Consider the following 288,358-nt stretch of genomic DNA (forward strand, 5'->3'; position numbering starts at 1 on the left):
GCATGTGTGATTCCAGCCTGATCGTTTTCTGGGCTTCTATAAGGCTATGTTCCCACACAGGATACGCTGCAGAATTTCTGCAACAGAAAATGTGCAGCGGAATATCTAGAAAAATGGTGGTAAATCTGTCACAGAAATCTGCCCCAAATAGTGCGTTATTGCTGCGGAAACACTATTTTACCTGTGGATTTGGTGTTAAACATTGGTTATAGCAAAGTATGCTACATGGGAACCCGGCCTAATCTTGTTTTTTTTTTTAGCCCTTTAGTCAACTGCCTATTTTGGGCCTTAATGGCCTAGCAAATTTTTGATTTTCATTCTCATTTCAAAAGCCATAACTTTTTTTTAATTTTTTTTCCTCGTAGATCTAGTTGAGGGACAAGTTGTATTTTTAATTTTTTTTTATATGCCAGCGTTCTGGGGATCATGAAATGTATGGAACTTTTTTTGGGAGTAATGAAGAACCTAATTCAAACATTATTTTTTGCATCTTAAATTTATGGCGTATACAGTGTGGTAACTATTCTGCTGGTGGTTATTACGACGTTACCAAATTCATAGTTTTTTTGGGGTGGCAGAGGGAGCTCCCTCAAACTACTTACATGCCAGGGTTGCTTTTGACCACAGCATCTAAGGGGTTAAACTGCCTGCATCGGAGGTAAATACTATCCCAGCCAGTAGAGCAGGAGCCCGGCTTTCTTTAGACAGGCCAACATGCTTGAATCATGAAAAGGCGGAGCTGAGGCATTAGTACCCTTAGGCCTTATTCACACGAACGTGTCAGTTTTGCTCGCATAAAAAACGCAGTGTTTTTCTTGCGTTGCTGTTCTCTGGGATATACGTGTACGGTGCGTGTGAGTTGAGTTTCACGCATCGGACACGCTGCGTGAATAACAGTCTGAATGGCCCCATTGAATTGCATAGGTCTGTGTGACGTCAATTGTTTTTAACGCACGTAACACGGATGTGAAATGCGCTCGTGTGAATAAGGCCTTAATGATCGCTGTCAAAGGGTGTCTGGCCGCTCATTAAGTTAAAAACGTACCTTTCTATTACGGCTCTCAAGCCCCCCCACCAACTGCATATTGTATGAACCGCTCTACAGCGGCAGCTTCTTCTAACATATCTGCCGCTGTTTCTACTCAGCTCGATCTATTACTATAGGCTGCTGTATGGAGATGTTCTCCGTGCACTTTACAGGGTGATGGGGGAAGAAACGGGTAAAGCTGCAGCTGTATAAGGTAGAACATCACTTAATGTTGCCAATAAGAAAATCTATATTCCATTTGAGAGGTAATTGCCTGGTGTACGTTCCAACCAATGCTTTTTCAGGACTGGTTTATGTATTAAGTGAAAAATGTCCTCCTCTTAGGTCCCATGTAGAACCGTGCCAGGAATTATGGAGCATGTCCTACTTTTATTTTTTTACGGGCCGTGCACCCATACTTTGTATGGGAGCACGGCCTGAAAATGTGGCCCACTGCTGGCCGTGATTATGGGCACGGGGCCTCAGGCTGGGTTTATACTCCTATCTATATAGGTGTGTAGATAAAGTGATTACACGGTATGCGCGCTGCATTATTCTTGCCTATTAAATGCTATACTGCCGGTTCTGGTTGTAATGTTTTGGAGGAAGGTTGTATAGCACAATGCACCTGTTCCATGCAATATTGTCATTTGCTATCATTGCAACACCCCCCCCCCCCCTTTCTTCCCAGCAGTCATATTCACTATTCATGCTTATGATGAGAAACCCTTTAACCAGTTCAGGACCAGACACCATTTGGCTATAACTTTATTTTATTTGTTGGGCTGGCGACGTGATTTTTGCGATCTGTTTTTTCCATAGACAATGTAGGTTTCTTTTATCATTTTTATACACATCCTTTTTGCTATTTTAGGATTTTTAGGCTTAAAGTTTGAAAATAATAAAAAAAAAAGCTTTTTTTACTTTTTCAGATTTTTTTTGTTGCTAATAACTTAGTTTTACCCTAAAATAGACCTTTTATTTGTGATCGTCATTGTCTACCGTAAATTCTAACATTATTACATCTCTATATTAGGGTAATTAACTCAGGGCTAGCGTTACAACACTGATTGGCGGAGGAAACGTTTTATTTGGGGTAGGTATTTTATGTGCATTTTTTTTTGCACTTTTTTTTATTACTATGGTCAGTCCCTCAAAGGTCAGAAAAGACCTTTGGGGGACTTATATAGATATAGATATTTTTATTTTTTCTTGAACACCATCTTTTTCCACTGTAACTGGAGCTGCACAGCAGCCCCAGTTACAGGGGAAATCAGCCCTCTCATAGTGACTATTGCGACTAATAGGGCTGTGCTGGGTCTAGTAAGACCCAGCAGCAGTCTGTCACTAGCGGCACCCGGCGATCATGTGACCAGTCACATAAATACACGGCCAGCGGTCGGGAACCAGTTAATACCTGTAGTGGTATATTCCTTATATGCATCTCAGAGGTTCTGTGCCAGCTGGGTTGTGTATTATAAAGGTATTGTACATTGCTCCAGTTGATGTAGCACCTCTTGGTGACTGGATATTTTCTGCCCATTACTTTTTATTGCAAAGGAGGGAAAGAATTCGCTGAGCTAGGGTGAAGAAGTCAGGGTGTGATGGGGAGATTAAATGGGCAATGATAGGTGTATTGCTTCCAGTGGAGCCAAAAGTGATCTGCTCTACCATATCTATTTTGTAGAGCAGGGGTACTCAATTATTTTTAGTGAAGGTCTGTTTACTGGGGTCTGCTGTCAGAGGAAGGTCCAAACTGAACAACTGTAAGGTTATATTCATACAGGTCTGATTTGCCATAGGCCATTCCTACCCGTGGGTCTGCAGCACAAATCTCCTTCTATAGAGTGCCCTTTGAAGATGGTTGCCAAACAGTGCCCCCTGCAGACAATGCCACACAATGCCTCTTGTAGATGGTGCCCTACACGTTAAATAAAAAATAAAAAAACAACTTGTCATATAGCCCCGTTCCTGTGATGAACGGAGCTCCTTAACCATGTTAGGCCTGAAGCCTAAGATGCTGAGATGAGACCCTTACATAGGCCTTTGCAATGCAGTGATGTCATTGCGCTTGCTTACGCAGGGATCCTGTCCCAGCGTCTTGCTGCAGGCCTAACGTTGAATGGCAGAGCAGTGAGCGAATAGCTTTCTGTTCTATCATAGTATTCAATTGTATTTGAGTCCTGAGGATGAAGATACAATTGAATGTGGCAGTCGCACAACGATGCCACTGTCCGGACAACAGGCATCCGGGTTCAGACCGTGATCTGCCAGTTGAGGACCTTTGTTATAGAGGATCATGCTGGATCGGTTAGTAGACCCTGATCAATTTTAGAGGACTTGCACTGATGCCAAAATTGCATCAGTTGCCATCAGCAAAGGGACAAGTTTTTGTTGCACAAAACAAGCCTGGTAAAATGAACTCCCACAGATATGACATAAGTGACGGCTGCAGTGCCCCCATGAGTATTGCAAGTTTACAGTACACACTTACTAGTTCTCTGTATTGGTCATTCACTGGAAGGACAGAAATTAGGGTGGGGTTTTTATTTTTTGTTAAAAATGATGACTCCATTAACGTCATGGCTTTTATATTCCTAATGGAGCCATGACTGTTAGCAATAATCTGTTTTCAAACGGCTCTTATTATCAGGGCTCTGGTGTTTTTGACAGAAAGACTGAGCAGTTACCGGATCAGAGCCTCAGTCTTCAGCAATTTTATCCTGATCAGTTCATTTATTTTGGTCAGTGGATGGTGGATTGAATAAACTTATCCAAACAGATGCCCGTTTGTCATTGTTTTTTCAGTGTGGACCCTGTTACATGTGGGCAGCCAGAGGGCGCTAACATGTAACAATCTAATTTCTATGATGATTCAGGATTCAGAGGACTCTGTTTTCTGTATGAGGATGCAGTAAATAGTGATCGTAATACAATAAACCAACTTCGTCTTTCAATAAGGATGCTTTGTCAAGAAGCCACTAAAACAACTTCAGGAAGGGCTTCAATCAACATGGAGATGCCCTTTGTTGAATGGGACAATGTCCTTAAAAATAAGAGCTCAGATACTAAGGCCTCGTGCACACAACTGGAACTTAAACTGTCCAAAAATATGGATGCGCCTCCGTCTGCAATTTCGCACAAGAATAGGGCATGTTCCATATTTTGCAATCATTTCTACGACCTGGACACAGCCATAAATTATATGGGAAGGTGTCTGTGGTCTAGAGCAATGAATGGGTCTGTAATTACGGATGAAGACTACGGTTGGATGCATGGGGCCTTAAAGGGATATTTTTAAAAGCATCTTAAATTTTTATTGTGAGCGGTACCTACCTTAGGCCTTCTTCAGACGAACGCGTATTATGTCCGTGCTACGCGTGTGGAAATCACGCGCTTCGCACTGACTTATGTAAGTCAATGGGGCCGTTCTGACAGGTCGTGATTTTCACGCAGCGTGTGTCCACTGCGTAAAACTCCCGACATGTTCTATACTTGCCCGTGTTTTGCGCAGCACGCACCCAATGAATTCGTGCTCTGCACACGGAGGCACTTCTGGCAGCCGCACGCTACAGTAGTAAAAAAAAAAATGAACACAAAAGCACCTCCTGCTTTTATGTTTGTAAACATAAAAACAGTGTCATAATGATGCCGGCTGCGCGAAAATCACACAGCCACGCACCATATGCTGATGCCACACGGAACTTTTGCACGCGCAAAACGGACATGTTCGTGTGAATAAGGCCTTATGGGAATAAAAGGGTGAGGAACACGAGAAAACCAATGTGGATAAATAAAGGAGCAATAAATTATAAGAATAAAGCATTTAAACTACTGGAACAGAAAGACAGTAGAAAAGCGCTAGGAAAAAAAAATGAATGATGTAAAAAAACATAAAATCAGCAAAGCTGGAGACAGAGACTTATTGCCGAAGAGAGTCGTTCTTCAATTACATAAATAATTAAAAGGTTACTTTTTAAAGAGCCAACACTTTGAATTTTAAAGAGGGAGAAATTGTGGAGGTTGATAACAAAAAGAAGAAAAAATTCTCCACGGTGTTCACAGAGGGAATGAAGTAAATTCTCTATTCCGGTCCGAACAAGTTATCCCCATCCGTCCCAGCTGTTGGACACCCACCTACCAGCAATTTACCCCCTATCCTATGGATAGGGGGTAACTCGTTCTCACCAGAATAACCCTTCAATGTCACTTGTCTAATCCATTAAGAAGTGCAGAGCTGCCTTAAAGAGGCTCTGTCACCAGATTTTGCAACCCCTATCTGCTATTGCAGCAGATCGGCGCTGCAATGTAGATTACAGTAACGTTTTTATTTTTAAAAAACGAGCATTTTTGGCCAAGTTATGACCATTTTTGTATTTATGCAAATGAGGCTTGCAAAAGTCCAACTGGGCGTGTATTATGTGCGTACATCGGGGCGTTTTTACTTTTTACTAGCTGGGCGTTAGGAATGGGAGTGTATGATGCTGACGAATCAGCATCATCCACTTCTGTTCGTTAACACCCAGCTTCTGGCAGTGCACAGACACACAGCGTGTTCTCGAGAGATCACGCTGTGACGTCACTCACTTCCTGCCCCAGGTCCTGCATCGTGTCGGCACCAGAGGCTACAGTTGATTCTGCAGCAGCATCAGCAGCATTTGCAGGTAAGTAGCTACATCGACTTACCTGCAAACGCCGATGCTGCTGCAGAATGTAGCCTCTGGTGCCGATGTGTCCTCGCTCGTCCGACACGATGCAGGACCTGGGGCAGGAAGTGAGTGACGTCACAGCGTGATCTCTCGAGAACACGGCTGTGTCTGCACTGCCAGAAGCTGGGCGTTCTGAAGAGAAGTGGATGATACTTCTCGTCAGAACGACCAGCTAGTAAAAGTAGTAAAAACGCCCCGATGTACGCACATAATACACGCCCACTTGGACTTTTACTGTAAACACGCCCAGTTGTACTTTTGCAAGCCTCATTTGCATAAATACAAAAATGGTCATAACTTGGCCAAAAATGCTCGTTTTTTAAAAATAAAAACGTTACTGTAATCTACATTGCAGCGCCGATCTGCTGCAATAGCAGATAGGGGTTGCACAATCTGGTGACAGAGCCTCTTTAAAAAGATTAAAATGGACAAATCAGTGGGTACAGACGGCATTCCCCCCCCCCCCCCCCCCGAGTTATAAGGGACTTCGTATGTCAACAGACCATTATTTCTGATATTTAAGGATTCTATAACGCATACCTCCCAACCACCCCCGATCCAGCAGGACAGTCCCACATTCCAGGTTGTGTCCCCATGTCCAGGGGCGGCCGGTGCTATGTCCTGGTTTCAACTGTATCTGCATCCTCAGATACAGTTGAATCTGATGGTGGAGTAGGAAATAGTCAGCGTCTTCCTCCACCATTCACTATGGAACGCCAACCGTGAGAGTCCCTGCACAGACGCGATGCAGTTATGTTATGGTGCCTGTCTGCTCTGAGCCACTCGTAGCACAAACCAGAAGAGCAGAGTGACCTCCTCCACTCAGGGGTTAGGGGACTATTTTTTTTTCTTTCTTAGGCGCTATGGTGGTATTATACTGGGTATGGGGGAGGGGCAGCTAAGGGTGCATTATACTGTGTGGGGTTAGCTAAGCAGGCATTCTGTATGGGGGCAGCATTGGGGCATTATACTGTAAATACATATCAACATTAAATAATAAATGGGAAAACACTGGGTAAGGTCTCATTCAGGGGAACCATACGGACAGCAAAAACAAATTTTCCGTCCGTATGTACATGTGTTTTAATGTCGGTGTTCAATATTTTGCCATTATTTAAAGGGGTTATCTGGGATGTTAAAATGGATGGTCTATCTTTAGGCCCCTTCATTGTTTACATGTGCGAGCGCGAGCAAAAATTTAATCCATGTAAACGATCGCCGCGGCCCCTTCAAATATCTCATTGGTGGGGATGCCGGGGGCTGGACCCCCACGGATCTAAAATTGATGGCCTATACTAGGGATAGGCCATCAACTTTAAAATCCCATATAACCCTTTTAATTTTCATCTGAATTTTGGTTCAGTATTTTCATCCGTTTATTACTTTCTAAAACTCCTTCCTGACATTATTTTACAAAGAAATACGGAGGGAAAAAAAGGCACCAATGTATAAAATACGTACTAAATTCAATACAATACACAAGTTGCGTATTTTACACACACATCCTATTGACTTCAATGGGGTGTAAGGTTCCGTAATACGCCATGCGATAAGCCATGTTGCGATTTTAAAAATGTGTGGAAAAACGAGCGCATGCCAAAAGGCTAATGACATTTGTTTGCAGTTTTTACACAACGTATTAAGGATCTTATTAAATACGGATGTTAAATTTGCTCGTCCTAATGAGGTCTAAATTTAACATGTAAAAAAGGTTAGGCCCTATGCACACGACCGTGTTCGGTCCGTGATATACGGTCCGCATGTCCTGGACCGAACACAGTGCAGGGAACATCACACTTATCTATGACGCTAGGTGTCCCTGCCGCGCTGCAGGACAACTGTTCTGTACTGTAATCATGTAAGGCAGTGGCACCTAGCGTCATAGATAAGTGTGATGTTCCCTGACCTGTGTTCGGTCCGGGTCATGCGGCCAACATGCGGACCGAACACGGTCGGGTGCATGGGGCCTTAGGAATTTTAGTTGACTGTAAACCTAACTGTAGCAACCAGTGTCAGGCAGCTGCTGCGAAGGCACATAAGTTCATGAGGTTCCCCAAAATTTACATAGATGCAGATGACAAGAACATAGTTCTACCACTTTATAAATCTCAGACCGCACATGGAATATTGTGTTTGGGCATTAGTGTACAAGAAAGACGTAGTAAGGCCAGGTTCCCACGTGTTGGATACGCTGCGTAAAAATCACACAGGGTATCTGACCTGGAACCCACAGCACCTTCCGTCTGAAAACTCACACCACATTGGGGTGCGGTTTTTCGGACGGAATTTCCGCTGCTTAAAAAAGCGCTCATACTTACCCCCTCCCTCCTTTGACGTCCGCTCTGGCCTCCTATGATGATGTTTCAGGCCATGTGACGCTGCAGCCTGCAACGTCACATGGCCGGCACTTGGCTGCAGTGGTCACATGGGATGAAAGGAAGGAGGGCGTTCTGGGTAAATATGATTTATTTATTTTTTCCGTAGTTGCAATATTTGCAGCATAATCGCGATTACGCCACAAAAGTCGCAACACTTGGCTTTCTGTTGCGGGCTTTGCATCCACATTGAATTCAATGGGGAAAATCCGCAACAGAAAATCAACAAAAATGCAGCATAAATTAACATGCTGCAGACTTAAATGCAACACTGCAGGTCAATTTATTAACATTTACGTTGCGGGTTTTTTTCCGCAGTGTGGGCGTGAGATGCTACTGTAAATACTGTTGAATTTCCACACACAATTCCGTTGCAGAAATTCCGCATCGTTTACGCTACGTGGGAACCCGACGGGTGACCAAAGTAATAAATGCAATTAGTGAACGACACTACCCAGAAATCTCAAAACTACGGTTATTTATTTTAGCAAAAAGATGGCTGAAGGTTTGAACTAATGACTTTATAAATATATCAAAGGTCAATACAGTGATCTCTCTCATGATCTATTTATACCCAGGACTGTATGGATATCTTCACACTTACGTAGCCATGGCGACGCATCTTGCAGGCTGGCCTGTGATTGGCTGCAGCGGTCACATGGGAGGAAATATCCCGGGTGGTAAGTATAAACATTTTAATTCATTTTAAACTGCAAAGTTTTTTTTTCTGGGTTGCAATTTTTGTTGCGGAATAGCAGCTTTTTCACTGCAAAAATTGCAACATTTGCTTTTTGTTGTGGGTTTTACCTTCCTCTGGGATTCCTACCTATTATGGGATTCCCTTCCCCTGTGTAATATTATGGGATTCCTTGCAGCCTCCCCTGTGTAATATTATGGGATTACTAGTTCAGCAATTGTCCAGTTTAGCTCTGAAAGGTCTGGCTACACTTCCTGAAGTGACGGTCAGTCCGGGTGATCGCTGATTCCTTCAGTCCGGGTGATCGCGGATTCCTTCAGGCCGGGTGATCGCTGTGTGATGAGGAGACGCGATTCCCCTACAGGAAGGCACAAGCAACAGGCTGCACCTACATGTCTATACACAAGACCAAAAACAGCTCAGCTGTCACTCACATAGTGGGTAGGGGAGAGCCTCGCTGCTATTGGTTGCCCTGGGAGTGGTTGAATGTCCATTGGGTAGAAGTAGCATAGTGGGCGTGGTTTCGGACGGGACGGGACGGGAGAAGAGTAGCAGAAGTTGCCTCCCGGTTTCCGGTGCTCACATTACTCTGTAGAGAAAACAGGACGCGGAACTGTGAACCGGTCTGGCCAGGATTCTGCGGTCAGGTAACGCTCCGGTCAGGTAACGCTCCGGTCATTCCAGCACTGTTGAGGCTTCTTGTTTATACAAAACTGCTGTCTTCCAGCTGTGTGGCATAACAAGGCGCAGCGTGTCGGGAGTTACTCAGTATCTGGCGGCGGAGGGGCAATTTCTGTGAAGTTTAGTAACAATGGTATTTTTTTATTGCTATAATGACCCTCAGTTTGTATTCACCCCCGTCGTCCCGTCCCCCCCCCCCCCCCCCCCTTCGTTGGGAGATTTTTCTTCTTGGGGTGAACCTCATTGCCTCCATTTATACTACAATGTGCGGCCCTGACAGAGCTGCTGCTGCGTGACAGTTGAATGTAACAGTCGTGTGTCATGGTACCATCATGTGACGTCACACGGGGTTGCCCGCCTTGGACATAGTGGTGGGTGTCTGTGTTCATCCTGTATGGGCAGCGTAAAGGGTTATTCCCACCGAAGACCTATTTAGGATGGAGGTCACCTGACCCCGTCCTGTCTGGTCACGCGGCTCTGTATTGGGGGTCACGTCAAAAGCTGAGCCCCCTTGGGACAGCCACCTCTTCATTCATTCTCTGCCTGGATGCAGTGGCTGCTTGACAAGGTACTGGGGACCCCCAGTCTGGGACTCTCCCCTATCAGACATGTATACCCTGTGGATATGCTATAATTGTCTATGATGGGAAAAAAACCATTAAGTGATGCAATGTATTTATATTCCTTATCTTGTATTTGATCCTCCGTTACAACCTGATTTACGGTCCTTTTACCACGGTCGATATTGGCCGTAAAAATGAGACCGCTCGTTGATCGGCGCTAGTTTGCTCCTTTTGACAAGGAGTTATTATCCGTAATGTATGGGAACGAGCGATGGTTACTGCGATCTTTCATTCCCTTTTTTTTTTTTTTTTTTTTTTTTTAAAGACCATACGCCAAACAGCAGTGACCCACCTGCAATGGTCAGGATCAGGGAGAACTTTGATCCTGGCGGTTTAACCCCTCATATGCCGCGGTCAATAGCGTCTGCGATATTTGGGCGGTTAGACAGACGGAGGGCGCTCCCCCTGTCTTCCAATTCGCTCCATCAGTGCCGAAAGGTTGTCATGGCAATTTCACTAAAATAAACTCAATTTGGTATCGTCGTAATCCTATCGACCTGCAGAGTAAAGTTAACACGTGAACGCCACAAAAATGAAAGTCAAAGAATAATGGATGAAATCACTGCAGGGTGGAATGGGGAAAAAATAATTGTTTTCCCAGTTTCCCTTACATTATACGGTACTTTAAAAACGACAACTTCTCCCGCAAAAAATAAGCCCTCGTACGTCTCTGTCGATTTTTAAATAATAAAAAAAAGTTATGTCTCTTGAAAAGTGACGATGGAAAAACGAAAATAAAAAAACGACAATTGGTTCTCCACCAAGGGGTTAACAGCGTAGTTGAGCTCCCACTCTACAGGGGAGGATGAGTTTCCACAGCAATAACACCGGATCAGTACGTAAGTTACACAATGTATTTACAGAGTTACTATATTTCCAGTTAGATTCTATCTCTTATGTGAGCGGTGAAGTTACACGTCAGATTAGAGCGGATCTGTCAGATGTTCATACTGCTCTGTCTGATGGAGCGTGACGTGGTGACGGACACGATGATTTCAGCGCTCTGTCGCTTAGTGAGTAATGCGCCGTAGTTTAGGAATAGTGGCGCACATCTGGTGATTCACGTGACATTCATATATTTACCCCCCCCCCCGCCATGCCCTCCAGCCACTGACTAACCCTATTAGGGTGGATTCACACGAACGTGCATTGCGTCCGTGCGGGCCGCGTGGTTTTCACGTGCCACGCACAGACCAATACAAGTCTATGGGGCAGTACAGACAGTCCGTACTTTTTGCGCAGCGTTTGTCCGCTGCGCAAAAAGCGCGACATGGTCAATATCTCCGCGTGTTTCGCGCATCACGCACCCATTGAAGTCAATGGGTGCGTGAAAACCATGCAGGTCGCACGGAAGCACTTCCGTGCGAACTGCCTGTTTCGCACACCAGCTGTCAAAAGGATGAATGTAAACAGAAAAGCACCACGTGCTTTTCTGTTTACAAACATCCGAATGGCGTGTCATAATGATGGCGGCTGCGCGAAAAGCACGCAGCCGCGCATCATATGATGCTTCCTCACGGAGCAGGCAAGTGGCTTTTGCGCAGGCAAAACGCTGCGTATTTTGCGTGCGCAAAATCGCCACGCACGTTTGAATCAGCCCTTACTGTGCATAGGGAAAAATATGTCAATCAGCGGCGTGGGAGCGTACATGGCATTGGACTCCTCACCGGACACCCACCACAAGTATATCATGTAAATTCTACTAAACCATTACTGACTAAAGCCCCATGCAGTACATGTCCTATCTTTTGCGGTACACTTCTACCGCCCGAACGCCTTCCCGTGAATAAACGGGAAGGTGACCGTGGACAATAGAAGTAAATGGGTCCACGAATGCGGACGATTTTTACGGTCGTGTGCATGGGGCCTAAGAGACAGACCGCTGAAATCATTGTCAGTCACTACGCTGCCATCAGACGGCAACAGAAATATCTGACCGATCCCTTTTAAAGTGACCCTCCGGTCCCAGGTCAACACTTTAAATATGACTGGGTATATGAAGTCATATCACCTGGTGCCCTCAAGCTATCCCTGTCCCCCCCCCCCCCCCCCCCCCGCTATGGATCTGCTGTTTTAGGGTCCCCTTTGTGCCGTCCCAAAATGGCTGCAGCGCTTCTTAAGTCTTAGACACTCCCACTGTTCTCAGATTGGCCAGAGCTGCCCACATGACCAGTTCTGTCCAACCTGTGACCAAAGGGAGTGTCTTAGACTTAGTCTGAGAAGTGCTGTGGCCATTTTGAGACCACACAAAGGGGACCGTAAAACGTCGGATCCACGGAAGGAGGGCACCAGGTCATATTACTTTGTATACCCCATCATATTTAAAATGTTGTCCCAGGAACAGAGGGTCGTTTTAAATCTTGCGTGGCCTTGATTGTAGTTTGGTATTTGCTTTGCTATCCATTGAGGAGTGTTGACGTGTGAGGGGATGAGTCGTGACCCTCTTATGCCAGGTATCTAATGCAATTATGACAAAAAACCACTTGTAAGTCCTCCTAATATTCTTCCTTTAATTTCTATGTGTTGGGGGAAGTCCATTCTCTGTTTGTACTTGGTCTGGGACTTCCAGGGTCTCTACAGAGAAACTTTCTGTGATGAGGAAACCCATTCTCCCTTTGTTAGAGGAGGCTCAGTAGACTCCGAGCAGATGACGTCATCACATAATTACTAGCATTAAGAGTTTGTCCGGATTAGTTCAGATGTTTTACAGGATGAGGGTGTCTCCTGATCAGGTCAGCATTAGGCCTTGTTCACACGGCGCATATTCGACGCGTTTTACATGCCGAAAAAGGCATCAAACTCATGCTTTAAGCTTCCCATTAACCTCAATGGGAAAACGCATTGTAGTGCATATAACACGTGTTCAATAAGCGCTTTGTGTAAAAAAAAAAAAAAAAAAAAGCGTCAAGTCAATTCTTGGCGCATAAAACGAGCCTAATTCTCAGTCAATAGGAGTCCCAATTACGCGCCCAAAAAATGCGTAGGGCCACAGCACTCTAAGAAGCACCACTGCCCCTTTGTTGTAGCAAAAATAGGATTCACGGGGAACAGACCCACACGAGTTTCGTCTTCTGATGTCTCCATGAGATTTGAGTAGATGTGCGAAGGAGAACCATCGCAACCATCGTATTTTATTGTTCCAGTTCTAAAATGAACACGGTGCAAATAGTCTTATGTAAACCTATCTTATTGTTTTGTGTCTACAACTCTTATGCGGACAATTCTCCTATGCGGACGTAATTACGGGCCCATTCATTTCTATGGCCGACAGACACCTTCCCGTATGTCTACGGGAGGGTGTCCGTGCCGTAGAAACCTACCGAAAAAAAAATAGGACATGTCCTATTTTTTTATTTTACGAACCGTGATCCTATAATTTATGATGGGAGCACGGCTAGTAAAAAAGGCTGGCAGTCCGCGGCCGGCCGTGCCTAAGGCTCCATGCACACGACAGTATTATTCATCAGTAATTACGGACCCATTAACTTCTATTGGCCACGGAAACCTTTCTGTGTTTTTACTGATGGGTGTCCGTGCTGAAAAATATATAGAACCTGCCCTGTTCTTGTCAGTAATTACAGCACAGACTCTCCCATCAAAGTGCTTCCGTAAATACGGATGTGCATCCATAAACCGTCCGTATTGACGTAAGCGTTGCTAGGCAACGTGTTTATAACATCATTTGCAGCTTCTCTTTTTTTTTATTACGGATCAAATACGGATGCAATATGTACTGTATTTACTGACACCCTACCGTAAATACGGATAAATTACAAATGTTTACGGATCTGTATTTACGGACAGTATTTACTGATATATGAAAATACGGTCGTGTGCAATGGGCATAATTCCTCAAGCATACGGCCGTGCCCGTAATCATGGTCTGCGATTGTGGGCACGGCCGGCCACGGACTGCCACAGCCCGCATTTTCTGTCTGCTCTCCCATACAAAGTATGGGAGCACGGCCCCTAAAATACAAAAAATAGGACATGCTCCATAATTCCCGGCACAGTTCTACAACACGGACACTTATCCGTAGCAATACGGAAATGTGTCCGCGGCCAATAGAACTGAATGGGTCCGTAATTGCAAACTGTATTCTGGTCCGCAATTACGGAGATTTTTTATGGTCGTGTGCATGGGGCCTAATGGCGCGGTTTTACGGACCCATTCGGTTCTATTGGCCGCAGACACTTTTCCATAGCGCAACGGATGGGTGTCCATGCCGTAGAACCGTGCCGGGAATTATGGTGCATGTCCTATTTTTCGTATTTTACGGGCCATGCTCGCATACTTTGTAAGCAATGATCATTTACCATCTCACAATACTTGCTCTAATTTCTTTAAGAGGTTCTCCCCAAATAATAAATTATCACCTATCCACAGGATAGGTGATACATTTCTGATCGCTGGGGGGCACCACCACTAGGACCCCCACCGATTCTGAGAATGGGGGTCCCAAACTCCAAAAACCACCTCACTGCACCCCCTGCAGTGAGGAGGAGCTTGAATAAAGCAGTGGTTGATCGTGCGCGCTGATGGTTCATTCACTGCCTATGAGAATGACGGAAATAGCCGAGCGCTGTACTCTACTGTTTCCGTCCTTTCTATAGACATTGAATGCGGAGGCGGTGAACCTGCTCAACCACCGCTCCATTCAATGCCCTCCTAACTGCGGTCAAGCTGTGAGGAGGAACGAGAGTTTGAAACCCTCATTCTCACCATTGATGGGGGTTCCAGTGGTGGGGGCCCCCAGCGATCAGAAAATGATCACTTATTCTGTGGGTAATTTATGATTTTGTGAAAACCTCTTTAATATGGAATTCGTTCCTATCCTGTCTCTTAGAACTGATCTTGGGTACCTCGTCTGTAAAGTGGATGGGTTGTTTGGGAGAGGGTCCGTATGTGTATATGTGTGTATATATATATATATATATATATATATATATATAATATATCTGTCTCTCTCTCATATAATTAATATATATATATATATATATATATATCTATATATCTGTAGTTTACATCTTGTCCATTGAAGATTTATATATGATGTATAGGATTGTGCTATTGATCTATGGCAGCAGCTTATCTGCCCGAAACAACAAAGCTTTAGACCTGTTGTAATCCACTTGTCCGATCCTCGTTTTCCCCCATTGTCCGCTGGTGGGGAACATCCGGGTGACCTCTATACACCTTAGATTGGTGGTGGATCCTGCTAACATTTATCTATTGTGGAGGATTTTCAGTGGCCGGTATTGTTATGATTGGAAACTTTGACTACTCAACCCATCGTTTTAATAAACCTAATCGCTCCTTCTTTGCTCCGAGTAATACAATGACCTCGTGTCTCGATACTTTGTCAGTGACGATATGGACTTCTTGCCCATAGCAGCCAGACTTCAGCTTTCATTTTCTAAACCACAATATTGAAATGACACCTGGACTCCGTGTGTTTCGGACATTGCGGCCACAGTGTTTGTAGTACACACAAGGGACAATGTCTTATAATGGTCCAGCCAGGTATGAATAGTTTATAATCAATGTCTTCAGATGGAGATTGTGACTGCGCTCATTGTCCGACCAAAGCCCCGATTCCTTCACGCTTCCATTATCCTCCGAGGACAGATTCATAGCAAATGTTTAACATGTTTGATGAGCAAATATTAGCACGTGAGACTGGAATTATTAGTCTTTTCTGTATTTAGAAATGTAGAGAAACTTTCCTGAAATATAATCACATATTAAAGGTTTTTTTCCCACTGTCCACAAGATTTGGCATAAATATCTGGGAGATGGGGGCGCTCAGCTCTGGGATCCCCACTTATTAAGAACAGGGGCCCCTCTATGGGAGTTACATAAACGGCTGACTAATGGTCTCGGCTGTTTCTGTATTGCCCCGTGTAAGAGCCACGTACATGCGCCTATTGGAAGAACGGGGGTCCCCGCTGTTTTCGAAATGTAAAAGGCTGGTGGCAGCAATCTGATTGGAGACGGAATAATTTCTATAGGAGTTACAGGAATGGCAAAATAAGATTTAATATGCTATAAATGTCTACGGTGGAAAAACCTCTTCATATTCAAAACCTACAAAAATACTGTATGTAAGGAAACTGGAAGTTATAGCGACAAAGTGTAATCGGCCGTATTGACAGTTAATCACCAGTTACATAGAATCCACTGCAAAAGTCACAACCAATATGACATAGCGGCTGCAATGGAAAAGGAAATGAAAATATTACGGTTGACTTGCAAATAGAGAGATCTGGACTTAGATTTGTGAGCGGGAAGAAAATTGATCATCTCCTGGGACACACAATCTGGCCATACACGAGAGAAGTCAGCCGAACCCACCCAAGATCTCGTGTGTATGGGGTCCACGGACGTGTGTGGCCATGTATTTCTAATACTATACAACCCCTTTTAAATGTAGAAAATAAAAATAAGAATTCCAGCAAATCTTCCCTTAGTGCTCTGTAAAATCCCTGCTCACTCCTCAACTAAGGAGTGCTGAGTACAGACTACCTCAATGACAGCGTTTCCTGGATGTACACTTATATAGAGAAGAGGGATGCACGATGCATCGAAACTTCGATACTGTTTCGATACCGTTCACCCTCAAACGGGGTTAATACCGTTATTTCATGTATTTCAATACTAAGCAGTGCGGCCGCTCAGCTTAGCATAGTATTACATGAATGTAGTCAGAGCAGGGCTGCGGCTGTGTAATACATGTGATCCAACCATTGCCGGGCTCCTGAGTCCTGACAAGTGCGCGCGCCGTCAGCATGAGGTGATGCGACCAGCGCTGCACTAATGATTGCCGCACTGAAGACAGAACATGGTGGACGCACTACAAAACACCCCCCACGTTCTGTCTTCGATGCCGGCGCTGCGCTAATTAGTGCAGCGCTGGCCTCAGCCCCGCTCGAAGGGTATGTTTACACGCTAAACTAAAAACGGCTGTAAAATACGGAGCTGTTTTCAAGGGAAAACCGTCTCTGATTTACAGCCGTTTTTTATGCATCAAGCGTTTTATGCATCTATTAACACAATGAAAAACTGCTTAAAAAAGGCTCAAGAAGTGACGTGCACTTGTGTGTTTTTTTTTTTTTTTTTGTTTTTTTTTTTATGGGGTCTTGTTTTTCCACGCCGTTTGTAAAAGATGTGGAAAAAAACGCCCCATGGGATCAAAACGCCGTTTTTCCCATTGAAATAAATGGCCAGATGTTTGGGAGCGTTCAGCCCCTGTATTTTCAGCCGTTTTTCAGGGGGTAGTTTTACGGTCCGAAAAACTGCTGAAAACAGGCCTTGTGAACAAACCCTAACGGCGGAGATCAGAGAAACGTCTCACCTCCGCCACTATTCCCCCTGAATGCTGCGATCAAAGCTGACTGAAGCATTCAAGGGGTAAATGAGAAGCATCCCCCCCTTTGGATCGCATCACGGGGAATCCCTGTGACGCGATCGAGGAACATACCATATATGGGCAGACAGCCCAGGGTCCATTAAAGGACCCCAGGGCTGTCTGATCATATTTCCTGTTGTTAGGGCATTCTTATGTCCTAACAACTGCCTGTGTACTATCAGTATATAGATATATGCCAGGACATTAAAGTAAAAAAAATAAATAGGTAATGTTAAATAAAAGTAAAAGAAAACATAGTCTCGATACATAAAGTATACATATATATTCGGTATCGTCGCAACCGTAATAACACATTTATAGCGTCATTCATGCTTAGGCCTTATTCACACGAACGTGTCCGTTTTGCACATGCAAAAGTTGAGTGTGGCATCTGTATATGGTGCTTGGTTGTCACGCAGCCGGCATCTTTATGACACGTTACGTCTTTATGTTACAAAACAATAAAGAAGGAGGGGCTTTTATGTTTCCCTTCACTTCTTTAACTGTAGCGCGAATCACGCTCGTTATCTGGAAGTGCTTCCGTGTGGTGCGCGTGATTTGCTTGCACCCATTGACTTCAATGGGTGCGTGATGCGTGAAACACGGGCAAGTATAGGACATGTCGGGAGTTTTACGCAGCGGACATACGCTGCGTGAAAATCACGACCTTTTAGAACGGCTCCATTGACTTACATAAGTCCGTGCGATGCGCGTGATTTTCACGCGCGTAGCACGGATGTAATACACGTTCATGTGAATAAGGCCTCACGCTGTTATAAAATAAAAACACTGCTTTCTTTCACTTATTAATGTGAGCCACGAGGTGTTATGAATTTTGAACCTCCGTGTGCCTCACATTAATAGTAATTAACCCCATCATGTACCTCACACATTAACCCAATGTTGTTCATTATTACTGAGGAACATGATGGGGTTAATTACTATTAATGTGAGGCACGTGGGGGTTCAAATTCATCACACCACATGCCGCACATCAGAAAACTGAAGAACTGTTTTTTATTCTTATTGTTGGCAAAGTATCGTTTTGGTATCGAGTATCGGTATCGAAGTCCAAATTCTGGTATCGTGACGACCCTAATAGGGAAGACTGAAGGACTCCGGGACACTGGTTTTGGGAGGCTGTACAGCGGGCACTCTATACCCCTATTTAAAGTGCCACTGTCTCATGACCGTGTTTCTTTTATGACATGCCAGGCTGTATTGTATGACACTTGAATAATTGACTGTTTCGCTCTGCGTGGTAAAATGTTGTTCTCTTGTGCTCTGGTAAAGGGCTACACAGAGAACCTGCTGGTTACAGCTCTGTAATCGGGAACTCCGGTATAAGACTTTGCAGTAGGGAGCAATTCCCTGCCGGCTCTACCCCAAAATGCAGGTGTAGTTTATAGAAGGGGCAATCTGGATGCGTCAGAATATCGACACCCCTGTGAGCAGCTTCGTCACAGAATACAGGCTGCTATAAATGGCATCTGCGTTCATCTACAACCCACTATACTGTGTATTTGGCCTTCCATCCTGAAACTGCAGCTGAGATGGTGAAACATTCATAGAAGGGAGTTGTCCCACTAGGGTGTCAAAACTGACATCTGTGCAGAGCTGAACACACGCAGCTCCATTACATATTGCTATCCTTAAGGAGGTTTTTTTTGACCTTTTCATGGTTGTCTTATTATTAAATTTTTTGTTGTTGTTTTTTCTATTCAGTGGGCCGTGGGTTCGAGACCAGGGCAGAATTTTTATTTTTTTTGTTTTGTTTGTTTATGCTCTCCCTGTTTACATGGAGGGTATAGTCAGTCAAGTGAGACGGTTGCATATTAATTTACTATATTAATGGTGCATCTACTGATATAATTACATTTACAAATAAATTCCTATAGAATATACAGGGTTCGGAGTTAGCTTTTTTTAATTTTTACTAGAATAGGAACTGTTTTTATGGAAGATCCAGGCTGTTGAAGTAAACACCAGTGTGTATGGAGCAGGCTCAGCCCGTGAGCCCGCTCCATACTTCCCCCTCCCAGTTATGACGTAACCCTACGTCAAATATCTGGAATGGGTTAAAGTCTATAGTCTCTTCTGAGAATGTCCACATACACAGCGTTTTTGTCGCATTTTTTTGGTCATGCGTAACATTCTCTGGGTATGGAATTTTTTTCTGGGGTTTGTCGCCATAGGCTTCTCTATAGAACTTGAAAAACACCAGGGAAAAACGCATGTACGTGATGTCACTAAATTACAAATGCCACCAAAAATACATGTAAAAAAAAAGGCATGTTATATTTTTATAAAACGCTGGCGTTTTCTTCAGCCAAACACATCCTAGATCCACTTTGGGCTTTGCTCAAACACTGCAGGTGCGATACCAGCCTTAGGAAGTTTTACCTTGCACACTTCAGGAAGTCCCTTCTGTAGTGACCAGATTACGTGAACTTTTACGAGAATTTAGGTGGTGAACGGCACGTGGCGGCAGGTGCAAATTTGTCACTGAATATTTGATGACCATCTTAATTGTAGTTTTTAACCATGTGCAGAGATAATAAGCAATGTATAAATTATTTTTAACGGAAATCAGAAATAATTTTGCAAAATTGGTTTTGAAATCAACCTGATACATTTGTTTTTTTATATGAAGGTGAACACCATATTCCACAGTTCTAGGAAACCCACCCTAAGTGCACCCCTAAAACGAATTTTTTTCACAATATATTGCACCTAGAACTCCCATAGCTGCCCCTGTGGTACTTTTATCCTGGTATAAACATAAGATTTGTTTTACCTTTTATTTTCTGACTCTAATATAATAGTGACTTTCCTGTTTACTTAATCTGGGAGTCTCCCAAATGTTCACATGTTATTTGACCATATAATGTTCATAGTTGGCAAGTCCCATTGTTTATGTAGCGAACTATGCAAGAAGAATATTCACTACTGGCATACAGTGAGTCTGTCCTGACCACGTAAAGCTCCGGCTGTGGAACGTGACCTTCTGTCTTCTCCGGCACTTCCTGAACTCTGTATTGTTTGGATAGTTTCAGTAAAGGAAAATTTGCATCCTTCCATGATGAGCAAACAGACTTTACACAATAAATACTTATGCCATTAATTTCAGGTGTCATTTAATGGTCACCTCATTGGTAGTGCTACTGCGTGTGAATCCTCCAGCTTATACCTGAAGAAATGGCGCATTGGTGGTAATTTTAAGGCCTCTCGCACACGGGACGGAAATTCTGCAGCATTTCCGCACTGCAGGTCAATTTCCGCACACGTTTTTTCCCCCGCAGCTCGTGGATGAGATTTGTTTAAATGTTATCTACTATTCTACTACTGTTATACGTTGCGTTACTGCCAAATGGAATTTCCAGACGATACCAACGCATTTCCTTCCCCAGCTGAATAACAATTTCTCTAGGAGGGTCCTTGTCTCTCTCGCAGGAACGTGATATCGCGCTGTCGGCTAATATTCCTTTTCTTTATGTGGGAGTAAAGAGGAATTGACAGCTGTGGTTGTCGCTTTTCCAGCCCCTATGTTTGGCTGTAACATGGAGGATCTATACTGGTCAGCAATGACTATAATGATATCTGTATGAACTCTACTCTTTGGGTTTTTAACACCGCCATTTCCTGGCTGGTAACGAGTGCCGATCACGATTATAACACCTCGATCGGCACTCGTTTTATGTCCATTTACTTGAAGCATGTATGGGGACTATCGATTGTTAATGATGGTTGATCCTCATACATTTTGCATCTTGTCGGCAGCCCATCCCCTATTAACTGGGGAAGATGTGCTGCCGATAAGCGACCATTTTTATCGGCGTGTAAAAGATGCCATCAGACGGTATAAGTATTTGCTCATTAATAGGCTGATCGCTTCCGTGTTTACATGGACCGATGATCGGAAACTAGCGTTTCTACCAGGATAGGCTATCAATATTTGGGAGAGGACTAAACAGGATAAGGAGATCCTTTTGTTACAAAACAGCAATGAAAATAAAAATGCCCAAATAATGTCAAATAATCACATTTCTGATACTGAAAGTGAAAAACTGAAAGGCAAGTTAAAGTGTATGTTCACAAATGCCAGAAGTCTAGCAAGCAAAATGGGGGAGCTGGAGGCCTTGGTAATGGAAGAAAATATAGATATAGTTGGTGTTGCTAAAACATGGCCGGACTCTTCACATGATTGGGCTGTAAATCTACAGGATTTTACACGGTTTCTGAAAGACCTATAGGAAAGGTGGTGGTGTATGTCTGTATGTGAGAAGTGATATGAAGGCGGTGGTGTATATCTGTATGTGAGAAGTGATATGAAGGTGGTGGTGTATGTCTGTATGTGAGAAGTGATATGAAGGTGAGTATGAAAGAATCATTAGAGGGTGAAGATTGTGAGGAGGTTGAAACCTTGTGGCTGGAATTACAAAGGAAGGTAAACACTACACCAAAAGTAATTTTTTCAATCCCCCCAATATAACTGAGGAGATGGAAGGTCAGATATATAAACAGATGGAGCGGGCTGCACAGGCGGGTACTGTAGTGATAATGGGAGATGTTAATTACCGGGATATTAATTGGCGTCATGGTTCGGCTTCAACTGCAAAGGGGAGACATTTCCTCAACCTGTTGCAGGAAAATTTTATGGGCCAGTTTGTGGAAGACCCGACTAGAGGTGAAGCTCTGTTGGATCTGGTCATTTCTAATAATGCAGAGCTTGTTGGGAACGTCAATGTTCGTGTAGACCTTGGTAACAGTTATCACAATATAGTGACATTTTACCTATACTGTAAAAAACTAACACACGCTGGGAGGGCAAAAACACTTCGCTTTAAGAAGGCCAATTTCCCCAGGATGAGGGCGGTAATTCAGGATATAGACTGGGAAGAACTAATGTCAAATAATGGTACAAATGATAAATGGGAGATTTTCAAATCTACTTTGGGTAATTATAGTGCAAAATTTATTCCTATAGGTAACAAGTATAAACGACTAAAATTAAACCCCACATGGCTTACACCTTCTGTGAAAGGGGCAATACATGACAAAAAAAGGGCATTTAAAAAATTCAAATCTGAGGGTACAGCTGTAGCCTTTGTAAAATATAAAGAGCGTAAAAATGTAATAAAATTATTCAAAAATAGAAAATGAAAGGCAGGTGCCCAAGGATAGTAAAACAAATCCCAAAAAATTCTTGAAGTATATAAATGCTAAAAAGCCAAGTTCTGAACATGTAGGACCCTTAGATAGATAGTGTTAATGGGAAGTTGGTCACAGGGATCAAGAGAAGGCAGAGTTACTAAATGGATTCTTCCGCTCCGTATATACAACAGAAGAAAGAGCAGCTGATGTAGCCGGTGCCAGTGCTGTTAATATATCAGTTGATCTACTGAATTGGATGAATGTAGATATGGACCAAGCTAAATTAAATAAATGTACACAAGGCCTCGGGACAAGATGTGTTACACCCTAGAGTTCTTAAGGAGCTTAGTTCAGTTATTTCTGTCCCCCTCTTCATGATATTTAGAGATTCTCTAGTGACTGGTATAGTGTCAAGGGACTGGCGCAGGGCAAATGTGGTGCCTATTTTCATAAAGGGCTCTAGGTCTTCCCCGGGTAATTATAGACCAGTAAGCTTAACATCCATTGTGGGGAAAATGTTTGAGGGACTATATACAGGATTATGTGTAAAAAATATTATAAGTAACAGCCAGCACAGTTTTACTAAGGACAGAAGTTGTCAAACCAACCTGATTTGTTTTTATGAAGAGGTGAGCAGAAGCCTAGACAGAGGGGCACTGTGGATATAGTGTTTTTGGACTTTGCAAAGGCATTGGACGCTGTCCCTCATAGACGTTTAATGGGTAAATTAAGGACTATAGGTTTAGAAAATATAATTTGTAATTGGATTGAGAATTGGCTCAAGGACCGTATCCAGAGAGTTGTGGTAAATGATTCCTACTCTGAATGGTCCCCGATTATAAGTGGTGTACCCCAGGGTTCAGTGCTGGGATCACTATTATTCAACTTATTTATTAATGATATAGAGGATGGGATTAATAGCACTATTTCTATTTTTGCCGATGACACGAAGCTACGTAATATAGTTCAGTCTATGGAAGATGTTCATGAATTGCAGGCAGATTTAAAGGGAATGTGTTGCCAGAAAAACATGTTTTTTTTTTAAAAATTAAACATTTAGTGTGTGGGTGATTAAACATGGTTCAAATTTTTTTTATTTTTTTCACGAGTCAGGCAATAGTCAGGAAATATTATAAATTAATTCTAATTTATAATACTACCCATTTTTGGTCACTAGATGGAGCTAGTTCCCAAAATTGCAGCATTGCAACATTGGGTTAAAAGCCCTCGCTCTAGTGAGCTCTCAGCATCCCCCCCTCCTTTATCCTGGCTAGTGCCGGGATAAACGAGGGGTTTGAAAGGTTTAACCTCCTACACTGTGTGTCGCCATTTTTTGAGGTAACCCACAGTGTAGTAGGTTTACATACAGTAGTAAACACACACAAACACTAACATACATTGAAATCTCTTACCTGCTCCTGCCGCCGCGGCTCCCTCCGGCCCGTCCGCTCCCTTTGCTGCCGCTGTTCCATGTGCACAAGTCCGGAAGCCGCGACCGGAAGTAGTAATATTACTGTCCGGCCGCGACTTCCGGTCCACAGGAAAATGGCGCCGGACGGCGCCAATTTCGAATAGGACTGTGTGGGGGCGGCGCATGCGCAGTTCCCACACAGACGCCGTACACGGCAGTCAATTGGACGGGAGCCGTTCGCAGTCCCTATGGGACTGTGGCTGCCGTACTCAATGTCTGTGTGTGTCGTTAATCGACACACACAGAAATGGAACAAAAAATGGCAGCCCCCATAGGGAAGAAAAATGTGTAAAAATAAGAAACAGTAAAACACAAACACACAAATGAAAATAAACGTTTTTATTAAAGCACTAACATCTTTAACATATAAAAAAATTATTTGTGATGACACTGTTCCTTTAAACAAACTAAGTGTTTGGGCATCCAGTTGGCAAATGAAGTTCAATGTAAATAAATGTAAAATTATGCATCTGGTTACGAACAACCTGCATCATATGTCCTAGGGGGAGCTACACTGGCGGATTCACTTGTGGAGAAGGATCTGGGTGTACTTGTAAATCATAAACTAAATAACAGCATGCAGTGTCAATCAGCTGCTTCAAAGGCCAGCAGGATATTGTCGTGTATTAACAGAGGCATGGACTCGCGGGACAGGGATGTAATATTACCACTTTGCAAAGCATTAGTGAGGCCTCATCTAGAATATGCAGTCCAGTTCTGGGCTCCAGTTCATAGAAAGGATGCCCTGGAGTTGGAAAAAATACAAAGAAGAGCAACGAAGCTAATAAGGGGCATGGAGAATCTAAGTTATGAGGAAAGATTAAAAGAACTAAACCTATTTAGCCTTGAGAAAAGACGACTAAGGGGGGGGGGGGACATGATTAACTTATCTAAAAATATTAATGGCACATACAAAAAATGTGGTGAAATCCTGTTCCATGTAAAACCCCCTCAAAAAACGAGGGGGAACTCCCTCCGTCTGGAAAAAGAAAGGTTCAACCTGCAGAGGCGACAAGCCTTCTTTACTGTGAGAACTGTGAATCTATGGAATAGTCACCGCAGGAGCCGTCACAGCAGGGACAGGAGATGGCTTTAAAAAAAGGCTTAGATAACTTCCTAGAACAAAAAAGTATAAGCTCCTATGTGTAGAAATTTTTACCTTCCCTTTTCCCGTCCCTTGGTTGAACTTGATGGACATGTGTTTTTTTTTTCTTCAACCGTACAAACTATGTAACTATGTAATATCTGGTCGGTGGATTCTGACTCTCGGCACCCCCGTTAATTGGCTGTTTAATGGGGCCGTGTTGGCGTTGTACAGTATGGAGCAGCGTTTGTTGCGGCCTCTTTAAACAGTTAATCGTCAGGGGTGTTGATGGGCCCCACCACTATCCTATATTGATAGGACATCAATTTTACATCATCGGAAAACTCTTAAGACCTGCCCCCTGCAGCAGATGGACCCTAGTTTTATACAAGACTATTTCATATAAGTTAATTTGTGTCTATAGTTTGTGCCCCTTTAAGAGATTAAACATTGGCTGTAAAACTGTTGCATATTAGTGGGGTTTACCCTTGTGTAGATGTCGTTTTTAGCATAGTTCACACGTCCGGGTCATACATCCTCTTTTGTTTCCGTTGTTAATCTGATCTTGATAGAAGTCGTTACATTTCAGTATAAAGAGTCGCCGCTGCCCCAGGTCAGTATTGTGCTCGGCAGCAGATCGTTGCTGCCTTTTAGAATACACAAGACTGACCATGCTGGTAAAGAGATGGAAATACAGTGTTCCCTCTTGTTACAATATGAGTCTCCTCCGGGACATTGTAGCGTATGGTATGCCGTCGCAGATAGTTCCTCCTCCCATTTCTATGAAGAGTACCCCCTACTCAAGGGAATTTTTACGAAAGGTTTAGATTTTGAGCAAAATATCATAGCACAATACAACTCCAAACAACAATACCAAATTAATACCCCAATACAGTACTCCATACTGTGATTATTAATACTCAACCAATGCCACAATGATCAATTAATACACCCGCCGTACTAAACTAATACCCTTACACATAAATATTGCTCGAGTAATACCACCATACGCCACGCACATAAACTGCCCAGGAAGTGGACTCAGGAGGGGGGTGGGCGCATTATCCAGCGTCTGGCGGCACAAAGGAGCAGCTGATGCATTAGACATCAGACCCTTACGACTATATAGACAGCTGACGTCTAATGCAGGAGATTGGCAACAGGACCCTAATCGGATGGATGCTCTGCTTCACAGGTGTTTTAGCAGTGAAATGCCCACGTTGATTGGGTGAATCTTGTCGCATGCAGTGCAGATTGCCACTGTCTGCAGTATTGTATGTTGAATGTGGTTTCATGTTATAATGGCCCCGGAAAGACCATCGTATGTTGGAAGTATCGTAACCTGAGGCCATTGTAACTTGAGTGATGTACACATTCTGCTAGACCGTTCTCTGCTGGAAATGAAACCCGAAAGCAAACACTCCTGGTTTTCCCAATATTTGGATGGTGTGTGTTGCAGAATTTTTTGTTTTGTCAGCTCTGTTAAATGTATTCAGGCAGTACAGCACAATATGGCGTCAGTCACCAATTTGCAATATACCTTTAAAAGCGTAGTGTTGAAAAAGGGTGGGGCTCTACAGAAGGGGCGTGGCTTAGTTTTGCTTGGTGTCAATTGCAATTCAAGCAGTAGAAGGAGGTGAGACAAAGCATCCGGAGTCCTTCCCTTTTTCAGAAACTAGGGGGATATAAAATGAATTCCTCCTGAAGATTCTAGAGCATGTTTTTTATGCTCTGTTCTCCTCAGTGTTATGTTTTGTTTAGTTGGGGCATCGGGGTATTTGATAGCAAGAATAGCGTAGACCGAATCCCGATTGGACCCCGGTATATTAGTCAGTGGGATCTGTCAGGATTTGTTGGCATCCGATAGTTAATGGCTTCCATTGTATTCAAAAAGAAAAAGAAAGCTCATTTAAAAGAGACAACCAATATGGCGCTTGTTGTCTCTGTTCCAAAAATGGCTCTGGAAAATTACATAGAAAAATGTAAATATCTCTGTAAGTGAAAGGAACAGAATTACCAAACTTTAGCTACGCTCTTTTTCTTTACTACTATATAGCCGTAAGTATTGAGTGGAAATTCTCTGTAAATGGAAATAACTTTTATATCCGGTATACTATTCGATAAGCATATCAGTCTTGCTATTCACTTACTGTTAAAATGTAGTTGTTTGATCCATGCAAGTTTTGTGTGAAGTTACTGTCACTAGGGGTTTCCCTTCCTGTAATCTGCTGTCCACCCCCTGTTGTCAAGCAAAGTCTGCTCTCTACTTGCAGGGCAGACGGGAAGAAGTGGGGGGGGGGGGGGGTCTCTTCACAGCCTGCTAATAGAAGTCTATGGAGAGGGGAGGGGAAGCAAAAAAAGATGTAAACACTCTGCCCATAGGATGGGGAGGAGAAGCAGAGTGAGAGATACAGATGCTGCCCAGAGAAGTCTATGGAGGGGGAGCAGAGGGAGAGACCTGAATACTGCCCATAGAAGTCTATGGAGGGGCAAGCAGGGACAGAGAGACACAAATGCTGCCAATAGAAATCTATGGAGAATTAAATCTATGCAGATAACTGCTAAACGGTGTAGAATGCAAGTCATGTAATAGCTGGAAATAGTGTTATTCCTCATGTATACACGTATGACAGCTTATTCTGAAAAGTTAGGTACTGTATGCTTTAAAGGCTATGTACACCTTTGAAATATGTACACCGTTGTCAAATATTTTGCTTAAAGGGTTTGTCCGCTACCGGACAACTGATGACCTATCCATCGGATAGGTCATCAGTATATCATCGGTGTGGGTCCGACACAGATCAGCTGCCTGTTGGCACCGGATGTCGTTGCACAGTATGCAATGTACGGAGCCGGAAGCAGATGGCTCCGTACACTACATAGCGACCATACTGCAGCTCTGCCGCTGTTCCGTGGCCTGAGCCAACTGCTTCTGGCATGGACATCCGGTGCTGGAGCTGCTGGTCAGTCCGGGTGTCGGACCCCGACCGATCATATACTGATGACCTATCCAGTGGATAGATTATCAGTTGTCTAGTAGTGGACAACCCCTTTTTTTTTTTTTTTTCATTTTAATATCGACCGCTGTATGGGAGGTTTATTTGTAGCGGGATGAGCTGTATTTTTATTAGTGGCCTCATTGTGTTATTGATTAGCTTTTTTTTTTTGGGTAGTGGAATAAAAAAAACACCAATTCTGCAACTATTTCTGTGTTTTAAGTCCACGCCGTGTGGTGTAAATAACATTCTAACTAATGGATCAGGACGATTCATGCATAACCAAATGGGTATAGGTATCTTTTATTTTTTTAGGTTTAACTGCATTTTCACAAAAAAACCATTTTAAAATAAAGTAATTCATTTTTGCATCGCTGCATTCCAAGAGTCATAACTTTTTCTTTTTTTCCGGCGATGTAGCCGTATGTGTACTTGTTTTTTGCTGTGTGAGATGTGGTTTTTAATTACTAATAGGACTTAATTAGCATTCACTAGCGGCTTAAATGATGTCAACTTTATTGTTTGATGCCATATATGTGTATATATTTTTTTTTAAAATACATCTACAAAATAAAACCCAAATCGATGGATAGAAATGGTTTTATTTATTTTATTTTTATTAGTCCCACTTCTATAATGCTTTGGTATACTTATTATACCTAAGCTTTATTGCCTGTCAGTGTAAAATTCTGTCACGGCCTTATAGGCATACAGCCATGGCAGTCCTAGGAGTCTGTGTTCAGCGCCCGGTTGCCATGCCCACCTCACTGATGAGTGACCCAGGCAGCTCTGTCAAATCACTTAAATGCCGCACTTGCTATTGATCACGGAATTGAAGGGGAAAAAATGGCCCGAATCAGAGTTGTTTCCAATCCCGGCCAGTGCAGTGGGAGCCTGACTGTCATTCACAGCAGGGCTCTCACAGCGATTGCGCGGGCGCAGCTCCTGTACCCAAACAATCAGGCTGATGTGCACGTAAGTAACACTGCGGCAACTAACCGGCGCAGATGATGTACATGCATGTGATTCTGCGTTAAGGGGCTAAATAACAGTTTGCGCACGAATAGTGTAATGGGAACCATTTCTGATTCCTGGAAAACCAATAGTGTGAACCCTATAGAGAACAGTTGGGAACATGATCAAGGAAGAGAATATCATGGTGCGCATATATATATATATATATATATATATATATATATATATATATATATATATATATATATATATACACATGCGTTCGCTTTCCGTTCCGGGGTTCCGTCTGAGGTTTCCGTCGGGTGAACCCCTCAGCGGAAAGTGAAACCACAGCTTCCGTTTGAGTCACCATTGATATCAATGGTGACGGAAACATTGCTAATGGTTTCCGTTCGTCACCATTCCGGCAGGTTTCCGTTTTAACGACGGAATCCATAGCGGAGTTGACTGCGCTATTGATTCCGTTGGAAAACCGGGAGTCGGAGGCGTTTTTTTACCGCGAGCGGAAAAACCGTCTCGCTGTAAAAAGAAGCGTCATGCCCTATCTTTGGGCGTTTACGCCTCTCACCTCCCATTGACATCAATGGGAGGCAGAGAAATCGAATTTCGCTGCGTTTTTTGCCCGTAGCACTCAATGGGCGGAAGCGAAAATCACGGCACGCAGGCAGGTCAAAATCAGGAATTTTCCTCCTGCAAAAAACTCTGTGTGAGCAGGGCCTTACCCGGACTCCTTTACTTAAAAGGAAAACCGCTCTGCACTCAGTGCCGCAGCAATTGGTTCGCTTTCCAGCTTGTTGTACAGGTTAGAGGACGACACCAGTTTGTGCACTGATAGTGTAATGGGAATTACTTCCGATTCCTGGAAAACCACCTAAATGCCAAGTGATGCAAGAATCCTACAATAAGCAGGAAGTTTGATTGATCTTTCATGTAGAATAACTGCTCCCGACTGTCTGAGCTGTCGTATTAACAGGAGAATGAATGATACTATAATACTCCTATAGTTACCCTGAAGGTCCAAGCAGGTATTCTTGCTACACCAAATTTAGTATAAAAACGGCTAAGGCTCCTCTAATCACACATCATAAATATGGTCACGGTTGTGGTGTGCGCTATTTTAAACACGAAGGGTTCCGCTTGAGGGGTTCCATCTGAGCTTTCAGTCAAGGGTACCCTTCAACGGAAAGGCAAACGGAAACCTTAGCCTCCGTTTGCATCACCATTGATCTCAATGGTGACGGAAACTTTGCTAATGGCTTCCGTTTGTCACCGTTGTGAAAGGTTTCCGGAATCGACTGTGCTATTGAATCCGTGAAAGGGTTCCTTTTGTTTTGGCGGATTCAATAGCGCAGTCGACTGCGGAAACCTTTCACAATGGTGACAAACGGAAGCATTTATCAAAGTTTACGTCACCAGTGGGATCAATGGTGATGCAAATGGAAGCTAAGGTTTCAGTTTGCCTTTCCGTTGAGGATTTCCCCCGACGGAAAGCTCAGACGGAACCCCTCAGTGGAAAGCAACGCTGATGTGGACAGGCCCTTAGACCACTTATAAATTGCCCCTGATGTACTTTGCTTTGACAATTGAAACTTCATGTACATCATTGCACTCTAGAGTCAGAATATTGCCCTGGCCTTATACACATGGGCAGTGTGGTGTCCAGTGGTGCAATGTGACATTGCTAAAAAGGTTTCAACCTTCGTTCCCCAGTGTTGCGGTGAAAGATGCTGGGAAATATATGGAATATCCCTTTTAAAGAGGACCTGTCACTAGATCATATAAGTTGAACTGGTTTACTGACCTGAATAGTGGTGTCTCCCTGATTCAAACACTGGTTTGTTTGTTTTTCCTCTTCCTGGACACCCTCCCCCCCCCCCCCCCCGCTCATTCCAGGGATATGGTCCACTGTTGTGTTGGCTACCTATTTGATAATTTGCTGTAGTTAGCCATAGGGGTGGAGCTAGCTTGCCTGCCTCTGATGCTGACCAATCAGCTTGAGGGTAGCTCACGCACTGTTGGCTAACTACAGCAAATTAGCATAGAGGGAGCCAACACAACAGTGGGCCATATATCTGGAACTGGGGGTTTCCAGGAACAAAACAAAACCGCGCTGGAATCAGGGGGACAGCGCTATTCAGGTCAGTAAACCACTTTGACTTCTATGACCTAATGACAGGTCCTCTTGAATGGTTTATTCTATGGAAAGTTAGACTCATCCTCAGCTGGTAAGTTTGTAAGTTTTGTACTTTGAGCTTTTCCAGAAGTTCCTCCTTCTGCATCATTGCTTATTAACCACCCGGTTGCGCCATGCGCTGTACACAACGCTTCAGTTCTGCTCTTACAAGAAGAGACTGACCGGAGGGTGAAGTGAAGTTTCATTACAATTACGCAGCTGTTATAAGAAAATGTGGCTTGTATAAGTAAAGCTTATCAAGATTTTGGCTTCTCTTCTTTCTTTTTTTCTTTTTTTTATTTTAAAGTTCACTTATTCTTTTGACAGCATTTGGGAGAAGAACCCTCCGATTTTAGCCATCTTTAATTTTCCGCATAAGCCACCATGGATGATGATATGGCAGTAGAGGACATCCAGCTACGAGCAAATCAGGTCACTGATGAGGTACGCCATCTCCTATGTCTAAGGACTATAACTTTCAGTTTTATGGCCACTTCGTTGTATGCACATTTCTCAACGGTGATGCCCACGCCTATTACAAAATCATGGCATAGCCTATCCACCTAGTTTCTATTGATTTATATGAAAGTTGTTGTTGAAGCGATACCTATAAAGTGAAGCTCTCCGCTCCCTTGTTTTAGTAAAAACTTCATTCCTCAGGAAAAAAAAATTCCGGGGTATCTTTTTCTCAGAACTCTGCATTTTGCCATTCCTCCTGGAAATTATAAATAAATTCACAACTGGGTGTTACCATTCCCGTGTTAATGGGCTATGTCTCTACACGCTTTGACACTGTCTAATGATTGCTGACCGTGTCAAATTGTGTAGGGACTCTACTATTGACAAGTGGAACAGGTTTCAGTCGTCAATTAAGTCATACATTTCCAGGAGGAATAACAGAAGGACGTCACATTGCAGAGTTCTGAAAAAAGGTGTTCCAGGATTGTTTTTTTGGATGTTTAGGATTTGTTTCCTAAAACAGATGTGTCTGAGATCTAACGGTTCCTTTTTAAAGTCTGTTGTATTTTATTTTTACGTTATTCTCTTTTTCCAGTCTCTAGAGAGCACACGTCGGATGCTGACCCTTGTAGAGCAGGTAAGATAATTAATTGGTGGTCTTACAAATACAAGAAGTCTCCATATAACATTTCTACAATCTTATTCTGTAAATACTGGGAATTCAATCCATTATAAGACTGATGTTGTGGAGATAAAGGTGGATCGGTCTCCTTACTTTGCTGCTCTGTTTTAGGACAGTATGTGTACAGGAAGCCGTTGGCCACAGGAAAATGTGCCGTTTGGCAATTGGAGCCTAATTTAAAAAAAACTGCGGACTTCTAGTTATGAGTTTACTATAATTATGAGGGGAGCGCTCCCCCCCCCCCCCCCATCCCTCCCCTCTCACCAGTGATTAATGGCTATACATGCAAATACATGGCGGTCGTCAATCACTGATGAGAAGGGAAGGACGGGTGAGCGCTCCCCTCATGAATACATTGGACATTAGCTATGAGGCTCTAATAGCCAAATGGCACAATGTTTTTTTTTGTGCTGTTTGGCCAATACTAGAGCAGACCTGTCCCCGGACTACGCTGCCTTTACTGTTTATTTCAAACGTAAAGATACCTTTGATGCTAAGACTAAAAAAAATAAAGAGACTGCTCAGGACGGACAAAGCCAGCAAAGAACATCGTCCTGGGCAAGAAAAGTATATATGGGCCCCTTGTCTCCATTAGCTCATCATAACACATGTCCCTTATGTCTTTGTAATAACCCCTAAGTACTCGTGAGCAATCAAATTCACTGGCTCCGTCCCTTACATGCAAATCTGGAAGACAGAAGCTGATTTTAAAGGCGTTCTGTCAGCGCTTTTTTTCGGGCCAGGTAGGGGACTTGAACATGTACAAACGTGCCTTTATTTCCGCTGTTAGATTTATCATATCATTCAAAAAAAAAGTTACTTCTCATTTGCAAATGGGGCCACCCTTCGAGCACGAGCGACCTCAAGTCCGGGAAATCCTCCAGCTCCCCTGCATAAACCGTGCCCAACAACTCCTCTTTGGCTCTGATTGATGGCTGCAGCGATCAGTGACATCACGTTCATCGCTTGAACGCTGGAGCCGTCAATCAAGGCCAAGGAGGAGACATTGGGCAGGGTTTACTCAGGATAGCCGGTGCAGTTGCCGGACTTGGGACCACCTTGGCACTTGCAACCTCAATTGCATATGAGAAGAAATTATTTTTCTGTGAGATGGTAAGACCATGTTCACACGGCATATTTTTTGCGTTTTTCACTCTGAAAAACGCCTGCAAGCTTCCTGTTGTTTACAATGGGTAAATACACTGTTATTCATAGGAGTATTTTTATACTGCTGAATTAAATACTTCATTAAAGTCACGTCACTTCTTGAAGCATTTTACAAGCTGAAATTTCCTGTTGACACTTTAAAAAACCCTTCAAAAAACGCCTCAAAATACACTTTCAGGGCCAGTTCACACGTGTAAATACTGCGGAGATCAAACAAATCGCATCCACGCGCTGCGGAAATACCGCTCAGAAATTGGCCTGCGGTGCGGAAATTCATTCCGCAGCATGTCAATTGTCTTTACGTAAACGTTGCTTATATGTTGCGGGATTTCCCCATTTGAATTCAATGGGGATGTAAATCCCGCACCAAATAGCTATAGCCGCAAAAAACGGAACTCTGAAAAAAAAAAAGTTATACTTACCTAGGAGTCTGTGTTTTATCCTCCTGGGATGACTCTTCATCCCATGTGACCAATGCTGTAGCGGTGGTCACATGAAAACGTCTTCCCAGGAGGCTGGCTAAGTGCTGCAGTTTTTCGTAGCGGACATTCCGGGTGAAAAACTGCACCACAGTTTAGTGCGCTTTTTCTCCCATAATTCCCTGCGGTGCGCCGGGCGGATACGCTGCATGCTAACACGCAGTGTATCCGCCACGTGTGAACTCAGCCTTATTGGTTTAAAGCTAAAAAAAGAGCCGACAGACTTTTTAAAGTGACAGTGGGCCCCTTTACCTACTGGGTCCCTGCATATATTGTATGTCCGTCCTGGACCCTGCTGTCTTATAGTCAGAATCTGCAGTGTATGTTTTAAGGGTTTCCATATTGGTATTCCAATCACTGGAGGATACTCTTGGTAGTGGCTGTAAACAAAAAATAAATAAAACCAGCCTGATCTTGTCGTGCTAGTGGCTGCTGAAACGCTATTCATGTATTTGTGTTTTTCACATTTAATAAGATGGCAAGAACATGCTGTAACCCTTAGCACGTGTATAATAATTGTAAAGTGACCGGCTCCAGAGGGGATTGCCATATCTGCGGATCCTGTAAACTGCGTGCCTGTAGTCTTCTCATGGAGCCGTTTATTTCAGTTCCCGGCCGCAGTACAGGATGCATTACCATCAAATCCATCACAATAAATGACCGTGCCATCAAACCGTTCATTTACATGGGGCTGGATTACGACCTCATGCACACGGCGGTGTTACAGATCTGTGTTGTATTTTTCCATTATAAGACGCCCCCAGACTATCTAGTGGCTCCAGTCCAGACGTTCCTCGATAAATGTGATCTATTTCTGTGCGGTAGAGCATGTGTGTACAGTAAGTGCGATCATTGTGTTGTTTTGTGCTCTTACGTGTTCATTATAACATTTCTGTGTTCTAGAGTCAAGATGCCGGAGTGAAGACACTGACTATGCTGGATGAACAAGGCGGTGAGTAAAAATAAATAAACCACAACTAACCTCAAAAATTACAGATTCCGGATTATAGTCGGCCACGTTCCTTCTCAAGACATGCAGCACACGTGGGGTACTCGTGGGCACTAGTCGCCTGGTGCACGCCTCTACTTGTGGCCAATTAAATCACCTTCTAACGATCGGTTAAACGATCTAGCAATGTCCTCATTTATTTGTAAAAAGTATTGCAGAATTCACACTATTCACATTAGTATCACGGCTTCCATTCTTAAAGGTTATGTATGTGTCATCAGAAAATGACCTATGGTTACAAGTTTTTTTTTGTTAAACATATTTGGTAAGAATTTTTGGTGACTTTTTTTATTTTCTATGTCATTGGCCATAGTGAAAACCGCAAGATTACAGAATTTATAAAAAAAATATATAGATGAGTCTCAAAATAGACTGACCCTTCCTGTTCTGTAGAGATCACTTCTCAGCAGTCCTCTCATTATCACAGGCAGGATTACAATGATGGATAATACCTCTATATAGATGACACCATTGACTATAAAGCTAGCCATACAGTTTAGATGGCTGTCAGTCAAATTTTTGGCTGACCGCGAACGACTACAAAGTTGAGTGTTCATATGTCGCTGCCAGGCTACCCTGCCAGGGGCTTATCTACTTATCACAAAAGGATCAGGCATGTTAAAATTCAACATGCCTGACCCTTCTTTCCCCCCAATGTCAGATATGTTGAATTTTAAGTGGGGAAGCTGATATGCACAATAAATGGTCAGCTGGTCCCACCAAAATCCTCCGGTTCAGCCAACATACATCTAATGTGTATGGCCAACTTAAATGATTGTCGCAGCGCCTCTCCCATCTCTTCTGGCACAATGACCTCCGCACAGGTCACCGAGCATGCCTAGAAAACTCTCCCATAGAAGTCAACGTTTGAAAATTTCCAGTCTACAGGTTCCTAGACATATCTCTAAATGATGTTAACAGCAGCTCAGGCAAGATGGCCGCCCCCATAATCGTGTACAGAACAAGATTATGTTTCACGATCTGGTTAGAAGTAGTAACAAAAAAATCCTAGTTGATGCATCCCCCTTATCGGAGCTTTGACGGATCCAGACATATTAAATTAGGGCCAATAATCTGCTGCATCTAGAAATAGAAAATTAGTCCATAAATTATAATTCACAGCAAAGCAGGTCATCCGTTTTATATGTCGCAGTTACTGGCACTATTATATGTTTGTATGTTCTTCTCATGTTTGTGTGGGTTTCCTCACACACTCTAAACACGTACTGATAGATTCATTGGGTCCTTAGAAATTGTCCCTATTGTGTGTGTCTAAGATGGAGGAAATAAGATTGGAAGCCCCATTAGCGACAGGGACTGATGTGAATGGTGACGATCTACGTACGGCGCTGCGAAATATGTTGGTGCTGAATGAGCAACGGTGCAAACAAATGCTCTGGTGCAATGAGCAAATAAAAACCATATTTATATATATCCAGACAACTCCTTTAGGCTGTGTTCACACTACCGGCTGCATCGGCCGTTCAGTCACATCTGATGGCAAGTATATTGCAGCACTATTTTTGCATCCAAGTAAAGGCACCCTGACGGATCCCATTGCCAGTCAGTTAGGCGCCATTGGCATGCACAGTATGATGTGAACAGAGCTTTATTTTTTTTATTTATTCTTCTTTATTGCATCTATTTAGTAAAATATTGTATTCAATTAAAGAAAATCTAACAGAAAACACTGGCGGCCATAGGGCGTCTGTCTAGGAATCGCTAGTGCCGCAGATCCGTCCATTCTTCTATATCATTTTTCAGAACAACTGAAACGCGTCGAAGAAGGACTGGACCAGATCAACAAGGATATGCGAGAGGCCGAGAAGAACCTGACAGAACTGAACAAGTGTTGTGGCCTCTGCATCTGTCCGGGAAAGAGGTAGGTACTGGCCATCTTCTGATGTATACAGCCTTCTGTATAGCACATATTACTTCAGGCTGTAAGCCTGAATATGGCCCCTGTGTCCGGTCTTCTCTTAGATGGGGCCACAGGTAACTTGTTGTTGTCCTTGAATAAAACATATCGCCTGTCCCATAATTATGGGGCCTCTGAAATGGCTTTAAACACACTTGTTTTGTGCCCAATGTATGAGGTATGTTGTATACAGTATTTTATGTTACTCTTCTTCTCCTCCTCCTTTATTTTAATTTTCTTATTTTGTCCATCAGTTCTGCCCATCATCCCCGTCTAGGGAATATTAGATTGTAAACTTCACTAAGTCAATGGTGGGGTCTCTCTTCCCTCCCCCCCCATAGTGTTGCCACCAGGCTGGTAGCCTCTGGTCCCGTCCGTATTTACACTAGAAGATCACTGTGGTAGCTATGAGCAGCAAAGCTCTATTCCCTGTTGGACACTTTTCCAGAAATCGAATTTCCATAATATTTTATCACATTGATCCTGATAAAGGTAAGCAATCTGATACTTCTATACCATCAGCAGAATACAAGCTGCCACTTCCAGAGGGCTCTGACATCATGCTGTAATCTGCTGATGGATTCTGCAGGGCTGAATTTATTTTTCCCCAGCAGCCTGTAAGGTTATTATGGGATTGTTCTGGCTTCTAAAGGGGCTGGGTGTGATGATCCCAATTGCATTATATTCGGGAATTACTAGTTCTGCAATTATCCGACATCCTAAATGGGAGCTTCACTCTAAATCTTCCTTCTCGCCTGATTATTTCCAGTATGACTACTTACTAACAAAGCACGACTTGGCTCAATTCTTTATCAGTCTCTTGTTTTCTCGTCTCCCCTTTGCCTACTAACATGAAGATTTCTTAGGAAGCTGAAGCGTCAGCTCAGGTTGGTGATCAAACATTGTAGCCGGATGTTTTCTGGTTCTGATGAGTAGTCGTCCTGCATGTCACTCCTCCTGCCCCGTGAAGCTGCATGTTTACAGTTGCAGTATATCTGTGTGTATATGTCCGTCCGCTGCTTCTCTCTCCCTATGTGGTTTCAGTTGTCAGTCTGATGGAGGCGTTTATAAAGACTAGTGCTGCTAAAGTCAGTAGTGGCTCATTACAATGATGGTGTCAGGTCTCTGGCAGACGCCGATTACCCGTGCATCAGTCTTCATACATGCCCACCTTTTTGTTCTGTCTTTCATTGTGCAGTGTTTATTCCTGCCATGTAAGAATGGCCGCTGGCATCATTTTTGCATGTTTTCCATAGACAAGCCCGGTAGGCTGGCAATGTACAGATTGATGTTCTTGCAGAACCAGACAGTAGTTTTAAGTTGATTCTTTCTTGAAGGCAGAGTAAGTTTATTTTCCCACGTGTTTATGCGGCATCTATTATTAGACCGCCCATTATAAACCAGTGAGGTCACAATTTCTCAATTCGCTTCTATTGTCATATACGTTATATGCTCACGGAAATATCTCTCTACATAAAGCCTAAACCTAGTGGTTAGTTCCAGAAGATAATGTGTGAAGAGTTCAGCGGAATTCATTGGTCACACGTAAACACCTGTTATTTGTTTTAGGGCGTGCACGGGTCAGATCACACATTGCAGCTATTGTATACCTAAAACGCGTGCGGGGTATCTCAGACAGACCTTTCCTTTTAAAGGGGGTTGTGCAGGATTAGAAAAAAACATGGTTGCTTTCTACCAAAAACATTGCCACACCTGTCCATGGGCTGGGTCTAGTATTGCAGCTCTGTTCCTTCTCGAAGTGGGTTGAGCTGCAATACTACACACAACCTGTAGGGCAGGCGTGGCGCTGTTTTTGGAAGGAAGCAGCCATGTTTTCTAATCCTGTCATTGGCAGCATATATACCTTTCTGTCATACATACACTGGACGTACAGCCGTTGGTGCGACTTTGATCATTCACAACCACTCAGAAAGCAGCGTGTTATTTCTGGTGCTGATCGAGGACATGATGGTAATTAATCCACAACATCTAGAAATTATTTGGCTTCTCAAAATGTACCCCCCCCCCCAGATTCTGTCACTCTCATCCCAGACCCCAAGTTATATATATGCTATTCCGTATTTTAAAACCACCGATCTTCTCCACACTGGCCCACAGCATTATTTCCTAGTTACACTGGGTAATATAGTCATGTACATTCCATTCATTCTGTCCTCCACTAAGTATGCAGCTCAGGGATTGTAGGGGGTAATAAGTCTTTAGACAACAATGCATATAAACTAATAACCGAAAATGGGAACGATGGTTTTTCTACATGAGCAGTGAATTTTCACCAAAAATAAGCATCTTTATTATTCACCTTTGATATTTTGCATGTTTACACCTTAATTCATTTAATAGGGGAAAGAATTTTGAGACTGGAGATGTGTATAAGAAGACATGGGGGAGCAAAGATCAAGATTCAGAAGACGTGGTCTCAAAGCAGCCGCGTCAGGTGAACGGTCAGCCACAGAGCGGAGGCGGACAGAGCGGCGGATACATAAAGAAGTAATTATTACAATACCCCGTTATTAATTTGTAGTCCCATGTCAAAAAGGCTCAATGGGTTCATGTAAGTAAACCCATAACAATGCTAATGTCCAGTTTCACTAGAGGGGCTTCTTAGTCTTCGTTCACATCTGCGTCAGGGTCCCGTTCCGTCAGAGCTTCCCATCAGAACAGAACCCTGACTGACACAAACTATAGGTTTCCGTTTGCATCACCATTGATTTCAATGGTGACAGATCCGGCGCAAATGGTTTCCATTTGTCTCAGTTGTGCAAGGGTTCCGTCGCTTTGACGGAATCAATAGAGTAGTCCGACTAAGGTATTGATTCAGTCAAAATGAATAAGCCCTTGCACAACTGAGACAAACGGAAACCATTTGCGCCGGATCTGTCACCATTGAAATCAATGGAAAGCTCAGACGGAACGCCTGAACGGAACCGTGACGCAGATGTGAATGAAGCCTTATCCATATACCCTGTTATGGCATATGGATGTCAGAGGGGGCTCCTCTGCTTGGGAGCCCCCTCTGAGCTAGAAGAAAGAGAGCCATTTTGGTAAACTCCAGCCATCCAAGTGTTACATGGAAGGACAGTGATCTGAATGGCTGATATGTAGTATTACATTTATGACTGTCTGTAGCTTTTCCTTACAAAATTAGCGGTTTGATGTGCGGTACCAGTAGCCACAAATTGCCGCCGCGGCCCTGATGATATTGGTTGCACTGGACGTGTCTCGCCACATACAAGTATATAAAAACCATGCAAAAAGATTCTATCTTCTACTATGATTCTTGCAGTTTGCTGTTGAGTTCTGAAAGATGCCCCCTAGTGGATAGAGCATTTTTTATTTTTTTTGCAGTTAGAAAACAGAACAAAGGCAGAAATCTGGATTTTCTTTATATATGTGGTTTTTGTTCCTAAACAGGTTTATTCGAAAACACTTTTTTTTTTTTTAACAAAAATGTATGTATGGAAATGTTGTTAATAACCTTGTGGCTTCTGGTAGGGTCACCAATGACGCCCGGGAGGATGAGATGGATGAAAATCTGCAGCAGGTTGGAAACATTCTCGGAAACTTAAAGCACATGGCTTTAGACATGGGCAACGAAATTGACACGCAGAACAAAGTGATTGACCGGATTAATGATAAGGTGAGTCCAGTCTTTGCTGATGTTAACAGGGATTATTTTTATGAATAATATGTCTGACCGCTTTGCTATAAACCTAAAATGTCACAAACTATGAGCCAGAAATATATATTAATTTACATACAGTGCATTGTCCTATCTGCAGAGCATTATTTAAAGGGGTTGCCTTTTAACAACCCCTTTCCACATGGCCCTATTAGAGCATATGGTCATCAGAGGGGTTCCCCACTTAGGACCCGTTCTATAAACAAGAACAGCACTATTTTCTAAATATTTTGCCATAATGTATCTAGTTTAAGCAATCCTCTGTAACCTAAACCGCAGTCTGCACACCAGACCGATACATTGTAAGAACACTGTCAGGACAGGGGAGACACTTGTGCTGCTGATGTGTTTGGCTCACAGAGGATGGTCTTGGCTGGATACAATGGTATCAAACTCATCTTTGAAAAGTATTATAAGTGATCTATAAATAAAACAGAGGCTGCTTTCACGGCTATCTACACCTTTTGACATTTAAAAAAATAAAGAAAATTGTGCATCCGTGTGATTGGTGCAACTTTCTAAATCCATTTCATTGCAAATTGTTTACTTTTTGAGATCCAGCTGCTTTGTATCCTGTATACAGAGGTCTGCGGCACCAACTGTTTCAGTGACCACGGGCAGGATCCACTTGTAATAGATCACATCTAAGTTATGAACTTAGATGTGATCGGTAACCGCTCGATCAGACGCAGGACCCGCTGTCACTAAACCAGTCAGTCCCGTGGACCTGATGGATAGAGGTTTAACCCCTTCCCGCTCCTTGACGTACTATTACGTCATGGCAGCTGTATCGTTCGCGCTCCATGCCGTAATAGTACGTCTCGGGAGTAACGGCCGTTTCGGCCGTCCTCCCGACAAATACAGGAGCTGTGACGCAGCTGTCACAGCTCCTACAGCGGGGACCGATTGCTGTGTCCCCGCTGATTAACCCCTTAAAAGCCGCGTTCTATAGAGAGCGCGGCTTTTTAGGGGTTAAGCTGCCATCGCCGGCCTGCTACGCGATAGCGGCCGGCGATGGTGACTATGGCAACCGGACACCAAACAATGGCGTCCGGCTATGCCATAGACGGAAGCCTAGTGGGTCCTGACAACGTCAGGACCCACTATGCTTACTGTCAGTGAGTAGCTGACAGTTCTAATACACTGCACTACGCATGTAGTGCAGTGTATTAGAATAGCGATCAGGGCCTCCTGCCCTCATGTCCCCTAGTGGGACAAAGTAATAAAGTAAAAAAAAAAGTTAAAAAAAGATGTGTAAAAATAAGAAAATAAAAGATTTAAAAGTAATAAAAGTAAAAATCCCCCTTTTTCCCTTATAAGTCCTTTATTATTAATAAAAATATATAAACAAACAAATAAATTATACATAATTGGTATCGCCGCGTCCGTAACGGCCTGAACTACAAAATTATTTCATTATTTATCCCACACGGTGAACGCCGTAAAATAAAATAATAATAAACCGTACCACAATCACAATTGTTTGGTCACTTCACCTCCCAAAAAATGGAATAAAAAGAGATCAAAAAGTCGCATGTACCGAAAAATGGTACTGATCGAAACTACAGTTCGTTACGCAAAAAATAAGTCCTCGCACGGCTTTATTGATTGAAAAATAAAAACGTTCTGGCTCTTAGAATAAGGTAACACAAAAAGTGAATGATTGTTTACAAAACGTATTTTATTGTGCAAACGCCATAAGACATAAAAAAAAAACTATAAACATCTGGTATCGCCGTAATCGTATCGCCCCGCAGAATAAAGTGAATATGTCATTTATAGCGCACGGTGAACGCTGTAAAAAAAATTGAATAAAAAAACAATAGTACAATTGCTGTTTTTTAGTCACCACGCCACCTAAAAATAGAATAAAAACTGATCAAAAAGCCGCATGCACCCCAAGAAAACTACAATGGATTCCTCAAGGGGTCTAGTTTCCAAATTGGGGTCACTTTTGGGGGTTCCCAATGTTTTGGCACCACAAGACCTCTTCAAACCGGACATGGTGCCTAATAAAAAAGAGGCTTCAAAATCCACTAAGTGCTCCTTTGCTTCGGAGGCCGGTGCTTCAGTCCATTACCGCCCGAGGGCCACATGTGGGATATTTCTCAAAACTGCAGAATCTGGGCAATAAGTATTGAGTTGCGTTTCTCTGATAAATCCTTTTGTGTTATAAAAAAAATGGTATAAAGAGGATTTACTGACAAAAAAAATATGTAAATTTCACCTCTACTTTGCTCTAAATTTCTGTGAAACACCTAAAGGGTTCATAAACTTTCTAAATGCTGTTGTGAATACTTTGAGGGGTCTAGTTTCTAAAATGGGGTATTTGATAGGGGTTTCTAATATATGGGCCCCTCAAAGCAACTTCAGAAATGAACTGGAACCTAAAAAAATAAATAAATGAGGCAATACTTCGCTTCTTACATTATACTGATAATGAGCTGTGCCCACCCCGAGATGACCCCAGTTTTGACCGTTTGTATAAATGGAGACCCCTATTAGACCGTTCCAGTGCCCGGTTTTCCCAAGCATACACCCCCGAGAAGTGTATTTCTATAGATGAATCCCTGGTACATTTTAAAGGGAGAGTTCAATTCCACCAGTACCTGCCGGGTAAGAGGGCAAGGTATGGCGTGAAGATGTATAAGCTGTGAGAGTGCATCAGGGTATACCTACAGGTTTAGGATATATGAAGGAAAGGCCACCCCCAAACCAGACTGCATCCTGGACTACAATAGGTACATGGGAGGGATGGACTTGTAAGATCAAGCCCTGAAGCCCTACAGCGCCATGCAGTGTGGTATAAGAAGCTAGCCGGGCACATCATACAGATGGCATTGTACAATGCGTACATGCTACGTCGATGTGCAGGCCAGACGGGAACTTTCCTGGAATTTCAAGAGGTGATTATCAGGAACCTAATCTTTAGGGACCAAGAAGGGGGGGGCACCCAGTACTTCTGGAAGCGAGCCCACACGCATCGTACCAGGGCAACACTTTCCAGGAGAAGTTCCCCAAACTGGCAAGAAGGGAAAAAGTCAAAAGAGGTGCAAAGTCTGCTATAAGAGGGGGATAAGGGAGGACACAATATATCAATGTGACACGTGTCCCGAATAACCTGAACTCTGTATGAAAGTGTTTTAAAATTTATCATACATCCCTTGGTTTATAATTTACCCCAATTTTACTTATCCTGATGCACTCCGCACAGCTTATCCCCCCTCGTCTTTCCCCTCTGAGCCCTGCTGTGTGTCCAGGCAGCTGATAACAGCCACATGTAGGGTATTGCCATACCCGGGAGAACCCACATTACAGTTTATGGGGTGTAGGTCTCCGGTCAAAATGCTCACTACACCTCTAGATGAATGCCTTAAGGGTGTAGTTATTAAAACGGGGTCACTTCTTGCGGGTTTCAACTGTACTGGTACCTCAGGGGCTTCTGCATACATGACTTCGCACTAGAAAATCCCCAGTAGGCCAAATGGTGGTCCTTTCCTTCTGAGCCCTCCCATGGGCCCAAACGGCAGTTTATCACAACAAATGGGGTATTGCGGCACTCAGAACAAATTGCGCAACAGAATGGGGTATTTTGTTTCTTGTGAAAATAAGAAATTTTCAGCCAAAACTACATATTATTTGAAAAAAATAATTTTGTTTTCATTCCAAGCCCAATTCAAATTAGTGCTGTGAAAAAACTATGGGGTCAAAATGGTCACAACACCCATAAATGAATTCCTTGAGGGGTGTAGTTTCCAAAATGGGGTCATTTGTGGTGGGTTTCTATTGCTTTGATACCTCTGGGACTCTGCAAATGCGACATGGCACCCGAAAACCAATCCAGCAAAATCTGTACTCCAAAGAACACACAGCGCTCCTTTCCTTCTGAGCCCTCCCATGGGCCCAAACGGCAGTTTATCACCACAAATGGGGTATTGCCGCACTCAGGACAAATTGGGCAACAAAATGGAGTATTTTATTTCTTGTGAAAATAAGAATTTTTGAGCTAAAATGACATATTATTGGAAAAAATATATATTTTTTAAATTCCCAGCCCAATTCAAATAAGTTCTGTGAAGAAACTATGGAGTCTAAATGGTCACATTACCCATAAATGAATTCCTTGAGGGGTGTAGTTTCCAAAATGGGGTCACTTCTGGTGGGTTTCCATTGCTTTGATACCTCTGGGGCTCTGCAAATGCGACATGGCACCCGAAAACCAATCCAGCAAAATCTGTACTCCAAAGAACACACAGCGCTCCTTCCCTTCTGAGGCCTCCCATGGGCCCAAACGGCAGTTTATTGCCACAAATGGGGTATTGATGCACTCAGGAGAAATTGGGCAACAAAATTGAGTATTTTGTTCCCTGTGAAAATAAGAAATTTTGGTAAAAAATTACATCTTATTGGAAAAAATGTCATTTTTTTAATGTCACAGCCCAATTGAAATAGGTGCTGTGAAAAAACTGTGTGGTCAAAATGCTAACAACAACCATAAATGAATTCCTTGAGGGGTGTAGTTTCCAAAATGGGGTCACTTTTGGTGGGTTTCCATTGCTTTGATACCTCTGAGGCTCTGCAAATGCGACATGGCACCCGAAAACCAATCCAACAAAATCTGGACTCCAACAAACATATAGCGCTCCTTTCCTTCTGAGCCCTCCCATGGGCCCAAACGGCAGTTTTTCACCACAAATGGGGTATTGCCACACTAAGGACAAATTGGGCAACCAAATGGGGTATTTTGTTCCCTGTGAAAATAAGAAATTTTGATCACAAATGACATTTTATTGGAAAAAATGAAATTTTTTTCATTTCAGAGCCCAATTCAAATACGTGCTGTGAAATAACTGTGCGGTCAAAATGGTAACAACAACCCTAAATGAATTCCTTGAGGGGTGTAGTTTCCAAAATGGGGTCACTTTTGGGGGATTCCTACTGTTTTGACACCTCAACACCTCTTCAAACCTGGCATGCTGCCTAAAATATATTCTAATTTAAAAGAGGACTCAAAATGCACTAGGTGCTTCTTTGCTTCTAGGGCTTGTGTTTTAGTCCACGAGCGCAGTAGGGCCACATGTGGGACATTTCTAAAAACTGCAGAATCTGGACAATACATATTTAGTAGTGTTTCTCTGGTAAAACCTTCTCTGTTACAGAAAAAAAAATGAATAAAATTGAAATTCAGCAAGAAAAATGAAATTTGCAAATTTCACCTCCACTTTGCTTTAATTCCTGTGAAATGCCTGAAGGGTTAAAAAACTTTCTAACTGCTGTTTTGAATACTTTGAGGGGTCTAGTTTTTAAAATGGGGTGTTTTATCAGGGTTTCTAATACATAGGCCCCACAAAGCCACTTCAGAACTCAAGAGGTACCTTAAAAAAAAGGCTTTTGAAATTTTCTTAAAAATATGAGAAATTGCTGTTTATGTTCTAAGCCTTGTAACGTCCAAGAAAAATAAAATAATGTTCAAAAAATGATGCCAATCTAAAGTAGACATATGGGAAATGTGAACTAGTAACTATTTTGGGTGGTATAACCGTCTGTTTTACAAGCAGATGCATTTAAATTCTGAAAAATGCAATTTTTTCAAAATTTTCTCTACATTTTGCAATTTTTCACCAATAAACACTGAATATATCGACCAAATTTTACCACGAACAAGAAGCCCCATTTGTCACGAGAAAACAATCTCAGAATCGCTTGGGTAGGTTTAAGCATTCCGACGTTATTACCACATAAAGTGAAATATGTCAGATTTTAAAAATGGGCTCTGAGCCTTAAGGCCCAAACTAGGCTGCGTCCTTAAGGGGTTAAGCGCAAGATGCAGCTGCTCTGTATACAGGATACAAAGCGGCTGTATCTCAAAAAGTAAAAATTATTTTTAATGTATTTTAAAAAATTCCACTGATGCACTTTTATATGGAAAAAACAAAAAACTATGTCAAAGGTGTACATAGCCTTTAAAGAGTAACTGTAATTTCAGGAAACTTTAGACATTTCATAGTGACGTGCCAGAAGTTTTGATCGGTGGGGGTCCAGGTGCTGAGACATTCATTACTCGCTGCCTCTTTGGCTACGATCGGCAATCCTAGTGTTCCTGAAGACGGGCTCATGTAGAAAGTCTGAGTGCGTCTTCAGCGTGATGACATAGACTTTCTACGTGAGCCCGTCTTCAGGAACACTAGGATTGCCGAAGAAGCAAAGCGCATGGGTGAGCGTTTCAGCGAGTGGTGGGGGCCTCAGCACCTGGATCTCCACCGATCAAAACAGACATGTCAAAAGTTTCCTCCGACCGTTACTCTTTAATCAATGAGGCTATTCACATGGGCATATAAAAATTTGCATATTTTAAAGACACTATTTGTATCTATTTTGTACAATAAATCGGTTGTGTGTAGATCTATTGCCAATCTGCTCACCTGATGGAGTCGTGCAGAACAGGCACGATGCTGTTGTAAAGTCTAAAAAATAATGTGAAAATCCAGCAGCTGCAACTCCGGTGAACCAATCGTCCTAGGAGTATTTCCGTTACTGGTGAGGTGTAGATGCAGGGAAAAACAAACAGACTTGAAAATGGTGAGGAATTGCAACAAACTATTTTAGGAAGTTCAGGAAATTTTCATTATACAATGATCTCTTGGAGTTTAAATAAGAGAAAGAAGTGATCAATTCCAAAAACTGATTTTATTGTATTTTTTGTTTTTTCTTTAGGCGACAACTAACAAAGATCGCATTGATGAAGCCAACATAAAAGCGAAGAAACTTATCGAGTGAAGAAAGAAACCTCCTCGTCCCTTCAGTCCCGGTTTAAGCTGTTAAGTCCTTTCTTCCACCATGACGGCACAATATCAGATAAGAGGTTTTAGGGAATGAATCTGCTTATGAACCTGCCCTGTTGTGTTGTGCTTTATGTATTATATATTCATGAAGATCCTGGAACACTTTAACTCATCTCAGTCTTGGAAACACTTGGATCATTCCCTGCCACGTTGTATGGTGGAAATCCATGGGCCTGTGTTTCAGTTTCTACCCTACATTTATTAAATGTACGTGGGAATATTAGTTTTGGTTAATATTCATATACGTTTGATTCCAAGATGCTGAAATTAGGAGAATATATTTTCCTTAGTCTTTGATGGCAGAGAAATGGTGAGGATTTGTTTAACCCTATATAATAATGGTAAATAAAGCAAACTGCATATGATCGTATTCAAGTACAGAAAACGAATTGAGCACTAGTAGATCCCACGACACTTTGTGCCTCTGCTTTATTTACCATTAGTTATGAAGTGAGTGGATCTAATTATTCCCACACCCCAATCTAATCCCATAATATGTAAATCAACCAAAGACATTGCCCCTTTGCCCATCAGGTATTCTCTGCCACGTTCTGTCCAGGTCCAGTAAGATTCCTGCAGTTCTTAGAGGAAGGGTTATCACGCGCGTCTCAAATGCGCAAAGTGGGATTGATCCATGGAGAGTGCAGGGTCCGACTACACGCAATTTCCCACACATCTATGCCAAGTTACATCAGGGTAAAGTGTACAGAGAAGTTTTAATATTTCTGGTCAGTGTTGGTTTTATGATCAGGATCCTTCAGTAAGAACCTTGTCAAGCAGCCAGATGGAGTCTTAAACTCCATGATCATTGATGGCGGATGGACCAATCGCCACCCTCCATTACAGTCACATAGCCTTACATTAATAGGTAGTAGAGGGTCATTGGTGTTGGCATCCTATAAACTCTGCGCCGGAGCCCCTGGATCATGGACTGTAGCCTTATTGTTTATGGACTCTTTTAAAGGACCTAATGTTTCTTAGATGTAAAGATAACCAAATATACCATAGCCGCCCCCCCCCCCCCCCTTGTATACATGTACAGGTGCCTTATTAGATATAACTATCAGAGATTGGCTGGTTTACTTGTAGCAAGAGATATCCAACAATAAAAGTTCTCTACGGGTATTATCTGCAGGCAGGTTTATTACTAATGACTTGTTTAATATGAGGTTATTTGTCATCATAACTCCCACAAATGCTGTACACGTAGCTGCCAGGACATGGTATTGTAGCACAGCCTTGCCCCATTCCAACGACGGGTCTGCTATCATAGACAATTACTCCCGTTCACTAGCCACCACTAAGTCTTATTACACAATCTGCAGTAACCAAACCAATGTCATAAGGAAAAAGTGCCCCCCCCCCCCTCCACACCAAATAAGTCCTGTAAGATGATAGCGTCATCACTGTGTGCCTTTTGAATTTATGTTTAATAGCTGGATAACTTAAATTATTTTTATACTTGTTATTTTATCTGTGCGTACAATGATACAAGCAAGAGTGATAGTTTATTTTCTGATGTTCCGCCATCTCTGTCCATAATAAAGTGTAATGCCAAGAATGTTCCATCACCTTTACAAAGTATAGACGGCACATGAAGAGCTGCCGTATGTGTATATAGGGAGGGGTTGTCCAACTTGGCAGTCCCTAAGTCTACAGCTCCTATGCAGACCTATGTGTCTCTATGGTTACCCACTTCAAACAAGCCCTGTGTAGTCTGATCCTGCAATTCCTCTGCTCCTTCTTGCGATCATACATTTTGTCGATTAGTAAGTAGTAGGGGACGGGAGTGTGACTGCAGGATTACACTACATGGGGACACCGTTGCATAGGAGCTGTAGCCACAAACTTAGGGCCAGCTCATTGTTATCCCCAGACTGAGATCTTGGGGACCATGCTGTATGGATTCCAATATGTTATACATATGTCCATACAGTGAGACTATGGAAATGCTGTATAAACGTTACGCAACATGTCCCCCATTCTATAGATGCCCGGCCTGTATTTATCACTGTGGGGGTATTCTCTCAACAGGTTTACATCACTTTAGTTGCGTAAAAAGTGGGGTTTTTTTGGGCACTTTTTTTTGTTTCAACTATTTAGCCAGTCTTGCCACAAAAGTAGACCCGGCTTAGCTTGTAGCTGGCGTAATTTTTCTTGTGGCGCATGGACAACGCGAGATGCATCAAATTAGGAGGCAGGTGCCTCTTAATAATGTTGTCGCCTCTTGCCTAAGACTGGCGTATGAACCACCAGCCTCAGTGCATACCTATAGGCCCATAGTTACTATGATGGGGACACACAGTGCTTGGCTTCACCGCAGAGATTAACTCTTCCCCTCTTTAGCCTGGACAACTTCCCCTTCTTTTGATCAGGATGTATCTTTTCTTCTAAGGACCTTTTCTTAAAGACACAAAATGGATTGTAGAGGCTGCGTCATTTGTGTATGTGGAGTCCTCCATGTTGGTCTTGTATTAGTCATTCGTGAATATACCATAAATGTGCCTTCCAATTGTCTTTTGATAAGGTTTTTAAACTGCTAACCTCTAATAAACTGTGATGAACCCGCTGTGCCTGTATCTATGTGTATGCATGCTTTTCCTTTCTAGTTCTGCAGTTTGCTGACCCAGATTTATTTCTCCACCTTAAAGTAACCTTCCCTTCCAACTGAATTTACAATTGGAATGTATTGTCTCAGTCAACTGACCTGCTGCCCCGCTCCTGAATGATCGGGCTTGCGTTCTGGGCAGCCGTTTTCCACTCTCTTGGGGAGCCTAGGAGACTGGATCATGTGTGAACGTGGAAGCAGATAAGTAGACTATCCCTCCGTCCTGATGATCAGCTGACATGGGGGTTGGCTTAACTGCTCCCAGGTGGTATATAGTAGTTGGCTTAACTCCGTCTGAGCTTGCTCTGTTATGTGTGTAGCGAATAAGTGGCTTGTGAGATAAGTGGAGTTATAAAAATGGAGTTACAAATAGAGGGTAAAAGTACGGAAAGTACTCTTTTCACCAAATATAACAAATGTACACTGTTTTTGGGAAACAGGGATAATGGACTGCAACATTGGAGGTTTCAGCCAGTGCGCTGTATGCACGACTGGAGACTGAGCTCAAGGGGGAAGACCTCTGTGGCAGATGTGCGCATGTTATGCACCTGGAAGCTCACAGAGATCAGGAGGAGCAAAATGCAACACTGAGGGTGATAGACAAGCTTGAGCGGAACATGCAGCTGACGGAACAAGCAGTTAGTGGGGTAGATCTGGAGGGTGAAGACATGGGTCAGCAGGATCAGCCAAGTAGCTGGCTTCCTGTAGTTAGGGCCAGTAGAAAGGGGTCCAAGAAAAGGAAGGTCAATCCTGTTTCGGACATTCCAAGCAAAATTGCCAAGTTGGGTGATGATGCGAGGGTGACGGTCTCTCAAACAGCAGCCCTAGTGGATACTGATCTCCCTAACAGCCGGGACAATAGCCCATCTAGTAGTCGGTAGGATGGTAAAGCAAGACAATTGATAGTTGTAGGGGATTCTATAATCAGGAAGACGGATAGAATAATTTGTCGCCAAGACAGTCTCAAACCTGAATGGTTTGCGGTCTCCCTGCCAGGGTTCGGCTTGGGGAGGAACCCGTGGACAAATTGCTGGGAGCAGCTGGTGGTGATCCAGCTGGCGCAGTCCATGTGGGTACTAACGACAGAATAAATGGTAGGTGGAGGAGCCTTAAGGGAGAAAAAAAAACAAAACACTAGGCTCCAAGCTGAAAGGAAGGACCTCCAAGGTAGTATTCTTAGGAATACTGCCTGTGCCATGCGCATCACAGGAAAGATAGCGGGAGCTCAGGGAGTTAAATGCATGGCTTAAGTCTTGGTGTATAAGAAGGCTTTGGGTTCCTAGAACACTGGGCTGACTTTTCATTGGGGTACAAACTGTATTCTGCAGATGATTTGCACCTAAATTGAAGGGGATTCGCTGTGCTGGGGGAGAGAATTCTAGCTGGGGTGGTGGAGTGTTTAAACTAGTGCTGAGGAGGGAGGCCAATGCAGAAAAAAAAGGGGTAGCCAGGTTAGAGAGGGGTCAGACTATATTGGTGGGGGGAGAAACAGACTGTGGGGAGAGGAATAGACAACAAGATAAGGAGATCCTTTTGTTACAAAACATCAGTGTAAATAAAAATGTGCAAATAAATGCCAAATCACATTTCTGATAATAAAAGTGAAAAACTGAAAGGCAAGTTAAAGTGTATGTTCACAAATGCCCAGAAGTCTAGCAAGCAAAATGGGGGAGCTGGAGGCCTTGGTACTGGAAGAAAATATAGATCTAGTTGGTGTTGCTAAAACATGGCTGGACTCTTCACATGACTGGGCTGTAAATCTGCAGGGCTTTACACTTTTTCTGAAAGATTGTGAGGAGGTTGTAACCTTGTGGGTGGAATTACAAAGGGAGGTAAACACTGAAAGGATTACTTTGGGTGTAATCTATAGCCACCCCCCCCCCCCCCCCCAATATAACTGAGGAGAAGGAGTGGGCTGCACAGGCTGGTACTGTAGTGATAATGGGAGATTTTAATTACCGAGATATTCATTGGTGTCATGGTTCAGCTTCAACTGCAAAGGGGAGACGTTTCCTCAACCTGTTGCAGGAAAATGTTATGGGCCAGTTTGTGGAAGACCCGACTAGAGGTATCTCGAGACCCATCCTTCCACGTATCTGGTGCTGTCTGAACCTATACACAAAAGTGATCATAATATAGTTACGGTACATTTTAAATATACTGTGAAAAAACTAACATGCTGGGAGGGCAAAAACACTTAGCTTTAAGAAGGCAAATTTCCCCAGGATGAGGGCTGAAATTCAGGATATAGACTGGGAAGAACTAATGTCAAATAATGGGACAAATGATAAATAGATTTTCAAATCTACTTTGGGTAATTATAGTGCAAAATGTATTCCTATAGGTAACAAGTATAAACGACTAAAATTAAACCCCACATGGCTTACACCTTCTATAAAAAGGGCATTACATGACAAAAAAAGGGCATTTGAAAAATACAAATCTGAGGGTACATCTGCAGCCTTTGTAAAATATAAAGAGCTTAATAAAATCTGTAAAAAGGTAATAAATCAGCAAAAAAACAAAATGAAAGTCAGGTGGCCAAGGATAGTAAAACAAATCCTAAAAAATTCTTCAAGTATATAAATGCAAAAAAGCCGAGGTCTGAACATGTAGGACCCCTAGATAGTGGTAATGGGGAGTTGGTCACAGGGGATCAAGAGAAGGCAGAGTTACTAAATGGGTTCTTCCGCTCTGTATATACAAAAGAAGAAAGAGCAGCTGATGTAGATGGTGCCAGTGCTGTTAATATATCAGTTGATCTACTGAATTGGATGAATGTAGAGATGGTCCAAGCTAAATTAAACAAAATAAATGTGCACAAGGCCCCGGGACCAGATGGGTTACACCCTAGAATTCTTAAAGAGCTTAGTTCAGTTATTTCTGTCCCCCTTTTCATAATATTCAGAGAATCTCTAGTGACTGGTATAGTGCCAAGGGACTGGCGCAGGGCAAATGTGGTGCCTATTTTCAAAAAGGGTTCGAGGTCTTCCCTGGGTAATTATAGACCAGTAAGCGTAACATCCATCGTGGGGAAAATGTTTGAGGGACTATATACAGGATTATGTGACAATAAATAGCATTATAAGTGACAGCCAGCACGGTTTTACTAAGGACAGAAGTTGTCAAACCAACCTAATATTTGAGCAGAAGCCTAGACAGAGGGGGCCACTGTGGATATAGTGTTTTTGGACTTTGCAACGGCATTTGCCACTGTCCCCCATAGACGTCTAATGGGTAAATTAAGGACTATAGGTTTAGAAAGTATAGTTTGTAATTGGATTGAGAATTGGCTCAAGGACCGTATCCAGAGAGTTGTGCTAAATGATTCCTACTCTGAATGGTCCCCGGTAATAAGTGGTGTACCCCAGGGTTCAGTGCTGGGACCACTATTATTCAACTTATTTATTAATGCTATAGAGGATGGGATTAATAGCACTATTTCTATTTTTGCTGATGACACCAAGCTATGTAGAAATGTTCAGTCTATGGAAGATGTTCGTGAATTGCAAGCGGATTTAAACAAACTGAGTGGCCGTCCACTTGGCAAATTAGGTTTAATGTAGATAAATGTAAAGTTATGCATCTGGGTACCAACAACCTGCATCATATCTCCTAGGGGGAGCTACACTGGCGGATTCACTTGTTGAGAAGGATCTGGGTGTACTTGTAAATCATAAACTAAATAACAGCATGCAGTGTCAATCAGCTGCTTCAAAGGCCAGCAGGATATTGTCGTGTATTAACAGAGGCATGGACTCGCGGGACAGGGATGTAATATTACCACTTTACAAAGCATTAGTGAGGCCTCATTTAGAATATGCAGTTCAGTTCTAGGCTCCAGTTCATAGAAAGGAGGAAAAATACAAAGAAGAGCAACGAAGCTAATAAGGGGCATGGAGAATCTAAGTTATGAGGAAAGATTAAAAGAATTAAACCTATTTAGCCTTGAAAAAAGACAACTAAGGGGGGACATGATTAACTTATCTAAAAATATTAATGGCACATAGAAAAATGTGGTGAAATCCTGTTCCTTGTAAAACCCCCTCAAAAAACGAGGGGGAACTCCCTCCGTCTGGAAAAAGAAAGGTTCAACCTGCAGAGGCGACAAGCCTTCTTTACTGTGAGAACTGATAATCCATGGAATAATCACAGCAGGGACAGGAGATGCTTTAAAAAAGGCAAAGATCATTTCCTAGAACAAAAAATATATAAGCTCTTGTGTGTAGAATTTTTTTTTATTTCCCCCTTTCCCATCCCTTGGTTGGACATTGGTCTTTTTTCAACCATATGAACTATGTAACTGTTTCCAATGTGTAGTCACATTTTTTTTTGGGGGGGGGACGGGGGACGGGGGACGGGGGACGACGACTGGAGGTTCACTTTATGATTATCACAAACTTTATTCTGTTCACACAACCATCTTGGCTTCAGATCTTAAAGGCTATGTACACCTTCGAAAGAGATTTTATTCATTTTTTTTTTATAAAAATGTGTATCAGTGTGTTTGGTGCAACTTTGTAATTACTTTATATTAAAAAAATTAACTTTTTGAGATACAGCTGCTTAGTATCCTGTATACAGAGCAGCTGTATCTGGCGGGACTGACAGGTTCAGTATCAGTGGATCTTCCATGTCTGACACGCAGGATCAAGCTGTTACTGATCACATAAGTTCATAACTTAGATGTGATCGAGAACAGAACCAGCTGACCCGACAGATACAGCTGCTCAGTATACACGATACAAAAGCAGCTGTAAAAGTACTCAAAAAGTAACATTCTGAATAAAAACTAATTAGAAAGTTGCTTCAAACACACTGATTTTTAATTTTAAAAAAAAAAAAACCCTTTTGAGGGTGTGTGTATAGCCTATAATGAAGCCAGGAGACGTAAGACCAATTAGTTTTCAAATGCAACATCCATTTAGATTCGGGCACTTTATGCACAACGTTCATCCCACCTACAAGACTTCCCAACTAATGCGTTTTCATATACTCCACTTGCCAACCATAAAATTAAATCTCAGGTAGACACTTTTTAATTACATAATTAAAAATAAAATCTGGTGATAAGTCTACATACTGTAACTAAGTTTCCATTTGCTTCTATAGATTACTTCTGGAGTCTGCTGCAATTTTGTAAAAATTCAAATAAAAAAAAAATTATGCAATTCAATCTAATTACAGGTTTATCCCACTGCACCCTGAAAGTTATGTTGGAGGTTGGACCTTGACGTATTTACCATGGAGGCAGCGCAAGCAACTGCGATGGTGGAATGTGGCTTGGCCCCAAACTGCTTTACCAGCTAGAGATTTAGTCTAAGTAGCTATCTTCAGTCAACAATATTAGATCATTTCCCAAGTCTGAAAAACAGATCCTCAATACACATATTATGAAATTATAGAGTACAGAATTTGACCTAAAACGGTAATGGTGGACACCAATAAAGGTGTAGGGAATGGGCCCGTTCTGAGTCTGGCGCCGAGGATAGAGTTGTTGTACTGTTCTATAAGTGACTACTTGTGCTGGTGTGCACCCTTCACCCCTAACTTTTACATGATAATCTGTCCATAAATTCTAAATGTTGTTGAGCATATTATATTTGACGTGACACACAGCTAAAAAGAAATGCACATTTAGTAAAAAGAGCGATGACAGAATAATGAAATAACTGTCCAATGATGATTAGTACAATTTGGTCAAAAATGCAAAAATAAAAAAACCCGGAAATGAAAATCGTACGAGATAAGTTGACTTTGACGTAGCACAATAGCATCTCCTTCCATAGTGTGTCCTGGCTCCACATTAATCGCTTGGGGAAAATCTGATCAATGCAACTCAATATATAAACTCAACCATTCTGCAGCCCAGTGTCTGCAGTTACAGTCCACACATCTTCATTCGTGGCTCCCATCTGCCCATGCTGTTATTGGATGGGAGTACTCGAGCTGATTTAAGTAGCGTGAGGCTTGGACACAGGCCCTATATTCAGAGCTCACCCAGACAATCAGGCGAGGTGGTTGTCACAGCGAATGCTAACACTTCGATAAATGCTCCTCCATCACACAAACTTCTTCCGTGTTGCTGTAAACCGTTCCATGTACTGGAAAGGGGGAGAAAAAAAAAAAAAGGAGTACACCGGTTATCCTCATGCAGAAACTCAAAATAATTATTGTAGACTATTGAAATGTCTTGTAATAGGCAACGTATAGTCTACCCTCTGCTTAGACTATATAGTCCAAGGTTTATTACTGTGGGATGAACATAGTGGATTAAACTGTCAACATTTAACACCGGTCTACAGGACAAGTGAGAAATGTTATTTTGGGCCACCCCCAATCTAAGGCCTAATTCACAAGAGCGTATTTTGCGTCCGTGTTTTACGTTAAAACAATGGCCGTCACATGGACTAAATAATTCAATAGGGCTATAATGACGTGCGTTGTTCTTCATGCAGCCTGTGTCCGCTGCCTGAAACTTACTGCAGGTCCTAGTTCTGTGCGTTTTTGCGCACCACGCAGCCCATTGAAGTCATTGAGTGCGAGAAAGCAACGGACAGTTTTTTTTTTTTTTTGCCGACATAAAAATTGCATGACATACGTGCGTAAAAAACACATGCACCATACACGGATACCACACGGAAATGCAACGCAAGAAAAAAAAAAATTAGACGAAAAACAGGCTAGATTCACAAGAACGCGTCCAAGTGGTAGAACTTAGGCCCTTCGAGTCTCCCTACCAGGATAGCCATGGTGGGCAGAGGTTTTATGAAGCAGTGGCTGAGTATGTGCGCTACTGATACTATCCGACTGGAGGTAGGAAAACAGCCAAGCAGGCAATCGGATCCAACCTATTGACAAGTGGCCAAATCTATCAAGATGACACTTCCTAAACCTAATCACGATATTTCTGTATGAACTGACAAGTCTTCCCTGTATTGTAAAATGTCCTTACAGTGGGTACAGTAAAACATTGGGACAATCACCCAAAAGACGGCACATTGGATATAAGAGAACTGAAAACCGGTCACAGAAAAATCTGATCTAGATCATGGGTGGTCTTTCTGCAGAGGCTTCACTGTAGAAATATTCTCCGGACATGCCACTGTTTAGATGGTTGTATTGGCTACACTTTTTACATCCCCCTCCATTACTTTCACCACTGACCTTGTCATAACCATCCAGGTCCCGGAGATTTTTTATTTCAAAGAGGTTCCCTTCTACAGCCAACAAGGAGATCTGGGAGTCACTCAGGATACTCTGAGGCAACATGCTGAGATCCAGGCAGTTCTCTTCCAGTCGAAGAACCTTGAGACGTGGGCATCGAGAAACCTGCACTGAGATCTGAGATATCTGGGGGGGGAGGGGGAGGGGGGGGAGGGGGAGGGGGGGGACACGACAAAACACAGGAGATTTCAATTTATTAGTGATAAAAAGAGAGACCAAATTGTGTAGTTGTACAAAGCTGCAGGGCAGTAAATCAGGCGAGAGACGGCCATCAAATTCTACTCTAAAATAGTAGATATTCCTGACACTTAAAGGGAAGGTGTCATGATTTTTATTTATTATATTGCTTTTAATATAATGTACACAAAAATGTTTAGTGTTGTCACTTTCTACTTTTTAATATATTCATACTTTTACTTCTCTATGGGGGCTGCCATTTTTTTTTTCATCTCTGTATGTGTCGATTAACGACACATACAGAGATGCTATACGGCACATACATCCCCATAGAGAATGCGAACGGGAGCCGTTCCATTCTCAGAAGCGTGCGCCGTCTGTGTGTGAACTACGCATGCGCAGTTCCCCCACAGACCAGAACGAAGCTCGTTCGTAGAGCGAAATCCGGCGCCATTTTCATGTGGAACGGAAGCTGCTGCCGGACAGTAAGATGACGACTTCTGGCCGCTGCTTCCGGCCATATGTTCAATGAAGGCGCAAGGAAGAGTAGCGTAGATGGCAAGAACTTTGGTAGGCCAGCGGAGGCGGCAGCAGGAGCAGGTAATTTCTGTTCGTGTATGATGTGCGACTGTGTGATATGGTCTGCTGAGCCCTCCTACCACTGTGCAGTCGCTCAGAAAATGGCGGCACACAGTGTAGGAGGTTTGAAGACATTCAAACCCCTCCCTCTCCTGGCACTAGCCAGAAGAAGGGAGGGGGGAGTATGTGAGGACACTAGAGCGAGTGTGTCCACCCCAAATTTGCAGCATAAAACAATGAGGTTGCTTTACCACAGTGACCATGCTGCAATTTTGGGAACTGCTCCCTCTAGTGGCCAGCACATGGAAATGTTATAAATTAGAAACTCATTTATAATATTTCCTGACTTGTAAAAAAAATGAAAACAATGTGTAATCACTTATATACTAATTGTTTAACTGAAAAAAAAATTAAACATTTCTAGCGACACATTCCCTTTTAACTTTGTGGCATCGGTTTAATGCGATTACTTACCTGGTTCTGGTTTAAATTTATCTCTATGGCCTGCACCCCAGAAACCTCATCTGGAATTGCCTGGATTTTATTTTTGGACAGATCCACCACATCCAGGTGCCGTAAGTTGCAGAGCTGGGTAGGTATTGCTCGCAGCTGGTTCCCAGAAAGGTTTAAAGTCTTCAACGCGGAGAGCTGACCAAAGTCAGCTGGAAGGCGGGTAATTTGGTTGGAACCCAGGTGCAGGGTCTCCAGCTTTTTTAGTTTGCACATCTCATCGGGAAGTCTGGCTAAAGAGAAAAAAACACAACAACAGACATTTACATTAACAGTACAGAGTGCGCCCTCTAGTGTCCATAATTATGTGAAAATATTTTTTTACAAATACAGAAAAAAAGACACTTTATAAAAATTATTTCTTGCTTAAGATTGAATAAGCTACATGGCAGGTAAAGGGGTTTTCTCTGCTAAGACCTTAATATTTACATTTTTGCCACATAATGCCCTAATTTTCCATCAAGGTCTTACACTTGGCTGCTTTTGGCTTTGTAGCTAAATTAAACTCTTTAGATGTATCCTGCACAGAGGTGTCCGTCCCTTCATAGAGAATATATGAAGCCTTCCACATTGATGTCATATTCTCTGCTATGGAATCCACGAGGGAAGAAATTGACTAAGATAAATGCACCAAAAAAGTGGTGTGTGTAAAATATATCGCGGGAGATTTAGCAAAACTTGTGCAAAGAAAAAGAGGAGTAGTTAATTTTTCAGAGACCCTTTTGAAAATGAAAGAAGCACTCTGATTGGTTGCTCTGGGCTCCTCTACTGTTCCTTTGCACCAGTTTGGATAAATCTTTCCTATTATATTTTAAACACATTTTCCATCTGACTCGACAGTTTTGATGTTCGGTATGAACAGGTCTAGCAAGATGCACCAAATTTATCATACAGTGATACAGCACAGTGTGCACCACGGTGATAGATTTGGCTAGGTTTTTGCCTTTCTAACTTTAGGACGGTATTAATAAATTACCCTAAGGGGGGATTCACACGAGCGTGATTTTCGTGCGTGCAGGCCGCATATTTTTCGCGCGCCACGCACAGCCCTATAGAAGTCAATGGGGCAGTTCAAACAGTGCGTGATTTGTGCGCAGCGTTTGTTCGCTGCGTACAAAACGCGACAGGTTCAATATCTCCGCGTATTTCGCGCATCACGCACCCATTGAAGTCAATGGGTGCGTGAAAACCACGCAGGTCGCACGGAAGCACTTCCGTGCGAACCGACTGAAACAGCGCACCACGTGCTTTTCTGTTTCCAAACATCCAAATGGAGTGTCTTTGAGATGAGCAAACCCGGACAATGGAACCGAACTTCACCGGGTTCGGCCGAACTCATTTTGGCCGAACCCGGCAAAAGAATTTCCGGTACGCGACGTCAGGAGATAGTCACTGTCCAGGGTGCTGAAAGAGTTAAACTGTTTCAGCACCATGGACAGTGACTTCCGATCCCAATATACATGAACGTGTAAAAAAAAACTAAGTTCTGACTTACCGATAACTCCCGGCTTCTTCCTCCAGTCTGACCTCCCGGGATGACAATTCAGTCCAAGTGACAGCTCCAGCCAATCACAGGCCAAGCACAGGCTGCAGCGGTCACATGGACTGCCGCGTCATCCAGGGAGGTGGGGCCCGATGTCAAGAGAGGCGCGTCACCAAGGCAACGGCCGGGAGGGAAGTTCTCGGTAAGTACGAGCTTTTTCTTTTTTTTTTAACAGGTTTCTAGATATTGTGTTCGGCATTCACTGTCGAGGGTGCTGAAAGAGTTACTGCAGATCAGTTAGCTCTTTCAGCACCTTGGACAGTGACGGGCGTCGACTAGCCTCATCTCTATGATGGCGGCTGCACGAAAATCACGCAGCCGTGCATCATACACGAATGACACACGCAGCTGTCAAATGGTTTTTGCGCGCGCAAGACGCAGCGTTGTTTGCGCGCGCAAAAACGCAACGTTCGTCTGAATCTGCCCTTAAGTTGTTGACTTCAGCTGCAAGAACAGATCATGAGGCCTGTATAAGTAGATATGGGCATGTATAAGTGGGCTGAAGCAGTGGGTGTGTAGAGCCATTGCGCCCCCTATAACCAAAATTCAAGTGTGCCAATTGCTGCTTCCGCAGTCATTGTAAGAGTACCGGCGGGGCTTTAAGATAGGAGCGCGGTTGGTCAGTATCTCTCAATCAGTTTTGCCAAGTTCTCTGTCTGAGGTGCCACCCACACGTACTTTTAAGAGTGACTGTTAATGCAGCATTTAGCACCCTCCGCTGCGGAAGGGCATTACATCACGCCCACTATTTCAACACTGAAGATATAGAAAACCATGAAGAATTGATACAGAAAGTATTACTGTAAAATTGTATAACCAGAGAATAACCCTTATTTACTGGAACCGGAATAACCAAAATGGCAGGTAAAACTAATCTACGTGGAAAGAGGGCATGTAGAGGCTGAGCTGTGACTGATCCCAAATACCCTACTATGTTTTTTCTACCGAAAAATTACTGGTCCAGTGCGGACGCTCCGGAGGCATTCCCAGTGATTGTTTACATGCAAGTAGCATGTGACCGCTGCAGCCAATCAGCAGTCATGCGTTGCGTTTCTGTCATTACGTCACAAATACCATTCCATCAGCGATGGCTGCAGCGGTCACATGCTCTGTGCATGTAAACAATCACCAGGTGTGCCGCCGCAGTGTTAAGGATAGGTAAGTGCAGCTACTTTTGCTAATTTATCTAATATGCAGAATCCAGATAACCCCTCTAAGACCATAACCATGGCTCTACCAACATATGACCCCAAAAGTGAATAGTTCACAATTTCAGCAACAATTCATAGATACGGATGGATAAAGCTCCAATCCATAATTCCCGGTGTAAACAACGCTGAATCATAAATTACATTTTGTCTGTAATAAAATGATCTTATTTCGCTCCAGGAAGAAGCTGCTCTGGAACACAAGTTTATCTGTTTCATGTTTTATTAACTCCTCCAAGAAGAAAATCCCAGAATGCCGATCATGTCTCGTATTTGTACTGCAGGTCTGATCACAGCCCAACAAACTGGTCACTCAATCTCCAGCCCTTTTCTTTGGCTATGTTCTAATCACGTTATGTGAACGCGTTCAGCATATGCGCAGGCAAAGCTCCGGCCACGTAAGTCTATTGTAGTCATAGGCCCTCCATCAGCGTGCTATGCGTCAGCATACTGTTTATTTTATTGGGGTTTTTTTAAGGTTTTTTTTTGCGGTGACTCACTGTATAGGGAAGTACAGTCTGAAGCGCTGACATATACAGTGGGCCACCTAAAAAAAAAAAAAGTGTACCGGACACAGGCAGTATATGTTTTTTAACATTATAGCCATTAGCTACCGTATGCCCATACAATGGCATATGACAGAGGTATCCGTTGATGAATACTCCCGTTGTATACCTCCAGTGTGATGTGAACAGAGCCTTACTGTCACGTGGCCACTTCATCTGTGGTCTCATAGGTGGTATATGGAGCTCTGCTCCATACAACATACAGGGGGAGGCAATGTACAGGCTAAGCCACTGTTTCATTGCAGACATTTGGCCAACCAAGAGGGACCTGACCTATCATAAAGGAAGAAGAGCTTTTAAAAGCTATATCTTTGCTGTATTCTTTATATTATTTCAATGCATTTATTTAGTCATAACAACAAGATCTCTCATGAACGCTTTTATATATATATATATATATATATATATATTTAAAAAAAATCACTTCGGCTCTGTTCACATCTGCGTTGGGCTCCCGTTCTGACGTTCCGTAGGGGGTTTCTGTCAAAGCGGGACCCTGAGCAGACACAAACTGACACCGACAGGAAACCAGAGGTTTCCGTTTCCATCACCATTGATTTCAATGGTGACGGATCTGGTGCCCGTGGTTTCCGTTTGTCTCTTGTGCACCAGATCCATCGTTTTGCCGGAAGCAATAGCGTAGTCGACCACCTTAAAAATGGATAGCCTATCCTCATACTAGGTCATTATTAGATCGTGGGAGTCCGACTATTTGCAGTAGCAGTGGCGTTCATGCACGCAAAGCCGCCTCTTCATTGTTTACATCGAGTTTCAAATTGGTTTCTACTTGCACACTCCGTCATTTTCGTAGCGGCTGTGCATAGTATTGTAGCGTGATCAGCGGGGTGCTGAGAGTCGGACCCCCACGATCAAATATCGATGGCCTACACCACTTGGAAGCCAACCAGTAGATGGTGATTGACCATATGACCTCCCTTGGTCTAGAGCAAGTTAAATAATGAAAAGTCCTTTTTGGATGTAGGAGCAATGTAAATATATATAGTAGTGTTAAAAAAAACTAGCAGACCAACATCATTAACCTGATAAATTAATGATTTTGGTAGAACTGATAACGACGACGATACAGAATTTGGACAGAGGCCTCCAAGTGGTCGATCAAGGGTCTATCCCAAGGATAATGGTAACCAGTACTTGTCCCAAATTTATTTAAATCTGTCCAAAGAGTTGCAAAGTGAGGCAGTCATATGTTCCATAGTGCGGATCTCCCTAATCCTAGTCAACAAATCAGCGTTGGGGGAGGTGTAATTTGTCTCCATTTCCACACAATCAAGGTTTTAGCCGCTGTGGGAAGGAGGTGGAATAGTCGAGCTAAGTCTTTCCCCATTGACCGAGGAGGGACATTTAGTAAATAATGTATAGGGTCCAGGGGAATATGCTGCAACACCGCATTAGGGCAGTCCCAAAAAATATTAAACCGGTCACCTCTCTGACTTTGGCATTGCCAACAATCTGATGGGATGCTCGGGCTGAAGCTACGTAAGAGGGCAGGGGTGCGATACCAGAACATAAGGATTTTATATTGATTTTCTTTGTACTTTGTACACAGAGAAGTTTTAGCTGCTTTTGACCAGATTATCACAAGGAGGAGGGGGATGGGTCTACCCAGTATGGTTTCCCACTTAGTCATATATCTATGTATAGGTGGAGAGGAGTTATCTGGGGAGAGCAATATGGTATAAATGGCAGATATAAGACCCCTAGTTGTGTTATTGTGGCGACATCATTGAAGTCTATGTGCGCTTCCGTAATTATGGACAGCTACGGATGTGCATCAGTAGCTGTTTGTAATTGCGGAAGAATTGCTATGCGACTCCAGGGGATTACCGTAGATTCCTCCCTGTTTTTTGTGGATCCATAAATATGAATGCATTACGCATGCACTACGGCCCGTATTTACAGACACCCTTCCGTATATGCGGATTCTTTACGGATGACTATAATTGACTGCGGATCTGTATTTAAGGACAGTATTTACGGGTGGATGAAGAATACCGTCATGTGCATGGGACCTAAGTAAAGCCAAATTACCAGCAAGAACTCCCCGCAAAGTCCCGTTGTTAAAAAAAGACATGTCCTGAATAGGTTAAAATTTGTCAAGGAGCACATTGACTCGCCCAAAGAGAAATGGCACAACATTTTTTGACTGATTAAAGTAAAATTATTCTTTTTGGGTGTAGTGGCCGCAGACAGTATGTCAGACGACCCCCAAGCACTGAATTCAAGCCACAGTACACTGTGTAGACCGTAAAGCAGGGTGCTGCAAAAAGTACGATCCAGGGATGTTTCTCGTACGATGGTGTTGGGCCTATTTATCGCATACAAGGGATCACGGATCAGTTTGAATATATCAAAATACTTGTGGAGATCATGTTGCCCTATGCCGAAGAAGAAGAAGAAATACCCTTGAAATGAGTGTTTCAACATGACAAAGACCCAAACAACACCAGTAAGCAAACATCTTGGTTACAGACCTGCAGGATTGAGGTAATGGAGTGACCGAGGCCAATCCCCTGACCTCGATCCCATAGAGAACTTGTGGGGTGACATGTGTTTTAAGAGGAAAACCCCAGAAAATGCAGAACTGCAGAATGTCGTCCAATCTTCCTGGACTGGATACCTGATCAGAGGCGCCAGAAGTCGGTCGACTCCATGCAACACAGATGTCAAGCCGTTCTCAGAAACAATCGTTATGCCACTGAATAATAGTTCAGTAAAGTGAAGTCTAAAACATTTTCAGTTTATATATTAAATGTATTTTTTTTTAAAGAATAATCCCGGCACTATTTTTTTTTTGAACAGCCGAATATTGCTTTTTCTTTACTTTCTGTAATGAAATAACACAAAATGGATAAATGTTGTTACATGTTTTGATTTGGAATTGAATGTAGTTATTTCCAGTGCATTTAGGCAAAAAAAAATTATTATAATGATTTTGCACTTTATTTGCTTTTTTAATCTCACTGCTATCTTTTGGACACTACTGTAACACCAATAATAAAAGTCTGCAACATCGTAACAACTGGTCAAATATTGAAGAATCCGACCTCACACAGTCCATCCAGTTATAGCAGCCAACAAGCAGCACGTATACAGGAGAAGAAGCCGCAGAGCTGGACAAAGAACTGGGACGTTACCGATTTTCCTTCAGTCACCATCATCAATTATTTCCCATCCAAACCACAAAGGATTCCTAATTGCCTTGAGTTTCCGCAAAATAAATCAATGAAGACAGTTTCTCTGTCTCGGGAAACGTTTTTGTAATATATGAACCTTGTGCAGTCAGCGAACAGAAGGCCACGGAGCTGCAAAGTGACGGCCACAAGTCTGGCTTCTGAAGAACATTCGATATTGCCTGGAAACATTGCGGCTGGCCAGATATTTCCCCTGCAGCGGCTGCTGTATGTAGTAGGGATGCACAATGCATCGAAACTTCTATACTGTTTCGATACTCTGCACCCCCAAACGGTTACATACCGTTATTTCATGTGTTTCGATATTAAGCTGTGCGGCCGCATAGCTTAGCATTGTAACACATGAATGTATGAGAGCGGGGCTGCGGCTGTGTAATAAAGTCACTGCCCCGCTCCGGAGTCCTGACAATAAGGCCTCATTTACACGAGCGTGTGCGTTTTGCGCGCGCAAAAAACGCTGCGTTTTGCGCGCGCAAAAGGCACTTGGCAGCTCCGTGTGTCATCCGTGTATGATGCGCGGCTGCGTGATTTTCGCGCAGCCGCCATCATAGAGATGAGGCTAGTCGACGCCCGTCACTGTCCAAGGTGCTGAAAGAGCTAACTGATCGGCAGTAACTCTTTCAGCACCCTCGACAGTGAATGCCGAACACAATATACACCAACCTGTGAATAAAAAAGACTTTCATACTTACCAAGAACTTCCTGCTTCCCCCAGTCCGGGCTCCCGGCCGTTGCCTTGGTGACGCGTCCCACTCTTGTCATCCGGCCCCACCTCCCAGGATGACGCCGCAGTCCATGAGACCGCAGCAGCCTGTGATTGGCTGCAGCCTGTGCTTGGCCTGTGATTGGCTGCAGCCTGTGCTTGGCCTGTGATTGGCTGCAGCCTGTGCTTGGCCTGTGATTGGCTGCAGCTGTCACTTGGACTTAACTGTCATCCCGGGAGGTCGGACCGGAGTTATCGGTAAGTCAGAACTTTTTTTTTTTTTTACAGGTTCATGGATTTTCGGAGCGGAAGTCACTGTCCATGGTGCTGAACCAGTTTAACGCTTTCAGCACCGTGGACAGTGACTGTCTCCTGACGTCGCGTACCCGAACATTTTTTACCGGTTTCGGTCAAAACGAGTTTGGCCGAACCCGGCGAAGTTCGGTGCGCTCATCTCGAATTTGACACTCCGTTTGGATGTTTGTAACCAGAAAAGCACGTGGTGCTTTTCTGTTTACATTCAGGAGTTTGACAGCTCTTGCGTGATTTTCGCGCATGCAACGCAGGACCGTCAGTGTGGCATGCGTTGTTTTCACGCACCCATTGAAGTCAATGGGTGCGTGTTGCGTGAAAAACGCAAGAATATAGAACATGTCGTGTTTTACGCAACGCACTCACGCAGCGCAAAAATCACGCATCGTCTAAACAGCCCCATAGACTATTATAGGTGCGTACGACACGCGTGAAAAGCACGCGCGTCGCACGCGCGTATAATACGCTCGTGTAAATGAGGCCTAAGTGTGTGTGCGCCGTCAGGATGATGCAATTCAGCCAGCGCTGTACTAATGAGCGGCGGCACTGAAGACCGAACATGCACGATACTGTTTCGATACTCTGCATCCCCAAACGGTTCGATACCGTTATTTCATGTATTTCAATACTTAGCTGTGCGGCCGCACAGCTAAGTATAGTAACACATGAATGTATGAGAGCGGGGCTGCGGCTGTGTGATACAGTCATTGCCGCGCTCCTGAGCCCTGACAAGTGCGCGGGGTCAGGTTGATGTGATGCGGCCGGCGCTGCACTTATGAGCGGTGACACTGAAGACGGAACATGGCAGCCGCACTACAAAACACCCCCATGTTCTGTCTTCAGTGCCTGAACCGCCGCTTATTAGAGCAGAGCCGGTCGCATCTGATCATGCTGACCGCGCGCGCACTTCTTGTCAGGAGTGGGGGTAATGGCTGTATTACACAGCCGCAGCCCCGCTCTATAACGGCGGAGATTAAAGAAACCCCATCTCTGCCACGATTCCCCTGAATGCTGCGATCAAAGAGGAAAGTGAGAAGGGGGGATGCCCCTTGGATTGAGGGACATACCATATATGGGCAGACAGCCCAGGGTCCATTGAAGGACCCCAGTGCGGTCTTAACCATATTTCCTGTTGTTAGGGCATACTTAGTTATGTCCTAACAACTGCCTGTGTACTATCAGTATATAGATATATGCCAGTACTTTAAAGTTTAAAAATAAAGTAAAAACAAAGTAATATTACATTTTAAAAAATACACATACACCTTGTTTACAATAAACATTAAAATAAGTCTCAATACATAAAATACACTTATTCGGTATTCGCACGGCCGTAATAACCTGCACAACAATTTTTGGGTTGTCATTTATGATGTGTACGCTGTAAAAATTAAAATCTTTTTTTCACTTATTATTGTGGGGCACGAGGTGGGATGATTTAACCTCCATGTGCCTCACATTAATAGTAATTAACCCCATCATGTACCTCACACATTAACCCATTATGACTGAGAAACATGATGGGGTTAATTACTATTAATGTGTGAGGCACGTGGAGGTTAAATTCATCATCACACCACGAGCCTCACATCAGAAAACGGATGAACTTTTTTTTTTTTTTACTGTTGGCAAAGTATCTTATTGGTATCGAAATCGCAATACTATACTAAGTATCGGCATCGAAGTCCAAATCCTGGTATCGTGACATCCCTAGTATGTAGTATTACAGGTTGTTTTTAATTATTAAGACACACGCTTTAAAAGGGGTATTCCGATGCTAGGCATTTAAATCGCATACCCACCTCAGGGACCCCCACCTATCGGGAGAATGGTGGTCCTGCAACTCTGGTTTGAGGATTTAGCCTTCTTGTATGGATGTTCAGCTTTCATTTTCCAGATTTCTCCTACCTTCAGTTTTTGGGGTAGGACATAGTGGGCTGACAACTATCATTGTAGTCACACTATATCTCATGGGGCTTTCTTTTTCGGTCACCAAGATTATCCTCCCCTCCCCTAGGTCTTCCTGGCAGCCCTCCCACCCCTCTTCGCTTCAAATCAATGCCTGTATACGGTGTCAAACTTGATTTAGTATCAAATGGTTTGTCCCTCAAGGATGTGTCAGAGTCAAACGTGTTCTCAACATGGAGTAGTGAGAAAGCCGCGGCCAGACTGCTCAGTCAGCGGCTTATGTATTGGCAAACAAACATCGGGCCTGTTAAAATTCAACATACCCGATCCTTCTCTCCCCCTACATTTGCCGTCAGGGTGGGGGGGGGCGGGGGGAGTATGGATGCCACCATGTACATAGAGTACTTTTAACATATCCTACCTGCAGAGTCCAGTACAATGGAAAGACTTATAATCCCCCTTTTTTTTTTTTTTTTAAGGGGTCTAATACTTTTGCAAAGCAGTGTATAACATCTACAAGTAATAATTCCCACAAGTCTGCAGAGAATATCCTTACTCAGTCTGTTGTGGTTCAGCGACAAGCTCTTCAATACTCCAAACTTTCCCATTGTTGGGGGCAGAACTTCTATCTTGTTGTTGGACAGATTTATGGTTCGTAGGTTTGAGGTTAATCTCTGCAGCTCCTCGGGGAACTTTCAAAGAAAAAATAGTTACCAAATCATTAAAATTACAGGAAAATGACATTATAGGCAATATAAATATACCAGACCATTCCACCTCTCACCTCCACCAATCCCTTGTCAGTCAGCTGGAACACGCCCGTTTTCTGGGCCGTTTCTAGGTGGGCCTTCAATGCACTGTTGCCCATGTTACTGATCAGGACCACCCTCAGTACTTAGATAGTTCGCCCTTGTAGTACGGCTGTTTAGAATACAAAAATATTCATAGGATTAGATATCGAATTACACAGTGACATGGGCTGTATCTGGTGTTGCAGCTCAGCTTCATACACTTTCAACTGCAATACCAGGCAAAGCCAATGGACAAGAGTGGCGCTATTTCTGTAGATTCTCAGACACTCCTTTGAGGTAAGGAGTTCAATATCTGCAGAGTTAATACATGGCACTAATGCCTATGTCTACATGCACGTATCTTCAGAAAAGAATCAACAGTCTGGTTTTGAACAGCAAATTTAAAATAAAGCAACACATTATGCTAGGGCTGGGCAATTAATCGAAAAAAAAAGAAACCGAAATTCAGCGCAATTGACCAACATCTTGAGCATTTCTTCGATTTTTTTTTCCACCTGGTTTCATTTGTATCTGCATCTTCAGGATGCAGATACAGTTAAATCCAATGGTAGAGCAGGTAAGCCGTAAAGTCCCTGCTCTACCATTCACTATGTATCGCCGGACGCTCACGGCTCGGAAATATACCGCGTGGAGGGCAGCTACGGGGGCACTATACCGCGTGGAGGGCAGCTACGGGGGCACTATACCGCGTGGAGGGCAGCTACGGGGGCACTATACCGCGTGGAGGGCAGCTACGGGGGCACTATACCGCGTGGAGGGCAACTACGGGGGCACTATACCGCGTGGAGGGCAGCTACGGGGGCACTATACCGCGTGGAGGGCAGCTACGGGGGCACTATACCGCGTGGAGGGCAGCTACGGGGGCACTATACCGCGTGGAGGGCGGTTATGTGAGGGCATTATACCGTGTGGAGGGCAGTTATGGGGGACATTATACCGTGTGGAGGACAGTTATGGGGGACATTATACCGTGTGGAGGGCAGTTATGGGGGACATTATACCGTGTGGAGGGCAGTTATGGGGGACATTATACCGTGTGGAGGGCAGTTATGGGGGACATTATACCGTGTGGAGGGCAGTTATGGGGGACATTATACCGTGTGGAGGGCAGTTATGGGGGACATTATACCGTGTGGAGGGCAGTTATGGGGGACATTATACCGTGTGGAGGGCAGTTATGGGGGACATTATACCGTGTGGAGGGCAGTTATGGGGGACATTATACAGTGTGGAGGGCAGCTACGGGGGCACTATACCGCGTGGAGGGCAGCTACGGGGGCACTATACCGCGTGGAGGGCGGTTATGTGAGGGCATTATACCGCGTGGAGGGCGGTTATGTGAGGGCATTATACCGTGTGGAGGGCATTATACCGTGTGGAGGGCAGTTATGGGGGACATTATACCGTGTGGAGGGCAGTTATGGGGGACATTATAGCGTGGAGGGCAGTTATGGGGGACATTATACCGCGTGGAGGGCAGTTATGGGGGACATTATACCGTGTGGAGGGCAGTTATGGGGGACATTATACCGTGTGGAGGGCAGTTATGGGGGACATTATACCGTGTGGAGGGCAGTTATGGGGGACATTATAGCGTGTGGAGGGCAGTTATGGGGGACATTATAGCGTGTGGAGGGCAGTTATGGGGGACATTATACCGTGTGGAGGGCAGTTATGGGGGACATTATACCGTGTGGAGGGCAGTTATGGGGGACATTATAGCGTGTGGAGGGCAGTTATGGGGGACATTATAGCGTGTGGAGGGCAGTTATGGGGGACATTATAGCGTGTGGAGGGCAGTTATGGGGGACATTATACCGTGTGGAGGGCAGTTATGGGGGACATTATACCGTGTGGAGGGCAGTTATGGGGGACATTATACCGTGTGGAGGGCAGTTATGGGGGACATTATACCGTGTGGAGGGCAGTTATGGGGGACATTATACCGTGTGGAGGGCAGTTATGGGGGACATTATACCGTGTGGAGGGCAGTTATGGGGGACATTATACCGTGTGGAGGGCAGTTATGGGGGACATTATACCGTGTGGAGGGCAGTTATGGGGGACATTATACCGTGTGGAGGGCAGTTATGGGGGACATTATACCGTGTGGAGGGCAGTTATGGGGGACATTATACCGTGTGGAGGGCAGTTATGGGGGACATTATACCGTGTGGAGGGCAGTTATGGGGGACATTATACCGTGTGGAGGGCAGTTATGGGGGACATTATACTGTGTGGAGGGCAGTTATGGGGGACATTATACTGTGTGGAGGGCAGTTATAAGGGCATTATAATGTGTGGGGGCAGCTATGAGGGCATTATACAGTTTGGGGAGCACTATGGGGCAATATACTGTGTAAGTGCAGTGTCAGGGGGTGTAGTATACAGCAGGCTCAGGGGATAAATATTAATTCAAGCAAATTGTGGGTGTGGTATGTAAAAACAGGTGTGACCTAAAAATTAGTTTATTAATCATAATCGAGGTTACACTTTCAGTTATTTGTGATTTGGATTTAAGTCGTAATCGCCATTCGCCCAGCTCTACCTTATACCATGTTATCACATTTTTTGGCCTACAATTAATGTGTCAGAGGCTCTAAGGCTGGGTTCACACGAGCACATTAACGTCCGTAATTGACGAACGTATTTCGGCCGCAAGTCCAGGACCGAACACAGTGCAGGGAGCCGGGCTCCTAGCATCATAGTTATATACGATGCTAGGAGTCCCTGCCTCGTTGCCGGACAACTGTCCCGTACTGAAAACATGATTACAGTACGTGACAGTAGTTCCACGGAGAGGCAGGGACTCCTAGCGTCGTACATAACTATGATGCTAGGAGCCCGGCTCCCTGCAGAGTGTTCGGTCCGGTACTTGCGGCCGAAATACGTCCGTCAATTACGGACGTAATGCCTTCGTGTGAACATACCCTTATAGTAGCGGAGGACAAATACACTGTCAAAATTATACAAAATTCTCCTACATTTTCATCCATTCTTCTGAAAGAACACAACTAAAAATAAAACCCAAGGATTTACACTCAAAATCACCTTCATGCAACTTTGCATCGAACAGTTATTTGAGCCCTCAGAACGTCGGACAGCGCTATATACAGGTGGCGGTGCAATGTAACGATACCTGCGTTGTCGGCCATGCAATTTGCATGATCAAGAAATCTATGTTTTGATGTCCCCGACTCCGGGCAGTACACGCTGCCAGCCCCCCCTGGCGGTTCTAGCATCCAATCAGAAGACAGCTAAAGCTGTCAATCAGAGCAGAGAGTGACACTTGCAATCGTCGCACCGGGGACATCAAAATGTAGAGTTCTACAACATAGGCATTGTTATGCTGAATTCTGTATATAGTGCTGCCAGTAGATTTGAGGGCTCAAAACTGCTGACAGGTTCCCTCAAAAATTGTATGAAAATTCAAATTCACCAAAAATTGCTAAAATTTTTTACTTTGCTTCTACTCCTTCCTCAGATTTCATACATACCACATGTCTACATTGACTGGCGCAAGGGTTTTAAAAAAACAAAAAAACACCAAGACGGTATATACATTCCAACAGTTTGCAGGCATAGACATACTGTATATAATTTCCCATCCACCTTTACGCTGTGCTCCGCAGCATTTCTATAGGCCACGGACACCTTTCCCTAAATATATATGGATGTGTGCCATAGAAATAATCCGCAAAATATAGAACATGTCCTATTCCTGTCCGTAATTGCAGCACAAGCTCGCCCACAGAAGTCTATGGGCGCTTACAAAATTGTGGATGGCTACAGATGTACATCTGTAGCTGCCAGAAATTGCGGAAGCGTTGCTACTAGGGTTGTCCCGATACCAGAATTTCGACTTCGATACCGATACTTTGAGCAGTATTGCGATACTCGATACCAAAACGATACTTGGACAATAATTTAAAAAAAAAAAAGTTCTTCCGTTTTCCGATGTGAGGCCCGTGGTGTGATGAATTTTGAACCTCCATGTGCCTCACATTAATAGTAATTAACCCCATCATGTTCCTCAGTCATAATGGACAACATTGGGTTAATGTGAGGTACATGATGGGGTTAATTACTATTAATGTGAGGCACATGGAGGTTCAAAATTCATCACCCCTCGTGCCCCACAATAAGGGTATGTGCACACGTAGTGACCAAAAACGTCTGAAAATCCAGAGCTGTTTTCAAGGGAAAACAGACCCTGCTTTTCAGACGTTTTTTGAGCAACTCGCATTTTTCGCTGCGTTTTTCGCGCCGTTTTCGTGGCGTTTTTTACGTCCGTTTTTGGAGCTGTTTTCATTGGAGTCTATGAGAAAACAGCTCCAAAAACGTCCAAAGAAGTGTCCTGCACTTCTTTTGACGAGGCTGTATTTTTACGCGTCGTTGTTTGACAGCTGTCAAACGACGACGCGTAAATAACAGGTCGTCTGCACAGTACGTCGGCAAACCCATTCAAATGAATGGGCAGATGTTTGCCGACGTATTGGAGCCGTATTTTCAGACGTAAAACGAGGCATAATACGCCTCGTTTACGTCTGAAAATAGGTCGTGTGAACCCAGCCTAAGTGAAAGAAGCAGTTTTTTATTTTATAATAGCGTAGACATGAATGACGCTATAAATGTGTTATTACGGTCGCGACGATACCGAATGTGTAGATTTTATGTATTGAGACTTTTATTTTAATCTTTATTGTAAGGAATGTATATTTTTTATTTAACATTACTTTTTTTTTTTTTTTTTACTTTAATGTCCTGGCTTATATCTATATACGGATAGTACACAGGCAGTTGTTAGGACGTACCTAAGTATGCCCTAACAACAGGAAATATGGTCAGACAGCCCTGGGGTCCTTCAATGGACCTTTTTTTTTTTTTTTATTAGCAGATCCGTAAATACAGGTGCACTATGGACCGTATTTGCGGACACTGTCAGATACGTGGATCACTACGAATCCATATTTGCGGCCAGTAAAAAAACAAACAAACAAACACTACAGTCACGTACATAGAGCCCTAAAGACGGAAGAAAACATATTTTTTTTACTCAAAATTGGTGTTAGCAAAACCCTGACACTCACACACTACCAGTATACATGTATTTCGAACTATGGAATTATCTATGTATTGTATCTCATTATTTATGTGCAATTATATTTGTGTGTATATAATATTTATGTCTATGTACAGCAGGGCTGGATAAATCTCAGCCAGGTTTGTCATCCGCAATCACGGACCGTGCACACACAAGATGTGCATTCATTTCAATGAGTCCGGACCCCAATTGCGGACCGTATAATCACATCTTGTTTTCTTTGCGGTTCGGGCTCTGGGCAATGCACGGACCGTGGAAACCATTGGCCAATAGGAAAGCATGCGTTCTATACTATCCGCAATTGCGGATGGAATGTGGCCGCAAAACTGCAGTCGTGTGCATGAGTTTTGCCTTGCACCTCCCCTGCAGTCCCCCATCTGCTTTAGTAGTTGCACAGACTGCAATGGTCACATGGGATGAAACGTCGTCCCGGGAGGGCAGCCTGGACAAAGAAGAACAGAATTCTGGGCAAGTAGAAGTTGTTGTGCTTTTTCGCCACAAAATTCGCAACATCTGCTATTTGCAGTATTTACGTAACTTGTGACCCTTGATATTGTGTCTTTTTAATGCAGCTTAACATTTTGATACAAAGCAGGTGCAGATATTATGCGGCAGATTCTGGTGCTTTAAAAAAAAAAATATGATCAGATAAAATTTGAAGACGGAAATGCAGGATAAATTTACATGCTGCGGATTTTTTAATTTATGTGCGGAGAAATCCTGCAACGAGTAGATGAGATTTCTTGGAATCTCATTTACTTTGCTGGTACGGATTACGCTTCGGATTTGCTGCAGGTAAATTTGTGTGTCAAGTCGGCATGTTATACGCGTTGTGCACGTGTGGCGTTACTGCTGCAACAACTGCACCCCCTGTGATTCTACTAAAATAGCCTTAGATAACCATTGAACCCTATGTGACCTAAATTCGGATCAGTAGAACCGTGGGGGGACGGGACCTACGTGTTGCATCTGTAACACAGAAACTAAAATGTGGCAGTATTGCGGTCGTGTAACTAGCCAAAGGCCCCATGCACACGACCGTAGATTTCGTCCATAATTGCGGACCGTAATAACGGTCCGCAATTACGGACGCATTCAGTTCTATTGACCACGGACACCTTCCCATATATTTGTGGGAAGGTGTCCGGGCTGTAGAAAGCCTCCGCAAAAGTTAGGACATGTCCTATCTTTTGCTTTTTACGGACTGTGGTCCCATACTTTATATGGGAGCACGGCCCGCAAATATGGGCAGCTGTCCGCGCCCGGCCATGCCGGTAATAACGGACCGTGATTATGGGCACCGTCGTGTGCATGGGGCCTAAATGTCATTCATACTATTGTGGTGTGTGAAATCTAATGTGAAGCGCGGACAGCAGATTACATTCAGCCTACTTAAGGAGCTTTTACACATCATAATTCGTCCTTGGGTCGTCAGATGACTGCAGTGTTTTAGGCTGAATTCACACATGTCATATTTGTTGTGAGAAGTAAATCCAGGAGGATATATTTAGATTTCCTATTGCTTTAAGACCACTTCTGGCTTCCGGCTGAAAAATCTGCAACAAACGTGCAATGTGTGAATCCAGCCTTACAAGCCGCTGCACCTATGTTTATGACCTTACATTGCAGACAAGATAATATTGTTGTACATATTACGTTATAGAAAGAGGTTCTGCAGCTGTATAAATATGCAACTAGTAGAAATAAGCTCTGTATTCAGTGACATTGTGTAATATAAACTCCTACAAGAGCAGATCCGGGGCACTACATGGATATCTATATAGAACACGTCAGGGATGTAAGGCAGGGGATACAGGAGCTTCCCATTATCAGACATACGACCGCTGTCACAATGCAAACAATTCACAACCCAATGGAATAGCTGGAATTACGACTCCTGTGCAGACACTTCTGTAGAAGGTTAGATCATGTGTGATCTCCATTGCACCTCTATAACACGTATGTACTACGGGAGGGATTTATTAAACAGAACGCCAATCTTAATAAATTCCCCCCTATGTTCCCTACCGCAAGCAGTCTATACCATGGCTCTTAAGCAGGGGTGGGGAACGTCCGGCCCAGAGATCATCTGGTCTTGCCCAACCTCACTCAGACCGCACTGCCGCGCCATTCGCTACTTGGCTCCATCCGCCCTACTCACTCACATTTAGGAGAATGAGGGACTGAGCCAAGTATGGCAGCGGTCTGAGTGAGGTCGGTGTGTGCACCAGCCCGAGAGTGGACCAGTCCAGTGACGTGAGGTCAGGTGACTGGACGTCACAGCACGCACCGACCTCACTCTTACCACCGCCGGTGTGTCATTCCCTGCTTGGCTCCGTCCACCCTACTCACTCACATTTAGGAGCAGGAGAAGGGCGGCGGTCTGAGGGAGGCCGGTGCGTGCCGGTCCGGGAGTGGACCAGTCCAGACACCTGACGTGAGGTCAGGTGACTCAGGTCATGTTCTGGACTGGTCCATTCCCGGACCGGCACGCACTGACCTCACTCAGACCGCCACATCCTCATTCACTAGTAGTGAATGACAGTACTTGGCTCCATCTGCACTCCTACTCCTGACCTAAAATTTAGAAGCTTAGCTCAGGCCTAAATGTAGAAATTTAGCTGTAGTGTAGACATAGGACCTGTCCTAAACGCATGAAGTGAGGTCAGGTGACTTAAAGGTTTTTTTTCCATCAAGGATAATTAGGACATACCCACAGGTTGTGTCATAAATGTCAGATATATGCGGGTCCCAGATCTATCTCTAGAACGGGGTCCCCTAAACCCCGTTCTACCGCTCTGTGTTGTGGCTGACGCGTGTTATTTACGTCCATGAATAAGAACTCGCTGAGTTACGCCGTTTCCGTACGTCCCATAGAACTGAACGGTAGTTACGGAAACAGCGTAACTCGCATGCTACGCTGCTTCCGTAACTGCCATTCACTATTATGGGACTTATGGAAACAGCGTAGCTCAGTAATCAGCCGCAACACAGAGCAGTAGAACGGGGTTTAGGGGGCCTTTTCTAGGGATAGGGGCGGGTCCTAGAAGTGGGGGTCGCATCTATCTGACATTTATGACAGATCCAGTGGATATTGTAAAAAATATATTCCTCAGCACTCACTTGATTAGATTCTTTCCACTTCAATTTTGAGAAGGAGATGGAAATTCCACATCCAGAAATCCCATCCAGACAAATGACTCATATACAAAACTTGAGGACCGCATCAGTATGGCAAAAATATAAGTGTGTTTATTAACACTTCACAAATATATAAAAAAACGGCTACATTTAGACTCCGCAGGAGCCTTTCCCAATGCTTGGGAAAGGCTCCTGCGGAGTCGAAACGTAGCATTTTTTTTTATATATTTGGGATGTGTTAATAAACACAATTATATTTTTGCCATACTGATGCTGTCCTCAAGTTTTGTATATCCAGTGGATATGTCAAACGTCCCTGATGGGAAAACCCCTTTAACCCCTTAACGACCAAGGACGAAAATGAACGTCATGGTCGGCTGCTAGTTCCCGCACCATGACGTTCATTTTCGTCCGCATTTCAAACTGTCACTCTGTGTAAACACAGAGTGACAGACCCGCGCTGACAGCTGTCCTAGACAGCTGAGACATCAGCCTCGCCGGACAGCGGACCATCGCCGCTGATTTCGGCAGTTAACCCCTTAAGTGCGGCGACGGATTGCCGTCGCCGCATTTAAGTGGTTTGAAGCACATCAGCAGCCCCCACGAAGTGATCGTGGGGGCTACCGATGCTGGTCACGGCAATCGGAGGTCAGATAATGACCTCCGGGTTGCCATGCACGGAAGCCTCGGAGGAACAGCCGCCGGCCGTTCCTCCTCTGCTTCCTGTCAGTGTGACAGTCACGTCACAATGACAGTTAGAGTACATTACACTACGTGTGTAGTGTAATGTACTCTAGCAGCGATCAAAGCTGCAAGACTAAGTGTCCCCTAGTGGGACAAGTTAAAAAAGTAAAAAAAAGTAATAAAAATGTTTTAAAAAAAGTGTAAAAATAAAAGTTATAAGTTCTATAAACACTAAATGCTTTTTTCCTATAATAAGACTTTTATTATAGAAAAAAAATGAACACGTTAAAAAAGTACACATATTTTGTATCACCGCGTTCGTAACGACCCCAACTATAAAACTGTAATGTTATTTTTCCCGCACGATGAACACCCCAAAAAAAAATCAATAAAAAACTACGACAGAATCGCAATTTTTTGGGTCACCACCGCTCCCTAAATAAAGAATAAAAAGTGATCAAAAAGTCGCATGTACCCGAAAATAGTACCAATAAAAACTTCTATCCGTCCCGCAAAAAACAAGCCCTTACACAGCTTTTTTGACTAAAAAATTAAAAAATTATGGCTCTCAGAATATGGTGACACAGAATTTTTTTTTTTTTTATAAATAAGTCATTTTATTGCGCAAACGCTAAAAAAAAGGACCAAACCTATATACATATGGTATCGCCGTAATCGTACCAACCCGCAGAATAAAGTAAAAATGTCATTTATAGCGTACGGTGAGCGCCGCAAAAAGAAAACCTAAAAAACGGTGTCAGAATTCCTGTTTTTTGCTCAGGATTGCAAAAAAATTGAATAAAAAGTGATCAAAAAAAATCGCATGTACCCCAAAATGGTACCAATGAAAACTACAGATTGTCCCGCAACAAATAAGCCTTCACACCACTCTATTGATGGAAAAATAAAAAAGTTATGGCTCTTGGAAAGCGGGGAGTGAAAATCTAAAATATGAAAGCAAAAAATGGATCAGTCCTGAAAGGGTTAATTCATTTCTAATGAAAAAACGTATGACCCCATGTTGGGTATTTCCGTACTCGGGAGAAATTGCTTTATAAAAAAATGGTTGTTTTTTTCCTCCTTTATCCCTTGTGAAAATGAGAAAATGCAACATTTTAGTGGAAAAAATGTTGATATTAATTTTCGCGCCCTAATTCTAATAAACTCTGCAAAAGACCCGTGGGGTCTAAATGCTCACTATACCCCTAGAAAAATTCCTTGAAGGTTTTTCCAAAATGGGGTCACTTTTGGTGGGTTTCCACTGTTTTGGTCCCTCCAGTGCATTGCAAATGCGACGTGGCACCGAAAACCATTCCAGCAAAATCATAAATCCAAATGGCGCTCCTTCCCTTCTGAGCCCTGCTGTGTGTCCAAACAGCCGTTTATTACCACATATGGGGTATTGTCGTAATCGGGAGACATTGCTTTACAAATGTTGGGGTGCATTTTCTTCGTTATTCCTTGTAAATAATAAAAATTTCTATGTTGTTTCAGAAAAAAAGTAGATTTTAATCCTTACAGACTAATTTCAATATATTTAGCGAAAAACCTGTGTGGTCAAAATGCTAACTATACCCCTAGATAAATACCTTAAGGGGTCTAGTTTTCGAAATGGGGTCGTTTATGGGGAGTTTCTATCATTCTGGCAGCTCAAAGCCTCTCCAAATGTACAGTGGGGCCTAAAACATTTTCAAGCAAAATATGAGTCCTGAAAGCCTCCGGGTGTTCCCTTCCTTTGGGGCCCTGCCGTGTGTCCAAACAACGCATTAGGGCCACAATGTGGGTATTTTTGAAAACAGGAGAAAGAGGGTGATAGATTTTGGGGTGTGTTTCTTCATTTTCATGGTCGCTTTACAAAGAAATCGGTCTTCAAACAAATACTTTTATGAAAAAAGTGAAATTTTTTTTTTTTTCACCTGATATGCATTAAATTTAGCAAAGAACTGTGGGGTCAAAATAATTACTATACCCCTAAATAAATACCTTATGGGGTCTAGTTTTCTAAATGGGGTCGTTTATGGGGAGTTTCTATCGTTCTCGCAGCTCAAAACCTCTCCAAATGTACAGTGGGGCCTAAAACATTTTCAAGCAAAATATGAGTCCTGAAAGCCTCCGGGTGCTCCCTTCCTTTTGGGTCCTGCCGTGTGTCCAGGCAGCGCATTAGGGCCACAATGTTGGTATTTTTGAAAACAGGAGAAACAGGGTGATAGATTTTGTGGTGTGTTTCTTCATTCTCATGGTCGCTTTACAAAGAAATTGGTCTTCAAACTGATACTTTTATGAAAAAAAGTGAATTTTTTTTTTTTTTCACCTGCTATGTATTAAATTTAGCAAAAAACTGTGGGGTCAAAATACTTACTATACCCTTAGGTAAATACCTTAAGGGGTCTAGTTTTCTAAATGGGGTCATTTGTGGGGGTTTCCACCATTCTGACACCTATGAGCCTCTGAAAACCTGGCTTGGTGCAGGAAAACAAAATGTACTTCAAAATTTATAAAATTATTATTTAATTTGTAAGTCCTCTAAATTGCTGAAAATTTATTTTATTTTTTCAAAAGTGCTGCCAAAATGGAGTAAAGAGATGGAAATATATATTTAATTAAAAAAATTGTGCAGTATGTGTGTACATATGTGACATATTGCAGTTAAAAATAGGGGAAAATGGTAATTTTTACAAAATTTCTTCCATTTTTCTATTTTTTAATTAATTTCCGCAAATCGTATCAGTCTACTTTTACCACTAAAATAAAGTACAACATGTGACGAAAAAACAATGTCAGAATTACTTGGATATTCAAAACTTTCACAGAGTTATTCTCTGATAAAGTCAGACATACCAGATTTGACAAATCTGGCTTGGTCATTAAGGTACAAACATGCCCGGTCATTAAGGGGTTAAGTAAGTAAGTCAGAACAACTTACTGCTGCAAGTTCTTTCCAAAACTTACCATTGCAAAGAGTCGCTGAGACTGACCAACGCAACGTCATCAATACCGGCGAACATCACACGCCTCACCACAGAGAAGCAGTTCCAGCCACCACATGAGGGGAGAGTTAGTAAAAATGTTTGACTAAATACAGAAGGATCATTTTTAAGTTGATCATTTTGCATGGCCTGTGAATGATGTTATAAATATCCAAATGGCCCTTGGCAGAAAAAAAGGTTCCCCTCCGTGCTGGGACCACTATTATCCAACTTATTTATTAAAGAGGCTCTGTCACCAGATTTTGCAACCCCTATCTGCTATTGCAGAAGATTGGCGCTGCAATGTAGATTACAGTAACGTTTTTATTTTTAAAAAACGAGCATTTTTGGCCAAGTTATGACCATTTTTGTATTTATGCAAATGAGGCTTGCAAAAGTCCAAGTGGGTGTGTTTAAAAGTAAAAGTCCAAGTGGGTGTGTATTAGGTGCGTACATCGGGGCGTTTTTAATACTTTTACCAGCTGGGCGCTGTGAAGAGAAGTAACATCCTCTTCTCTTCAGAACGCCCAGCTTGTGACAGTGCAGATCTGTGACGTCACTCACAGGTCCTGCATCGTGACGGCCACATCGGCACCAGAGGCTACAGTTGATTCTGCAGCAGCATCAGCGTTTGCAGGTAAGTCGATCTTACCTGCAAACGCTGATGCTGCTGCAGAATCAACTGTAGCCTCTGGTGCCGATGTGGCCGTCACGATGCAGGACCTGTGAGTGACGTCACAGATCTGCACTGTCACAAGCTGGGCGTTCTGAAGAGAAGAGGATGTTACTTCTCTTCACAGCGCCCAGCTGGTAAAAGTATTAAAAACGCCCCGATGTACGCACATAATACACGCCCACTTGGACTTTTACTTTTAAACACACCCACTTGGACTTTTGCAAGCCTCATTTGCATAATTACAAAAATGGTCATAACTTGGCCAAAAATGCTCGTTTTTTAAAAATAAAAACGTTACTGTAATCTACATTGCAGCGCCGATCTGCTGCAATACGAGATAGGGGTTGCAAAATCTGGTGACAGAGCCTCTTTAAAGTCCCCTAGTAGCACAAGTAAAAAAGTTGAATAAAGTTAAAAAAAAAAAAAATGAAAAACCAACTTTTTCCCCTTACAATGGAAAAATTGCTGTTTTCTGTTAATCCTGACTTAAAACAAATGTGATAAAAAGTGATCAAAAAGTCGCATCTACTCTCAAATGGTACCAATAAAAACTACAAGTCGTCCCGCAAAAAACAAGCCCTCATACAACTGCATCGGTGGAGCAATAAAATAGTTATAGCTCTTGGAATGGGACGATGGAAAAAATAAAAAAATGGCTTGGTCATTAGGGCCCAGAATGCAAGCCTGGGGAAGGGGTTAAACAAACTGAGTGTTTGGGTGTCCAGTTGGCAAATAAAGTTTATTGTAGATAAATGTAAAAAGTTATGCACCTGGGTACCAACAATCTGCATGCATCATATGTCCTAGGGGGCGCTACACTGGGGGAGTCACTTGTTGAGAAGGATATGGGTGTACTTGTAAATCATAAACTAAATAATAGCATGCAATGTCAATCAGCTGCTTCAAAGGCCAGCAGGATATTGTCATGTATTAACCCCTTCCCGACATATGACATACAGTTACATCACACCCGGGAAGGGAAAGTATGGAGCGGGCTCACGCTAGTTTAACTAGTTCAATGCCGCTGTCAATACCGACCGCAGCATTTAAATCGTGAGAAAGAGGGGGGGCGACACCCTCTAACAGCTCATCCCACCCCCGCAACGCAATCGCGGGGGGGCGATAGTTGCTATGGCTGCCTGGGGGCCTAATGAAGACCCCCAGGTCCGCCATCTTTGTACACCCATTAAGTATAAGGGCTTAATAGGTGCCTGTCAGAACCACGATATACTGCAATACATTAGTATTGCAGTATATCGTGCGAGCGATCTAACGATCGCTGGTTGAAGTCCCCTAGGGGGACTAATAAAAAAAAAAGTAAAAATAAGTTAAATAAAGTTGTTTTTTTGTGTAAAAATTTTTTTAATTAAAAGTTCATAAAAACCCCCTTTTCCCATTTTCCCCCTAGAGCATAGTAAAAAAATAAATATACATACATAATTGGTATCGCCGCGTCCTTAAAAGTCTGAACTATTACAATATATCGTTATTTAACCCGCACGGTGAACACTGTATTAAAAAAAAAAAAAAATTGTAAACGCCAGAATCTCTATTTTTTGGTCACCTAATCTCCCATAAAAAATGAAATAAAAAGTGATCAAACCGTCGCATTTACACCAAAATGGTATCATTACAAACGACAGCTTATCCCACAAAAAATAAGCCCTCACACCACTTAATCGACGGAAAAATTAAAAAAGTTCTGGCTCTCGGAATTTGGCGACGCAAAATAAATTTTCTTTTTTACACTTAGGCTTTTAATTGTAAAAGTAGTAAAATATAGAAAAAACTATACATATTTGGTATCGCCGTAATCGTATTGACCCGCAGAATAAAGTTAACATGTTGTTTTAATTGCACAGTGAATTCCGTAAAAACAGCGCGCAAAAAACCATGGAGGAATCGCTTTTTTTTTTCATTTTCTACCCCACAAATAATTTTTTTCCCGTTTCCTAGTACATTATAGGGCAAAATAAATGGTGCTACGAAAAACGACAACACGTCCCGCAAAAATCAAGCCCTCATTGTCTATATCGACGGAAAAATAAAGACGCTATGGCTTCTGGAATGTGGAGAGGAAAAACGAAAATGAAAATCTGAAAGTTGTTTTCGTCAAAAAAGGTTCAACCTGCAGAGGCGACAAGCCTTCTTTACTGTGAATCTAAGGAATAGTCACCGCAGGAGCCGTCACAGCAGGGACAGTAGATGCTGCAAAAAAGGCTTAGATAATTTCCTAGAACAAAAAAGTATAAGCTCCTATGTGTAGAAATGTTTCCCTTCCTTTTCCCGTCCCTTGGTTGAATTTGATGGACATTGGTCTTTTTTCAGCCGTACTAACTATGTAACCCCTGCTCTAAAGCACAAACGACAAGGTAACGTCGGACATACAGGAGCCAGGTGACATTTTAAGCACCGCCTTGTTCTGCCTGGGAACTAAAAAATGCCCCATAAAGGGGTTTTCCAGTTATAATAAACGATGGCCTATCCTCCGGATAGGCCATCAATGCCAGATCAGTGGGGGTCCAAGACCCAGCACCCCCACCGATCAGCCGTTTTGAAGCAGTCTCAGCGCACACACAAATGCCGCTTCCCCTTCATTCCTTACCTGCTTGTGCTGTGAATCGACGGCACACTTGTAGCGGCGGTTCACAGAATTACAGACTATTCCCATTCAAATGAATAATGTAAACCACCGCTACAAGTGTGTTGAGTGCGGCGGCCGCTTCAAAACAGAAAAGTCAGCCCCCACCGACCAGGTATTGATCGCCTATTTTGAGCATAGGCCATTCATTTCTTATAACTGGTAAACCATTTTAAGGCTGGATTCACACGAGCACATTAACTTCCGTAATGGACGGACGTATTTCGGCCGCAAGTAGTGGACCGAACACAGTGCAGGGAGCCGGGCTCCAAGCATCATACTTATGTACGATGCTAGGAGTCCCTGCCTCTCCGTGGAACTACTGTCCCGTACTGAAAACATGATTACAGTACGGGACAGTTGTCCTGCAGAGAGGCAGGGACTCCTAGCATCGTATATAAATATGATGCTAGGAGCCCGGCTCCCTGCAGTGTGTTAGGTCCGGGATTTCCGGCCGAAATACGTCCGTCCATTACGGACGTTAATGTGCTCGTGTGAACCCAGCCTAAGGGTGGATTTACACGCGGCAGATTTTACTGCAGAAATTTCATCTGTATGGAAATTGCAGAAACAACCCTGTTCAGAGAAATGGTATTGACTTTCTGCAACAACATCTGTCGTATGTGACTGCGCCCTAAGTTTTGCCATGATTTTAACGTGTTTTTTTACCGTGCACGCAAAATGTCTCGTATAAATGCACCTTAATTCAAATGACCTATTAGAAGTCCTAGTCACGGGACAGTCCTGCAAAAAACAGGGATGTTGGGAAATATACAACCCCATTCATAGTCTTACACGCTTCTCACAGGGCCTCATTTGTTTAACAGTAGCCGGCCTTATTGCCCATAACAACCAACACCAGTGCAGCAGAATGTGAGTGAATGTGGCAGAGCTGCGACCCGCAAGTTGCCACGACCATCGCAAGAAATCCAAGCTTTTTGGATTTCTTGTGACTGCCCAGCTGCGGTTGGGGCAACTTGCAGATCACAACGTGGCCACATTCACTTACACAGCGATCTTAGGACGTCTGACCTGTGTCGCAGCCAAAATTGGCGTGTAGCCCTAGCCTTAAAAGGTAACTAAATAGTGACATGTCAGAAGTTTTGATCGGTGGAGGTCCGAGCACTGAGATCACCACCGATCGCTAAAACAAAGCGGTATAAGTTCTCGGGTGAGCCGCTTAGTTCCTGATCGGCTTTTCTCGGTAAGCCGATGTAACATGTACGGGCCCATAGACTTTCTATTGGGTCCGTACACCGTTATATCGGCTTTTCTAGAAAAGCCGATCAGAAATCAAGCTCACCCGAGCTCTTATACCGCTTCGTTATAGCAATCAGCGAAGAGATCAGTGCTCGGACCCCCACCGATCAAAACTTCTGACATGTCACTATGACATGTCAGAAGTTTTCTGAAAGGCCTTACTTATATAAACATGATCTATTTCTGTATTCTTCTACAATGTTGTGCTATTTTAGGATCCTAGTTCAGGTTGTCCGAGGCTTGCACCCTCACTTTATTTAACACAAGTGCTCCCTAAGTAACAAGCCCTGCACCTATGTGAGCAGCACCAGCTCAGGATGGGTTTTCAGCCTTTGAATATAAAAAATGAATGTCCTGCTCACACAGGAGTTTGTTACAGTGTAGAGAAGAGCCATCACCAGGGACTCATGCCAATAGAGTGATTAGTGCTCCATTGAAACCAATGAGGATTATATACACTGAAATATTGTAACAAACCGAAACTGCGTGGGTAGGGCTGTAGGTTTTCAGTCCCAGAATGTTCCCATGCACTGACAGCAAGCAGAGATATTGAAAATGGTGAAGAATTGATACAAATGATATTACAAAGTTGCAGAGATGTTTGTTATACGATAAATAAGCAATGTTTACATCAAACCGGAAAACCATTTCAAGAGCAAATGTCACATATAGAGACCAAAAACCGCACAATGGGTGTAATTGAAGACATGGGCCACGCAGTCATATCAGGGTGTACGGTTACGTTCACACTTGTGCTCTTGCACTGAAAAAAATCAGTAGAAGTGGCATAATTCTTTAATGCGCGTTTACCACAAGTGTGCAAGCAGCCTTACGTTGACTACTTGTTGCTATGGTATCAGTCGTGCCCAATAAAAGTATAAGGAACACGGTCCTATGGACAACTTCTATCAGTTCACATTCCTGTACCAACAAGCTTCCATCAACCTAAAAGTTACACCTATAGATAAACCAAACAAGTGCAATACTTTATATATAACCCAAATTATAGCTCTTACCCACGAAGCACTTGCTCAGCGAACGGGAATATACACGAACCGATTACGGTGACCGGTACCAGCTACTCCCTACAATCCCAGACACGGCTCTTCCGGAAACGGCGACTCCACCTTCACAATCCCTGGAGTTTGACACACACAAGATGGCGTCGGAACACACGTAATCATTGAGCCCTAGTCTGAACGTATGTGCCATCCACATTATGGCGCCGCTACGGGTAGCTTATTGGCTCATTTGACAGCGCAGTTTCTGATTGGCTGGCGTCACCGTGAGCGCTCTCTTTTGCTTTGTGGGACAGGAGTTTGTTGTCACTGCTATTTGCCCAAATTGTTTTCTTTCTTTGACAGATAATGGCGGCTAATCCCTGGGATCCGGTCCAGCCTACAGCAGCTGCATTACTGATAGAGAAGTGTCTGGGGGCTGGAGTCTTGTCACAGGTAATGAAGCCTGGGGGTCGAATATGCATTAAATATACACTAAGGTATCAGCCAGTTACAATGTATGAATCAGAACAGACCAGAAGGCGACACAGTGAAGTGGGACGTGTGTGCAGGTGCTGACCCCAATAACAAGGATACATCTACATTGTAAAAATCGTTACAAAGTTGCAAGTTGCTATTTTAGTCACATGACCTAAAAAAGCGTCACACAAGTCACAGCGGTAACATCCATTATCACTCGTCCCATAGGTTTTCAAGATGCACAAGTTTCTATTTCTCCTAATGGAAAATGTTGCTCGACTCCCACGGTTCCGCACAATCTCCATTGACTTTTGTAGCATGCGGTTGTCGTGACAATGTCAGCTCAACAGCTGGAGTTTTCTGTAATTCACACATCCGCCAATGAAAGCATTGATAGGATAGTGCTCGTCCAGAAGATATACCAGTGCATTGTTATATGCCATCTGATGCCAGTATACAATATGGTGTAAGATTATAAGGCTCTGTTCACATTGCATTTAGGGCAATATTATTTTTATTTACATTTACTAGATCGGTACAGAATAGATGCAACTAGAAGCTATACAGGCGCAAAGTGAATATAGCCGTGGATATTACTGTATTATGGATCTGGGTAATAAGGCAACCGAGGCCTCTATAGGGGCCATGCTGTACTTCTGTGTGCCTATGATTGGCACGGGGGCACACAGAGGTTTTAGGGTTTTTTAGTTACTTTTCACTCACGGAATGAGAAAAAAAGTGACATGTTCCGCCACATGTCCTAGAAGCATTGCTTATAGCGGAGAATATAGTGCCTACAGGTCCGCGACACACAACCGTAGGTACTCCGTGTGTCATTGTAATGTGTCCATGCCATGTGCATATGCTTTAATACCTATTGTTATACTGTTCGTAGTAAGCCGGCAACAATACGGGTGTGCTTTTATACCTTGATCGCCTATCCTTATGCTCTGGGGGTCAAACCCCCTCCGATCAAGGATTGATGGCCTATCCTTATGCCTCATTCTATGACCGTAGAATTCATCTGTAATTACAGACTCATTCGTTTCTATGGCCGTTAGGCACCTTCCCGTATATTTACGGGAAAGTGTCCGGGCCGTAGAAAGTTTCCGTAAAAAATAGGACGTGTCCTATTTTTTTATTTTACGGACCGTGCTCCCATACTTTATAATGAGAGCACGGCCCGCAAATGCGGGTGACTGTCCGCGGTCTGCCGTGCCCGTAGTCACGGACTGTGATTACGGGCACGGTCGTGGGCATGGTCCTAAGAGAAGTGAACCACTTAAATTGACTCTTGCTTTATTCCTCCAGAAAGACTTAGGGCCTCATTCACATCTGCGTTGGAGTCTCCGTCACAGATCCAGCCGAATATGCCGGAAACAATAACGCTGCGTGCTGCACTGGTGTTTATGGTAAAATCACAGAAACTATTAAAGTCAATGGGTGGTGTCCGTTGTACAACGAAATCGGCGCATACGTTATTTTCGTTGTCCTGCTCCTCTGACCGAGCAGAACAACGAAAAGACCAACACAGATGTGAACCTGACCTTACTACCGAATATTAACAGCCTACAAAATATACGTTACAGTTCATCTATGCAGGATACGCTTTTGGGCTTTTTTCTGTGAATAAAATGTATACTATGTGCAGTGTAAATGATTTGTATATGTGACAGTAAACACAGTATGCCGCCCCATCCCCGGGATCCCGTCACCCTCGTCACCCATACAACAGAATGGAACATTTAGAAAGTCTTCTTTATTTTACCTAGAATTCCCTCGACCAGACATGGAAAGAAACCTCATGTTTTAGTCGTGTAGAAGAGCTGGAGAAGATCTCCACACTCAAAGCCGAAATCAACCAGGTCAGTTATTTCCCTCCATCCTCGTGGTGATCAATTCCACGTTCCAGTGACCAGTTACACCAAATTATGGATAGGGTGGCGTGAGAATCCTAGAAGAAGCACCCGATCCTTATGAAACGGCTGTAAACTGGGCATGACCAATGCAAACATTTTAGATGACGTTATCCTTTCCACTTGAACAAGTTCATATTAGGCTGGATTCACACATCGCATATTTGTTGCAGATTTTTTTAGCTAATTTAAAAGTGGTTTTAAAAGGAATGGGAAATATAAAGGAATCACTTTTCCTTCCTCCACTTCTTGCTTTGTTGCAGATTTTATTGCAGATTTTTTAGCCAAATACGCGATGTGAAATTTCAGCCTTAGGCCTTATTCACACAGACGTGTCCGTTTTGCGCGCGCAAAAGTTCCGTGTGTCATCAGCATATGGTGCGCGGCTGCGTGATTTTCGCGCAGCCGACATCATGATGACACTCTGATTTTATGTTTACAAACAGAAAAGCACGTGGTGCTTTTCTGTTTTCATTCATTGTTTGTACTACTGTAGCTGAATCACGCGCGGCACCCGGAAGTGCTTCCGTGTGCCGAGCGCGATTTGCATGCACCCTATGACTTCAATGGGTGCGTGCAGCGCGAAACACAGGCAAATATAGGACATGTCATGAGTTTCACGCAGCGGACATACGCTGCATGAAATTCACTGACAGTCTGAACGGCCCCATTCACTAACATAGGTCCGTGTGACCCGCGTGAAGATCACGCGCGTAGCACGGACGTATTATACGTTCGAGTGAATAAGGCCTTACTGTTCAGTCCTGCTGAGTACGGGATTTTGCAACCTTTGGGTATGTTTACACTGGGCAGATTAGCTGCAGCGCGTTAGAGTACCAGCAACGTAGATGAGATTTGAACAAATCTTATCCAGACGCTGCAGAAAAAACATTCATGTATTGACCTGCGGTGCAGATTTTTAATCCGCAGCATGTGAATTTTTTAGGCGGAATCGCCGCACTTCTGTTGTGCGTTTTCTCCATTGAATTGAATGGGTAGGTAAAACCCGCAAAAAAATTTAATTGCGATTCCGCCGCATAATCGCAAATCGGGAAAAAAAAAACAAAAACGCGTTTTGTTTAAATTTAATAAAAAAAGCCAATACTTTGGCGTCGTCAAAGCAATGCGTCCCTCTGTTCTCTGTGCTGCCGGCCCCCTAGGATGACGTTTCATCCCGTATGATTGCTGCAGGGTCCTCCCAGGAGCCCGGACTGCACTCCGAACAGAGGGAGACGTCGCTATGACAACGCGGTGAGTATTGGCTTTTTGTTTTGCTTTCTTTTTTTTTTTTGGCTACTCTGAATTCCGCAGGGGAGATTCCGCCCAAAAATCTGCACCACAATTTGGTGCGGTTTTTCAGGCGGAATTCCCTGCGGGTTCTAGGACGGATGCGCTGCATACTTTTACACCGCGTATCCGTCCTATGTGAACTTACCCTTACATACATTTTTATGGGGAGGAGATTGGTTGTTGCAATGTTCTCCATCCAATATGGTTGGAGTATAAGCATAGTGTACTTCATGAATACCTGGAAGCAACATCATCACATGGACTTCTCCTTAGGAGTTTCATGAATGGTTGTCCATGTCGAAGCAGTCACACACAAGATCACCATGCTAAATGCCAGGTTGAGTGGTGTCCGATTTAAAATGGGCATGGGGCTAAACAATTCTCAATGTTTGCGCCAAGGGTATTACTGAAATGACCTTGTGGTGCAATACATATTGTGATATGTCAACGTGAACATGTCTATTCTCATATATTCTGCTGTACGAATGATCTGCTTCCACTATATCCAGTACCCGGCACCCGGGGGTTCATAGATTTATCTCTATTTGCTTCACAGAAGAGCTTGGAATTAGAAATGCTGAGACTTGAGAAGGAGACGGCAGATCTCGCTCATTCATTTTTCCTCAGTAAGTTTGTATATTTTGTTTCTAATTTCAGTGTAATAAATCTATAATTACAAGATCTCTTTCATTTGTAAACGTCCCTAATACAGATCAGTAATACGGTCGTATTAAAGATGATATTATTTCATCAGTATTGCATTAGTATTACGGATGGGCTGTCTTCTAGGTAAAACATGTAATGACATAGGACAGCCCCTTTGCAATATGGAAATACCTATGCATCCGTATTTTAATCGCTCCTAGACTTCGGCGGCGTTTTCCATTCGTAATACGAATGCAAGTAGTGAATGCTGCGTTTTTAAAATACGCACATATTTTATATGCCCATATGAATAGCCTCATTGATTAATATTAATAACACAAAATGTAAAAACAAATAAAACCAAATGGAATACGGATGTTGAATATGCCTGTCTGAGAAAGGCCCAAAGGTGACGGACATTAGCTGCTATTTACAATCCTGTACAGTATCACATTTGGGTTTGGTGATATCATGATCGTTCAGGACCTACCTGTACCTGCTGCAAACCAGTGTAAAAAACCTAGCAGGGTTACCTGGGAAATAAAATTTTCAAAGTCTTCCCTTCTGCCTATGAGCAAAGTCTGAAGCCAATTTGTAGACTATAGACTGCCCAAAATAGCAACCTGTAGTCTGCAGATGGATTCTCAGACTATACCATGAGGTACAAGAATTTTCCTAGGCAGATCTACAGAATATTTGTATTACTCCAAAAGCTATTGGACGCATTGTGTATAATATATTAAGACATTTCTATCTAAGGAAAAAAGTTGCTTCATTTCAAAGGTTTACATTAAAGGGGTTGTCCCAAGATTAAATGTTATCCCCTAACCACCGGATAGGTGACAACATGCTGACTGGTGGGGATCCTGTCCCTGATCACTAAAATTGGGGTCCCATTCCTCTGAATGAATGGAACTGCAGGTCGAGCCTGTGCACTGCCACTCCATTCACTATATACGGGACTGCCAGAGATATCGGAGTACAGCGCTCAACTATTCTCTATGGCAGTGCCATGAGCAGCATGGCACACGCTCGACCTGTCGCTCACCCCACCGACCAGCATGTTATTACCTACCCTGTGGTTAGGGGATCACATTTAATCTTTGGACAACCTCTTTTTAGGCTTTTGCACATTGCACTTCCTCTGCTAGTCTTTTTTGTGGAGCCGTTTTCAACCAGTACTAATAGTTATGCTTCATGAAGTACTTATGGGTGAACCGCCCAGTTATTTGTGGAGGATTCTCGTCCGCCATTATTGACTGTGTAACATATAATAACAGAACATTGGAGAAATAATATTCATATTCATCCAGAAACCGTGATTTGTACTCGATCTTCACTTTCCAGCGGTAGATCAGCCTCCTCCATGTTCACATATCTTTTAAAATTCTAGATCAGAAATACGAAGCTCTGCAAGCGATAAACAGCCACTTAGCGGTCGTGTTGAGAGAGAAACGCAGTCTAAGGCAGAGGCTGGCCAAACCGTTGTGCCAAGAGACTTTACCCATCGAGGCTTCTTACCACCGGTAAGTTCTTTGTACTGAAATATAAACTCAGGCTTGGGATGGACGACTTCAGATGTTCAGGATATTATTGTGCAGCTTTTTAAGTTGTGCATCAGTTGAACCCATAGGAACGTATTTATGTTATTACAAAACTTGTAGCAGAATTGCATTGGACTCCAACTTTAGCACCGCTTACAACATTTGCGCTTCAATAGATGTAAATGGGCACTGGGACTTTTCCACTTTACTTGCTGAAAATAAAAGAACTCACACGACTTACATTTTCTGAGTCAGAATAAGTGTTTTAGGTGCTAGGACTTGCCTGCGCACGAGATCACATGGCCAAACTCCTCTAACACTGGCTTAAAAGCACAGTATTCTGTTAGGCCGGGTTCCCACCTAGCGCAAACGCTGCAGGAATTTCCGCAACAGCATTCTGTGTGTACCCAGCCTTAGGCTGGTCATACACATGAGCTAGCGGTCAGCTGAACGAGTGTTTGACCACTAGTTATCTCTCCATATTCATGCAGGTTTGTCCAAAATTAATAGGGAGAGACTTCTCGCAGAGGCTCATTCCCCTTCTGAGCACAGTAAAGGGTTGGACATATTGTAATCCAACATACCCGATCCTCGTTCCCCCAACATCTGCCTGAGGGAGACAGTCCGGAGAGCCCAATACAGATTAGATGTTGTCGGATCCGTCCAGTTTTATTCTAATGAATATAAGCAGGTTTTGAATTGTCCCTGTCTTTTTCCTGTGGTCCTGAATGGCAAAATGCATTCAAAGAAATCTCAGTTTTATACAGTGTTTTTCTTTTTAGTTCTTCATTGTTACAGGAGTTCCATATCTTTTGTTAAATACTTTACATGTAACTCCGCGCTAAGCTTATATTCATATATTGCGGATCTGCACGTTTTCCGCATTGCAAATGCCCCTTTAATGAAAGCTTTTGGCGAGACTGATGTATGATGATCTACGTACAGCTTCAATTTCAATACATCTCCCTTCCTTCTGCTCAGGTTTGCCTCTGAACTCTTACCACTTGCTGTTAACTTTATTGAGAAGCTGGAAGTCTACATCCAAACTATCCACACAGTCCCCCAGATACCCGAATGTGCGAAAAATATGGTGAGACCAAGTTCGTTTAGTCCATAGCCGAGAAATGACATTGTAAATATTAAGGCTGGATTCACACGAGGTCATTACGGCCGTAATTGACGGACATATTTCGGCCGCAAGACCCGGACCGAACACAGTGCAGGGAGCCGGGCTCCTAGCATCATAGTTATGTACGACGCTAGGAGTCCCTGCCTCGCTGCTGGACAAGTGTCCCGTACTGAAAACATGATTACAGTACGGGACAGTAGTTCCACGGAGAGGCAGGGACTCCTAGCGTCGTACATAACTATGATGCTAGGAGCCCGGCTCCCTGCAGTGTGTTCGGTCCGGGACTTACGGACGTAATGTGCTCGTGTGAATCCAGCCTAACACGCTACATCTCTACTTCAGGATAACGCCTTGGCCAGAATGGAGGCTCTCGAGGCAGATCTAGAAGAGGTGACTGAACAGATCTTGACGTGGAGAGAGAAACAAAAGAAAATGCTGCAGGGAAACTTCCAGGTCAATGCAGAAGAAAGTTCCGGTAGCATCAAAGAATCGACTTCCTACTTGTCCATTGAAAACCTACACCGTTCGTAATTAGGAAGATTGTCGGTGATATCGACAGTAGATAAAGCGTTAATATTATATATTATAACATTTTTACCAGTTTATCCTGCATCTCTACCCAGCAATTTGAGTTAATAGGCTGCGTTTTGTTATATACTAGTTCACCCGTGTAATATATTTGGGGTCATGTTTAGAAAAAAGTTGACCAAAATTTTACCGGCTGCTCGGAGCTACTAAAATTACTGCGCACTCCAGTCGAAAACTGTATCTTCACCCAAAACTAAAAAAAACTAACATATAGAACCGCTATTAAAAACAATCACAAATGGGATAAAAGCACCAAACCAAGACAAAGCAGGTATTTCCTTCTGTTAGGCTTCATTTGCACTACTTTGGTATTAGAAGATTGGCCATTTTGGTTTTCTTCTCCACTGTGGGCATAGAAAGATATTAAAGAACCGCATTCAAATATTTAATCATTTTTAATGTTCATGTTTTGTATATTAATTTGTGACATTAAACATCTCAACTTTGCACATAAACTGATGTGTGTCTGTGTTTTCTGGAATAAGGCTACGTTCACATTTGCCTAAGAGTCTCCAACATCAGCAATTCCGACATGATTTGATGGCAAGGATAGCACAGCATGCAACACTATATTTATCGTCAAATTGGCGGCAGTCGTGCGGGAACCCCGACGGACCCCACTATAAATCAATGAGGTTTATCGGCCGTATGACGTGTGAATAGAGCTTGTGTTTGATTGGTTTTCTCCAGTACATTTTCTATAAAGCAAGGCAGAGTCCTGTGATGATCATTACAGTGCAGTTATCAGAGCTGTGTCTTGTAACGAGCAGTGCAGCTGTGTGTCTGTCACATGACCAGGACAAATTTTTGGAAGAAAACAATAGAAGTTCCCAGTCACTGACTACAAGCAGAGATCTTAATACGATCAGGAATTGATACACCATGTATAATAGACAATTTTCATTATACAATAAATCGGCTTTATTTTTTCTAGAAATCTATATTTTTAGTTAACGTTCCCAATGTTTTGATTTATAGGGCTGAGATGCAGTTTTTTACCGTTTTATTTCAGAAAGGGATTTAACCTTTTGGAGCTGATTTCAGGTTAGAATGGAACGTATTTGCGCTGTGTCTCGTTCCTGCAGTAGTAACTGATAACTCAGATGCGGTATGTGAAGTGTTAACTGTCTGATGTGACATTGGTCTTGATCCATTCTCCATTAGTACCTGGAAAACATATTCACAGCATTGTTTATATACATAGAGTTCACTGTCATCTAGTCCTTTGGTAAATAAAAGCTGCAACTGCTAAAAAAAAAAAAAAATTCACTAGTTTTATATAAAACGCCCCTGGTGTGGTAAAGAGAAGTATATGAACACCTTTAGGCTGGATCATAGTTATGTACGACGCTAGGAGTCCCTGCCTCTCTGCAGGACAACTGTCCCGTACTGTAATCATGTTTTCAGTACGGGACAGCAGTTCCACGGAGTAGCAGGGACTCCTAGCATCGTACATAAGTATGATGCTAGGAGCCCGGCTCCCTGCACTGTGTTCGGTCCGGGACTTGCGGCCGAAATACGTTCTGTCCTTTACAGACCGAACATGCTCGTGTGAATCCGGCCTTACAACCAATGTTTTGTATTTACGAAGCTTTGCAAACCGTCTTTATTAAAAAATCACATACCGTTTGGTGTTTACAGGGTCTTTGCAGACCTGTGTGTCTCCATGGTTACAGACTACAAACCAAACCTGAGTGGCCTGATCCTGCAGTCACTCTCTTCAATCTGTCCCCTACTATTTGCTAACCTGCCGAATTTATGTTCGCAAGAAATAAGGGACAGATCGAAGAGGGGATGACTACAGGATGTTTGTATTCTGTAAGAAAACACATATAAGTCTGTAGCGAAGCTATTGAACCTGCGACCCTCCAGCTGTTGTGAAACTACAATTCCCAGCATGCCATTCCCGCCTTTGGCTGGAATGTTAAAGTCTTTGGATGTCAGGGCATGCTGGGAGTTGTAGTTTCGCAACAACTGGATTGCCAAAGGTCGTGGACCCCTATAGAAACAAAATGGTATTTTATTCACGCACACACCATAGATTGTCATTGCTCAAATCAAACAGAAATATCGGGATCGCATAGTATACCTGCAGCTCTGAATCTGTACTTTTCTACTCCGTTCCAGATATTACTGATGGACAATTATGACCTTGAAATTAAAAAAAAAATGATGAAGAAACCATCTTAAACTAAGTGAAAGAGAAAAAAAACCACTAATGACAACTAGTAAAACGGTATATTAGCATAAAATAAGACAAGCGCCCATTACCCGCTCGCTTTCAGAGTTTTTCTACTTTAAAAAGACCCTTTCCATTAGGTGGGTCTACCGTTAACTAGCAGATTGTGGTAGATTCCCTTCCGTCTGACACTTAATGCAGTCCATGTACAAAGCACCTACTGTATTATATGTCTATGGCAGCGGCTTCAGTGCCCATCCAAGATGTGCTCTCCTATCTGCAGAAAAGCCTATGACCAAGACTTGTTCTTATCCATGTACCCAAAAGCCCTGCAATTTGGCCAAAGTAACCGGAAATAGAGCTGCGTGTATATTATATTGTAGCCTCAATATTTTTATAGCACATAGCTGGGTGGAAGGGTGGGGACTGCAGAATTTGAAGACCACCAACACTGGTCGGAACCTGGAACCCGCAGCATATTCCATTCGGGTGAAATTTCCACTGCGGAAAGCAGCGGTGGAAAAAAAACAAACGTTCATACTTACCCTGGCTGCTATCATGGTGACGCGGTCCTCCTTTGATGTCCAGTACGGCCTCCATGGATGGCGCTGCAGCAGTGACATGGAATGAAACGTCATCCCAGGAGGCCAGACTGGAGGAAGAAGCAGGGAGTTACGGGTAAGTATAAAAAAAAATTCTGAGATGCGATTTTGCGGCAGAAGGCGCAACACTTGGCTATTTGTTACGGGTTTTGCATAACAATGGGGAAAACCCGCAAAAGGAAAGCAACGAAAACGCAGCATAAATTGACATGCTGCGGATTTACATTCCATTACTACAGTGGAATCTAAAAAAAAAAAGACTTAGATAAAGTTGTGTATGGATATATACCGGTTTGGACGTAGTGTGCCTGCGAGCCTTACTTATTCTGCTGATAATTTGTACATTGGCTTTTCTTTGTATTTTATTTCCAGTGTTTTTTATAGCGTTTACGCTACGTGGGAATCCTAATAGGACAGAACCCCTTTAACTTTGGGCAGTCTTTTACAGTATGAAAAGGTACTCATTTAAGTAACACATTGCTTGTATGAATATTACATTCATAACGTCATAGATTTAGGCTTCACACGACAAAACAAGAATAATAATACTAATATATACACATGATTTAGAAAAAATACACGTCATATTATACGTAAGGTTCTGTCACCCCACTAATCACAAAGTAATAAAATGTATATGTACCTGACAAAGTCTCGCCCACAATATCCCAGATAAACCCTCGTTCTTGTGTCTTGTCCTTGCAGTCGGGGGTGTTAAGCAGTAGAAGTTCCAGATCTGTTTGTCCCAACGCTAGATCTTCATCCATCTTCAGTACTTTGGGAAACAACACTTCCTTCTGACACAGCTTTGATAACTGAGAAACCATAAAAAATGATTGGTACTGTTACTAAAGTAATAATCTAGTATCAGCAAAACCGAGCAACTACTAGATTATCAACCGTAACGGATAATTCTATGGATTTGCAAGTAAAATAATATAAAATAAATGTTGTATAAAGGGGTTGAAAAACATATCGGGGATATCCAGCCCAAATGTCTAATGGATAGTAAACAATAGCACAGGTTTTTCCGGCTAAATATTTTAAGTCATTTGGGAAACTTTTTTTAATAATAAAAGGTTGTTACGTCACTTTTTCCCTGTTCTCTTTCCCTGTTCCCTGTTCCTTATTAAGAATATTAGGAAACCATAGCCGCTTTCTTCCAGAAATGGAGCTGAGCTGCAATACCGCATACAGCCCATCAACAGGAGTGGCACTGTTTCTATAAGAAGGCGGCCATGTTTTTATATTTCATAGAACCCTTTAAGGCAGTGGCGTAGCTATAGGGGTCGCAGTTGCGACCGGGCCCCTAAGCCTGGTGGGCCCACGGGCCCCCGTTGCCATACAGCAGGCTTGTTAAATAATTTTTTTGTGCCGTGAAGCCGGCACTTCCTGGTTACGGTCACATGGTACACTTCATGTACCATGTGACCGTGTTGTCACGTGACACGTCTTCCAGCCAGTGCAGTGGAAGAGCCGGTGCGGAGGACTCCAGGTGAGCTGCAGAGTCTGTATTGTAATGCAATGTATTGTGTTGTTGTAATGTATTGTGTTATATTGTGCTGTTTGTGGTGGAGAGGGGGGCCCATTAAATTACAGCCCCCCCTCCTCTCTCCACCGCAAACTGCACAATACAACACAATACATTACACCCTGTGGGTCGTGTGAAGACCTTCGGGGGGGTCGCGAGTCACTCACCGAGGTCCCGGTTCCATTCAATGCTGGAGCAAGGAACTGACGTCTCTTTGATCCAGCATTCACCGTGTCCTGAGAGGCCCGACGCAGGCAGGTGGGATGTAGCAACATCATCGCGCCTGTCTGCGCCGAGTCACTCATAGCACACACCGGAGGAGGCAAAGGATCCTCCACCCGACGTGGGAATGAGGATAGGTAATTAATTATGCTCTTTTTCTATTATGCACATATGGGGGCGTTATACTGTATGGGGGGCTGATATGGCGGGGGCATTGTACTGTATGGGGAGCTCATATGGGGGCATTATACTGTATGGGGGCTGATATGGCGGGGGGGGCATTATACTGCATGGGGGCTGATATGGCATGGGGGCTGATAAGATGGGGGGCATTATACTGCATGGGGGCTGATAAGATGGGGGGCATTATACTGCATGTGGGCTGATATGGGGGGCATTATACTGTATGGGTAGCTCATTTGGGGGGCATTATACTGTATGGGGAGCTGATATGGGGGGAATTATACTGTATGGGGGGCTGATGTGGAGGGGCATTATACTGTATGAGGGCTGATATGGGGGCATTATACTGTATGGGGAGCTGATATGGGGGCATTATACTGTATGGGGAGCTGATATGGAGGGGTATTATACTGTATGGGGGCTGATATGGGGGGCATTATACTGCATGGGAGCTGATATGGAGGGTATTATACTGTATGGGGGCTGATATGGGGGGCATTATACTGTATGGGGAGCTGATATGGAGGGTATTATACTGTATGGGGGGCTGATGTGGAGGGGCATTATACTGTATGAGGGCTGATATGGGGGCATTATACTGTATGGGGAGCGGATATGGGGGCATTATACTGTATGGGGAGCTGATATGGAGGGGCATTATACTGTATGGGGAGCTGATATGGAGGGGTATTATACTGTATGGGGGCTGATATGGGGGGCATTATACTGCATGGGAGCTGATATGGAGGGTATTATACTGTATGAGGGCTGATATGGGGGGCATTATACTGTATGAGGGCTGATATGGGGGGCATTATACTGTATGGGGAGCTGATATGGGGGCATTATACTGTATGGGGAGCTGATATGGAGGGGCATTATACTGTATGGGGATCTCATATGGGGGCATTATACTGTATGGGGAGCTCATATGGGGGCATTATACTGTATGGGGAGCTGATATGGGGGGCACTTTACTGTATGGGGGCAGCTATATGGGGCATTATACTGTGGGAGCTGATATGGGGAGCATTATACGGTATGGGGCTGTTATGGGGGGCATTATACTGTATGGGGCATTATACTGTGTGGCGGCAGCTATGGGAGCATTATACTGTGTGGGGGCATTATACTATGGGGGCTGTTGGGCAAGGCGTCTGGGCATAGACGCGCGCAGGGGTCTGATGATGTTGGTGTTGGGGAGGGGTAGGGGGGACCAAGCTGAATTATTGCACCTGGGCCCATGAGCCTTAAGCTACGACCTGCTTTAAGGTGTTTGGTCCTTGTCCTTATATGTGCATTTAATACATAATTTCTTCGTAAAATGTGTTGCAGAACTGGATACCCTATATATATATATTTTTACGCACCGCTTTTCTTTATAAAATACAGGAAATTATGTTATTGTATCTTCATACCTACCCTCATGGCATTTAAGAAATAGTACCCAAATAATATTATCATAAAGTGCCCAAATTAAACCAACATACTATGTGTATACGCCATAGTGTTTTTAATGACGGCAATTTACTTCAGAGGTCAACTTGAGTCTAAGCCGGTTATAAATTATACATGATGATTAAATAGAATTATTGTTTTTTATCCTCTGTTAACCCCTTAATGACCGCCGATACGTCTTTTTACGGCGGTCATTAGTGGGCTTTATTCTAGAGCGCCGCCAAACTACGTCGCTGCTGTAGAATAAAGTAAACAGAGCAGGGAGCCGTGAAATCTCCCTGCTCTCAGCTGCCAGAAGCAGCTGAGGGCTGGGGGCGTCCCTGCTCTGCCGGGTGAGATCGATATTAGTATCGATCTCACCTGTTTAACCCTTCAGATGCGGTGCACAATAGCGAGCACCGCATCTGAATGGTTTTGGAGAGAGGGAGGGAGCTCCCTCTCATCTCACTGACACCCGGCGATAAAATCGCCGAGTGTCTGTGTCTTCTATGGCAGCCGGGGGTCTAATAAAGACCCCCAGGTCTGCCTGCAGCGAATGCCTGCTAGATCATGCCGCAGGCATGACCTAGCAGATGCCTGTCCGTTTTAAACGGACAGGCAGTAATACACTGCAATACAAAAGTATTGCAGTGTATTATAATAGCGATCGGAGGATAGTGAAGTCCCCTAGTGGGACTAGTAAAAAAGTAAAAAAAGTTTAATAAAGTTAATTAAAAAAAAAAGTGAAAAAAAAAATGAAAAACCCAGCTTTTCCCCTTACAAAATGCTTTACTATTAAAAAAAACTACAATAAAGCAAAAAAGTTACACATATTTGGTATCGCTGCGTCCGTAACGACCCCGACTATAAAGCTGTTACATTATTTAACCCGCACTGTGAACGCCGTAAAAAATAAAATAAAAAACAATGGAAAAATTGCGGTTTTCTGTTAATCCTGACTTAAAAAAAATGTGATAGAAAGTGATCAAAAAGTCGCATCTACTCTCAAATGGTACCAATAAAAACTGCAAGTCGTCCCGCAAAAAACAAGACCTTATACAGCTATGCCGACGCAAAAATAAAAAAGTTACAGCTCTTCGAATGTGACAATGGAAAAATCTAAAAAATGGCTTGGACATTAGGGCCCAGAATGCCAGCAGGGGGAAGGGGTTAATATTAATTCATTTTGTTTTGGTGGGCAGTTAACTGTGTCATTGTTTTTTTGTAAAATCTCTTTATTGATTTTCGACATACACTATGTAATATCTGTTTTGTGTGTGTGTGTGTGTGTATATATATATATATCTCTCAAATACATCACTAACATCACAATGTGGTAATTATTTACGACAATATAGTGTACACATCAGGGTACATAAAGCTCGAATAAGTAGTAACATATCTTAATTAGAACCTCAAATACCCTCCCCCCCCCCACCCCCCTATGCAAATGGATCTCAGGCGTATATCTAGCTGATCATGTCAGAGTAAGGCCCCATGCACACAAACTTATTTTTGCTCCCACAATATACCCACAAATCTGCGGGTGAATTGCGGCCCCATTCATTTCAATGGCTCCATGCACACGACCGTGGTTTCCACGGTCCGTGCATTGCCCGGGAGCCTGGACCGCAAAAACATAGGACATGTCTTATTACGGCCGCATTTTGCGGTCTAGGCTCGTTGAAATTAAAGTCTGGGGTATATATATATATATATATATATATTGTGGCCTTAGGAGACGTGTATATGGCTGTCAAGTAGGTTCGGAAAGGTCCCTTCACCTGCATGAAATCTATTGTCTGTCCCAGCCATCCCCAGTCCACCATATCGAAAGCTTTTTCTGCGTCGATAGTAAGGAGAGCTGGGGTTGGGTGTGCAGAAGGATTTAGTTTAATGTCGTCCAAGACAGTCATGATCTTACGGATATTAGAAACTGCAGAGCGGCCCTTCACAAAACCCACCTGGTTAGGAGAAATCAGTTTTGGGACTATACTAGCCAACCTGTCAGCCGCAATCTTAGACATTATCTTCATATCAGAATTTATAAGTGAAATGAGATGGTAAGACGATGCCATTTCAGGATCTTTGCCCTGTTTAGGAAGGACTTTAATATACGCAGTGTTTGAGGACTCTGGTATAGGTAGCCGTTATATAACTGGGCAAACAAGGTGTCACTTGCTCCTTCACTATTTTATAGTATTCGCCCATATACCCGTCAGGGCCTGGTGCCTTTAGATTTTTGAGTTGCGTTATTGTCTTTTTAATTTCATCTGAGGTTATAGGGGAATTTAGCATGGCGTTGTCTGGTTCTGTGAGAGTAGGAAGCTGCAGCTAAAGGAGAGATAGTATTGTGAGTATTGGTATATAACTTAGCGTAAAAATCTCCGAGCATGTCGTTTATACGTTGTGGCTGAACGTGCGCATGCCCCTTGGAATCTCTCATTTTTGCTATAAAACCAGAAGACCACATATTTTTAGCTAATCTAGCCAGTAGTCTACCAGACTTATTTCCAAAGTGAAAGAGTTTGGCTTCCATAGCCGGTCTCTTTAGCTTTTCACCCCTATCCATCCATAATTCATAATCATGTTTGGCTTTCTGCCATAGACCCTTATTAATCAATGTAGGTTGGGTTTGAAAACTTGTATATGCCAGTCTAAGATTGTGGCTGAAGTCTCGTACTTTCTTTTTGACGGTCTTTTTAAGGTTGGAAATATATGATATCAGGTTTCCTCTCAAAACTGCTTTTGCAGTGTCCCAATACAATTGGGGATTTTCTGTATGTGCCCCATTTATAAGTTCATATTCTTGCCACCATCCACAAAGTCTTTTCTGAAAAGCCTCAGCTGATGCTAAGTTAGAAGGAACACGCCATAAATAGTCTGAACCTCGAGGGATGGTATCATGTATATCTAATACTACAGGGGAGTGATCAGAGATGACCATGTTTTCAATTTCACAATGTCCCACCCTTGGCAGGTAAGAGAGGGACACCAATGTATAGTCAATTCATGACCAGGATTGGTAGGCATGCAAATAGTGAGAGTAAATAGTGAGAGTATTCCCTGCCTTCTGGATTTAAAAGCCTCCAGGGATCCAGAAGACCTGTCACCAAAAGGAAATCATGTAAAGTATTGTCTTTTGCAGATCCCGAGCCAAGCCTCGATTTGCGTGGGTGAGTCCTATCCTCCTCTGGGTGTAAGAATACATTGAGGTCTCCACCCAGGATTTTGTTTTGATTAGGGTCAGCTCCAATAATTGTGCCAACCTCTTGATAAAAAGATTGCTGTTTTACATTAGGTCAATATATATTATAAATACTTAAATGGTCATCTGAACCAGATAATTGTAGATTTATCCAACGACCCTCTGTGTCTGGTGTTACTTTTGTCACTGTGTATGATACATTTTTATGTAACAAGATTAAGGCTCCTGCCTTCAAGTCCTCGGCTCGGGAACCGAAAACTTGTCCCACCCATAGCCTCCTCATGCGCACAAAATCTTCGTCTACTAGATGCGTTTCCTATAGAAGGGCAATATCTGCTTTAAGGTGCTTTAGATGTCTTAGAACCATCATACGTTTATGTGGTGACCTGAGACCTTTAACATTCCATGAAACAATTCTCATAAAAGTCAAAAATAGTAGTGAGTGACGCCCGATGATCCATTTGCATTTCCCCCATTCCAAACGAAAAAAAAAACGAACCCATCAGAACTGAATAAAACAGAATTTGCACAGCATGAAGCAATCCCCACTGTCCTGGCAGTCATGCTAGTGTGCCAGTGGAATTCTCTTAATTCCAACATGTAACAAGAGTGCAAAGTATACAGTAATACTCCTGTAACGCCCTTCTCTCCAAAGATGTCTGCACATGCGGCCGTCCTGTTCCGCATCCACCACTAGGGTGCGCTCACGAGCTCAGTCCAGCCTTAAGGAGCCAGAGCGCACACATGTGTGAGATTGAGCTGATTGCTCCCAGATCACCCTGGACTATAAGAAGGGCTCTGCCCCTCCCTGCATTGCCTGAGCTTTGTTGTCGTTACCCTAGTCTGTCTTTGCAAATGGTCTCCTAAGTGTTTTCCAGTTCCCAGTGTTTCCCGTTCCTGCTACCTGTAACCTGTATCCCGTGCTATCCTGGTCCAAGTGCCGTATTGAGTTGGAGTCGTGCTGGCCTGAGTACCACGCCTGTCCTGCTACACCACGCCTGGTGCCTGCCTGCTGCCTAGTCCCAGCCGAGCCTGTCTTGCTACCACAGGTACACCTATACGAACTATAGACTGTGACCTGTGTCCTGTTGGCCAGCTGCCATACTGCTAAGGCGGTACGGCCCAGTGGGTCCACGTACCCAACGTGACAACTCCCAACTTCGTAATACGTACTTCCATGCCCTCCTGCTCTTCTTAAGCCTACCGAATATTTAGCAGTAATAGAGCAGAAAAGAACAACCACATGTCTGCATGTTATATGCTAATCTAACAATCATTAGGACCAATATATTGGCATCTAATAATAAGAAATCTCTTCTTAACACATATTCAGGCCATGTCACAGGTAAATATCTTATCTCTATTGAGCAATCGCTACTTGTGTGATGAACCAGATCTGAATCATTATATGTGCCCAAACGAATAGCAGTTTATTATTACAGTAATAACAAACGACTGTCGGGCGCTGTCATGTAAGGGGTGTAGTGTTAACAACATCTAGATCACGTATAGCTTTTTATCTTTTATCTTTTTTGCAAAATCTAGACCACACAGACATGAATAACAAGTAATAGCTCAGTAATGTATAGTTATCAAAAAGTCGTATGTAAGCATCTAATCTTTGTTATACCATCACTACTTAAGACAGAAACGTGCCCTAGACACACATAGGCCACTAAGCGACTAACATTATAATATTGGACTAGTACCCAATGCCTTTCGGGCGACAACACCTGACCCACAATGGTTTAGAGGTTGCAGGTATAATGGCGTCTAGACATCATACAACCGATTTCCCATTAACAATTACAAACAAAAAGTTATACAGTTCAAAGGATATATATCCACTTTTGGGAATGAATGAGGACCTCAGGTGTGACATCCATCAGTCTTTCGTAGGACGGCTAATATCAGCAACAAAGGGTGAGTATTAACAGTGCCATCAATTTGATCCATCCGTGGTCCATCAAGTAAGAGATTTCGAAGCCTTTCGACACCGTTGTTCCAAAGGAGTTGAAATATCTGATTGTTTGGCAATGAAGAATCAGCGTCATCTATGACCTGAGAAGCAAATGCGTCACAATGTTTCAGAGGATGCAAAATGGCTGCTGCTTCCTCAGGGGAGTGATAAACAACCGAGGCACCATCCTCGTGAAAGACCCGCAGGGTCACTGGGTAAAGTAGAGCAAATTTAACTTGTCTATTGTATAGTTCTGAGGAAATCTGTGAAAAAGCTTGACGTCTCTTGGTGACTTCTGCAGAAAAGTCTCCAAATATCAGTATACGATGACCTTTGAAATCCAAGCCGCCATTTTTATTTTTAAAAGCTTTCAATATCGAAATGTTGCAATTTGGTATCTCCACGTTGGTCTGTAATAGCTTGACGTAGGTCTGGTCCAATTCTGTGTGCTCGTTCAACTTTGCATGAGCGTTGTATGCCTAATGCAGCGGGAAGGTCGATTTTGCACAGATATTTCAGGTCTTTAGACGGTACCAATTCAGGTAGACCTATTATACGTAAATTACTACGTCGTGACCGGTTTTCTAGGTCTTCAATACGATCCCAAAGTCCTTTATTCTCTCATTGGGCAACTTGCATGAGTGAGCATAAGTCATCTAGGTCGCGGTGCACGTGTTGTAATGAGGTGTCAATGGCGTCTAGCAGCAGCATGTCATTTAGATAGCGAAGCAGCCACTGTCTTAGACAATGACTTCCGCAGGTCTGGTGAGATAAGCGTGGCTACGTTAGTTGTTAGCTTTTTGTAATCAATACGACAATCTAGCTCACCGGGTAGGTCATGTCCCGCAGATTCTTGACCTCCCGTGTCTGGAGAACCATTGGGCAGGAAGCGATCCTCCGCCATGATGAGTTGCTGCTCTGCCGTACGTTTAGTTTGGGTCCTAGATTTTCCCGTGACAGAAATAAATCTGTCCATAAAGACCCTCGGCAGTATGTAGGAGTAAGGAGTGCACCTTGGATAATTTCGGTGGCAGTCAAAAGGATCTGGTAGATGGATATGTGGAGCGGAGGCTGGAGCTCTGTCCCTGCGCGTCCTCACATGCCGGGGCCAGAAAGTCGAGTCATTGTTTTAAAACAGTGGTCGCATTAACTGGCGAGTCCGAGTGGCGCTGCAGATCCTTGTGACTATTACTGTTCAGAAACTGTCGCAGGGAAGACCCTGAAGTACCGTTACCTTATTAAACCCTGGCCACAGTGATCAAGGGGTGCCAATGGGTTGAAGAGGCAGCGAGGGGCCTAGAAAAGGGCCCCAGGCCTGCCATAACTATATGCCCATTAGATTGAGCTAGAGGCATGGTCTAAAAGATTGCCTGTCAATTTACCTCTGACAGGCAATAATTCTTTCATATTCTGAACATACCAAAGAATTATGAAAGTGATCAGTAGATCGCATTGTGAAATCCCCTAGTGGGACAAAATAAAAAAAACTGCATTTAATAAAGTATATTACAAAAAAACAACAACTTTTCTTTCCCTAAAAAGTGATTATAGGTGGTAAAAAAAAATGAACACATATATGGTATCGCCGCAATCGTAACCACCCATATAATAAAGTTAACATGTTATTTAAACCGCACAGTAAATGGCATAAAAAACGATAAAAACAATAGCAAAATTACTTTTTTTTCCATTCCCCCCTCAATAAAAAATAATAAAAGTTCATCAATAATTTATATCTAATCGAAAATTATTATTTTAAAGAAATATAACTCATCCTGCAAAAAACAAGCACTCATACTGCTACATCGATGGAAAAATAAGAAAGTTATGGCTTTCTAACTGCGACGATGCAAAAACGAAAAAATTCAGAAAAAATAGGCTTGCTAATGAGGGGTGTGAACCCTCCGGTAATCAGGTGGTTAATAATATTATTGATTACAAGTTGTGTAGCACATACCTGATACTTGATGTGTGACATCATCTCCTGATTCCCATTATGTTCCATGTTTAATGCCGTCAATGTTTGTTTCAACACTCTAAATGGTAGAAAAGCAGGCAAATAATATATTTTTAAAGAGGCTCTGTCACCAGATTTTGCAACCCCTATTGCAGCAGATCGGCGCTGCAATGTAGATTACAGTAACGTTTTTATTTTTAAAAAACGAGCATTTTTGGCCAAGTTATGGCCATTTTTGTATTTATGCAAATGAGGCTTGCAAAAGTACAACTGGGCGTGTTTAAAAGTAAAAGTACAACTGGGCGTGTATTCTGTGCGTACATCGGGGCGTTTTTACTATCATCCACTTCTCTTCAGAACGCCCAGATTCTGGCAGTGCAGACACAGCGTGTTCTCGAGAGATCACGCTGTGACGTCACTCACAGGTCCTGCATCGTGTCGGCCACATCGGCACCAGAGGCTACAGTTGATTCTGCAGCAGCATCAGCGTTTGCAGGTAAGTAGCTACATCGATTTACCTGCAAACGCCGATGCTGCTGCAGAATCATCTGTAGCCTCTGGTTTCGATGTGTCCTCGCTCGTCTGACACGATGTAGGACCTGTGAGTGACGTCACAGCGTGATCTCTCGAGAACACGGCTGTGTCTGCACTGCCAGAAGCTGGGCGTTGTGAAGAGAAGTGGATGATACTTCTCGTCAGAACGGCCAGCTAGTAAAAGTAGTAAAAACGCCCCGATGTACGCACATAATACACACCCACTTGGACTTTTACTTTTCAACACGCCCAGTTGTACTTTTGCAAACCTCATTTGCATAAATACAAAAATGGTCATAACTTGGCCAAAAATGCTCGTTTTTTAAAAATAAAAACGTTACTGTAATCTACATTGCAGCGCCGATCTGCTGCAATAGCAGATAGGGGTTGCAAAATCTGGTGACAGAGCCTCTTTAACCTGTAAAACTTAATAAGCAACGCTACTTTGAAGAAAAATAAACTTTTTAAATTTTTTTTACATGCCATAGTGACATGTCAGAGGTTTTGATTGATGGGGTACCAAGCACTAAGACCCCCCCCCCCCCAATCGTTCGCTAAAACAAATCGGATAAGCGCTGTGCTGCTTAGTTTCTGATAGTTTTTTTTTTTCCGAAAGCCTAGTGAGCGTTGTACGGGATTAAGAGAAAGTCTAGGATCTGGTTCATCACGTGCTCGGCTTTCCGAGGAAAGCTGATCAGAAGTAAATTGTCACAGCGCTCACCCAAGCGTTTCAGCTGCTTCGTTTTAGCGATTGGTGGGGGTCTCAGTGCGAGAATCAAAACTTTTGACTTCACTATGAAATGTCAAAAGTTTTTTAAAAGTTTAGTTACACCTTAAATGTCTGTGTTTTTAGTTTTTTTTTAATAAAGCTGTAGGTCTCACCTACTGGCGAGCTCATGGGATTCCAGGATCAATCTATCTTGAAGCGCATGTTGAACTTCATAGTCACACAATTTTAATGTTGCAATGCAACGATAGGCTTCTACTCGTACTCCTGGCTCTTTAACCCGCACAGCCAACAACATAAGTTCTTTCACACATGGTGTAATATGCCCAATTTTTCCTAAAGCTAGGAATAAAATAGTACACTTGATGACATGTACACTACTTTACATAAAACTGACAAACCCCTTTAAAGTGATTGCCCAACTTTAAACACCATTTAAGGCGGATCTGTCAGCTGTCCTAGTGCAGAATAGAAAATTACTCAACTTTTTATATAGGTCAATTTTAGATGTAAAGTACAAAATGGTGTGCAAAGGCAAACATGTCATATAGGCAAAGTCCTGGAAACTTAAAACACTATCATGATCTAAGTTTAGTTCACTTGAACTGTGGGGGTCCGGGTCTAGCAGCCATATTATGGACATTAATATGTGGCCGCAATACTGCTGTCTGAATGAGGCCTAACACACAGAACAGTAAGTATGTAATTGCCATACAATACAGCAATGTCATTTTCATGGAGCTTGAGTTCACAGTTGTCTCTCAAAACTTTTGACATGTCAGAAGATGTGATCGCTGCGGGTCTGAGTGCTGAGACCCCCACTGATCACTGGAACGATGGAGCAGAAGCGCTCAGCTGAGTACTCTGCCGCTGCTGCATTTATTAACATTGTTCAGCTCTGCCGGGAGAGGCAGGGTTAGCAGTGTCCATAGAATTTCTATGAGTCTGTACACTACAATAATAATATAAAGGGGACAGTGGTTCTATACATTGCACGGCTGCTACAAATGTAACGGCGCATGCAAGTAACCCGGAGAAGAGAACCACGTAAACAATGAAGAGCCTGCGGCACTCGTCCCCTTCAAACAGCTGATCCATAGTCGGACCACCACCAATCTAATATTGATGGCCTATCCTAATGATAGGCCATAAATTTTGATAACCCGGATAAATCCTTTAAGGCACCCTTGTATTACGTTATGCATAGCACATCCATAGACAAGGAATGTGTATATAAAACCTATATATGCTTTCAATGTCCATTGATGTGCTCCATGTAAACAAATACAGGTGCACTTCGAGCTGCACTCCCCAACTTCTACTCTCGGGAGCTAAATATGGAATATACTACAAAGTGTGAACTGCGCTCACTCAGTCTGGTACTAACCTTTTATTGCATGTGCTTTGATTTTCCATACTGGATCATTCTGAGCTAGCTGATAGAGGCAATTCATGACCTAGAATAACACAATGGGATACGTCCATAAAGGAAAAGTAAAACTTTAATAAAGTTTTTATCTTACAAACTTTATCTGACTTTTTATTGAAAACCCTTCTATAATGTACACCAAACGTTATATAATTATGTATATCATTTTTGCTCCACTAAACTATAGCCATGCATCCTATGGTAAAGTGGCCATTGTTACGTGGTATATTTTCTATTATCTCTCATATTCCTCTATACTTACCATCCCATCTTTAAGCTGAAGTAGTCCAGCAGTCCGACAGGCCTGTCTGCGAACAGCTAAAAAATCATTCTCAAAGCACTGCAAGAATCCTGGGAGCAGCTGAGCCGTCATAATCTGTAGAAACCCAATGAGAGTCAAAGCCCCAATCTTTGCCTTCCAGCTATCACTCTCCAAGTGCTTTCTGTAAATAATATTAATGCTATAATAATGAGCTGTAATTACACATTTACATGTTCCCAAATATCAACTGTAACAATTGTATTAATTATGATTCATTCAATATTTTTAGTGCGGCATCTTTAAAGAGGCTCTGTCACCAGATTTTGCAACCCCTATCTGCTATTGCAGCAGATCGGCGCTGCAATGTAGATTACAGTAACGTTTTTATTTTTAAAAAACAAGCATTTTTGGCCAAGTTATGACCATTTTTGTATTTATGCAAATGAGGCTTGCAAAAGTACAACTGGGCGTGTTTACAGTAAAAGTCCAACTGGGCGTGTATTATGTGCGTACATCGGGGCGTTTTTACTTCTTTTACTAGCTGGGCGTTAGGAATGGGAGTGTATGATGCTGACGAATCAGCATCATCCACTTCTGTTCGTTAACACCCAGCTTCTGGCAGTGCAGACACAGCGTGTTCTCAAGGGATCACGCTGTGACGTCACTCACTTCCTGCCCCAGGTCCTGCATCGTGTCGGCCACATCGGCACCAGAGGCTACAGTTGATTCTGCAGCAGCATCAGCGTTTGCAGGTAAGTAGCTACATCGACTTACCTGCAAACGCCGATGCTGCTGCAGAATCAACTGAAGCCTCTGGTGCCGATGTGTCCTCGCTTGTCTGACACGATGCAGGACCTGTGAGTGACGTCACAGCGTGATCTCTCGAGAACACGCTGTGTCTGCACTGCCAGAAGCTGGGCGTTCTGAAGAGAAGTGGCTGATACTTCTATACACAACGCCCAGCTAGTAAAAGTATTAAAAACGCCCCGATGTACGCACATAATACACGCCCACTTGGACTTTTACTTTAAACACGCCCAGTTGTACTTTTATTTTTCAACACGCCCAGTTGTACTTTTGCAAGCCCCATTTGCATAAATACAAAAATGGTCATAACTTGGCCAAAAATGCCCGTTTTTTAAAAATAAAAACGTTACTGTAATCTACATTGCAGCGCCGATCTGCTGCAATAGGAGATAGGGGCTGCAAAATCTGGTGACAGAGCCTCTTTAAGTTAAACTCTAACCATAAATACATTTTTAGACAAAATAGATGCACTTCTGTCAATAATCATACTTTAGTTATTTTATTACTTTTTTTGTATCCACAAATAATCATTTTTTAGGGATATCTCATCCTGTGTCCGTGTAGTTAAAGGGGTTATTGTCCACTTTCGGCAAATTAATGTTATTTTTTTTGTATAATGAAACGCTATAAAAATTTCCAATATACTTTCTGGATTAATTCCTCACCGTTTTCAAGATCTTTGATTGTTGTTATTCAGTAGGAACATTCATTGTTTACTTCCAGTGGATAAAATTCTGTCCATGGTCATGTGATAAACACACAGGTGCTGGGATTATTAGCAGACACAGCTCTGATACACATACTGTAACGGTAACGAGCCGTGCACCTGTGTGTCCATCACATGACTATGGACAGAATTTTATCCACTGGAAGTAAAGAATGAATGTTCCTTCTGAATAACAACAAGCAGAGATATTAAAAACCGTGGGGAATTAATACAGAAAGTATATTGGAAAATTTTATAAATTCTCATTATACAAAAAATAACATTGCTCGTTCATCTGCTGATGGTTGCCCTGTTCACACAGGGCAATTATCGGGAACGACCGTTCATATGAACACTCGTTTGCCTTATCGCTGACCAATGTAGAAGGGCCTTAACTCACACACAGGCTACTACAAAGCTGAGATATTGGGAGTTATTGATGGGATTGAAACCTCACACTCACAAAATATTCTGTAAAAAAATTTTTTTTGGGGCTCTTTGGCCCTGCAGAGCTGCTAGTCAAAGACTACAGCCTTCCCTCTATATCACAGGCAGATCCTGCAACTGTTGGCAACATCTGGTCCGGATACATGTCCTGTCATTCGCTTGTTTGGCCCAAAAAAATAAATCCCCTGCTCTGTAGGCAACACAAAATTAGATTTGTCCACACTTTTTTATTCAGGGTTGTATCTACAAGATGTTTTATCAGATTCCCAGTAATGTTTCTACCTTATCTGGTCATGTACTTCCTTCCCCTGATCCAGTGTGCCCAAAGCCTTGGCTGCTGCCCCTCGAACAGCAGGACTCCAGTCATTCCACATGAGATGGCTCAATTTATTTTTCACTACCTGCAAGGAGAATAAAATCAATTCTGCTCAATGTGAATTATTGAATCAATAAAAGTTAGTTGTAACACCATTGTAAGTATCCTTTAACCATGTGTTGCACATAGAAGCTGTATACAGTTTTGTATGCGTGCACCATTATTAGACCGAAAGCTTAAAAATGACATAAACATCAAAAGTAAAAAGTGCTAAACTAAGATGAATGTTCCCCTCATCACTTCAGACCACAAGAAGCTTGTATCTACTTCTTGTATGAAGAAGGTTCACTTGAATACGCTAAATCATCTTCCTGCCCAATCACAACACCAACGCCTCTACCCTGTGCCAGTCACTACACTGGTTGCCCATTCAATTTAGAATTCAATATAAACTTAATACTCTCACCCACAAAACTCTCAACAGTGCTGCACCTCCTTACATCTCCTCCCTCATCTCTCTCTACCTTGCTCTACGTTCTGCCAACCATCTAAGATTAACATCCTCCATAATCCGAACCTCCCACTCCCGTCTCCAAGACTTTTCTCGTGCTGCACCCGTTCTCTGGAATGCAATTACCCCAGACAATCAGATTAATTCCCAATATCCACAGTTTTAAGCGTGCCCTAAAATAGATTTATTTTTTTAGGCAAGTCTATCACATTTGATCAATTAACTCCTGTCCTTTTCTCACCATTATTCCGCAATACTTCACCCCTTCATTTAACAAGACCCCCCGCACCCCTTGCACCCTAATGCACATCATGTCTGTCGTACACAGATTCTGGCTGGTGACTGGCTCGTGCAGCTTTATGTGTACTATAATATTTTGTATAATAAATGGCTGGACCATTGTCCAAAGCCAGCACTTTTACCTCTCGTGTCACACCGCTATTTCCTCATAGATTGTAAGCTGTTGCGAGCAGGATCCTCACTCCTTTTGTTTGATTTGTCAATTAGTTTTTATTCTGCAATGTCTGATTTTGTTAGTACAAGATCCCCCTGAATTGTAAAGTGCTGCGGAATATGTGTCACTATGTAAATAAAGATTATTATTCTTTTTATTCATATCAATCCTGGCAGGAATCTGCTAAGGAGGCGTACTTGACTTATGTTCCCATGTAGTAGGGACAGGGCTTTGCAGGACATAACTCTTTCTCTCCAGTTACCACTGTTCAGGGATTCAGCCAGCATGACATGGATCAGGTTCTAATTGAAAAGAGAAAAGAAACCATACAAATATATAAATATGTCCCGACATTCCAACATATGACGTTTATAACCAGTATAAACAAGGCAAGGCAAAAATGTAAAAAAAAAAAAAATTTAAAAAATCAAGGTACATCAATGCAGATCTTAGATGGGTTGTCTGGTTTAGAAAACCCATTTTCAAACACTCTATTAGGGCATTCCGAGTTAATAAAGATTGGTGCTTATTCAGGACCTACAAACAGTATCAGGAGTACACAGCAAATCTGCACATTGCATGGACAGCCCAGTAACTTCAATGCTTCATTTCCCCTTTGGGGGTGCTACAGGGGAATACAACACTTCCTGCCAGGTTTTCTTACTGATTACAGCTGAATGCTGGGGGTCCCTGCAGCAGAACACCCTGTGATAAGCCTATTTTCAGGGACTCTTCTCTTTTAAAGCGGATCTGTAACCATGCTATCCTGCTTTTTTTATGGACAACATAGTATGGGAACAGGTCTGCTCTACCGTTAGCCCACAAAAAAATTGTACTAGAGCCTAATAAAGAATAAAGTGGACTCGTAGTAATGAGTTTGCAAATTCATAGGGGGAGCGATCCCCCTCACTTGCCCCTCTCTCCAGTGATCGACAGGCTGTGGTGTATATATGCAGTCAATCACTGGGGAGGAGTCCGCTGTATCTGAAGCACTTCGCCACTTAATATTTTGTTCCAATATTAGAAACATATTACTTAGGCCCCATGCACACGACCGTGCCCGCAATCACGGCCCGCGATTGCGGGCACGGCCGGCCGCCGACTGACGGCCGCATTTTCAGGCCGTGCTCACATACAAAGTATGGGAGCACGGCCCGCAAAATGCAAAAGAACGGACATGTTCCATAATTCCCGGAACATTTCCACGGCACGGACACCCTTCCGTAGTGCTACGGAAAGGTGTCAGCGTTCAATGAAAGTGAATGGCTCAGTTTGCAATTGCGGTCCGCAAAAACGGAGGTTTTTTCCGGTCGTGTGCATGGGGCCTTACTGTGTGTTCACTAAGTTCACGCAGCATGTAAAGTGCCTGCTCCTCTGCTTCTTTGTTGGTTGCTGTAAACATCTGCTCGAGGATCCGCTTTATCACAAGATAACCGTGATTGCCTTCCAGCGCAAGACACTGAGCAGCGGCCCAGCTATCTGCATCTGTACCTGAGGAAAAAATAAAAAATATCAATACTTATTTACATTTTTAAGAACAGAATATCGAGGGGGAGACACAAAAAAATTACCATATGACTACATTACAATCAAGTATAAAAATGATGTCACAGGAAACTCATATATGTAAAGATTATAGAGCGCCTATTATTTGGGATGTATTTATGAAAGGTGCCATAATATGGCTGTGATAAAGGCTGTTACTCCCATTGAGATCCAATCTGTGCCTACACTAGGATCTGCTTGAATTTGGCTTTTTCACAAATTCAAGCATTATATTATCATTTAGGAGCAATGTTATTTTCAAGTCACTACATTTATAAAGGGACAATACTGAGCTTATTTATTCCACTATAAATAGGATCAGAAAAAACAAAAAAGTACAATACCGCTTTCCAGGGACTTGAACATGATCTTCCTCGCTTCCTCACTTACTTCCCGGATAAGGTACTGACACAGGGCAGCTGCCATCCTCACAAGATTGTCCTCCTCTCGCAATGTCTTAGAGACTAAATTTAGTATCTCTGCAGGTAAGGCTGACAATGCCATTAACTCGTTAGATTCTATTTTTTATAGTACATATACCTAACTTTTCGTGTGAATTTTCAGAATAAGCTGTCATATGTGTGTACTCGAGCAATAAGACTATTTCTGGCCAATATATGAATTGTATTCTTCATTATTTAGCAGGTTTCCCCTCTCCAGGCTCTATCTCTAATTGTCAGTTGTGTCTGAGCTAGTGGACGGAGCCTAACAGCTATCATGTTTTCTATATACTGCACACATAGAAGAGTAGAATCCTGCTCTCCTATCTCTATCTATCACATATATAGAAGCTGCAGCATCATGGAAGCGATTATACAGCAGTAATGAGAAGTAGCTGAGAATCCAGCACTGGGGTGAGATATAACACTTACCAGGAAGTTGTAGCTTGTCTGTATGTGTCTTTCTCACTCTGCTACAGCTCCCCTCCCCTTCTCCCTCCATAGACTTGTATGGGCAGCGTGTCTGTGCCTCTTTCTCTCTCTGCTGTCTGGATCAGGTGCACAAGTAAATAAGCAACCTCAAATCTGTCAGCACTCTGGTTGAGTCTAAGGCGCCCCCAAGGTTTTCACCAGAGCCTGCTATGTTATGAACTTAGATGTGATCAGTAACAGATCGAACCTGCGCGTTAGAGACATTTAGGACCCGCTGACACTGAACACATCAGTCCAGCTGACCTGACAGATACAGGATTCAGTGCAAGATACAGCTGCTCTATATACAGGATACAAAGCAGCTGTATATCAAAAAGTAAAAATAATTTTTAATAAAATGTATTTAGGAAGATGCACCAATCACACTGATACATAATTTTACAAAAAAAAAAACACGATGTCAAAGGTGTACATAGCCTTTAAAGGGATTTTCCCATCAGAGGCCCCCTAAACCCCGTTCTACCTCTCTGTGTTGTGGCTGAATCGTGTGATTTCTGACCATGAATTACGGAAGCAGCGTAGCTTGCTGAGCTACGCTGTTTCCGTAAGTCCCATAGAACTGAATGGTAGTTACGGAAACAGCGTAGCTCGCACTGACATTCACTACTATGGGAGTTACGAAAAAAGTGTAGTTCATCGAGCTACGCTGTTTCCGTAATTCATAGTCGGAAATCACACGATTCAGACACAACACAGAGAGGTAGAACGGGGTTTAGGGTTCCCCGTTCTAGAGATAGGTGCGGGTCCTAGAAGTGGGACCCACATCTATCTGACATTTATGACATATCCTGTGAATATGTCATAAATGTCCCTGATGGGAAAACCCCTTTAAGACAAGAAAGCCTGGCTATGACTCTGCTACGTTTAAAAGACGAGGGATAAACTGTGTAGCGGCAGCAGTTTGGCTTGTTGATCTGCGAGACAACTACATACAGTTTGTCTGCTCTGTAAAACAATGAAAATCAAGGGTAAAAGCTGGGAAATGTCTGTGATGTTCTCCTACTCACCAATCTGTTGGGGTGCAGAGACAGCAGAAGAAGCGATGGTTATGAGAGCGGAGACTTTATGGCTACTGTGTACATTCCCAAGATCTCGTGTCAGCTGCTCCAGGGTGGCATCTTTCCAACTTGCACCTTAAAACACCAAAAATATACTTTACATGCAAATGTAAAAATCAATGGTGATGGAAACATATGGTTTCCGTTTGTGTCAGTCAGGGCTTCGTTCTGATGGAATGCTCCAACAGAATGTCGGAACGGAGCCCTGACGCAGATGTGAACGAAGCCTAAGGGTATGTGCTCACGATAACGGCAAATACGTCTGAAATTACGGAGCTGTTTTCAGGAGAAAACAGCTCCTGAATTTCAGACGTAATTGCTCGTACTCGCGTTTTGCGGGGCGTCTTTTACGGGCGTAATTTGAAGCTGTTCTTCATTGGAGTCAATGAAAAACGGCTCCAGTTACGTCCCAAGAAGTGTCCTGCACTTCTTTTGGCGAGGCTGTATTTTTACGCGCCGTCTTTTGACAGCGACGCGTAAAATGACAGGTCGTCGGCACAGTACATCGTAAAGCCCATTGAAAGTAATGGGCAGATGTTTGCCGACGTATTGGAGGCGTTTTTCAGACGTAATTCGAGGCGTAAAACGCCTCCATTACGTCTGAAAATAGGTCGTGTGAACCCAGCCGTAATGGGACAAATACAGTTTGCTAATCTAAATCCTAATGGATTCATTGCAGGAGATAAGATCCAGAATCACTACAGAGTTTAATAATGTACTCACTCAACAACCAGGCACTTCTCCACTGAGTCACAATATTCTGCAGCAACTGTCTCTTATTTAATGGACCAGGCTTTATTTCCCTAGGCTCTTTGTCTCTGTCGCTAAGCACATTTGTTGATGTCTCTTTCTCACAGCTTCTGTCTGTCTTTTCCACAAACACTGTTGGTAGGGCTACCCAACGATGGGCACCTTTTTCGCGTCTCAAAGGCCGGTCAATATCTAAACAGCAAATATAATTTAGTACAACAAATATAGATAAAATATTTTTTTTTTAAAAATTGGGACATTGATAATAGGGAAAATGGGTAATAAAAGTATGGCTCCCCAACCAGGTTCTCTGAAGTCCCATCCATAAATCAACCATGGAAGACAGAGGGTAAGTCGTATTTGTTGGGTGGGAGACAATAAGCTCTGTCAGTAGAAGGTACAACATGCTGATAGGGGACCTTAAAGTGGGTCTTAATGACAACAATTGCATTTTAGCGTCGGCAGAAAGGTCGATCAGGAGTTGAATTTGGCCAGTAGTCCATGGACATGGAATAAGGGGGACAGCTAAAGGCCCTTTTACACGGGCCAATAATCGGATGAACAAGCGTTGATATAAACGCTCGTTCCCGATCATTGCTCGGGGAAAACAGGGCAACGATCAGACAATGAACGGGCAAATCGGCTGATAGTATCGTTTACGCTGCAACAAATATTATCGTTGCCGGCAGCGCATCTCCTGTGTAAACCGGGTGTTGTGCTGCTGACATGATAGAAATGTATGGGGATGAATGATCGTAGTAGCGATAGCTCGTCCCCATACATAACAAATCATTACTCCTTGTAAAAGGAGCAAACGAGCGCCGATCAACAAGCTGTCTCGTTGATCGAAGCTCGTTTCCACGGCCTATATTGGCCGGTGCAAAAGGACCTTAAATCCAGGGGGAATGTGAGTAGAGTAGAAGGTCCAAAATGTTTTTCGTACAACAAGAATTCTAGCCATCATTAAATAAATTACTAATAGTCATGATTCCTATTGAATAGTCTTTTTTATTTTTAGTTTCTAAAGAAGGGAATTCTAAAAAGATAAGTTTCAGCTTCTGTCTCGAGATGTTGGCAAGTATAAACATAAAGAATAAATCACAATAGATCATATACCAGAGCTGATGTCCCCATCCCACTCCCCTGAGTATAGCTTGGCTTTGTTTCGAAAACTACTAGCCCACATTTACTACTAGTTAGAGAGCGTAAACTTAGACCAGGCAGTCACAAAATGCGTCAAGTTTATCACATGATTTTCAGGTCGGATGACAGCAGTGTCAACCGCGGGCCGCCATGCACATGGCCGCGTGCATTAACTTCTATGAGCCTGGACCGCAAAATATGGGCGTTTTTTTGCGCTTCAGGCTCCTGGGCCATGCACGGACCGTGGAAACCACGGTCGTGTGCATGGGCCCATTGAAATACGTTCGCAAAAATACGTTTGTGTGCATGGGGCCTTAAGAATTTTGTACCAGTTTTCTTGGCAACTATTTTATGCTTTTAAGCCTCGACCCCTTTTTGAGACACTCTTAAAAGTGTCCAGTGAGGTTCAAACATCAAAATTGCGCCAAAATGCGCCAATTTGCACCAAAATTTCTCACATTTTTTGACACACTCTAGACCCAGTAAATCTGCCCCCACTGTACCTGTCTGTCCATCAGAAGATATCCATTCTTGGTAAGATTTGGGCTGTACATGCTTTTCATATCTACTGTTGCTTTCCATGACAATGCGGTTCTTGTGTTTTGTGTCCTTCTGGTATATAATTTTACTAGCCCCTACGATGTATTAATAAACAAACAAAAAAATCCAGTTTGTAATAAATCAGAACAATATTTAAATGAATCTGATCAATAAGTACACTAATATCTACCTCCTACCAGTCCTTAATAGTGGCAGATATGTGTCTGCATGACAACACTGCACCCGATAGACATCAGAAGGTTAATATCAGACTATTTCAGTAGTGCTGCTCATGCTTTGGGCCTGTAAGTGATCATATCTCATACCCTCGAAGTGTATTGATATATAGTACTGAATTCTCTCATTCTAAACCACCAAAAAGTAGCATTTTTAGCTATTGCTTTGTATAGGGGCATATGTGACTGGCACATTAAAGTGCATCTGTGGCAGGCACAAACTGTTAGGACAACATCAGTGGCTTATACTCAGGAACTCTAAATCTAAGGAAAAGCAACAATAAAAATGTAGGGTTGGGTTGTACTTTTTTTTTTACATTTTCAAACGTTTGATGGTATGATATCGCAGCATAGAAGATCAAAAAAGGTTTTTTAGATTTTTTTATTGATACTAAAGAGCCTTTTTACATTTCTTTAGGCTGGTCCCCCTCAAATAACACAGCTATAGGTCCTTTTAGACGACCCAATTTTAGCCTTGAAAACAAGCACCGATTGACGATACAGCACATCGATTGGCGCTTGTTTGATCCAGTCACAAGGAGCAATGATTGGTTATGTATGGTGACAAACGATCGTTACCACACTCGTTCGTCCCCATGCATTTGCATCATGTCGGCAGCACAACTCCGGATACACACGGAAATGTGCTGCCCACTAGTGACCATTTTATTGGCAGCATAAAAGATCTGATCAGCCGATCAACGAGCGTTTGCTCGTTGATTGGCTGATCGTTGTTCTGTTTACACAGGGAAATGATCAGGAACAAGCGCTCGTATGATCGCTTCTTTGCCCGATCACTGGCCCTTAAGGAAATCCATTTAAAACTATTGGAAGGGCAGAATAGGAAAGTGTAATATGTTTAAAAGGTAATATCTGCTGTGGACAATCCCTTATTAGTAAACTGATAATAAGGTTCCCACAGCTGGGAACTCCAGCGATCAGCTTTACACCGTGTTCCAAATTATTATGCACATTGGATTTAAGTGTCCTAAACATTTAATTATTAGTTTTTCAATTAAACTCATGGATGGTATTGTGTCTTAGGGCTCTTTGGATCATTGTAATCAATCTCAGACACCTGTGATAATTAGTTTGCCAGGTGTGTCCAATCAAAGGAAAACTACTTAAAGGAACAGTGTTACCACAAAAAAAAATTTCATATGTTAAAGATGTTAGTGCTTTATTAAAAACGTTTGGATTAATTTGTGTGTTTGTGTGTTACTTTTTCTTATTTTTACACTTTTTCTTCCCTATGGGGGCTGCCATTTTTTTTTCCATTTCTGTATGTGTCGATTAACGACACATACAGACATGGAATACGGCAGCTCCAGTCCCATAGGGACTGCGAACGGGGCCCGTTCCATCCACTTCAATGTACGCCGTCTGTGTGGGAACGGCGCATGCGCCGCTCCCACACAGTCCAATTTGAAATGCGCGCCGTCCGGCGCCATTTTCTTGTGGACCGGAAGTCGCGGCCGGACAGTAAGATTACTACTTCCGGTCGCGGTTTCCGGACTTGTGCACTTGGACCAGCGGCAGCAGACGGAGCGGACGGGCCGGAGGGAGCCGCGGCGTCAGGAGCAGGTAAGAGATTTCTATGTATGTTCGTGTTTGTGTGTGTTTACTACTGTATGTAAACCTAGTACACTGTGTGTTAGCTCAAAAAATGGCGACACACAGTGTAGGAGGTTAGACCGTTCAATCCCCTCGTTTATCCCGGCACTAGCCAGGATAAAGGAGGGGGGGATGCTGAGAGCTCACTAGAGCGAGGGCTTTTTACCCAATTTTGCAGCATAAAGCAATGTGGTTGCTTTACCACATGCAATGCTGCAATTTTGGGAATGGCTCCATCTAGTGACCAGAAATGGTAAATATTATAAATTAGAATCCAATTGAATCCAATTTAGAATATTTCCTGACTCGTGAAAAAAAAATAAAAAATTTGAACAATGTTTAATCACCCACACACTAATTGTTTAAATAAAAAAAAAATATCTTTTTTTGCTAACAACATATTCCCTTTAAGAAGGACGTTCCACATTATTAAGCAGGCCACAGGTTTCAAGCAATATGGGAAAGAAAAAGGATCTCTCTGCTGCCAAAAAGCGTGAAATAGTGCAATACCTTGGACAAGGTATGAAAACATTGGATATTTCAAGAAAACTTAAAGAGGCTCTGTCACCAGATTTTGCAACCCCTATCTACTATTGCAGCAGATAGGCGCTGCAATGTAGATTACAGTAACGTTTTTATTTTAAAAAAACGAGCATTTTTGGCCAAGTTATGACCATTTTTGTAGTTATGCAAATGAGGCTTGTAAAAGTACAACTGGGCGTGTTTAAAAGTAAAAGTCCAACTGGGCGTGTATTATGTGCGTACATCGGGGCGTTTTTAATACTTTTACTAGCTGGGCGCTCTGACGAGAAGTATCATCCACTTCTCTTCAGAACGCCCAGCTTCTGGCAGTGCAGACACAGCGTGTTCTCGAGAGATCACGCTGTGACGTCACTTCCCCAGGTCCTGCATCGTGTCAGACGAGCCGGCACCAGAGGCTACAGATGATTCTGCAGCAGCATCGGCGTTAGCAGGTAAGTCGATGTAGCTACTTACCTGCAAACGCTGATGCTGCTGCAGAATCAACTGTAGCCTCTGGTGCCGATGTGTCCTCGCTCGTCTGACACGATGCAGGACCTGTGAGTGACGTCACAGCGTGATCTGGCAGAAGCTGGGCGTTCTGAAGAGAAGTGGATGATACTTCTCATCAGAACGCCCAGCTAGTAAAAGTATTAAAAACGCCCTGATGTACGCACATAATACACGCCCACTTGGACTTTTACTTTTAAACACACCCACTTGGACTTTTGCAAGCCTCATTTGCATAACTACAAAAATGGTCATAACTTGGCCAAAAATGCTCGTTTTTTAAAAATAAAAACGTTACTGTAATCTACATTGCAGCGCCTATCTGCTGCAATAGCAGATAGGGGTTGCAAAATCTGGTGACAGAGCCTCTTTAAGCGTGATCATCGTACTGTGAAAAGATTTGTGGCTGATTCAGAGCACAGACGGGTTCGTTCAGATAAAGGCATAATGAGGAAGGTTTCTGCCAGACAAATTAATAGGATTAGGAGAGCAGCTGCTAAAATGCCATTGCAAAGCAGCAAACAGGTATTTGAAGCCGCTGGTGCCTCTGGAGTCCCGCGAACCTCAAGGTGTAGGATCCTCCAGAGGTTTGCAAGTGTGCATAAAGCTATTATTCGGCCAGCCCTAAACAATGCTCACAAGCAGAAACGGTTCCAGTGGGCTCAGAAATACATGAAGACTAATTTTCAAACCGTGTTGTTTACTGATGAGTGCCGTGCGACCCTGGATGGACCAGATGGATGGAGTAGTGGATGGTTGGTGAATGGCCACCATGTCCCAACAAGGCTGCGACGTCAGCAAGGAGGTGGCGGAGTCATTTTTTGGGCTGGAATCATGGGGAGAGAGATGGTAGGCCCCATTAGGGTCCCTGACAGTGTGAAAATGACCTCTGCAAAGTACATAGAGTTTATGACTGACCACTATCTTCCGTGGTACAAAAAGAACCGTGCCTTCCGTAGCAAAATTATCTTCATGCATGACAATGCACCATCTCATGCTGCAAAGAATACCTCTGTGTCATTGGCTGCTATGGGCATAAAAGGAGAGAAACTCATGGTGTGGCCCCCATGTTCCCCTGACCTCAACCCTATTGAGAACCTTTGGAGCATCCTCCAGCAAAATATCTATGAGGGTGGGAGGCAGTTCACATCAAAACAGAAACTCTGGGAGGTTATTCTGACATCCTGCAAAGATATTCAAGCAGAAACTGTCCAAATACTCACAAATTCAATGGATGCAAGAATTGTGAAGGTGATATCAAAGAAGTGGTCCTATGTTAACATGTAACTTGGCCTGCTAAGTTTTTTTTGATTGAAAGAGCTTTTGATTTCTGTAAATATGACCTCCTGATGCGGCAAATTCAACAAATGACCATTTTAGTTCTCTTTACAACCTTTAAAATGTTTTGATCTCTGTTGTGCATAATAATTTGAAACAGTGCATTTTGAGTTTTTTACTTCTAAAAAAAAACCTGTTATCATTACGAGATTTGTTCAATAAAATTTTGCATTATACTCCAACGGTTGATGGCTTGAAGATTATACTGACTATCATTTGCATCGACTATTTAGAAAAATCAGCGAAAAATAACATTTGCATAAAAATTTGGAATGCGGTGTAGGGTAAGGCCACACAGAGCGGCCCTGACACGGTCGCAACGCTGCTAACAACCGCGCCGGCACCATGTTCGGTGCGGCTGTGAAACAGTTAGTGGCCGCCTGTTAATGCTGGTAAACCACCCCTTTAACTGCAAAATCATGTGGCCATGAATTAATAAACCCTTTATGGCCGCACGATTTTGCTGGTCACAATAAATCTATCTCCGGCGCTCCCATAGGGAATGAATGGAGCGGCAGTGCGCATGAGCATGTAACCGGAATACCCCTTAACAGGGTATTTGACAACCGCTCCTACATAGTGCCAGCGCGGTTGTTGGCCGTGTTGCGACCGTGTCAGGACCGCTCCGTGTGGCCTTACCCATAATTTGGGAGGAAAATAAAGCATTACACCGTACGCATTAGAATCAATGGCCATATAATGCAGGGTCCTTGAGAGAAAGACAGGGGCGCTCTTTGTATCTGCTCTCTACTTTGACCTGGGGAACCCCTTATAATTGCCGAATAGGGTATTTGAAAATAGATTTGCTAAACCCGTTTAGTTTTTCTCCTGGAAATGTTCTATTGTGGTGACATCAATATGGTCTTAGGGCTGATTCAGACGAACGTTGCGTTTTTGCTCGCGCAAAAAACGCGGCGTTTTGCGCGCGCAAAAACCACTTGACAGCTGCTTGTGTCATCCGTGTATGATGCGCGGCTGCGTGATTTTCGCGCAGCCGCCATCATAGAGATGAGGCTAGTCGACGTCAGTCACTGTCCAGGGTGCTGAAAGAGTTAACTGATCGGCAGTAACTCTTTCAGCACCCTCGACAGTGAATGCCGATCACAATATCGAGAAACCTGTTAAAAAAAAGAAAAAGTTCGTGCTTACCGAGAACTTCCCTCCCGGCCGTTGCCTTGGTGACGCGTCCTTGGTGACGCGCCTCTCTTGACATCGGGCCCCACCTCCCTGGATGACGCGGCAGTCCATGTGACCGCTGCAGCCTGTGCTTGGCCTGTGATTGGCTGGAGCTGTCACTTGGACTGAATTGTCATCCCGGGAGGTCAGACTGGAGGAAGAAGCCGGGAGTTATCGGTAAGTCAGAACTTCTTTTTTTTTTTTACACGTTCATGTATATTGGGATCGGAAGTCACTGTCCAGGGTGCTGAAACAGTTTTACTCTTTCAGCACCCTGGACAGTGACTATCTCCTGACGTCGCGTACCGGAAATTTTTTTGCCGGGTTCGGCCAAAACGAGTTCGGCCGAACCCGGTGAAGTTCGGTTCGGTTGTCCGGGTTCGCTCATCTCAAAGACACTCCGTTTGGATGTTTGGAAACAGAAAAGCACGCGGTGCTTTTCTGTTTACATTCATCCTTTTGACAGCTGGTGCGCGAAACAGTCGGTTCGCACGGAAGTGCTTCCGTGCGACCTGCGTGGTTTTCACGCACCCATTGACTTCAATGGGTGCGTGATGCGCGAAATATGCGGAGATATTGAGCATGTCGCGCTTTTTGCTCAGCGGACAAACGCTGCGCAAAAAGCACAGACTGTCTGTACTGCCCCATAGACTTGTATTGGTCTGTGCGTGGCGCGTGAAAACCACGCGGCCCGCACGGACCCAATACACGTTCGTGTGAATCCCCGCTTAAACTTGTGACAGATTACCTGAGTATAGCTCTCTCTCAAAATCATTGTCTGTGGCATAGACATATTTTCCAGCCTTGGGATTCATCCGATCCTGAAGTCGCAAAGGTGGTGGCAATTCAAAATGCTTGACGGCTAAATATTCTTCTGTCTTGTTTTTGCCACCAACATCCTGCACTTTTTTTTTAGGAGAAATATAACCTGGAATCCTATGGGACAAAATTATGTTTACAGATTGTTGAGCAGTACAAAAAAATATATATTATTTATTTCTACATTTCTTCATTATTTGAAGGGAAATCTCCTAGTTTTGGGTGACAAACATGTGAAATCTGGATACAAACGTTCTATAGAAAACTATACTAGATGTAAGAAATATATTACTTGGAAATGCCTTGATTTTTGAAGGGAACCACCATGGTCCATGGTCCAGCCTTGTAGAGCTGGGGACCTGGGTTTGAATCTGACCAAGGAAAATATCTGTAGTGAGATTGTAGGTTTACCCCGTGCTTACATGAGTTTCCTCCAAAAAACATTCTAATACATTAATTGGCTTCCTATGTCATTTTCCCATCAGGGAATTTTTATTGTGATCACCACTGGGGACAAGGACTAATGTAAATGATGACTGCGGAATATGTTGACACTATATAAGCAACAGAAATAATCTTTTACTTTCTAAAGTACCTACTGAAGTACCAATCAGGGGTTGGGAAATACTGCGTCCCATATTCCTATTCCCTCTCTGTGAGTCTCTAATAACTGAAAGGTTTCATATTACAAACTTTCCTACAGCTCTATTGTCGATGAAGAAAAAATTGGGGGAAAAGTTGGGGTTACAAGAAGGCCTTCCACAGGTAACACAATGTTAACAGTTGCTCTCATCTTCAGATGTTAGTTTTTTTTTTTAGACCAGTGACGTCCATAGAAGGAACCCTCTCCTTAACCCTTTAGTGACCAGCCTATTTGGCCTTAACGACAGAACAATTTTTTCAGTTTTTTCGCATTTAAAACTCCATACATTTTTTTTTCCGTAGACATAGGCGTGTGAGGGATGTTTTTTGTGGGACAAGTTGTAGTTTTTAATGGCACGATTTTGGGGTACAAATATTTTAACTTTTTGGGGAGTAATGGGAAAAAAACCATGATATTTTACCATACTTTTTGGCCTCTTAAATTTAGCCTTATAGTGTTTGGTATAAATAACATAATAATTTTATTCTCTGGGTCGTTGTGATTACTGTGATACCAAATTTATATATATTTTTTCATATATATATATATATATATATATACTACTTTTTTTTTTAAAGTATTTGCTTTTGTGTCGCCACATTTTAAGAGCCATAACTTTTTTGTTTTTACCGCTGATTTAGCTGTTTAATGGCTTATTTTTTTGCGGGACAACTTATTTTGGTACCATTTTGGGGCACATACGACTTTTTGATTGCTTTTTATCACAATTTTTGTGAGGCAGGATGAACAGAAAACAGCAATTATGCCATTGTTTTTCATTTTATTTTTTACGTTGTTCACCGTCGGGTTAAATAACGTGATAGTTTTATAGTTCGGGTCGTTCCAGATGCGGCAATACCAAATATGTGTAGCTTTTTAAATTATTAATATTTTTTCATAATTAAAAGCATTTTGTAAGGGAAAAAAGTTTTTTGGTTTTTTTTACATGGCAGTATTCATTTCTTTATTATTAACTTTAATAAATTATTTGTAACTTTTTTTTATTTTTTATTATGCAGTCATTTGATCGCTTTTATAAGAATACACTGAAAGCAGACATGGGACTTTTGTTAGGCCACTGGATGCCATAAAAACTATCGACAGCTTACAATCACATCGCGGGGTGCTAGAGGGAGCCCCTTCCCTCTGAAACCACTTAGATGCCGCGGCCACTATTGACCGCAGCATCTAAGGGGTTTAACCGTTGTGATTGAAGCAAACTTGAGCAAGAGCCCGACTTACTTAAGACAGCCCAACACCCGTGCCGGGCTTATGCCACAGTGCCGCCTTTATATGGTGCTGTGGCAAAAGTACCCTTAATGACTTCTGTGAAAAGGTGTATGGGCGTTTATTAAGGGGTGAATGAACCAAGCAGGGACAAAAGATACAAAATTTTGTCTTTGCTTATTGCTCAGACTGCGGGATTGATCAACTACATCTAGCCAGATCTTGTAATTTTACAAAACATTAGCAGAGGTGTTCACCATGTGTGTCTAGCAATTTAAACTTAAACTTGTTGTCCGTGGGTGATGCAAATTTGAGTAGTGAGGATCATGGAATACTAGGCACTACCAGGTTTACCATCTTACTTGTAAAATACTGGAAGAAGTGTCTCGGGTTTATGCTCTTCTGTGATATCCTTCTGATCCTCTGGTTTATAATTTTCTAGTTCTTTACAAGTTTTGAAATCGTCTTCGGTCATTTGCTCATCATGAATAAGTTCCATGGAGCTTCTCAATCCGTAGTGTTTGAAGAACCTTTCCTTCTTGCTTTGGAAATGGTGACCCACGATCCACTGAGCTGTAGCTTTTGTCAGCCTCTTCAGCAGAACTTCAGTGGAGTTGTCGGACATGCTGCGGGACACAGATGAAAGACTCTCTTTAGATGTCAATAAGGTGGGTTCCTCTGTTAAGAATGTTTTTGGCTTCAGGTTCTCCAAAGTGAGATGTGAGGAGCCACCAACATGTCTTCGTTCATCTTCATTAGGCTTCTTCCAAGGACTATTTCCAAAGCCTATGCAACTTTTTGCTTTTAGTTTTTTGGGGGGAACTGATTTTTTTACATGGTGATGTTTTGGTTCTAACTTGTGTTGCTTTGGTTGGATCTTTGAGATCGTTCTAATTTCTTTTTGTGGAATTAAATCAGAGGCATTGTACACATCTTGCGAATCCCACTCTTGGTAAGACAGACTGGCAAGCCCTCTATCCTTTACCACTTCTTTAGAAAAATGAAGGTCACCAGCTACATTCTGAATGTATTTCTCCTGACATTTTAAAGAATGATGATTTGGGGGATGGAATTCAGTAACATGAGATGAGAAAGATTTTTGGGATGGCAATCCATTTATCGGGATCTTGATATTTCCAATCTTTTGTGATGGTTCAAAACAGAATATATTCTGTTCACAATAAAGCGTAGGTCGTTCCATTACAAGTATGATATATCCTTTAAATAAAAATTGATAAAAAAACAAACATATCGTTATGAGTAGTTAACTATTTGAAGCACCCACTGTACTGCGGGGGGTACACTGCATCTACTTACCAGTAGCCACATGACTACATTGAGGGGGGTTTGTATACTCGACTATTAGAGTTTGTATAGAGCGGCAGTGCCCACTCGACTACTGCGCTATACAAACTCACCTCACCAGGGTCGCAAGGGGGTGCAGCTTAACCCCCACCGATCTCATATTTATCACCTCTCTAGTGCATAGATGATAAGTGTTTCTGGCAGGAATACAACTTACATTTACAAATTCCTGTTTTTAAAGTAAGAGCCTGGAAATTAAAGATAATACATAAGGTGGAAAAAACCATGTGCAGCAAGCAGCAGAAATAATTCACATCTCAAATTTCATATTTGAATGTTTAGATGGTGAAATTCAGCACAAATATAAAGCATGGAACTTCACTAATATACAAAAAATTAGGATGTTACATCAATGGCCCCAATCCTACCGTACCATGTCACACAAGGGTCCAGGAAGCTGATGTATGAGTTATTGGGTCCTCACCAGGTAGATCTTCTGGGTCATGTAGCCAACGATAGATTTTGTTAACCTGGGTTGTGTGAGATTAGAACAAAAAGTCAGCTTTTTTTTTTCCAGAAACTGCCACTCTTGACCATGGGCATGTCAGATATTGCAGCTCTGCCTTATTTACTTGAATGGAGCTAATTGCAATGCCAGGCATAGCCTGTAATAAAGAGGGGCACAGTTTTTGGAACTTTTTTCTAACTAAATACAACACTGAAAAGAATCACCAGTGACCACAGAGAACCCCATCTTTCCAGTATGAAAAACCCATGGAACAATGCTTCATATCTCAGCTTCCTAATCCTGTCGGTATGCATGAAGAAGTTAAATTTTGGCGTTCGGGCCTGTTCACACCTGGAGGCTCTGTTAGGGGTCTCTGTCATAGATCTAGCCGAAAATACCAGAAACAATAGTGCAGCATGCTGCACTATTGTTTCCGCTAAAAGCCACAGGGACCCTAACAGAAACCTAAGAAACCCCATTGAAGTCAATGGGTTCCGTCAGGCGTGGATGGTATCCGTCATACAACGGAATTGGTGCTTCCGGTTTTTTCATTGTTCTGCTCCTCTGACGGATCAGAAAAACGGAAACACCAAAGGCGGTGTGAACCCGGCCTTACATGAAGTCAGACCTGTAGTTTCAGAACATAAATGGATTTGACTTCAGCATTATTTAAAAAATATTTCAAAACCAGCGTTTGTTTAGCGTCTGCCGCGAACTTAAGCTACACAATAAATATTCTCTACAATTAGATAAAAGATTAAATGTATTTACCTGTAAAAGTAAAACATAACTTAGTTTTCACACTCAGCTCCTGCAATGTGACAGCCAGATCTGTGTTGTCTACTGCAGCGCTAGGCAACGTGTCCGAGAACGTCTCTCATGTCTGTATTGTCCGTCCTATACTTTACAGTCTTTCTCTTTTGTCATGGTGAAAAATTTAATTATACAATGCAAAAGCAACTTTATAACTTTTCTTTTTGCACAGAGAAGGGTGTTTATTATTATATATATATATGCAACAAATAAGAAGACCCCCCCTCTCAAATTGCAATGGCTCTTTTACAAATGAGTCAGTGTTGTATAACTAGGGTTTTCTTCACCCATGGAATGATTTAGTTTGTTGCCAAAGCCCTATATCTAACTACCCTGCCCAAGACAGAGTGGCTTTTTGGTGCACCCCTTGGCATGTAGCACATAGGGCATTTGCCCTGTCAGTCCCTCCCCTAGCTACATCCCTGTTATAGGGCAATAAATGCTTGAGGAGCCCATACACTTTTGTTGAAAATGGTGAAATCTGAAAGTAACTGAATGACTATGGGTGGTAAAAGACCTCCCAGGGGCATTCTAGGGTGTAAAAAATAAAGGGCTGGTTTGTTGGATTTTGGTGACCCTATATTGCACTGGCAGCTGCTCGCCCACCATACAAGTGTGTATTGCCGACATACTGGACTGAGATCCCTAAAAAGGCAGGAAAGTCTCTGGCAAGTCAAGAAGTCTGTCCAGGAGGAGCACTTAGTCAATGACCACTATACCAGAGCAATAGCACTCCCGACCTCTGATCTAACAGATCATTACAGATCTGATTTTAATGGGTCAAAAGGGAAGCATAATGAGTCATAAAGGATCCCATAATCTTTAATAGGGTCCGTGAGGTTTCCTTTTTTTTTTTTTTTTAAATGGAAAAAATGATAATAAAAAATAAATTTCAGAACATCGCAGAAACTAAAAAGCTTTATTAATGTTTGGTTTTGTGCCTTATAAAGTTTATTCTATACTTGTTACTTGAATAGTAGTTATTAGATACATACATTTTCGTATCCCTTCTTTGGTGAAATGTTTTAGTCATTTTTGGGGGTTCTTGCTCTTTGCACCCCTACTGAATTACTGTTAATCATTTTTAGATTGTTAGTGTTGTCTGCTATTTTTGTGTTTATGTCGGGACTGAAAGTGACATATGAGAGAACTGACATGGTGGAAGGATGAGAAGATGAGTGTTTTTTTTTAATGTAAAGGAAACCTGTCAGCAAACTGAGGGCAGCACGACTTAGGCCTAGTTCACATTGCCACGTACACACTAAACGTGTCCATAGGGCTCCATTAGCCCAACGTGCGGTATACTTTTTAAACATGGGAGCCTATGTGTGACAGATGCCACTGTATGGCATCTGTCAGAAGTATATACGTTAAACATATACCTCGGGGAGCTTCCCCAGGGTCGAAGTTCCCAGGAAAAGCATCAGGTAGCGCTTGGCCCCGGGACTCCAGACCTGGGGAAGCCCCGTACGTCACTGTCCATATATGGACAGTGATGTCATGGGCTTCCATCTTTAGAGTCCCCGGTCAGAGTATCGGTGGCGCTCCGGCCAGCAACACCGGGACAGGTGAAGCCCTGACGTTATTGTCCAAGTAGCGCTGTACCTGGGGAGTTCGGGCGAAGTATCCCACTGCATGCCTATAGAGTGGCATACGTCGCTACCTTCAATCAGAGGAATACGTCGGGTCTCCTTCTGACGTAAACCTCCGACGGAAGTAAAATAACATGATCTGAACCAGGCCTCAGTGACACCAGTGTCCTACCATCCTACTGTACTATGTTTAACGCTAATGCCCTGCAACTGTCAGGACGATTGTGCGAAACGCGCATTGAAGTGCTTTCTCCTAGGACTCTGTCAGCAGCCATCATGCCGTCTGAAATTACGGAGCTGTTTTTTACTGACTTTGAACTGTACTTAGTTGTAGAAGCAGTGCCCACCTATTGCTGGCTGATTTTGGCTTATTGTTTTAAGTTAACGCAATCGATCGTTCATAATGGCAGACTGACGAAAATGTGACCGGCCAGGTTGGAAAATTTCAGTCGTGATCGGCTGAAACTATCAGCTGAATTCGGCCGATCATTTGCCACTTTGCACCAGCCCCAGGGAGTTATCTTGTATATAAACGGACTCCATGATCGGCCAGTTTAGGGCCTGCTCACATCTGCGTTTGTATTTCTGTTGTTCTGCTCAATCAGAGGAGCAAAACAACGAAAATAACGGAAGCGCCAGTTCCGTTGTACCACAGACACCACCGACAGCCAACGGAACTCATTGACTTTAATGGGTTCCGTCAGGGTGTATGTGGTACTACCGGAAACAATAGCGCAGCATGCTGTGCTATTGTTTTCCGGAATTTTTGGCCAGATCTGTGATGGAGGCCCCTAACAGAGCCTCCAACGCAGATGTGACCAGGTCCTAAGTCTCTTCTGTTGATGGTCGGAACGATCCCACAGACGATTGATCGGCCGCATTGTTTTGTGTGTATATGGACGGCTTTACAATGGGATCTGGCAGGTTCTGCCAAGGTGACTGTCATTTTGAGGACTTTTCCAGTCAAATTTGACAGAATCTGCCAAGCAGGTGTGAACATGACCTTATACATTCTGAACTCTTCATGTTGATTATGGTTCAGCAGCATCTCTGTAAATAATTGTATAGTTTACTATAATGACGTGTCCTGAGGTGACCTCCAGCATCTGCATATATAAAGCGCATGACTCCTCCGGCATAGGCGGGTGTAAAGTCACACCGGTAGGTCGGGCCATGCTCTCCCTGCTCCACCGAACGTTGTCCCGAGCGCCCCGGTACAGCCGCGCCATGACCGGAGTGTCGCTGCACGTCTCCCCGGGTTGCTGCCTCTTTGACGACCCCCTGCGGCTCCAGGTCCGCGGTCTGAGCCCCGGGCAGGACGTGAGTCTCCGCACCGCTCTGAGCGATGAAGCCGGGGAGCTGTTCACCTCCGTGGGTCGCTACCGAGCGGACAGCAGCGGGGAGCTGGAGTTGAGCCGAAGCCCGGCTCTGGAAGGCGGCAGCTACACTGGAGTGGAGCCGGAGGGGCCTCTGTGGTCCCTGGAGCCCCGGACTCCCCTCAGGCGGCTGCTCAAGAAGGACGTGCAGAGTCCGTACCAGCTGTGCTTCTCCCTGTACCAGGCCCACGACCCGCCCGGGGCTCTCCTAGCTGCCGCCGCCCAGGAGAGGCGCTTCATGGGGGAAGGGGTGACCCGGGTGCCGCTGCGGGAGGGACGGCTGAGGGGAAGCCTCTTCCTGCCGCCTGGTGAGTGACCAGCGCGGGTGCCGTCATTATAATGTGCTGATATTATGTTTGGACATAAGGCTGGGTACACACGGTGAGTTTTAAATTAAACAAAAATAAATAAAAACATTTTTTTTTTTCTTTTAAAACGCATTTGACCGCACTGTGAACCCAGCCTACAGCCTCATTCACACAATTCCGTTATGGTGCTGTTTTTGACGCCACAACCAGAAGTGGATCGTAAAGGAAGGGATAGTATATAGGTTTGATTCTAATTCATTTTTTTTTATTTTTTTTTTTTAATCCACTCCTGGTTGTGGCTTTGAAAACTGCACCAAAAAAACTGCAGTGTGTGAATAAGGCCTAAAGAGCAAAATCCCTCAGCAGTGATCACCCAGCTTTGCAGTCTCCTGAATGGCAGTATTACATAGTTCTCCAATATCCACCTCTCCTGTACTGCTGCAACCAGGGAAAGATGTCTGCACATGTGGTAACCCGGGTGACCACTTCAGGGGGCATAGTGGTTGTCACATAGCTCTCCTAGAATAGTCAAGACAGACGGGAAGACTAGGGACCTGCACATGGGGGGGCACTTTTGTTCCACAGAATTTTATCTAGATGAGCTGAGACCCTCAACAATCACAAGGGCTAACCTGTGGCACCTGTTGGCATCACTTGAGAGAGACCCTTCCGAGCGTTTTTCTCATGGGCTTAAAAAAACAAAAAAAAAAAACGCATTTTACATGTGTAGCAAAATAATGAACAACGCTTGTAAAAAGGAAATGCTATTAAAATGCTGGAAATTCATGTTGTGTTTTTTTATTTTTTAAACTTTTGGCCTCTTTTGCAACTTTTTTACACTAGAAAACTGGCGTAGAAAGGTTAATAAATCCCCTTCTATATTTTAAGCGTTTTTCATAACATGTTCGTTTTTTTTTAAGTGTTTAAAACCGCCGAAAATATTAGAGGGAATTTATCAACCTTTCTACTCATTTTTCTGGCGTAAAAAAGTTGCAAAGGAGGCCAAAAGTCTCAACTTCGAAATAAATAATGATTAAGAAGTCGTATATGTACCCCAGAATGGTAGCAATGAAAACTACAAGTCGTCCAGAAAAAAACCAAAAAAACAGTCCTCATAAAGCTACGTCGATGGAAAAACAAAACAGATTTTTTTTTTTTTTAAAGTGTTTTTATTGCTCAGAAGTAAAATAACAAAACATAAATTTGGTATCACCGTAATCGCACCGACACGCAGAATAAAGTAAACACGTCACTTATGAAGCATGGTGAATGCCGTAAAAATAAACCTCAAAAAACAATGGCGGTATTGCTGTCTATATTCTACCCTCCCCAAAATTATTTTAATAAAGTTTATTCAAAATTTGATATGTACCCCAAAATGATGGCATTAAAAATATAACTTCCGCTGGATCACTTTTTTCCTCTTTCCTGCATTAAAAATCTAACTCATCCCGCAAAAAAAAAGTTGAAGGAATTCCTTACGTCTCAGCCTGATATTAAGAGATCTGCAGCTGATTGCAAATCCGCAACAAAATGCGTAATACATGCGGAACTCAGAGCGGATTTTGGTGCAGAGTTTCTGGCTAGCTCCACCGCGTATATTCTGAGGTGTATGACCTTACAGAACACTATGTTGGTTTTAAGGGGTCTTCCTGCTAAATTTAAGGGGTTTTCCCGCTAAATACTTTTATCAGGAAATCTATATTGCCTAAAAGAACATATGGACAGGGATTGTGCCACCAATTTAATGTCACTTATTAGCGTGGTTACGTGGACTTGTCAGAGATGTGGATTGTGAGAAGTGTCATTATATTTCCAGGACCCGGGCCATTTCCAGGAGTTATTGAAGTGCAAGGTACTGGTGGAGGCCTCCTGGATTACAAGGCAAGCTTGCTGGCTAATAGAGGCTTTGCCACACTGGCTTTAGCCTACTATAACTATGAAGATCTACCTAAAGGGATGAAGGAGTTTCATCTGGAATACTTTGAAGAAGCAGTAAACTATATGCTGCAGCATCCGCAGGTGGGAAATGTTCTCTATAAAGGATCTTTTTCATGGGACAGCTTGAAAGCTACGTAAATCTTTGTAGCCTTTTTTTTAAAATTATTATTAAATGTATGTTTAATCTGCGTAAGAAAACATTTATCTAATTGACATATTCAAAATTCTCTACTGTTTTCGCTGCAGCTTCTATGTATGCATTATACATAGAAGCTGCATAGCTCTGCCGAATTCACCGACCCTAAGGGTATGTTCACACGTAGTCAACCAAAACGTCTGAAAATCCAGAGCTGTTTTCAAGGGAAAACAGACCCTGCTTTTCAGACGTTTTTTTACCAACTCGCATTTTTCGCGGCGTTTTCGCTGCGTTTTTTACGTCGGTTTTTGGAGCTGTTTTCATTGGAGTCTATGAGAAAACAGCTCCAAAAACGTCCAAAGAAGTGTCCTGCACTTCTTTTGACGAGGCTGTATTTTTACGAGTCGTCGTTTGACAGCTGTCAAACGACGATGCGTAAATAACAGGTCGTCTGCACAGTACGTCGGCAAACCCATTCAAATGAATGGGCAGATGTTTGCCGACGTATTGTAGCCCTATTTTCAGACGTAAAACGAGGCATAATACGCCTCGTATACGTCTGAAATTTGGCCGTGTGAACATACCCTTATACAGATCACATCTAATCACCCTTTTACACGGGCCAATGATCGGGCAAACGAGCGTTCATATGATCGCTTGTTGCCGATCATTGCTCTGTGTAAACCGGGCAACGATCAGACGATGAACGAGCAAACGTAGGTTCATCGGCTGATCGTATTCTTTATGCAGCACAAAATATTATCGTTGTCGGCAGCACATCTCCCTGTGTAAACGGAGATGTGCTGCCGACATGGCTGAAATGTATGGGGACGAACGATGATAGTAACGATCGCTCTAATTAATGATCATAGCTCCTTGTGAAAGGAGCAAACGAGCGCCGATCAACAAGCTGTCTAGTTGATTGGCGCTCGTCTTTACGGCCAATATTGGCCGATGTAAAAGGACTCTAAGCTGATGAACCGCCTAGTCAAATAGGTTTCAATCAAGAGCACCAAAGGCTATGACAGAATTCCTTCATTGCCATCATTTTTTTCTAATGTACTAAGTAAAGGACTAGGAAGTAGGGATGCATGATGCATGGAAATCTCGATACCACTTTGATGCTGTGTGGGGGCAAACGGTCCGATACCGCCAATTTATGTATTTCGATACTGAGCTGTGCTGCCGCGATGTTCTCTTCCTTCAGTACCCACTCCGCTCGTCGTTAGCGCCGGCCACGTCATAGTAGGAGGGAGGAACGCTGCTCCCTCTCTCTACTGCCACCAATGATGATCTGAGTATGTGAGAAGGGGGGGAGAGGGGGGAATGTCGCGGGCGGCACAGGCAGTGGGTTCCTGATGACGTGCCTGTGACGCTTGCGCCGCTAGTGTGGAGTCAGGACCGCGCTGCAGTGTAGTGACAGATCAGCATCAGACAGGTATTAGTTAGAGCAGAGCAAAAGCTTGAAATAAAGGCACTAGAGCAGGCACTAATATTTTTTGCAGACAGCATTGAAGAACATTGGGGTTAATGTGGCCCACATTAACCCCAATGTTGCCATTATGTGAGGGAATTGATAGTCATTTATTATTAATGTGAGGCACATGGTGTTACGAATTTAGTACCTGTATGTGCCTCACATTAATTGTAATTAACCCCATCATGTACCTCACACATTAACCCAATGTTGTCCATTATGACTGAGCGAGCCCAGCTTCTTAAACGGTGTTCGGTCCGGGAAATGCAGACGACATACGATCCATATATCACGGGCCAAACACAGCCATGTGAATAAGCCCTAATAGTAATTAACCCCATCATTTCCCTCACAGATTAACCCAATGGTGCACATTATAATCATTATAGTAAGTGATCCCATCAGGTTCCTCACTCAGTCATAATGGGCAACATTGGGTTAATGTGTGAGGTACAGGATGGGGTTAATTACAATTAATGTGAGGCACATGGAGGTTCAAAATGTATAACAGCCTGTGCCTCTCATCAGAAAACGGAAGGACATTTTTGTGTTTTTTTTGTTTTTTTTTTATTGTTGGCAAAGTATCGCTTTGATATTGAGTATCGCAATCCAAGTCCAAATTCTGGTCTCGTGACATCCCTACTAGGAAGTTGATGGTGGCGTGTAAATGCATAACGGTGTTGTGGTCCTATTTCTATCTATTCTGCCTTCTTGCATCACACAGCTAGATAGGGGAAAAACTGATCTTGTGCAGAAGTAGCAAATCCACAACTGATGGGCTTCTCATGCACACAGGAATATTACGGGTTAGTAGAACTTTTGAGCTGTACTTCAACACCGATAGGAATGTACGGGGCCTTAATATACCACATGCCTCCGATATGGAGGCTTTTCTGTTGGATTCCGTATGAATCGGACAGAATTAAATAATGTGGCATGCTCCATTGTCTGCTGTTTTATGAAGGTAATCTCCCCTAGAGGCAATGCTTTTAGGGCAGAATAAGTCTGACGTGCGGCACTCGATGTATCACCTTACGGCAGCACCCGGAGTCCCTACGCCTTCATTATATGGAGCCGCAGGAGTCGTGTGTCCCCGTACAGCCTGCTGCACGCGGCTCTGCCATGTGCATGAGTCCACAGGGTGTGCTGCAGGTTTCTTTAAAATTGCAGTATGCCCTAAAGACCAGATATCATCTACTGTGTGGTTTGGGTTTTAGGCATCATGACCTATATTGAGATTCTTACTAGAAAGAGAGTTTTGTTTTTTTTTTCTAGTATTTAAAGAGTCTGTCACCACATTATAAGTGTCCTGTCTCCTACATAAGGTGATCGGCGCTATAATGTAGGTGACAGCAGTGCTTTTTATTTAAAAAAACGATCTATTTTTACCACTTTATTAGCGATTTTGGTTTATGCTAATGAGTTTCTTAATGCCCAAGTGGGTGTGTTTTTACTTTCGACCAAGTGGGCGTTGTACAGAGGAGTGTATGACGCTGACCAATCAGCATCATGCACTCCTCTCCATTCATTTAGACAGCAGCATCGCGTTCTTACTAGAACGCCATGTGCAGCCACATACACAGACATTAACGTTAATCAAGTGTCCTGATAATGAATATACATGACCTCCAGCCTGGACGTCATGTGTATTCAGAATCCTGACACTTCTGAATCTTTTCTGTGAGATTCCAGCAAGCCACGCGTAATCTCGCGAGATTACGAGGCAAACGAGATTTAGTTTCCCTTGCTGGAAATTTCACAGAAAAGATTCAGAAGTGTCAGGATTCTGAATACACATGACGTCCAGGCTGGAGGTAATGTATATTCATTATCAGGACACTTGATCAACGTTAATGTCTGTGTATGTGGCTGCACATGGCGTTCTAGTAAGAACGCGATGCTGCTGTGTAAATGAATGGAGAGGAGTGCATGATGCTGATTGGTCAGCGTCATACACTCCTCTGTACAACGCCCACTTGGTCGAAAGTAAAAACACGCCCACTTGGGCATTAAGAAACATTAGCATAAAGCTAAAATCGCTAATAAAGTGGTTTAAAATAGATTGTTTTTCTAAATAAAAAGCATTACTGTCACCTACATTATAGCGCCGATCACCTTATGTAGGAGACAGGGCACTTATAATGTGGTGACAGAGCCTCTTTAATAAATGAGGACTCCTGTCTATAGGATATTTTTACAGGCAGAACATCTTACTGTTTTCTCTCTCTTTCAGGTGAAGGGTCCAGGAGTTGGCCTTCTTGGCCATTCTAAAGGTGGAGACTTGGTGCTTTCTATGGCCTCCTTCCTTAAAGGCATAGCTGCCACAGTTGTTGTGAATGGCTCAGTGGCTAATGTTGTAGCAGTCCTCCACTATAAGGACATTACTCTGCTTCCTATTGCCGCTGACATGAAAAAGATAAAACAGTCCCAGCCAGGAGTGTTCGATATCAGCGACGTATTATGTAATCCACTAGAAGAAGCTAACCGGAAGAGCCTTATTCCCGTTGGAAGAGCTGATTGCAAGTTTCTGTTTATTGTAGCGGGAGATGACAGGAACTGGAAGAGCGACTTCTATGCCCAAACTGCTTGCCAGCTACTGGCAGAGGAAGGAAAAGAAAAGCCAGAAGTTGTGTTATATCCCAGAGCTGGCCATTACATTGAACCACCTCATTTCCCCTTGTGTAAAGCCTCTGTGCACAAGCTCGCTGGACATGTTGTTACTTGGGGAGGAGAAACAAAGGCTCATGCATTGGCACAAGTGGACTCATGGCAGAGAACTCAGGCATTCTTCCATAAACATCTAAATCAAAGGAAAGTCATGGAGAGCAAACTATAAATATATTGTGTTCTCACCACAGAAGCCTTAACTGAGCACTTCAACTAATTGATTATAAAGAATTTTGCGCTGGTTAACGTCTGCGTTGGGGTCCCGTTCTGACGGAACGTCAGAACGGGACCCCAACGCAGATGTGAACAGAGCCTAAATCATACTCCACAGTGGGCAAAGTAGAGTATATTGACAGTACAAAAATGCAACATATATACCTTATGAAGTTTTAGAACACCTACAGGAGCATTTATGACATCCCGTCCGAAATCCATAAGCATTAATATGGGTTCAATACAGGTGCTTCTGTCTGGCCATGCCGGTCTGCCTCCAGTCCAAACAGTGATCCTATAGGTTTTTGTTTTTTTATTTGGCATCAATAAAGGGGCATACATTTATAAATAATCTGAAACAATCAGAATGTTCTTCCCTGTAGATAATTGTTGCAGGTATTGTTTCTCTGCTTTGTCCTATTTTTACATACAATTAAAATCACAGCATACGACTGATGGTACCGATCATATTACTCCCATAACAATAATTGTTAAAAACTGTCATGATTTTTATTTTTTTTTAAATTATATTGCTTTTAATAAAATATAAACAAAACTTGTATTAGTATTATGTTCTAATTTTTACTGTGTTGTTACTTTTACTTCTCTATGGGGGCTGCCATTTTTTTTCATCTCTGTATTTGTCGATTAATGACACATACAGAGATGGAATACGGCAGATACATCCCCCTAGAGAATGCAAACGGGAGCCATTCCATTCTCAGAAGCGTGTGCCGTCTGTGTGGGAAACTAAGCTCGTTCGCAGAGCGAAATCCGGAGTCATTTTCATGTGGACCGGAAGCCGCTGCCGGACAGTCAGATGACGACTTCCGGCCATATGTTCAAGCGCAAGGAATAGGAGCGTAGACCAGCGGAGGCAGGTAATTTATGTTCGTGTATGTGATGTGTGTATTATGTTCGTGTATGTTCATGTTATACTGTCTGCTGAGCCCTGTATCTAATCCTCCTAGCACTGTGCAGTCACTCAGAAAATGGCGGCACGCAGTGTAGGAGGTTTGAAGACATTCAAACCCCTCCTTCTCCTGGCACTAGCCAGAATAAAGGAGAGGGGATTGTGTGAGGACACTAGAGCGAGTGTGTCCACCCCAAATTTGCAGCATAAATCAATGAGGTTGCTTTACCACAGTGACCATGCTGCAATTTTGGGAACTGCTCCCTCTAGTGCCCAGCACATGGAAATGTTATAAATTACAATCTAATTTATAATATTTCCTGACTTGTGAAAAAATAAAAAAAATTAAAACATTGTGTAATCACTCAAATACTAATTGTTTAACTGAAAAAAAAAAAATAATTTCTAGCGACATGTTCTTTTTAAGAGTAAATTGAAAATCACACAACCATTATTATTATTTTTTAAAGGGGTTGTTTCCCTGAAAGTGAGCTGATTGCTAAAATCCCCAGCGATCATCTGTTATCTTTGGTGGAAGCTGCAGGTGCATACACGGGAAATGTAGCATTACGTGGCACCCACTGATGTAAATAGGCAAATACATGGTGGTTGTACATAGTCCAACAGAGGGAGAGCAACTCTTTGCAGGGACTCTCTGCTCTAATAGTCTATGAAGTCTCTATGCTATTGAGGTGGCATTTAATATTGTGATGTGAAAGGGGGTCTTGCTTAAAAACTGGTACAAGAGAAAAAAACTGGGAGAGATTTACCAAGCAAAATGTGCCAGAATACTGGCACAAATTGTGCCAAAAAAGTGGTGTATATGGTGTGCGCCACATTTATTATGTTTTAGTCACTTTCTGTACCTTCCTAGACAGTTTGGAAAGTGTCTAGAAAAAAGGGCATGGCTAAGGGAAGTATTAAAATGTGCCAGACATAAAACAGTGTGTTTCATTTTTTTGCCACAACATATTTGTGTAAAGTATGCCAACCATGAGGTGGCATAAGCAAAAGTGTCTATTATGTCTAGAAACATGAGCCCAATTAAACATATAACATGCGCCACTGGGATACATTTGTCATTTTTCTGCCTACTGGATAGGTGATAGATAGTAGATCAGCGTGGATTCAACATGGCTAGGACGGGGACCACGATCCCCTCCATCCAGCTGCATGATCACGGCAAAATGGGGGCTTGCGTGGAGGGTGTGGCCGAACATACGTGCTGCTATTTCATTCAACCTTCCCTTTAAGAATCCTTTTCAGGGGGACATGAGACTTTACACACTTTGCAGTTTGCAGAAATATTTTCTTCCTTGTAAACCTTCCCACAAGTACAGATCATGCCCTATAACTGCTGCCATAGTGTCTCCATTAACAGTAGCATCAGAATGACCCCCCATTTACAGTGCCAGCAGTGTCCCTAATAAACAAGAGGCAAAGTCCTTCCCGGCACACAGCCATAGACGTAAATTAAAGTCTGGCTACCTACAGCCGCCATTAGGGGGAGCAAACTGCATACATATTTCTACAGCTCCCATTGTAGTCAATGTGAGCAATATAAATAGCTATTCAGCAAGCTCCCCCTAGTGGTGTCTAACACCAGGAGTGCAGGGGATCTAGAAACTTCCGATAATCCAGGAGAGTAGGCAAGTAATAATAGTAGACAGTTACAGTGAAAACTATTGACTGATGTCCTATAACTGTATAGTTCCAGTTATAATGCTATATACAAGGATTGAACACGATAGTTCGATTCGCTCTGTGATCTTCCAAATTGATCTGTGTGGTGGTCAATGTCACCTAGGATTTTAGAGGGCAAACAACATGTTGGATGTGTTCTGTGAGCTATTACGTTGTGATTATGTGATTGATTTACTTTGCGTGGATCTGATCTGCGTTTTACTGGGTTGGTCTGTGTGGCGGTCATGTGATCGTGAGATGCGGTCAGCTGACTCGGGGCTGTATCTATAGAGTGATGTTCCGTGTAGTAAGGCGCTGGGCTGGGGTGTGGAGGTCCCCGGATGTACATACGTTGCACAGGCCAGTATGTTTGTCTGTCTCCCCTCAGTCTGGGCTTGCGGATGAGAAGCTGCACGTCCGGGTACAGGGGCTTAGTCCTAACGTTCCGGTGACATTTAGGGCCGTAGTAGTGGATGAGCAGGGTTGCCTCTTTGACTCCTGTGCCCACTTTGAGTCTGATCGCTCTGGCACTGTAGATCTGCACAGGGATGCCTCTCTGGGGGGTGACTACACGGGGATGCTGCCCATGGGACTGCTATGGAGTTTGTCTCCCTCTGTCATGGAGAAGCCTTACCAAAGGCTGGAGAGAAGCAGTGTGTACAAGTCTATGGTGGTGGAGGTGCTGGTGCATGAAGGGCACAGTGGCCCTAAGGCTTTACCAGGAGCCGTCGTGGCTAAAACTAAATTTGAGAGACTGTTTGCTGCCCCTGGAGTGCGGAGGATCAGACTGAGACAGGGGGCGGTTAGAGGCAGCTTGTTTTTACCCCCAGGTAATAATCGCACTGCAGCCGCGAGTAAAGGACGGAAAGATCATACTGTCAACAATGAGTATCTGATGTATTGGGGGGGGGGGCTTGATGATTATTATTCGCACCGTTTGTTTACATTGCACTCAGTATAATCTGTATTTTGTCACATACGTGTTGTCAGGTTTTCTGGACTTACTCCCTCTACAAACTATAACAATTTAGTCCATAGAGGACAGGGGAAGCCGGATTTTCTGCAGAAGATTAGTGCCTGTTTGGAAGTCCGTCAACCCATTGCGACAGCCCCTCTGCTACAACAAATCTTACCATACACAGCAGCAATCCTCTATATGAACCTATAAACCTTGTCACTTACGCTGAAAATACTCTAAAAAGCCAATATCTACACTTGGGGACACTTTAAGGAGGACCTGTCGCCTCTCCTGACATGTCTATTTTATTACATACTTTTATTCCCCAGGAAATAACAATTCTGCAACATATTTTCTTCGGCGTACCGTTCCTCTGGTATTCCTCCTAGAATTTTTTTCATTTATCTGGGTGTTACCGTTCCCCTTGTCAAAGGGGAGTGTCCCTACAGTCTCTCTCAGCCCTGATTGGACAGTGTCAGTCTGTGTAAGGACACACCCCCAACTGGTAACGCCCAGCTGTCAATTTATTAAATAATTTTGAACATCACAACCTAGAGATTCAAGAAAAGATGCTCCGGCGGAATTATTTTATAGGGAAAACAATTATTTGCTGAAACAGGAATGTCCGTAGAGGTGACCGGCCCTCATTACCGCAGCTCTAAGTGTAGATATTGACTTCATAGAGTATTGCCAGCGTAAGTGACCAGGTGTATAGGATCACATAGAGCATTGCTGTATATTCACACGGGGCAGATCGTTGCAAAAATTTCTGCAATTCATAAATCTATAAGGGGTTGTTTCTGCAGCATGTGCATGGATGTCTGCAATAGGGATGTCACGATACCAGAATTTGGACTTCGATACCGATACTTCGTTTAGTATTGCGATTTCGATACCAATTTCTATACTTTGCCAGCAATAATAATAAAAAAAAAAAAGTTCTTCCATTTTCTGATGTGAGGCGCGACGTGTGATGAATTTTGAATGTGCCGCACATTAATGGTAATTAACCCCATCATGTTTCTCAGTCATAATGGGTTAATGTGTAAGGTATATGATGGGGTTAATTACTATTAATGTGAGGCACATGGAGGTTAAATTAATCGCACCTCGCGCCTCACATTAATAAGTGAAAGAAAGCCGTGTTTCATTTTTTTACAACGTACACATCATAAATGATGCAAAAAAATTGTTGTGCCGGTTATTACTGAATGTGTGAATATTTTATATATTGAGACTTATTTTAATGTTTATTGTAAAAAAAAGGTGTATGTGTATTTTTTTTAAATTTAACATTACTTTGTTTTTACTTTTATTTTTAAACTTTAATGTACTGGCATATATCTATATCCCAGTACATTAGCCTGTGTACTGATAGTACACAGGCAGTTGTTAGGACAGACCTAAGTATGCCCTAACAACAGGAAATATGGTCAGACAGCCATGAGGTCTGTCAATGGACCCTGGGCTGTCTGCCCATACATGGTATGACCCTCGATCGCGTTACAGGAATTCCCTGTGACGCGATCCAGGGGCATCCCCCCTTCTCATTTCCTCTTGAATGCTGCAGTCAGCTTTGATGGCAGCATTCAGGGGAATAACGGCGGAGATGAGAGGTTTCTCTGATGTCTGCCGTTATAGAGCGAAGCTGCGGCTTTGTAATACAGCCATTGCCCCGTTCCTGACAGGAAGTGCGCGCGCGGTCAGCATGAGGAGATGCGGCCAGCGCTGCACTAATGAGCGGCGGCGCAGGCACTGAAGATAGAACATGGGGGTGATTTGCAGTGCGCCCGCCATGTTCTGTCTTCAGCGCCGCCGCTCATTAGTGCAGCGCCGGCCGCATCGCATCATCCTGACCCCGCGAACTTGTCAGGACTCAGGAGCGGGCAATGGCTGTATCACACAGCCGCAGCCCCGCTCTCATACATTCATGTGTTACTATACTTATTTGTGCGGCTGCGCAGCTAAGTATCGAAATACAGGAAATAGCGGTATCGAACCGTTTGGGGATGCAGAGTATCGAAACAGTATCGAAGTTTCGATGCATCGTGCATCCCTAGTCTGCAATCGCCATTCAGATCTAACAAATCTTCCACATGTGAATAGACCCGAATATGCCAAGTTCTGCCTCTAGTCAAAATGTGGGTACAAAGACGCAACAAAAATTATATCATTTATTTGATTGGCTGTGAGTAAGATGAATATTTTAATCTAGTAGGCAGTAAAGAAGGAGCTCGGTTTACAGCAAAGCGTCCTTAGCACGCTTGAGGTTGTTTTGCTAATGTTGTTCTCATTACATTACCTGGCACACGTTGGCATTTTTTTCTTATTTATTATTGCATTGCCAGGGGAGGGCTCCTTTCCTGGCGTGATTGACATGTTTGGGGATGATGGTGGCCTGGTGGAGTATCGTTCCAGCCTGCTAGCCAGCCGTGGCTTTGCTTCTCTGACTCTGCCATACTTTGCCTTTGAAGACCTTCCACCTGCAATGACTGAATTCCATCTGGAGTATTTTGAGGAAGCGGCAACATTTCTATCCCGACATCCAAAAGTAAGACCCGGTGGAGATCTGTTTTCGGTTTATAATGAGTTCTCCACTTCAGAAAAATACTTTTTGTGTTCTATCTGTTCCTGGAACGCTGAGTGACAACCCGAATGGCCATCATTGCAGTTCCAACAGGTTGTCACCAAGGTTTCCTGGACCTCAAATGGCAAGTCTACCTCAGTATGCGAAAATTTGACCCCGGGGTTATGTATCCATGCATCATAGCAGCCCTGCTGGTTGACATCCCCTCTTGGGAGAGCTCTAAAGGATATGACTAATAGACTTTAAATTAAAAGTACAGTATAGGGGCTATATTTTATGTCTGGCATATCAGTAATATATAGTGTTGAAGGTTTTTCTTTTTACCTCTATTGTTCTTCTTTTTAAAGATTGAAGGTCCTGGAGTCGGTGTGATCGGTACTGGTAAAGGTGCAGATCTGGCTCTGTCCATGATCACTTATCTACCCCAGGTGGTTGCAGCAGTTAGTATATCTGGTTGCTGTGCCAATACAGCTGCCCCTCTGCGCTACAAAGATTTCACCATCCCAGCCTTGACATACGACATGAGCCGGGTCCAGATCTCTGAAACAGCCGTTTTTGATGTCTCTGAAGCACTTGATGATCCACTGGATCCAGCGAACAGTCAGTGCCTCATCCCGGTAGAGAAAGCCCAAGGTGCATTTATGTTTATTGTAGGAGAAGATGATCTGAATTGGAAAAGTTCTGTCTATGCAAAGGCTGCGGTGTCTCGCTTGCAAGAAAGTGGGAATAATCAATATAAACTGCTCTCTTACCCCGGAGCCGGGCATCGGATTGACCCGCCATGCAGTCCTTTCTGCCCAGTTTCTGTGGATAGAGTTCTTGGGGTGCCTATTTTCGGAGGAGGAGAGCTTAAAACTCACTGTCAAGCTCAGGAAGACTCCTGGCAGAAAATTCAAGACTTTTTTCATGCGCATTTAAAATGATATGAAAACTGAGCCAAGATGTCTGGCTTTACCCTGAATGTGACGTTCCTCTGTGAGGTAGCACTGTGCCAATATTTCAAGATCCCGGATTCAAACCCTAAACTTTTATCTTACACTGTGATCATAAGTACAATAAAAAAATGTTGTCCGTTTGACCCATTTAGGTTAGCTTTTTTTGCCACTGTTCCCCTCTGCTTTGTCATCCCTGCATGTTTTAGGAAAAACAGGCAGGGGTGACAGTGGAAAGGAAAATAGTAAAACAAAACAATGGAGAGTTCTTTAACCCCTTATATTTTAAACCTAAATGACCAAGCAATTTTTTGTTTTTCCATCGTTGCATTCAAAGAGCTATAATTTTTTTTTTTTTTTCCGTCAACATAGCTGTATAAGGACTTTGTGGGACAAGTTGTATTTTTTTAATAGCATCATTTCGGGCTACTTATAATTTGAGTTAACGTTTTATTAATTTTTTTGGTGGGGTAATAGGGGAAAAAAACAGAAATTTCGCCACTTTTTTTTTCTGTGTGTCTTAAATTGACGCTGTTTAGCGTGTGGTATAAATAACATTAACTTTATTCAGCGGGTCGTTACGATTTTATCTCGGTTTTTTTATGTTTTACTACTTTTACATAGTAAAGACCCTTTTTTTTTTTTCTAAATTATTTGTTTTTGTGTCGCCATGTTTTAAGAGCCATAACTTATTTTTCTGCTGACGTAGCTGTATGTAGTTTTTATTGGTACCATTTTGGAGTACATGCGACTTTTTGATCACTTTTTAGCAATTTTTTTTGAAGGCAGGACAAGCCGAAAACAGCAATTCTGGCATGGTTTTTTTATTTTATTTCTTACAGCGTTCACCATGCGGGTTAAATAATGCAACAGTTTTAAAGTTGGGGTTGTTACGGACACGGCAATACCAAATACGTGTAACCTTTTTTTTTTAAAAATTTTTATAATAAAGTATTTCGAAAGGGGGGGAAAAGTGTATTTTTTAATTTTTTTTTCCTTTCTTTTTTTTTTTTTAGTCCCACTAGGGGACTTCACCATGCGATCTTTTGATTGCTTTTATAATACACTGTAATACTTATGTATTGCAGTGTATTATTGCCTGTCAGTGTAAAACTGACAGGCATCTGTTAGGCCATGCCTCCGGTGTGGCCTCACAGGCGTTTACTAAAGGCAGACCTTGGGGGCCTTTGTTAAGTCCCCAGGCTGCCATAGAAACCAACGGCACCCCGCGTTCGCATCGCGGGATGCTGGTCGGGTGATAGAGGGAGCCCCCTCCCTCTAAAACCACTCAGATGCAGCGGTCGCTATTGACCTACTGTAACGTCCGTGGTCGCAGACCACAAACTCTTTCCATCCAGTCGACGCCCTTCTCTCCAGAGATGTCTTCACATGCAGCCGTCCTGTTCCATAGTGACCACCAGGGTGCGCTCGCGAGCTCAGTCCAGACTTAAAGGAACAGTGTCATCACAAATTATTTTTTTATATGTTAAAGATGTTAGTGCTTTATTAAAAACGTTTATATTTATTTGTGTGTTTGTGTTTTACTTTTTCTTATTTTTACACTTTTTCTTCCCTATGGGGGCTGCCATTTTTTGTTCCATTTCTGTATGTGTCGATTAACGACACATACAGACATGGAATACGGCAGCCACAGTCCCATAGTGACTGCGAACGGCTCCCGTCCCATTCACTTGTGTGTACGGCGTCTGTGTGGGAACTGCGCATGCGCCGCTCCCACACAGTCCAATTTGAAATTGGCGCCGTCCGGCGCCATTTTCCTGTGGACCGGAAGTCGTGGCCGGACAGTAATATTACTACTTCCGGTCGCGGCTTCCGGACTTGTGCACTTGGACCAGCGGCAGCAGACGGAGCGGACGGGCCAGAGGGAGCCGCGGCGTCAGGAGCAGGTAAGAGATTTCAATGTATGTTCGTGTTTGTGTGTGTTTACTACTGTATGTAAACCTACTACACTGTGTGTTAGCTCAAAAAATGGCGACACACAGTGTAGGAGGTTACACCGTTCAAACCCCTCGTTTATCCCGGCACTAGCCAGGATAAAGGAGGGGGGGGGATGCTGAGAGCTCACTAGAGCGAGGGCTTTTTACCCAATTTTGCAATGCTGCAATTTTGGGAATAGCTCCATCTAGTGACCAGAAATGGGAAATATTCTAAATTAGAATTAATTTATAATATTTCCTGACTCGTGAAAAAAATAAAAAAAATTTGAACAATGTTTAATCACCCACACACTAAATGTTTAATTTAAAAAAAACAAACATGTTTTTCTGGCAACACATTACCTTTAAGGAGCCAAAGCGCACACAGGTGGGAGATTGATCTAGTTGCTCCCAGAGCACCCTGGGCTATAAGAAGGGCTGTGCCCCTCCCTGCAATGCCTGAGCGTTGTTGTCGTTATCCTAGTATGCCTAATAAAATGGTTTCCTAGTGTTTCCCGTTCCTACTACCTGTAACCTGTATCCCGTGCTATGCTGGTCAAGTACTGTGTTGAGCTGAAGTCGCGCTGTGCTGTGTTCCACGCCTGTTTTGCTACACCACGCCTGGAGCCTGCCTGCTGCCTAGTCCCAGCAGAGCCTGTCTTGCTACTGTCTGAGCTACTACAGGTACACTATACGAACTATAGACTGTGTCCTGTTGGCCAGCTGCCATACCGTAAAGGCGATACAGCCCAGTGGGTCCACGTACCCAACGTGACACCGCTGCATCTGTGGGTTTAAACATATTCGGAGACCACTAGTGTCTTCACAACAGCTGATTGGCAGGGCTGTAGAGAGTCGGACCCCCTTCGATCAGGTATCGTGATCCTGAGGATGGGCTATCAATTTCTTATGACTGGAAAACCCCTTTAATGTCTGAGACCTAACTAGAAAACTCCTTTAAGTACTTAAACAAATATTTTCAGCCTTTGTAAAAAATGTCCCCTCAATGGGCACTTTACAGGACTTCGTGTCACAGTTACATGAATGTAAATATCGAAGTAAACAGATTTTCAGAGCAAACATGGTTTATATTCCGTCTCTGTGGCAGTGCACACGAGACATTTTTTCATCACAAACTCTTTAATAGGAGAGTCGTTACGGTCAGATTAATACGAAATGCCGCCATATAAAAACTGAGGTCTAGCAGGTCCCCTAAAAAAGTGTATTGGAGGTTGTACATGATACGGTAGTGTGCACAAGTCCTTAGCGTCATGAAATGTTTGAAGAATCCTAATATTTTTGCAGTAAAAATAACCTCCTTTTCCCTACACACAAATGAGTTGGCTTTTTTATGTCCTTGACTGAGATAGATCCTGTGAATTTTCTAGGCGTTGGTACCATCACTACAGCAGCGTCCCACTTGTCATGAGACTTGTCCCATATTTTTTTATGTACTGGTGGATATAGAGTAAAAAATTTGATGTGCTCAAATTTTTTCAATAAAAAAAATATTACGTATTTGGCTTATATGACCATTCACATAATGGTTTCGTTTTTTGTTTGTTTTTTATCCAGTGTGCAGGAAATAATTCTAAGCAGACAGTTTGATATTCACTGAGACAGTTCATAGGATTTTTTTTATTTTTTTTTTGTATTTTGTTTTTAATACAATAGGTGAAAATGGCCACAGACATTAGTGATCCGAGATTTGATGATCATTATTTGTCTTGGGAGCGCCATACAAGAGGGCGCAGCTACAAAAGACGGTCTCTACAGCTTCTTTTTTTAAAACCGGTTCCAGCAGACTCGCCTGATGAATCCACCTATTAGCAGAAGAACGTTGGGATGTAGGGACCTTTTTAAAGGTATGTTCTCAGAGGCCGGATACTCTGCAGATTTTCCGCAAAGGAAAATCCGTAGCGGAATCGCATAGATTCGCAGTTAATAGAAATCATTGTGGATTTTCCGCGGCGGTTTATATGCAGCTGCGGTTTTAACTGCAAAATTGCTGTAGAAACTGCAACAAATTACAGCTTGCGATTTTTGATGACAAATTTTATGCTATATACACGTTTAAGGGGGAAAAGACTCAGCATTTCTAAATTGACATGATGTGGAATCTAAAGTTGCACCGCAGCTAAATTTCCACACGAATGGTATGGAATATTTCGATGTAATTCAACAATAATAAAAAATTCCACACGAATTATGTGCGGGCTTTCCATATCTTAATCCATTGCGAAAAATCTGCAGTGGGAACATAACCTTGATCTGTTCCATGGCGCAAATAGGAGCCAAGTTCCAGTGGTCTCTCTCTTTTCACTTTCCGAAGGGTTTAAATAAGGCATGAATGGAGAAAAAATATTTATTCATCCCTCCTGTTGACTCTGCACCTATTCTTAACCCCTTAAGGACGCAGCCTAGTTTGGGCCTTAAGGCTCAGAGCCCATTTTTCAAATCTGACATATTTCACTTTATGTGGTAATAACGTCGGAATGCTTAAACCTATCCAAGCGATTCTGAGATTGTTTTCTCGTGACACTTTGGGCTTCATGTTCGTGGTAAAATTTGGTCGATATATTCAGTCTTTATTTGTGAAAAATTGCAAAATTTAGAGAAAATTTACAAAAAATAGCATTTTTCAGAATTTAAATGCATCTGCTTGAAAAACAGATGGTTATACCACCCAAAATAGTTACTAGTTCACATTTCCCATATGTCTACTTTAGATTGGCATCGTTTTTTGAACATTCTTTTATTTTTCTTGGACGTTACAAGGCTTAGAACATAAACAGCAATTTCTCATATTCTTAAGAAAATTTCAAAAGCCTTTTTTTGAAGGTGCCAGTTCAGTTCTGAAGTGGATTTGAGGGGCCTATGTATTAGAAACCCCCATAAAACACCCCATTTTAAAAACTAGACCCCTCAAAGTATTCAAAACAGCATATAGAAAGTTTTTTAACCCTTCAGGCATTTCACAGGAATTAAAGCAAAGTGGAAATTAAATTTGCAAATTTCATTTTTTCTGCTGAATTTCAATTTTATTCAATTTTTTTTTAGTAACAGAGAAGGTTTTACCAGAGAAACACTACTAAATATGTATTGTCCAGATTCTGCAGTTTTTAGAAATGTCCCACATGTGGCCCTACTGCGCTCGTGGACTAAAACACAAGCCCTAGAAGCAAAGAAGCACCTAGTGCATTTTGAGGCCTCTTTTTTATTATAATATATTTTAGGCAGCATGCCAGGTTTGAAGAGGCGTTGAGGTATCAAAACAATGGAAACCCACCAGAAGTGACCCCATTTTGGAAATTACACCCCTCAAGGAATTCATTTATGGTTTTTGTTATTTTGACCGCACAGTTTTTTCACAGCACCTATTTGAATTGGGCTGGGAAATGAAAAAAATGATATTTTTTCCAATAAAATGTCATTTTTGATCAAATTTTCTTATTTTCACAGGGAACAACATACCCCATTTTGTTGCCCAATTTGTCCTTAGTGCGGCAATACCCCATTTGTGGTGATAAACTGCCGTTTGGGCCCATGGGAGGGCTCAGAAGGAAAGGAGCGCTATGTGTTTGTTGGAGTCCAGATTTTGCTGGATTGGTTTTCGGGTGCCATGTCGCATTTGCAGAGCCCCAGAGGTATCAAAGCAATGGAAACCCACCAGAAGTGACCCCATTTTGGAAACTACACCCCTCAAGGAATTCATTTATGGTTTTTGTTATCATTTTGACCGCACAGGTTTTTCACAGCACCTATTTGAATTGGGCTGTGAAATGAAAAAAATTATATTTTTTCCAATAAGATGTCATTTTTGATCAAAATTTCTTATTTTCACAAGGAACAACATACCCCATTTTGTTGCCCAATTTGTCCTTAGTGCGGCAATACCCCATTTGTGGTGATAAACTGCCGTTTGGGCCCATGGGAGGGCTCAGACGGAAAGGAGCGCTATGTGTTTGTTGGAGTCCAGATTTTGCTGGATTGGTTTTCGGGTGCCATGTTGCATTTGCAGAGCCCCAGAGGTATCAAAGCAATGGAAACCCACCAGAAGTGACCCCATTTTGGAAACTACACCCCTCAAGGAATTCATTTATGGTTTTTGTTATCATTTTGACCGCACAGTTTTTTCACAGCACCTATTTGAATTGGGCTGTGAAATGAAAAAAATGATATTTTTTCCAATAAGATGTCATTTTTGATCAAAATTTCTTATTTTCACAAGGAACAACATACCCCATTTTGTTGCCCAATTTGTCCTTAGTGCGGCAATACCCCATTTGTGGTGATAAACTGCCCTTTGGGCCCATGGGAGGGCTCAGAAGGAAAGGACCACCATTTGGCCTACTGGAGCTTTTCTGGTGCTAAGTCATGTGTGCAGAAGCCCCTGAGGTACCAGTACAGTTGAAACCCCCGAGAAGTGACCCCATTTTAAAAACTACACCCCTTAAGACATTCATCTAGAGGTGTAGTGAGCATTTTGACCCCACAGGTACTGTGTAAAAGATAATGCGCAGCAGATGGTGCAGTGTGAGATTTGCAATTTTATATATGTATATGCCATTTCAGTGTCCAATATAGTGTGCCCAGCATGCGCCACCGGAGATATACACCCCTTAAATTGTAATGTGGGTTCTCCTGGGTACGACAATACCCTACATGTGGCTGTTATCAGCTGCCTGGGCATACGGCAGGGCTCAGAAGGGAAAGATGAGGGGGGTAAGCTGTGCGGAGTGCATCAGGGTAAATTGAAAATCAAGGGATGTATGATACATTTTAAAACAATCTTTTATACAGAGCCCTGGTTTTTCGGGACACGTGTCACATTGGTATATTGTGTTCTTCCTTATCCCCCTCTTATAGCAGACTCTGCACCTCTTTTGACTCTTTCCCTTTCCACCGGTTTGGGGACCTTCTCCTGGAAAGTGTTGCCCTGGTACGATGCGCCCCCCCTTCCTGGTCCCTAAAGATTAGATCTTGAAATTCTAGGAAAGTTCCCCTCTGGCCTGCACATCGACGTAGCACATACGCATTGTACAAAGCCATCTGTATGATGTGCCCGGCCAGCTTCTTATACTACACCGCATGGCACTGTAGGGCTTCAGGACTTGATTTGACAAGTCCATCCCTCCCATGTACCTATTGTAGTCCAGGATGCAGTCTGGTTTGGGGGTGGCCTTTCCTTCATATATCCTAAACCTGTATGTATACCCTGATGCACTCTCGCACAGCTTATACATCTTCACGCCATACCTTGCCCTCTTACCTGGCAGGTACTGGCGGAATTGAACCCTCCCTTTAAAATGTACCAGGGACTCATCAATAGAAAAACACTTCTCGGGGGTGTATGCTTGGGAAAACCGGGCACTGGAACGGTCTAATAGGGGTCTCCGTTTATACAAACGGTCAAAACTGGGGTCATCTCGGAGTGGGCACGGCTCATTATCAGTATAATGTAAGAAGCGAAGTATTGCCTCATTTATTTATTTTTTTAGGTTCCAGTTCATTTCTGAAGTTGCTTTGAGGGGCCCATATATTAGAAACCCCTATCAAACACCCCATTTTAGAAACTAGACCCCTCAAAGTATTCACAACAGCATTTAGAAAGTTTATGAACCCTTTAGGTGTTTCACAGAAATTTAGAGGAAAGTAGAGGTGAAATTTACTCTTTTTATACCATTTTTTTTATAACACAAAAGGATTTATCAGTGAAATGCAACTCAATACGTATTGCCCAGATTCTGCAGTTTAGAGAAATATCCCACATGTGGCCCTTGGGCGGTAATGGACTGAAGCACCGGCCTCCGAAGCAAAGGAGCACCTAGCGGATTTTGAGCCCTCTTTTTTATTAGGCACCATGTCCGGTTTGAAGAGGTCTTGTGGTGCCAAAACATTGGAAACCCCCCAAAAGTGACCCCAATTTGGAAACTAGACCCCTTGAGGAATCCATTGTAGTTTTCATGGGGTGCATGCGGCTTTTTGATCAGTTTTTATTCCATTTTTAGTTGGCGTGGTGACTAATAAACAGCAATTCTACTATTGTTTTTGTATACTTTTTTTTTTACAGCGTTCACCGTGCGCTATAAATGATATATTAACTTTATTCTGCGGGGCGATACGATCACGGCGATACCAGATGTTTATAGTTTTTTTTTATGTCTTATGGCGTTTGCACAATAAAATACGTTTTGTAAACAATCATTCACTTTTTGTGTTACCTTATTCTAAGAGCCATAACGTTTTTATTTTTCAATCAATAAAGCCGTGCGAGGACTTATTTTTTGCGTAACGAACTGTAGTTTCGATCAGTACCATTTTTAGGTACATGCGACTTTTTGATCTCTTTTTATTCCATTTTTTGGGAGGTGAAGTGACCAAACAATTGTGATTGTGGTACGGTTTATTAATATTTTTTTTTACGGCGTTCACCGTGCGGGATAAATAACAAAATAATTTTGTAGTTCAGGCCGTTACGGACGCGGCGATACCAATTATGTATAGTTTATTTGTTTGTTTATATATTTTTATTAATAATAAAGGCCTGATAAGGGAAAAAGTGGGACTTTTACTTTTATTACTTTTAAAACTTTTATTTTCTTATTTTTACACATCTTTTTTTAACTTTTTTTTTACTTTATTACTTTGTCCCACTAGGGGACATGAGGGCAGGAGGCCCTGATCGCTATTCTAATACACTGCACTACATGCGTAGTGCAGTGTATTAGAACTGTCAGCTACTCACTGACAGCAAGCATAGTGGGTCCTGACGTTGTCAGGACCCACTAGGCTTCCGTCTATGGCATAGCCGGACGCCATTGTTTGGTGTCCGGTTGCCATAGTCACCATCGCCGGCCGCTATCGCGTAGCAGGCCGGCGATGGCAGCTTAACCCCTAAAAAGCCGCGATCTCTATAGAACGCGGCTTTTAAGGGGTTAATCAGCGGGGACACAGCGATCGGTCCCCGCTGTAGGAGCTGTGACAGCTGCTGAACAAGACAGCAGCGTCACAGCTCCTGTATGTGTCGGGAGGACGGCCGAAACGGCCGTTACTCCCGTGACGTACTATTACGGCATGGAGCGCGAACGATACAGCTGCCATGACGTAATAGTACGTCAAGGAGCGGGAAGGGGTTAATGATAACACCTTTGAACATGGTAAGACCGTGTGTGTGTGTGTGTGTGTATATATATATATATATATATATATATATACACACTACCGTTCAAAAGTTTGGGGTCACTTAGAAATTTCCTTATTTTTGAAAGAAAAGCACAGTTTTTTTTCAATGAAGATAACCTTAAATTAATCAGAAATACACTCTATACATTGTTAATGTGCTAAATGACTATTCTAGCTGCAAACATCTGTTTTTTAATGCAATATCTACATAGGTGTATAGAGGCCCATTTCCAGCAACCATCACTCCAGTGTTCTAATGGTATAATGTGTTTGCTAACTGTGTTAGAAGGCTAATGGATGATTAGAAAACGCTTGAAAACCCTTGTGCAATTATGTTCGCACCGCTGTAAACAGTTTTGCTGTTTAGAGGAGCTATAAAACTGACCTTCCTTTGAGCTAGTTGAGAATCTGGAGCATTACATTTGTGGGTTCGATTAAACTCTCAAAATGGCTAGAAAAAGAGCACTTTCATGTGAAACTCGACAGTCTATTCTTGTTCTTAGAAATGAAGGCTATTCCATGCGAGAAATTGCCAAGAAACTGAAGATTTCCTACAACGGTGTGTACTACTCCCTTCAGAGGACAGCACAAACAGGCTCTAACCAGAGTAGAAAGAGAAGTGGGAGGCCTCGCTGCACAACTGAGCAACAAGACAAGTACATTAGAGTCTCTAGTTTGAGAAATAGACGCCTCACAGGTCCTCAACTGGCAGCTTCATTAAATAGTACCCGCAAAACGCCAGTGTCAACGTCTACAGTGAAGAGGCGACTCCGGGATGCTGGCCTTCAGGGCAGAGTGGCAAAGAAAAAGCCATATCTGAGACTGGCTAATAAAAGGAAAAGATTAATATGGGCAAAAGCACACAGACATTGGACAGAGGAAGATTGGAAAAAAGTGTTATGGACAGACGAATCGAAGTTTGAGGTGTTTGGATCACACAGAAGAACATTTGTGAGACGCAGAACAGCTGAAAAGATGCTGGAAGAGTGCCTGACGCCATCTGTCAAGCATGGTGGAGGTAATGTGATGGTCTGGGGTTGCTTTGGTGCTGGTAAAGTGGGAGATTTGTACAAGGTAAAAGGGATTTTGAATAAGGAAGGCTATCACTCCATTTTGCAACGCCATGCCATACCCTGTGGACAGCGCTTGATTGGAGCCAATTTCATCCTACAACAGGACAATGACCCAAAGCACCTCCAAATTATGAAAGAACTATTTAGGGAAGAAGCAGGCAGCTGGTATTCTATCTGTAATGGAGTGGCCAGCGCAGTCACCAGATCTCAACCCCATAGAGCTGTTGTGGGAGCAGCTTGACCGTATGGTACGCAAGAAGTGCCCATCAAGCCAATCCAACTTGTGGGAGGGCCTTCTGGAAGCATGGGGTGAAATTTCTCCCGATTACCTCAGCAAATTAACAGCTAGAATGCCAAAGGTCTGCAATGCTGTAATTGCTGCAAATGGAGCATTCTTTGACGAAAGCAAAGTTTGAAGGAGAAAATTATTATTTGAAATAAAAATCATTATTTCTAACCTTGTCAATGTCTTGACTATATTTTCTAGTCATTTTGCAACTCATTTGATAATTATAAGTGTGAGTTTTCATGGAAAACACAAAATTGTCTGGGTGACCCCAAACTTTTGAACGGTAGTGTATATATGTGTGTGTGTGTGTGTTAATAGGCAGGCAATCTGGAGAAAGGGTTCATTGGCCCCCACAACGTTGCGGTGTTCTCTACATTCTGGATCGGTGGAGGGGGCTGAGAGCTTGCCGCCTCACTGATAATGTACTCCTAATGTTGAATATTTGTGAAAATCTGTACATCTTTTTGCCAGTAAAAAGGATATATTCAACTGGAAGCAAGTGTAACTTTAACGGCTGCCACATGATGGAGGCAAGGAGTCCACTTCATGTTGATGCGCTTTATTAAATTTATTCTATAATCCTACATATATTGTTACAGTTGACCGTTTTGTATGACTATTATAGAGTAATCTCAGCAAAAGGAGGAAGGGAAGTCCTTTCCCAAGAGAAGGTTTTCCTTCTCTCTTATTGGGGCCACGTGGTATAGCTATAGGGGCGCATCTTGCTGTTATCCGATTATAGTTTTGTCCAAAAAAATTTGAAGGTAACATAGACTTCCTATGTTTACCTGACAGGATGAATTATGGCTGGAAAATATGTCATGTGAATGTACCTTAAAGAGACACTACGTCAAAAAGCAGTTTCCATTGGCATTCTCATCTGAAATCATGTCAGAAACCGCTGCCGTTGTGGCTTAATGGTGCATTCTACATTCCCGTTAAATGTATGATCACTATAATTTTACAGACTACATCTAGAATTAATCTGTAGAAAGAGTTGAGTTACTTTATAAATACATTGCTTATAACGGTCCAACTTGACAGCATGTATTACATTCCAGAGCTGCATTCACGTCTCAGAGCTGAAATCTCCCATCACTGCTTACTATTTCACTGTCTGCACAGATCATTCTCTTGTGATTTGCCTTATAGAAATTATACTTTTTACATCAGGCATTGTAAGGTAATCTGTTGTAGGAAAATCTAATTACAGGAGTTTAGCTAATCTGTCGACTGTTTTCTATCGTCAATCAGCAGAATTATGAATACAGCTCTGGGCCATAGTACACATCAAGACACCTCTATATGTAAGGGGCTCACTTGGTTCTTTTTAGTTGGAAGCATGTTGTATTGGAGGACAATCTGCCAATTTCCTTTAGCAAAGCTCAGCAGCCCCTTTTGAACAAGATGCGTGAAATTATTTCTGCATATTTAAACAAACTGCATTAGATGCCCTCCTTCAGATGAATCACTCTGTTATTCCAAGATTATGCTCCAAAAATGCCCCCCTCCATTTGGGTGCACACCTCGCTCCGAGTTGAACATCCCGCAGAAAGTTGTATTTCTGGTTCGCCGTGTAGAACCTGTTTTGTGGCGTAGGCATCACAATAATTGTAGCTAGGAGGAATTAGGAACGCATAGAAATTCTTTGTTCAATGGATCAGCGGAGGACAGCGATCTTTGAATATGGCCGTTGTACATTGGTAAACATACTGTAGAATCTCGTTGATCCATTTCACGTATATTTGAAGAGTGGTTACTACTGAAGCTTTATGCTTGGCATGTGCACAGAGTCAGCAACTCCTACAACAACTGGCCACAAATGAGTCAGGACTGCTCGTTGGAAATGTTCTTTATCAAAAGAAAATTGCTCTAGATTAAAGGTGGGTTTACACCGGTAGTCGCCCATGTTTGTCCGCTTTTAACGAGCCAATACAGCTTGTAGATCGGTTTGCTCCATTCAAACAAAGCAATGATCCTTTAGTATGTGGATGAACGATCGCTACAATCATTGGTCCCCATGTATTTGCATCATGTTGGTAACACATCTTTCTGTATTAAAGGGGTGTCCAGGCACAGGGTGGTTTTTTCCTACGCAGGATAGGCCATCAGTATATGATCGGTGGGGGCCCTATACCTGGACCTCGCACCAATCGGCTGTTCCGTATGCTTCTTGGCACTGGATATTAAGCAGTGGTCGGTGCCGGAAGCAGATGGCTGCAGTCACATTATAGCAGCCGTACTGCAGCTCTGCTCCTATTCAAGCACAGACGCTATACAGTGACTGGAGCCATTTGCTTCCTGCACCGACCACTGCATAACAGAAGCATACGGAACAGCTTATTGGTGCAAGGGCCAGGTGTCGGACCCCAACAGATCATATACAATCGTATACTGATGACCTATCCTGTGGATAGGTCATCAGTATGAAAAACCGCCCCATGCCTGGACAAACCCTTTAAGGCTCCTTCACACACACATTTTTTCTGGCATTTAAAACCACATCTAAAAATACTATCATTTTTCTAATGTAACATGCGGTTTTGTATTTATTTATTTTTGCTTATTTTTTTCATAATTTTTTTTTAATTCAAATTTAAGAAAACTACAAATATACAAAACACAGAAAACTGTGTCAGACTGACCCAACAGTGGTCAGAAACCATTACAAACCGAATATACTAGACAAAGCACAAAATCCAGTAGCTATATTCGTGATAGGAGCACCATTCACAAAAACTAAATACATCATCAGAAACATGACTTGGTACATATAAACCATTTAAAAAAGGAACCTTATGCTGATCCAGGCTAGGACAAACAAGATATTCAGGAAGGTGGGGAAATACATGCGTTATTTGGGTTTGTTTTTTATTTTTTGGTGGCATTTTTCATTCTGCATTATTTTTGCACATGCTTTTTTTTTTTTCTTGTCTAACAAGAACCACAAGACCAGCTTGCAACAGCTAGAAAAATGGTCAAAATGTTGCTCCTACAGGGCCAGCTGTGAATTAGTGTAGGTGACTGTCACAGTGGGCCCCCCATCTGCCTCACCCTCTTAGACCCTCGCACTAACTTGCAGCAGCACTATATTTTATATTGTGCATCCATTATCAGGCTGCGGATCTTACTCGGGACCGCAGTGAAACAATTTGACATATTGGGGGGCAGTCTGCATTAAATCCTGTTTACTGCTCGCTGGATGCGGCTTGACAAGTGGATTGAAGAGCACCTTTTACTCTGAGGCACCTTTTATGTGAGCAGCCCGGTCAATCATTGTGGCGAGAGACGGGGGGGGGGGGGGTGATCTCCTCATAATCACTCCTGTTAGACAAATGGCACGATATATAATATTTTTTTGTGCCGTTTAGGCTAATAGGAGAGTGTCCATACGTATACAGCATATTCAGTTGACAAATCATCTTGAAACTGGTTTACCGCCATTCAAAAGAAAAAAAACACAGGATTTGAAACTGTTCATACATTAGTCTTCCTCCTGATTCTTTAGTAAAAAATTTTTACAAAAATTGCTATTTCTTTGGTTGTATACACCGTCGCTTCCGCCCGCAGCTTGTTCTAATAGGACAGTCCCTCTTCTCTGTGCTTCGCTTGAAAACTACAATTCCAATGACCCCTTTCTGCCTCTCTTGCTGACTCTCCACACCCCTCCAGTGATTTTTCTCCTCCCTGTTTTTCTGATTCCCCTTTACCATAGCCCACCTCTGATCCCTCTTCTCGAAGACCACTACAATACTTTGCAATCCTTCTGGGCACGTTCCCAGCACTCTACAATTTATGCAAATTAGGCAGCACTGGAACCTGGACGTACCGTCTGACGTTTCGTGGTGGGGACGTTTCAAACAATGAAAAGTTACGTTGTGGTGTGGTGTAAAGGACACTTGATTATTGGCGATTCATCACCTAGATGCTTAGAATCATGGGAAATACAATTTGTCACTGATCAGGCGTGAGGTTAGTGGTGGCAGAATCACATGACCGGCTTGCATCGGCCAAAAATGTAGCATTTTGAAAAAAAAATAATAATAAGCAAATTTGTAAATCTTATAATTTTGGAAGATTAAGTAATACATAATTTCTTAAAACCGGATAACCCCTTTTAAGGTTTTTGCTAGGTAGACTAGAGACCCTTGCAGATCCTTCTTGCTTAGACCCCATGCACACGACTGTTTTATGTCCGTGTTCAACGAACTGCAAACGGACCCTTTTATCTCTAATGGCCCCATGCACACGACCGTGGTTTCCACTGATCCGTGTGTGGACCGTGGGACAGAGCCTCAAAACTTGGAGTAAATCCTGTTCGCGTTTGCGGCTTGCCTATTTAAGTCAAACCTATGGAACAAACAGGGTCTGGAGGACTACAGAGCTCCACTTGACAACAACGGACGGCCATTGAGTGAGCACCTTGTAAGTCTTTATAAAACAAGGGTTTCTGCTAATGGCCAGTCTCCGCCCCATGATCGGCCTGTCTCATGGGAACCTCCAATCTAAAATAAGGCTTTCCAAACCAGACAACTCCTTCTTTGTATAATGCACTTGATGTACTCAACCCCCTGGTTCTCACTTTACATTCACAGCTTATTATTTAGTAGAAATGGAAATTACAGTTTACAACTTGTTTTAATGGCCGGCTGCCTTCAACATAATTACCTCCCCACCCAAAAGCAAATTCTCTTATCTGATTGGATGGGATAAAATAACTCGCTGTACAGAGAGGGAAAATCGTTCACGAGGCAGATCTTGGCAGGGAGAAAGACTGTTCCTGCCAATATATTCACTACTGGAACAAACCAAACTTGCTGATGGACTCAATCACAGGAAGTTACTTTGTTGCAGGGATTCCGGAAGATTGAGAGTAGGGATTAAAACGTCAACTAAAAATACCTACAGTTTATCAATGATCCTATGAGTATTGCTGGGTAACCATGCACCTAAATGCTCAGCTCCACCTGATTTAGTCATTGTTTATTAGTTACTAGATCTCGTTCAGTACATACACCTGCTAACCGCTTGTATGGCAATTTGACCGCGTCTTTGTCCGTTTGATATGTGAAGTATATTCTTTACCAGAAGAGAGATCTTCATTTCTTTGTATATTTCCTCTCTATAGATACCTTGGATCTAAATCCAGTTGTACTCTATATTTCAATTTATGTTATGCAGAATAGACCCAATTGGGCTTAGGAGTGTCTGTATTAAAGGGGTTTTCCACCTTCTGACAAATGATGACCTATGCACCGGATAGGTCATCAATATATCATCGGTGCGGGTCTGACACCCGGACTCCGCACCGTTAAGCTGCTCCGGTGGCCTGCGGGCACCAGATGTTATGGCACATTATGCTATGTACGGAGCCCGGAAGCAGTTTGCTCCGTATATAGAATAGCGGCCGCGCTGCAGGTCTGCTCCTATTCACATGAATAGGAGCAGTACTGCAGCTCGGCCGCTATTCCGCGGCCGGAGCCAACTGCTTGCGGCATGTACGTTCGGTGCACCGGACTAGCTGATCTGTACGTTTTTAGGAAAGTTAGTTCAGACGTTGCAGAAAATTACTTTGCAGAAATCAGGCTGCAGTGCAGATTTTTCCCGCCGCAGCATGCACTTTCCATTGCCGGAGAAGAAGTGGAATTTCACTGCGGATTTCAGCCTTTGCAATGCAAAAACTGAAATCTGTGGCAAGTCCGCTGTGATATCTGCAACGTCTGAATTACCTGTCAAATATGCAAATGTTGGTGCAGATTTATTGCGTAATTGCCCCAAATCTGCACCAACATTTGCAGCGGAAAAATTCTGCCACGTCTGAACGTGCCCTTACAGATCAGCTCAGGATGAGAAGCATTAGGAGTCCCTCACACACAGAGAATTACTGTAGTGCATCAGTAACCAATGCTGAATCTACGAGGGGCATCTGGAGCAGCTCTGTAACTTGTATAATAAGACGCTGGTTTATTTGCCAAACTGTGGTTTCTGCCGGTACAGGCAAGTTTATCCAAGGAGCCGCTCATGAAACCATAAATTGCTTCTATGTTGCTTAGGAGCCTCTACAGACCCTGCTGGGTAATTTTACACCAACGCCAGTCACTGCATAACATTTGCAAATCCCGCTTTACATAGTTTCCATGTCCTGAAAATTTTAATTGTCCTGGTAGCCCCGGGACAACAAGTGGGTGGATTCTGCGCAGGTTTTACATTTCTATCTGCAGAAAGAGGCGGATTGATGTTTTATGGATTTCACGTTTGAATTATTAACTTATTTTCAGTAATAATATTCAGCCCTTTGACCTGTTGATAGTAATAAGTCATTATATTGTAGTGGGTTTGGTAGGTTTTATGCAGATCACTTAACAAAGTAATTAACACATTATTAGAACTAGTAATATTTCAGATAACCGTGTGATGATCTAGGAAATCTGACACACTGGCCCCATACCTATAGTCCCTATTTTCACCCTGGCCCCATACCTATAGTCCCTATGTTGCTTTCTATGTGATGTATTGTTGTTTTTTTTTGCTGTTATGTTGTTTGTTTAGGGTCCCTTTACTGACTCATACCTTTTTATGTTTGTTAATAGCTTCTGTTACTATCTATATTATTGCAAGTCATATCCAGATCACTTGCAAATTTTTACTATTTCTTCTTGCCTTATGGTACATTTCTATAGGTGGTAATGGGCAGATCTCCATGGTGCGATCAAATGCAGCAAGCTGTAGTAGACACAGGATGGGATTGAGCCACTGAATCGACTACCAAGTTAAAGAGGCTCGGTCACCACATTATAAGTGTCCTTTCTCCTACATAAGGAGATGGGCGCTGTAATGTAGGTGACAGCAGTGCTTTTTATTTAAAAAAACAATCTTTTTTTTCACAACGTTAGGAGCGATTTTGGTTTATGCGAATGAGCTTTCTTAATGCCCAAGTGGGCGTACTTTTACTTTCGACCAAGTGGGCGTTGTACAGAGGAGTGCATGACGCTGACCAATCGGCATCATGCACTCCTCTCCATTCATTTACACTGCACTAGCGATATAGATATATCGCTATGTGCAGCCTCATACACAAACCCTAACATTACTAGTGTCCTGATAATGAATACACATGAAATCCAGCCTGGACGTCATGTGTACTCAGAATCCTGACACTTCTGACTCTTTCTTTGTGAGATTCTGGCAAGTGAAACCAAATCTCGCGAGATCACGGAGCTAAACGAGATTTGGTTTCACTTGCCAGAATCTCACAAAGAAAGAGTCAGAAGTGTCAGGATTCTGAGTACACATGACGTCCAGGCTGGATTTCATGTGTATTCATTATCAGGACACTAGTAATGTTAGGGTTTGTGTATGAGGCTGTACATAGTGATATATCTATATCGCTAGTGCAGTGTAAATGAATGGAGAGGAGTGCATGATGCTGATTGGTCAGCGTCATGCACTCCTCTGTACAACGCCCACTTGGTCGAAAGTAAAAGTACGCCCACTTGGGCATTAAGAAAGCTCATTAGCATAAACTTAAATCGCTCCTTTGTGAAAAAAAGATCGTTTTTTTAAATAAAAAGCATTACTGTCACCTACATTACAGCGCCCATCTCCTTATATAGGAGACAGGGCACTTATAATGTGGTGACAGAGCCTCTTTAAGGACTACTGGATGTCAAACATTGACTACTATTGAGCACTACGGAGACCGTATGTTCCGCTCACTATAACTTATTGCTATTGAATATTCTATTAAGGATGTTCCATTTATCACCAGGTGTTACATGTAGACGGTGCCCATTATCACTAAGCATTCGATGCTGAATATAGTACTGACCTTCAGGGATAAGGAAGATGCTTCAACCACGGAGTGCCAGGGACCTGATTCTGAACGAAAGTTTGACTGCCAGGTGTTGGATCTTGAGTTTCCTATTAGATGCCAAAACCAGCTGTACCACTGACTATCAGGGACTATATGCTGAAATCCCATAGTTATATGTACACTTTGTAATGGGGTGTTGCGGCTATATCACATATGATGCCATAGCTTTGGGGGTGTTGTCAGTCAAATTATACCTTTTTTATGTCTGAGCGCATTGCGGGAATTCAAATGCAAGTTATGTCTTGTTGGTTTGTCCACTTTTTAGATTTCATCTCAGTGCATGTATAACTTTTAAGGTAGTGCCCATATTTTGATCACCACATTAGCTAAACCTGTGATAGCATGGCCCCCAATGCTGCAGGGCCTAAAGGATGCCCACAGTAAACCATGGCTTCATTGGTACCAATTGTTTACAAAGGAAATTTTGTTATACTATAATATATACTCTAAAAATTAGTATACTCATTGGAACCAACAATAAACAGTTGATGGGGCACCCAGTGGGGACACCACCTGCAATCCGCTTACAAGAAGGGTATCTGTGATCGTAGAAGGAAATATGAAAAGTGAACTAAATAATAGACCTCAAAGGTTGTGTGTGTGAACACTGCATACAAGTCTTCAGAAACGGCAATGGCTTATTTTCTATAATAATACAACAATAATAATAATAATACATCATCATCTTGTGCGTCTGTGGCCAACCAAGTGATGGCACCAGGAAAGAAAGTACTTCCATTATAACCCCCTTAAAGTCCTGCCAACAATTGTTTAAAGGGGTTATGTGAGGACCAAAAAGTATTAGCGGTGTAGTCACTGCAGTATGTGCGTACACTCCCTAATATACATTCCGGTCCCCCCGACACGCTGATTCTGAGGTATCCATCGATTTTTTTTTTTTTTTTTTTTCTTTTTTTTTTTTTTTTTTTTTATAGCGCTGTCGGGGGACCGGAAGTCTAGTTGCACAGTCTTTTTGATGATGATACGACTCTTCTTCATGTGACCGGCCCCGCTGTACTCTATGTATAAGCAGGAGCAGTAGTACAGCGATTACATAGAATACAGCAGGGTCGGTCACGTGACCAAGAGTCGTATCGTCATCAAAGATGGCTGTGCAAACTGGACTTCCGGTCCCCCCGAAGCGCTATAAGAATCTATGAAAATCTCAGAAGCAGTGTGACGGGGGACCGGAATGTATATTAGCGAGTGTTGTACCACATACTGCAGTGCGTGTCAACCAGCATGGTAATATAAAAGACTCTACACTCCAGCATCTCGGCCGTGCACCAGGAGGTGATCTCTACTTCTACCGGCCAGACTCCCAGCGACTGTCCCGCTTTATTTAAGGGTTCGGCTCCCCACTATTTTTTTGGAGAGTTCTGGACAATCGGGGAGAGTTGGCAAATCTTGTCTATAGGCACTGCTCATGTGCTTCATTTTTGCTGCGGATCATGGTCTCCATTAGTTAAACAAACAGGAAGTTTATTTGCATTATGGATTCTTGGGTTACTATTATTTGCATTCAGCTTACAGTGTCCACAAACATCTCTGATCTATATGTCCTATGTCTAATGCAGGGACCCATAAACCTGAAATCCTCAGCTTAGAAGGGTGCGCTCACACGTGGAGTACCTGCATTGTATATCCGCATTGTAAAAAGCCGCTGCAGAAACTACAATGTATGCCTATGGGATAAATATTCTGCATTGCAGACCGGTTTCTCTAGTTCGTGGGTTGCAGAATATTTTTACGCTGCGGAAATACAATGCAAGATGAATGAAATAAAAAAATAATAATATTGTTGTATTATTATTATTATTATTGTATAAAATGGGCCATTAATATCCGCACATGTATGTTGATGGAACAGAACTGGAGATGTGTGAGATAAAGTAGTGATTATGTTGGCAGATATTTTTCTGGTCTTCCTATCATCACATTGAAGAACCCTATAGGCCGCCTCTACCCAGCCTGGCTGCTTACGGGAACAATAGATATTAATTGCACAGTAAGGGCGTATTTACAGCCACGCATCATATGATGATGACACACGGAGCTGTTAAGTGCCTTTTGCGCGCGCAAAACGCACACGCTCGTGTAAATCCGGCCTAAGGCATTGTTCTCACAGTGCAGATTTGTTGCAGATTTTGCATGTATTTTCTAAGCCAAAACCAGAACGGGATCCAAGACAGGAGATGCTTTATGGGCTTGTCCACACGTAATGGAATTGGTGCAGAAAATTTCTGCAGAAACTCTCCTGCGGAAAACCGGCCCCATTTCCTCTGTTTTTTACTTCAGAAAATGGTGCGTATTCTGCTGCGGTTTTTCTCAACGTCGGGAGAGGGTGACATCTCCTCTGTAAAACGCAGCACTACAGCCCACTTTCCACAGCAAGAATTGACATGTGGTCCGAAAAATACGCATCGCAGGTCACGGAAATTTTACACAGCGTGTGGATGAGATTTGTTAAATCTCACCCGCTTTGCTGCTACGGTGTTCTGTTGCATATTTTCCATCTGCAATTCCGTTCCGTTATGTGTGGATGGGCCCTATTTCTTCTGCGTAGGTTCCTTTCCTTATTATGGCTTAAAAAAATACATGCAAAATCTTCATCAGGCCTGTACAGTGTGAACAAGGCCTAAATGTAGCTATGATAGACAACTGGTGTTATCTCTTTAAGTGATCAGAAGCGCTCTCCCTCTATGTAAAACTTAATGTTCCCTAAAATATGTATCCTCCCCCTAAAAGAATGTAAGAAGTTCAGCTTTTAGCATGAACGGTGCCTTGTATTGACATTCTGGGTGTGTCGCTGCTGAAGTTTTGGTAGACGAGCCTGGATAGGTGTGGTATTACTGGGCGGACACTCTGCCCTCAAAGCTCTCTTTATATTGTTGCTGCTGCGTAGCCTGTGCTGATAGTTTTTCAGACGTTTACTTGTGGCTCCTGCTTTCATCCATCCGTGAGTATTTTCTGACCTAAAACTTTGCTTTATCATGATTTATTCTTGTAATTGTGTTAAGTTTGTTCCTTTTCATAGCTGAACTTTAGTTACCATACCATAAAGATTGCAATATGTTATGTGTTACGAAATGTTTAAGCGTTCCGGTATCATTGTGAAAGTCCAAACATCTATTACATGTACGGCACTGTATACCATTTTTTTGTCTTTAGTAAATCGGTTATGTAATGCCTGGATACATATATATTTATGCATACTAATGACACATTTTTCCTTTAATTGCTTTTCTAAAAATGCTTCCAACGCTTTAACCCATGCAAAATGTAATAATTTCAAGGGCATTGCGTCCTAGACGAAGCCCCTGTCTGCTTTTGGCCGGTGGAGAGGGGGATTTGGCTCAGGTTGACCTCCTTCTCCATGGACCGAGTAAACCTGTGCAGGGCTCTCAATATCCGTACATTACCAAACCTTTACCAAAAGGGTCATGGCGCCGTTCTTCCCTACAAAGGATGGCAAGGGGGCAAGCAATAGCTTTACTCTCCTGTGCCAGTATGGGAGATGTCATGGTGCGACAAAGGAACCTGAATGAGGATTTAGTCAACTACTTTATAATATATTATTGTGTGTGTGTGTGTGTGTGTGTGTGTGTGTGTGTGTGTGTGTGTGTGTATATAACAAGTAGGATGTATACTCTTACTTGTTGTGCAAGACTTCAGCTGCCCATTCTCCTACAACATTTTAAAATAGTAGTGCCCAGTGCCAGAGATAAAAGAAGTGGCTTCTCTTTTTCCATATTTTAATGTTTTTTGCTGTTTTTATAAAAACGTCACCTTCGTATTTTTGGAATTAAATAGAACACATATCTAGTACAATGTCACATTGTTTATAGCCACCCACTTTCTGTGCAACTTTAGGCCTACACATCCCTATATCTGATCGGACATATTACTGCCACACCTCAGATTATCACCTGCAGAGAAGTTGGGGCATTCCCACAAGGTTGAGACCCAGATATGTGTACAGTTCATCGTATGTATCGCTTGTCTTTCCCTAGGATGGAGTCTTTTGATAACCATTTTGGTTTCATCACTAGTTACGAAACACATCTTCCTGTAGAGAATAACAATTGACTACATGTAAAATATCTGCTACATTATTAGTCTAGATATAGTTTAGATACAGAAAAACACAACCTTTGTATTTGCTTGTAATGGTAGGTTTAACGGGTATATTCACATTTGTAACACTTCATTTTTGTAGCTAATAAAATGAGCAGTGTAAATAGTCTTGATACAAAATAGTAAGATTATTTTTAGTCTACTGCGTCTGTGTCTCCATGGTTACAGACTACAAACAAAACCTGTGTAGTCTGATCCTGCAGTCCTACTCTCTTCCATCTGTTCCATACTTGTTCCTAGTCTATTGAATATAAGTTATCAAGAAATAAGGGACAGATAAAAGTAACACATGACTGCAGGATGAGGCGACTCAGGGTTTGGCCCCATGCACACGAACGTGCTTTTGTGGCCGCAATTCCCCCGAAAATCCATGGGAGAATTGCGGCCCCATTCATTCCTATGGGGCCATGCACACGACGGTGGTTTCCACGGTCTGTGCATGGCCCAGGAGCCCGGACCGCGGAAAGAACGGGCATGTCTTATTACGGCCGTGTTCTGCGGTCCAGGCTCATAGGAAATAATGGACGCGGCCATGTGCATGGCCTGCGATTTGCGGGTGACACTCCACCCCCGGCCAACCCGAAAATCACGGACGTGCACATGGCTACGGTCGTGTGCATGAGTCCTTTTGTTTGTAGTCTGTAACCATGAAGAAACCCAGGTCTGCATAGAAGCTGTTGGCTTTTTCCTTCCTAGGCCAGTGGTTGTCAAAGCCGGTCCTCAAGTGCATGTTTTTTTTTTTCAATTCTCCTCTCCGGAGGCTATAGAAGGTGCTTAGGTAGCAGTTGCAGTGACCCTCTGCCACCTAAGAAGACACCAGTATTATAAATGGCACATGCTAGGGAAGACCCAGTTACAGATTCTGGATTGGAACCCAGCTTCAAGTTACACCTCTACTCTTCACAGACTCCTAGGACGTAAGCCCAATTTGCAAAGGTGGTGGGGAAGATTTCTAGGTGGCAATCACCTCCAACTTATAAGATAGGGGGAAAAAAAGCTAATCAATTATTACAAATCGCTTGTTTTCATTCATCGTTAAATAGTTATCAGCGGCCCAATCAATAAATGCTGCTTGTAGTGTCATTTACATTTACAGTAGGCAATTCTTGCCAGAGCTGCCCGTGAAGGGGCGTTAGTGGACAATCATGCGCCAAAGTGTTATATCATAGAGAAAAAAACAGTGACAGGTCCTCTTTAAATATTTATTTTCAGTTCCAGTTATTAAAAGGGTTGTCTCAAGATAAGTGATAAACTGCTGATCGGCGGGGGTGTGACCACTGGGACCCCCACCGATCACGAGAGTTCCGTTCCAAATGAATGGAGCGGCAGTTCACGCTTGCGCCCTGCTGTTCCATTCATTCTCTATAGCGCTGTACTGGACTATCTCTGGCAGTACCACAGACAGTGAGTGGAGCGGCAGATTTGCCGCTCCGTTTATTCAGAGGAAAGGGACCCCCATTCTTGTGATCCACCCCCACCTATCAGCATGTTATTCCCTACCCTATAGTTAGGAGGTAACTTTTAATCTTGAGATGACCCCTTTAAAAGGGTTATGTGGGGACTAAAAAGTACTAGCAGTGTGCTCGCTGCAGTTTGTGAATACACTCGTTAATATACATTTCGCCCCCCCCCCCCCCCCCCCCCCCCCGTCGCGCTGATTATAAGATTTCCATAGGTTTTTTTTTATTGCGCTGTCGGGGGACCAGAAGTCCAGTTGCACATTGATGACGATACGACTCTTCGTCATCTGACCGGCCCAGCTGTACTACTGCTTGGACATCGAGTACAGCAGGGCCAGTTGGAGAAACACAGGACCTGCTTTCCCTAAACCCGTCAGTCCCACGGATCTGACGGATTCAAGTCTTTAACAGCTGGATCCTGCGTGTCATCGATCACATCTAAGTTATGGACGCAGGACCCGCTGTCACCAAAGCTGTCCATCTTGCTGATCTGACAGATTCAGGTTTCAGCGCAAGATACAGCTTCTATGTATCCAGGATACATAGAAGCTGTATCTCAAAAATAATTTTTATTTAAAAAAATAAAAATTACAAAGCTGCATTAAATACAATGTGTAAAAAAACGCCCCGTAAAAAAGAAGTGCGTGTCACTTCTTGAGCCTTTTTTCATTGTCTCAATAGAAAAACAGCTCCAAAAATAGCCGTAAAAAAAAAGCTTGATGCATACATTTTTTTTCCGTGTGAACATACCCTTAGAGCTCTCAAAGTTTCCCTGACAAAACAGAAGCCACGTTTACCATGAACAAGGAAGATCCAGCTTCTAAAGCTGCAGACTTACTGTGTATGGGTGTAACAGGAGTGAAATACAAGCGGCTATGTTGTGATGAAACCTACAGGTCCTATCCCTCCCCTCGGGCTGAGTTCTCTGTAGACTAGAATGAGTCATGTTATTGAAATGTCACCAAACTGTGTAACCACCGTACACCAAATCCTGCTTCGTTTTTGTCTATAGAGTATATATTTATAGTTGTATAGGGGGGAACCTAGTGATTGTTACCCTTATAGATACCATTTTTGTAGTTGTGCTTATTGCTGGTCCTCCTACCAGAAAGTGTTCATGAGAAGTCTCCATTCTGGGACAAAACTTGCTCAGGTGTCTATAGTGGGTGAAGCAGTTTTCATACCGGTTTTTCTTTCTAGAGCATCAAACACGGGGCGAGTGCTAATATTACTAAACGTCGACCTTCGATTTTGTCTGAGGACTTCAAATGCTTAGGCCTTATTCACACGAGTGTCCGATTTTCCTTCTGTATAAAAAGGACCGTTTTTCTTCCATATGAATGTGTACGTTCATGTGTCACCCGTTTTTTTACTCTGCTAGTACTTCCTGGCTTAACTTTTTTTTTTTTGCATGGAAAATGGAAAGCACACAGATTTTTTCTTCACTTCAATGGGCGAGTCTGGTCCACAAAAAAACGGATCAGAAAAGGACATGTTGTAAGTTCCTTGCAATGGGCACTCGCTCTGTGAATAAAAAACGGATGTGTGAATAGCCACCATTGACTTGTATGGGTCAGTGTGCTGTCCGTTGTTAAAACAGAACGCACAATGACGAGAAATACGTTTGCGTGAATAAGGCCTTAAAATCATGCTCCATGTGCAGAATAAAAAATGGGTTCAGCACCCTTTCTTTTTAGTTAGTTTTATCTTTTGTGGTATTCCGCTGTAAAAGTCGCAACACTTGCCTATTCGTTGCAGGTTTTACATCCCGGTTCAATTAAATGGGGAAAACCTGCAACAGAATCCGTATCGCAGGTCAATTTATGAACGCTTTCTCCGCAGCGTGGGCATGAGATTTTCTAAATCTGATTTACTTTGTTGCTACTGTAAATGCTGTGGAATTTCCACACAGAATTCCGCACGGTTTATGCTACGTGACAACCCGGCCTTAAAATCTCCCACTCGGCCATTTTTTCAGAAAATGTTTTGATCTAATCTAATGCCTCATGCACATACCACGTGCGTTTCAGTCTGCATACAATGCACAATATGGAACAAAATGGATAGTTGGGTTCTGTACTTGGTTCCAGTGGTGTAACTACCGATGTAGCAGCCATAGCACCTGCTACGGGGGCCCATGGCATGAGGGTGCCCCATGTCCAGTGGCGCCGATCTCTCCCTGCTTTGCCATTTACTAGGCTACAGGCCACGTTCGGCCTGCAACCTAACAGGCTAGTGTGATGACGTTACAGGATCACGCCGGCCTACGCAAGGATCGACATTAATTCGCTCTGTTCATCGCGAGAAGTATGATTTTTTTTTTTATTTGTTTGGGGGTCGCTACATGGTGCTATCTATAGTAGGGAGGTCGCTATATTGCGCTATCTACAGGAGAGGAGGCTGTATGGTGCTATCCACAGGGGTGTGTGTATGGCGCTATCTACAGTGGGGACTGTAAGGCGCTATCTACAGGGGTGAGTCTGTATAGCGCTATCAACATGGTGTGTATGGCACGATCTACAGGGGGGCTTTTTGGTGCTATCTACAGAGGGCTGTATGCCGCTATCTACAAGGGGGAGGTGGGGGTGGGGCCGATCTACAAGTGGGGTGTGACACGGTCTACAGGGGGGCTGTATAGCACTGTCTACATGCGGGGCTGTATAGCACAGTCTACAGGGGGCACTATCTACAAGGGGGCTGTGTGGGGCACCTGGTGGAGGGCCCTGTCAAAAGTTTGCTTTGGGGCCCAGTCTTTCCTAGTTACGCCCCTGCTTGGTTCCTTTTATAGTGTGCACTGGAAACAGAACTTCTAGGGGACATTAGTCCAAGAAATGACAAGTCCATTAACATGTATGGCAGCCATATGTTTGGGATCTGTGTAATATAAATCGTAGAAAACCCCTTGAGTTGGTCTGAACGAGTTTGTGGGGTGGTGCTGATCGGGCTGGATTTTACATTTGCCGACTGGTAAATGTATTGGAGTTTCCTTGGAGCTATAGCAATATTTATTAGATTAACATGTTCACTTTAAAAAATAAGAATCCAGATTATGGAAGTGAAACTTGACTCCTTCTGATGGAAGGAAATTCTACTCTATTTCATTCCTTCATAACTCCCACACACACACGCACGTAAATAAGTTTTGCCTGAATCACGCAATCCACACCCAAACCTCTGCAACCACATCTCCATATACCGGCGGCTGCCATTATAGAATCACTGCTATTTTGCACTACTGACATATCATACAGACATGTTTGATGTTGGGATCTAGGCACTGAGACCCCCACTGATCACTACAGTGAAGGGGTTGCGGCGCTCTCCTTGGCGCCATGCTTCTTCAGCTCCCATCAGCTTTCCTTGGATATTCTCAGAGAGAGCTTAGGGCAATATATGGTCTATGGCACGCGGCGGCACGGCCTCTTTGTTTTAGTGACTTGGCACTCTCTTAGGTTTAACTTTATTTAAAAAACATTGGGGGGTTTATATTAAAAATGTTTCAAACACCAGTCTCAAACCAATTTACATCTCCGGAAAATGCGCCAAATAACTTAAGTGCACGCGTATTTGGCTGTCCATTCTACAGAAATGCAAATCTACGCCTGCTATGAGCACGTTCCGAAAGTGTTGAGAAAAGTAAAAAGTTGCACATTTTATCGTGTTCAAAACTTCTAGACTTTTTTTTTTTTTTACGGCAGAAAAGCCTTTTGATATATTCCACCCAGTATGTCAGCAGATTTTCATATCTCCCTGTTCTTTCCTTTTTCTCTTTTCTGCACAACTTTCCTTGGGAAACCCATTTTTATTGGATGAGTCTCCCAGCAACTAGCTTGTTGCATCCCCCCCCCCCACACACACATCTTGCGCAGGGGGCTGAACGCCTACAAACATCTGCCCATTGATTTCAATGGGGAAAAACTGTGTTTCGTTCCCAGGGGAGTTTTTTACACGGCCTTGTAAAAAGACACCCCGTAAAAAAGTAGTGCATGTAACTTCCTAAGACATTTTTTGGAGCCGTTTATCATTGTCTCAATAGAAAAACAGTTCCAAAAATGTCCGTAAAAATGCTTGATGCATAAAAAACTGTTGAAAATCAGGGGCTGTTTTCCCTTGAAAACAGCTCTGTATCTTATGGCCGTTTTTCGTTTGCCGTGTGAACGTACCCTGACACGGTCTATTGTCAATTCAGAGTGTCAGACTGTAGAGACACACCTTAGTGTATGTTCACACGGCCTATTTTGAGCCGTTTTTCGGCCCGTGACCGTCCCGAAAAACAGCCGAAAAATCGGAAGCAGGATGCTACCAAACATCTGCCCATTGATTTTCAATGGGAAATACGGCGTTCTGTTCCGACGGACCATTTTTTTACTTGGCCGTTTGAAAAAAACGCCAGAGAAAAAGAGTGCATGTCACTTCTTGAGACTTTTTTGGAGCTGTTTTTCAGTGACTCTATAGAAAAACAGCTCCAAAAACGGCCATGAAAAACACACGTTTGCTTAAAGTGTAGCTAAACGTTCGACAAACTTCTGACTTGTCATAGAAAACAGAAACGAAGCGCTTCAGCTGCTTCTTTCTAGCGATTGGTGGGGGTCTCAGTGCTCGGACCCCCACCAATCCAAACTTCTGACATGTCATTGACATGTCAGAAGTTTGTCGAACGTTTAGCTACACTTTAAAAAACAGCTGAAAATCAGGAGCCGTTTTCCCTTGAAAACCGCTCAGTATTTTCAGGCATTTATGGTTAAGCGTGTGAACATAGCCTTAATGAAAAGGAGTATGGTACCACCCAGTTGTCAATTTATTCATACGTTTCTAGGAGGAATAACCAAGGAATAACACAACACCAAGTTCTAACATAGATGGTCCAGAATTGCTATTTCAATGGAAATTTAAGGGTATGTGCACACACACTAATTACGTCCGTAATTGACGGACGTATTTCGGCCGCAAGTCACGGACCGAACACAGTGCAGGGAGCCGGGCTCCTAGCATCATACTTATGTACGATGCTAGGAGTCCCTGCCTCGCTGCAGGACAACTGTCCCGTACTGAAAACATGATTACAGTACGGGACAGCTGTCCTGCAGCGAGGCAGGGACTCCTAGCATCGTACATAACTATGATGCTAGGAGCCCGGCTCCCTGCACTGTGTTCGGTCCGGTACTTGCGGCCGAAATACGTCCGTCAATTACGGACGTAATTAGTGTGTGTGCACATACCCTAACTATTTACTAAAACAGACGTCATTAGAGCAGATATTTCCTCTTTTCTTGAGCCACAAAGCTTAAATCATTAGCACAGGAAAAAGATACAACACAAAATATTTCATGATATTCCAGCTGAACATGAATGGCTGTAAATACACTTTATGTAGACTTTTATTCATAATGTTATTTCGTGCCTAGAAGAGGAATAGTGGGACTCCGCTACGTTGATCTTGTGAACCTGTCATAACTTAATTTAGATAATGTTATTTAAACTTTTTTTTTTTTTTTATTATTTCAGAAAATGTCTGACGACTTTTCGGTGAGTGTGAATACATTGTGAATACTTGCTGCTTGTTAACCGTGTTCTCCACTTTGGATAAACCCTACTTGTTGAGAAGAGTCTCTAAATAATCTGCAGATCACTAAATTTTCCCCCGCTGGGCCCTCGCAGTGATCAGCTGCAATCTGCAGGGAAACCTGGCAGTAAGGGTATGTTCATGCGGCCTTTTTTCGGGCCGTAAACGCCCGAAAAATGGCCGAAAAGTTGGAAGCAGTACGCCGCCAAACATCTGCCCATTGATTTCAATGGGAAAAATGACGTTCTGCTCCGAGTCGTTTTTGTACGCGGCCGTTTTGAAAATGTCAGTGAAAAAGAAGTGCAGGTCACTTCTTGGGATGTTTTTGGAGCCGTTTTCATTGACTCTATAGAAAACTGCTCAAAAAAACGCAGTGAAAATCACGAGTGGCTTAAAGTCTGAAAATCAGGAGCTGTTTTCCCTTGAAACATACCCTTAGTGTTTCATTTCCCTGCAGCACCACCACAGGTGAAATTAAGCATTACACAGTGTGTACTAATATCAATGGCTGTCTGTGCAATGCAGGACAGGTCCTCCAGAACGGAAGACGCTCTTTGTAGCCAGTCTCCGTTCTGGCCAAGAGATGAGAATCCTGAACAGAATTCCCTCATCGAGTTTATGAAAATTTGTTTTTCTAAAGTTAACAACCCCTTTAACTGTGGCCTTTTGGGTGAAGTTTTACATATTATTGCAACTATCCATGGTTTTATCAAAGAGCGAGGGGGGGGGGGGCACACACATACAGCTATATAAAAGGGCATATACATTTAGTGCTCCCATATTACCAGCCAAAGTTAGCGACCACATTACATTGCCAGCCGGAGTTAATGCCACTATTAGTGTGAACTATCATTTCCCTATAATAGAACCAGCCACAGTATCCCCGGCCTGATTTTGAAATGATCACTTTTTCAGTGACAGCCATTCCCAAGATTTCAGCACTGCCCAGCTGAGCCCAGATTCCTCGTCATTGCTGATGTGGGTTTATTATACCCCCCTTCCCGCTTATGGTGATGCTAGCCATCCCAAAATATAGAGACTATAAGTATTACATTAAGATCCTAAAAAAAGATAAGTTCTGAAACATTTATTTCTTTTTAACCAGCTCGGTGATGCTTTGTCTGGACAAGGAAATACAGGCAGCCAGCAATCACAAGGCCAGAACTTAAATAATCCCTGGGGAGGCCAAAACCCTGGACAACAATATCCAGGTGGAGGTTTTCCCGGTCAGCAGTACCCAGGATTCCCTGGGCCAGCACAAGGTCAACAGTACCCAGGATTTCCTGGGCCAGCACAAGGTCAGCAGTATCCAGGATTCCCTGGACCAGCACAGGGCCAGCAGCAGCCGGGATTCCCTGGACCAGCACAGGGCCAGCAGCAGCCGGGATTCCCTGGACCGGCACAGGGCCAGCAGCAGCCGGGATTTCCTGGCCCAGCACAAGGCCAGCAGCAGCCAGGGTTCCCAGCTGGAGGCCAACAATACCCTGGATTTCCTTCAGCAGGCCAACAGTTCCCAGGATTTCCAGGTTTCCCAGGTCCAGGACAAACATACCCAGGGGCTCCTACACCAGGACAAGGGACTACGGATCCTAAACAAACAGTACCTTCAGCACCTACTGGTCCAATGGTAAATCTATTATAAGAGATAGAGGCTTGTTTACTTTACTTTATCTATTTCATCATTCATCCCTTCCTCTGGCACAATTTCTGGGGACTAAAAAGCTTATTTTTTTTTTATTTTTTTTAAAGGTTATTATTGTAGAAGGGACATACACACTTGTCATGTTTAACTAATATTTATTTTTCTTTTAGAGAGTACCATGTGAATTACCCCTGCTTTCAGGACTTACACCACGAATGATGGTGACTGTTAATGGCATACCGAATGGCAAAAGGTAAAATGGTGATTAGTGCGCAGGCATATGTACATCCCAACTTTCAGACGAAATAGGAACACAAACCTGCGGTGCATGTAGCACGGCGTGGCGCATGTCTGTGTCCTGCCTTCCTAGGTGTATTGTATTTGGCGCCCCCATTTAAAAATACCAGCCACAGGGTACACTTAACTGGTTGTCCAGGATTAGAAAAACATGTCTGCTTTCTTTCAGAAACAACGCCACACCTGTCCATGGGTTCTGTCCCCTATTGCAGCTCAGCTCCATTGAAGTGAAATGGGGCTAAACTGCAATACCACACACAACCTGTGGACAGGTGTGGCAGTTTTTTAAAAAAAATAAAAAAAAGCAGCCATGTTTTTCTAACCTTGGACAACCCCTTCAAGGCTCTCATTGTATATGGGGCCACGCAGTTGTCTCTGTACAAGGTTCTGTGGCTGTCGCATTAATGGAGGTTATCCAAGATTAGAAAAACATGGCTGCTCTTTCAAAAACAGTGCCACTCCTGTCTACAGGTTGCGTGTGGTATTGCAGCTCAGCCCTATTCACTTTAATGGAGCTGAGCTGCAATACCAGACACAATTCATGGACAGTTGTGGCACGGTTTCTGAAAGAAAGCAGCTATGTTTTTCTAATCCTGGACAAAGCCTTTGATTCCAAAATACAGAGCCAACTCTATGGCCCCCACACCCGTAATGCAGAATACTTGCCACTTCTGGGTTCAGGACTCCAGAATGGAGAAAGTGACAGCCTGTCAAAGCGAGAGACTTTGTGGTATGAACGCATCCACACACGCTTTTTGATACTAGTGATGATACAAAAAATTATCATACAGGATGAGGACACGATAACGCATGTGCTCATGTTTGGTGAAGCTACGTAAATGTGCGTTATGAGACTCGCTTCCTTTCCAGTGGGGACATTATACGAATATAAAGTTCTGCATGGAATGTCAAATTCTCCAACATTGCCATATGATTTAATATTGGGGTAAACTACTGGTCTTTTTGTTTTTTCTCCTTCAGATTTTCCATTGACTTTAAAGACGGATCGGACATTGCTTTCCACTTAAACCCCCGTTTTGATGAAAAACCTAATGTAGTTGTGCGCAATTCAATGATTCGTGGGCAGTGGGGGCGAGAGGAACGACAATGTCCAAAGTTTCCGTTTCAGCGGGGGCAACCATTCAAGGTATAAAAATAGAATGTAGTTACTCTTAATAGATCTAGTAAAATAGACCTTATTTGAAAAGTACGGAGTTTGCCTTATGACATGTACGGGACATGAGGAATAGTTTATTATTGAAGTCGCCTTTCCCCATTCAATTGATACGCTCGATGTCGGTCTGAAAAAATATCCACTGTATATAGGTAAATAGTTTAGGTGATATTAACAGGGAGGCTTCTAGCAATACTAGACTCTAGTATTGCCACAAACATTTATAGCTTTTCCACAGGATATGCCAGAGGTTCCCCAAACCCAATCTTGTCTGGTGAGGTAGATGCTAGCCACTGCATCCTGGCGGAGCATAGATGTACATCAGGGCGGCAATATAGAACTAGCTGAGCGGCGTGGTTTCCGTAACTTACAGAAGTGATTTAAGAATTATGGAAACAGTGGCGCAACGGGCTATACGGTTTTCAGATTCCTGTTCTGTGGTGCACCAATGCTCTGCCTCAATACAACAGAGTGTGAACGGTTGGGTTCTGGAGGTGGGAGGGCAATTACAGCAAATCCACAGGATATGCCATAAATGTTTGTGGTGACAGCCTCAAAAAAAAAAGTCAAATCCATTAGAATATATTAAAAAAACAAAACTCCACAGAAACCTCTTCGGATAGGTTCCCATAGTGTATTTGACACATTTTGTGGTAATTTCAGGAAAGAAAATACCAAATCGCAGCATCAGAATCCATACTACAAATTCTGTGCCGATTTAAGATCCCTTTCAAACGGGCAGATTTCTGCCCACAACGATAGTCCATTGGCACAGGTTTAGGGCCCATGCACACGAGAGTAATTTTGGCCTGCAGTTTCAGATCAAAATACTGATCTGTTCATTTCTATGGATCAGATACCTTTCTGTATATTTACAGGTGCCTGGGCTGTAGAAAGCATCTGTGAAAAATAAATAAAAATAAGACATGTCCTATTTTTATTTTTTTGTTGTTGTGGACCGTGCTCCCCTACTTTGATGGGAACATGGCCCGCAAATGCAGGTGACTGGCTGTGCCTGTAATCAGAGTCCATGTGCAGAGACCTTACACGGGCTGATGCAGACTATCATTCGGTCCCCATAGGTTTCGGTCTGCCATTGATTATTTTTTTTTAGGTAGCATAAAAGAGAAGATTAGCTGACAAATGAGTTTGCCAACTGTTTGGATCTTTTATCAAGATTTTATGTCAAATGGACCTTGAGGTTCCTTGCACACAAGAGTGTACCGCCTGAGTCCCACCTGTGGAGAGATAGGACATGTTCTATCTTTCCACAGACCAGATTACCCACTGACGTGAATGGGTTAATGAAAGCTATTGGGTGCCACTGATGCCATGAACAAACAGCCCGAGTGGCACTTGGTCGTGTGCAAAAGCCCTTGTCTCTTCAGAGCCATTGAACTGGCAAATCATGGCAAGCGCAGGTGAGTGGGTTTCAGCTGCATGCAGACACCACTATGTCAGACTGTACCCCAAGAAGAGTTAGGGCTCAAGCTTCCTGGGTGAACGTCGGCTGTCATGTGGGAGCTCCAGGACTGGTTGCCTTTTTGCCTCAAGTGACAGCAGCATTAGGAGAGCAATTTACTGTCCTCACAATGTCATTTTGATTTTTTTTTCTCCCCAGATTCAAATTCTTTTTGAACCAGACCAGTATAAAGTGGCTGTGAACAACGAGAACCTTTGCCAGTACCAGCACCGGGTGAAAAATTTCTCTAATATTAAATGTGTACGCATTGATGGTGACCTCTCCATCACAGAGGCTACAGTAACCATGGTGTAAAATCTCTACATTTACTTCTGGTTTGACAACTGCAGACAAATTCTTTATAATCACCTGCAAGTGGATCTGGGACACAACTGCTGTTTTATAGAAGTTTTATATAAACCTATTTTATGAAGCTTAAAAAAAAAAAAAAAGTTAATAAAATCTGTAGACACAAGTTTGTGTATATTGTCAGGCTGGCCACATGCACCCTCCTATAAGAGATCCTCAGTTGTCTGAAGCTCCAGTCTCCTTGATAGGGGGATGGGGGGGGGGGGAAGCAGCATTACTGCCACCTGATGGCCACAATAGTAAGGTCTCCTCTAAAGCAGGAGAGAATTTTAAAGCTTGCCAAGTCCAATACCAAGTTGTGGTGCAATTTTTTGGGGCGGCAGGAATGCATTTTTACATACATGGCAAAACCTTGTGCTCTTCTGATAATAGCCCGGTTGCTGTAGTCTGTGACTGCTGAAGCCTTTGATTGGCTGCAGCAGTCACATGTGACATTGCAGCCTGGCATGACAATCACAAAAGGATTGCATCACTAGGACACAGGCGTGGGTAAGTATAAGCATTTTTTTTTTTTTTTTAATCTTCCAATTTTTTTGCAGCGGACTCGCCGCAAGTGTCACACCACTTTATTGCAGGCTTTACCACCCTATCAAATTAAATGGGGGAAAACCTGCGACAGAAGAGCAGCAAATCCACAGCATAAATGGACATGCTGCAGTTTAAAAAAATAAAAAGCACCACAGACCAATTCATGAATGGTTTTTGGTGGATTTTACACGCAATGTGTGGATGAGATTTGTTCAAATCTAACCTTGCTGCTACTGCTTTACGTTGCGGACTTTACGTAATCAAATCAGTTGTGGAAAATCCAGTGTTTGGTACGTGTGGTCAGTTTGTGAAGAAAAAAAATCCTAAGGGTATGTTCACACGCACTGTTTTCAGACGTAATTCAGGCGTTTCATGCCTCGAATTACGCCTGAAAAAACTGCTCCATTACGCCTCCAAACATCTGCCCATTACTTTCAATGGGTTTTACGATGTTCTGTTCCCACGAGGTGTTATTTTACGCGTCGCTGTCAAAAGACGGCGTGTAAAAAGACGCTCGCGTCAAAGTGCATGTCACTTCTTGGGACGGTTTTGGAGCAGTTTCTCATTGACTCCATTGAAAAACAGATCCAATAACGTCTGTAAAATACGCCGTGAAAAATGCAAGTTGTTAAACGTCTGAAAATCAGGAGCGGTTTTCAGGCGAACACAGCTCCGTAATTTCAGACATTTTGCTACTGTGTGTGAACATAGCCTAAGAAATACTGCTGGTGTTTTCTGGGAAAAAAAATAAAAATGATCCTACAGATGCTTACTATGAGCCTGAATATTACAATGCTGCCCCCTAAGGAAATTTTTTTGTTTAAAATACCGCAGGCAAGTAAAACGACATTGTTTAAAAAAAAAACAGTTTACTACAGAGTTAGCTTTTTTCAGGAGTACAAATGATGTATTTCTATAAGCTTACAAAATATATATATCCTTGTGGACTATGCTATAGAGAGAACAGTTCTTTAAAATACAAACATTCCTAAAACTGGTCTACATATTATATACAGCCAGTCTTGCAAATAGTTAAACAAAAAGGCAAACTGCGTCATATAAAAAAAAACAAAAAAACACCCACACTTAAAGGTAATTTTACACTGGCTAATGATTGGGTGAACGAGTGTTCGGACAAACTCGTCCCTGGTCATTACACTGTAAACACGGCAGCGAATGGCCGATAAACGAGCGGACACATGTTAGTCACCTGATCGGATCTTTAATACGGCCAGAAAAATGGTCACTAGATGGCAGCACATCTCCCTCTATAATGATGTGCTAACAAGATGCTAAAAGTATAGGGACAAGTGATTGAACGATTCTTAATACATCCCCATTCTAAAGGATCATTGCTCAGTTTCAATGGAGCAAGCTAGTGCCAATCTACATGCTGTATTGTCGATTGGCGCATGTTTACAGGTAGAATATTCACCCGTGTAAAAAGGGACCCGTACTCAAGAGCCGTTAATCCACACACTCAATCCACACATTCAATTCACAAATTCAATTCAGTAAAAAAATAAAACATAGGTTTGAAAAGGAAAAATCTCATGACTTCCAGTCTGTACAATGTCTGATGTCACTGAGGTCCTAAAAGCATTCTTCATAGTAAAGACAATCACTTCTCCATTGGTGAAAATGTCATTAGGTCCGATAGTGCTGCGGCAGGCCTGACCCTCATCGGTGACTGGGTTACCTGCAAAGAGAAACTTTAGGTCAGTCTCTTAACTAAAGTTAGAGGGGAAGAATTATTTGCCCAAGTGAAGTCATACCCTGCCTCGTGTTTAGAAGGATAGATCAGTTGTTACATATACTAAGTGCGCAAGTTTCGTACATTGCTCGTGGTCACTTCATGCCTGTCACACGGTCAAATTTTAGGCAAAGTAACCCAAACATTTTATCCTCTGTATATTCAACACTTACAACATTTTACTTAATTGAGTAGTCCAACGATTGATATCTATGGATGAGGCCCCAGGTGAGCATGAAAATCTAGCTGCAGCACAGGGGAGAGACTGGGGAGAATTGGCCATGCTTGCCCACTGCTCACCATCATAGTCTATTAGAGTTACAGAAACAGCCAAAACAAGCAGCTTCTGATAGCCAGAGGTACCATGTGTGGGATCAATACCTATGAGACATGGGAGTGTTCTTGGTATGGCACTAAGGAGGGAGGGAAATAAAAAACCCACACACTATTAATAGATATAAACTTTTAATGTTTAACAAAATAAATATCAGCACAAAATAATAAATGTCCAAATCGAACACTGAATATATACACATATATACATCACGCCTAATTCTGCTGTAGAAATTACGTTCACTGAATCACGCCTTATCTTCTCAGTTAACAAATAGATATATATTCTCAGGAATTCATTTCTCTACCATGATTGGGGAGCAGCTTCCAAGGAAGAAGAGTGGATCGCTGGTCTTCACATCTGAAAAGGCAAAAAAAAACATTTGTTTATAGCTTGAGTTAAGAAAAAAAAAAAAAAAAGAAGTTTAATATTTTTTAACGAAAGGTTGAAGTGTTTCATCTCCTCTTGCTATGCACTTAAAAGCAATCTCTATAAAGCCACATACTGGGAAGTGACAGACAAGTGTTATCCAATGGCGCCACTCGCAGAAAGTCCATAACATATGTGCCTGATGATCACGGCTTTAGGCCTCATGCACACAAGCGTAATTATCCGCAATTCATTTCTATCGGCCACCTTCCCGTCTATTTACGGGGGTCTGGGCCGTAGAACTGACCTGCAAAAAGTAGGCCATGGCCTATATTTCACGTTTACTAAATGTGCACCGATACTTTTTACTATGTGTATGGTCCACAAATGCTGGTGGACATTGTGGCCCGTCCCATGCAGTATTTACTGACCGTAAATACTGCACAGTCGTGTGCCCGAGGCCTTCTCACGTGTATGTAGAGCTACTCAGAACACGAGAACGATATAAGGAGCTCTACATATAGGCCGCACGTCTATAAAACAAATGAATGTGTTGTGGGGGATGCATACCGTCATCTGGTCCTGGTGCCGCAGTCTCTGGTAAAGATGAAGCTTCGGTTGTCTGCACCACCTTTTCTGGGCTGCTCATGAACACATCATCAACAATCGCACTGGTCTCGAGATCGGTCAGTGTGTCAGAGCCATCTGGTGCTTCACTTGTTTGGAGACCTAAACATTTCATGAGACCTGGAGAATCCAGCTCTCCCAAACTGACTGACGGAGCTGGAACTAAATACTTTGTCAGGTCGACTATTGCAGGAACCTGTGCAGAACGAAAACAGATTCTATCAATCTTACAAATAACCAAATCAAAAACTATTTAATAATCAGGAACGGCAACTCACGGAATCGGAGTCCGTCTGCTCGGGATACTGCGCCACACGATCAGTTTCTTGCTCCTGAAAGCTAAAAGAAACAGCTGCGTTCATTTATAAGGAGAGTCAAAAGTCCAGGCTCTTCGTTTCTTACAGGTACGGTTACTAGTACCGTTATATACTAGAACGATCACCATAATATATAAGAGAAGAGAATAGGATCCACCATGGACAATAGGTGATGGGCACATGTTCTCTATATAGAGGTGAATATAGTGGAAAAGTTTTACTTGTGAATCTGACAACACTATTAAAGCAGGTTTTCCCACCAGGGACATTTAGGATTTATCCACAGGATAGGTCATAAAAGTCAGCTAGATACAGGTCCCACCTATCTCTAGAACGGGGTCCCCTAAACCCCATTCTACCGTCTGCTCTGGCTACCTCCTGGCCACTTCCTGACACTATGGTCTGGAGTTACGGAAGCAGCGTAGCATGCGAGCTACGCGGTTCCATTCTTTATGGTCACCAGCAACAGAGTGGCAGAACGGGGGCCCGTTCTAAAGATAGGTGCAGGTCCCAGAGGTGGGACCCGCATCCGACATTTATGACATACCCTATTGGATGTCATAAACGTCCCTCATGGGAGCACCCAGTTACTATAAATGTCAATATATATTAGGCACCTGGGTTTCTTTCTATAGTGATGCTTTGACCACACTGGATTTACAGACGTTAAATCTAGAACATTGTAGGTTTAAAGCTTAGACATTACCTTCCTTCTTCTGGAATACCAAAGAGAACTTTCCTTACAGGAGACATCACAGGGCTACGAGCCTCCTCAGGTTTTAAGTCTTCGGCTACGTCTATAGGTGTTACGGAGTTCTGTACACATTTTTTGGTTGATTTTGGTGTAGTTGTATTTACACCTACACAAGAAAGTAACAGAAGATTTTTTTATTTTTTTTCGATACACCCCGAGTGTGTATGTACAGATCTGGATATAACACAATTGATTTTCACTTCTCTTCCTATACACTGCATACATTTTGTAAATTGACAAATCCCAGGTATTAGTTATGAAGACATAATAATCTAAAAACGCTTCATCCAAAAATCTGTAGCGCAAAACTCTGCACAATGACTGAGATGTAAGCGTGTCTTGTCCGAGCGATCAATGACTTACTGCCAGGAAGCTTAGCAGGACTCTCAATCCTAAAGAATCCGGCATCAAATACGACGGTATCCACTAGCATGGGGATTACTGGGGCTCCTACGTCAGACGGCTCCTCTGTTTTAACCCTATTTTTCGCTGCAGCTTTGATGGCAGCAAGGCGACTTTTAGCAGCTGCTCTTCCTTTATCTCCTGGATATGGCTTTACAGATGCAGCAGGAGCAATTTTTTTCTACATAAGAAAAATGATACATTACACGTTAGGAAAGTTAACGAGACGCATTCATGCCGGCTATCACCCATCTGAAAAGGTACAGGTGACTGAACTCACGGTGCAGGTTTGATTTTACACTCAGCTTCCCCACATAAGGTAGACTTAGGCCACGTTTACACAGGGCAGATAGGCAATACGGAAGTACACCGCATATATACGCCCTGGAATACGCAGGGAATTCGGGCCTAAAAACCATACTAAATTGGTGGTGCAGTTTTTTGGGCAGATTGTCTGCTGCAGAAAAAGAGCCGTTCATAAAAAAAAACCAAAACATTTTATACTTACCCTGGTCTCTGTTACCATGACAACAGATACTAGGGTAAGTATAAGCTTTCACTCCTAAGTTGCGATTTCTTGCAGCAAACTTAGCTTTTTCCACCGCAAGAGTCGCATGTGGATGAGATTTGTTCATATATTATCCACTCTGCTGATAATGTATTAGGCTGTGGATTTTCCCACACTTAAATCGGTACGGAAAAACCGCAGTGTTTACGCTACGTGTGGACATGCCCTTAAAAAGGAGGAGTTGTCCCAACTATAGAAGACAAAAAAAAAAATAAAAAATAGTGCTTAGAATAGGCTAGTCAAACAATTTGAAAAATCAACTTACCCTTACAACCTTCTTCGTCGGAACGGTTTTCTGCAGCCAGGAGTTTTCTTCCAGTTTTCCAAGATTATCAAACTTTTTTTTCACATCTTCAATCTAAAAGAATTGCATTCCCATAAAGATCTTTCAAACTGTCCTATTTTAATCCAAATATTACACAACAGTACATAACGGGGAAGATAACGTTTTTAAATAATGTTATGCATTCTCCATGTTTCAGGACTGGCTATGTAGGACCCTAGTCCTAATGTAATTATCAGGACATGAATCTTCTAACAGTATACAATGTGACAGCAATGTAGTCACATACAGAGGGATGACACTAGTACATGTACTGCGATCAGCCAGAACATTAAAACCACCTGCCTAATATTGTGTAGATCCTCCTCATGCTGCCAAAACATCTGATCCTTTGAAGCCTGGACTCCACAAGACCTCAGACGTGTCCTGTGGTTTCTGACTAAGCTGTTAGCAGCAGGTCCTTTAAGTCCTATAAGTTGTGAGGTGCGGCCTCCATGGATCAGACTTGTTTTTCCAGCACATCCCACAGAAGCTCGATCGGATTGAGACCTGGGGAATTTGGAGGCCAAGTCGGCCCCTTGAACTTAGTCATGTTCCTCAAACCATTCCTGAATAACTTTTGCAGTGTGGCAGGGTGCATTATCCGCTGCCATTAGTAATTATGTCACCATAAAGGGGTGTACTTGGTCTGCAACAATGTTTAGGTAGATGCTACGTGTGAAAGTAACGTCCAAATGAATGTCAGGACCGAAGGTTTCACCAGAAGAACATTACCCAGAGCATCACACGGCCTCTGCCAGCTGGATTTCTTCCTATAGTGCATCCTGGTGCCATCTCTTCAACCATTGTCTAGCATTCTCCCCATGCGCATCAAACTTGATCACCCATAACCCCGGTGCGGATTCACCAATTGTCCTTCCTTGAATCACTTTTGTTAGTTACTAACCACTGCACATCAGGAACACCCCACAAGTGCTGCACTTTTGGAGATGCTCTGCCCCCATAGTCCAGCCTTTACAATAAAATCGCTTGTCAGTCGATCAGACCATTACACCTGCCGATTCTTCTTGCTTCCAACATATTAGCCTTTCAGAACTGACCGTTCATTTGCTGCCTAATATATTCCACCCCTTGACAGGTGCCGATGTAACGAGATAAATGGTATTCACTTAGTCCGTCAGTGGTTTTAATGTTATGGCTGATCGTTTTAGAGACACACTTTATATCAGTGCTCATATTTTCAGATATGGCCTTTGATGGGTAGACTCCCCTGCATCTACAGCAATAAAAATAAAAAAAAAGGAAATTAGCCATGCAAGCTCCGGGACACCAAGACTCATCCTTTCCTATAACATACAGCTTAATTAGCACTTTTTTTTCCCAGCATGCAACATTCGATGTTCACTTGTTTAGCAGTTACCAGTGATTGGTAATACCAACTCCTTTTGAAGGAACCTACCTGAAAATAGATCATATCCCAAAAGCCATCCAGATCTGTGCACGTAGTTTCCTTCTCCCCCCGCTTAAATTCGCAGTTGTCAACCAGACCCTCAAACTGCTTAAACCGTTCAGTGATCAATAATCTTGTCTGTCCAACTGTGGTTCTTATCAGGTCTTTGGCTTAACAAAAAATAAAAAATAAATAAAAAAAGTGGTGACATTGCATTGATACCATTCCAACATAAGGAATAATCCTGTTGTACTTTAAAGTGCAGCTAAACGTTTGACAAATTTCTGACCTGCCATATTGACATGTCAGTAGTTTGGATTGGTGGGGGTCCGAGCACTGAGACCCCCACCAATCTCTAGAACGAAGCAGCTGAAGTGTTCGTGTGAGCGCTCAGCTGCTTAGTGTGTTTGATACGTCGGCTTTCCGGAAAAAGCCGAACAGACACGAAGCGGCTGAGCGCTCACACGAGCACTTCAGCTGCTTCGTTCTAGCGATTGGTGGGGGTCTCAGTGCTCGGACCCCCACCAATACAAACTACTGACATGTCAATATGGCAGGTCAGAAGTTTGTCAAACGTCTAGCTGCACTTTAATAGTATTTGAATGAGACATAAAAATGCGGAGTTATGGTTCGGAAGTAGAGGAAAATACAAAGTAGTCATATTTTACCAGGGCCCTGGTGTCGCCTGAGTGACGGTACATTTTTTTGCTTTGCAACAAATTCAATGGTCTTCCTAGGGTAGACAAAGCAGCGAGTGACCATCGAAGTACTATGACAATTTTACCGTGACTCGCAGGCGGCACCCGTTGAGCCCTAGCCTTCTAGTCAAGTGAATTGGCGAAGGCTGCAATACGGTGAATCGCCGCTACAAGTGCGTCAGCGATGCACAGTACAACCAGTGACAGTACTGAAGGGGAAGCCGTGCTTGTATGATCACTACAGCCCCTTCAAACCAGCTGATCGGTGGGGGTGCTGGGAATTGGACCCACACGATCAGCTATTGATGGCCTTTCGGGAGGACAGGCCAATTTCTTATGGCTGGAAAATCCCTTTCATTGTCCGAGACATTTCAATTTCACGGTTATAACAGTTGCTGGAATATTGAGGATTATTTTTTTTACCATCTTCTGGAATATCAATGTCAATCCTTTTATCCCAGTCGCTACACAACAACGTCAGCTTCTGAATTTCAGACTTCAGGATGTCTCTAGAAAAAAAAATTAAAGTCACGATTACATTTGGGAGAATATCAGTTTCACATTTAACAGATTTGTTGCAGATTTTCGGTGGGATTATTCACAACAAAACGTTCAATACAAGTAGAAAAACCCTGTATGGATTTCAGAGCGCGCTCTATTCGGCTTCTGTTACACCACAGGTCACAGGGGTTTTCCGACCTAAGCGAGTGATGACACATGCAACTTTATCTCTTAATGGGAACTGGTCCGTTTTAATGGCCCTAAACCGATAGAGGGGCTAGAGACATTTCAGAACACGTCCATGTATAGCAGCAGTAAAACAACTTTTTCTAAGGTATGCTTTATTACGGATGCCGTATGTGGAGGTGTTTGGAAAGGTCTCTCTCGTCCCTATATAGTGGTCAGAACGGACGACTGGTTCCCTTTAACCCTAACCTGAAGTATGGCACATCATGAGGCTGCTCCTCTGGTTGGGTCATCTTGTTATCCTCGGTGCTTGGCTCACAATGCGGTGGAGTCCGTGCATCACTGGTTTGTGGAGCACAATTGGCATTACTTGCATGTTCTAAAATTGAGAAACAAGAGTTGAGAAAACCATCACACCAAACCTGCACGGTCTGCATGCATTCTCTGCTGAAGTACCTTCATCTTGGGGTGAAGCATTGAAGTCAAGCTCCATCTTAACCTCCATGGTTTTTGATGATGCTTCAGTCGGGGACACAAGATCAGTTTTACTATGTTCCGTATTACGCTCTCGTGTAACCACAAAGTTTCTACGATGACAATACAAACATGTGACACCAAGTGCTACAACTGGGACCACAAAATATACAAATTCCTAAAAAGTATGGGAGAGGTTTAATCAATACTAGGGCAGAGGAAGATACTAGTCCACAAAAGCATAAGGATCTTGGAGACAGATCTAGGCGGTTTCAGTCTGCTTTAGACTTTGAATGGAGCAGCGACCCTGCATGCACGCGGCCGCTCTATTCAAACTCCTTCCAGCAGCTGGAACAGGTTACCAGGGTCCCCTTTCTGGCGATTGGTGGGGGTCCCAGCAGTTGGACTCCCACTGATCTAGCAATTTTGAATAATGCCAAAGGCTACAATACCCCTTTAACTGTCAAGGGAAGGGGTGATTAAATGGGCCCACGAAACCAGCCTTACCTCTCACTTTTCTGCAGGCTCCAAGTAAAAGTAGGGGTCAGAAATGCATTGGCCCGGTTAGGGGTCATGGGCTCAAAGTTAAATGTAGACAGCCCATCTAAAGGCTGAAAGACAAAGTTCTGCGGAGCAAAGGACGGCTTTCTCTCACGCTCGAAAGGCAGCCGCTCACTATTCACACATCTGTCTATAAGGTCGGGCTGAGGTAAAGGCTCACTTTCCACACATGTTTCTTGGAGGACGGGCTCTGGATCTTGACCATTAACGCAATCAATTACAGGAGGCTTTAAAGAAAGAAAAATCAGAACAAGTTACTTGTATAAATTATAAAAGTTGGTCGCTCATTAAATCGAATACTAAATTATCCTCAACTGCTGCAATATCAACATTAAAACCAAACCATCTTGCTACAGCTACTAGTCAGTCTGTGCCGACTGCAGTACAAAATGTAAAATAAAAGTAACCCAGGCGCAAGGGAATTTTAACCATCACCTCTAACGGGTGTATAAAAACAGGATTATTAGCCTCACCTCGATTTCATCAATTAGAGTTTCTGGGCTGTTCTCCCGTATAGTCTTTTGTGGTTTGGCAGCTGCAGGAATAATAGTATAGAAATAAAAAAAGGCTGTCTGGTTCAGGAAAACAAAAAAACAACAGCACCCTATTAAGAATATTTGGGTGTTACCCTAACCATAGAGACAAATCCATCCTTCAGAAACTCCATGAATTAGCCAGGGCATATAGCATCTACAATAGCGACATTACTGCATCTGACAGTTCATTGATTTTAATGGGCACTACGTAATGCTTAGTTTCCCCTGTGGTGGCGCTGCAGGAGTAATGAACACTTGCTGACAGATTTAAGCTGATCGCTGGGTGTCCCAGCAGCACAATACACAATCAGTTTATTGTTGGGGAACTAGTCTACATTAATAAGAAAACAAAAAAAAAAAACACCACACTGGGTGCACTATGCGAGCGGTGTTTTAGTATCTCTCCCCAAGCAGCGTGAATCAGATTCATCAAAACACAAGTTTTGGAAATATGGGGCTTGGCTCAAACCCCATATTTGTCAGTGTATTTAAGCCTCCTCCTCTAACCATGTAAACCAGTTACTCAAGAAGTTACACATTTACCTTTCAGTGGGGCTTTAACTGCAGTTGGGACTTTGGAAACAGCAATTGCATGTGATCGTGTTACTCTCGTAGATGGAATAGCAGAAACTGAAGAAAAATAGCAGCATATTAGAAAGTCACTTCTAAACTTACACCATATTCATCTCTTTATACTCCTGTAGAAGGAGTTTATCATGAGATCCAACAGTAAAGGGGAATGGTGGATTTCAAAAATCGGATGGGGGGGGGGGGCTGGGAGTTCTTCAGAATTGCTGTGTGGTCCCCTAGGTTTACAATGCGAGCAACTGAACGTGAGAGGCACTAATGTTACTGACAAACTCTGCTCTCAGGCACATCACAGACCTTTGTTAGGAGATCACTCTGCACAGCCATTTATATATACGAGAGGAGTCTATTATATAGAATCCGGACTAGAAAAAAAAAAAAAGTTTTCCCATAGCATTGTATAATATACTAGGAAACAAAAAAAAATAAAAAATTGTGGGGTGAAATGGGTAAAAAAAAATAAGTGATTGAAACGTAGGTTTTTTTTTTTTTGCGCTTAACTATGGTATCGCCGTATACGTATCAAGGGGAACAAACTTCATTGATTACGTTTTACCACTTTTATAAAAGAAAAAAAAACGATTTGTTTAAACAAGTGGTTTTGTGTCGTCACATTCTGAGCGCCATAACATTATTTTTCTGTCGGTTTAGCAGTGTGAGGGGTTATTTTCTCAGGGTGAGCTGTAGCGTTTATTGGTACATGCAACTTTTTAAAAAAAAATTTGGGTGAGCTAAGGTTAGCAAACAATTTGGGAGATTTTTATTTTTTTTTCCACGGTGTTCACCGTGCGGGTTAAGTAACGTTCTATTTTAATAGACTTTTATGGACGCGACGATATCAGTTAAGTTAACGTACTTTTTTTTTTAAACGTCACTTTAGGGGGCAAAAAAAAAAAAAAAAAAAAAAAAAGAAGAAGAGCGGTGGGGTTGGGGAACCCTCTTTATAAAGTTTTACCGCGGCATCTAAGGGGCGGAAGGAATCAAAGTGATCTTTGATTCCACCCATTGCAGTGAGAGGTCGGCTGTATTATACAGCCCACACCCACTAAGTATCGAGCCCGCACCATGCTTCCATTTAAGGCTATGTTCACACAGAGTTTTTTTGCAGGCGGAAAGTCTGCCTCAAAATTCCGTTTGCAAGTTTGAGGCAGATTTTCCTCTTCCTGCACGCTGATTCTCACCCACGGCCATGGAGCGCCGCGGGCATAAAACGCAGCGAAATACACTCTCTGCCTCCCATTGAAGTCAATGGAAGGTCAGAGGCGTGAACGCCCGAAGATAGGGCATGTCCCTTTCTCCCGTGAGGCGTTTTTACTGCTCACGGGAGAAAACCACCCCTGCCTCCCATTGAAATCAATAGGAGGCATTATAGGGACGGTTTTGACGAGATTTGCGGCTCTGTTTCCGCGTCAAAAAACTGTGTGAACATAGCCTAACAGCTGTCACGTACATGTACGTGGCATATTGTTAAGGGGTAAATGTGAATTTACCTTTGTTTTCCTTTTGATTCTTTACTACTGACGTCTGACCACGGCCTTTTGGAATTCCACGATCAATAGGTGCTCTGTTCAGGACATTTACCTGTCAACATTAATATTTAGGTGTTACTTCCATCTTATAGATCAAGGAAAAACAAAAAAAAAAAAACAAACTGATGAGAAATCCTACTGGAATGGTCTGAGGCCGGGTCTTGGTAGCGACAGGTTCCGTTTTCGCTGTGGACCTTGTAACTCTGGTTACACTGGGTGCAGGGGGCTAGGTTTGAAGAAAAGAACACAATTTAATACCATGTTAAACAGCCAACAAATCATAGCAAATGTTTGATGCTTTCTGATGTCACTCGAGGCACACAAACACCAGGCTGCGTTCACACAGCCGACACTCGAACGTCCGTGCCTAAATCCGCAAAGTGTAAAAGCCGGATTCCCACGTAGCGTAAACGCTACAGAATTTCCACAACTGAATTCTGTGTGGAAGTTCCGCAGCATTTCCAATAGCAGCGAAGTTAAGATTTAGAAAACCTCATGCCCACGCTGGAGCAAAAAAATAGTTCATAAATTGACCTGCGGTGCAGATTTTAAATTCATGTTGCAGGGTTTTCCCCATTGAATTCAATGGGAAGAGGGGGGGGGGGGGGGGGGGGAGATGCAAAACCTGAAATAGCAAGTGTTGCGACTTTTGAGCCAGAAACGCTGCAATTCTGCTGCAAAAATCACCCTGTTGACATTTTATTTATGTGACTGCTGCAGCCAATCACAGGCTGCGGCAGTCACATGGGCTGCAGAGTCATCCCTAGAGGCAGGGATGCATTGCCATGACGACAGCCCGGGTTAAGTACGAACTTAGAATTTATAAAACTTTGAGAAGAAGTTCTTAGGAAGTTCTGCAATATTAGTAGTAACTTAGTATCGAAATACATTAACGGTATTAAACAGTTTGAAGGTGCACGGTATCTAAATAGCGTCGATATTTCGATGCATCGTGCAACCCTAATCTCAATGGTGATGGATACTTTGCCTTTCACAGCCGTGACAAACGGAAACCATTATAGCAGTCGACTGCGCTATTTATTCCGTAAAAATTACCCCCAAACAAACTGACCCCTTGACAAACGGAAACATTAGCAAAGTATTAGTCACCATTGAGATCAATGATGCAAACGGAAGCTGTGGTTTCCCTATGTCTTTCTGTTGAGGGGCTCTGAAAGCTCCAACGAAAACCCCTCAACGGAAAGACAATGCTGGTGTGAACAAGCCCTAAATGGCGGGCTCTTAGATACATACGGTTCTAATTGTATCTATGTGCAGTGAATTACCTTCTCTCTTTGCTTCACTTTTGCAGCAGTCTGAGTTGCGAGGACAGGTAAAAATGACGTTTCCGGCTTGTAGATTCCACATTTAAAGATCCCTTTACTGTCTTTTTCTCGTTGATCTTTTAGTTTCCTCAGTTGCTTGTCTTCTTTGAAGCGCTGCAGCATCGCACGCCTTTCATCACTGATCTGCTCTTTAGAGTGACCTTGATTTGCTGCATTGAAGAAAACAGCAAGTAAACTCCCAAGCCTACAGCAACTATAATACATATAAACCCCCACCTATCGGTATTGCTAACCAGTTTGCGTAAACGCTGAGGAATTTCTACAACAGCATTCTGTGCGGAAATTCCGCAGCATTTACAGTAGCAGCAAAGTGGATGAGATTTAGAAAATCTCATGCCCACGCTGCGGAAAATATATTCATAAGTTAACCTGTGGTGCGGATTTTAACCCCTTAATGACCGGGCCTGAAGAGACCTTAATGACCAGCTAAATTTTCAGCAGCCATAATTTTCTTATTTTTACATTGACGTGGCTGTATGAGGCCTTGTTTCATGCGAGAGAAAGTGTCGTTTTTACGGCGTGAATATAGGAAAAAAGCGATTCGACATGGTTTTTCTTGTTTATTTTTGTATCCCGTTCACGTTTAATAACCGGTAAGATTAATTCTTCAAGTTATTACGGTCGTGTAGATACCTAATATGTGTAGGTTTTGTTTTTATTTAGTGTAGGGGCAATAAAATGTATTTTATGCAAAATAATGACTTTTTTTGGGACTTTATTTTAATCCCATTAAGGGATAACTTTATTTATAACTTTTTTTTTTTTCTTTACTTGTATTGTATTAGCAAACTCCTGTATGCTAATACATTACACTGTCACCGACACAGGCTGCTGATCAGGCAGCACATAGTGTCCCCGAACAGCAGGCAAACGGAACAGACAGCCCTGGGGTCCTTTGTAGGTCCCCAGGGCTGGCTGCAGAGGGATTCGCCGGTCTTTGATCGCATCACCGGAATCCCAGTGTTGCGATCAAAGAGGGGAATTCCCTTTGATTGCCGCGGACCATGACCGCAGCATGATCAAAGGGTTAAACAGCTGGGGTCCGAATGTTTTCCGACCCCAGCTGTATCCAGGAGACTGCTCTAGGATCAGGCGCGGTTACAGCTCCTACTTAGAGGATGAGCGCTTATCAGCCTGATCTACAGCGACGCCAAAAGACGTCGATGCAGACTAAGCACCTGCACCGCCTGACGTCAAAAGACAGTGGGCGGTCGGGAAGGAGTTAAGTCTTTGGCAAGTCAATTTTTGCTGCTTTTACTTTGCGGGTTTTCTCCATTGATCTCAATGGGGATGTAAAACTTGAAACACCGCTTTTAGATTCCATCGCAAAACTTCTGTTCTTCCAGGCTGGCCTTCTGGGATGACGTTTAATTCCAGTTCAAACTTGTGTGTTTATGCGATTCATCTATGTGGGGTTAGTGACTGCCTCCCATTCTGCCCTGGGTGATTTTAATTAGTTTAGTGCTGGTTCCCACCATCCCCAGATATATATGTAGGCTTAGTCCCAGTCCTGGGTGTATGTGCAGCATAGGTTCCCACCTCATAGAGGTCGCCTTGTCGGGGCAGGTGGGCTCACACAATTTGATCAAAATGTGTGCTAAGAACCTCCCTATTGTAAGTAGATTAGGCAGTAATACATATTTATTTATATTTAGCGGCTTAGGTGGCATTAGAGTTCGCAGTGTGCTGACACCATTTTCTTGTGCGCTGTATAAATTTGCGGTCACAGGCGTTCTTGCACCCGTATACGTTTTGTTGGAATGTGCTGTTCAAGCTTGTGTTGTTTAATCCCATGAGACTGCTGCAGCCAATCAAAGGCTGCAGGGGTCACATGGGCTGCAGCGTCACCCAGGGAGGCAGGACTACCCGTCAGAGGGATGCGTTGCCATGACTACTGCCGGGGTAAGTATTAAAGTTTTTTCTTCTTCTAGCGCTGCTTTCCGCAGCAGACATTCCATCCGAAATACTGCACCCCAATGTGGTATGGTTTTTGGGACGGAATGTTCTGCAGGTTCTAGGTCAGACACGCAGCGTATCCAACCCATGTGAAGCCAGTTTTTGAGTAATACGGCTCTCATTGCTACAGTCTGATCAAGAACAGCACCGACTGCCATAACGAAAAGACTCTGAACCTCAGATTTAGGTTACAGAAAATCTGACAACGTTCTAAGCAAATTGTTACCGACTTGTCTCGAGTGGGGCTTTTGCCAATCATCCATCCACAGGATAGATAAATAAAGAGTCTGATTGCTGGGGCCCCACCACTAATCACAAGAACGAGGGTTCAGAATACTTTGCTCCTCCTCCTCACTGCCGCTCCATTTATAATCTACGGGAATTACAGAAACAGATGCTCTTCCTCACCGCTGGGGGGTGAAGTGAGGAGGATCCTGGGGTTTAGGACCCCCGTGCTCACAATTGGTGGGGTCTCCGCAGTGGGGGGGGGCCCCCATTGATCAGACAATTACCACCTTTCCTGTGGATAGGTGAAAATTGTAGATTCTGGAACAAACCCCTTTAATTTGACCCATCAGAGAAACTAAGCGACTGTGGAGACTGCCCATCAACCAGGGAAAATAGGACCGGACAAATACATTTTCTAAGGCCTCATGCACACGACCGTAAAAACTCCCGTTATAACGGGTCGTAATCACGACCCGTAATAACGGGCTCATAGACTTCTATTGGCGACGGGTGCCTTCCCGTTTTCTCACGGGAAGGTGCCCGTTCCGTTAAAAAAGATAGAACATGTCCTATTTCTGGCCGTAATAACGGCACGGACAGTCCATAGAAGTCTATGGAGCTCTCGTAATAACGGGTGGCTACATGTGTGCACCCGTCATTACGGCAGCGTTGCTAAGCGACGTCAGTAAATAGTCACTGTCCAGGGAGCTGAAAGAGTTAACTGATCGGCAGTAACTCTTTCAGCACCCTGGACAGTGACTACCGATCAGTATAAACCTGTAAAAAATAAAAATAAAAGACGTTCATACTTACCGACAACTTCCTGCTTCCTCCAGTCCGGTCTCCCGCCCGTTGCCTTGGTGACGCGTCCCTCTCGACATCCGGGCCGACGTCCTGGATGACGTTTCAGGCCATGTGACCGCTGCAGCCAATCACAGGTCAATCACAGGCTGCAGCGGTCACATGGACTGCCGCGTCATCCAGGGATGTCGGGCTGGATGTGAAGAGAGGGACGCGTCACCAAGACAACGGCCGGGTAAGTATGAATTTCTTTAACTTTTATTACAGAAAAGGCTGTCCCTTCTCTCTATCCTGCACTGATAGAGAGAAGGGGCTGCCGATTAGTGCAGTGCTATTTTGCTGCCAAAAACGTGCTCGTAAATACGGGTGGAATACGGGTGACACCGGACCCATATTTACGAGCACGGGTTCGTAAATACTGGTGCAAAACGGGTGGAATACGTGTGACACCGGACCCGTATTTACGCCAGTATTTACGGGTGTGAAAAAATACGGTCGTGTGCATGAGGCCTCACCCAATGATATTTTGCTAATCCCCATAAACACATTTGTTGGCATATTCATATTGAATGTCTATATGCTTTAGGTCCAGTGTCTAATTGTAGAACTCCTATTAATGCTGTTAAGCACTAGGTATTAGATCATATATCCCAGTGACGATATGAAAATTCTCTATCAATCCATCCATGTTGAAATCAATGAAAAACAAATTTTGCTCCTTATTTACGGAATATGAGAACATAGATGCCCCTCTTACCCAGCTTATTTTCATGTCCTTTTCCAATGTAGGACTCGTTCCCCTCCTCCACTACAGTCAGATCCTGCTCCCTCACAACATTGACGTCACCAAGCGCCAGGCCCCTGTTCTTACTGAACTCCTTGTGTCTGTTCTCCTTCTGTGTTACGGATTTCCGTCTGGCCACTTTGGCTCTTAGGTTTTGTATACTCAGGTCTTTTTTATATCGGTCAGCAAACTTGGAGCGAACATCCATTTTTATTTTCTTACCTAGGAGAGAATGGCAAATTTAAAATCAAATGTTATGGTAAAACACATTCTAGTACACCAAGTTTAGGCCTCAAGTACACAATCGTAATTTTAATCCTTAATTACAGATCCGTAATATCGGATAAAAATATTGATTCAATCATTTCCATCGGACACCTTCCCGTATATTTACAGGTGAGTGTTTGGACCGTAGAAAGAACCCGCAAAAAATAGGACATGTCCTATTTTTTTTTATTTACAGACCGTGCTCCTATACTTTATAAACTAATTTCCCCTTGGGGATAAATCATGTTCTGTCATCGCAACTCCCCCATTTACAATACAAGCATTATACACACATATAGAAGACTAAAACAAAAAACACACATCTCTCCTTACTACACCGTAATTGTGGCAGTCTTTGGCTAAAACAACTGCGCTGCCCATCCAAAATAGTAATCAATATATAGACTCCACACACATTTGTAATAGGGGCTAGGCACTGTTTATAATACAAACATCCCCCCATGTCACCTAGGCAGCTCCATGAAATGATCCATACACGAGAAACAACAATTAGAGCAGTTGAGGCCAATTTATATATGAAATTTTTAACTTTTATTAAACATATATCACAAACAATATTAAAATGCAGCAAGAAAAGACTCTAGTAAGAAATGGCAGAACTAGTAATAAATATTGTTGCTGATACATTTACATGGGATAACAAAGTAGCATACAGTTGCTTATATGCAAATAGTATATACCTCCCCTCACAAGGAGAAATTTTCAAGCCTGGTGAGTGTATTGTAAGTATATTGAGTATATGTACATAAAGGAGGATAGAATAAAGTGACAGTGCTTTATAAAGTGATCTGTATGGCAACAGCCTTACCCATGGTCAGCAAACAGGGTGATAGTGTCCGCTCCTCCACATGAACCCCGACGCGCGTTTTGCCACGAGTGCTTCCTCAGGGGGATGTGTGTGAAAATCCCCACACATACCCCTGAGGAAGCACTCGTGGCAAAACACAAGGCTTGAAAATTTCTCCTTGTGAGGGGAGGTATATACTATTTTTATATAAGCAACTGTATGCTACTCTGTTATCCCATGTAAATGTATCAGCAACAATATTTATTACTAGTTCCGCCATTTCTTACTAGAGTCTTTTCTTGCTGCATTTTAATATGGTTTGTGATATGTTTAATAAAAGTAAAAAATTTTATATATAAATTGGCCTCAACTGCTCTAATTGTTGTTTCACGTGTATGGACCATCCAAAATAGTGTAGCGGATGCGATTCATTAGCCATAAAGAGAATAAATCTTCACTAACTTTCTCCTTATTAAAATATCCCCCCCCCCCCCCAGGATAGATCTTCCTTTTTTTAAATGACCTTATTTAACTTATTCATTCCTGCGCTTCTAAATATTGCCCCCCCCCCCCCCCCCCCCAACATACCACACCATAAAACAGAACACTCGCCACCACAGAATCATAGAGTTTGTTACACACATTAAAGGAGCGGGGATTCCTTAAGAAATATAACCGACTCCTGTCTTTCCTATACACCTCTATATTCTCCATCCAATTCAACTTTCCATCCAAGTATATTCCTAAGTATTTATAAGAGGTCACCCGTTCCACTTCCCAATCAAAAATAGACACCTGCACCAGTTTCCGTTTTTCTACTTAAGTTGATCATCTTTTTGGTTTTGCTAATATTCAATTCTAAACCGTTACTACCACTCCAACCTACAAAATCAGAGATCAGATCCAGATATGCTTTTTCCGTGCCTTCCTTTACTGCCCCCAGAATTAGTGTCATCGCTGAATTTCTGCAGGTGGCAATTGTCAGAGCAATAAGTAAAATCTCCCGTATAGAACGTAGATAAAAAGTGTGATAGTACAGTTCCCCGAGGCGCCCCATATCAGGATAACAGAACACACAGACGCAGGTGTGAATGAAGCCCAACATTCATGAACACTGTAGAGGGGGGGGGGGGGGATGTCTCACCAAGTTATTACTAGGGGAACCAGCATCTGGCCAATCATTTTCCCTGCAGCACCCCACCGCATGTGAAGTGTAGCATGTAAACCTATTAAATGGACGGCCAACCACACAGTGCATGTACGGTCCTGGTCCACCAGAACGGGGTTTCCCCCTTTAGGATGTCCAAATGCCAGGCAGTGACATCACATCCATTGACACATTAGGTCACATGAACACGACAGCCAATCACATTAAGGTCCTGTGGAAGTAACATCACGGGGCCGGGCCACGTTTGACAGTTTAGGTCATGTGACAACTTAGGTGATATCCCAGCATAACCACTTAAGTACAGTTGGCACGAGAGAATTAATGGAGTGGTGGACACACAAGAGCGCTGCCACTCCATTCTTAATGAGACCGCCAGAGATAGCCAAGACCGCCACTCTGTTCAAACAGGGGACTCGGGACGCCGTTCTCTTCATCTGTGGGTGTCCCAGTTGTGAGATGGGAAAGGTGATAAATTGTTATGGTGGGATAACCCCTTTAATGAGCAGGACATCACTGCGTGGTGGTGCATGGAGTAGGCGGTGTTAATTCCTTACCGTTATCAAAATCTCTGCTTGCTGTTATTCTGTAGGAACATTCAGTGTTTACTTCCAGTGGATAAAGTATGTCCATGGTCATGTGATGGACCCACAGGTGCTGGGATCATAAGACACAGCTCTGATACACATACTGTAACTATAGCAGGACCTGTGTGTCCATCACATGACCATGGACAGAACTTTATCTACTGGAAGTAAACACTGAATGTTCATTCTGAACAACAAGCAGAGATCTCGAAAACTGTGGAATTAATACAGAAATTATATTAGAAAATTGTATAACTTTATTATACAAAAAAAAAAAAAAAAAAGAATTCCTAAAACCGGACAACCCCTTTTACTAGAAGAGGCCAGAGGGGAGATCTTAGAACAGGGGTGGGGAACATCCAGCCGTATAAGGCCCGCGAGATCATTTGGTCTGGACTGACCTCACTCAGACCAGGCTGCCGCCGCGTCATTCGCTACTTTTGCCGAGTATGGTAGCAGCGGCCTTAGTGGAGTGCGTGCCGTCACCTGACCCGAGTTACATGACCTCACATCAGTGACGTGAGCAAGGGTGACTAGACTGGTCCACTCCCATCACAGCACACACTAACTTCACTCTGACCGCCACAGAATCATTCCCTTGCTTGGCTCCGTCCACCCTACTCACTCACATTCAGGAGCAGGACGGACGGAGCCAAGTTTGGCAGCTGTCTGAGTGAGGCCTGTGCATACCGGCCAGGAGTGGACCAGTCCAGTCACCTGACCCGAGTCCCCTCCAGCACACACAGACCTCACTCAGACCGCCACATCCTCATTCACTACAACAGTACTTGGCTCCATCTGCCCTCCTCCTGACCTAAAACTTCACTGAGGCCTAAATGCATGAAATGAGCAATGATGTTATAAATATCCAAATGGCCCTTGGCAGAAAAAAAAAAAAAGTTCCTAACCCCAGGTTTAAAACATAATTCTCATACATTGCAGATACACATCTCCTGCATACAAGTAGCATTTCCTATCAGGACCACCCTGGTCCATATGCCCTATAAATACATTGTAGAGGGTCATCCATGTATTCCATAGATAGCACATTCAGATTAATGGCAATCTAAACACACAGGGGCCCATTCATAACCAGCGTAATCTTCCCAACAAAATCAGCTGTTTACAGTGTTCTCAGAAGCCAGACCGGCAGTGATCATCTGATCGCCACAGCAGATCCCATAAAGGATGGGGCTACACAGCGACTTTGGCCACGACACAGATCACACCACTTTGTCAGCCTTAGGTGCCACCAGAGACACAAGACAATAATAAAAAAATAAAAATACTGGAGAGGTTCAGATTTATTACAACCGTCATGTCAAAGCCACCGGCGGGCCACAACACAGCCACTCTGACCTGCATTACCGGGTAGGGCGAAAGCGATCTATGGTCGTGCAGCCCAACCTGTGACAACACATTAAAAACTGGTCTTTGAGAACTCAGAAATTCTGATATTCATCCCCAACACAGAACTTCAAAATAACCTGCAGCCTCACAAACCAGGGGCGGAAGACCGGTAAATAAAAAGAAGCGACACTTATGTGGCTACATGATAAGCGGTAACACACACCGATCTGTGTAACTGCGGGGACAATTCCTCCTGCCGGCCAAGACACTCACCGGAGAGCAACACAGACCGTCCTCCTCAGCTCCCGCACTCTGAGCATTTCAAATTTAGCGGAAGCTCTCATCCATTGGACAGAATACAGCATCCTGATTGGCTGAGCCGCTGCCACCCAAAGACGGCTACTTGCTTTCAAATGTGCGTCACGGAGGGGGAGGGGCATATTTTCAGACTTCCGCCATATACTTCCGTTTCAGGCATCCTATTGGTGCACAATGTACTCAATGCCCGCCCCATTTGCTTTTGCTTTTTTCGCCTCAATGCCAGCGTGCACCACCGAGCGGACAGTGACTGTCCCAATGGACACGGATGGTGGGGCTTATATACTGCTGTACCCATATATACTGACACAACCCCATATACAATGTCAGTGTATATGGGGCACAGGGCATATGGGTTGTTGTTTCATTGTATTTAGGGTGCAGGGTCAGTGTATATGGGGTACAGCACTGTACTTGGGGTGCAGTTTTAGTGTATAGGGGGTATAGCACAGTGTTGGACCTCGTTCACACAGAGTTTTTTGCAGGAGGAAAATTTTGCCTCAAAATTCAGTTTGGTATTTTGAGGCAGATTTTGTCCTTCCTTCCTTTTCGCTCGCGCCCATTGAGTGCTAAGGGGAAAATACTACGCAAAATACGCTTTCTCCGCCTCCCATTGATGTCCCGCTCATGGGAGAAAACCGCCCCCGCCTCCCATTGAAATCAATGGGAGGCATTTTCGGCCGGTTTTTGACGAGTTTTGCAGAGCGGTTTCCGCTCCAAAAAGCTCGACAGAATACTCTGTGTGAACAGGGCCTTACTGTCCGCTCATTGTTTGTGTGGGCGTTGAGGCAGAACAACAACAACTAAACGGTGCGGGCGTTGAGGACACAGTGGTGGCACTAGGTTGGAGTGCGGCTGGTGCTGCGGGGTGGAGAGGTGAGAAGGCGTCAATGATGAGAGTAGTAATCGCCAGAGACTGTATGTAATGTACATGAGTGTGTATACACCCACTACATGTAGCCTCATCTATATCACGTGTACATTATCCAGGGGATTATACCCATCCTCCCTGTATATAACTCCCATCATCCCTGTATATCCCAGCCCGCCATTATCTATGTATATAATCCTGATCATCACTGTATATAAAACCCCCATCATCCGTGTATGTACCAGCCAGCCATTCAAACCCACATGATCCGTGTATTAAAACCACACAATTCCTGTATAATACCTCCATCAACCCTGTAGATTACCCCTATCTTCCCTATATATAACCCTCATCATCCCTGTATATAACCCCCATCATCCCTGTATATACCAGCCAGTCGTCATCCCTGTATATGCCGCATCATCCCTGTATATTACCCCCATTAACCCTGTATATAACCCCCATCATCTGTGAATATATCATTGGGGTGGACACTGTCCGCTCGCTGTGGCATGCAGGCATTGAGGCTAAACAAGAAGTAAATGGGGCGGGCATTGAGGACAACCTGGACCAATAGGATGTCTGAAATGCTGTTATACGGCAGAAATACAGCGGAAACTAAAATATGCCTGCAGAGGGGGAGGGCGGCGCGCTCGACCAGTGCATGCGTCCTGCTGCAGAAGCAATTATCTAGAAGCATGCACGTGCTGTGCACCGAGACCTGTCATGTAGTGCTCCCTTCTGCATTCTACGTTCTCTTCTTATTACACTGACATGTTTCACCATAGACCTAGTCATTTGTGTAAAATAAAATTTTACCTGAAAAATAAAGAAAACACCAATTAACATGATACACAGCACAAAGGAAATAGACTGCACGACACTCACCGCTTTCTAAAGGTGCTTTTAATTCAATGAACAGAGGCAGGCGTAACACGGGCAAGACAACTGGCCGACTGCCGTTTCACGTCCTCCAGACGCTTTCTCAAGGCCGGCTACTGGACTATATTGCAAAGAAAACACGCATCCCATAGCTCTATCTTTCTTCCTCTTTTTGACAATAATTCTGACAATACTCCATCATTGTACCCTCTAGATCTCAGTCTCTCCATCAATTTCATAGATAGTTCCAAAAATACATCATGATCACTATTTATTCGTTTTAACCTAAGAAATTGGCCATAGGGTAGTGACCTTTTAACATGTGGTGGGTGGAAGCTGTTATGGTGCAAAAGTGCATTAGTAGCTGTAGGTTTGCGGAATCCGCTGGTATGCAGACCTCTCTCATCTACTGTAATTTTAACATCTAGAAACTATACTAACACCGCCAAAATTAGCAGTGAACTCCATATTTAGGTCATTCGTATTAATATACTGAATAAAATGATCAAACTGTGTTTGGGTGCCTGACCACACTATTATGACGTCATCAATAAATCTAGACCAATATCTTATATATGGGTTATTGATGTTATATATGTATTTTTCCTTCCAGATGGCTAGCTATAAATTTGCATACGTTGGAGCGACAGGTGTCCCCATTCCTATACCGGTTCGCTGCGCGAACCAATTGTCCCCAAAGCGAAAAGCATTGTGGGTCAACCCAAAGTCCAGTGCTTCGCAAATAAATTTACACATTCCTCACTTTTCCCTGTCCACCCCAAAAATGATTTAATGGCACCTAGGCCATCATTATGGCGAATCTTAGTGTACAAACTTGTCACATCAATAGTGGCAAGACTGTCACCAACCTCCCAATGAAAACCAATATAGTTTTGTTACAGGTGTTTTTCTGTCCAACAAATATGATGGAACACTTCAGAGTAAGGGGCACAAATACAAATCAAGGTAACAAGATAGTGGCTAAGTTATTGAACCCCTACCTACCACAATGGGCTCACCTGGGGGATTAACATAAGTCTTGTGAATCTTGGGCAGAAAATACCAATATGGTTTAGCTGGTTTATCGGGTAGTAATCGTTCTGCCTGACATCTAGATAAAATGTTCAGTGTCATGCCTTTCCTTAATAGGGAGCCAAGTTTATGGGTATACGCACTTGTAGTGTCTTCCCCCAGTGTAATATATGTTTCAGTGTTTCGTAGATGTCGCATGGATTCCGCTACATAAAATTCCCGATCCATGATCACTATGTTCCCTCCCAGGGGCGTAGCTAAAGGCTATTGGCCCCGATGCAAATGTTCTTTTTGGGCCCCCCCCCAAACTTCTCATGGCTGATGGCCTGCAGCTTTCAACTGCATCGCTGTGTTCACACGAGCATGTTACGTCCGTAAAGGACGGAACGTATTTCGGCCGCAAGTCCCGGACCGAACACAATGCAGGGAGCCGGGCCCCTAGCATCATACTTATGTACGACGCTAGGAGCTATAATATATGGAGAGTGATGCCGTGATGACGGCAGCGACTGCACCCGGCGGCCGAGTGGATTTTCAGCATCCACGAATTGCAGAGGCATGAAACTGTATTTACATTCTCAATCTCATACACTACGCCATCCATATGTTAACATTAGTGGCGATATCGCTCTGAGATCTTCCATGATTTCAAAGTGTGATAATTGTAGTGCATAAAAATGTGTGGAGCGCTGGCCTAAAGCCGGCTATACATATTAGGTAAAAGTCAACCAAATCAGCCGTTTTCAGCGTGATTGGCCGACTAATATGATTGGAGGTCTCCTGATTCTCCACTGATGTCAGCTGTTGGGGAGAATGAAGAATCGGGCATGTTGGATTTCAACATGGCTGATTCTTTGTTTTTGCAAGAGAGTTGACTTGCAGCAACTTATTCCCCTCTCCCCATTAAAAGAAATAGGTAAGTAGTGGTTCAGAACGCACTAGACCAAAGTAGGTGCACGAAAAGGGTCCCAACCCAATCGTATATAAAATAAGTATTCGGCACACAAGGTAGAGGTTTTTTGAAAGAAATCTTGATTTTTATTATCAGTAGTAGTGGATGCCAGAGGCTTAGTGCGATGTTTCGGTCATAACAAGACCTTCATCAGGCACTGTGCCTTTCTGGTTACTGGTATATCCAGTCGTTGGCACTACATTAGGAATGGCGGCTGACCGCTACATTTGGCGCCAAATTGCTAGGAATGATTTTTGAGTGTGTGCTGACTGCTTTTTAAAAGAACCTTATTTGGAGACTTTATAAGTGACTGAAGGCTACTCTATTAGACAACCAGCACATATGTAAAACCCTTATAATCTCTCATTTCTTAACTTTTACTAAAAGTATTGCTATTAGGCACATCTGCGGCGTGACTTTATGACAGATACCAATGCGCCCAACGGACGCTTTGACTTACAATGGAGTCCGTCGGGTCCGTTGTAGTTTCCATCATTTTGACGGCAGATAGTGCCACAGTGCCCATGTAGATAGGGCCACAGTGACCCCTGTAGATAGTGCCAAACACTGCTCTCTGTAGATAGTGCAAGACAATTCCCCCTGTAAATAGTGCCAGTGTCCCTGTAGATTGTACCACACACTGCCTCTCTAGATAGTGACACACACTGCCCCCCTGCAGATAGTGCCACAGTGCCCATGTAGATAGTGCCAGTGACCCCTGTAGATAATGCCAAACACTGCTCTCTGTAGATAGTGCCACACTGCCCCTTGCAGATAGTGCCACACACTGCCTCTTCTAGATAGTGCAAGACACTTCCCCATGTAGATAGTGCCACAGTGTCCCTGAAGATTGTGCCACACACTGCCTCTGCAGATAGTGCCACACACTGCCCCCTGCAGATAGTGCCATAGTGTCCATGTAGATAGTGCCACACACTGTCCCTTGTAGATTGTGCCAGTGCCCATGTAGATAATGCTCCAGATGTAGATAGTCCTACAGGGCCTCCTGTAGATACTGCCACAGTGCCCCTGTTGATAATGCCAAAGATGTAGATAGTGCCACAGTGCCCAATGTATATAGTGTCCCATGCCACAACAAGCACACTCACCTGTCTCCGTTCGCACACCATCCTCCAGCGATGCACGCCTGGTGTTTTCTGACGAGGCCTGCTCCAGTGGAACGATGCAGGCAGATGACAAGTGACCCTCGAAAAGATATTTCAGAAACTCAGAGGGTGGTGATGCCACAGCCCAAGGCAGATGACCGGTTTTGGATTGTCGACGTCTTCTACGATACAGCGCAGTTTTCTAATTGCATTTGGGCGATGAAAGGAAAATAAAAACGTGTTAAGAAGCCGCCTCACTCAGGGTCCCGGTAGTTCAATTACAAGCATTATGTCTCGCTAATGCAGTTGGTCTTGGCCGACAGTAGGTACTGGTTTGTAATTGTGGATATCGGGGCCTAAGGGAGCATTGCTGATGCACGTATCTTCAGGTCTCCCAGATTATGTGTACGGTTTCAAGCCAACTACCTCGTCCTACCAGAACCCAGTCAACAGCCTGAATCAGCAGTCCCATGGCAGCTTAACACTATCCATGGTAGTCATTCATTTGGACTCTGGACTGTTTAGTTTGCCTTTTTTCTAGTTTGTTTCAATGTTCCTGTTTAGTTAGTGTAGGGACTCGCAAGAAAATGAGGACCCTTGACACGGGCTTGCGAGCTGAATTATTACTGACAAAATTACTATTTATTTTATATTTGTAACAACACAACTTTTACTATATATATATGTCAGGCACCACTGTAGATCAGCTGTATTATTCTAGCCCCAGCACCGAAACAACTAAACTGTAGTCCAGCGGTGTTGCGTGGTGTGGTTCCAACACCGATCTGATCACCAATTTTAAAGTCCCCCAACCACACAATCCCAAAATTAGTAACTTAAAAATGACAGCAGACATTTTTTTTCAAGAAAATTTATATTCGATAAACAAATGAAACAAGTAGCACCAACATAGTGCAAAAACAACATTTTCAAGACTCTGTGCAGAGCAAAAAAAAGCTCACATGTCAACCAGTTCACGGCAGTAAGAGGTAGATGGTGCTGGTGTTACCGAACTACTACCCTCTGAACAGGGACGGAGAACTGTCATACAGCCGGTAATGGTTAGAGCGTTGTTGGGAGGTCCAGTTGTGTGATGGGTCAGAGTAGAAGAACATGCCACCAGCCATCTCTACTGCTCCACATGCTGGTACAGGTCCCAAGGGTCGTTTGGACCGGCAGAGATCTCCAACACTGCCATCAGCATGTTCTGACAGCGTAGCGGCGGTCTTGTGGCGCGTTGGAGATGGGGTGCGAGACTTAGAAGAAAGATGGCCTAAGGAACCTTTGTTGTTGCTCTGACGGGTGTCAATCATGGTTTGAGTACCAAGATTGGTTGTGAGTGCAGTGTCACCATGCCCCTTTCTGCATCGCGGTGCAAACCGACTTGGCTGCATGTCTGCAACCACTCTTGATGTTGCAGGAATGTCGGCCTCCTCAGGGGTTTGTTGCTGGAAGGTGCTGGTGCTACTCTCAGCTGATTCCACCAATGGTGCCTTAATTTGGGTTTCATTAGAATCTTGACTGTCAACAGTTCTCTAATGGAAAAAGAAATCATAAACCCACTAATAATTAAAAAAAATAATAATAATTATAGATTAAAGTGACGCATGAAAGTATGGTACGCACCACAAAGGCCTGGGATGCATACTATACTTCCATACGTCACTTCCAGAAGAATGTAGCCTAGTAGTCTTGCACATTGCCAGCATTAACGCATGGCACATATTTAGTATAAATAAATATATATATATATATATATATATTAATAGATAATAACAAAAATATTTTGACAATTTAAGAGGAAAATATGCTAACTTTCCTTTTTAAAGACAAACTATATATATATAACACATTTATTTTTTATGCATTGTATTATGACTTATTTTGCTCTGCTACTGATCGTAGGTATCAAATTCTTTACACATTGATTTCCCTAATAGTCTCCATTGCTTTCTGTCATTACCTGTGATGAATGGTGAGAAAATGTGCAAATCACTGGTTGCCTAAAACATAAGGGGCACAACGGACAGAGACTTGGATTTCTGTGCCTGGAAATATATTGAAATAAAATGAGAGTTCTGTTGAGTTGCTCTAAGATACATTGCAATCTCAGCGTTCAATGTAAGCACAAATCTTACTGAATTTTGCAATATTACATTTTACTAAATACAATTATATTAATGTAAATAGACCTAGGTCAATACAAAGATAATATACAGTGCAGGTAAGTCAATTTATAGAGACCATAATATAGCACCCACTAAATGGTCTCCTGAAGGGCTGAAATGGGGGTAGGGCAACTAATTACCACATATACCCCTGCCCTTCCAAAGTATCTCTCTGACATTCTGTATGCAAACTCTTGATGATGCAACCATACTATGGGCAGATGGTTTCACCAAACAGAATGCTTGGCAAGGTAGGCACTGGTGCAAACATAAAAAGTGCCCTTGACTGCAGGATCGGATTTTACCTTATTCTGATATTCAATTCCTGAACCAGGAGGCTCAGGATGATCAGGCTTTCCTAGATAAAAGTGTGCTGCCCTGTAGAGAGCACACAAAAAGTTATGTGACTGCAATCTATAGGGGCCTCATGGAAAAGCAAATTAATGTGGTTGTCTCATGAAGACTTTTCCATATACCCTATTAGAGCATAAGGATGTCATTGTGGGGCACCCCCTGCTAAAAAAAACCCTATTACTGGGCAATTTTAACACATTGGTAAGCATAGTACAAAGGCTTTATCCCCCTCCCTTCCTAAACATTGTAAGATATCTTACAATGTCTACACATTCGATTACTCCCTTGCCATCGCAACCATTTTTATTTTTTAATTTTCGCGTTTTTTCTCCCCACCTTCCAAAAGCTATAACTTTTTTTATTTTTCAGTCGATATAGTCGTAGGAAGGCTTGTTTTTTGCAGGACGAGTTGTAGATTACCATTTGTTGTACCATACAATGTACTGGGAAACTTGGTAAAAAAAAAATCTGTGTAGGGTGGAATGGCAAAAAACAGCGATTCCTCCATTGTTTTTAGCATTTTAACGGCGCGGTGGGGGCGATAGGATTTTGGAGGGGGCCTTCCCCTTTCTAATGGTTTAGATGTGCAGCATCTAAGGGGTTAAACGAGCAGAATCTGAGTCATCTCCGATTCAGCCCATTACTTTGAAGTGTCAGCAGTAACATGCAGCAAACACGTACTTAGTATGGAGCGGGCTCAGCTGTAAGCATGCTCCATACTTCCCCTTGCCGGCTATGACGTAACTGTATATCACATGTCGGCAAGGGGTTAAACATCATAAGAACAATTCTATATTTTTAGAGAGAATTTTTTAGACACATTGGTGGGAAAGGTTTTTACTTACAGATCACGTCTTCTATGATTGGAGTCGTTCTCTTTCCCTTTTCTTCTCAGTTCGGTCTAGACCAACATGATGACTTCTTCCAGCCACAACTCAATACTGCCCTTAAAAACAATAGTGCCAGAAAGTGACCCCCAACAGTTACAATGGCTAAGACTGTAATAATATCCTGCAGAAGAGAAACTTGGCACTTATATAATATACAATTTACTTTTCTTTTATTTGAAAGCAATCCTGAGTTCTAAAGTTAGGCGGGATTCACACGACCGGGTCGTTCCCGAGCCCGAGTGTCGGCCGGTAAAATCGGCCATTTTGCCCGGCCGGTTTGCATTCAGTTTTGCATCCGGGCCGGGCAGATCCGGACAGTGACATCAGCGGCAACTCCTGAAGGGGAATCCCCATGTGTTCGGGGATTCCACTTCAGGAGTTTCCCCTGATGTCACTGCCCAGATATGGACAGAGACATCAAGCGCTCTGTCCAGGAGCGGAATCCCCGAAAACACGGGGATTCCGCTCCTTCAAGGAGCTAAAGTGCGGCTAGCACATAGCAGAGCGGGGAGATACCTCCCTGCTCTGCTATAGTGGCATCGCTGCAGTAGTAGCAGCTGCAGCTGCTAGCGGCGCCATCGAAGGTGTCGCCGGGCCAGGGTGCTTTTCAAGCAGGGGAAGGGAGCCAGCGCAGCGCTCCCTTCCACCTGCTGTACACCCCGGCCCTGCCACACAGTGTACAGCGTACAGCCATTCGTCAGAATGGCATCAACTCCTCCTCCTCACATGCACTCTGCGCTGTGAGGAGGAGGAGATAGAGTGCAGGCTCCGGAAAACCCAGCCATCACTCGGGACACATTCCGGTGATGACCGTGTATTACCCGGCCCCATAGACTTCTATGGGAGCCGGGCGGCCGGGTACCCGGGCGAAGATAGAGCATGCCCTATTTTTTGACGGCCGGTTTTTCCGGCCGTCAAAAAATCGGTCGTGTGAATATCCCCATTAAGGGTCTATTATTCCTAATGCAGCCGGGTGCCGGCCGATTTATGAACGGCCGGCACCCGGCCGGGAAACCCTGCCGTGTGAATGAGGCCTTATGTTTTTTTTCCAAACAATCTTTAGGTAAAAAAGACCAAATAATCAGCGTACGTGATGTCACCGTATAACAGATTTCCAGAAGATTTACAAAAACGAAACAAAAATCAGTTAGAAAAATTCTAGAATGAGGGTATGTGCACACACACTAATTACGTCCGTAATTGACGGACGTATTTCGGCCGCAAGTAGTGGACCGAACTCAGTGCAGGGAGCCGGGCTCCTAGTATCATACATATGTACGATGCTAGGAGTCCCTGCCTCTCCGTGGAACTACTGTCCCGTACTGAAAACATGATTACAGTACGGGACAGTTGTCCTGCAGAGAGGCAGGGACTCCTAGCATCGTATATAACTATGATGCTAGGAGCCCGGCTCCCTGCACTGTGTTCGGTCCGGTACTTGCGGCCGAAATACGTCCGTAAATTACGGACGTAATTAGTGTGTGTGCACATACCCTAACAGTTACCAAGATGACCAAAGGGTAATATCAGGGTAAGAATATTGTTAGAAACGTCAAAATCCCATCTGGAAGAAACATATATTGTCATACCCCTAGGGGTTACTTATACAGGAACACATCCCAGTGTAATTGCCTTTCAAGCAATTCCATAAGCTTAATATATATATGACTGAATACTCTGCCCCTCACACTATTGCAGCGTGTCCCAAAGCATTCCAGTATGTGTAATGTATACAATTACCTGATAAGCAGTTGTATATGTATATATATATATATATATATATATATCTATATATATATATATCTATATATATATATATAAATATATATATATATATCATCCTAATGACTATGACTAACATGAGGCAATTATACAATGTGCTCCAATTCTACACTGTACAAGAAGACCCCATATACCAAGTATATAATGATGAGAGGACATTTTAAACCGCCAGATGCAGCAGTGTCAATATACATAAGAAATACAGATATCAGGAGAGACAATGCCGTGCTATTATGAAATAGGTAGATATCTAATAACATATTAATGACGGAGAACTTACTGCTTGTACTAGGGGTTCAGTGAAGAGTGAACTCGCTGTGTAGACGACCTCTGTTGCAGCAGGATAGTGTGTAGGTTACGCTTATAGCTTATCGGTGATAACAAAATTTGGGGTCACAAATCACAACCTGCGCAAAAATGTAATAAATACTAGAAAGGTGACATTATAGGTGATAGTATATGTGCTGTGAGTCAAACCATCATAACCTTTAATAAGTAATGTTATTTTATAATGTACACAATGTAATGACTATGGACAGTTTGGACTATAGTTACTGCAATGTACATGAGTACAGTTTACAGACAGGTGATACTGATTATGTTTTAGACTGGTGCTCGGCAACCTGCGGCTCCGCAGCGGTTCCAAAATATAACTCAGAGTATAAGGGAATGCTGAGAGTTGTAGTTTTACAACAGCTGCTGAGCCACAGGTTGGTGACCACTGGTTTAGACACAGGCTATTTCATCGGAGCCTGTAAGAGAACATACCTTCCATGTTTTATCTTGTCTTTTATATCATATTGTCCAAATTCCTTGTAGTTAATTCCCAGGGGATTCTTGCTTGTCTTAGTAAGAATGGAAAGAAAAGTTTTATCAAATGTATCAAAGTTTTAGTTGTTTTTGGAAGTAAAGCAAGTACTATTGGTCGCCTGCCCAGTGCACTGACTTGTTAACACATTGGTTTGGCAGGGCGAAAGTTATTATAGGGATTGTCTCATCAGCACAACCCCTGTCCATATTCCCTATTAAGGCATATGGATGTCATCGAGGAATATCCCACTCTTGTGATCCCCCCCTCCTCTATTAGCGGGACTGGGCAAACAGCAGCTCTCATTTGGGAGGACTTGGTCTAAACATGTATGACATGGATGGACATTCATTTGAATAGCTGACATGTAATACTACATTTCCCCTGCAGTGGCCGCTGCATGTGTATTTCAGGGTTTATAACAGGACTCATGGCAATCAGCTGATCACTGGGCCGGACTCAATATAGAAAGATGTTGTGATGATAAGACAAGCCCTATAAATATAACGTGAGGCATTCTGCCTGATACATTCTTGAAAATAAACTTAATGGTAAAGATAAAGATCATCACTAGACATGTTGATAATTAATGAACATTTCCACCTAAAATGAAAATATTGCCATTAAATATAAGCTTTGAGTTGTCCTCCTGTGTGACGTTACTTAGCATTCTCAATAATAGCTCTAGCTGGTTGACAACCAATATAGCCACCTAAAGCGGCGCTGGATTTATTAAAAAAAAAACATGACGTTTTGTATGTTGCCTACGCTCTGGCCGGGGACTCTGGCATTGAAAAGCTCTTGACCTCACTATCCATGTATAGACAGTGACATCAATGGTCTTCCTCAGGACCGAAATTCCTCGGCCAGAGTGGTTGCGATGCTCTGACCAGGGACCCAGCATTGTAGCTCCTGATGTCACTCTTTATATATGAGCAATCACGTCAGGAGCTTCCCCAGGCTCTGTATACCTAAACAGTGCGATACGTTTCAGCCTACCCTACCGCCGGAGGTAAACGTCGGGAGTCCTTTCAGAAAGCTATAACATAATGTGAACAGGGCCTTACTTTCAATTACGCATCACAACAAAGTGTGTAGTTAAAGCTGTGTTCAAAGATTGCGGTCAAATCACAGTTTTTGCTGCAATTTTCACTAAATGACAACAAAAACACAATGGTTTTGCAAAAAAGCTGCATTTTTGCCATGGAATCTTGGCAAAAAACGTGACATGACTGCAACGTGTGAATACAGCCTAAAAGGTCAAGGTAAAGCAATGAGAGTGGTAGTGTGAATATATGTTCAGACTACAGAATATTGAAACCTCATGTGAAGAATATTAAAACCTAATAAACTATCATCAGGTAAAACAGTGAGTATTTAGACTTACCATCACGATCCAATTATAGTCCATTCATGATTGCGTTTCCCAGGATTATTCTTTTCTGATGGTGAAGACTGAGTTTCTCGGTGGTGAGAAGGAGCCTCCATTTCTTCAAGACTTTCTGAGCTGTAGCAGGTGCTGTGATGACATAATGATGGCCATTTTTCGAGATTACTAGTTTGATGGGAAGGCCCTATTTGAAGGCCATGATCTTGATGTAACGATGAGATTATTTCAAATAGTCCAACTCTGGAAGAAGATTTTTCAGTATTGAGACCGGTGTTTTCTCTACAGTAGAGAAATCTGGAGGCAGAATTCTGATTAAGTTGGAGATTTAGAGACCATAGCCAGGATTCTTCTGTCAAGTGTGGTTGAGTAGGGATTGGATGCAGACTGGTAGCGAGTAGCTGGATACAGACTGGTTTAGCAGGATTATTCTTTTATGATGGTGAAGACTGAGTTTCTCGGTAGTGATTAGACAGGAGCCTCCATTTCTTTAAGATTTTCAGAGCTGTAGAAGGTGCTGTGATACTGCGTATAGACTGATAGCGGATACCTTGATACAGACTGGAAGCAGTTAGTGAAGTGCGGACTGGTATCAAGATGCAAACATGAACCTTCGTAGAACCCAACTAGGTTGCACCAAAGTTGCTCAGGAACCAGATGATCAGAGGAGGCACCTTTAATTGGTCTGGAGCCACAGGAACTGGATAGGAGGTTTTTGAAAAGGCAGCTGCATCCATGAGCATGAGGAGAGGTAGGATGGAGACGCTGGCAGCTGTGCACAGCAGAGGAACCAGCCCAGTGGTGGGGCAGGTAGGAGACCACTGGCAGGAGTGGCACCCGTTGCCAGCATAACAGTCCATAATTGTTTTCCTCCATTACTTCCTCCATTTCCTTATTTTTATTTTTCCGTTCATTCTGTAATTTGGCAATGGTCTCCTGATTGGAGCAATTCCTCTTTTTAAAAAACTCAACAATTTCTTCAACATCCTCCTAGTTGCCCTCAACAGTAATTAAGCTCCCATTATCCTGGTTATTAACTTAGCCAGACCTGGTGGCTGCAACCAAGCATGGTGCCTCACATCCAGGCTAGCTTCAGTTCTCCAGCTTTGGAAAAGGACTAATGAGGATAATTGCCCTTATCTGCCTTCTATCCTGGATGGACCCATGTGCTAGGAGGAGGCTCTAAGGACGTACAAAGGGGAAGCCAGGCAGTAGTGGAGAGTTCCCCTGTGGACTACGAGTCTGGTCTAGAGGTCACGTTCCATAGTGTAATGGTTAGCACTCTGTACTTTCATCTCGGCCTGACTGTCTATTAGCAGCAGGGACGCAAGAAAACAAAGGCTCCTCAGTGCGGGTCTACCTGGAAAGCAGGGGGGCACTAAAGCTGTCTTGCGGGATATGCCCTGAGGTGCAGCATGACAGTGGAGCCTGCCTGTAGCCAGGACTAGCACATCTGCAGGCATTTAGAACAAGGTACCAAATCGTCAGGCAGAAGAATAGTCATTACTCAAGCAAAGGTCAGGGCAGGCAGCAAACAAGCATGGTCAATAATCAGGCCGAGGTCAGGGCAGGCAGCAAACAAGCATGGTCAATAATCAGGCCGAGGTCAGGGCAGGCAGCAAACAAGCGTAGTCAATAATCAGGCCGAGGTCAGGGCAGGCAGCAAACAAGCGTAGTCAAAGAACAGGCAGCGGTCAGGGCAGGCGGCAGTCAAATAGAATAGTCAAATATACAAGCCAAGATCAAAACCGGAAAATCAATCATATAAAAGCAGCTAGTGCAATAGGATGTTACTGGCACGCTTGAGGTGACTCCACCACTACATTTTTCTGCAGCAAAAGGATATTTTGGTACTCTCTCTCTGGAAAGATGATGTCTCCAGTTTCAGTATACCTCACGAAGTTTCCCTCATCACTCACATATGACCTGCCGTCATCAACCAAGGGTGTGTTCAGCATAGCTCTTAAGATCTTACGAGATGCAGAACCTCCAGGGAACCATAGTGGGGAGTCAGGCAGTTGTCTCGCAGTCACCTTAATGCGTGGTGGTAAGGCGTAAGGTGCACTGCGGACCCTCGATGTTCCTGCCGCTGCTGACCCTCTGTGAGGTGGCAAGACCGATGACCGTCTTGGTAGAAACTTCTCCCAGGCCGATGGTTCACTGGGCAATGGGGCAGTGGTCCGAAAAACACCTTGTGTTATAGTGGGCTTTGGTACCTGACGTTCCTTTTTTTCCTCCTTTGCTGCGCAGGTGGTGGCTACAGATCTTGGTGGTGGTGGTGGAGATTTTAGCCTCACGTATCGGCCCGATTCTTTCACAGGTGTTGTCCACAAGTGTTTCAGAATTGGCACGACACTTAATGCTGCCTTTAACTGTTCAAAAAAGCCAGTTTGCCTCTGATGATTTTTAGGCTGCTGGCTGTATGGGGACCTTCCGAGACGTTGTCTCCGGGGCCGGAGTTTTCCTCCAGCCCCCGTTGCAGCCATCCGGCTGCCTCTTACTCCACACACTCAGAAGAAGTGTGTGTCTGGAAGGTATAAAAGAACCAAAAATAAATGTAACAAATAAAACACAGAAATAAGAGCCCAGCCGGGCAAACGCTTGCTCAGTAGTGCTTAGCTCCTCTCTCCTCGATGGTTGCCTCGCACTGACCGTTCTTGCTGAGTATTCCGTGACTGGATGACGACGCTTCTGTGATGTAATAATGCTGTACATGGCATCCAATCAGATTCGAGCTCTCACTGTACCAGTTGTAGGTTAGAAAATAAACATTTTCATGGATTGGAAAGGAAAGATTTTGAACAGCATTGATCCCAATGTGTTTCTTCCATTTTTTCTGTTGGATAAACAGCCAGTCAAGATGTTATGGCTTTAACAGTCTAAATATAAATCTGTGTAGTTGATTTCCTCCTGATAAGTAGAGGAGCCTGCTGGGATCTGTAGTGCACATTATCTGTACTGTTCACAGGTGCAATTTAAAACAAAAGAATAAAAAATGTTTGATTTTTTTCTGTTGAGGGAGATGGTAGAGACGTGATAGCGCTCCCAACAGCTGCTCCTCACTGCCTTATATACAGTACATAGGTTATAGGAGTGCGCTGTGATCTTGTGAAACTACCAGAAAAATTGTATTGGGAATCACATGTGGCTGGTCCCCTGTATAACCACTGAAAGAAAAAGTTTTCCTACTTCTCTTTGCTAAAAAAACACAGACCACAAATGTGATGTTTTTTTTTATCAAGCCCTTACATGCCACACATATATATATATATAACATCTGTATGCATCCACATATTTGCACTCTATAAACTACTCGGTAACATGGAGGAATTCTGGATCCGCTGCTAGAGGTCGGCATTTATCTCTCTTAGGGATCAAACCTACATGGCCAACAATCCACTTCCCAAGGGGGACCAATCCGTAGAGGGATTAATTTTATTTTTTTATAAGTACTAATCGCTAAAGATATCATTCAATTTGTCATAGGGATCAAGATCATAAATCACCACCCATGTGATATCAACCCGTAAAGTTATACATCCATTACTTATAGGGATGTGTCTCGAGTTAACTATGAAATTAAATAAAAAATTTTACAATCTCCCACAAGAAGAAAACGCAACGACTTGTATCCATAGACATTTTGTTTTTTAATTTATATTGAAATAGCTTTTAATGACTTGTTATTATTAAAATTTTAGCATCAAAATGTCCCCTCCTATCTGTGTAGAAAACAATTGGAGTAAAGATAAGTGAAGCTAAAGCAGCCCAGGGGATGCAGCACAATGCCAAGCTAAAGCATACAAAGGAAATGAAAAAAATATGAAAACTTTCAGCATACAGCAACCAAAAACTGGAAAAGCATGGCCAATTCTTTTCTCTTTATTAAATGGGTGTTCCCATCTTGCACAATTATGGCATACCCATAGGATATGCCATAAATGTCCGATAGATGCGGCTCCCACCTCTGGGACCTGCACCTATCAATATAACAGGGGACCTCTGATCCCCATCCTACCTTGTCCGGCTCCTGGTGTTTAATGGTCACTGTCTGACGAGGTGGTCGGGAGTTATGGAAACAGCAGAGCTCGCTGAGCTATGCTGTTCCTGTAACTCCCATAGAAGTGAAAAGGAGTTACAGAATCAGCATAGCACGGCGAGCTACGCTGTTTCCGTAGCGCCTAATTCCCGGAAACAGCATTGTTCGCTGTGCTACACTGTTCCCGTAACTACCATTTACTTCTATGGGAGTTACGAAAACAGCGTAGCTCAGAGAGCTCGGCTGTTTCCGAATCTTCAGACCACCTCGTCAGACAGTAGCCGGGAAGCACTGGAGACAGATAAGGTAGGACGGGGCCCCGTTCTAGAGATAAGTGCGGGTCCTAGAGGTGGCATCTAACAGGCATTTATGCCATATCCTGTGGATGTGCCATAAACCCCTTTAAGGGTCCTCATGGGCTAGTAATGAAATCTGTGAACAAGAAAATCACGATTGTATGGATGTGTTTATAGAGAAACGGTCACTGACCTTTACTTTGTAGTAATGACCACCATATGTGGGCAGAGCTTCCATTATTTTCATGTTCCTGCAGGTGGGGAATAGAGAAAGAAGAAAAATTGTTATTCAAAATAATGAACACGATAAAATTAATGCCATGCTTGTCGTTGCGACAGACGTATCGGCGCATCTACTGGACAACACACTGCAGGCAACTGTTTTGAATCAATATTCATAAGACTAGCTATGGTGACTACTCTGGATGTCCATGTTGCTGTGGAGACAAGCAAAGGGTCTGGTGGTGGCGCATAATGATGATGCTCTGCCAGAACTTCTGCCCCCCAGCATTTCTGCGGGGAAATAAACCATTTGTCTTCAAAGATGGACAGAAGAAATGATTTAAAGGGTAACTAAACTAACTGTCAAGTGGGCGGGTAACACCTGTTACTTGATAAGGGGTAAACGCCCACTTGACAGTCAAAGCCTTCATACGCATATCGGGCACCAAAACTAACGGCACTGATATCAAAGCAATGGTTGGGGCTAGAAGAAAAAAATAAAAAGCATCAGAATCTGTGAGGCGCCTGCAATCTAACTAAGATGTCAACTGCAGTTTTTTGGGCAGGTGGAAGGTCCTCTTTAAAGAGGCTCTGTCACCAGATTTTGCAACCCCTATCTGCTATTGCAGCAGATCGGCGCTGCAATGTAGATAAGAGTAACGTTTTTATTTTTAAAAAACAAGCATTTTTGGCCAAGTTATGACCATTTTTGTATTTATGCAAATGAGGCTTGCAAAAGTACAACTGGGCATGTTGAAAAGTAAAAGTACAACTGCCCGTGTATTATGTGCGTACATCGGGGCGTTTTTACTTCTTTTACTAGCTGGGCGTTCTGACGAGAAGTATCATCCACTTCTCTTCAGAACGCCCAGCTTCTGGCAGATCACGCTGTGACGTCACTTCCCCAGGTCCTGCATCATGTCAGACGAGCGAGGACACATCGGCACCAGAGGCTACAGTTGATTCTGCAGCAGCATCAGCGTTTGCAGGTAAGTAGCTACATCGACTTACCTGCTAACGCCGATGCTGCTGCAGAATCATCTGTAGCCTCTGGTGCCGATGTGTCCTCGCTCGTCTGACACGATGCAGGACCTGTGAGTGACGTCACAGCGTGATCTGCCAGAAGCTGGGCGTTCTGAAGAGAAGTGGATGATACTTCTCATCAGAACGCCCAGCTAGTAAAAGTAGTAAAAACGCCCCGATGTACGCACATAATACACGGCCAGTTATAGTTTTACTTTTCAACACGCCCAGTTGTACTTTTGCAAGCCACATTTGCATAAATACAAAAATGGTCATAACTTGGCCAAAAATGCTCGTTTTTTAAAAATAAAAACGTTACTGTAATCTACATTGCAGCGCCTATCTGCTGCAATAGCAGATAGGGGCTGCAAAATCTGGTGACAGAGCCTCTTTAAGTATAACATACTGTATATCTATTTTTTGTAGCTCAATTCTGGTGTTGATGGGGACTGGTCAGGGGCAGGGAAATCAGGCAGGTGAGAATTTATCTGCTGTTGCACTTATTCTTTCAGGGGACCACTGGCATTATACAAATACATTTAGTTGAAGATAACACACACAGGGTATGCTCAGAAGAACTAGTCCACGAGTGAGTACACAAATCTCTATGTATGGATACTGTACTTCATCTGTGGATGTACTGAAATATGGCAGCACATGTCTCCACACTTCCAGAGGTTTTGCTTTCGGGGGGTCAATTCCTACAGGACATAAATAAATGTCAGCATAACCTGCGTTATACTGAATGATGTCAGGACCCGAGATGCATTTGGAGCCGAGTCAGGAGCGAGGAGGGTAAGTATAAGAATACTGTCTGCTGGAGCCCTGTATCTAAGCTTAAAATGTATGGCTAGGCGCACCTTCCCCTGTCAATCACAGCTGATCACCAGTGAAGCTCGCGCTCATGCTGACCTGGGATACCCATGCATTACAAGGTCCGCCATTTATTTTAATAGCTATAATGTAATATCACCCGCATTACAAATGTATGGCTATGCTCGCCTTCCCCTGTCAATGACAGCTGATCACAGACAGGCTACTATATAATAAGGAAAGCTTTATTAACATAAGACTGGACAACTACATAAATGCGATCCATTACTGTAATCTCATGTACTACAATAGTATTTGTCTAAACCTGACAACTACATGTGATCATCTACTATCCACACACTACAAGGTATGGGTTGTACAACTGAGGTAATGCAGCTTGTATACCTGTATACATACCAATATGTGAGAGACGGGCGCTCCCGTATCGTTCTAGTGGGCAGCGCTGGCAGCATTTTCAGATATTTCTGTGCATTTTCATTGCTGCAGAAAAACAAAGAAGAAAGAGAAAATATTGTTGGTTTTTCCTGGTAGAGGATGAATTTCCAACTCTCAGCGGTGCATTGTTCATTTACACCACATACTCAAACTTCAACGTAGGTCGTTCTCAAGTGACAAGGAGAGGCGTAATGATCATGGTCGCGGGGGGTGCGTGCGACCACAACCATAGGAAAAGGGCCCCTATGCGAGAGCTGCTTATTATGGCGGAGCAGAGAGTTATCGGCTTCCTTCACCACTACTAACTCTGGTAAGTCTGTTTTTGGCCTGAAATTTGCTAGGGGTTGCTAAGGACGCCAGCCTGACTACGCTGCGCAGGCGGCATGATGATGTCACTGCATCACGACGCCTGCAACTGGCAGTAAGCAGTAGACACAGCAGATCATCGTGGGAACAGGGTTATTTGAGTTTCAATATATATATTTTTTATTTATATCAGTACAAAAGGGGAACTATTAATGAAGGAGGTGGTCTAACAACTATATGGAGGCACTTATGTACTATATGGGGGCACTCTTGCTATTATATGGAAACAACTATTTAGTATATAAGGGCACATAACGACTATATGGGGCCTTACTACTATTTGGGGCCTAACTACTATTTGGAGCCTAACTACTATATTGGGGGTCTAACTATTATATGGGGCACCTATATACTATATGGGGCACCTAAGTACTATGTCAAGGCACCTTACTACTATATGGGGTCACTTATCTATTATATGAGGGCACCAAACTACTGTATGGAGCCTATCTACTTTATGAGGGCACCTATTTACTATTTGGGGGCCTAAAAACGATATGGGGTATCTATCTGCTATATGGGGGCCTCTCTACTATATAGGGGCACCAATCTACTATACATAGGCCTAAATACTATAAGTGGGGCCTAACTATAGTGGGGCCTATCTACTGTATGTGGGCACCTATCTACTCTATGGGGGCACCTGTTATGGCAGGAAGGAGGTGAAGGGAAAGTGAGCCCTAATCTACCCACCGCCCTGTCCCTGCCTACTTGCAACGACCCGCCCTAGGCGACGGGGTACAACTTGGCGGCGGTCCCTACGCTGACTAAGTGCAAGGGGATACAAACAGGGCACAAGCAAGGGAAGGGGCAGTAGCCCACGGAACATCGTGAGGAAACGGAGAGGTGAACGAGCCAGTCAGGATCGGAATGTAGTGGAGTATACAAATGCAGAGCACGGAGCAGGAAGCAAGCCAGGGGCAGAGCGAAGCAGGATAAGCGGTAACTGAAGCAAGGCAGAAGCACGGCAGAAGCAGGCTGGAGCAAGGCAGCAGTGGGGCCAGGAATCCAAGAAGAATAACAAGCAATGAGGAAGAGAAAACGGCAGGTATAAATGGACAGGGGGCGGAGCTAACTCCGACTGACCAGGCCGCGATAGGCTCTCCCACTCCTGAGCCTGCCACCCTGATTGGTGGGAGCCGGTGTCAGTCTAAGAGGTCTGGCCTCAGGTGTCGACTGATTAATCCTGGGAGTATCCACAGACGTAGTGCCTGGCAGATCCTTTACAGCACCTTTCTACTATATAGGGGCACCTAACTACTATATGGGGCACAAAAGAGGACTACTACAGTGTATGGCCACAAATGGGGACATTACTACTGTGTGGTAGAATTATTACTGTGTGGGCACTACGGTGAGCACCATTACAGTGCTGGTCTTTAGGGGCACTATTACTGCTTGGAAATAGGTGAAGGGGTTGCTGGAAAATCTGCAGAGACAAGTTGAGGCTGGAAGAAGTCGTCATGGGGGTTTGACCAGATTGAAGAAGAAAAGGGAAAGTGAACGACTCCAATAAGAGAAGATGTCACCTGTGAGCCACTGAATTTAACTGTACTGCAATCACTAATATGGTCTGCAAAGCGCCTGTGTAGAACAGTGGTATTATTCAGTAATAGTATGGTAGCATTATTCAGTAACTATGTTGTAGTAATATGTGGTCATGGTTTTGAGTTATTATTCAGTAAGAGTATGGTGTATGGCATTATTCATTAACAGTATAGTGGTATTATTCAGGAACAGTTTTTTTTTAAATAAAATAGTTTTTATTGGTACATTTTCCAAAATATACAAACATTTCAATACAAAAGACAATAACATCCCCCTCCCTCCCCCCAACACACCCCTCCCCATGTCAAGAGCACCATGCACATCAACAATGTACTTGAAACAACATTTCGCCCCTCCCAAGTCCACATAAAATCCCTTTCAAAGCTGCACCAATTAATAAGGAAGATGTTATATAAGACCAGGTAACAAAGAAGTCATAAGGGAAGCTGAAGGAAGCCGGTGTCCCTACCCACTTTGACCACTGACCTTCAAATTTTCTGGGGTCATTGCGCTTGAGATATATTCCCCTTTCCATCAGAATCACGCTATTCATATGATTAATCAGCTCCCTATGAGACGGTGCACTGGAATCCAGCCAGCCCATAGCTATCAATTTACGAGCCTGATATAAAACCTTTTGAACTGCCAGTTTTTGTGGAGCAGACACCTCAAGCTCAGCAACATACCCCAGGACACCCACTAACGGGACACGTGGCACCTGAGTAGCAAACACCCTATCCACCAGCGCAAATACCTCTTCCCAGTACCCCTATAAAACTTTCCCCTCATCTGCTCCAGAGGGGACTCTGACATATAGCCTAACAATTGTCCATAGATGAATGAAATAACACCCTTCATATTACCGCCAGTTTCAAGCACATTCAAAGCCACAGAAGCCTGGATGTCCGGTGGGGACTCTCCATACTGCGCCGTCAAAGCATGCCGCAACTGCAAATACTGATAAAAGAAAGTGTTAGGTAAAGCAAACTCCTCCTTCATAGGTTGAAAAGACTTAAGTACACCCTCCTTATACACATGCGAAATTAAAATAACTCCGGCAGACTCCCATTGTTTAAACCTCTGCAATTGATATAACTCTCATACCTGGACATTCCGCCATAAAGGAGTGAGCCGAGTAATCCCTGTGATACCTTGGATTTCCCTGGACTTCCACCAGACTCTATGCATTAAGGAAATTGTCGGCATCGGAACAGGCGGAAGTCTAAATCGCTGTGCCTCCAGCAAGGAAAGTAAAGAGCCATTACCCAACAAATATGTTAATATTTTACCACTGGAACCTCCACAGTCTGACATCCCCCAACCCTTAAAATGTTGCAACTGCGCCACCAAAAAGTTTATCTGAAGGTTAGGAACTGGCAAACCCCCCTCGTCAGTGGGCATCTGTAATGTTTCTAGCTTAATTCTGGGCGTACCTCTTCCCCATATAAATCCACAAAAAATTTGATCAATTCTGCAGAACAGAGATTTAGGGATCCAGACCGGCGAATTATGAAGTACATAGAGTAATTGCGGCATTAAAATAATTTTCAACAAACTGATTCTGCCCACCAATCCCAACGGCAATTTACCCCAGGCTTCGGTCCTCTTTTTGAACTTTCCCAGAAGCGCCAACATGTTCAGAGGAATAAAATCTAAGACCCGACGGGTAATCTGCAACCCTAAGTATTTGAATTGCGATGTGACAGGAACCATAGCCAGACTAGATGGCAGAGACTCTACTAACGGATCCACAGGAAGCATAGCCGACTTATTCCAATTAATAGTGAGACCGGAGATTTCACCAAACAGAGTGATAGTACTGACAGCCTGAGACAAGGATTCTCCCGCATCCCCCAAAAACAAAAGAATATCATCAGCATACAAGGCCACTTTCTCCTCCAACCCTCCATACTTAAACCCCACTATTTGTGTAGTCATCCTAAGTTTAATTGCCAAAGGTTCTATGGCCAGAGCAAGGAGTAAAGGGATAAAGGACACCCCTGCCCTGTGCCTCTTTCCAGAACAAAAACATCAGAAACCAAATTATTCACCCGAGCCTGAGGCGCAGTATACATAATTTTTACCCAAGAGATAAATCGGGCCCCAAATACCATTCTCTCCAGGACGGCCCACAAATAACTCCATTCCAAACTATCAAACGCCTTAGCAGCGTCTAGGGACAACACCACTCTACTACCAGGATTATCCGGGACCGCCTGGAGATTCAGGAACAAGCGTAGAATATTAATAGCACTGAATTTAGATGGCATAAAGCCCACTTGATCATCGTGCACCAGGGAAGCAACAACCCCCCCCCCCCCCCCCACAACCAAAGGGCCAAGACTTTAGCCAGCAGTTTAATATCCGTGGGAAGTAGGGAAATTGGACGGTAAGATTCCGTGCACCCGGGGTCTTTATCCGGTTTCAGAAGAACAACAATGAGTGCCTCGATCATAGAAGCCAGTAGTCTCCCCCTCTCCTCTGCCTCCTGAAACATAGACAACATGTGTAGCAATAACAAATCACTATATTGTTTGTACATTTCCACGGGAAACCCATCAGTCCCAGGGCCCTTGTCATTGGACATGTGGTTTAACACCATCGTTAGTTCCTCAAGCGTGAGAGGCGCTTCCAACAAATTACACTGCTCCGCAGACAAAGATGGTAAGGAAATACCGTCTAAGTAAGCAGCCAGACCCTCAGTGGTGACCCCAATTCGAGAAGCATACAGAGATCTATAATAGTCACAAAATTAAGTCAGTATACCTTCCGAATCCGTAACCAGAGAGCCCTGCCCATTCCGAATACCTGCCACGAAGTGTGCATCCTGTTGCGCTCTAGCCACAGTAGCCAATAGATGACCAGTACGCTCCCCCTCCTCAAAATATCTGCCTCATAAACATGCGTTTATTTTCGCTCGCTGTCTATCGTGTGCTGAAAGTGCTTCCTGCGCTTCCTTCCAGTGTTTCAAATTTTCCTGTGTAGGGTCTACTACATACCTCCCCTCCGTGTCCTGTAGTCTAGATCGTTTCAATTCTCGTAACTCTCTATTTTTCCGTTTAACCCTAGATATCTCTTGTATACATATACCTCTAAAAAAGGCCTTCATAGCATCCCAAACAACTAGCAAAGAGGTGGAGCCCATGTTCTGTTGAAAGTATTCCTCCAATCTAACCAGTACCCCCCCACCCATCAATTTTAACCAAAATGGATTAAGCTTCCAGCCCGGACGTCTATAACATGCCACCCTCTGCAAACCCAGTATCACCAATACAGGAGTATGATCAGACAGAGAACGAGGTAAGTACATGTATAACATATGTTTTAACATATTTACATGTTTAACATATGATAACAACCTATTATTTCCCAAACATAAATCAATCCGAGACAAGGAATTATGTGAAGCAGAGTAACATGGAATATTGTCGCAGGTTTGGCTCCAGGAGCCTCCAAAGGTCTTGCAGGTCCAACTCCCTAAGAAACTGACCAAGTCTGGTAAGACCTGGAGAAAGGGTCGTAGCAACCACTGGGAATTTATCTAATGTCGGATCAAGATAATTATTAAAATCACCCATGACGACCAAAGGAGCCTCCGGATCATAAACCAAAAACTCCAGAGCCTTGCAGTAACAGTTTGGTGGTATTATTTAGTCAATATGCAGTAACATATGTTCATGGTGTGGTGGTATTATTCAGTAATAGTATGGTGGTATTATTCATTGACTATGTGGTGGTAATACGTGGTCATGGTGTGGTGGTATTATTCAGTAATAGGGTTCACTGAATTGACAACTGAGTAAAAAGATATCTTTAATAGTAACTAGTTTAAAAACAGGGGTAACACACCACTGTGACATAAGCCCCACCGTGAAAATTTAAAAAATGTATTAAACAAGGAAACACTGAGTTATTATGATACCTATATCTCTGTGTATAAACGATATTTGTAGGAATCAGCATATACCCAGGGCACAACAGTAGTACAAGCCCTAATTATAGCATAGGTGTCCGACAATTACGGATCTCCTAACGCTGGGTTTCACACAATATATTGTCCCCAATGCACACATTCCTTAAACATTAAACGACCCTACGCGTTTCAGATACTCATCCTCAGGGGTCCGTATCTTGGTAACTCTGGCCTCATCACCAGCGATATTAGTATTTCAACAGCGGATATTCCGCTGTGCGTCACGGGAAGATGCACGTATCGATGTCAACGGCATACTCCATAGCAGGCGCTAGGTTACTATAAACGCTAAACTCCACCCATCGTGTACGGCGGCAAAACATGAATTGACCAATCACAACACCCTCTCGATTCGTGACACCTGCCCATGTGACCCCCCGCCGTCAGCTGACAGCCAGGGGTCATCATCGGCCGCATCAAGCCGAACGCGCAGGCGCAGTGGAAGCCAAGGACGTGTCGCCCGGACTGCCAAACACGAGGAGGTAAGCGCTAAAAGATAATATATTGTAAGTATATCTTGCGGCACAGTGTACCACCGCAAGTGGGCAACCTCACAAAGCAACTCAAGAAAAAAAAGACACATATGAGGTGGAAGAAATTGCTGAGGTCCCTATTCCTTAGAAAAACTGACAAAACGATCTCTTAGTATGTTGGCTAACAAGTATAGCCATCTCAAATAAGTGATGCACAAATGCAGATAAACACTCACCCACCCCAAGGTAAAACACCTATAGGGGGATGGTATCACACATTTTAAATAAAACATGTATAGTTAGTCTGCTCATTTAGACCTAGTGGTTGTATGCATTCCAGTCTATGGATCCACTGCGCTTCCTTCCGTAGAATCAGGTTATCCCAGTCCCCTCCTCTCTTGGGGGGTCTGACAAGTTCAATTGCTTGAAATTTTAACACTGCTGCCTGGCCTTGGTGTTTTGCATGCACGTGCTTGGATATTGGAGTGTCCCTACCATGAATAATGTCTCCAACATGCTCCCTAATACGACGACGAAGTTGTCGTGCTGTTTTACCCACATAATTTAGGGGGCATGGGCATGTAATAAGGTAGACTACTCCAGCTGTCTTGCAATTGACATAGTCCCGAATATTGTATTGTTTTTGGGTGACAACACTGGTAAAGCTATTTCCTTTAAGAATGAAATCACAGGCTTTACAACCACCGCATCTAAAAGTGCCTGGTGTTTGTCTATCCAGCCATGTACCCCTAGGTGAAATGGGGTCAAAACAGCTGTGCATGACTCTGTCCCTTATATTTTTCCCTCTCCGATACGTGACAGAAGGCCTCTGTGTGATCTGATCTGCTAGATCTATATCAGAACTGAGAATACGCCAATACCTATTCAGTATCTGCATAATGTCATTCTGTTTTGAGTCATAGGTGCCTATGAGTCTGGTAACTTGTTCCTCTTTCCGTTTTTTAGGGACCAGAAGACATTGCCTATCTGCATCCCTAGCTCCCTCATAGGCCTTTCTAATAACACTCTTGGGGAAACCTCTATCCTTCAATCTTGTTTTGAGTTCCTGGGCCTGGCACTCAAAATCACCCATAGAGCTACAGTTCCTACGTACTCTCATAAATTGGCCCTTCGGAATGCCACGTTTGAGGGAATAAGGATGACAGCTATTCCATTGCAAAAAACTATTTGTTGCTGTCTCTTTCCGATGTACCTTTGTGCGAATTGTACCTCCTTCCGTTTTTATAATTTTCAAGTCTAGAAAGGACAGTTCATTCTCACTGATCTCACATGTAAACCTAAGTCCTACATCATTTTTATTGAGGGCTGCTACGAACTTATGGAACTCGTCTACTGAAGAGTTCCAGAGAATAAGCACGTCATCAATATATCTAATCCACAGTCCAACGGATGAAGTCCAATTTACAAATTTGTCACCAAAAACAATTGTCTCCTCCCACCAGCCAAGAAATAGATTTGCATAGGTGGGAGCAGCGGGACTCCCCATTGCAGTTCCACATTGCTGATGAAAGATCTTATCTTCAAATATAAATATATTTTTTTCAAGAACAAACTGTAATAACTGCAAAACAAATTGGTTATGAGCAGCAAACTGTGTACCTCTTGATCCCAAATAGTACTCAATCGCTTTATAGCCACATTTGTGAGGTATGGATGAATACAAGGCCTCAACATCCAAACTAGCCAGGATTGTATCTTTCTCCAGAGAAATACCATCAATCTGTTTCAAGACATCCATGGTGTCACGTACATATGATGTAAGACTTAAGACAAAGGGGCGCAACACCTGATCAACATAAGTACTCACATTTTGAGTTAAATTGTTAATGCCTGAAACAATGGGTCTGCCACGTAAGGGAGGATACCCTTTGTGGATTTTGGGCAGGCTATAGAAACACGCCATAACAGGAAATTGTGGGTACAGGAACCCAAACTCTCCTGCACTAATCAAGGATCTGCTCTTTGCATCACTCAGAATGCTCAGCAACTCCTTCTTGAATAGTGCTGTGGGGTTATCCTTTAAAATGGTGTAACAATTATGGTTAAACAATATGTCCTCACACATAGGGTCGTTTAATGTTTAAGGAATGTGTGCATTGGGGACAATATATTGTGTGAAACCCAGCGTTAGGAGATCCGTAATTGTCGGACACCTATGCTATAATTAGGGCTTGTACTACTGTTGTGCCCTGGGTATATGCTGATTCCTACAAATATCGTTTATACACAGAGATATAGGTATCATAATAACTCAGTGTTTCCTTGTTTAATACATTTTTTAAATTTTCACGGTGGGGCTTATGTCACAGTGGTGTGTTACCCCTGTTTTTAAACTAGTTACTATTAAAGATATCTTTTTACTCAGTTGTCAATTCAGTGAACCTTATAATTAAAATTCTTTATATTGTGGGAGCACAATTAGATTCTATCTAACTATACAGTGAAACTATATTTAATCTATACAGTCAATAATTTTGTTTTATCTGGGTATGGCAGCCTTTGCACTCTCAGACTTAAACACAGAAGGGTGGATGAGTGAGGCTAAAAGTGTTTTCTCTGAATGTGAACTGGTGTATACAGTTCAGGGTGCGTCTCTTAAATCTACCTTTAAAAACCTTAATAGATTGCATAAAGATTATACGAGAAGTTGGTGGGAGATCCAGAGTCTGGAAAATTATTTAAAGAACAAGATAGTTCCCAGAGGCCTCAGGGTCCCCATTGTCCCAGCATTAAGATTAAGAACTGCTAATATAAAAGAAAGGTGGGAACAGGAGATTACAGGGAGTTCACTTAGGCTTATGCAGATTTTGGTAGAGGAGGAAAAAATTCAGTTCGACTTTATTAGTGCTGAGCTTAAAAAAGAGATTGAGGCAGTTAAAACCCTGGTAGATACCCCTGGTTTTGATAAACGGGATAAAATCCTTCAACAAACTTTAGAGAGATTTACCAATCATCTTAAGGAACGCAAACACTTCCAATTCCAGAGAGATCTACAGGAATTTAGGGAGAAAAAAGCGTATGATTTTGTCCATACACAACAACAACAATATCAACAGACCAATAGGGGGACGAGGGAATCTGACCCTTCCACATCAGAGAGTGAAACCACAGACTCTGAAAGAGTGGGCCCATTTTTCGGTGGTAGCGGTGGGAAACAAAAGTTTAGGGGAGGAGCTAGAGGTAGAAATAGAGGCCGTGGTAGAGCCTCTTCTAATAGTGGCAATAATTTTTTAGCCAACAATCCTCCCATTTCCCGCTATATGCTGAGGGGACAAAAGGATTAATGAAGGGAAAAAATATGGATAGACTACAAATCATTAACCTATCTGAATACAATTTGAGCGCATCAGAGAACACATTATTAGAGAAAGGACTTTCCTTTGTCCCCACAGTTAAATTTGACTCTTTCTCGTGGATAAAAGATCTTAATTTATTTGCTCGCAAACTCAAATGGATTAAATTTTTCAAACATCATAATAGAAAAAAATGTATGGAACTAGGGTTGGAAGAGTCTGATATGGAAGGCCTTGTAGCCTTAGAGGGGTTATTAGAGGAATCTGGAAGAGCTCCAGGTCTAGGTCCCTTTACCAACCTAAAAATGAAGAGTAGAAAGCTGCCACCTATAGGAGATTTTACCAATGTGGATTTATTTGTGGATATGGTGGGAGATGAGATCAAAAATCTTAGTCAGGATAGTAGGGGCATGGATAACAATTTGTCCTGGTCCGAACGATTAGCTCTGACCACTCTAGAGAAAAAACAGAACATCGTGTTAAAAGCATCTGATAAGGGTGGTAACATTGTGGTCATGAGTAGGGATGATTATAAAAAAATGTGTGAGGACATATTGTTTAACCATAATTGTTACACCATTTTAAAGGATAACCCCACAGCACTATTCAAGAAGGAGTTGCTGAGCATTCTGAGTGATGCAAAGAGCAGATCCTTGATTAGTGCAGGAGAGTTTGGGTTCCTGTACCCACAATTTCCTGTTATGGCGTGTTTCTATAGCCTGCCCAAAATCCACAAAGGGTATCCTCCCTTACGTGGCAGACCCATTGTTTCAGGCATTAACAATTTAACTCAAAATGTGAGTACTTATGTTGATCAGGTGTTGCGCCCCTTTGTCTTAAGTCTTACATCATATGTACGTGACACCATGGATGTCTTGAAACAGATTGATGGTATTTCTCTGGAGAAAGATACAATCCTGGCTAGTTTGGATGTTGAGGCCTTGTATTCATCCATACCTCACAAATGTGGCTATAAAGCGATTGAGTACTATTTGGGATCAAGAGGTACACAGTTTGCTGCTCATAACCAATTTGTTTTGCAGTTATTACAGTTTGTTCTTGAAAAAAATATATTTATATTTGAAGATAAGATCTTTCATCAGCAATGTGGAACTGCAATGGGGAGTCCCGCTGCTCCCACCTATGCAAATCTATTTCTTGGCTGGTGGGAGGAGACAATTGTTTTTGGTGACAAATTTGTAAATTGGACTTCATCCGTTGGACTGTGGATTAGATATATTGATGACGTGCTTATTCTCTGGAACTCTTCAGTAGACGAGTTCCATAAGTTCGTAGCAGCCCTCAATAAAAATGATGTAGGACTTAGGTTTACATGTGAGATCAGTGAGAATGAACTGTCCTTTCTAGACTTGAAAATTATAAAAACGGAAGGAGGTACAATTCGCACAAAGGTACATCGGAAAGAGACAGCAACAAATAGTTTTTTGCAATGGAATAGCTGTCATCCTTATTCCCTCAAACGTGGCATTCCGAAGGGCCAATTTATGAGAGTACGTAGGAACTGTAGCTCTATGGGTGATTTTGAGTGCCAGGCCCAGGAACTCAAAACAAGATTGAAGGATAGAGGTTTCCCCAAGAGTGTTATTAGAAAGGCCTATGAGGGAGCTAGGGATGCAGATAGGCAATGTCTTCTGGTCCCTAAAAAACGGAAAGAGGAACAAGTTACCAGACTCATAGGCACCTATGACTCAAAACAGAATGACATTATGCAGATACTGAATAGGTATTGGCGTATTCTCAGTTCTGATATAGATCTAGCAGATCAGATCACACAGAGGCCTTCTGTCACGTATCGGAGAGGGAAAAATATAAGGGACAGAGTCATGCACAGCTGTTTTGACCCCATTTCACCTAGGGGTACATGGCTGGATAGACAAACACCAGGCACTTTTAGATGCGGTGGTTGTAAAGCCTGTGATTTCATTCTTAAAGGAAATAGCTTTACCAGTGTTGTCACCCAAAAACAATACAATATTCGGGACTATGTCAATTGCAAGACAGCTGGAGTAGTCTACCTTATTACATGCCCATGCCCCCTAAATTATGTGGGTAAAACAGCACGACAACTTCGTCGTCGTATTAGGGAGCATGTTGGAGACATTATTCATGGTAGGGACACTCCAATATCCAAGCACGTGCATGCAAAACACCAAGGCCAGGCAGCAGTGTTAAAATTTCAAGCAATTGAACTTGTCAGACCCCCCAAGAGAGGAGGGGACTGGGATAACCTGATTCTACGGAAGGAAGCGCAGTGGATCCATAGACTGGAATGCATACAACCACTAGGTCTAAATGAGCAGACTAACTATACATGTTTTATTTAAAATGTGTGATACCATCCCCCTATAGGTGTTTTACCTTGGGGTGGGTGAGTGTTTATCTGCATTTGTGCATCACTTATTTGAGATGGCTATACTTGTTAGCCAACATACTAAGAGATCGTTTTGTCAGTTTTTCTAAGGAATAGGGACCTCAGCAATTTCTTCCACCTCATATGTGTCTTTTTTTTCTTGAGTTGCTTTGTGAGGTTGCCCACTTGCGGTGGTACACTGTGCCGCAAGATATACTTACAATATATTATCTTTTAGCGCTTACCTCCTCGTGTTTGGCAGTCCGGGCGACACGTCCTTGGCTTACACTGCGCCTGCGCGTTCGGCTTGATGCGGCCGATGATGACCCCTGGCTGTCAGCTGACGGCGGGGGGTCACATGGGCAGGTGTCACGAATCGAGAGGGTGTTGTGATTGGTCAATTCATGTTTTGCCGCCGTACACGATGGGTGGAGTTTAGCGTTTATAGTAACCTAGCGCCTGCTATGGAGTATGCCGTTGACATCGATACGTGCATCTTCCCGTGACGCACAGCGGAATATCCGCTGTTGAAATACTAATATCGCTGGTGATGAGGCCAGAGTTACCAAGATACGGACCCCTGAGGATGAGTATCTGAAACGCGTAGGGTCGTTTAATGTTTAAGGAATGTGTGCATTGGGGACAATATATTGTGTGAAACCCAGCGTTAGGAGATCCGTAATTGTCGGACACCTATGCTATAATTAGGGCTTGTACTACTGTTGTGCCCTGGGTATATGCTGATTCCTACAAATATCGTTTATACACAGAGATATAGGTATCATAATAACTCAGTGTTTCCTTGTTTAATACATTTTTTAAATTTTCACGGTGGGGCTTATGTCACAGTGGTGTGTTACCCCTGTTTTTAAACTAGTTACTATTAAAGATATCTTTTTACTCAGTTGTCAATTCAGTGAACCTTATAATTAAAATTCTTTATATTGTGGGAGCACAATTAGATTCTATCTAACTATACAGTGAAACTATATTTAATCTATACAGTCAATAATTTTGTTTTATCTGGGTATGGCAGCCTTTGCACTCTCAGACTTAAACACAGAAGGGTGGATGAGTGAGGCTAAAAGTGTTTTCTCTGAATGTGAACTGGTGTATACAGTTCAGGGTGCGTCTCTTAAATCTACCTTTAAAAACCTTAATAGATTGCATAAAGATTATACGAGAAGTTGGTGGGAGATCCAGAGTCTGGAAAATTATTTAAAGAACAAGATAGTTCCCAGAGGCCTCAGGGTCCCCATTGTCCCAGCATTAAGATTAAGAACTGCTAATATAAAAGAAAGGTGGGAACAGGAGATTACAGGGAGTTCACTTAGGCTTATGCAGATTTTGGTAGAGGAGGAAAAAATTCAGTTCGACTTTATTAGTGCTGAGCTTAAAAAAGAGATTGAGGCAGTTAAAACCCTGGTAGATACCCCTGGTTTTGATAAACGGGATAAAATCCTTCAACAAACTTTAGAGAGATTTACCAATCATCTTAAGGAACGCAAACACTTCCAATTCCAGAGAGATCTACAGGAATTTAGGGAGAAAAAAGCGTATGATTTTGTCCATACACAACAACAACAATATCAACAGACCAATAGGGGGACGAGGGAATCTGACCCTTCCACATCAGAGAGTGAAACCACAGACTCTGAAAGAGTGGGCCCATTTTTCGGTGGTAGCGGTGGGAAACAAAAGTTTAGGGGAGGAGCTAGAGGTAGAAATAGAGGCCGTGGTAGAGCCTCTTCTAATAGTGGCAATAATTTTTTAGCCAACAATCCTCCCATTTCCCGCTATATGCTGAGGGGACAAAAGGATTAATGAAGGGAAAAAATATGGATAGACTACAAATCATTAACCTATCTGAATACAATTTGAGCGCATCAGAGAACACATTATTAGAGAAAGGACTTTCCTTTGTCCCCACAGTTAAATTTGACTCTTTCTCGTGGATAAAAGATCTTAATTTATTTGCTCGCAAACTCAAATGGATTAAATTTTTCAAACATCATAATAGAAAAAAATGTATGGAACTAGGGTTGGAAGAGTCTGATATGGAAGGCCTTGTAGCCTTAGAGGGGTTATTAGAGGAATCTGGAAGAGCTCCAGGTCTAGGTCCCTTTACCAACCTAAAAATGAAGAGTAGAAAGCTGCCACCTATAGGAGATTTTACCAATGTGGATTTATTTGTGGATATGGTGGGAGATGAGATCAAAAATCTTAGTCAGGATAGTAGGGGCATGGATAACAATTTGTCCTGGTCCGAACGATTAGCTCTGACCACTCTAGAGAAAAAACAGAACATCGTGTTAAAAGCATCTGATAAGGGTGGTAACATTGTGGTCATGAGTAGGGATGATTATAAAAAAATGTGTGAGGACATATTGTTTAACCATAATTGTTACACCATTTTAAAGGATAACCCCACAGCACTATTCAAGAAGGAGTTGCTGAGCATTCTGAGTGATGCAAAGAGCAGATCCTTGATTAGTGCAGGAGAGTTTGGGTTCCTGTACCCACAATTTCCTGTTATGGCGTGTTTCTATAGCCTGCCCAAAATCCACAAAGGGTATCCTCCCTTACGTGGCAGACCCATTGTTTCAGGCATTAACAATTTAACTCAAAATGTGAGTACTTATGTTGATCAGGTGTTGCGCCCCTTTGTCTTAAGTCTTACATCATATGTACGTGACACCATGGATGTCTTGAAACAGATTGATGGTATTTCTCTGGAGAAAGATACAATCCTGGCTAGTTTGGATGTTGAGGCCTTGTATTCATCCATACCTCACAAATGTGGCTATAAAGCGATTGAGTACTATTTGGGATCAAGAGGTACACAGTTTGCTGCTCATAACCAATTTGTTTTGCAGTTATTACAGTTTGTTCTTGAAAAAAATATATTTATATTTGAAGATAAGATCTTTCATCAGCAATGTGGAACTGCAATGGGGAGTCCCGCTGCTCCCACCTATGCAAATCTATTTCTTGGCTGGTGGGAGGAGACAATTGTTTTTGGTGACAAATTTGTAAATTGGACTTCATCCGTTGGACTGTGGATTAGATATATTGATGACGTGCTTATTCTCTGGAACTCTTCAGTAGACGAGTTCCATAAGTTCGTAGCAGCCCTCAATAAAAATGATGTAGGACTTAGGTTTACATGTGAGATCAGTGAGAATGAACTGTCCTTTCTAGACTTGAAAATTATAAAAACGGAAGGAGGTACAATTCGCACAAAGGTACATCGGAAAGAGACAGCAACAAATAGTTTTTTGCAATGGAATAGCTGTCATCCTTATTCCCTCAAACGTGGCATTCCGAAGGGCCAATTTATGAGAGTACGTAGGAACTGTAGCTCTATGGGTGATTTTGAGTGCCAGGCCCAGGAACTCAAAACAAGATTGAAGGATAGAGGTTTCCCCAAGAGTGTTATTAGAAAGGCCTATGAGGGAGCTAGGGATGCAGATAGGCAATGTCTTCTGGTCCCTAAAAAACGGAAAGAGGAACAAGTTACCAGACTCATAGGCACCTATGACTCAAAACAGAATGACATTATGCAGATACTGAATAGGTATTGGCGTATTCTCAGTTCTGATATAGATCTAGCAGATCAGATCACACAGAGGCCTTCTGTCACGTATCGGAGAGGGAAAAATATAAGGGACAGAGTCATGCACAGCTGTTTTGACCCCATTTCACCTAGGGGCACATGGCTGGATAGACAAACACCAGGCACTTTTAGATGCGGTGGTTGTAAAGCCTGTGATTTCATTCTTAAAGGAAATAGCTTTACCAGTGTTGTCACCCAAAAACAATACAATATTCGGGACTATGTCAATTGCAAGACAGCTGGAGTAGTCTACCTTATTACATGCCCATGCCCCCTAAATTATGTGGGTAAAACAGCACGACAACTTCGTCGTCGTATTAGGGAGCATGTTGGAGACATTATTCATGGTAGGGACACTCCAATATCCAAGCACGTGCATGCAAAACACCAAGGCCAGGCAGCAGTGTTAAAATTTCAAGCAATTGAACTTGTCAGACCCCCCAAGAGAGGAGGGGACTGGGATAACCTGATTCTACGGAAGGAAGCGCAGTGGATCCATAGACTGGAATGCATACAACCACTAGGTCTAAATGAGCAGACTAACTATACATGTTTTATTTAAAATGTGTGATACCATCCCCCTATAGGTGTTTTACCTTGGGGTGGGTGAGTGTTTATCTGCATTTGTGCATCACTTATTTGAGATGGCTATACTTGTTAGCCAACATACTAAGAGATCGTTTTGTCAGTTTTTCTAAGGAATAGGGACCTCAGCAATTTCTTCCACCTCATATGTGTCTTTTTTTTTCTTGAGTTGCTTTGTGAGGTTGCCCACTTGCGGTGGTACACTGTGCCGCAAGATATACTTACAATATATTATCTTTTAGCGCTTACCTCCTCGTGTTTGGCAGTCCGGGCGACACGTCCTTGGCTTCCACTGCGCCTGCGCGTTCGGCTTGATGCGGCCGATGATGACCCCTGGCTGTCAGCTGACGGCGGGGGGTCACATGGGCAGGTGTCACGAATCGAGAGGGTGTTGTGATTGGTCAATTCATGTTTTGCCGCCGTACACGATGGGTGGAGTTTAGCGTTTATAGTAACCTAGCGCCTGCTATGGAGTATGCCGTTGACATCGATACGTGCATCTTCCCGTGACGCACAGCGGAATATCCGCTGTTGAAATACTAATATCGCTGGTGATGAGGCCAGAGTTACCAAGATACGGACCCCTGAGGATGAGTATCTGAAACGCGTAGGGTCGTTTAATGTTTAAGGAATGTGTGCATTGGGGACAATATATTGTGTGAAACCCAGCGTTAGGAGATCCGTAATTGTCGGACACCTATGCTATAATTAGGGCTTGTACTACTGTTGTGCCCTGGGTATATGCTGATTCCTACAAATATCGTTTATACACAGAGATATAGGTATCATAATAACTCAGTGTTTCCTTGTTTAATACATTTTTTAAATTTTCACGGTGGGGCTTATGTCACAGTGGTGTGTTACCCCTGTTTTTAAACTAGTTACTATTAAAGATATCTTTTTACTCAGTTGTCAATTCAGTGAACCTTATAATTAAAATTCTTTATATTGTGGGAGCACAATTAGATTCTATCTAACTATACAGTGAAACTATTATTCAGTAATAGTATGGTGGTATTATTCATTGACTATGTGGTGGTAATACGTGGTCATGGTGTGGTGGTATTATTCAGTAACAGTATGGTGGTATTATTCAGTCACTTATTGGTGGTAATATGTGGCCATGGTGTGGCTGTATTATTCAGTAACAATATGGGGGGTATTATTCAGCTACTATGTGGTAGTAATATGTGGTCAAGATGTAGAGGTATTATTCAGTAACAGTATGGTGGTATTATTCCATCACTATGTGGTAGTAATAAGTGGTCATTATATGGTGATATTATTCGGTAACAGTATGGTGGTAATATTCAGCTTCTATATGGTAGTAATATGTGATGATGGTGTGGCGGTATTATGCAGTAACAGTATGGTAGTATTATTCAGTCACTATGTGGTGGTAATATGTGATCATGTTTTTAAGGTATTCTGCACTAATAGTACGGTAGTATTATTCAGTCACTATGTAGTGGTAATATGTAGTCATGATATGGTGATATTATTTAGTAATGGTTTGGCGGTATTATCCAGTCACTATGTGGTAGTACTATGTGTTGAAGTTTTGCTTGACCCTTGTATAATGGTATCATTGGTAATATTGGCCTTGGTGTAATGGGCTATATTCAGTAATAGTATGGTGGTATATGTTCCTTGTATAGTGGATGTTGGTATTATGTGGTAACTTTATGGCTGTATAATTTAGAGGTATATTACGATATATAGAAAATTGTCTTACAGCTATATTGTCTTTCAGACTCGCAACGCCACTGGGGCTGGCACATCTGAGCAACAAGTTTAAGTTGCCTTCTGACTGTAAGGCCGGACACTACAGACCGCAAACTAACACAGGAGCACCCTTGAAAAAATTAAATATTAAAGCCAATTAAAAATAAAAATCCTACAGGGCTGCCCTCTGTTACTGGCCTTGTTTGCACTGGCCATAGAACCTTTAGCTATTCTCATTCGCTCCAACTTGGATATTAATCCCTTCCCTCTTTAGCCACTTTTGACCTTCCTGACAGAGCCTCATTTTTCAAATCTGACATGTGTCACTTTATGTGGTAATAACTCCGGAATGCTTTCACCTATCCAAGCGATTCTGAGATTGTTTTCTCGTGACACATTGGACTTTATGTTACTGGCAAAATTTGCTCGATATGTTCAGTATTTAATTGTGAAAAACACCAAAAATTTGCGAAAAATTGCAAAAATTTGCATTTTTCTCAATTTAAATGTATCTGCTTGTAAGACAGGCAGTTATACCACACAAAATTGTTGCTAATTAACATCACCCATATGTCTACTTTAGATTGGCATCGTTTTTTGAACATCCTTTTATTTTTCTATGACCTCACAAGGCTTAGAACTTTAGCAGCAATTTCTCACATTTTCAAGAAAATTTCAAAAGTGTAAAGGATCTGCCAGGCACTACGTCTGGGTATATTCCCAGGATTAATCAGTCGACACCTGAGGCCAGACCTCTGAGACTGACACCTGCTCCCACCAATCAGGGTGGCAGGCTCAGGAGTGGGAGAGCCTATCGCGGCCTGGTCAGTCAGAGTTAGCTCCGCCCCCTGTCCATTTATACCTGCCGTTTTCTCTTCCTCCTTGCTTGTTATTCTTCTTGGATTCCTGGCCCCACTGCTGCCTTGCTCCAGCCTGCTTCTGCCGTGCTTCTGCCTTGCTTCAGTTCCGTTTATCCTGCGTTGCTCTGCCCCTGGCTTGCTTCTGCTCCGTGCTCCCGTTTGTATACTCCACTACTTCCTGATCCTGACTGGCTCATTCACCGCTCCGTTTCCTCGCGTGTTCCCTGTTTGTCTCCCTTGCACTTAGACAGCGTAGGGACCGCCGCCAAGTTGTACCCCGTCGCCTAGGGCGGGTCGTTGCAAGTAGGCAGGGACAGGGCGGTGGGTAGATTAGGGCTCACTTGTTCCCTTCACCTCCTTCCTGCCATTACATAATAACAAGCCCTTACCTAGTCTACCATTTCTTCTACGCTGACGCTATCATGGACCCCCTTGAGACCCTGACCCAGCAGATGCAGGGCCTCTCCCTACAGGTCCAGGCCCTGGCTCAGAGGGTCAATCAGTCTGACGCTGCCTTTGTAGTACCCCTCACCTCACCTTTAGAACCCAACCTCAAGTTACCTGACCGGTTCTGAGGGGACCGTAAGACTTTTCTCTCCTTCCGGGAGAGTTGCAGACTTTATTTCCGCCTAAGACCTCACTCCTCAGGTTCCGAGAACCAGCGGGTGGGTATCATTATATCCCGACTCCAGGAAGGGCCCCAAGAGTGGGTCTTCTCCTTGGCTCCGGACGCCCCTGAACTTTCCTCCGTTGATCGGTTTTTCTCTGCCCTCGGTCTCATTTACGACGAGACTGACAGGACTACCTTAGCCGAGAGTCAGCTGGTGACCTTACGTCAGGGTGGGAGACCTGTTGAGGAATACTGTTCTGATTTTAGAAAGTGGTGCGTAGCTTCTCGGTGGAACGACCCGGCCCTAAAGTGCCAGTTTAGGTTAGGATTATCTGACGCCCTGAAGGATCTGCTGGTTAGCTACCCCTCTTCTGACTCCCTAGACCAGGTTATGGCCCTAGCAGTACGACTTGACCGACGTCTCAGGGAACGTCAGCTTGAACGTTTCAATATTTTCCCCTCTGACTGCCCTGCGATTCCCCCCGAGGTCCCGTCTCCTCGCTCTTCCACGGAGGACTCGGAGGTACCTATGCAACTCGGGGCCTCCATGTCCCCTCGACAAAGTAGAGAGTTTCGCAGGAAGAATGGTCTCTGCTTCTATTGTGGGGACGACAAGCATCTACTGAACACCTGTCCCAGGCGCAAGAATAAGCAGCCGGAAAACTTCCGCGCCTAAGTGATCATCGGGGAGGTCACTTGGGCGCACAGGTATTTCCCGTTAATACTAAACGCAATAAGATTTTGCTTCCCTTTCAGGTCTCGTTTGCTAGCCGGTCTGCCACTGGCAGTGCCTTCGTGGATTCGGGCTCATCTGCTAATATCATGTCTGTGGAATTTGCTATGTCTCTAAAAATGCCTTTTATTGATTTACCTTATCCTATCCCGGTAGTGGGTATCGACTCCACTCCTCTTGCTAATGGTTATTTTACTCAGCATACTCCTGTTTTTGAACTCCGTGTTGGCTCCATGCATTTGGAGCAGTGCTCTGTACTGGTGATGCAGGGATTATCGTCCGATCTGGTATTAGGTCTTCCCTGGTTGCAGCTGCATAATCCCACGTTTGATTGGAATACTGGGGATCTCACCAAATGGGGTAGTGATTGCCTGATGTCATGTCTTTCGGTTAACTCTATTTCTCCCCGGGAGGAGGTAAACTCGCTTCCTGAGTTTGTTCAGGACTTCGCTGATGTGTTTTCTAAGGAGGCCTCCGAGGTGTTGCCCCCTCATAGAGATTACGATTGCGCCATCGATTTGGTGCCTGGTGCCAAGCTTCCTAAGGGGAGGATATTTAATCTTTCATGTCCTGAACGTAAAGCTATGAGGGAGTATATCCAAGAATGCCTGGCCAAGGGTTTAATTCGCCCCTCGACTTCTCCTGTAGGTGCTGGCTTCTTTTTCGTGGGGAAGAAGGATGGTGGTCTTAGGCCGTGCATTGATTATCGGAACTTGAATAAGGTCACAGTAAGGAACCAGTATCCCCTTCCTTTGATTCCGGATCTTTTTAATCAGGTTCAGGGGGCCCAATGGTTCTCTAAGTTCGATCTACGGGGGGCATATAACCTTATCCGCATCAAAGAGGGGGATGAGTGGAAAACTGCGTTCCACACGCCCGAAGGTCATTTCGAATACCTAGTCATGCCCTTTGGGTTGTGTAATGCCCCTGCCGTCTTCCAGAATTTTATTAATGAAATTCTGAGAGATTACCTGGGTAATTTTCTTGTAGTGTACCTTGATGACATACTGGTGTTTTCCAAGGACTGGTCCTCCCACGTGGAGCATGTCAGGAAGGTCCTCCAGGTCCTTCGGGAAAATAATCTGTTTGCGAAGACCGAAAAATGTGTGTTTGGGGTACAGGAGATACCATTTTTAGGTCAAATCCTCACTCCTCATGAATTCCGCATGGACCCTGCCAAGGTTCAGGCTGTGGCGGAATGGGTCCAACCTGCCTCCCTGAAGGCGCTACAGTGTTTTTTGGGGTTCGCTAACTATTACAGGAGATTTATTGCCAACTTCTCGGTCGTCGCTAAGCCTCTTACGGACCTCACTCGCAAGGGTGCTGATGTCCTCCATTGGCCCCCTGAGGCCGTCCAGGCTTTTGAGACCCTCAAGAAGTGCTTTATCTCGGCCCCCGTGCTGGTTCAGCCCAACCAAAGGGAGCCATTTATTGTGGAGGTTGACGCGTCCGAGGTGGGAGTGGGGGCCGTCTTGTCCCAGGGTACCAGCTCCCTCACCCATCTCCGCCCCTGTGCTTACTTCTCTAGGAAGTTTTCCCCCACAGAGTGTAACTATGATATTGGCAACCGCGAACTTTTAGCCATTAAATGGGCTTTTGAAGAGTGGCGTCACTTCTTGGAGGGGGCCAGACACCAGGTAACGGTCCTTACTGACCACAAGAATCTGGTTTTCCTAGAATCTGCCCGGAGGCTTAATCCTAGACAAGCTCGTTGGGCACTGTTCTTTACCAGATTTAATTTCTTGGTTACCTATAGGGCTGGGTCCAAAAATATTAAGGCTGATGCACTGTCACGTAGTTTCATGGCTAATCCTCCTTCTGAGAAGGATCCTGCTTGTATCCTGGTATAATTGTTTCTGCCACTGATTCTGACTTAGCCTCTGACATCGCGGCTGATCAAGGTTCAGCTCCCGGGAACCTCCCTGGGGACAAACTGTTTGTCCCCCTGCAATACCGGCTAAGGGTACTCAGGGAAAACCATGACTCCGCTCTATCTGGTCATCCTGGCATCTTGGGTACCAAACTCATTACCAGAAACTATTGGTGGCCTGGGTTGCCTAAAGACGTTAGGGCTTACGTCGCCGCTTGTGAGGTCTGTGCTAGGTCCAAGACCCCTAGGTCCCGACCTGCGGGCTTACTACGTTCCTTGCCCATTCCCCAGAGACCTTGGACCCATATCTCCATGGATTTTATCACCGATTTGCCTCCATCTCAGGGCAAGTCGGTGGTGTGGGTGGTAGTAGACCGCTTCAGCAAGATGTGCCACTTTGTGCCCCTTAAGAAACTACCTAACGCCAAGACGTTAGCTTCTTTGTTTGTGAAACACATTCTGCGTCTCCACGGGGCCCCGGTCAATATAGTTTCGGACAGAGGGGTACAATTTGTTTCCTTATTTTGGAGAGCTTTTTGTAAAAAGTTGGAGATTGATCTATCCTTCTCCTCCGCCTTCCATCCCGAAACTAATGGCCAAACGGAAAGGACTAACCAATCCCTGGAACAATATTTAAGGTGTTTCATTTCTGACTGTCAATTTGATTGGGTCTCATTCCTTCCCCTCGCCGAATTTTCCTTGAATAACCGGGTCAGTAACTTGTCAGGGGTCTCCCCGTTTTTCTGTAATTTCGGGTTTAATCCTAGGTTCTCCTCCGTTTCCCCTGGTTGTTCCAATAATCCCGAGGTAGAGGACGTTCATCGGGAACTGTGCACAGTCTGGGCCCAGGTTCAGAAGAACCTAGAGGCGTCCCAGAGCGTACAAAAGATTCAGGCTGATTATAGACGTTCTGCTAACCCCCGGTTTGTCGTCGGGGATCTGGTGTGGTTGTCGTCGAGGAACTTGCGCCTTAAGGTCCCGTCCAGGAAGTTTGCTCCCCGATTTATTGGACCTTATAAGGTCATTGAAGTCCTCAACCCTGTATCCTTCCGTCTGGAGCTGCCCCCATCCTTTCGCATACACGACGTCTTCCATGCCTCCCTCCTGAAACGCTGCTCCCCGTCCTGGTCCCCCTCGAGGAAACCTCCTGTTCCTGTTCTCACCCCTGAGGGGGTGGAATTCGAGGTGGCCAAGATTGTGGACAGTAGGATGATCCAGGGCTCCCTCCAGTACCTGGTCCATTGGAGAGGATACGGGCCGGAGGAGAGGACTTGGGTACCTGCTCGAGATGTTCACGCTGGGGTATTGATAAGGAGGTTCCACCTTCTCTTCCCCACTAAACCGGGTCCTCTTAGTAAGGGTCCGGTGGCCCCTCATAAAAGGGGGAGTACTGTAAAGGATCTGCCAGGCACTACGTCTGGGTATACTCCCAGGATTAATCAGTCGACACCTGAGGCCAGACCTCTGAGACTGACACCTGCTCCCACCAATCAGGGTGGCAGGCTCAGGAGTGGGAGAGCCTATCGCGGCCTGGTCAGTCAGAGTTAGCTCCGCCCCCTGTCCATTTATACCTGCCGTTTTCTCTTCCTCCTTGCTTGTTATTTTTCTTGGATTCCTGGCCCCACTGCTGCCTTGCTCCAGCCTGCTTCTGCCGTGCTTCTGCCTTGCTTCAGTTCCGTTTATCCTGCGTTGCTCTGCCCCTGGCTTGCTTCTGCTCCGTGCTCCCGTTTGTATACTCCACTACTTCCTGATCCTGACTGGCTCATTCACCGCTCCGTTTCCTCGCGTGTTCCCTGTTTGTCTCCCTTGCACTTAGACAGCGTAGGGACCGCCGCCAAGTTGTACCCCGTCGCCTAGGGCGGGTCGTTGCAAGTAGGCAGGGACAGGGCGGTGGGTAGATTAGGGCTCACTTGTTCCCTTCACCTCCTTCCTGCCATTACAAAAAGGCTATTTTTACAGGGGCCAGTTCAGTTGTGAAGTGGTTTTGAGGACCTTATATATTAGAAACCCCCAAAAAGTCACCCCATTTTAAAAACTTCACCCCTCAAAGTTTTCAAAACAGCATTTAGAAAATGTCTTAACCCTTTACACATATCACAGGAATGAAAGCAAATTAGAGGTGAAATTTACAAATTTCATATTTTTCTGCAGAAATAAATTTTTAATACAATTTTTTTTATAACACAGAAGGTTTTACCAGAGAAATGCAACTCAATATTTGTTGCCCAGTTTCTGCAGTTTTAGGAAATATCCCACATGTGGCCGTAGCGTGCTACTGGAATGAAGCACCGGCCTCAGAAGCAAAGGAGCACCTTGTCAATTTTGGGGCCTTATTTTTGTTAGAATATATTTTAGGCACCATGTCAGGTTTGAAGGGCTCTTGCAGTGACAAAACAGTAAAAATCCCTCAAAAGTGACCCCATCTGGGAAACTAGACACCTCAAGGAAATTATCTAGGGGTGTAGTGAGCATTTTGACCGCACAGGTTTTTTACAGAAATTATTGGAAGTAGGCAGTGAAAATTAAAATCAACATTTCTTTAAAGAAAATGTAGGTTTAGCGATTTTTTTTCTCATTTCCACAAGGACTAAAGGAGAAAAAGCACTGCAAAATTTGTAAAGCAATTTCTCCCGAGTAAAACAATACCTCACATGTGGTAATAAACGGTTGTTTGGAGACACGGCGTGGCTGAGAAGGGAAAGAGCGCTATTTGGCTTTTGGAGTTCACATTTAGCAGGAATGGTTTGCGGAGGCCATGTCACATTTACAAAGCCCCTGAGGGGACAAAACAGTGGAAACCCCCCACAAGTGACCCCATTTTGGAGACTACACCCATTGAGGAAATTATCTAGCGGTATAGTGAGCGATTTGACCCCACAGTTTTTTTGCAGAAATTATTGGAAGTAGGCCCTGAAAATAATAATCTACATTTTTTCAAAAAAAATCTAGGTTTAGCTAATTTTTTCTCATTTCCAGAAGGACTGAAGGAGAAAAAGCACCACAAAATTTGTAAAGCAATTTCTCCCGAGTAAAACAATACCCCACATGTGGTAATAAACGGCTGTTTGGACACACGGCAGGGCTGAGAAGGGAAAGAGCACTATTTGGCTTTTTGAGATCACATTTAGCAGGAATGATTTGCGGAGGCCAGGTCACATTTGCAAAGCCCCTGGGGGGACAAAACAATGAAAACGCCCAAAAAGGGACTCCATTTAGGAAACTACACCTCTTGAGGAATTCATCTAGGGGTGTAGTGAGCATTTTAACCCCACAGATGTTTCATAGAATTTATTAGAATTAGGCAGTGAAAATAAAAACAGTCCTTTTTCTTCAATAAGACGTAGCTTTAGCGCAAATTTTTTCATTTTCTCAACAAATAAAGGAAAAAAAGAACCCAACATTTGTAAAGCAATTTCTCCCGAGTACGTCAATACCCCATATGTGGTCATAAACTGCTGTTTGGGCAAACGGCAGGGCTCAGAAGGGAAGGACCACCATTTGGAGTGCAGATGTTGCTGGATTGGTTTCTGGGCGCCTGTGGGCCCAAAACAGTGGAAACCCCCCAGAAGTGACCCCATTTTGGAAACTACACCCCTCAATGCATTTACCAAGGGGTGTAGTAAGCATTTTTAACCCTGCAGGTGTTTTGTAGAAATTAGTGTTCACTCGATGTTGCAGAGTGAAAATGGGATTTTTTTCCATAGATATGCCAATATGTGGTGCCCGGCTTGTGCCACCATAACAAGACAGCTCTCTAATTATTATGCGGTGTTTCTCAGTTTTAGAAACACCCTACATGTGGCCCTAATCTTTTGTCTGGACATATGACAGGGCTCAGAAGTGAAGAGTACCATGCGGAGTGGAAGCCTAATTTGGCGATTTACAAAGTATTGGTTCACAACTGCAGAGGCTCAGATGTGAAATAATAAAAAGAAACCCCTGATAAGTGACCCCCACTATGGAAACTGCACCCCTCAAGGCATTTATTAAGGGGTGTAGTGAGCATTTTCACCCCACAGGTCTTTTCCATAAATGAATGCGCTGCGGATGGTGCAAATTAAAAATTTATATTTTTCCCTAGATATGCCATTCAGTGGCAAATATGTCATGCCCAGCTTATGACGCTGGAGACACACACCCCAAAAATTGTTAAAAGTGTTCTCCCGGGTATGACGATGCCATATATGTTGAAGGAAACTGCTGTTTGGGGACGCTGTAGGGTTCCATTTGGCTTTTGGAGAGCGGATTTTGCTTGGTACTATATTTGTTTGAGTATTGCTGGTGTTTTATAATGTGGGGGTACATGTAAGCGGGGCGGAGTATATAAGGGGCATAGTCAGGTGGTATATAAAAAAAATAATAATCCATAGATGTGTGTTACGCTGTGAAGCAATCCTTTCCGCACAGGCCAGTGTCGCACTGATAAATGGTGTCATTTCTTATCCCCCTTTTGGTCCACACTCCGCACCTTTTGTAGTTTGGGGAATTTTGCTGGGAAAGTGTTGTCCTGGTATAATACGGGCACCGTCGCTTCCAGCGGATATGTTTGGGCTCTCCCCTTCCTGGTTCCCTAATTTTAGGTCCTTGATAAATCGCCTCTTGAAACAGAAGAAATGTTCCCCTTGGGCACAACTGCATATTTTTTTATTTCCTGACTTATTGGAGCCATAACTAATTTTATTTTTCATAGATGTAGCGGTATGAGGGCTGGTTTGTTGCGGGACGAGCTGTAGTTATTATTGGTACCATTTTGGGGTACATGTGACTTTTTGATCACCTTTTATCCTATTTTTTGGGATGCCAGGTAAACAAAAAAACGCAATTCTGGCACAGCTTTTTTCGTTTTTTTTATACAGTGTTCACCATGCATTATAAATTACATGTTAACTTTATTCTGTGGGTCAGTACGATTCAGGCGATACCTAATTTATAGCACTTTTTTATGTTTTACAACTTTTTGCACAATAAAATTACTTTTGTAAAAAGAATGTATTTTTTCTGTCGCCAAGTTGTGAGAACCATAACTTTTTAATTTTTTTGTTGACGGAGGTGTATGAGGGCTTGTTTTTTGCGGGACGAGCTATAGTTTTTATAGGTACCATTTTTGGATACGTGCGACTTTTTGATCACTTTTTATTCTAATATTTGTAGGGCAAAGTGACCAAAAAACAGAAACTCTGGTAAAAAAATGTACGTTTTTTTTTTACGCTGTTCACCGCGTGCAATAAATAATATAATATTTTGATACCTCAGGTCGTTACGGTTGTGGCGATACCAAATACATATGATTTATTATTATTTTTCAATAATAAAGGACTTGATAAGAGTAAAAGGGGGATTGTGTTTTATTTGATTACTTGAAACTTTTATTGTTTTCAAACTTTTATTTTTTGCACTTTTTTTTACACTTTTTTATACTTTTTTTTACACTTTTCTTCAAGTCCCACTAGGAGACTTGAAGGTCCAACGGTCAGATTTTTTTTTCTCTAATACATTGCACTACCTATGTAGTGCAATGTATTAGATCTGTCAGTCATTCACTGACAGCAAGCCGTAATGGCAGAGCAGGAGACCATTGTGTCTCCTGTTGCCATAACAGCAGTCGCCAGTCCCGATTGCCTCTCAGGGCTGGCGATCTGCTAGTAACCGCTACGATGCAGCAATCGCTTTCGATTGCTGCATCGAAGAGGTTAATGGCAGGGATCGGAGCTAGCTCCGGTTCCTGCCGTTACAGGTGGATGTCAGCTGTACAGTACAGCTGACTTCCACCGCTGATGACGCCGGATCAGCTCCTGACCCGGCGCAATCTTGCCGGCAGCTACGGAAGCCGATCAGGCTCCGCCGCTGGGCGGAGCCTGACCGGCTTCGGTGCTAGGCAGACCGGGAGGCCAGTATTAGGCCTCCGGTTGCCATTGCAGCCACCGGAACCCCGGCAATTTCATTGCTGGGGCTCCGATGAGCTGCAAACACCTTAAGTGCAGCGATCGCGTTTGAGCGCTGCACTTAAGGGGTTAATGGCGGGGATCGAAGCTAATTTCGGTCCCCGCCGTTGCAGTCGGATGTCAGCTGTAAGATACAGCTGAGATCCGACGATGATGGCACCGACTCAGCTTCTGAGCCGGTGCCAAACATTTGACGTAAATGTACGGCATTTTGCGGGAAGTCAATGCTTTCCATGATGTACATTTACGTCAAATGTCGGGAAGGGGTTAAGGGCGTTAAAGTTGGTCTAGTTGAACATAAATGTGCTTTCTTTGGGGACGATATTTTGCTATTTGTGACATCCCCCCTTACTACACTCCCCAACCTTTTACATACCCTCAGGGCCGCCATCAGGGGGGTATTAGGGGTACTGGTGTGAAGGGCCCGGCCAAACCTAATTGAAAGGGGGGCCCGGCAACTGCCGCGACTTGCCTTTGGTAGGAAAAAACGGGCCCCTGCAATGGGGCTCGTTTTTTTCACCAAAAGAATGTCGTGAGCTGCGGGCCCCCCCCCCCTCTCGTCATGGGGGCCGTCAAACCGCCCGCCCGCGCGCGTGACCGATCGCACGAACAAGCAACAAGGAAACTCCCGTGCAATCGCGAGCGTCCGCACGCGAACGCCCACACCCGCGAAAGCCCGGAAGCGCGCACCCGCGGACACACATGGACACAACTTACCTGGAGCCTGGCTGGAGGTGAAGGACTGGACGTCTGGACCGAAGACATCGCCGGGAAGACATCGCCTGACGAGGACTGGAGTGGGAGCCAGCAGTTCTTCTGACACAGTGAGTAAAGTATCTCAAAGTGCTGTTTATGTATGGCCCTGTTCACACAGAGTATTTTGCAGGCAAAAAAAAAATCATCTGCCTCAAAATTCCTTAAAGAATTTTGAGGCAGACTTTGACCTGCCCACACTATCTTGCCGCGTTTTTTTTTTGCATTTTCTGCCTCCCACTGATTTCGAAGGGAGGTCAGAGGCGGAACAGCGGCAAGAAAGGACGTGCTGCTTTTTCTTTTTTCCGCGACTGGCTCCCATTGATTTCAGATTAAATCAATGGGAGGCGGTTTTGGAAGTTGTTTGGTGCCGATTCTGACGCAGTGTCCGAGTCAATATCAAGGCCCAAAAACTCTGTGAACTGGGCCTTATTGTTAGGGCTTATTCAGACGATCGTGTAATACGTCCGTGCAACGTGCGTGATTTTCACGCGCCTCGCACGGACCTATGTTACTCTACGGGGCCGTTCAGACTGTCAGTGATTTTCACGCAGCGTGAGTCCGCTGCGTAAAACTCACAACATGTCCGATATTTGTGCATTGTTCGCGCATCACGCACCCATTGAAGTCAATGGGTGCGTGAAAATCACGCCCAGCACTTCCGCAGACGTATAAACTATGAATGAAAACAGAAAAGCACCACGTGCTACAAACATAAAAACAGTGTCATAATGATGGCGGCTGCGCGAAAATCACGCAGCCACGCATCATACGCTGCTGATACACTGGGCTGTTATGGACCTTTTGCATGCGCAAAATGCCACGTTTTTTGCGCGCGCAAAAAGCACACGCTTGTGTAAATCCGGCCTTAGGGTAGGAACACACTAGGCATGAACACTGCAGATTTTATGCAACACATTTTATTGCAGAAAATCCGCAGAGTATTACAGTCGCAGCCGAGTGGATGAGATTTGAACAAATCTCATCCACACGCTGCAAAAAAAATTGACCTGCAGTGTGGCTTTTGGCTTTTTAAGCCGCAGCATGTCAATTTATTCTGTGGAATCGCTGCTCCTCTGTTGCGGAAATGCTGCGGTTCTGCCGCAAAAATCACAAAATGAGAAAAAAAAAAAGTACTTTATTTTAAATTTATAAAAAAGTTTATACTTACCCGGGCCGTAGTCCTGGTGACGCGATCCTCTATTCTTAGCGCAGCCCCGCCTCCTGTCATGACGTTTCATCCCATGTGACTGCTGCAGCGGTCACATGGTCTACAGCGTCATCCCAGGAGGCGGGGCTACGCTCAGAGAGAGATGCGTCACCTAAACTACGGCCGGGGCAAGTCTAAACTTTTTCTTTCCCTGCAGGATTCCCGCAGCGGACATGCCTCACGAAACCTGCGCCACTATTTGGTGCGGTTTTGCTGGCAGAATTTCCTGCTGCTACCGGGGCGGATAAGCTGTGTAGTTTTACTCAGCATATCCGCCTAGTGTGTTCCTACCCTTATGATGTCGCTCCTGGAGCTGCTGCCTGTCTCTAAGTAGGCAGTTGGTCCAGTAGAATTTGGAATTTATTTATTTTTTGTGAACCAGCTTAAAAAAATACAAAACTTTTGTGTAGGGCTTGTAGTTTTGCCCCGGCCGTAGTTTAGGTGACGCATCTCTCTCTTCTGAACGTAGCCCCGCCTCCTGGGATGACGCTGTAGACCATGTGACCGCTGCAGCAGTCACATGGGATGAAACGTCATGACAGGAGGCCGAGCTGCGCTAAGAATAGAGGATCGCGTCACCAGGACTACGGCCGGGGTAAGTTTAAACTTTTTTATAAACATAAAGTACCTTTTTTTTTCTCATTTGTGATTTTTGCGGCAGAACCGCAGCATTTCCGCAACAGAGAAGCGGCGATTCCACAGAAAACATTGACACGCTGCGGCTTAGAAAGCCACACTGCAGGTCAAATTCTTTTGCAGCGTGTGGATGAGATTTGTTTAAATCTCATCCACTCTGTTGCCACTGTGATACGCTGCGGATTTTCCGCAATAAAATGTGTTGCATAAAATCCGCAGTGTTCATGCCTAGTGTGTTCCTACCCTAAGGCCGGATTTACACAAGCGTGTGCTTTTTGCGTGCGCAAAAAACGTGGCATTTTGCGCATGCAAAAGGTCCATAACAGCTCCGTGTGTCAGCAGCGTATGATGCGTGGCTGCATGATTTTCGCGCAGCCGCCATCATTATGACACTCTGTTTGTATGTTTGTAGCACGTGGTGCTTTTCTGTTTTCATTCATAGTTTATACGGCTGCGGAAGTGCTGGGCGTGATTTTCATGCACCCATTGACTTCAATGGGTGCGTGATGCGCGAACAATGCACAAATATAGGACATGTCGTGAGTTTTACGCAGCGGACACACGCTGCGTGAAAATCACTGACAGTCTGCACGGCCCCATAGAGTAACATAGGTCCGTGCGAGGCGTGTAAAAATCACGCGCGTTGCACGGATGTATTACACATTCGTCTGAATAAGCCCTAACAATAAGGCCCAGTTCACAGAGTTTTTGGGCCTTGATATTGACTCGGACACTGCGTCAGAATCGGCACCAAACAACTTCCAAAACCGCCTCCCATTGATTTAATCTGAAATCAATGGGAGCCAGTCGCGGAAAAAAGAAAAAGCAGCACGTCCTTTCTTGCCGCTGTTCCGCCTCTGACCTCCCATCAAAATCAATGGGAGGCAGAAAATGCATTTTTCGCTGCGTTTTTTGTCTGCTGTCCTCAATCGCCGCGGGCAAAAAACGCGGCAAGATAGTGTGGGCAGGTCAAAATCTGCCTCAAAATTCGGTGCGTGTGTGGTCGCTGGTGCGCGTTCGTGGACGCGGGCGGTCGTGGGTGCGTACGGTCGCGGGTGCGCTCTCGAACGCTCGCGAGTGCGCACACGCGGGAGTTTGCAAGTGCGCGCGATCGGTCACGCGGGCGATGTTTGACGGCCCCCATGACGAGAGGGGGGGCCCCGCAGCTCACGACATTCTTTTGGTGAAAAAAACGAGCCCCATTGCAAGTCGCGGCAGTTGCCGGGCCCCCCTTTCAATTAGGTTTGGCCGGGCCCCTCACATCGGTACCCCTAATACTCCCCTGATGGCGGCATGATATAGTGCTGGATGGAGTACCGTTAACAGGCAGTGCCACGGTAGGGGGGCCCAGAAAATGTAGCTGTATAGGGCCCTGAAATTCCTGATGGCGGCCCTGCATACCCTTACCCAGTTTGGAGACATATCAGGTCTTAGGGTCAATAATAATAAATCTGTGGCTTTAAATTTGTCCGTTCCAGATAGGTTAGTAAAGTTATTACAATTACATTTTGATGTTAAATGGGCGCCCCACTCTCTCACTTATTTGGGAATCAAGCTTACACCTTCAGTGGATACCCTCTACAAGTCTAATTATTTACCTCTCTATAAATGTATAGAAACTGATCTTCATGCTTGGTCTCAATGCCCATTGTCATGGTTTGGTAGAATTGCTTCAGTCAAAATGACTCTTTTGCCTAGATTACTCTATCTTTTCCGCACGCTCCCGATTAGAATTCCTTGCAAGGATATACAGGTCTTACAGTTCAAAATAATGGTATTCATTTTGGGTAAGAAACGATCCCGCATTCTTAAAAATATGATGTATACTCTCGGAGTGGCGGGGGGATTGGGGGTCCCGCATCTTCTACATTATTATCACTCAGCAGGAATGGCACAAATGACGGAAATCTATATGAAACCATATTGTCCTCAATGGGTGCAGCTGGAGAGTGTTGCGTGCGGGCATATACCGCTTGAGATTATATTGTGGCTCCGCCCTCGGGGAGACCCCCAGTAAATGTCACCAATATTATCACAAATGCTTGGATTGTGGGATGCACTTGCTAGTAGGTATTGCTTAAATTCACCACATGCTCCATTGGCAACCATATGTTGTAATCCTGACTTCCCTCCGGGATTGCAGCTGCGAACGTACAAGTGGTGGGTAAAGTGTGTATATAGTGTCCCATGCCACAACAAGCACACTCATCTGTCTCCGTTCCCACACCATCCTCCAGCGATGCACGCCTGGTGTTTTCTGACCAGGCCTGCTCCAGTGGAACGATGCAGGCAGATGACAAGTGACCTGCGAAAAGATCTTACAGAAACTCAGAGGGTGGTGATGCCACAGCCCAAAGCAGATGACTGGATTTGGATTTCTTGAGGTCTTCTACGATACAGCGCAGTTTTCTAATTGCATTTGGGCGATTAAAGGAAAATAAAAACGTGTTAAGAAGCCGCCTCACTCAGGGTCCCGGTACTTCAATTACAAGGATTATGTCTCCCTAATGCAGTTGATCTTGGCTGACAGTAGGTACCGGTTTGTAATTGTGGATATCGGGGCCTAAGGGAGCTTTGCTGATGCACGTATATTCAGGTCTCCCAGATTATGTGTACTGTTTCAAGCCAACTACCTCGCCCTACCAGAACCCAGTCAACAGCCTGAATCTTTCGGAAACACTGGCCCCATTTGTCATGTTAGCTAAGGATTTTTTCTGTCACCCTATGTGATGCGGCTCTTCCCAAGACGTGATTTGGACAACAGGAGGCACATTTTAGAACACCTGCTGACCAGAGCTGGTCGATATGTGGAGTGCGCCTGGGAATACTTTCCAACAAATGGAGGGTGTTCATGTTGTCCATACAGATGGATCCGGACAATGGTGATTCAAGTCTCTGTGGTCCTCTACAATTTCACCAGGATCCACGATGCTGCCTTGGATGACGATCTGGACCAATACGTGACTACTTCACCGGACACTTCGGACCAGACCCTGCATGTACGACCTGAATCATCAGGACTGGCTACTACGTCCTCAGCTCTGAGGGAGCAGTTCCATGGCAGCTTAACACTATCCATGGTAGTCATTAATTTGGACTCTGGACTGTTTAGTTTGCCTTTTTTTCTAGTTTGTTTCAATGTTCCTGTTTACTTAGTGTAGGGACTCACAAGAAAATGAGGACCCTTTACACGGGCTGGCGAGCTGAGTTATTATTGACAAAATTATTATTTATTTTATATTTGTAACAACACAATTTTACTATATATATATATATATATATATATATATATATATATATATATATATATATATATATATACATATATATATATATAAAATTGACATTTTGTCAAACACACTTTCCAATACCGCATTCAAATAAAAAAGTAAGGAACTAGGAAATTTTTCGCTTCAGAGTGTTCATATTCTATCATCCAAACAATATTGGACCAATGTAAATTTAAGTAGCATCTGTTAATTTAATTTTCTCTGTCTTTTAGATCTCAAATGAAATGAGCACGTCTACACAACTGACTCTGCTGGAAATAATAAAATCCACTGTGTTGTGGTTTTGATGTATTTCATCAAACTTAGAAAACGTAAGGCTACGGCTGCAACAAGCCGTCTCGGCCACAACACAATGGGTGCATCTTTCTGTTTCCGGCTCAATCTATTGTCTTTACTGAGGTAGGCTGGAGTTCACATCAGAACTTGTTGTTTTAGTGTCTTACTTTAAGTTGTTCAGAAGAACACATTTTTAGCAAAGAAAAAAAATCCTGCATGCAGGAATTTTCTCTACTACCTGCGACAAATCCCTGAACTAAGCCTCCAACGCAAATGTGAACAAGCCCTTATAGGCAACCCACCAAACCAACCAACCAACCAACCAACGTGTGGCTGCAAGGGATTTTGAACCACGTCAGGCACCACTGTAGATCAGCTGTTTTATTCTAGCCCCAGCGCCGGAACAACTAAACTGTAGTTCAGCGGTGTTGCGTGGTGTGGTTCCAACACCGATCTGATCACCAATTCTAAAATTGTAAAGTCCCCCAACCACACAATCCCAAAATTAGTAACTTAAAAATGACAGCAGACATTTTTTTTCAAGAACATTTATATTCGATAAACAAATTAAACAAGTAGCACGAACATAGTGCAAAAACAACATTTACAAGACTCTGTGCAGAGCAAAAAAAAACTCACATGTCAAACAGTTCACGGTGCTGGTGTTACCGAACTACTACCCTCTGAACAGGGACGGAGGGAGAACTGTCATACAGCCGGTAATGGTTAGAGCGTTGTTGTGGGGGTCCAGTTGTGTGATGGGTCAGAGTAGAAGAACATGCCACCAGCCATCTGTACTGCTCCACATGCTGGTACAGGTCCCAAGGGTCGTTTGGACCAGCAGAGATCTCCAACACTGCCATCAGCATGTTCTGACAGCGTAGCTGGCGGTCTTGTGGCGCGTCGGAGATGGGGTGCGAGACTTAGAAGAAAGATTGCCTAAGGAACCTTTGTTGTTGCTCTGACGGGTGTCAATCATGGTTTGAGTATCAAGATTGGTTGTGAGTGCAGTATCACCATGCCCCTTTCTGCATCGCGGTGCAAACCGACTTGGCTGCATGTCTGCAACCACTCTTGATGTAGCCGGAATGTTGGCCTCCTCAGGGGTTTGTTGCTGGAAGGTGCTGGTGCTACTCTCAGCTGATTCCACCAATGGTGCCTTAATTCGGGTTTCATTAGAATCTTGACTGTCAACAGTTCTCTAATGGAAAAAGAAATCATAAACTCAATAATAATTAAAAAACAATAATAATTATAGATTGAAGTGACGCATGAAAGTATGGTACGCACCACAAAGGCCTGGGATGCATACTATACTTCCATACGTCACTTCCAGAAGAATGTAGCCCAGTTGTCTTGCACATTGCCAGCATTAAAGAATGGCACATATTTAGTATAAATTTAAAAATAAATAAATAAATATATATATATATATATATTAATAGATAACAGAGAAATATTTTGATAATTTTAAAGACAAACTATATATATATATATATATATATATATATATATATAAAACATATTTATTTTTTCTGCATTGTATTATGAATTATTTTGCTCTGCTACTGATCATAGGTATCAGATGACTGCGATATTAAATTCTTTACACATTGATTTCCCTAATAGTCTCCATTGCTTTCTGTCATTACCTGTGATGAATGGTGAGAAAATGTGCAAATCACTGGTTGCCTAAAACATAAGGGGCACAACGGACAGAGACTTGGATTTCTGTGCCTGGAAATATATTGAAATAAAATGAGAGTTCTGTTGAGTTGCTCTAAGATACATTGCAATCTCAGCGTTCAATGTAAGCACAAATCTTACTGAATTTTGCAATATTACATTTTACTAAATACAATTATATTAATGTAAATATACCTAGGTCAATACAAAGATAATATACAGTACAGGTAAGTCAATTTATAGAGACCATAATATTGCACCCACTAAATGGTCTCCTGAAGGGCTGAAATGGGGGTAGGGCAACTAATTACCCTGCCCTTCCAATGTATCTCTCTGACATTCTGTATGCAAACTCTTGATGATGCAACCATACTATGGGCAGATGGTTTCACCAAACAGAATGCTTGGCAAGGTAGGCACTGGTGCAAACATAAAAAATGCCCTTGACTGCAGGATCGGATTTTACCTCACTCTGATATTCAATTCCTGAACCAGGAAGCTCAGGATGATCAGGCTTTTCTAGATAAAAGTGTGCTGCCCTGTAGAGAGCACACAAAAAGTTCTGTGACTGCAATCTATAGGGGCCTCATGGAAAAGCAAATTAATATGGTTGTCTCATGAAGACTTTTCCACATGCCCTATTAGAGCATAAGGATGTCATTGTGGGGCACCCCCTGTTCAAAAAAAACTATTACTGGGCAATTTTAACACATTGGTAAGCATAGTACAAAGGCTTTATCCCCCTCCCTTCCTAAACATTGTAAAATATCTTACAATGTCTACACATTCTATTACTCCCTTGCCATCGCAACCATTTTTATTTTTTAATTTTTATTTTTTTCTCCCCACCTTCCAAAAGCTATAACTTTTTTTATTTTTCAGTCGATATAGCCGTATGAAGGCTTGTTTTTTGCAGGACGAGTTGTTGATTACCATTTGTTGTACCATACAATGTACTGGGAAAAAACAGCGATTCCTCCATTGTTTTTAGCATTTTAACGGCGCGGTGGGGGCGATAGGATGTTGGAGGGGGCCTTCCCCTTTCTAATGGTTTAGATGTGCAGCATCTAAGGGGTTAAACGAGCAGAATCTGAGTCATCTCCGATTCAGCCCATTACTTTGAAGTGTCAGCAGTAACATGCAGCAAACACTTACTTAGTATGGAGCGGGCTCAGCTGTAAGCATGCTCCATACTTCCCCTTGCCGGCTATGACGTAACTATACATCACATGTCGGCAAGGGGTTAAACATCATAAGAACAATTCTATATTTTTAGAGAGAATTTTTTAGACACATTGGTGGGAAAGGTTTTTACTTACAGATGACGTCTTCTATGATTGGAGTCGTTCTCTTTCCCTTTTCTTCTCTGTCCGATCTAGACCGACATGATGACTTCTTCCAGCCACGACTCAATACTGTCCTTAAAAACAATAGTGCCAGAAAGTGACCCCCAACAGTTACAATGGCTAAGACTGTAATAATATCCTGCAAAAGAGAATCTTGGCACTTATATAATATACAATTTACTTTTCTAGTATTTGAAAGCAATCCTGAGTTCTAAAGTTATGTTTTTTTCCAAACAATCTTTAGGTAAAAAAGACCAAATAATCAGCGTACATGTTGTCACCGTATAACAGATTTCCAGAAGATTTACAAAAACAAAACAAAAATTAGTTAGAAAAATTCTAGAATAACAGTTACCAAGATGACCAAAGGGTAATATCAGGGTAAGAATATTGTTAGAAACGTCAAAATCCCATCTGGAAGAAACATATATTGTCATACCCCTAGGGGTTACTTATACAGGAACACATCCCAGTGTAATTGCCTCTCAAGCAATTCCATAAGCTTAATATAAATGACTGAATACTCTGCCCCTCACACTATTGCAGCGTGTCCCAAAGCATTCCAGCATGTGTAATGTATACAATTACCTGATAAGCAGTTGTATATGTATATATATATATATATATATATATCTATATATATATATATCTATATATATATATATAAATATATATATATATATCATCCTAATGACTATGACTAACATGAGGCAATTATACAATGTGCTCCAATTCTACACTGTACAAGAAGACCCCATATACCAAGTATATAATGATGAGAGGACATTTTAAACCGCCAGATGCAGCGATGTCAATATACATAAGAAATACAGATATCAGGAGAGACAATGCCGTGCTATTATGAAATAGGTAGATATCTAATAACATATTAATGACGGAGAACTTACTGCTTGTACTAGGGGTTCAGTGAAGAGTGAACTCGCTGTGTAGACGACCTCTGTTGCAGCAGGATAGTGTGTAGGTTACGCTTATAGCTTATCGGTGATAACAAAATTTGGGGTCACAAATCACAACCTGCGCAAAAATGTAATAAATACTAGAAAGGTGACATTATAGGTGATAGTATATGTGCTGTGAGTCAAACCATCATAACCTTTAATAAGTAATGTTATTTTATAATGTACACAATGTAATGACTATGGACAGTTTGGACTATAGTTACTGCAATGTACATGAGTACAGTTTACAGACAGGTGATACTGATTATGTTTTAGACTGGTGCTCGGCAACCTGCGGCTCCGCAGCGGTTCCAAAATATAACTCAGAGTATAAGGGAATGCTGAGAGTTGTAGTTTTACAACAGCTGCTGAGCCACAGGTTGGTGACCACTGGTTTAGACACAGGCTATTTCATCGGAGCCTGTAAGAGAACATACCTTCCATGTTTTATCTTGTCTTTTATATCATATTGTCCAAATTCCTTGTAGTTAATTCCCAGGGGATTCTTGCTTGTCTTAGTAAGACTGGAAAGAAAAGTTTTATCAAATGTATCAAAGTTTTAGTTGTTTTTGGAAGTAAAGCAAATACTATTGGTCGCCTGCCCAGTGCACTGACTTGTTAACACATTGGTTTGGCAGGGCGAAAGTTATTATAGGGATTGTCTTATCAGCACAACCCCTGTCCATATTCCCTATTAAGGCATATGGATGTCATCGAGGAATATCCCACTCTTGTGATCCCCCCTCCTCTATTAGCGGGACTGTGCAAACAGCACCTCTCATTTGGGCGGACTTGGTCTGAACATGTATGACATGGATGGACATTCATTTGAATGGCTGACATGTAATACTACATTTCCCCTGCAGTGGCCGCTGCATGTGTATTTCAGGGTTTATAACAGGACTCATGGCAATCAGCTGATCACTGGGCCGGACTCAATATAGAAAGATGTTGTCATGATAAGACAAGCCCTATAAATGTAGCGGGAGGCATTCTGCCTGATACATTCTTAACAATAAACGTAATGGTAAAGATAAAGATCATCACTAGACATGTTGATAATTAATGAACATTTCCCCCTAAAATGAAAATATTGCCATTAAATATAAGCTTTGAGTTGTCCTCCTGTGTGAAGTTACTTAGCATTCTCAAGAATAGCTCTAGCTGGCTGACAACCAGTATGGACACCTAAAGCGGCGCTGGATTTATTAAAATTGCCTACGCTCTGGCCGGGGACTCTGGCATTGAAAAGCTTTTGACGTCACTACCCATGTATAGACAGTGACATCAATGGGCTTCCCCAAGACCGGAGTCCTCGGCCAGAGTGGTTGCGATGCTCTGACCAGGGACCCAGCATTGTAGCTCCTGACGTCACTCTTTATATATGAGCAATCACGTCAGGAGCTTCCCCAGGCACTGTATACCTAAACAGTGCGATACGTTTCAGCCTACCGCCGGAGGTACACGTCGGGAGTCCATTCAGAAAGCTATAACATAATGTGAACAGGGCCTTACTTTCAATTACGCATCACAACAAAGTGTATAGTTAAAGCTGTGTTCAAAGATTGCGGTCAAATCACAGTTTTTGCTGCAATTTTCACTAAATAACAACAAAAACACAATGGTTTTGCAAAAAAGCTGCATTTTTTTGCATGGAATCTTGGCAAAAAACAAGACATGAATGCAACGTGTGAATACAGCCTAAAAGGTCAAGGTAAAGCAATGAGAGTGGTAGAGTGAATATATGTTCAGACTACAGAATATTGAAACAACATCATGTGAAGAATATTAAAACCTAATAAACTATCATCAGGTAAAACAGTGAGTATTTAGACTTACCATCACGATCCAATTATAGTCCATTCATGATTGCGTTTCCCAGGATTATTCTTTTCTGATGGTGGAGACTGAGTTTCTCGGTGGTGAGAAGGAGCCTCCATTTCTTCAAGACTTTCTGAGCTGTAGCAGGTGCTGTGATGACATAATGATGGCGATTTTTCGAGATTACTAGTTTGATGGGAAGGCCCTATTTGAAGGCCTTGATCTTGATGTAATTATGAGATTATTTCAAATAGTCCAACTCTGGAAGAAGATTTTTCAGTATTGAGACTGGTGTTTTCTCTACAGTAGAGACATCTGGAGGCAGAATTCTGATTAAGTTGGAGATTTAGAGACCAAAGCCAGGATTCTTCTGTCAAGTGTGGTTGAGTAGGGATTGGATGCAGACTGGTAGCGAGTATCTGGATACAGACCTGGTTTAGCAGGATTATTCTTTTATGATGGTGAAGACTGAGTTTCTCGGTAGTGATTAGACAGGAGCCTCCATTTCTTTAAGATTTTCAGAGCTGTAGAAGGTGCTGTGATACTGCGTATAGACTGATAGCAGATACCTGGATACAAACTGGAAGCAGTTAGTGAAGTGCGGACTGGTATCAAGATGCAAACATGAACCTTCGTAGAACCCAACTAGGTTGCACCAAAGTTGCTCAGGAACCAGATGATCAGAGGAGGCACCTTTAATTGGTCTGGAGCCACAGGAACTGGATAGGAGGTTTTTGAAAAGGCAGATGCATCCATGAGCATGAGGAGAGGTAGGATGGAGACGCTGGCAGCTGTGCACAGCAGAGGAACCAGCCCAGTGGTGGGGCAGGTAGGAGACCACTGGCAGGAGTGGCACCCGTTGCCAGCATAACAGTCCATAATTGTTTTCCTCCATTACTTCCTCCATTTCCTTATTTTTCCGTTCATTCTGTAATTTGGCAATGGTCTCCTGATTGGAGCAATTCCTCTTTTTAAAAAACTCAACAATTTCTTCAACATCCTCCTAGTTGCCCTCAACAGTAATTAAGCTCCCATTATCCTGGTTATTAACTTAGCCAGACCTGGTGGCTGCAACCAAGCATGGTGCCTCACATCCAGGCTAGCTTCAGTTCTCCAGCTTTGGAAAAGGACTAATGAGGATAATTGCCCTTATCTGCCTTCTATCCTGGATGGACCCGTGTGCTAGGAGGAGGCTCTAAGGACATACAAAGGGGAAGTCAGGCAGTAGTGGAGAGTTCCCCTGTGGACTACGAGTCTGGTCTAGAGGTCACGTTCCATAGTGTAATGGTTAGCACTCTGTACTTTCATCTCGGCCTGACTGTCTATTAGCAGCAGGGACGCAAGAAAACAAAGGCTCTACCGGGTCTACCTGGAAAGCAGGGGGGCACTAAAGCTGTCTTGCGGGATATGCCCTGAGGTGCAGCATGACAGTGGAGCCTGCCTGTAGCCAGGACTAGCACATCTGCAGGCATTTAGAACAAGGTACCAAATCGTCAGGCAGAAGAATAGTCATTACTCAAGCAAAGGTCAGGGCAGGCAGCAAACAAGCATGGTCAATAATCAGGCCGAGGTCAGGGCAGGCAGCAAACAAGCATGGTCAATAATCAGGCCGAGGTCAGGGCAGGCAGCAAACAAGCGTAGTCAATAATCAGGCCGAGGTCAGGGCAGGCAGCAAACAAGCGTAGTCAAAGAACAGGCAGCGGTCAGGGCAGGCGGCAGTCAAATAGAATAGTCAAATATACAAGCCAAGATCAAAACCGGGAAATCAATCATGTAAAAGCAGCTAGTGCAATAGGATGTTACTGGCACACTTGAGGTGACTCCACCACTACATTTTTCTGCAGCAAAAGGATATTTTGGTACTCTCTCTCTGGAAAGATGATGTCTCCAGTTTCAGTATACCTCACGAAGTTTCCCTCATCACTCACATATGACCTGCCGTCATCAACCAAGGGTGTGTTCAGCATAGCTCTTAAGATCTTACGAGATGCAGAACCTCCAGGGAACCATAGTGGGGAGTCAGGCAGTTGTCTCGCAGTCACCTTAATGCGCGGTGGTAAGGCGTAAGGTGCACTGCGGACCCTCGATGTTCCTGCCGCTGCTGACCCTCTGTGAGGTGGCAAGACCGATGACCGTCTTGGTAGAAACTTCTCCCAGGCCGATGGTTCACTGGGCAATGGGGCAGTGGTCCGAATCACACCTTGTGTTATAGTGGGCTTTGGTACCTGACGTTCCTTTTTTCCTCTTTTGCTGCGCAGGTGGTGGCTACAGATCTTGGTGGTGGTGGTGGAGATTTTAGCCTCACGTATCGGCCCGATTCTTTCACAGGTGTTGTCCACAAGTGTTTCAGAATTGGCACGACACTTAATGCTGCCTTTAACTGTTCAAAAAAGCCAGTTTGCCTCTGATGATTTTTAGGCTGCTGGCTGTATGGGGACCTCCCGAGACGTTGTCTCCGGGGCCGGAGTTTTCCTCCAGCCCCCGTTGCAGCCATCCGGCTGCCTCTTCCTCCACACACTCAGAAGAAGTGTGTGTCTGGAAGATATAAAAGAAACAAAAATGTAACAAATAAAACAAAGAAATAAGAAATAAAAGAAAGAAATAAGAGCCCAGCCGGGCAAACGCTTGCTCAGTAGTGCTTAGCTCCTCTCTCCTCGATGGTTGCCTCGCACTGACCGTTCTTGCTGAGTATTCCGTGACTGGATGACGACGCTTCTGTGATGTAATAATGCTGTACATAGCATCAAGGTCCTAAGTGCTGCTGCTCATGGCATCCAATCAGATTCAAGCTCTCACAGTACCAGTTGTAGGTTAGAAAATACAAATTTTCATGGATTGGAAAGGAAAGATTTTGAACAGCATTGATCCCAATGTGTTTCTTCCATTTTCTCTGTTGGATAAACAGCCAGTCAAGATGTTATGGCTTTAACAGTCTAAATATAAATCTGTGTAGTTGATTTCCTCCTGATGAGTAGAGGATCCTGCTGGGATCTGTAGTGCACATTATCTGTACTGTTCACAGGTGCAATTTAAAACAAAAGAATAAAAAATGTTTGATTTTTTTTCTGTTGAGGGGGATGGTAGAGACGTGATAGCGCTCCCAACAGCTGCTCCTCACTGCCTTATATACAGTACATAGGTTATAGGAGTGCGCTGTGATCTTGTGAAACTACCAGAAAAATTGTATTGGGAATCACATGTGGCTGGTCCCCTGTATAACCACTGAAAGAAAAAGTTTTCCTACTTCTCTTTGCTAAAAAAACACAGACCACAAATGTAATGTTTTTTTTATCAAGTCCTTACATGCCACACAGTAGGGTCAGTCGAAAAGTGTAAGCTGCAATCTATATAATAATGTGAGGTACAAACATGTAACATAGTAGCAAAATGCATGATCCCTAGTAAGGTCTTATAGAGTATACATATATATATATATATATATATATATATATATATATATATAACATCTGTATGCATCCACATATTTGCACTCTATAAACTACTCGGTAACATGGAGGAATTCTGGATCCGCTGCTAGAGGTCGGCATTTATCGCTCTTAGGCTTCATGCACACGACCGTATTTTTTCCCACCCGTAAATACTGGCGTAAATACGGGTCCGGTGTCACACGTATTCCACCCGTTTTGCACCAGTATTTACGAACCCGTGCTCGTAAATATGGGTCCGGTGTCACACGTATTCCACCCGTATTTACGAGCACGTTTAAATAGCACTGCACTAATCGGCAGCCCCTTCTCTCTATCAGTGCAGGATAGAGAGAAGGGACAGCCTTTTCTGTAATAAAAGTTAAAGAAATTCATACTTACCCGGCCGTTGTCTTGGTGACGCGTCCCTCTCTTCACATCCAGCCCGACATCCCTGGATGACGCGGCAGTCCATGTGACCGCTGCAGCCTGTGATTGACCTGTGATTGGCTGCAGCGATCACATGGCCTGAAACGTCATCCAGGACGTCGGGCCGGATGTCGAGAGGGACGCGTCACCAAGGCAACGGGCGGGAGACCGGACTGGAGGAAGCAGGAAGTTGCCGGTAAGTATGAACGTCTTTTATTTTTATTTTTTACAGGTTTATACTGATCGGTAGTCACTGTCCAGGGTGCTGAAAGAGTTACTGCCGATCAGTTAACTCTTTCAGCTCCCTGGACAGTGACTATTTACTGACGTCGCTTAGCAACGCTGCCGTAATGACGGGTGCACACATGTAGCCACCCGTTATTACGAGAGCTCCATAGACTTCTATGGACTGTCCGTGCCGTTATTACGGCCAGAAATAGGACATGTTCTATCTTTTTTAACGGAACGGGCACCTTCCCGTGAGAAAACGGGAAGGCACCCGTCGCCAATAGAAGTCTATGAGCCCGTTATTACGGGTCGTGATTACGACCCGTAATAACGGGAGTTTTTACGGTCGTGTGCATGAGGCCGGGATCAAACCTACATGGCCAACAATCCACTTCCCAAGGGGGACCAATCCGTAGAGGGATTCATTTTATTTTTTTATAAGTACTAATCGCTAAAGATATCATTCAATTTGTCATAGGGATCAAGATCATAAATCACCACCCATGTGATATCAACCCGTAAAGTTATACATCCATTACTTATAGGGATGTGTCTCGAGTTAACTATCAAATTAAATAAACATTTTTACAATCTCCCACAAGAAGAAAACGCAACGACTTGTATCCATAGACATTTTGTTTTTTAATTTATATTGAAATAGCTTTTAATGACTTGTTATTATTACAATTTTAGCATCAAAATGTCCCCTCCTATCTGTGTAGAAAACAATTGGAGTAAAGATAAGTGAAGCTAAAGCAGCCCAGGGGATGCAGCACAATGCCAAGCTAAAGCATACAAAGGAAATGAGAGAAATATGAAAACTTTCAGCATACAGCAACCAAAAACTGGAAAAGCATGGCCAATTCTTTTCTCTTTATTAAATGGGTGTTCCCATCTTGCACAATTATGGCATACCCATAGGATATGCCATAAATGTCCGATAGATGCGGCTCCCACCTCTGGGACCTGCACCTATCAATATAACAGGGGACCTCTGATCCCCATCCTACCTTGTCCGGCTCCTGGTGTTTAATGGTCACTGTCTGACGAGGTGGTCGGGAGTTATGGAAACAGCAGAGCTCGCTGAGCTATGCTGTTCCTGTAACTCCCATAGAAGTGAAAAGGTGTTACAGAATCAGCATAGCACGGCGAGCTACGCTGTTTCCGTAGCGCCTAATTCCCGGAAACAGCATTGTTCGCTGTGCTACACTGTTCCCGTAACTACCATTTACTTCTATGGGAGTTACGAAAACAGCGTAGCTCAGAGAGCTCGGCTGTTTCCGAATCTTCAGACCACCTCGTCAGACAGTAGCCGGGAAGCACTGGAAACAGATAAGGTAGGACGGGGCCCCGTTCTAGAGATAAGTGCGGGTCCTAGAGCTGGCATCTAACAGACATTTATGCCATATCCTGTGGATGTGCCATAAACCCCTTTAAGGGTCCTCATGGGCTAGTAATGAAATCTGTGAACAAGAAAATCACGATTGTATGGATGTGTTTATAGAGAAACGGTCACTGACCTTTACTTTGTAGTAATGACCACCATATGTGGGCAGAGCTTCCATTATTTTCATGTTCCTGCAGATGGGGTTCCTGCAGAAAGAAGAAAAATTGTTATTCAAAATAATGAACACGATAAAATTAATGCCATGCTTGTCGTTGCGACAGACGTATGGGCGCATCTACTGGACAACACACTGCAGGCAACTGTTTTGAATCAATATTCATAAGACTAGCTATGGTGACAGGTGACTACTCTGGATGTCCATGCTGCTGTGGAGACAAGCAGAGGGTCTGGTGGTGGCGCATAATGATGATGCTCTGGCAGAACTTCTGCCCCCCAGCATTTCTGCGGGGAAATAAACCATTTGCCTTCAAAGATGGACAGAAGAAATTATTTAAAGGGTAACTAAACTAAGGGGTAAACGCCCACTTGACAGTCAAAGCCTTCATATGCATATCGGACACCAGAACTAACGGCACCAATATCAAAGCAATGGTTGGGGCAAGAAGAAAAAAATAAAAAGCATCAGAATCTGTGAGGCGCCTGCAATCTAACTAAGGTGTCAACTGCAGTTTTTTGGGCAGATGGAAGGTCCTCTTTAAGTATAACATACTGTATATCTATTATTTGTAGCTCAATTCTGCTGTTGATGGGGACTGGTCAGGGGCAGGGAAATCAGGCAGGTGAGAATTTATCTGCTGTTGCACTTATTCTTTCCGGAGACCACTGGCATTATACAAATACATTTAGTTGAAGATAACACACACAGGGTATGCTCAGAAGAACTAGTCCAGGAGTGAGTACACAAATCTCTATGTATGGATACTGTACTTCATCTGTGGATGTAATGAAATATGGCAGCACATGTCTCCACACTTCCAGAGGTTTTGCTTTCGGGGGGTCAATTGCTACAGGACATAAATAAATGTCAGCATAACCTGCGTTATGCTGAATGATGTCAGGACTTGAGATGCATTTGGAGCCGAGTCAGGAGCGAGGAGGGTAAGTATAAGAATACTGTCTGCTGGAGCCCTGTATCTAAGCTTAAAATGTATGGCTAGGCGCACCTTCCCCTGTCAATCACAGCTGATCACCAGTGAAGCTCGCGCTCTGGCTGACCTGGGATACCCATGCATTACATGGTCCGCCATTTATTTATTTTTTTTGTACATTTTTTATTTGTTTACATTTTTAAGACATAGTAAGGAGGGGGGATGGATAAGGGTACAGAAAGAAATGGGTGGGGGACAGGGGTAACATAATAAACAAATACAAAGAAACAAATTAACAATTAACAGTTGTCTCTGCTGCATTACATCAAAATCAGAAAGCTATATATATACTTTCCTCGTAAAGTTACATGCACTTCAAGTTATACATATTTCGTTGTTGGTACCAATTTAATTTTGGTTTGGAAGTTTGTAATGTGATCTATCCCATTATGTTATGCAAAGCATCTGTGTTCTGGATGTCTATCCATCTATTCCAAATCCTGTAATATTTGTCTAGGTTTTGTTCAATTGACCATTTTGTTTTTTCAACTGACTGTACCGAGCAGACCTCGGCAATCCATTCCGAGGTGGATGGCGTGTCTGTCTCCTTCCAGTGTCTAGCAATTATAAGTTTCGCAGCGTTTAGGAGGTGGGGAATTAAGGAATTGTGGTTTATGATCCGGTATGACATGTCCAGATTTAGGATTACTAATTCTAATGTCAAAGTGATATTGATATCTTCAACGGTATTTATGGTTGTTTCTATTTTCTCCCAGAATGGCTTGATTAGATCACAGTTAAACCAGATGTGTGACAGATTCCCTGTTTCTTTTTTGCAGCGCCAGCATGTTGGGCTTTGGTTGGGATCTATTCTATTCAGAAGCTCTGGTGTTTTGTACCAACGTGCTATTACTTTATAGTTTAGTTCTTGTATTTTTGTAGAACTGGAAGTGGACTGCGAGTTTTTTAAAATTCGGTCTGTCTGTTCCCTAGTGAACATTTTACCTAATTCTCTTTCCCATTTTGTCATGAAAGAGGGTGTTTCTGAGTTATTGATGAGAAGTTGATACATTTTTGAAACTGTCTTTTTAGGCACAATCTTAGAGGTGTAAAAGTTAGTGAACAAATTAACTGAACTTGTATCTAGAATATCCGGCCGAAAGGCCTTAATTGAGTCGGCAATTATATTGAATGTCTGCTCATCCAACTTAATATTAGGAGATGCAGTTTCCATTTCTTCCATTGTAATCAGCTTCTTGTTTAAAATAAACTTACTTGCTGAGAGTAAAGCTTTTTTCGTGTTCGTGGATAATTTCCTCTTAATTTTTTTGAGTTTATTCGGTATCAGATAATAAATTGGTGTGTGAATACTTATATTACGTATAAATTGGTGTTTTTTGTTCAGTTTGTGCCATGTTCTAATAGTTTGATTAGTCAAAGGGTTGAGTATATCAAAATATTTAAATCTATTATATGGTGTTGGCCATATGATATCTTCAACTTTAATTTGTAGTAAACTCAGCTCGAGTTCGACCCAGAGCTTGCGTTTCGTAGAGCTTTGCCACTCCATATATCTGCATAGGTGAACAGTGTTTTTGTCGTTTTCTATGTCTGGTAGGCCAATTCCACCTGCTTTTTTGTTTTTTATAAGTGTTGAGTATTTAATTCTACATCCTTTAGCTTGCCATATAAATTTCGTTGTTATCTTTTTCAGTTTATTGAAAAATGACAGAGGGATGTCAATTGGTAGCACTTGTAGTAGATAAAGTATTTTTGGTAATATTACCGTTTTTATAATGTTATTTCTTCCGAACCACGAGATTGGTAAAGTATTCCATTTCTCCAAATCCGCTTCTATTCTAGTCAGCAGTGGTTTATAATTTAAATCGAAGAGATCTTTATAGGAATTATTTATCTTCGTACCCAGGTATGTAATGTCAGTTGTTTTTAAAGGGGAAGTTCTTAGACATTTCCTTCCACTTTTTGGGGTCTATGTTTACATTTAGCAATTCTGATTTTGTTGTATTAACTTTGAAGTTAGAGACTTCTCCAAATATTTTGAACTCTTGTAATAGGGCATTAATCGATTTTTTTTTATTTGATAAGATGATTAGCATATCGTCTGCAAATGCGGCGGTCTTGTGTTCTACTTTATTACACATAAGTCCAGTAATCTCCCTGTTTTCCCTAATCATTTGGGCCAGGACTTCCATGGTCATTATAAACAACAATGGTGACAATGGACAACCTTGTCTTGTGCCGTTCTTTATTTCTATTTGAGGTGAGAATTCTCCGTTTATTTTGAGTTTCGCGGATGGATTTTTGTACAAGGCCATGATCTTGTCTATAAATGTAGATGGAAGGCCAAATTTTTGTAGTGTCAATTTTAGGAACAACCAGTCTACTCTGTCAAATGCCTTTTCGGCATCAGTAGTCAGAAGAGCGATAGGAACGTTTTTACTCCTGGCTACTTGAATCACATTCAGAATCCTAACCGTGTTATCTTTGGCTTCCCTGCCTGGTGTAAAGCCCACTTGTTCTAGGTTAATTATGTTAGGTAGACATTGTTTAATTCTATTTGCGATTATTTTTGCGAAAAGTTTTACATCATTATTTATCAGAGAGATGGGTCTGTAATTACCGCAAAGGGTGGGATCTTTTCCTTCTTTAGGTATTAGGGTAATGTGAGCAGTCAGTGACTCTTTACGGAAGGGGTTATTTAAGTCTATTGTGTTGAAATACTGTGTCAGAAAGGGGGATAGAGTGTCTCTAAATATTTTATAGTATGCCATAGAGTACCCGTCTGGACCTGGGCTTTTACCTTTCGGACTATTATTTATGGCGTTCTCTATTTCTTGTTTTGTGAAAGGAGAGGTTAGTATTTGACTTTGAGTCTCTGAAATATGAGGGAGAGTTATTTTGTCAAGTAATTTATTTATTAGATCTGTTTTTTTAATCGGTGTTTGGTCTTGATTTTTTAAATGGTATAGTTCTGAGTAGAAGCCACAGAATTCCCTAGATATATCTTCCGTTGTATGCAGTAGTGTGTTTCTTTTATCTTTTATTTTAGGTATAAATGTATTTGAATGTTCTTTTCTGATTACATTGGCTAGTCTCTTTCCACATTTGTCTGCTGCCATGTACCTTTTGAACTTCGCAAAGTAGAAGTTTTTTTCGGTATTGTAGTTCAGTAGCTCCTTCAATTCTGCACGCAATTTGAATAGTTCCTTTTCTGATTTTATACATAGTGATTTCTTATGTTTCAATTCCAATACTTTTATTTTTTCTAAAATGTTTGTAATTTGTTTGTTTGTTTCTTTTTTTTCCTAGTGCCTAGTTCAATTAGAAAGCCTCTTATTACAGCTTTATGAGCTTCCCAGATATTCGAGTTACATATGTTGTCTGGACAGTTGTCTAGAAAATAGTCTTTTATACGTGAGAGTATGTAGGTTTTGTCTTCTTTATTAATGAGCAAACTGTCGTTTAATTTCCAATTATAATAATTGCCATTTTGTTTTTGTGTAAAAGAAAGGAGTAACAAAAGTGGAGCGTGGTCAGACTGTGTGATAGAACCATATTTTACTTGTGTTATCGTGCTGATAAGAGAGTGAGGTACCAATAGGTAGTCTATTCTAGAATATTTTTTGTGGACCGCCGAGTAAAATGAATAATCTCGGCTAGAAGGATTTTTAATTCTCCATGAATCTACCAAGTGAGCTTCAGCAAGTAGTTTTTTTTATACATTTAAGTTTTTTATATGAAATTGATAAACTATTGTTAGAAGTGTCTATTGAGGGTTGGAGTGGGATATTAAAGTCGCCTCCTAAAATCTATTCACCTTCCTTGAATTGTTCCAGTTTTTGCATCAATTGTTTGATGAATTTCTCTTGGTTATTATTAGGCACGTATAGATTGCGAATGTGAATGTTTTACCAAATATATACCCCTTCAAAAGAACATATCTACCTTCAGTATCCAGTAACACATCTTTACAGGTGAAGGGAACTTTTTTATTTAGGATGATGGCGACACCCTTAGATCTTTTAAGGGGTGTTGAAGAGTTGTACCATTTCGTGAATATTTTATTTTTTGTTAATGGGGTATAATTCTTTTTGAAGTGGGTTTCTTGTAAAAAGGCTATGTCTATTTTCTCCTTTTCTAGGAATTGAAGTATTTGTAGTCTCTTACTAGGGACATTGATGCCTTTAACATTGTATGTAGCTATTTTAAGTTCAGCCATTATTTAAATAGTACATATAATTTGTTCTAATAGTAAAATTCAGCAGAGACAGAACAGTAATAACAAGAATTAAACACATCTTAAACAATTGGGTGTGTTTTAGATAGGGTGAACGTATGATTGTTGGTATATTTGTATATATCTAACACAAATATGCTGCCGGTAGAGATCTATTGGACATCATTCCAATCTCGACCGGGGGTTTATAGCATAAATCAAATTTCCCGGGGGGGGGGGGGGGGGTGGTATCTAAACCCGAAAAAGTTTGCGTAGCAAGAGAAATCATTTACATTTTAGAACCAAATTCTTCCAGCAAGTCTAACGAATTATAATAAACATACAGATGTGACAATATCAATTAAATTTTGCAAAAGGATATTTGAAGTAATTTTCTATCTTCCTCATCTTTTCCGAGTTTTCCCGGCTTCCGGATCGGACTTTTTCATCTTCTTTGTTTTCCTTGGGGTAGCTGTTTCCCAGTTATCCTGTTTTGGAAGTTGTGGAAAGTTAAATTCATCTTCTGAGCGAGTCCAGTCTGGTATTTGTAGATGAGAGAGGTCTAATTTGTTGAGAACAAATTCCAAGTCTTCTGGTGTTTTGATAGTCAGTGTTTTATTGTGTAGAGATATAGCCAGGCCAAAGGGGAACATCCACCTGTATAGAATGTTTCTCTCTCTTAATGTCTTGGTTAGCGGTTGTAATTGCCGTCTTAGGTCCAAAGTCAGTTTGGAGAGGTCTTGAAATATGACAATTTAGCTTTCTTCGTATTCTATTTTCCTCGCATATCTTGCTTTGTGCAGTATTTCCTCTTTCATTCTGAAGCTTTGTAAGCAACAAAGAATGTCTCTTGGTTTGTCCGGTCCAACCGATCTGGGTCTAAAAACCCTGTGAGCTCTTTCAAGACCTACTTCGGTATTTCCTTCTTTCCCCAGGAGTGCGTTGAATATATGTGTGAGTACCTTAGTGATTTCTTTGTCTGCGACTGTTTCGGGGATACCTCTTATTCTTAGGTTATTTCTTCTAGACCTATTTTCAAGGTCATCTATATGTAACCTTTGTAGGTATGATTCATTTTGTTTATCAATGAGTATCTCAGATATTCTTTCCGCATGTGAAATGACTTGAGTGCAGGTGTCCTCCAGTGATTGTATTCTAGTAAAGGCTTGTTTGACATCATTCCTCATTTCCGATATTTCCTCTTTTACTGTCTGGGTGAATTCTTTAAATAGTCCCCTTATGCAGTCTGTTGTAGGTAGTGCTTTTATATATTCCTTAAGGTCAGCTGTATCGTGTGTAGTTGGTTGTTCTTCATCACTGTCTGACCAGCTTGAAGTGGCAAAATTATCTTTAATTTTATCCTTTTCCGATCTTGAGCTTTGATTTTCTTCAAAGGTCAGCTTTTTACTGGTGATTTCAGCCTCTTGTCCTTTTTTTGGAGTTTTACCAGTCCTGGCTTGTTCTTCATTTGAACCTTTTATGGGTTTCCCCATTGTGATCTGTATTCCCCTTATTCAACTTGCTGGAAGAAGGTATTATAAGATTAGGGCATTTCAGGAGTCCTATAGCAACACATGATCTGGATTTCTTTCAGGTAATGTATTTTGGAGCTGTGGGTCCGAGTTATTAGAGTCCAAATGTTAATTGGTTTGTGCAATTAGTTTGTATTTTAATTTTAAGTCCTGAGTGCGGTATACACAAACCTCCCGATGCTTGGACTATGTAGTTAATCAGAGGATATGTGGTCTAGCAGGAGAGGAGCTTTGCTATTCCTTGTTATTTAAGGTTATAAATCTATTTATGGATATTCCTGTTCAGGTGCATTCAGATACTGTTAACCCTTTATGTTTATGCAAGGGATATTTTGTTCCTGGTGGGTAGCTTTCACCTTGCTCTTACATTGAGCCGAGTCCTTTGTCCCAGGAAAAGAAGCACTTCCTGTCCAACTGCCTGAGGGTGTTTTTTTAAAAAAAAAAAATTTTCCCCCTTCTCTTTTCTTTTTCTTGATAAATCTAGTCCCCGGCTTCTACTTGGAGTGAGGCTGCTAGAGGCCTAACGGTTTTATTGGTACCTGAGAGCTCTCCTGAGCTCAGATGAGGCAAGATGAGCGATGTCCAGGAGATCCTGCTGATATTTCAGCTGCATGCGCGCTTCCGGGCCGGATGCGGCTCCAAATCCACTCCCTGGTCTCCGGTCGTTGTTAGGCCGCGACGGCACAATCAATCTCGGACTCTCTGAAAGGTGTCCCCGGAGCAGGGATTTACTCCTTGTTTCTCTCCGGTATGTTTAATTGTGCTGGGAGACCCCCTTTCTCCGTGATAATGGGGTAAATGTGTTACATATACTCGGAGCTCCCTCCAGACGCGTCCGCTCCGTTGCTCCGCTAGCCACGCCCCCCGGTCCGCCATTTATTTTAATCGCTATAATGTAATATCACCTGCATTACAAATGTATGGCTATGCTCGCCTTCCCCTGTCAATGACAGCTGATCACAGACAGGCTACTATATAATAAGGAAAGCTTTATTAACATAAGACTGGACTACTACATAAATGCGATCCATTACTGTAATCTCATGTACTACAATAGTATTTGTCTAAACCTGACAACTACATGTGATCATCTACTATCCACACACTACAAGGTATGGGTTGTACAACTGAGGTAATGCAGCTTGTATACCTGTATACATACCAATATGTGAGAGACGGGCGCTCCCGTATCGTTCTAGTGGGCAGCGCTGGCAGCATTTTCAGATATTTCTGTGCATTTTCATTGCTGCAGAAAAACAAAGAAGAAAGAGAAAATATTGTTGGTTTTTCCTGGTAGAGGATGAATTTCCAACTCTCAGCGGTGCATTTTTCATTTACACCACATACTCAAACTTCAAGGTAGGTCGTTCTCAAGTGACAAGGAGAGGCGTAATGATCATGGTCACGGGGGGTGCGTGCGACCACAACCATAGGAAAAGGGCCCCTATGCGAGAGCTGCTTATTATGGCGGAGCAGAGAGTTATCGGCTTCCTTCCCCACTACTAACTCTGGTAAGTCTGTTTTTGGCCTGAAATTTGCTAGGGGTTGCTAAGGACGCCAGCCTGACCACCCTGCGCAGGCGGCATGATGATGTCACTGCATCACGACGCCTGCAACTGGCAGTAAGCAGTAGACACAGCAGATCATCATGGGAACAGGGTTATTTGAGTTTCAATATATATATTTTTTATTTATATCAGTACAAAAGGGGAACTATTAATGAAGGAGGTGGTCTAACAACTATATGGAGGCACTTATGTACTATATGGGGCACTCTTGCTATTATATGGAAACAACTATTTACTATATGAGGGCACATAACTACTATATGGGACCTTACTACTATATGGGGCCTAACTACTATTTGGAGCCTAACTACTATATTGGGGGGTCTAACTATTATATGGGGCACCTATATACTATATGGGGCACCTAAGTACTATGTCAGGGCACCTTACTACTATATGGGGTCACTTATCTATTATATGAGGGCACCAAACTACTGTATGGAGCCTATCTACTTTATGAGGGCACCTATTTACTATTTGGGGGCCTAAAAACTATATGGGGCATCTATCTGCTATATGGGGGCCTCTCTACTATATAGGGGCACCAATCTACTATATATAGGCCTAAATACTATAAGTGGGGCCTAGCAATAGTGGGGCCTATCTACTGTATGTGGGCACCTATCTACTCTATGGGGGCACCTTTCTACTATATAGGGGCACCTAACTACTATATGGGGCACAAAAGAGGACTACTACAGTGTATGGCCACAAATGGGGACATTACTACTGTGTGGTAGAATTATTACTGTGTGGGCACTACGGTGAGCACCATTACAGTGCTGGTCTTTAGGGGCACTATTACTGCTTGGAAATAGGTGAAGGGGTTGCTGGAAAATCTGCAGAGACAAGTCGAGGCTGGAAGAAGTCGTCATGGGGGTTTGACCAGATTGGAAAAGGGAAAGTGAACGACTCCAATAAGAGAATATGTCACCTGTGAGCCACTGAATTTAACTGTACTGCAATCACTAATATGGTCTGCAAAGCGCCTGTGTAGAACAGTGGTATTATTCAGTAATAGTATGGTAGCATTATTCAGTAACTATGTTATAGTAATATGTGGTCATGGTTTTGAGTTATTATTCAGTAAGAGTATGGTGTATGGCATTATTCATTAACAGTATAGTGGTATTATTCAGGAACAGTTTTTTTTTAAAATAAAATAGTTTTTATTGGTACATTTTCCAAAATATACAAACATTTCAAAAGACAATAACATCCCCCTCCCTCCCCCCAACACACCCCTCCCCATGTCAAGAGCACCATGCACATCAACAATGTACTTGAAACAACATTTCGCCCCTCCCCCTCCCAAGTCCACATAAAATCCCTTTCAAAGCTGCACCAATTAATAAGGAAGATGTTATATAAGACCAGGTAACAAAGAAGTCATAAGGGAAGCTGAAGGAAGCCCCGGTGTCCCTACCCACTTTGACCACTGACCTTCAAATTTTCTGGGGTCATTGCGCTTGAGATATATTCCCCTTTCCATCAGAATCACGCTATTCATATGATTAATCAGCTCCCTATGAGACGGCGCACTGGAATCCAGCCAGCCCATAGCTATCAATTTACGAGCCTGATATGAAACCTTTTGAACTGCCAGTTTTTGTGGAGCAGACACCTCAAGCTCAGCAACATACCCCAGGACACCCACTAACGGGACACGTGGCACCTGAGTAGCAAACACCCTATCCACCAGCGCAAATACCTCTTCCCAGTACCCCTATAAAACTTTCCCCTCATCCGCTCCAGAGGGGACTCTGACATATAGCCTAACAATTGTCCATAGATGAATGAAATAACACCCTTCATATTACCGCCAGTTTCAAGCACATTCAAAACCACAGAAGCCTGGATGTCTGGTGGGGACTCTCCATACTGCGCCGTCAAAGCATGCCGCAACTGCAAATACTGATAAAAGAAAGTGTTAGGTAAAGCAAACTCCTCCTTCATAGGTTGAAAAGACTTAAGTACACCCTCCTTATACACATGAGAAATTAAAATAACTCCGGCAGACTCCCATTGCTCAAACCTCTGAAATTGATATAACTCTCATGCCTGGACATTCCGCCATAAAGGAGTGAGCCGAGTAATCCTTGTGATACCTTGGATTTCCCTGGACTTCCACCAGACTCTATGCATTAAGGAAATTGTCGGCATCGGAACAGGCGGAAGTCTAAATCGCTGTACCTCGAGCAAGGAAAGTAAAGAGCCATTACTCAACAAATATGTTAATATTTTACCACTGGAACCTCCACAGTCTGACATCCCCCAACCCTTAAAATGTTGCAACTGCGCCACCAAAAAGTTTATCTGAGGGTTAGGAACTGGCAAACCCCCCTCGTCAGTGGGCATCTGTAATGTTTCTAGCTTAATTCTGGCCGTACCTCTTCCCCATATAAATCCACAAAAAATGTGATCAATTCTGCAGAACAGAGATTTAGGGATCCAGACCGGCGAATTATGGAGTACATAGAGTAATTGCGGCATTAAAATAATTTTCAACAAACTGATTCTGCCCACCAATCCCAACGGCAATTTACCCCAGGCTTCGGTCCTCTTTTTGAACTTTCCCAGAAGCGCCAACATGTTCAGAGGAATAAAAGCTAAGACCTGACGGGTAATCTGCACCCCTAAGTATTTGAATTGCGATGTGACAGGAACCATAGCCAGAATAGATGGCAGAGACTCTACTAACGGATCCACAGGAAGCATAGCCGACTTATTCCAATTAATAGTGAGACCGGAGATTTCACCAAACAGAGTGATAGTACTGACAGCCTGAGACAAGGATTCTCCCGCATCCCCCAAAAACAAAAGAATATCATCAGCATACAAGGCCACTTTCTCCTCCAACCCTCCATACTTAAACCCCACTATTTCTGAAGTCATCCTAAGTTTAATTGCCAAAGGTTCTATGGCCAGAGCAAAGAGTAAAGGGATAAAGGACACCCCTGCCCTGTGCCTCTTTCCAGAACAAAAACATCAGAAACCAAATTATTCACCCGAGCCTGAGGCGCAGTATACATAATTTTTACCCGAGAGATAAATCGGCCCCAAATACCATTCTCTCCAGGACGGCCCACAAATAACTCCATTCCAAACTATCAAACGCCCTAGCAGCGTCTAGGGACAACACCACTCTACTACCAGGATTATCCGGGACCGCCTGGAGATTCAGGAACAAGCGTCGAATATTAATAGCACTGAATTTAGATGGCATAAAGCCCACTTGATCATCGTGCACCAGGGAAGTAACAACCCCCCCCCCCCCCACAACCAAAGGGCCAAGACTTTAGCCAGCAGTTTAATATCCGTGGGAAGTAGGGAAATTGGACGGTAAGATTCCGTGCACCCGGGGTCTTTATCCGGTTTCAGAAGAACAACAATGAGTGCCTCGATCATATAAGCCAGTAGTCTCCCCCTCTCCTCTGCCTCCTGAAACATCGACAATATGTGTGGCAATAACAAATCACTATATTGTTTGTACATTTCCACGGGAAACCCATCAGTCCCAGGGCCCTTGTCATTGGACATGTGGTTTAACACCATCGTTAGTTCCTCAAGCGTGAGAGGCGCTTCCAACAAATTACACTGCTCCGTAGACAAAGATGGTAAGGAAATACCGTCTAAGTAAGCAGCCAGACCCTCAGTGGTGACCCCAATTCGAGAAGCATACAGAGATCTATAATAGTCACAAAATTAAGTCAGTATACCTTCCGAATCCGTAACCAGAGAGCCCTGCCCATTCCGAATACCTGCCACGAAGTGTGCATCCTGTTGTGCTCTAGCCACAGTAGCCAATAGATGACCAGTATGCTCCCCCTCCTCAAAATATCTGCCTCATAAACATGCGTTTATTTTCCGCTCGCTGTCTATCGTGTGCTGAAAGTGCTTCCTGCGCTTCCTTCCAGTGTTTCAAATTTTCCTGTGTAGGGTCTACTACATACCTCCCCTCCGTGTCCTGTAGTCTAGATCGTTTCAATTCTCCTAACTCTCTATTTTTCTGTTTAACCCTAGATATCTCTTGTATACATATACCTCTAAAAAAGGCCTTCATAGCATCCCAAACAACTAGCAAAGAGGTGGAGCCCATGTTCTGTTGAAAGTATTCCTCCAATCTAACCAGTACCCCCCCCCCCCCACACATCAATTTTAACCAAAATGGATTAAGCTTCCAGCCCGGACGTCTATTACATGCCACCCTCTGCAAACCCAGTATCACCAATACAGGAGTATGATCAGACAGAGAACGAGGTAAGTATTTTACATGTTTAACATATGATAACAACCTATTATTTCCCAAACATAAATCAATCCGAGACAAGGAATTATGTGAAGCAGAGTAACATGAATATTGTCGCAGGTTTGGCTCCAGGAGCCTCCAAAGGTCTTGCAGGTCCAACTCCCTCAGAAACTGACCAAATCTGGTAAGACCTGGAGAAAGGGTCGTAGCAACCACTGGGAATTTATCTAATGTCGGATCAAGATAATTATTAAAATCACCCATGACGACCAAAGGAGCCTCCGGATCATAAACCAAAAACTCCAGAGCCTTGCAGTAACAGTTTGGTGGTATTATTTAGTCAATATGCAGTAATATATGTTCATGGTGTGGTGGTATTATTCAGTAATAGTATGGTGGTATTATTCATTGACTATGTGGTGGTAATACGTGGTCATGGTGTGGTGGTATTATTCAGTAACAGTATGGCGGTATTATTCAGTCACTTATTGGTGGTAATATGTGGCCATGGTGTGGCTGTATTATTCAGTAACATATGGGGGGTATTATTCAGCTACTATGTGGTGGTAATATGTGATCAAGATGTAGAGGTATTATTCAGTAACAGTATGGTGGTATTATTCCATCACTATGTGGTAGTAATATGTGGTCATTATATGGTGATATTATTCGGTAACAGTATGGTGGTAATATTCAGCTTCTATATGGTAGTAATATGTGATGATGGTGTGGCGGTATTATACAGTAACAGTATGGTAGTATTATTCAGTCACTATGTGGTGGTAATATGTGATCATGTTGTTAAGGTATTCTGCACTAATAGTACGGTAGTATTATTCAGTCACTATGTAGTGGTAATATGTAGTCATGATATGGTGATATTATTTAGTAACGGTTTGGCGGTATTATCCAGTCACTATGTGGTAGTACTATGTGTTGAAGTTTTGCTTGACCCTTGTATAATGGTATCATTGGTAATATTGGCCTTGGTGTAATGGGCTATATTCAGTAATAGTATGGTGGTATATGTTCCTTGTATAGTGGATGGTGGTATTATGTGGTAACTTTATGGCTGTATAATTTAGAGGTATATTACGATATATAGAAAATTGTCTTACAGCTATATTGTCTTTCAGACTCGCAACGCCACTGGGGCCGGCACATCTGAGCAACAAGTTTATGTTGCCTTCTGACTGTAAGGCCGGACACTACAGACCGCAAACTAACACAGGAGCACCCTTGAAAAAATTAAATATTAAAGCCAATTAAAAGTAAAAATCCTACAGGGCTGCCCTCTGTTACTGGCCTTGTTTGCACTGGCCATAGAACCTTTAGCTATTCTCATTCACTCCAACTTGGATTTTAAGGGCGTTAAAGTTGGTTTAGTTGAACATAAATGTGCTTTCTTTGGGGACGATATTTTTCTATTTGTGACATCCCCCCTTACTACACTCCCCAACCTTTTACATACCCTTACCCAGTTTGGAGACCAGAGGCGTAGCTAGGTTCTCCAGCACCCGGGGCAAAGATTCAGTTTGGCGCCCCCCCCCCCAACCTCTTTCCCGACATCTCCTTCCCCCTCGCCGTGTTTGTTTTCTCTACCAATCGACGTGTCATTTCTTTTTTTTTTTAACGCGAGCATATAAACATTTGTACATTTTACAAGTAATATGGTTCTATACACAACACAAGAACCAAGCTCGGTACATATATACAGCCCCAGAACAAATACAGCTCAATTTAGTGCAACCCCTGCCGTATAGGTTTGTACGGCGTAAAACTACAGCTCCCAGCATGGCCCGAACAATGGCAAGGATATGCTGGGAGATGCAGTTTCACAAAAAATAAATCCTATCATAATCATCTCGCTGCAGATCATACAGTGACTACAGTGCTGATTAGAGGCAGAGTGAACATTTACATTAAGTGACTCACCGGTGACGTCTCAGATTCTAGTTCTTTTTCTGCATCCGATCCAGAGCTCTATGATCACTTCTCCCGGTCCATTTCTGCAGTTTGCCGCTCACATGTCTTCAGCTTCTCACTTTTCCAACATTTCTGCACCTATAAATAAATATAAAGTTATCATTATACCACACACTATACCCCTAAATATAATAGCGCCATACACTGCACCTCTAATTATAATAGCACCATACACCGTGTCCCACACACACACACACTGTGCCCCCTGTAGATAGTGCCTGCCATAGAGCCCCCTGTAGATAGTGCCTGCCATAGAGCCCCTGTAGATAGTGCCCCCATATAGACCACCCCAGTATATAGTGTCCCACAAATAACTCCCCCTATAGTGCTCTACAGATAGCCCACCCCTGTATATAGCCCCCGGTAGATATAGCCCACCCCTGTATATAGAGCTCTACAGATAGCCCAACCATGTATGTAGCCCCCCTGTAGATATAGCCCACCCCTGTATATAGTGCTCCACATATAGTCCACCCCTGTATATAGTGTTTCACAGATAGCCCACCCCTGTATATAGCCCCCCCTTGTACATATAATCCACCCCTGTATATAGTGCTCCACTAGATAGTCCAACCCTGTATATAGTGCTCCACAGATAGCCCACCCCTGTATATACTATATACAAGGGTGGGCTATCTGTGGAGCACTATATACAGGGGTGGACTATATGTACAAGGGGGCTATATACAGGGGTGGGCTTTCTGTGGAGCACTATAGGGGGAGCTATTTGTGGGATACTATATACAGGGGTGGGCTATATCTACAGGGGGACTATATACTGGGGTGGGCTATATCTACAGGGGGACTATATACAGGGGTGGGCTATCTACAGGGGGACCATATCTGCAGGGCTGGGCTATATCTACAGGGCTGGGCTATATCTACAGGGCTGGGCTATATCTACAGGGCTGGGCTATATCTACAGGGCTGGGCTATATCTACAGGGCTGGGCTATACACAGGGATGGGCTATACACAGGGGGGTATATCTACAGGGGTGGGCTATACACAGGGGGGCCATATCTACAGAGGGGGGCTATACACAGGGGGGCTATATCTACAGGGGTGGGCTATATACAGGGGGAATATATCTACAGGGGGAATATATCTACAGGGAGCTATATCTACAGGGCTGGGCTATATCTACAGGGCTGGGCTATATCTACAGGGCTGGGCTATATCTACAGGGTGACTATATACTGGGGTGGGCTATCTATGGAGCACCATATACAGGGGTGGGCTATATCTACAGGGGGCTATATACTATATAGCCCACCCCTGTATATGGTGCTCTATAGACAGCCCACTCCAGTATATAGCCCCCCTGTAGATATAGCCCCCCTGTAGATATAGTCCCCCTGTAGATATAGTCCCCCTGTAGATAGCCCAGCCCTGTAGATATAGTACCCCTGTATATAGCCCCCCTGTAGATATAGTCCCCCTGTATATAGCCCAGCAGATATAGTCCCCCTGTATATAGCCCAGCCCTGTAGATATAGTCCCCCTGTATATTGACCCCCTGTAGATATAGTCCCCCTGTATATAGCCCAGCCCTGTAGATAGTCCCCCTGTAGATATAGTCCCCCTGTATATAGCCCCCCTGTAGATATAGTCCCCCTGTATATAGCCCAGCCCTGTAGATAGTCCCCCTGTAGATATAGTCCCCCTGTATATAGCCCCCCTGTAGATATAGTCCCCCTGTATATAGCCCAGCCCTGTCGATAGTCCCCCTGTAGATATAGTCCCCCTGTATATAGCCCAGCCCTGTAGATATAGTCCCCCTGTATATAGCCCAGCCCTGTAGATATAGTCCCCCTGTATATAGCCCAGCCCTGTAGATATAGTCCCCCTGTATATAGCCCAGCCCTGTAGATATAGTCCCCCTGTATATAGCCCAGCCCTGTAGATATAGTCCCCCTGTAGATATAGTCCCCCTGTATATAGCCCAGCCCTGTAGATATAGCCCCCCTGTAGATATAGCCCCCCTGTAGATATAGTCCCCCTGTAGATAGCCCAGCCCTGTAGATATAGTCCCCCTGTATATAGCCCAGCCCTGTAGATATAGTCCCCCTGTATATAGCCCAGCCCTGTAGATATAGTCCCCCTGTATATAGCCCCCCTGTAGATAGACACCCCCCATAGGTAAAGTCCCCCGTGTAGATATAGTCCGTCCCCCTGCAGATACAGACACACACTTCTATTACAATTTAAAAAAAAATCAAACTCACCTTATTCCAACTCCCACGCCGTCCGGCAGCCATGGAGACCTGCTCTCTTCTGCGCAGGTCTCCAGGGGGTTGAACGCAGCGTCTATGAAAGGCGCTGATTGGCTGGGCAGGATGACTTTCCCTGCCAGTCAGTCAGCGCCTTTCATCGACGGAAGCGTCACTGGTACAAAAGGTACCAGTTGCTTCATTCGTGGAGAGGCGCTGAATGGCCGGGCACGGAACGTGCCCGGTCATTCATTGCTTCTAATTGTACCTGTGTCCTTGCGACACAGGTACAATTATAGTGCAGGAGGAGGGGGCGCTGGCGCCCCCCTCTGAACTGCGCCCGGGGCACATGCCCCGCTTGCCCCCCCCTAGCTACGCCCCTGTGGAGACATATCAGGTCTTAGGGTCAATAATAATAAATCTGTGGCTTTAAATTTGTCCGTTCCAGATAGGTTAGTAAAGTTATTACAATTACATTTTGACGTTAAATGGGCGCCCCACTCTCTCACTTATTTGGGAATCAAGCTTACACCTTCAGTGGATACCCTCTACAAGTCTAATTATTTACCTCTCTATAAACGTATAGAAACTGATCTTCATGCTTGGTCTCAATGCCCATTGTCATGGTTTGGTAGAATTGCTTCAGTCAAAATGACTCTTTTGCCTAGATTATTCTATCTTTTCCGCACGCTCCCGATTAGAATTCCTTGCAAGGATATACAGGTCTTACAGTTCAAAATAATGGGATTCATTTCGGGTAAGAAACGATCCCGCATTCTTAAAAATATGATGTATACTCTCTGGGTGGCGGGGGGATTGGGGGTCCCGCATCTTCTACATTATTATCACTCAGCTGGAATGGCACAAATGACGGAAATCTATATGAAACCATATTGTCCTCAATGGGTGCAGCTGGAGAGTGTTGCGTGCGGGCATATACCGCTTGAGATTATATTGTGGCTCCGCCCTCGGGTAGACCCCCAATAATGTCACCAATATTATCACAAATGCTTGGATTGTGGGATGCACTTGCTGGTAGGTATTGCTTAAATTCACCACATGCTCCATTGGCAACCATATGTTGTAATCCTGACTTCCCTCCGGGATTGCAGCTGCGAACGTACAAGTGGTGGGTAAACAAGTATGTATATAGTGTCCCATGCCACAACAAGCACACTCATCTGTCTCCGTTCCCACACCATCCTCCAGCGATGCACGCCTGGTGTTTTCTGACCAGGCCTGCTCCAGTGGAACGATGCAGGCAGATGACAAGTGACCTGCGAAAAGATCTTGCAGAAACTCAGAGGGTGGTGATGCCACAGCCCAAAGAAGATGACTGGATTTGGATTTCTTGAGGTCTTCTACGATACAGCGCAGTTTTCTAATTGCATTTGGGCGATGAAAGGAAAATAAAAACGTGTTAAGAAGCCGCCTCACTCAGAATCCCGGTACTTCAATTACAAGGATTATGTCTCCCTAATGCAGTTGGTCTTGGCTGACAGTGGGTACCGGTTTGTAATTGTGGATATCGGGGCCTAAGGGAGCATTGCTGATGCACGTATATTCAGGTCTCCCAGATTATGTGTACTGTTTCAAGCCAACTATCTCGCCCTACCAGAACCCAGTCAACAGCCTGAATCTTTCGGAACCACTGGCCCCATTTGTCATGTTGATTAAGGATTTTTTCTGTCACCCTACGTGATACGGCTCTTCCAAAGACGTGATTTGGACAACAGGAGGCACATTTTTAAACACCTGCTGACCATAGCTGGTCGATATGTGGAGTGCGCCTGGGAATACTTTCCAACAAATGGGAGGGTGTTCATGTTGTCCATACAGATGGATCCGGACAATGGTGATTCAAGTCTCTGTGGTCCTCTACAATTTCACCAGGATCCACGATGCTGCCTTGGATGGCGATCTGGACCAATACGTAACTACTTCACCGGACACTTCGGACCAGACCCTGCATGTACGACCTGAAACATCAGGACTGGCTACTACGTCCTCAGCTCTGAGGGAGCAGTTCCATGGCAGCTTAACACTATCCATGGTAGTCATTCATTTGGACTCTGGACTGTTTAGTTTGCCTTTTTTCTAGTTTGTTTCAATGTTCCTGTTTAGTTAGTGTAGGGACTCGCAAGAAAATGAGGACCCTTGACACGGGCTTGCGAGCTGAATTATTACTGACAAAATTACTATTTATTTTATATTTGTAACAACACAACTTTTACTATATATATATATGTCAGGCACCACTGTAGATCAGCTGTTTTATTCTAGCCCCAGCACCGAAACAACTAAACTGTAGTCCAGCGGTGTTGCGTGGTGTGGTTCCAACACCGATCTGACCACCAATTTTAAAGTCCCCCAACCACACAATCCCAAAATTAGTAACTTAAAAATGACAGCAGACATTTTTTTTCAAGAACATTTATATTCGATAAACAAATTAAACAAGTAGCACCAACATAGTGCAAAAACAACATTTTCAAGACTCTGTGCAGAGCAAAAAAAAGCTCACATGTCAAACAGTTCACGGCAGTAAGAGGTAGATGGTGCTGGTGTTACCGAACTACTACCCTCTGAACAGGGACGGAGAACTGTCATACAGCCGGTAATGGTTAGAGCGTTGTTGTGGGGGTCCAGTTGTGTGATGGGTCAGAGTAGAAGAACATGCCACCAGCCATCTCTACTGCTCCACATGCTGGTACATGTCACAAGGGTCGTTTGGACCAGCAGAGATCTCCAACACTGCCATCAGCATGTTCTGACAGCGTAGCTGGCGGTCTTGTGGCGCGTTGGAGATGGGGTGCGAGACTTAGAAGAAAGATGGCCTAAGGAACCTTTGTTGTTGCTCTGACGGGTGTCAATCATGGTTTGAGTACCAAGATTGGTTGTGAGTGCAGTGTCACCATGCCCCTTTCTGCACCGCGGTGCAAACCGACTTGGCTGCATGTCTGCAACCACTCTTGATGTTGCCGGAATGTCGGCCTCCTCAGGGGTTTGTTGCTGGAAGGTGCTGGTGCTACTCTCAGCTGATTCCACCAATGGTGCCTTAATTTGGGTTTCATTAGAATCTTGACTGTCAACAGTTCTCTAGTGGAAAAAGAAATCATAAACCCAATAATAATTAAAAAAAATAATAATAATTATAGATTAAAGTGACGCATGAAAGTATGGTACGCACCACAAAGGCCTGGGATGCATACTATACTTCCATACGTCACTTCCAGAAGAATGTAGCCTAGTAGTCTTGCACATTGCCAGCATTAACGCATGGCACATATTTAGTATAAATAAATATATATATATATATTAATAGATAATAACAGAAATATTTTGACAATTTAAGAGGAAAATATGCTAACTTTCCTTTTTAAAGACAAACTATATATATATATAACACATTTATTTTTTATGCATTGTATTATG

The 288,358-nt window shown here is 43.1% G+C and overlaps 9 protein-coding genes and 1 long non-coding RNA gene across 36 annotated transcripts in view; 4 read left to right on the forward strand and 6 right to left on the reverse strand.

The window, feature by feature from the left end:
• The first annotated feature begins 9,317 nt into the window (after nt 1–9,317).
• On the forward strand, nt 9,318–50,199 carry SNAP23 (synaptosome associated protein 23). 11 transcript variants are annotated; one of them, XM_075844955.1, is made up of 9 exons: nt 9,318–9,471; nt 31,682–31,818; nt 32,429–32,470; nt 35,065–35,113; nt 36,935–37,052; nt 37,946–37,975; nt 39,450–39,596; nt 40,602–40,746; nt 47,503–50,199. In XM_075844955.1, the coding sequence occupies exons 2-9, from the start codon at nt 31,759–31,761 to the stop codon at nt 47,563–47,565; spliced, it is 654 nt and encodes a 217-aa protein (XP_075701070.1). In that variant the 5' UTR covers nt 9,318–9,471; nt 31,682–31,758; the 3' UTR covers nt 47,566–50,199. The 11 variants fall into 11 exon arrangements, with proteins under 11 accessions (XP_075701070.1, XP_075701067.1, XP_075701071.1 ...); XM_075844952.1 differs by having other exon boundaries at nt 31,702–31,818; XM_075844956.1 differs by having other exon boundaries at nt 9,318–9,466; nt 31,702–31,818.
• On the reverse strand, nt 48,612–86,603 carry LRRC57 (leucine rich repeat containing 57). Its single transcript, XM_075844951.1, has 6 exons — nt 86,484–86,603; nt 68,968–69,104; nt 68,740–68,875; nt 58,696–58,964; nt 57,406–57,591; nt 48,612–56,342 (listed from the first exon to the last, which is right to left on the reverse strand). The coding sequence occupies exons 2-6, from the start codon at nt 69,049–69,051 to the stop codon at nt 56,301–56,303; spliced, it is 717 nt and encodes a 238-aa protein (XP_075701066.1). The 5' UTR covers nt 69,052–69,104; nt 86,484–86,603; the 3' UTR covers nt 48,612–56,300.
• A 146-nt stretch (nt 86,604–86,749) lies between these two features.
• HAUS2 (HAUS augmin like complex subunit 2) lies at nt 86,750–94,512 on the forward strand. Of its 2 annotated transcripts, XM_075844970.1 has the most exons (7): nt 86,750–86,921; nt 88,718–88,810; nt 90,053–90,112; nt 90,708–90,777; nt 92,190–92,322; nt 93,322–93,430; nt 93,812–94,512. In XM_075844970.1, exons 1-7 carry the CDS (start codon nt 86,835–86,837, stop codon nt 93,998–94,000), a joined length of 741 nt encoding a protein of 246 aa, XP_075701085.1. In that variant the 5' UTR covers nt 86,750–86,834; the 3' UTR covers nt 94,001–94,512. The 2 variants fall into 2 exon arrangements, with proteins under 2 accessions (XP_075701085.1, XP_075701086.1); XM_075844971.1 differs by lacking the exon at nt 90,053–90,112.
• HEATR4 (HEAT repeat containing 4) lies at nt 94,434–133,518 on the reverse strand. Of its 2 annotated transcripts, XM_075844966.1 has the most exons (18): nt 130,164–133,516; nt 129,318–129,414; nt 127,942–128,797; nt 125,639–125,826; nt 119,461–119,592; nt 117,788–118,006; nt 117,014–117,139; nt 115,419–115,565; nt 114,860–115,020; nt 113,727–113,831; nt 112,531–112,649; nt 110,289–110,469; nt 109,985–110,054; nt 108,753–108,939; nt 107,337–107,415; nt 97,482–97,653; nt 96,147–96,208; nt 94,434–95,224 (listed from the first exon to the last, which is right to left on the reverse strand). In XM_075844966.1, the coding sequence occupies exons 3-17, from the start codon at nt 128,778–128,780 to the stop codon at nt 96,171–96,173; spliced, it is 2,763 nt and encodes a 920-aa protein (XP_075701081.1). In that variant the 5' UTR covers nt 128,781–128,797; nt 129,318–129,414; nt 130,164–133,516; the 3' UTR covers nt 94,434–95,224; nt 96,147–96,170. The 2 variants fall into 2 exon arrangements, with proteins under 2 accessions (XP_075701081.1, XP_075701082.1); XM_075844967.1 differs by lacking the exons at nt 94,434–95,224; nt 96,147–96,208; nt 97,482–97,653; nt 108,753–108,939 and having other exon boundaries at nt 130,164–133,518.
• LOC142665306 (acyl-coenzyme A thioesterase 1-like) lies at nt 132,877–140,475 on the forward strand. Of its 2 annotated transcripts, none has more exons than XM_075844969.1 (4): nt 132,877–132,958; nt 135,301–135,503; nt 139,269–139,943; nt 140,003–140,475. In XM_075844969.1, exons 2-3 carry the CDS (start codon nt 135,441–135,443, stop codon nt 139,869–139,871), a joined length of 666 nt encoding a protein of 221 aa, XP_075701084.1. In that variant the 5' UTR covers nt 132,877–132,958; nt 135,301–135,440; the 3' UTR covers nt 139,872–139,943; nt 140,003–140,475. The 2 variants fall into 2 exon arrangements, with proteins under 2 accessions (XP_075701084.1, XP_075701083.1); XM_075844968.1 differs by having other exon boundaries at nt 132,918–133,481.
• Nucleotides 140,476–142,766: 2,291 nt separating this feature from the next.
• LOC142665315 (uncharacterized) lies at nt 142,767–181,555 on the forward strand. 3 transcript variants are annotated; one of them, XM_075844990.1, is made up of 7 exons: nt 142,767–143,341; nt 145,818–146,020; nt 176,448–176,468; nt 177,611–178,132; nt 178,318–178,400; nt 179,426–179,591; nt 181,240–181,555. In XM_075844990.1, exons 1-7 carry the CDS (start codon nt 142,807–142,809, stop codon nt 181,393–181,395), a joined length of 1,686 nt encoding a protein of 561 aa, XP_075701105.1. In that variant the 5' UTR covers nt 142,767–142,806; the 3' UTR covers nt 181,396–181,555. The 3 variants fall into 3 exon arrangements, with proteins under 3 accessions (XP_075701105.1, XP_075701107.1, XP_075701106.1); XM_075844992.1 differs by having other exon boundaries at nt 142,855–142,875; XM_075844991.1 differs by having other exon boundaries at nt 142,910–142,932.
• Nucleotides 181,556–183,183: 1,628 nt separating this feature from the next.
• On the reverse strand, nt 183,184–203,572 carry DLGAP5 (DLG associated protein 5). 3 transcript variants are annotated; one of them, XM_075843314.1, is made up of 19 exons: nt 203,473–203,572; nt 198,996–199,244; nt 195,194–195,402; nt 194,047–194,133; nt 193,869–193,959; nt 192,334–192,420; nt 191,728–191,789; nt 191,201–191,481; nt 190,676–190,806; nt 190,469–190,598; nt 189,956–190,041; nt 188,844–189,004; nt 187,367–187,459; nt 186,495–186,714; nt 186,084–186,237; nt 185,339–185,399; nt 185,004–185,256; nt 184,372–184,424; nt 183,184–183,676 (listed from the first exon to the last, which is right to left on the reverse strand). In XM_075843314.1, exons 2-19 carry the CDS (start codon nt 199,228–199,230, stop codon nt 183,599–183,601), a joined length of 2,472 nt encoding a protein of 823 aa, XP_075699429.1. In that variant the 5' UTR covers nt 199,231–199,244; nt 203,473–203,572; the 3' UTR covers nt 183,184–183,598. The 3 variants fall into 3 exon arrangements, with proteins under 3 accessions (XP_075699429.1, XP_075699430.1, XP_075699431.1); XM_075843315.1 differs by having other exon boundaries at nt 203,423–203,572; XM_075843316.1 differs by lacking the exon at nt 203,473–203,572 and adding an exon at nt 202,251–202,312.
• A 5,672-nt stretch (nt 203,573–209,244) lies between these two features.
• LOC142665313 (FERM domain-containing protein 4B-like) lies at nt 209,245–222,636 on the reverse strand. 4 transcript variants are annotated; one of them, XR_012851464.1, is made up of 6 exons: nt 222,560–222,636; nt 220,278–220,335; nt 214,323–214,399; nt 211,728–211,828; nt 210,324–210,408; nt 209,245–209,895 (listed from the first exon to the last, which is right to left on the reverse strand). XR_012851464.1 is itself a non-coding variant. In XM_075844988.1 (5 exons), the coding sequence occupies exons 1-4, from the start codon at nt 222,613–222,615 to the stop codon at nt 211,774–211,776; spliced, it is 246 nt and encodes an 81-aa protein (XP_075701103.1). In that variant the 5' UTR covers nt 222,616–222,636; the 3' UTR covers nt 209,245–209,895; nt 211,728–211,773. The 4 variants fall into 4 exon arrangements, 1 of the variants encoding a protein (XP_075701103.1); XR_012851465.1 differs by lacking the exons at nt 220,278–220,335; nt 222,560–222,636 and adding exons at nt 213,835–213,961; nt 215,750–218,376; XR_012851466.1 differs by lacking the exons at nt 211,728–211,828; nt 220,278–220,335; nt 222,560–222,636 and adding exons at nt 213,835–213,961; nt 215,750–218,376.
• A 34,709-nt stretch (nt 222,637–257,345) lies between these two features.
• On the reverse strand, nt 257,346–276,153 carry LOC142665320 (FERM domain-containing protein 4B-like). Of its 6 annotated transcripts, none has more exons than XR_012851471.1 (7): nt 276,071–276,153; nt 268,164–268,221; nt 261,178–261,264; nt 260,690–260,816; nt 259,755–259,855; nt 258,402–258,486; nt 257,346–257,950 (listed from the first exon to the last, which is right to left on the reverse strand). XR_012851471.1 is itself a non-coding variant. In XM_075845000.1 (6 exons), exons 1-5 carry the CDS (start codon nt 276,124–276,126, stop codon nt 258,431–258,433), a joined length of 348 nt encoding a protein of 115 aa, XP_075701115.1. In that variant the 5' UTR covers nt 276,127–276,147; the 3' UTR covers nt 257,346–257,950; nt 258,402–258,430. The 6 variants fall into 6 exon arrangements, 2 of the variants coding, with proteins under 2 accessions (XP_075701115.1, XP_075701116.1); XR_012851469.1 differs by lacking the exons at nt 268,164–268,221; nt 276,071–276,153 and adding exons at nt 262,580–262,711; nt 262,993–265,204; XR_012851468.1 differs by lacking the exons at nt 268,164–268,221; nt 276,071–276,153 and adding an exon at nt 262,580–265,204.
• An 11,240-nt stretch (nt 276,154–287,393) lies between these two features.
• The window catches only part of LOC142665332 (uncharacterized), a 7,928-nt gene continuing 6,963 nt past the window's right edge, over nt 287,394–288,358 (reverse strand). For both annotated transcript variants that reach the window (XR_012851474.1, XR_012851473.1), the window contains one exon: nt 287,394–288,022. This is a non-coding gene — a long non-coding RNA (uncharacterized LOC142665332). The remainder of the gene's footprint in view (nt 288,023–288,358) is intronic.

Source organism: Rhinoderma darwinii, chromosome 12 (genome assembly GCF_050947455.1).
Source record: "Rhinoderma darwinii isolate aRhiDar2 chromosome 12, aRhiDar2.hap1, whole genome shotgun sequence".
Lineage (NCBI taxonomy): Eukaryota > Metazoa > Chordata > Amphibia > Anura > Rhinodermatidae > Rhinoderma > Rhinoderma darwinii.

Bases quoted from the DNA above. Each gene is read 5' to 3' on its own strand.
- SNAP23 (XM_075844955.1), top strand. From the start codon at position 31,759: ATGGATGATGATATGGCAGTAGAGGACATCCAGCTACGAGCAAATCAG. The intron at 39,597-40,601 runs GTAATTATTACA...GGCTTCTGGTAG, and splicing joins AGCGGCGGATACATAAAGAA to GGTCACCAATGACGCCCGGG. The intron at 40,747-47,502 runs GTGAGTCCAGTC...TTTTTTCTTTAG, and splicing joins TTGACCGGATTAATGATAAG to GCGACAACTAACAAAGATCG.
- LRRC57 (XM_075844951.1), bottom strand. From the start codon at position 69,051: ATGGGCAACAGTGCATTGAAGGCCCACCTAGAAACGGCCCAGAAAACG. The intron at 68,876-68,967 runs GTGAGAGGTGGA...TTTCTTTGAAAG, and splicing joins CTGACAAGGGATTGGTGGAG to TTCCCCGAGGAGCTGCAGAG. The intron at 57,592-58,695 runs GTAAGTAATCGC...CTCCCCCCCCAG, and splicing joins TAAATTTAAACCAGAACCAG to ATATCTCAGATCTCAGTGCA.
- HAUS2 (XM_075844970.1), top strand. From the start codon at position 86,835: ATGGCGGCTAATCCCTGGGATCCGGTCCAGCCTACAGCAGCTGCATTA. The intron at 90,113-90,707 runs GTGAGTATTGGC...TTTGCTTCACAG, and splicing joins GACGTCGCTATGACAACGCG to AAGAGCTTGGAATTAGAAAT. The intron at 90,778-92,189 runs GTAAGTTTGTAT...TTAAAATTCTAG, and splicing joins CGCTCATTCATTTTTCCTCA to ATCAGAAATACGAAGCTCTG.
- HEATR4 (XM_075844966.1), bottom strand. From the start codon at position 128,780: ATGGAACGACCTACGCTTTATTGTGAACAGAATATATTCTGTTTTGAA. The intron at 110,055-110,288 runs GTAAGTATAGAG...GTGTTATTCTAG, and splicing joins TTCAGCTTAAAGATGGGATG to GTCATGAATTGCCTCTATCA. The intron at 97,654-107,336 runs GTATGTGCTACA...ATGGTTTCTCAG, and splicing joins TGTCACACATCAAGTATCAG to TTATCAAAGCTGTGTCAGAA.
- LOC142665306 (XM_075844968.1), top strand. From the start codon at position 132,971: ATGCTCTCCCTGCTCCACCGAACGTTGTCCCGAGCGCCCCGGTACAGC. The intron at 133,482-135,300 runs GTGAGTGACCAG...TTATATTTCCAG, and splicing joins AAGCCTCTTCCTGCCGCCTG to GACCCGGGCCATTTCCAGGA. The intron at 135,504-139,268 runs GTGGGAAATGTT...TCTCTCTTTCAG, and splicing joins ATATGCTGCAGCATCCGCAG to GTGAAGGGTCCAGGAGTTGG.
- LOC142665315 (XM_075844990.1), top strand. From the start codon at position 142,807: ATGTTCCGTGTAGTAAGGCGCTGGGCTGGGGTGTGGAGGTCCCCGGAT. The intron at 143,342-145,817 runs GTAATAATCGCA...TTGCATTGCCAG, and splicing joins CAGCTTGTTTTTACCCCCAG to GGGAGGGCTCCTTTCCTGGC. The intron at 146,021-176,447 runs GTAAGACCCGGT...TTATTATTTCAG, and splicing joins TTCTATCCCGACATCCAAAA to AAAATGTCTGACGACTTTTC.
- DLGAP5 (XM_075843314.1), bottom strand. From the start codon at position 199,230: ATGGATGTTCGCTCCAAGTTTGCTGACCGATATAAAAAAGACCTGAGT. The intron at 194,134-195,193 runs GTAATTCACTGC...CTTCAAACCTAG, and splicing joins AAGTGAAGCAAAGAGAGAAG to CCCCCTGCACCCAGTGTAAC. The intron at 185,257-185,338 runs GTGAGTTGCCGT...CGTTCTGCACAG, and splicing joins AGCAGACGGACTCCGATTCC to GTTCCTGCAATAGTCGACCT.
- LOC142665313 (XM_075844988.1), bottom strand. From the start codon at position 222,615: ATGCTGCCAGCGCTGCCCACTAGAACGATACGGGAGCGCCCGTCTCTC. The intron at 214,400-220,277 runs GTCAGTGACCGT...ATTCTTACTAAG, and splicing joins GTCATTACTACAAAGTAAAG to ACAAGCAAGAATCCCCTGGG. The intron at 211,829-214,322 runs GTATGTTCTCTT...ATTGTTTTTAAG, and splicing joins GACAAGATAAAACATGGAAG to GGCAGTATTGAGTTGTGGCT.
- LOC142665320 (XM_075845000.1), bottom strand. From the start codon at position 276,126: ATGCTGCCAGCGCTGCCCACTAGAACGATACGGGAGCGCCCGTCTCTC. The intron at 268,222-276,070 runs GTATGTATACAG...CCCCATCTGCAG, and splicing joins CGCCCGTCTCTCACATATTG to GAACATGAAAATAATGGAAG. The intron at 261,255-268,163 runs GTCAGTGACCGT...AGTCTTACTAAG, and splicing joins GTCATTACTACAAAGTAAAG to ACAAGCAAGAATCCCCTGGG.